Here is a 288,358-nt window from a genome sequence, read left to right as displayed (position 1 = left end):
ATACTACATAGCTGGGCAATATAGTACGTGACTGGGCAATATACTACGTGGCTGGGCAATATACTACGTGACTGGGCAATATAGTACGTGACTGGGCAATATACTACATGGCTGGGCAATATACTACGTGGTTGGGCAATATACTACGTGGATGGGCAATATACTACGTGGATGGGCAATATACTACGTGGGCTGTGCAATATACTACGTGGGCATGCATATTCTAGAATACCCGATGCGTTAGAATCGGGCCACCATCTAGTACTATATAAACATCTGTACATTATATATATATATATATATATATATATATATACTGTATATGCTCAACTCTAGATTATACAGTATATTAAGACGGCGTTATACTATATTATGCTGTATACATCATATAGGTGACTGCTGTATATACATTATATAGGTGATACTGTGACTGGGGTGTATAGTCGCAGTATCACCTATGTAACATAAATACAGCAGTATCACCCATATATTGTATTTATAAGTCACAGTATACCTTATATAATGTATATAGACTGCTGTACTGTATATACATTATATACAGTACAGACCAAAAGTTTGGACACACCTCATTTAACCCCTTTACCCCAAGGGTGGTTTGCACGTTAATGACCAGCCCAATTTTTACAATTCTGACCACTGTCCCTTTATGAGGTTATAACTCTGGAACGCTTCAACGGATCCCAGTGATTCTGACAATGCTTTCTCGTGACATATTGTACTTTATGACAGTGGTAAAATTTCTTTGATATTACCTGCGTTTAATTGTGAAAAAAACAGAAAATTTTGAAAATTTTGCAATTTTCCAAATTTGAATTTTTATGCAATTAAATCACAGAGATATGTCACACAAAATACTTAATAAGTAACATTTGCCACATGTCTACTTTACATCAGCACAATTTTGGAACCAAAATTTTTTTTGCTAGGGAGTTATTAGGGTTAAAAGTTGACCAGCAATTTCTCATTTTTACAACACCATTTTTTTTAGGGACCACATCTCATTTGAAGTGATTTTTAGGGGTCTATATGATATAAAATACCCAAGTGTGACACCATTCTAAAAACTGCACCCCTCAAGGTGCTCAAAACCACATTCAAGAAGTTTATTAACCCTTCAAGTGTTTCACAGGAATTTTTGGAATCTTTAAATAAAAATGAACATTTAACTTTTTTTCACAAAAAATTTACTTCAGCTCCACTTTGTTTTATTTTACCAAGAGTAACAGGAGAAAATGGACCCCAAAAGTTGTTCTACAATTTGTCTTGAGTATGCCGATACCCCATACATGGGGGAAAACCACTGTTTGGGCACATGGGAGAGCTCAGAAGGGAAGGAGCGCCATTTGACTTTTCAATGCAAAATTGACTGGAAGTGAGATGGGACGCCATGTTGTGTTTGGAGAGCCACTGATGTGCCTAAACATTGAAACCCCCCACAAGTGACACCATTTTGGAAAGTAGACCCCCTAAGGAACTTATCTAGAAGTGTGGTGAGCACTTTGACCCACCAAGGGCTTCACAGAAGTTTATAATGCAGAGCCGTAAAAATAAAACAAACATTTTTTCCCACAAAAATTATTTTTTAGCCCCCAGTTTTGTATTTTCCCGAGGGTAACAGGAGAAATTGGATCCCAAAAGTTGCTGTCCAATTTGTTTTGAGTACGCTGATACCCCATATGTTGGGGGGGAAACCACCGTTTAGGCACATGGGAGGGCTCGGAAGGGAAAGAGCGCCATTTGGAATGCAGACTTAGATGGAATGGTCTGCAGGCATCACATTGCATTTGCAGAGCCCCTAATGTACCTAAACAGTAGAAACCCCCCACAAGTGAAACCATTTTGGAAAGTAGACCCCCTAAGGAACTCATCTAGATGTGTTGTGAGAGCTTTGAACTCCCAATTGTTTCACTACAGTTTATAACGCAGAGCCGTGCAAATAAAAAATATTTTTTTTCCACAAAAATTATTTTTTAGCCCCCAGTTTTGTATTTTTCCAAGGGTAACAGGAGAAATTGGACCCTAAATATTGTTATTCAATTTGTCCTGAGTACGCTGATACCCAATATGTAGGGGGGAACCACCGTTTGAGCACATGGCAGAGCTCGGAAGGGAAGGAGCATAATTTGGAATGCAGACTTAGATGGATTGGTCTGCAGGCATCACATTGCGTTTGCAGAGCTCCTAATGTACCTAAACAGTAGAAACCCCCCACAAGTGACCCCATATTGAAAACTAGACCCCCCAAGGAACTTATCTAGGTGTGTTGTGAGAACTTTGAGCCCCCAAGTGTTTCACTACAGTTTATAATGCAGAGCCGTAAAAATAAAAAATCTTTTTTTCGCACAAAAATTATTTTTTAGCCCCCAGTTTTGTATTTTCCCAAGGGCAACAGGAGAAATTGGACCCCAAAAGTTGTTGTCCAATTTGTAATGAGTACGCTGATACCCCATATGTTGGGGTAAACCCCTGTTTGGGCACACGGAAGAGCTCGGAAGGGAAGGAGCACTGTTTTACTTTTTCAACTCAGAAAGGGCTGGAAGTGAGATGGGACGCCATGTCGCGTTTGGAGAGCCCCTGATGTGCCTAAACAGTGGAAACCCCCCAATTATAACTGAAACCCTAATCCAAAGACACCCCTAACCCTAATCCCAACAGTAACCCTAACCACACCTCTAACCCAGACACACCACTAACCCTAATCCCAACCCTATTCCCAACCGTAAATGTAATCCAAACCCTAACCCTAACTTTAGCCCCAACCCTAACCGTAGCCTTAACCCTAGCCTCAACCCTAACCCTAGCCCTAGCCCTAGCCCTAACTCTAACCCTAACCCTAGCCCTAACCCTAATGGGAAAATGGAAATAAATACATTTTTTACTTTTTCCCTAACTAAGGGGGTGATGAAGGGGGGTTTGATTTACTTTTATAGTGGGTTTTTAGCGGATTTATATGATTGGCAGCCGTCACACACTGAAAGACGCTTTTTATTGCAAAAAATATTTTTTGTGTTACCACATTTTGAGAGCTATAATTTTTCCATATTTTAGTCCACAGAGTCATGTGAGGTCTTGTTTTTGCGGGACGAGTTGCCGTTTTTATTGGTAACATTTTCGGGCACGTCACATTTTTTGATTGCTTTTTATTCCGATTTTTGTGAGGCAGAATAACCAAAAACTAGCTATTCATGAATTTCTTTTGGGGGGAGGCGTTTATACCGTTCCGCGTTTGGTAAAATTGATAAAGCAGTTTTATTCTTCGGGTCAGTACGATTACAGCGATACCTCATTTATATCATTTTTTAATGTTTTGGCGCTTTTATATGATAAAAACTATTTTTTTTTGCATCGCTTTATTCTGAGGACTATAACTTTTTTATTTTTTTACTGATGATGCTCTATGGTGGCTCGATTTTTGCGGGACAAGATGACGTTTTCAGCGGTACCATGGTTATGTATATCAGTCTTTTTGATCGCGTGTTATTCCACTTTTTGTTTGGCAGTATGAGAATAAAGCGTTGTTTCTTGCCTCTTTTTTTTTTACGGTGTTCACTGAAGGGGTTAACTAGTGATATAGTTTTATAGGAGGGGTCGTTACGGACGCGACTATACTAAATATCTGTACTTTTATTGTTTTTTTAATTTTGATAAAGAAATGTATTTATAGGAACAACATCGCGTTGCTGCGGGGGTCTCAGGGAAGCCCGCAGGGAGCCCCCTCCCTACGCGATGCTTCCCTATATCGCCGGCACACCGCGATCATGTTTGATCGCGATGTGCCGGGGGTTAATGTGTCGGGGGCGGTCCGAGACCGCTCCTGGCACATAGTGCCAGATGTCAGCTGCGATAGGCAGCTGACACCCGGCCGCGAACGGCCGCGCTCCGCCCGTGAGCGCGGCTGATCGCTATGACGTACTATTCCGTCCTTGGGAATTAGGGCCCACCCCACATGAATGGAATAGTACGTCCAATGTCAGAAAGGGGTTAAAGATTTTTCTGCATTTTCATGACTATGAAAATTGTATATTCACACTGAAGTAATCAAAACTATGAATTAACACATGTGGAATTATGTACTTAGCAAAAAAGTGTGAAACAACTGAAATTATTTATTATATTCTAGGTTCTTCAAAGTAGCCACCTTTTGCTTTGATGACTGCTTTACACACTCTTGGCGTTCTCTTGATGAGCTTCAAGAGGTAGTCACCGGAAATGGTTTTCACTTCACAGGTGTGCCTTGTCAGGTTTAATAAGTGGGATTTCTTGCCTTATAAATGGTGTTGGGACCATCAGTTGTGTTGTGCAGAAGTCTGGTGGATACACAGCTGATAGTCCTACTGTTAGAATTTGTATTACGGCAAGAAAAAAAGCAGTTAAGTAAAGAAAAACGAGTGGCCATCATTACTTTAAGAAATAAAGGTCAGTCAGTCTGAAAAATTGGGAAAACTTTGAAAGTGTCCCCAAGTGCTGTGGCAAAAACCATCAAGCGCTACAAAGAAACTAGCTCACATGAGGACCGCCCCAGGAAAGGAAGACCAAGAGTCACCTCTACTTCTGAGGATAAGTTTATCCGAGTCACCAGCCTCAGAAATCGCAGGTTAACAGTAGTTCAGATTAGAGACCAGGTCAATGCCACACAGAGTTCTAGCAGCAGACACATCTCTACAACAACTGTTAAGAGGAGACTTTGTACAGCAGGCCTTCATGGTAAAATAGCTGCTAGGAAACCACTGCTAAGGACAGGCAACAAGCCGAAGAGACTTGTTTGGGCTAAAGAACACAAGAAATGGACATTAGACCAGTGGAAATCTGTGCTTTGGTCTGATGAGTCCATATTTGAGATCTTTGGTTCCAACCACCGTTTCTTTGTGCGCTGCAGAAAAGGTGAACGGATGGACTCTACATGTCTGGTTCCCACCGTGAAGCATGGAGGAGGAGGTGTGATGGTGTGGGGGTGCTTTGCTGGTGACACTGTTGGGGATTTATTCAAAATTGAAGGCATACTGAACCAGCATGGCTACCACAGCATCTTGCAGCGGCATGCTATTCAATCCAGTTTGCTTTTAGTTGGACCATCATTTATTTTTCAACAGGACAATGGCCCCAAACACACCTCCAGGCTGTGTAAGGGCTATTTTACCAAGAAGGAGAGTGATGGGGTGCTACGCCAGATGACCTGGCATCCACAGTCACCACACTGGAACCCAATCGAGATGGTTTGGGGTGAGCTGGACCGCAGAGTGAAGGCAAAAGGGCCAACAAGTGCTAAGCATCTCTGGGAACTCCTTCAAGATTGTTGGAAGACCATTCCCGGTGACTACCTCTTGAAGCTCATCAAGAGAATGCCAAGAGTGTGCAAAGCCGTCATGAAAGCAAAAGGTGGCTACTGTGAAGAACCTAGAATATAAGGCATAATTTCAGTTGTTTCACACTTTTTTGTTAAGTATATAATTCCACATGTGTTAATTCATAGTTTTGATGCCTTCCTTGTGAATGTACAATTTTCATAGTCATGAAAATACAGAAAAATCTTTAAATGAGAAGGTGTATCCAAACTTTTGGTCTGTACTGTAGGTGATTCTGTGATTACACAGATTTAACAGCCAGTAGCCAGTGTCAACTATATAATGTATATACAGTCACAGTATCACCTATATAATGTATATAGACTGCTGTATATACATACATACATACATAACCTATGACGCTCTCGGGGTCCAGACGTGTGACTGTGCAAAATTTTGTGGCTGTTGCTGCGACGGTGCAGATGCCAATCCCGGACATACACACATACAATATCTATCCGCTATTTCATCCTTCTTCTCCGCTAGATTTCTAAAACTTAACATGGACAAAACAGAATTCATTGTCTTTCCCCCATCTCACGCGACCCCCCCCAACGAACCTATCCATTACAGTAAACAGCTGCGCACTCTCCCCAGTCCCACAAGCTCGCTGTCTCGGGGTAATCCTTGACACTGATCTCTCCTTCAAACCGCATATCCAAGACCTTTCCACTTCCTGCCGCCTTCAACTCAAAAATATTTCACGGATCCGTACATTCCTAAACCAATAATCTGCAAAAACCCAAGTCCATGCCCTCATCATCTCCCGCCTCGACTACTGTAACTTCCTGCTCTGTGGCCTCCCCTCTAACACTCTCGCACCCCTCCAAACTATTCTAAACTCTGCTGCCTGACTAATCCACCTGTCCCCCGGCTATTCCCCGGCCTCTCCCCTCTGTCAATCCCTTCACTGGCTCCCCATTACCCAGAGACTCCAGTACAAAAGCCTAACCATGACATACAAAGCCATCCACAACCTTTCACCTACCATCGAAACATTCAAAAAGAGCCTGAAGACCTACCTCTTCCAGCAAGCCTACAACCTGCAGTAACTACCGATCGACCAAACCACTGCACGACCAGCTCTATCCTTACCTACTGTATCCTCACCCATCCCTTGTAGATTGTGAGCCCTCGCGGGCAGGGTCCTCTCTCCTGTACCAGTTGTGACTTGTATTGTTCAAGATTATTGTACCTGTTTTTATTATGTATACTCCTCCTCACATGTAAAGCGCCATGGAATAAATGGCGCTATAATAATAAATAATAATAATAATAACACACACACACACACATTCAGCTTTATATACTACATATACAGCAGAGTTGCAGTGTCACCTATATAATGTATACACAGTACTCTATATACAGTATACAGGTGATAGTGCAAGTGCTGTACATACATAAAACAAAGTTTCCATATGTGGACTCTCGCCGATTGCTGAGATGGGGGAAGATGATCAGTTGAGGTGCGTCCATCGTCGGGCGTGCACAGGAGCGGGTCCTTGGCTCGGACGGTGAGTAGAGCAGGAAACAAAAAAGGGGGCTATACAGCACTGGGGGGGACAGGCATCGCTGAGGAGGCAAATAGATCACCGTGTGGGGCTCATATATCAATGGGAGGACACAGAGATCACTATGGGGTGGCACAAAGATCACAGGGAGGCACAAAGATCACAGGGGAGTGGCTCGAAGATTACTGGGGCAGAGATATCACAGGAGGGCACATAGCTGGAGGGAAGAGATCATGGAGGGGCACATAGCTGGGGGGCACATAGCTGGAGGGGACAGATCACAGGGCACATGGATTACATGGGGGCACAAATATCACAGGGGGTACATAGCAGGGGGCACAGGGATCACAGGGGGTCAGAAAGCTGGGAACCACAGAGATCACAGGGTACATATAGCTGGAAGGCACATAGATCACAAGGGGTGCATATAGCTGGGGGGCACAGAGATCACAAGGGGCATATAGCTGGAGGACACAGAAATCACAGGGGGGCATATAGCTGGGGGCACATAAATCACAGGGAACACATAGCTGGGGGCACAGGGATCACAGGGGACATAGCTATGGGTTACATAGATCACGAGGGGCATAAAGCTGGGGCCACAGAGATCACAGGAGGCACATATATCACATGGGGCACAGAGATCATAGGGGGAACATAGGTAGGGCAACAAAGATCACAGGGGGCACATAGATCACACAGAGGCACATAGCTGGGAGCCACAGAGATCACTGGGAGGCATATAGTTGGGGGCACAGAGATCACATGGAGGCATAGAGATTATATTGGGGCACATAGCTGGGGGGCACATAGATGAGAGGCACAGATCACCTGCAGAGCTGCTGGCTGGCACAGAGATCACAGTGGGCACATAGGTAGGACCACAGAGATCACAGGGGCGCAAAGAGCTAGAAGCTGCAGAGATCACATGGGGGCACAGAGATTATATTGGGGCACATGGCTGGGGGGCGCATAGGTGAGAGGCAAAGATTACCTGCAGACAGGCACTAAGCTGCCGGCACAGAGATCACTCTGGACTCTCTGGCACTGGCAGCAGCTGCAGCTCCTCTTTCGGCACAGGAGGCCAAGAGAGCAATGGGCGCTAACCCTGCCCACCCTGGCGCTAACCCCACCCCCCTTTATGATGTCATCATTCATGTGCACACAGCATTCTGTAATGAACGCCGCGTGCACTTAGGGGTGAAACGGCCGGCTGCTGGCAGGATAGGGCTGCCATCGGAACATTGCGGACTCCGAGGACCGGCCCGCCTGCTGCATGTGGCCTGCCGACTGGAGGTTCCCCACCCCTGATTTAAAGGGCCGGCGGCATCCAACTTTAGCCGTCAGCCCACCAGGCATCTGCCCAGCTGGGCAGATTAGCAATCCGGTCCTGGCACCAATGGACTCCAGAACTTCACAATGGGTGTGGTTAGCTGGCACTCGGGATACGTCTCACAATACCCTTGTACCTCCGCATACACTCCGGGGCAAAAGAATCGCTACAGTATGTGTTCTTGGGTTTTCTTTACCCCTAAGTGTCCTCCCAGCATGTGTGTTTGCCATCTCTAGCACGGCCGAATGGTATGACTGGAGCACCACCAACTGTTCTACCGCTTCACCTCGGATTTTATTAACCTTATACAATAAGTCTTGGTTGACCGTCATGCAAGGGAAAAAAATTTCTGCCCCTGGGTGCTGAGACACCCCATTTATTTCCACCACCCTTTCACGTGCCCAAGTCAGGGTGGGATCCTGGAGCTGCACTGTCCCAAATTTACCAGGGGACATTTCCAGCTCGGGGATCCATGGGATCTTCTCAACCTCTCCTGCCAATACCTCCCATGGAAGCATATCGGGGTTACACTATGTCCCTAGGTTGGTGACCCCTATGGCAGGTATCCCTGACTCAGGATGTTTGGGTTCCGTGTCCAAAATAACATTTACCTTGGGAGGGTTAACCCTGGTCTCCCACAGGGACCAGAATAGGGGGAAGTCTCGTCCCAACACAGTCCCATATGGAAAGGTCTTCACTACTCCTACCATATGTTTGATTTCTCCACATGGTGTGGAAAAAGTAACTTTCACGGTCGGGTACTCTCGGAGTTCCCCATGAATGCACACCACCCCCACTTTCCATCTGTTGAGGTTGTCCTCGGCAATAAGGGACCCATGGACCAGAGTCACTAAGCTCCCTGAGTCCAATAGAGCCCCTGTCTGGTACCTGTTGACGAGTACCTGGCACAGTTGGGGCTCACTGCCGGCGGTGCCTGTAGTTGCGGTTCAGATGGGCCTGGGCGTACATAGACATTTAGCTAGTGTACCTGCAGTCCATGAGTTCAGTTGTTATGGGGCAGTTGGCAGCCACATATCCGGGCCCTTCGCACCATCAACACTTAATAGTTGCGACACGAGTGGACCTAGGGACCGATTTAGGGGATATTGATCTGTTGTCACTCTCCCTTTGGGATACCCCCTCAGTACGGGCTTGGTCCGGATTGGCCCCAGTGGAGGGTTGTGGACTTTTCCCAGACTTCTGGGCTGGTGGTTCCTTACGTGACAGCCGATGTGGAGCAATGTCCCTTATAAAGTCCTGAGTGACTGTATACCACTCAACTAGTCCAATCACCTGGTCCAAAGCGTCCGGGTCCCCCTGTGCCACCCAATGCTGTATGGCTGCTGGTGGAGCCCTCACCAGCCAGTCGACCACCACCCTCTCTACCATCTGGAAAGGAGTTAAGGTCTCAGGCTAGAGCTATTATTTCAAACAGCTGCAGCAAGTCATATGTCTGAGACCTGGCAGGACATGCCTCCACAAAAGACCACTGGAATACCGGTTGTGCATGTACATGTGTTAACCCCCAGTCGGGCAAGGATCTCACCTCTCAGCTCTCATAGTCCAGTGCATCGTCCTGATTGAGGTCCTGGTAGGCCTTCTGGCATCTCCCACCACTTTAGCCCACTGGGTCACCGGCAAGCTCGCCTGCACTGCAGTGGCAGTAAGACAGTTAGGAAAGCCTCCATGTCATCCTCAGGACTCATCTTCCTCAGCACTGACCGGACTTTGTAGCGTGCCTCCGAACGGACCGTTGTCACTGAGGAGGATGTCTCCCGCAGAGCCGCAATCTGTTGCTGAATCAAATTGTTATTTTGCTCCTGCTGCTGCTGTAGCTCCTGCTGCAGAAACCCCTCCAACTTCTGCTGTTGTGCTTGAGAGAGGGCCAAATGTCTTAGTATTTCCTCCATCTTGTCAGCAGGCTTGGGCTGCAGGATTGCAGGCCTGATCACCTACATGCAGCTTGCTTTGGGGTATGCCTCAGTTCACACTGCCCGCATTCTCCACCATATGTAGTGTAGCGGGGTTAGTGCAGTGTGACAGACCAGGCAGTGACCCAGGAAAGTTCAAAACAAAGTGACCGAGACGCTCTACACACTTCAAAACCAAACTGACACACACCCAACCCTTTGCTGCAGGTTTTTTTTTTTTACAAGGAACCTGTTGCCGTATAGGCCACATGGAAAACCCAAGCAGGAAGGAAATGGACCTCCCCACTACCCTACTGTAGTTGGTTTAAAAAATAAAAGCCCATGGCAGGATTTCCTAAATCTGCCTTGGACAAATAGCTTGCCCAAGACCAACACTTACTTTAATTTTGCATTGCATTCACAGCTATACCTGTGACTGTAATGCACTCCTGCAGCCTCAGTACGCTTCTGTGAGCATCCTGTGGGACACATAGCGACCCTAGCATACAACACCAGTCACTGCCTCACAGTAGTCATATGATGACTGCTGGAACCAGCAAGCGGAGACGAATCCTGATAGTGAGCATATTACATGCTTAGGATCGGTTGGGCATGCTACAGTGCTTAATGTTATATTTAAAGGGGTTGTCCAGGTTTGTGATGAAAGTCTGAACTCACTCTGTGACTGCAGACTACTGAATGCTCACAGTGCGTATACTGTACACTTTCAGGATTCTCCTTGCAGTTGGTCATGTGAGTGCACATACAGTATGCGATTTGCATAGTTACAGCCACATTCTGAGTAGATGTGTTTGGCCATGCTCATGTCTAGTCGGCACATGACCGCATGTGTGCAAATTGCATTCTTGCAGTTTCATGACTTTCCAATCTCACCACTTATACCAGAGAATCCTGACAACATGCAGTGTGCATGCTGAAAGAACTCAGACGTCTGCTGTCAGAGTGACTGCAGACTTTCATCACAAACTTGGACAACCCCTTTAATGATATTAACATAAATAGAAATGTAATAACCATTAACTTGTCATGTAACCCTCTATTAATATAGCCATTTATCATGTATTCTTACAAGTTATGGATTGCCCCATGTGTCCAGGATCAGAACCAATAACAGCACAAGAAAACATCACCAGAACACCAACAGCACAGAAATTCATCAGTAGAACCTCCATCAGAATAGAAACACATCTCCAGAACCATCATCAGTACAGAAACAAAGCATCACAACCCATTCAGTACAGAAAAATATCAGCACAACCAAAAATACAGAAATACATCACCAAAACAACCAGTAGCACAGAGATACATCGCTAAAACCCTCATCAAATACAGAAATACATCACCAGAACCATGTACAATAATACATCACCATAACCATCATAAGTACATGAATACAACACCATAACCACCATTAGTACAGAAATACATGAGGACGGGAATACTCTGGACCTGGTTTTCTCCCGTCCCGGAGCGCTGCACGACTTTACTAACTCTCCTCTCCCGCTCTCGGACCACAACCTTCTTTCCTTCTCTCTCAAGAATTGTCTCCTCACCCGGGATACCCCCACTTACCACACTTATCGGAATACACGTACCATTAATACCCAGCAGCTTATGGACAACCTCCACACATCTTTAGCCCCCATCTCCTCACTCTCCTGTCCAGACTTAGCATTGTCACACTTCAATATTACACTGAAGAATGCCCTGGATGAAGCAGCACCTTCTACACGCAGAAAGACCCGACACAGACAACGGCAGCCCTTGCACACTATGCAAACACGCTTTCTTCAGCGCTGCTCAAGGTGTGCAGAGCGGCAGTGGAGAAAATCTCTCTTAGCAGAAGACTTCATCCACTATAAGTTCATGCTCAAAACCTATAACTCTGCCCTTTCTCTGGCCAAACAATCCTACTTCACCACCCTCATCACCTCACTATCCAACAACCCAAAACAACTTTTTGAAACCTTAAACTCCCTCCTGAAACCTAAAGTACAGGCCCCCATCTCCAATCTCAGTGGTGAGGATCTGGCCACTTATTTCCTAGAAAAAATCAACCACATCCATCAGGATATCTCAGCCCAATCTCCTCAGTGCCTGGATCCCCTTCCCTGCCGCACCTCAAGCTCACTAGACATCTTTGAGCCTGTTTCAGAAGAAGAAGTTTCCAAGCTCCTCGCTTCTGCTCGGCCTACAACCTGCAATAGTGACCCACCTCTGTTGCAGTCTCTCTCACCAGTGGTTACCACTCACCTGACTAAAATATTTAACCTCTCTCTTTCCTCAGGCATCTTTCCCTCCTCATTTAAACATGCCATCATTACCCCTTTACTTAAAAAGCCATCCCTGGCCCAGAACTGCACGGCTAACTACAGACCTGTCTCTAACCTTTCCTTCATCTCAACTCCTGGAACGCTTGGTCCACTCCCGTCTAATCCGCTGTCTCTCAGATAACTCTCTTCTTGACCCCTTACAATCTGGTTTCCGCTCTTTACACTCCACTGAAACTGCCCTCACTAAAGTCTCTAATGATCTAATAACAGCTAAATCCAAAGGTCATTGCTCCCTGCTGATTCTCCTGGATCTCTCTGCCGCATTTGACACTGTGGATCATCAGCTCCTTCTCACCATGCTCTGCTACATAGGCCTCAAGGACACAGCCCTCTCCTGGTTCTCCTCCTACCTCTCTGACCGCTCCTTCACTGTATCTTTTGCCAGCTCCTCTTCCTCTCCTCGTCCCCTTACTATCGGGGTTCCGCAGGGCTCAGTCCTGGGCCCCCTCCTCTTCTCTCTATACACTGCCCCTATTGGACAAACAATCAGCAGATTTGGGTTCCAGTACCATCTCTATGCTGACGACACCCAATTATATACTTCTTCCCCCGACATCACCCCTACCCTAATTCAAAATACCAAGGATTGTCTGTCTGCTGTCTCTAACATCATGTCCTCCCTCTATCTGAAACTAAATCTCTCCAAAACTGAACTATTTGTGTTTCTCCCTTCTACTAACCTCATTCTACCCAACATCGAAATTACCCTGGAGGGTTCAACCATAACTCCCAAGCAGCATGCCCGCTGTCTTGGGGTGATATTCGACACCGAACTTTCCTTTACTCCCTATATCCGATCACTCACTCGCTCCTGTCACCTGCATCTTAAAAACATCTCCAGAATCCAACCTTTTCTCACTTTTGAAACTGCTAAGACTCTTACTGTCGCTCTCATTCATTCCCATCTGGACTACTGCAACTCTCTTCTGATCGATCTCCCTCTTTCCAAACTTTCTCCTCTCCAATCCATCTTAAATGCGGCAGCCAGGGTCATATTTCTGTCCAGTCACTTCACTGATGCCTCCATCTTGTGCCAGTCATTACACTGGCTACCCATTCGCTACAGGGTCCAGTATAAACTCATCTCTCTCACTCACAAAGCTCTCCACAGTTCTGCACCGCCTTATATCAACTCTCTCATCTCCGTCTATCGCCCTACACGTGCCCTCCGTTCTACAAATGATCTAAGACTAACATCCCCTGTAATCCGAACCTCGCACCTCCGTCTTCAAGACTTCTCTCGTGCTGAGCCAGCTCTCTGGAATGCACTTCCCCAGATGATCAGACTGATACCTAGCCCCGACCTATTCAAGCGCGCTTTAAAAAACCATCTCTTCAAACAAGCCTACCAAATCAACTACTCAGTAAACTAACTTTGTCCTATTCCCGCCTTCCAAATATTACCTGCATGTGAATCTGCACCCTACTATTCATCTGTCTCCACACCCTCCATGCACATAACTGCACTTGATACTTGACTATTGCACTTAAACACACGGGCTGATTACCTGATCATGCAGCTTTATATGAAAATCCCTATTTATTATAATTGCCAGACCTGAAATAACAAGCACTTTTCACCTATTGTGTCCCCCCATTTCCTTGTAGATTGTAAGCTTGCGAGCAGGGACCTCACCCCTAATGTCACTGTTTAAATTGTCTTAACTTGTACTGAATTTATTGTCTGTACATGTCCCCGCTTAATTGTAAAGTGCTGCGGAATTTGTTAGTGCTATATAAATAAAAAATTATTATAAAAAATTATTATTATAAATACATCACCAGAACCACCATCAGTACAAAAATGCATTATAAGAATCTATAGAATTTATATGAATAAATCAAAACATCCACCATCATTAATTGAACATACATCACTACATCATACATCACTAGAACAACCATCAGTAGATGACTAATAATGTACGAGGACACCACTCAAATATACAGTTGTGCTCAAAAGTTTACATACCCCAGCAGAATTTTTACTTTTTTGAACTTTTTTCAGAGAAAATGAATAATAACACCAAAACTTTTTCTCCACTCTTGGTTAGTGGTTGGGTGACACTACATAATGGCTATTAAAGGTAACATCCTCACTTGTGACCTGTTTGCTTGTAATCAGTATGTGTGCATAAAAGCTGAGTGAGTTTCAGAGATCCAGACAGACTCTTGCATCTTTCATCCAGCCACTGATGTTTCTTAATTGTGAGTCATGGGGAAAGCAAAAGAATTGTCAATGGATCTACGGGAAAAGGTAGTTGAACTGTATAAAACAGAAAAGGGATGCAAAAAGATACCCAAGGAATTGATGATGCCAGTCAGCAGCATTCAAACTGTGATTAACAAATGGAAAATCAGGGGCTGTGAAAAAACAAAACCACAGTCAGGTAGACCAACAAAATTGTCATCCACAACTGCCAGGAAAATTGTTTGGGATGCAAGGAAAAACCCACAAATAACATCAGCTGAAATACAGGACTCTCTGAAAACTAGCGGTGTGACTGTTTCAAGATACACAAAAAGGAGGCACTTGAAGAAAAATAGGCTGCATGGTCGAGTCATCAGAAAAAAAGCCATCACTGTGAAAGTGCCACAAAGTATCTCACCTACAATACGCAAAACAGCACAGAGACAAGCCTCAAAACTTCTGGATCAAGGTCATTTGGAGTGATGAGACCAAAATTGAACTCAACCATAAATGTTACATTTGGAGAGAGGTCAACAAGGCCTATGATGAAAGGAACACCATTCCTACTGTAAAGCACGGAGGTGGATCACTGATGTTTTGGCGATGTGTGAGCTACAAAGGCACAGGAAACTTGATCAAAGTTGAAGGAAAGATAAATGCAGCATGTTTTCAGCAAATACTGGAGGCAAATTTGCAATTATAAGCCCAGAAGCTGCGCATGGGACATACTTGGAAGTCAACATGACAACGATCCAAAACACGAAGCCAAGTCGACTTGTCATTGGCTACAGAAGAACAAACTGAAGGTTCTGGATTGGCCATCGCACTCTCCTGACCTCAATATCATTGAGCCACTCTGGGGAGATCTCAAGTGCGCAGCTCATGCTAGAGTGCCCAGGAATTTACAGGAACTGGAGGATTTTTGCCAAGAAGAGCAGGCAGCTTTACCATCTGAAAAAAAATAAAGAACCTCATCCACAACTACCACAAAATACTTCAAGCTGTCATTGATATTAGAGGGGACAATACACAGTATTAAGAAATGGGGTATGTGAACTTTTGATTAGGGTCATTCAGATGTTTTGGGTTGTCATTATCATTTAAAAAGAGAAAGCACAATAAATGGCGTCTCACAACCACTAACCCTGAGTGGAGAAAAAGTTTTGATGTTATCATTCATATTCTCTGAAACAAAGCCTGCTGGAGTATGTAAACTTTTGAGCACAACTGCATATATGAATGTATATATACAGTATATATATATATATATATATATATATATATATCTCGTATATATATATATATATATATATAAGTCCAAATAAAGAAAAATTACGGGTGGCACAGCTTGTCCACAGCATAGAGTCTCCACCGATATAGACAGCGTGCTGATCAGACACAAAGAACCACAGCTATCGACCTCCTGACTCGGGTGCTCCTTTTACAAGAAAACCATACAGTCCATAGATGAGAAGAAATAAGCGGTCCAGACGCTCCCCTGCTCACACAAGCTGTACCGCTGTAGGTTCCGGCCATGATTTTTATGTGAAGATTTTGTCAATAAAGTATCGAATCCTGTGAAGATTGGTGAGTGCCCTTATTTCTTCTCATCTATGGAATATATATATATATATATATATATATATATATATATATATACATACAGTGAGGGAAATAAGTATTTGATCCCGTACTGTCTGATTTTGTAAGTTTGTCCACTGACAAACACATGAACAGTCTATAATTTTTAAGGGTAGGTTAATTTTAAAAATGAGAGATAGAATATCAAAAGTCAAATCCAGAAAATAAAATTGTATAAATTATATAAATTTATTTGCATTTTGCAGTGAGAAATAAGTATTTGATCCCTCGGGCAAACAAGACTTAATACTTGGTGGCAAAACCCTTGTTGGCAAGCGCAGCAGTCAGATGTTTTTTGTAGTTGCTGAAGAGGTTTGTGCATATGTTAGGAGGAGTCCACTCCTTTTTGCAGATCATCTCTAGATCATTAAGATTTTGAGGCTGTCGCCTGGCAACTCGGATCTTCAACTCCCTCCAGAAGTTTTCTATGGGATTAAGGTCTGGAGACTGGCTAGGCCACTCCATGACCCTAATGTGCTTCTTTATGAGCCACTCCTTTGTTGCCTTGGCTGTATATTTTGGGCCTTTGTCTTGCTGGAAGACCCAGCCACGACCCATTTTTAATGTCCTGGCGGAAGGAAGGAGGTTGTCACTCAAGATTTTATGGTACATGGCTCCATCCATTCTCCCATTGATGTGGTCCTGTGCCCTTAGTAGAGAAACACCCCCAAAACATAATGTTTCCATCTCCATGCTTGACAGTGGGGACGGTGTAATTTGGGTCATAGGCAACATTTCTCTTCCTCCAAATACGGCGAGTTGAGTTAATGCCAAATACCTCATTTTTTGTCTCATTTGACTACAGCACCTTTTACCTGTCACTCACAGAATCATCCAGGTGTTCACTGGCAAACTTCAGGCGGGCCTGCACATGTGCCTACTTGAGCAGGGGGACCTTGTGGGCACTGCAGGATTTTAAACCTTTAGGCCTAACCTGTTACCAATGGTTTTCTTGGTGACTGTGGTCCCAGCTGTGTTGATATCATTAACAAGTTCCCCCTGTGTAGTTTTAGGCTGATCTCTCACCTTCCTCATGATCAAGGATGCCCCACGAGGTGAGATTTTGCATGGCGCCCCAGATCGATGTTGATTGTCAGCCATTTTGTATTTCTTCCATTTTCTTACTATTGCACCAACAGTTGTCTCCTTCTCACCCAGCGTCTTACTTATGATTTTCTAGCCCATTCCAGCTTTGTGCAGGTCTATGATCTTGTCCTTTTCATCCTTATAAAGCTCTATGGTCTTGCCCATGTTGTAGAGGTTAGAGTCTAACTGATTAATTGAGTCAGTGGACAGGAGTCTTTTATAAAGGTGGCTATGCTGGTAACGAGTTGATTAGGAGCGTCTAACTGGTCTGTAGGAGCCAGAACTCTTAAAGGGAACCTGTCACCTCAAATTGGTGTGATATTAAAATGATCCGATGACCAGTAACAAATCATTTTAATATCCCGCCAATTTGAGGTAACAGGTTCCCTTTAATGGTTGGTTAATTTCTCGCTGCAAAATGCAAATAAATTTATATAACGTATACAATTTGATTTTCTGGATTTTTATTTTGATATTCTATCTCTCAATGTTAAAATTAGCCTACCCTTAAAATTATAGACTGTTCATGTCTTTGTCAGTGGGCAAACTTACAAAAGCAGCAAAGGATCAAATGCTTATTTCTCTCTCTCTCTCTTTATATATATGCAGGTGCTTCTCACAAACTTAGAATATCATAAAAAGGTAATTTATTTCAGTTCTTCAATACAAAAAAATGAAACTCATATCTCATATAGAGTCATTACAGAGTGATCTTTTTCAAGTGCTTATTTCTGTTAATGTTGATGATTATGGCTGAATGAAATGAAAAGCCAATGAAAACCCAAAAGTCATTATCTCAGTAAATTAGAATACTTTATAACACCAGCTTGAAAAATCATTTTAAAATTCGAAATGTTGGCCTACTGAAATGTATGTTCAGTAAATGCACTCAGTACTTGGTTGGGGCTCCTTTTGCATCAATTACTGCATCAATGCGGTGTGGCATGGGAGCAATCAGCCTGTGGCACTGCTGAGGTGTTATGGAAGCCCAGGTTTCTTTGATAGCAGCCTTCAGCTTGTCTGCATTGTAGGGTCTAGTGTCTCATCTTCCTCTTGACAATACCCCATAGATAATCTATGGGTTAAGGTCAGGCAAGTTTGCTGGCCAATCAAGCACAGTGACACTGTTGTTATTAAACAAGGTAGTGGTACTTTTGGCAGTGTGGATAGGTGCCAAGTCCTGCTGGAGAATGAAATTTCCATCTCCAAAAAGCTTGTAGGCAGAGGGAAGCATGAAGTGCTCTAAAATTTCCTGGTAGACGACTGCGCTGACTTTGGCCTTGATAATACACAGTGGACCTACACCAGCAGATGACATGGCTCCCCAAACCATCACTGATTGTGGAAACTTCACACTAGACCTCCAGCAGCTTGGATTGTGTGTCTCTCCACTCTTCCGCCAGACTTTGGGACCTTGATTGATTGATGTGGACTGTGCTATATACTACATGGACTGTTATATACTACGTGGCTGCTATATGCTACATGGCTGTGCTATACACTACGTGGGCTGTGCCTGTGCTATATACTACATGGCTGTGCTATATACTACGTGGCTGTGCTATATACTATGTGGACTGTACTATATACTACGTGGATTGTGCTATATACTACGTGCACTGTGCTATATACTACTTGGCTGTGCTATATACTACGTCGACTGTACTATATACTATGTGGGCTGTACTATATACTAAGTACACTGTGCTATATACTGCATAGACTGTACTTTATACTTGTGGGCTGTGTTATATGCTAGGTGGGCTGATAGATACTACAAGGCTGTGCTATATACTACGTGGTTGTGCTATAAGCAATGTGGGCTGTGTTCTATGCTACATTGCTGTGCTATACTATATACTACGTGGGCTGTTATATGCTACGTGGCTGTGCTATATGCTATGTGGCTGTGCTATATGCTACGTGGCTGTGCTATATACTACGTGGGCTGTTATATGCTAAGTGGGCTGTGTTATATACTACATGGCTGTGTTATATGCTATGTGGCTGTGCTATATACTACGTGGCTGTGCTATATACTATGTGGCTGTGCTATATACTACGTGGGTTGTTATATGCTACGTGGCTGTGCTATATGCTATATGGTTGTGTTATATGCTACATGTCTGTGCTATATACTATGTGGCTGTGTTATATACTACGTGGCTGTACTATATGGTGTGTGGGCTATATTATATGCTATGTGGCTGTGCTATATACTATGTGGCTGTGTTATATACTACGTGGGCTGTTACATGCTACGTGGTTGTGCTTTATGCTATGTGGCTGTGTTATATACTATGTGGCTGTGCTATATGCTACGTGGGCTGTGTTATATGCTACATGGCTGTGCTATATGCTACGTGGCTGTGCTATATGCTACATGGGCTGTGCTATATGCTACATGGGCTGTTATATGCTACGTTTACTGAACAAGTTCTGTCATACATATTCTTGAATACCCGATGCGTTAGAATCGGGCCACCATCTAGTTAGGTATAATTGACATGTTATTTTTATTCTATGGATTGATACAATCTCGATAATACCACATCTACACTTTTTTATGTTTTGCTCCTTTTGAGCAAAAAAGAATATTTTTTCAAAATATTTTTTTTCATCATATTTTAAAACCCATAACTTTTTTATTTTTTCATTGACGAAGTTGTGTAATAAACAAAACACCCCATATGTTGGGGGGGACCACCCTTTGGGCGCATGGCAGGGCTCGGAAGGGAAGGTCGCCGTTTGGAATGCAGACTTAGATGGATTGGTCTGCATGCGTCACGTTGTATTTGCAGAGCCCCTGATGTGCCTAAACTGTAAAAAGCCCCCACAAGTAACCCCATATTGGAAACTAGACCCCTAATGAACTTATCTAGATGTGTTGTGAGAACTTAGAACCGCCAAGTGTTTCACTACAGTTTATAACGCAGAGCCGTGAAAATAAAAAATATTTTTTTTCCCACAAAAATGATTTTTTAGCCCGCAATTTTTTATTTTCCCAAGGGTACCAAGAGAAATTGGACCCCAGCAGTTGTTGTCCAATTTGTCCTGAGTATGCTGATACCCCATATGCTGGGGTAAACCCTTGTTTGGGCGCACGGGAGAGCTTGGAAGGGAAGGAGCACTGTTTTACATTTTCAACTCAGAATTGGCTGGAATTGAGATTGGATGCCATGTCGCGATTGGAGAGCCTCTGATGTACCTAAACAGTGGAAACCCCTCAATTCTAACTCCAACCCTAACCCGAACACACCCCTAACCCTAATCCCAACCCTAACCATAACTCTAACGACACCCCTAACCCGAACACACCCCTAACCCTAATGCCAACCCTAACCACACCCCTAACTCTAATCCCAACCCTAACCACACCCCTAACTCCAACACTCCCCTAACCCTAATCCCAACCCTAACCCTAACCATACCTCTAACCCTGACACACCCCTAACCCTAATCCCAAACCTAATCCCAACCGTAAATGTAATCCTAACCCTAATTTTAGCTTCAACCCTAACCCTAACTTTAGCCCCAACTCTAACTTTAGCCCCAACCCTAACTGTAGCCCTAACCCTAACTTTAGCTCCATTCCTAACCCTAACTTTAGCCCCAACTCTAACCCTAACTTTAGATCCAACCCTAACCCTAACTTTAGCCCCAACCCTAACTTTAGCCTCAACCCTAACTGTAGCCCTAACCCTAACTTTAGCCCCAACCCTAACCCTAACTTTAGCTCCAACCCTAACCCTAATGGGAAAATGGAAATAAATTTAAAAAAATGTATTTTATCATTTTTCCTTTACTAAGGGGGTGATGAAGGGGGGTTTGATTTACTATTTATAGCATTTTTGGGGGATTTTTATGATTGGCAGCTGTCACACACTAAAAGACCCTTTTTATTGCAAAAAATAGTTTTTGCGTCTCCACATTTTGAGAGCTATAATTTTTCCATATTTTGGTCCACTGAGTCATGTGAGGTCTTGTTTTTTGCGTGACGAGTTGACGTTTGTATTGGTACCATTTCCGGGCACGTGACATTTTTTGATTGCTTTTTATTCCAATTTTTGTGAGGCAGAATGACCAAAAACTAGCAATTAATGAATTTCTTTGGGGGGAGGGTGGGCATATATACTGTTCCGCGTTTGCTAAAATTGATAAGGCAGTTTTATTCTTCGGGTCAGAACGATTACATTGATACCTCATTTATATAATTTTTTATGTTTTGCCGCTTTTATACGATAAAATCTATTTTATATAAAAAATCATTATTTTTGCATCGCTTTTTTCTGAGGACTATAACTTTTTTATTTTTTCGCTGTACGGTGGCTCGTTTTTGTGGGACAAGATGACGTTACCATGTTTGTTTATACCCGTCGTGTGTCATTCCACTTTTTGTTCGGCGGTATGATATTAAAGCATTGTTTTTTGCCTTTTTTTAACGGTGTTCACTGAAGGGGTTAATTAGTGGGACAGTTTTATAGGTCGGTTCGTTACGGATGCGGCGATGCTAAATATGTATACTTTTATTTATTTATTTTTTCCATTATTTAGATAAAGAAATGTATTTATTGGAACAATATTTTTTTATCTTTATTTAGGTTTTTTTTTTTTTTACACATGTAAATATTTTTTTTTTCACTTTTTTACTTTGTCCCAGGGTGGGACATGGTTGTACAGTGTCAGATCACTGATCTGACACTTTGCAAAGCACTGTGTCAGATCATCGATCTGACAGGCAGGGCAGGAGGCTTGCTGGCGCCTGCTCTCAGCAGGTTCTTGCAAGCCACCTCCCTGCAGGACCCGGAAGGAGCCCCGCGGCCATTTTGGATCCGGGGCCTGCAGGGAGGAGGGTTCCGAGGGTCTCAGGGAAGGACGCAGGGAGCCCCTATGCCGCCGGAACGCAGCGATCATGTTTGATCGCAGTGTTCCAGGGGTTAATGTGCCGTGAACACTCCTGGCACATAGTGCCGGATGTCAGCTGTAATAATCAGCTGACACCCGGTGGAGATTGGCCACGCTCCCCCCATGAGCGCAGCCGATCGCCTATGACGTACCATCCCGTCCCTGGGAATTAAGTCCCAGGTCACCTCGACGGGATAGTACGTCATATGGGATTAAGGGGTTAAAAGAACTGACCTCACCATTCTTAGGGATTTTTCATCTCCGAAGATGCTCTGTACTGCACAAGTCAATGGGAAGGCTCTAAAGATGCCTAGAAGACGCGCAAATGTCTTTTTGACTGTTATGCTTGCTGCTTCTTCATTGTTTTATGGAGTTAAAAAAAAGTCTGAAAAATACCCGTAAAAAAGTGCCCCAAAACGCTGGAAAATGCTCAAAAAATTACAGACAACCAAGAACGTTAAACAAGGAAAAGACAAAAAAATGCTAAAAAAGAGGCTTCAGAGGAAAAAAATGCAGACGTTTCCTGAAGCGTGTTCCTCTTGAAAGGCTTGCCGGCCTCACCGCCGTGCAGGGCTGCCACTAGGAATTTCAAGGCCCCGTACTGGCAAAATTTTCAGGCCCTCTTGAGACTCCACCCATGCTCCATCCCTGCTCCGCTTCCACCCCTCAAACCTTCCACAGTCCCACCTCCCACTCTTGTAAAAACTCAACTTTTGCACCCGTCCTCACCAATCAGATATTAACAGTTCTCATCAAACACCATATCACATACATAGACAGCAGCTTTTATTCTGGCTAAAAGATTTTTTAAGCCTCCACGACAAGGTAACCTGTTTTGGCAGCGCCTTACTCTACTGTAACCTACTAAAAAGTTTCTAAAAATATCCAATACTCTTTTTAGTTATAGTTTTATGTATTTTTCTTTAAGGGAATGAGACGGATACATTTTTTTAAATGACCATTAATATCACATACAAGGGGAAAATACTGTCACACCATGACCAGACCACATATTACTATCACATAGTGACCAAATAATCCCACATACAAGGAACAAATACCTCCACACCTTGACTAGACCACATATTACCATCACGTAGTAACCGAATAATACCACATGCAAGGAACAAATACCTCCACACCATGACCAGACCACATATTACCACCACATAGTGACTGAATACTGCAATAATGATCATTAATAAAAAACAAACAAACACAAAACTAAGTGCCATTATACACAGAAACTCTGTATATACTGCCAGTGTACAGGTAATACAGTGATCACCGTTGACATTGTACACAGAAACTCTGTATATAGTGTCAGCATACAGGTAATTGTTGTGAATTCCGTTCTGGAGCTCCCTCCTGTGGTTGCTAATGGTATGTTTGTGGGTTCTGCCCTTGGGCTCCCTCTGCTGGTTTCGAGTGGAACTGCTGCTCCTTTAGGTAGCTGTAGCAGCTGCCTTCACTAATCGCCTTGCCTGGGTTTGTGTTGTGAATTCTGTTGTCAAGCTCCCTTCTGTGGTCATGAATGGTACTTCGGCTGGTTCTGTCCATGGGCTTCCTCTGGTAGTTGTGAGTGGGGCTGCGGCTTCTGAGGTTCCTTCCACAGGTGATGAGGTTAATTCGTTAGCTGGCTGCTCTATTTAACTCCACTTAGATCTTTGCTCCATGCCACCTGTCAATGTTCCAGTATTGGTCTAGTTCACTCCTGGATCGTTCTTGTGACCTGTCTTCCCAGCAGAAGCTAAGTTACTGCTTGTTTTTCTCTGGTTTGCTATTTTTCTGTCCAGCTTGCTATTTTGATTATTGTCTTGCTTGCTGGAAGCTCTGGGATGCAGAGGGAGCACCTCCGCACCGTGAGTCGGTGCGGAGGGTCTTTTTGCGCCCTCTGCGTGGTCTTTTTGTAGTTTTTTGTGCTGACCGCAAAGCTGCCTTTCCTATCCTCTGTCTGTTCAGTAAGTCGGGCCTCACTTTGTTAAATCTATTTCATCTCTGTGTTTGTAATTTTCATCTTTACTCACAGTCATTATATGTGGAGGGCTGCCTGTTCCTTTGGGGAATTTCTCTGAGGCAAGGTAGGCTTTATTTTTCTATCTTTAGGGCTAGCTAGTTCCTTAGGCTGTGACGAGGCGCCTAGGGAGCGTCAGGAGCGCTCCACGACTATTTCTAGTGTGTGTGATAGGATTAGGGATTGCGGTCAGCAGAGTTCCCACGTCTCAGAGCTCGTCCTATATTATTAGTAACTATCAGGTCATTCTGTGCGCTCTTAACCACCAGGTCCATTATTGTCCTGACCACCAGGTCATAACAGGTTTGTTATTTAAACCTGCTCTGGGCTTTGGTCCATGCCTGCTGTCAATGTTCTTGGTTGGATTTGGTTCTTTCCTTGGAATTCTCATATGGCCAGTCCTTGTCTGCAAAAGATAAGTTTTTGCTAGTTTTTGTTTCTCCATTTGTTTGGACTCTATTGCTTTGCAAATATGTCTCTTTTTGTCCAGCTTGTCACTATGTGTTATTCAGGCTAGCTGGAAGCTCTGGGAAAGCAGATTTGCCCCTCCACACCGTGAGTCGGTGTGGAGTTCATTTTTGTAAACTCTACGTGGATTTTGTAGTTTTTATACTGACCGCACAGTATCATTTTCTCTCTGTCTATCTAGTTTAGTATTGGCCTCCTTTGCTGAATTATGATTTCATTTCTTTGTACGTCATTTCCCTCTCCATTCACAGTCAATATTTGTGGGGGGCTATCTTTCCTTTTGGGGGTTTTCTCTGAGGCAAGATAGCTTTCTATTTCCTTCTTTAGGGGTAGTTATTTCTTAGGCTGTGAAGAGGTGTCTAGGGAGAGTCAGGAACATCCCATGGCTATTTCTAGTGTTGTTGTTAGGATTAGGGACTGCGGTCAGAAGAGATACCACCTTCTCAGAGCTCGTTCCATGCTGCGTTTTAGCCACCAGGTCATATCAGTGTGGCCTCTTAACCACCAGGTCATAACAGGTAATATATTAAACACCAGTAACATTATACACAGGAGCTCTGTATATAGTGTCAGTGTACAGGTAATACAGTGATCACCAGTGGCATTATACACAAGAGCATTGTATATAGTGTCAATGCACAGGTAATACAGTGATCACCAGTGACATTATACACAGGAGCTCTGTATATAGTGTCAGTGTACAGGTAATACAGGGATCACCAGTGCAGTGGCGTAGGAAGGGGGGTGCGGGGGGGGGCGGTCCGCCCCGGGCGGCACAATGCTGGGGGCGGCCGGCGCTGCAGGAGAAGAAGATTAAAAAAAAAAAAGACGCCCCTTTAAATCTTCGGGCGGCGCCGTCCGCCGCCACGACCAGGGCCAGCTCCCCCCACCCCCGGGTCCCGCCCCCGCCCCCGCCCCCGCCCCCCGCTCTAATACTCACCTCTCCTGGTTCCTGCGGCTTCAGCGTCCTCTGACTCTGCGACGTCTCAGAGCAGAGGGCGCGATGACGTCACTACTGTGCGCGCCGCTCTGCCTCTCTGTCCTGAGCGTCGCAGAGCCGGAGAGACGCTGACTGCACCGGACCTGCGCTGGGAACGGGAGAGGTGAGGATTTTACTTTTTTTTTTTTTTTCTTTATGTCTGACTGTCTGGGGCTGGGGCAATGCTGGAGACCATGGGGCAGATTGCTGGACACACTGGGGCAGTACTGGAGACCATGGGGCAGAATGCTGGACACACTGGGGCAATACAGGAGACCATGGGGCAGATTGCTGGACACACTGGGGCAATACAGGAGACTATGGGGCAGATTGCTGGACACACTGGGGCAATACAGGAGACCATGGGGCAGATTGCTGGACACACTGGGGCAATACAGGAGACCATGGGGCAGATTGCTGGACACACTGGGGCAATACAGGAGACTATGGGGCAGATTGCTGGACACACTGGGGCAATACTGGAGACCATGGGGCAGAATGCTGGACACTGGGGCAATACTGGAGACCATGGGGCAGAATGCTGGACACACTGGGGCAATACTGGAGACCATGGGGCAGAATGCTGGACACACTGGGGCAATACTGGAGACCATGGGGCAGAATGCTGGACATACTGGGGCAATACTGGAGACCATGGGGCAGATTGCTGGACACACCGGGGCAATACAGGAGACCATGGGGCAGATTGCTGGACACACTGGGGCAATACTGGAGACCATGGGGCAGAATGCTGGACACACTGGGGCAGTACAGGAGACTATGGGGCAGAATGCTGGACACACTGAATACTGGAGACCATGGGGCAGATTTCAGGACACATTGAGGCAATGCTGGAGACCCTGGGGCAGACTTCTGGACATACTGGGGCAATACTGGAGACCATGGGGCAGATTGCTGGACACACCGGGGCAATACTGGAGACCATGGGGCAGAATGCTGGACACACTGGGGCAATACAGGAGACCATGGGGCAGATTGCTGGACACACTGGGGCAATACTGGAGACCCTGGGGCAGATTGCTGGACACACTGGGGCAATACTGGAGACCCTGGGGCAGATTTCTGGACACATTGAGGCAATGCTGGAGACCCTGGGGCAGACTTCTGGACACACTGGGGCAATGCTGGACACTGGGGCAGATTGCTGGACACACTGGGGGTAATATATTGGACACACTGGGGCAATGCTGGACACTGGGGGTAATATGCTGGACACACTGGGGCAGACTGCTGGACACACTGGGGAAAGGCTGGACACTGGGGCAGATTGCTGGACACACTGAGGGCAGATTGCTGGACACACTGGGGGTAATATGCTGGACATACTGGGGCAGATTGCTGGACACACTGGGGGTAATATGCTGGACACACTAGGGCAGATTGCTGGACAACATGGGGGTAATATGCTGGACACACTGGGGCAGATTGCTGGACAACATGGGGGTAATATGCTGGACACACTGGGGGCAGGACTTGAGGCATGAGCAGAATGTAGATACGGGGCATGATTGGAGACACGGGGCAGGATTGGATCATGGGGCAGGACGGATACGATGGAGGCTGGTGGGGCAGGATGGGGAGATCATATGGGGTAGAATGGATACTCATGAGGGCAGGATACGACAACATATGGCTGGAGCCAGGAATGAGATAAACGGGGCCAGGGTGGGGAATATTATTACCATAGGGGATAATTAAGGGATATTGTTACTGCAGTGATGTATTTATTTTATTTTTTGAGTATACTGTTTTAAATGGGGGGGCGGTCCTGTTACTGTGCAGAGTGACACTATATCACCTTTTTTTCTTCATGTGGTGTAATGTAGAAGTTGTGAAAAATTAAGTAATGTGTTCTGCAAGCGGAGCTCGAGATAACTGTGTTATTTCCTGCAGAAACGAGTCCTGGCTGGAAGGAATGATGGCGGTCTGTGCTGGATGAAAGATGAAGGACTTCACCTAGAGACGTCACTGGTGAGTCAGTGTTACCTATACACTGACACTATACACTGTATACTATATAGAGGTCCTGTGTATAATGTCACCAGTGATCTCTGTATTACCTCTACACAGACACTGCATACTAAGTACAGATCTCCTGTGAATACTGGCACTTATGGTGATAGTATTGTGGTTTTTTTTTTATTACTGATCAGTATTGTAGTATTCAGTCACTATGTGGTGGTAATATGTGGTCTGGAAATGGTGCGGTGGTATTTGTCCCTTGTATGTAGTATTATTCGGTCACTATGTGGCCTGGTCATGGTGTGGTGGTATTAAGTCACAGGTGTGGCATGTGGGGGTGACACCATTAGGCCCAGTTTAAGTTCTACAAAACAGGAAAACCATTTTTGGTAACCTTTGTGTGTATTGAGCTGGGGGGGGGGGGATGGGGGGGGCGCCAAACTCGGGATCAGCCCCGGGCGGCAAAAGCTCTAGCTACGCCTCTGCACCAGTGACATTATACACAGAAGCTCTGTACATAATATACAGTGTATAGTGTATATGCACAGGTAATACACTGACTCATAAGTGCTGTCTCTAGGTAAAGTCCTTCATATTTGCTTTTTTTTGTCATGCAGTGGAGACCATCATTACTTCTTCCAGCCAGGACTCATCTCTGCATAAAATATCACATAGTTACCTATAGAACTGCTTACAGAGCACATGCCCCACCTTTTCCCTTTCTTCTACACTACACATTTGATTACAGATATGCACACACCATTAACACATAATTAGTTTTTATGCAACCCACTGTTCCATATATAAATTATAATCCACCACTCTGCCCCTACCAACTATAAATAGCCAATTTATCCACCTAATAAATATATAAATTACGGTAATTAGCCCCTGTAGTCTTTCCCCCAATTCATTACCAGTCATTGGATTCTCAACGGCCCCCACTTTGTACCTCCCACTTCCGATTCATTATATTTACATGCCCCTTCTGTGTCAATTCATTGTCATGTCTTTCTCTCCCACCCTCTATTCAGTATCAACTGCTCTCCCCCACATTCAATACATCATTCACTCCTCCACCCTCAAAAATCATTATTTGCTCTCCCCCAGGTCATCATTTGCTCTCTCCACCCTCCACATTCAATTCAATTGCTATCCCCTGTACCTCATCCACAATTTATCATTTGCAGTCCCCCGTTCTCCCCTCTCTTCATCATTTGCAGTCCCCCTCCCACTCACTTCATCATTTACATTCCCCCTCAGTTCACATTTGCAGTCCCCCATCCCCCTCACTTCATCATTTTCAGTCCCCCAGACCCCCTCATTTCATCATTTGCAGTCCCCAATCCCCACTTCATCATTTGCAGTCCCCCTCCCTCCACTTCATCATTTGCAGTCCCCCATATCCCCTCACTTCATCATTTCCAGTCCCCCCATTTCATCAATTGTAGTCCCAGATTCCCACTTCATCAATTGCAGTCCCTGCCCTCCACTTCATCATTTCCTTCCCCCTCAACCCCCACCTCATCATTTGAAGTTCCCCGTCCCCCTGACTTCATTTGTAGTCCCCCATCCACATCCATCCTCCACCTCATCATTTGCAGTTCCCCTTCCCCCTCACGTCATCATTTCCAGTCCTCCTCAACCTCCCACTTCATCATTTGGAGTTCACCATCCCCTCTCACTTCATCATTTGCAGTCTCCCTCAAACACACTTCTTCATTTGCAGTCCCCCCTCAGACACACTTCATCATGTGCAGTCTCCCATTCCCGCCTCACTTCATTTCTTGCAGTCCTCCCTTCCCCCACTTCATCATATGCAGTCCTCCTCCCCCACTTCATCATTTGTAGTCCCCCCAGACACACTTCATCATGTGCAGTCCCCCTCCCCCACTTTGTCATTTGCATCCCCCCTACCCCCCACTTCATCATTTGCACTCCCCCTCCTCCCACTCACTTCATCATTTGCAGTCCCACCTCCTCCTTCCCTCACCGATTTAATAAATTTTATAAAGAAAAACAAAAATGTTTTTCATACTTACCTCACTGACGATCCTCTGCAGGTGCAGCTCTGCTTCTAGCATTCACTTACATGTTGGCGAGTACGTGCTGTCACCTGACCGGAAGTTCAGAGAAGGCGGAGGGATAGGGAGCTGCACAGCCGTCAAGGTTAAAGGGAAATTCCCCACCCCAAATCGGCATGCTGTGCGCATTCCATTCTGTGAATAGCGTTGTTCGCGTACAGGTCCCGTGCGTGCGCCTTCAAATTGCCTTCTGCGCATGTGCAGTATGCTTTGCCCAACTGCGGGCAAAGCCGAAAAGCATTAGTACGCATGCACCGCTAAACTACGTCCCAGAACACAGCGGAAAACTTCAGGGACATAGTACTTCCGGAGCATGCGCACTAATGCTTTTCGGCTTTGCCCGCAATTGGGCAAAGCATGCTGCGCACGTGCAGAAGGCAATTTGAAGGCACACGCGTGGGACCTGTACGCGAGCAATGCTATTTACAAAACAAAATGCGTACAGCATGCCGATTTGGGGTGGGGAGAGGGGCCAGAACCAATGCCCATCGGACCGGACCAAGGATATTTACATACAGCGCGGGAGCAATATAAAAGGTTCTTATGGGGGATTCATGGGGAGTCGGGGGGTTTCACAAGTCGTTGGGGAATGTATAGCTCAAACTTTATTAGATGATATTTTTAGTTGATAGGCAAAAAAACTGGTGACAGGTTCCCTTTAAATGGCTGTGGAGCTCCGAGAAAGCTCCCAGGCCTTAGCACCGACATATGTGCCACAGCACACAGCACTTTAGTGCACGATGGGGCCCGGTGAGCAGAAGCATAAGGGTAGGTGCACAAGTTGCAGATTTGCCTGTGGAATTTTCTGTGCAGATTCTGCATCTCTTGACAGAAAACGCAGGTAAAAAGCCGCGCATTTTTGATGCGGATTTTCATGCGTTTTTATCATGTGGATTTATATGCATTTTTGAAAGATAAATAAAGATCTATTATTGAAAAAAAAGAAAAGAATTGTGATGTAATTTCTTGTCTAACCTCTTCATTTACATACTCAATTGAAGAATAATGTTTACACACACAGAAAGCTAGATAGATAGATCTATAGATAGATAACACTGGGGAACAATTTGAAAAAAAATTTCTGTTGAGTTAGGTTTTTGAGCTGATTTATACTAACATTGGCATGTTGATTCCAAAAATGTAGTCAGTTTTTTTCTAGCACGTCAAGTTTTTCCTCCACAACTTACCTGCCAGAGAAGCACAGTTGCACTGATATCTGTGATAAGACTTGTTATCTGATTACAATTCGACTCATATGGAGCTACGTGGCAACTTGTAAAGGTACCTTCACACTAAACGATATCGCTAGCGATCCGTGACATTGCAGCGTCCTGGCTAGCGATATCGTTCAGTGTGACACGCAGCAGCGATCAGAATCCTGCTGTGATGTCGTTGGTCGGGGCTAGAAGGCCAGAACTTTATTTGGTCGCTGGCTCTCCCGCTGACATTGCTGAATCGGGGTGTGTGACACCGATTCAGCGATGTCTTCGCTGGTAACCAGGATAAACATCGGGTTACTAAGCGCAGGGCCGCGCTTAGTAACCCGATGTTTACCCTGGTTACCATCCTAAAAGTAAAAAAAACAAACGCTTCATACTTACCTTCGGCTGTCTGTCCCCGGCGCTGTGCTTCTCTGCTCTGGCTGTGAGCACAGCGGCCGGAAAGCACAGCGGTGACGTCACCGCTCTGCTTTCCGGCCGCTGTGCTCACAGTGAGTGCAGGAAAGCAGAGCGCCGGGGACAGACAGCAGAAGGTAAGTATGAAGCGTTTGTTTTTTTACTTTTAGGATGGTAACCAGGGTAAACATCGGGTTACTAAGCGCGGCCCTGCGCTTAGTAACCCAATGTTTACCCTGGTTACCGGCATCGTTGGTCGCTGGAGAGCTGTCTGTGTGACATCTCTCCAGCGACCAAACAGCAACGCTTCAGCGATCCGGATCGTTGTCGGTATCACTGCAGCGTCGTTTAGTGTGAAGGTACCTTAAGAGTAGTCACAACTGAGACAGTGTGATGAGAGGTGTGTGCAGCTCCCAATACGTCATAATTATCAATATCTTTACACAAAAAATGTATCATAGTAGGAATAAATAGGATTTGTGATAGCTTTTCTCTTTACATTGGGCGCTTAGTTGTAATTTATATATCTTTTATGATTTTTTTCTTTGTTAGTTTTCAAAGCTTGTAACTTTCCATCTCAGTGTTTTATTTACATATGTACATATTTCCTTTGTTTCAGATCATGTCTGCTCCTTCTTCCTCTCGACGTAAATGCCTATTTGTACTATTTAAAAAAACAAACACTTTTTAGGTACAGTAGTTTACATATTTTTGAGAAGACAAAAATGCTATAGTTCAAAAACTTGACGTGATAGAGAAAAACTGAGGTCATTTCTGGATTCAGCATCCAAAAATTAGTTAACACCTCTGTGACCTTAGACGTACTATCCCGTCGAGGTGCCCTGGGCTTATCTGACCCTGGACGGGATAGTACGTCATAGCCGATCGGCCGCGCTCACGGGGGGAGCGCGGCCGATCGCGGCCGGGTGTCAGCTGCTTATCGCAGCTGACATCCGGCACTATGTGCCAGGAGCGGTCACGGACCGCCCCCGGCACATTAACCCCTGGCACACCGCGATCAAAGATGATCGCGATGTGCCGGCGGTGCAGGGAAGCACCGCGCAGGGAGGGGGCTCCCTGCGGGCTTCCCTGAGACCCCCGGAGCAACGCGATGTGATCGCGTTGCTGCGAGGGTCTCATCTCCCTCCCTGCTCCCTCCAGCCCCGGATCCAAGATGGCCGCGGATCCGGGTCCTGCAGGGAGGGAGGTGGCTTCACAGAGCCTGCTCAGAGAAGGCACTGTGAAGCCTGCAGCGCTGCATGTCAGATCAGTGATCTGACAGAGTGCTGTGCAAACTGTCAGATCACTGATCTGTGATGTCACCCCCTGGGACAAAGTAAAAAAGTAAAAAAAAAATTTTCCAAATGTGTAAAAAAAATAAAAAAAAATATTCCAAAATAATGAAAAAAAAAAAAATATTATTCCCATAAATACATTTCTTCATCTAAATAAAAAAAAAAAAACAATAAAAGTACACATATTTAGTATCGCCGCGTCCGTAACGACCCGACCTATAAAACTGTCCCACTAGTTAACCCCTTCAGTAAACACCGTAAGAAAAAAAAAAAAAACGAGGCAAAAAACAACGCTTTATTATCATACCGCCGAACAAAAAGTGGAATAACACGCGATCAAAAGGACAGATATAAATAACCATGGTACCGCTGAAAGCATCATATTGTCCCGCAAAAAAAGAGCTGCCATACAGCATCATCAGCAAAAAAATAAAAAAGTTATAGTCCTGAGAATAAAGCGATGCAAAAATAATTATTTTTTCTGTAAAATAGTTTTTATCGTATAAAAGCGCCAAACCATAAAAAAATGATATAAATGAGGTATCGCTGTAATCGTACTGACCCGAAGAATAAAACTGATTTATCAATTTTACCAAACGCGGAACGGTATAAACGCCTCCCCCAATAGAAATTCATGAATAGCTGGCTTTTGGTCATTCTTCCTCACAAAAATCGGAATAAAAAGCGATCAAAAAATGTCACGTGCCCAAAAATGTTTTCAATAAAAACGTCAACTCGTCCCGCAAAAAACAAGACCTCACATGACTCTGTGGACCAAAATATGGAAAAATTATAGCTCTCAAAATGTGGTATTGCAAAAAATATTTTTTGCAATAAAAAGGGTCTTTCAGTGTGTGACGGCTGCCAATCATAAAAATCCGCTAAAAAACTCGCTATAAAAGTAAATCAAACCCCCCTTCATCACCCCCTTAGTTAGGGAAAAATAAAAAAAAATGTATTTATTTCCATTTTCCCATTAGGGCTAGGGTTAGGGCTAGGGTTAGGGCTAGGGTTAGGGCTAGGGTTAGGGCTAGGGCTAGGGTTAGGGTTAGGGCTAGGGCTAGGGTTAGGGTTAGGGCTAGGGTTAGGGCTAGGGTTAGGGCTAGGGCTAGGGTTAGGGCTAGGGTTAGGGCTAGGGTTAGGGTTAGGGCTAGGGTTAGGGCTAGGGTTAGGGCTAGGGTTAGGGCTAGGGTTAGGGTTAGGGCTAGGGTTAGGGCTAGGGTTAGGGCTAGGGTTAAGGTTAGGGTTGGGGCTACAGTTAGGGTTGGGGCTAAAGTTAGGGTTAGGGTTTAGATTACATTTACAGTTGGGAATAGGGTTGGGATTAGGGTTAGGGGTGTGTCAGGGTTAGAGGTGTGGTTAGGGTTACCGTTGGAATTAGGGTTAGGGGTGTGTTTAGATTAGGGTTTCAGTTATAATTGGGGGGTTTCCACTGTTTCGGCACATCAGGGGCTCTCCAAACACGACATGGCGTCCGATCTCAATTCCAGCCAATTCTGCGTTGAAAAAGTAAAACAGTGCTCCTTCCCTTCCGAGCTCTCCTGTGTGCCCAAACAGGGGTTTACCCCAACATATGGGGTATCAGCGTACTCAGGACAAATTGGACAACAACTTTTGTGGACCAATTTCTCCTGTTACCCTTGGGAAAATACAAAACTGGGGGCTAAAAAATAATTTTTGTGGGAAAACAAAAAGATTTTTTATTTTCACGGCTCTACGTTATAAACTGTAGTGAAACACTTGGGGGTTCAAAGTTCTCACAACACATCTAGATAAGTTCATTGAGGGGTCTAGTTTCCAATATGGGGTCACTTGTGGGGGGTTTCTACTGTTTAGGTACATTAGGGGCTCTGCAAACGCAATGTGACGCCTGCAGACCAATCCATCTAAGTCTGCATTCCAAATGATGCTCCTTCCCTTCCGAGCCCTCCCATGCGCCCAAACGGTGGTTCCCCCCCACATATCGGGTATCAGCGTACTCAGGACAAATTGGACAACAACATTTAGGGTCCAATTTCTCCTGCTAACCTTGGAAAAATACAAAACTGGGGGCTAAAATATAATTTTTGTGGAAAAAAAAATATTTTTTATTTGCATGGCTCTGCGTTATAAACTGTAGTGAAATACTTGGGGGTTCAAAGCTCTCAACACATCAAGATGAGTTCCTTAGGGGGTCTACTTTCCAAAATGGTGTCACTTGTGGGGGGTTTCTACTGTTTAGGTACATTAGGGGCTCTGCAAACGCAATGTGACGCCTGCAGACCATTCCATCTAAGTCTGCATTCCAAATGGCCCTCCTTCCCTTCCGAACCCTCCCATGCGCCCAAACGGTGGTTCCCCCCCACATATGGGGTATCAGCGTACTCAGGACAAATTGGACAACAACTTTTGGGGTCCAATTTCTCCTGTTACCCTAGGGAAAATACAAAACTGGGGGCTAAAAAATAATTTTTGTGGGAAAAAAATTTTGTTTTATTTTTATGGCTCTGCATTATAAACTTCTGTGAAGCCCTTGGTGGGTCAAAGTGCTCACCACACATCCAGATAAGTTCCTTAGGGGGTCTACTTTCCAAAATGGTGTCACTTGTGGGGGGTTTCAATGTTTAGGCACATCAGTGGCTCTCCAAACGCAACATGGCGTCCCATCTCAATTCCTGTCAATTTTGCATTGAAAAGTCAAACGGCGCTCCTTCCCTTCCGAGCTCTCCCATGCGCCCAAACAGTGGTTTACTGCCACATATGGGGTATCAGCGTACTCGGGACAAATTGGACAACAACTTTTGAGGGCCAATTTCTTCTCTTACCCTTGGAAAAATAAAAAATTGGGGGCAAAAATATAATTTTTGTGAAAAAATATGATTTTTTATTTTTACGGTTCTGCATTATAAACTTCTGTGAAGCACTTGGTGGGTCAAAGTGCTCACCACACATCCAGATAAGTTCCTTAGGGGGTCTACTTTCCAAAATGGTGTCACTTGTGGGGGGTTTCAATGTTTAGGCACATCAGTGGTTCTCCAAACGCAACATGGCGTCCCATCTCAATTCCTGTCAATTTTGCATTGAAAAGTCAAATAGCGCTCCTTCCCTTCCGAGCTCTCCCATGCGCCCAAACAGTGGTTTACTGCCACATATGGGGTATCAGCGTACTCAGGACAAATTGGACAACAACTTTTTGGGTCCAATTTCTCCTGTTACCCTTGGTAAAATAAAACAAATTGGAGCTGAAGTAAATTTTTTGTGTAAAAAAGTTAAATGTTCATTTTTATTTAAACATTCCAAAAATTCCTATTAAACACCTGAAGGGTTAATAAACTTCTTGAATGTGGTTTTGAGCACCTTGAGGGGTGCAGTTTTTAGAATGGTGTCACACTTGGGCATTTTCTATCATATAGACCCCTCAAAATGACTTCAAATGAGACGTGGTCCCTAAAAAAAAATGGTGTTGTAAAAATGAGAAATTGCTGGTCAACTTTTAACCCTTATAACTCCCTAACAAAAAAAAAAATTGGTTCCAAAATTATGCTGATGTAAAGGAGACATGTGGGAAATGTTACTTATTAAGTATTTTGTGTGACATATCTCTGTGATTTAATTGCATAAAAATTCAAAGTTTGAAAATTGCGAAATTTTCAAAATTTTCACCAAATTTCCGTTTTTTTCACAAATAAACGCAGGTACTATCAAAGAAATTTTACCACTATCATGAAGTACAATATGTCACGAGAAAACAATGTCAGAATCACCAGGATCCGTTGAAGCGTTTCGGAGTTATAACCTCATAAAGGGACAGTGGTCAGAATTGTAAAAATTGGCCTGGTCATTGACGTGCAAACCACCCTTGGGGGTAAAGGGGTTAAGAACAGTTGTCTGACCTAACTCCTAAAAAATTGTGTTCCCCAGTGTAATGGATAGATCTATGCATAGATAGATATACAGTACAGACCAAAAGTTTGGACACACCTTCTCATTTAAAGATTTTTCTGTATTTTCATGACTATGAAAACTGTAAATTCACACTGAAGGCATCAAAACTATGAAATAAAACATGTGGAATTATATACTTAACAAAAAAGTGTGAAACAACTGAAAATATGTCTTATATTCTAGGTTCTTCAAAGTAGCCACCTTTTGCTTTGATGACTGCTTTGCACACTCTTGGCATTCTCTTGATGAGCTTCAAGAGGTAGTCATCAGAAATGGTTTTCCAACAATCTTGAAGGAATTCCCAGAGATGCTTAGCACTTGTTGGCCCTATTGCCTTCACTCTGCGGTCCAGCTCACCCCAAACTATCTCGATTGGGTTCAGGTCTGGTGACTGTGGAGGCCAGGTCATCTGGCGTAGCACCCCATCACTCTCCTTCTTGGTAAAATAGCCCTTACACAGCCTGGAGGTGTGTTTGGGATCATTGTCCTGTTGAAAAATAAATGATGGTCCAACTAAACGCAAACTGGATGGAATAGCATGCCGCTGCAAGATGCTGTGGTAGCCATGCTGGTTCAGTATGCCTTCAATTTTGAATAAATCCTCAGTGTCACCAGCAAAGCACCCCCACACCATCACACCTCCTCCTCCATGCTTCACGGTGGGAACCAGGCATGTAGAGTCCATCCGCTCACCTTTTCTGCGTCGCACAAAGACACGGTGGTTGGAACCAAAGATTTCAAATTTGGACTCATCAGACCAAAGCACAGATTTCCACTGGTCTAATGTCCATTCCTTGTGTTCTTTAGCCCAAACAAGTCTCTTCTGCTTGTTGTCTGTCCTTAGCAGTGGCTTCCTAGCAGCTATTTTACCATGAAGGCCTGCTGCACAAAGTCTCCTCTTAACAGTTGTTATAGAGATGTGTCTGCTGCTAGAACTCTGTGTGGCATTGACCTGGTCTCTAATCTGAGCTGCTGTTAACCTGCGATTTCTGAGGCTGGTGACTCGGATAAACTTATCCTCAGAAGCAGGTGACTCTTGGTCTTCCTTTCCTGGGGCGGTCCTCATGTGAGCCAGTTTCTTTGTAGTGCTTGATGGTTTTTGCAACTGCACTTGGGGACACTTTCAAAGTTTTCCCAATTTTTCGGACTGACTGACCTTCATTTCTTAAAGTAATGATGGACACTCGTTTTTCTTTACTTATCTGCTATTTTCTTGCCATAATATAAATTTTAACAGTCTATTCAGTAGGACTATCAACTGTGTATCCACCAGATGTCTGCACAACACAACTGATGGTCCCAACCCCATTTATAAGGCAAGAAATGCCACTTATTAAACCTGACAAGCCACACCTGTGAAGTGAAAACCATTTCCGGTGACTACCTTTTGAAGCTCATCAAGAGAATGCCAAGAGTGTGCAAAGCAGTCATCAAAGCAAAATGTGGCTACTTTGAAGATCCTAGAATATAAGACATATTTTCAGTTGTTTCACACTTTTTTGTTAAGTATATAATTCCACATGTGTTAATCATAGTTTTGATGCCTTCAGTGTGAATTTACAGTTTTCATAGTCATGAAAATACAGAAAAATCTTTAAATGAGAAGGTGTGTCCAACCTTTTGGTCTGTACTGTATCTATAGATAGGTCTATAGATAGCTAGATCTACAGATATTTCTATCAATCTATAGATCTATCTCCAGATCTATCTATTATCTATCTATAGATATATGTATCCATCTTTCTATATATATCTCTATCGATATATCTTTCTATAGATAAATAGATTTATCTACAGCTAGATATAGCTATAGATAGATAGATAATACCAAGTCCGATGTTTAGTAATAAACATAATAAAATGGTACATAAAGAGTTAAAGACACACACACACAAAATCTGCATTAAGCCGGGGTCACACTTGCGAGAAACTCGCACGAGTCTCGCACCTCAATACCCGGCACTGCCGCCAGCACTCGGGACCTGAGCATTCAGCTGCATAGAAATACATGGGGCCGCACGCTCTGGTCCCGAGTGCCGGCGGCAGTGCCAGGTATTGATGCGAGAGACTCGTGCGAGTTTCTCACAAGTGTGACCCCCGCCCTTAAACGCAATATGTTTAATTTATAAAAAATTTAAAATAAAATGGCGTGGGCTCCCCAGAGGGAAAGCCATCGCCTAGGGGCCAATGTTAATAGCCTGGGAAGGGGTTAAAACCCATGGATCTTCCCAGTCTATGAATATCAGCCTGCAGCTGTATATTTGGCCTTTACTGGCTATTAAAATAGGGGGACACCCCAAAAAAAATGATGTGGGATCCCCCTATAATTAATAGCCCGAAAGGCTGCGCAGACAGCTGCGCGCTGATATTCATAGCCTAGGAGGGACCATGGATATTGCCCCCCCCCAGCTACAAAGACCAGCTCACAGCCGCCCCAGAAATGGCACATCTGTAAGATGTGCCAATTCCGGCACATAGCCTCTCTTCCCAATTCCCTGTAGCGGTGGCATATGGGGTAATAGGGGGTTAATGTCACCTTTGAATTGTAAGATGACATTAAGCCAGCTTAGTAATGGAGAGGTGTCAATAATGCACCTATCTATTACTAATCCTATAGTTGTTAATGGGTTAAATAAACACACACACATGCAGAATAAAGTATTTTAATGAAATAAAACACCACACAGTTTTGCCATCTTTATTGTCCTGCCAATCCATGCGACGTCTTTAATCTCCTGGAAAAAGAAAAAATAATAAACCAGCACAAATACTCCCTGGTCCAACGCAGTCCATATAATAATGAGTGTCCCACGACGATCTCCCCTATAGAACAGTCACATCAGGAGATGTGACAGCTCTATAGGCCTCCAGTGACACAATGACTGTAGTCAATGGCTCCTGCAGATGGTTCAATGGGCTCTCACTTTACGGCACTGCTGTGTGAGAATTTTCCCACGCAGCGGTGCCGCAAGTGACAGTATGAATTCTGCACTCACAGCAGCGGAGGGATAGAGTGTGGAATGATACCTTTCGTCATTGTATCCCCGGAGCCCCTGGAGAGCGGTCGCACCTGCCGATGTGACAGCTCTCCATGGAAGAGCGTCGTGAGACACTAATTTTTAAATGGATTACATCGGACCAGGGAGTATACTGTTGGTTTATTATTTGTATTTTTTTACATATGATCGAGTGCTTCGGAGATTAGCTGTATGGTGAGTATGTACTGTATATTGTATGTACTGTATGTCTATATGTATGTACTATATTGTATATGTGTATGTGTTTTTTTTACACTTGAACACAGTAGCTGGATGATGGGACCACTAATGTCCCATCATCCGGCTAGCTGTCACAGTAGCAGGCATAGCCGGATGGGTCTAGTAATCCCATCGGACGATGCCTGCCTACACAGACACACACACAGCACCGCACACCCACACATACAGCCCTGCAGACCCAAGCACATACACAGACACACACAGCCCCGCACACCTCCGCAGACCTCCGCAGACACACACAGACACACACAAACACTCGCACACAGAAACGCACATCTTCTCCGCACACACAGTCTCAGACCACACACATAGTCTCCGCCCACACACTCTTCCCTCTCCCAATCTGCAGTGGTTCTCGTAGGCACATCCACAGCAAAACCGCAGATCTTTTTTAAACCTGCGGTTTTGGTGCGAAATGGTCTGACACAATGGAAGTCAATGGGTGCAGAAACGCTGCAGATCCGCAAAAAGAATTTACATGCTGCGGAAAATAAAACGCTGCAAATCCACGGTTTTTTTTCCGCAGCATGTGCACAAAAATTCTCAATTTCCTTTGACTAGCATTGCTTGTGCACTACACTGCAGATTTGATGCAATTCCAAAAATTCTGCAGATCCACATCTAAATCCGCAACATGTGCACATAGCCTAAGAATCGGGGCCTGGGCTCCCCTCTGTACTGCTGCTCACCGAGCCCCATACAGCAGTAAGGGCAGTAATGCCCTGATGGCGGCCCTGACCACATGTAAAGATGTCATTTGCACTTACCCCTAATTTAGGTATCGCCATAATCATACTGACCTGGAGACTCACATTGCCGGTCGTTTTTGCCACACAATGAATGCAATAAAAAAAAATCCAAAAAACAATGGTGGAATTTCACCTCACTCGGAATTGTTTTCCCTTTTTTCCAGTGCCGGGTATGGTAAAATGAATGGTTTCACAGCTATGTGGGCAGAAGACTGAAAAAAGTTATGGTTCTCTGAAGAAGGGGAAGAAACACATAAGTGCAAAAATAGAAAACCAGTCCTCAAGGGGTTAAGGACTTAGTCTGCCCACCTTGAATCATATATAAAAAATGGCTGCTTAAGCAATGTCTGTTGCTGTCAGTGCACATAGCAGCCCAATCCATAGAGGCAGCCCCATCCTAGTGGCAGACCCATCCATAGAGGCAGCCCCATCCCCAGTGGCAGCCCCATCCTTAATTGGCAGCCCCATCCCCAGTGGCAGCTCCATCCCCAGTGGCAGTCCCATGCCCATTGGCAGCCCCATCCCCAGTCGCAGTCCCATCTCCAGTGGCAGCCCCATCCCCAGTGGCAGCCCCATCCCCAGTGGCAGCCCCATCCCTAGTGGCAGCCCCATCCCAGTGGCAGCCCCATCCCCAGTGGCAGCCCCATCCCCAGTGGCAGCTCCATCCCTAGTGGCAGCCCCATCCCCAGTGGCAGCCCCTTCCCCAGTCGCAGTCCCATCTCCAGTGGCAGCCCCATCCCCAGTGGCAGCCCCATCCCCAGTGGCAGCTCCATCCCAGTGGCAGCCCCATCCCCAGTGGCAGCCCCATCCCCAGTGGCAGCTCCATCCCTAGTGGCAGCCCCATCCCCAGTGGCAGCCCCATCCTTAGTGACAGCCCCATCCCCAATGGCAGCCCCATCCCCAGTGGCAGCCCCATCCCCAGTGGCAGCCCCATCCACAGTGACAGTCCCATCCCGTGGCAGTCCCATCCCTTGAATCATATATAAAAAATGGCTGCTTAAGCAATGTCTGTTGCTGTCAGTGCACATAGCAGCCCAATCCATAGAGGCAGCCCCATCCTAGTGGCAACCCCATCCATAGAGGCAGCCCAATCCCTAGTGGGAGTCCCAACCATAGAGGCAGCCCAATCCCTAGCGGCAGCCCCATCCATAGTGGCAGCCCCATCCATAGAGGCAGCCCCATCCTCCATTGGCAGCCCCATCCCTAGTGGCAGCTCCATCCCCAGTGGCAGTCCCATCCCCATTGGCAGCCCCATCCCCAGTCGCAGTCCCATCCCCAGTGGCAGTCCCATCTCCAGTGGCAGCCCCATCCCAGTGACAGCCCCATCCCCAGTGGCAGCTCCATCCCTAGTGGCAGCCCCATCCCCAGTGGCAGCCCCATCCTTAGTGACAGCCCCATCCCCAATGGCAGCCCCATCCCCAGTGGCAGCCCCATCCCTAGTGACAGTCCCATCCCGTGGCAGCTCCATCCCCAATGGCAGCTCCATCCCCAGTGGCAGCCCCATCCCCAGTGGCAGCCCCATCCGCAGTGGCAGCCCCATTCCCAATGGCAGTCCCATCCCCAGTGGCAGCCCCATGCCCAGTGGCAGCTCCATCACCATTGGCAGCCCCATCCCCAGTGGCAGCCCCATCCACAGTGACAGTCCCATCCCCAGTGGCAGCCCCATCCCCAGTGGCAGCTCCATCCCTGGTGGCAGCCCCATCCCAAGGGGCAGCCCCATCTTTAGTGACAGCTCCATCCCCAGTGGCAGCTCCATCCCCAGTGACAGCCCCATCCCCAGTGGCAGCCCCATTCCCAGTGGCAGCTCCATCCCTAGTGGCAGCCCCGTCCCCAGTGGCAGCCCCATCCTTAGTGACAGCCTCATCCCCAATGGCAGCCCCATCCCCAGTGACAGCCCCATCTTTAGTGACAGCGCCATCCCCAGTGGCAGCTCCATCCCTAGTGGCAGCCCCAACCCCAGTGGCAGCCCCATCCCCAGTAACAGCTCCATCCCCAGTGGCAGCCTCATCCCTAGTGGCAGTCCCATCCCCAGTGGCAGCCCTATCCCCAGTGGCAGCTCCATCCTTAGTGGCAGCCCCATCCCCAGTGGCAGTCCCATCCCCAGTGACAGCCCCATCCCTAGTGACAGCCCCATCTGTTGTGAATTCTGCTCTTGGGTTCCCTCCAGTGGTTGTAGGTGGGAATGCAGTTGTCTCTGAGTCACAGTCCTGGCCAGGTGTATCTGCTAATTGCTGTTCTGACTGGGATATTTAAGTGTGCAGGATTCATTAGCCCTTGCCAGTTGTCAATGTTCCTTGTGAAGTGTTGGATCACTTTCTGGCTTCTCCTGCTAGCTCCCAAATTCAGCAAAGATAAGTGTTTGGTTTTTTGTGCCTGTGGCACACTGCTGTGTGCTTGTTTTTGTTTGTATTCCTGCTCTGATTGTAGGATTCGCTGGAGTTGCAGATATACGCTCCTACATCTTTAGTTAGATGTGGGAAGTTTTTGTATATTCTGCTGTGGATATTTTTGAAGGGTTTTAATACTGACCGCACAGAACTCTGTCCTATCCTGTCCTATTTAGCTAGAGTGGCCTCCTGTGCTAAATCCTGTTTTTCTGCCTGTGTATGTTTTTTCCTCTCCGACTCACCGCCAATATTTGTGGGGGGCTGTCTATCCTTTGGGGATCTGCTCTGAGGCAAGATAGTATTCCTATTTCCATCTTTAGGGATATTTAGTCCTCCGGCTGTGACGAGGTGTCTAGGATTGTTAGGTACACTCCACGGCTACTTCTAGTTGCGGTGTTAAGTTCAGGATTGCGGTCAGTATAGTGACCACCTTCTCCAGTGAAAGTTCTTCTGCTCCGGTGTTGCGCCAACCGGATGTTTCTCTTCCGTTTCAAGTTGAGGTTGACGCTTCTGAGATTGGGGCAGGGTCCATTTTGTCTCCGAGGGATCCTGTTGGTTCCTTAATGAAACCGTGTGCCTTCTTTTCCCGTAAGTTTTCGCCTGCTGAACGCAATTATGATGTCGGCAATTGGGAGTTGTTGGCTATGAAGTGGACGTTTGAGGAGTGGCGACATTGGCTTGAGGGAGCTAAGCACCGTATTGTGGTCTTGACCGATCATAAGAATTTGATTTACCTCGAGTCTGCTAAACGGCTGAATCCTAGACAGGCTCGATGGTCCTTGTTTTTTTCCCGTTTTGATTTTGTGGTCTCGTGCCTTCCGGGTTCTAAGAATATTAAGGCTGATGCCCTCTCTAGGAGTTTTTTGCCTGATTCTCCTGAGGTCTTAGAGCCGGTCGGTATTCTGAAAGAGGGGGTGATCCTTTCTGCCATTTTCCCTGATTTATGACGGGTTCTTCAGGAATTTCAGGCTGACAAACCTGACCGCTGTCCTGTGGGGAAACTGTTTGTTACTGACAGATGGACTAGTAGAGTGATTTCTGAGGTTCACTGTTCCATGTTGGCTGGTCATCCTGGCATTATTGGTACCAGAGATTTGGTTGGTAGGTCCTTTTGGTGGCCTTCATTGTCGCGTGATGTGCGTTCTTTTGTGCAGTCCAGTGGCACTTGTGCGCGGGCCAAGCCTTGTTGTTCCCGTGCTAGTGGGTTGCTTTTGCCATTGCCAGTCCCTGAGAGGCCCTGGACGCATTTTTTGATGGATTTTATTTCTGATCTTCCGGTCTCCCAGAAGATGTCTGTTATCTGGGTTGTTTGTGACCGGTTCTCTAAGATTGTTTATTTGGTGCCTTTGCCTAAATTGCCTTCCTTTTCAGATTTGGTTCCGTTGTTTTTTCAGCATGTGGTTCGTTTGCATGGTATTCCGGAGAATATTGTGTCCAACAGAGGTTCCCCGTTTGTTTCTAGGTTTTGGCGGGCCTTTTGTGCTAGGCTGGGCATTGATTTGTCTTTTTCTTCTGCATTTCATCCTCAGACAAATGGCCAGACCGAGCGAACTAATCAGACTTTGGAGACTTATTTGAGATGCTTTGTGTCTGCTGATCAGGATGATTGGGTGGCTTTATTGCCATTGGCCGAGTTTGCCCTTAATAATCGGGTAGTTCGGCTACCATGGTTTCGCCTTTTGTAATTTTGGTTTTCATCCTCGTTTTTCTTCTGGGCAGGTTGAGCCTTCTGACTGTCCTGGTGTGGATTCTGTGGTGGACAGGTTGCAGCAGATTTGGGCTCATGTGGTGGACAATTTGGTGTTGTCTCAAGAGGAGGCTCAACGTTTTGCTAATCGTCGTCGGTGTGTTGGTTCCCGGCATTGGGTTGGGGATCTGGTCTGGTTGTCTTCCCGTCATGTTCCTATGAAGGTTTCTTCTCCTAAGATAAAGCCTCGGTTTATTGGTCCTTATATGATTTCTGAGATTATTAATCCGGTGTCTTTTCGACTGGCGCTTCCGGCCTCTTTTGCTATCCATAATGTCTTCCATAGATATTTGTTATGTAAATATGTGGAGCCCGTTGTTCCCTGTGTTGATCCTCCGGCCCCTGTGTTGGTTGATGGGGAGTTGGAATATGTTGTTGAGAAGATTTTGGATTCCCGTTTTTCGAGGCGGAAGCTTCAGTACCTTGTCAAATGGAAGGGTTATGGCCAGGAGGATAATTCTTGGGTTTTTGCCTCTGATGTCCATGCTGCTGATTTGGTCCGTGCCTTTCATCTGGCTCATCCTGATCGTCCTGGAGGTCCTGGTATGGGTTCGGTGACCCCTCCTCAAGGGGGGGGGGTACTGTTGTGAATTCTGCTCTTGGGTTCCCTCCAGTGGTTGTAGGTGGGAATGCAGTTGTCTCTGAGTCACAGTCCTGGCCAGGTGTATCTGCTAATTGCTGTTCTGACTGGGATATTTAAGTGTGCAGGATTCATTAGCCCTTTCCAGTTGTCAATGTTCCTTGTGAAGTGTTGGATCACTTTCTGGCTTCACCTGCTAGCTCCCAAATTCAGCAAAGATAAGTGTTTGGTTTTTTGTGTCTGTGGCACACTGCTGTGTGCTTGTTTTTGTTTGTATTCCTGCTCTGATTGTAGGATTCGCTGGAGTTGCAGATATACGCTCCTACATCTTTAGTTAGATGTGGGAAGTTTTTGTATATTCTGCTGTGGATATTTTTGAAGGGTTTTAATACTGACCGCACAGAACTCTGTCCTATCCTGTCCTATTTAGCTAGAGTGGCCTCCTGTGCTAAATCCTGTTTTTCTGCCTGTGTATGTTTTTTCCTCTCCGACTCACCGCCAATATTTATGGGGGGCTGTCTATCCTTTGGGGATCTGCTCTGAGGCAAGATAGTATTCCTATTTCCATCTTTAGGGGTATTTAGTTCTCCGGCTGTGACGAGGTGTCTAGGTGTGTTAGGTACACTCCACGGCTACTTCTAGTTGCGGTGTTAAGTTCAGGATTGCGGTCAGTATAGTGACCACCTTCTCCAGTGAAAGTCCTCATGCTGCTACAAGGTCACCGGATTATAACATCCATCCCCAGTGACAGTCCCATCCCCAGTGGCAGCCCCATCCCCAGTGGCAGCCCCATCCCCAGTGGCAGCCCCATCCCCAGTGACAGCCCCATCCCCAGTCCCATTCCCAGTGGCAGCCCATCCCCAGTGGCAGTCCCATCCCCAGTGACAGCCCCATCCCCAGTGGCAGTCCCATCCCCAGTGACAGCCCCATCCCCAGTCACAGTCCCATCCCCAGTGGAAGCTCCATCCCCAGTGGCAGTCCCATCCCCAGTGACAGCCCCATCCCCAGTGGCAGTCCCATCCCCAGTGGCAGTCCCATCCCCAGTGACAGCCCCATCCCCAGTCACAGTCCCATTCCCAGTGGCAGCCCATCCCCAGTGGCAGCCCCATCCCCAGTGGCAGTCCCATCCCCAGTGGCAGCCCCATCCCCAGTGGCAGCTCCATCCCCAGTGGCAGTCCCATCCCCAGTGGCAGCCCCATTCCCAGTGGCAGCCCCATCCCCAGTGACAGCCCCATCCCCAGTGACAGTCCCATCCCCAGTGGCAGCCCCATCCCCAGTGGCCGTCCCATTCCCAGTGGCTGTCCCATCCCCAGTGGCAGCCCCATTCCCAGTGGCAGCCCCATCCCCAGTGACAGCCCCATCCCCAGTGGCAGTCCCATCCCCAGTGGCAGTCCCATCCCCAGTGGCAGCCCCATCCCAGTGGCAGTCCCATTCCCAGTGGCAGCCCATCCCCAGTGGCAGCCCCATCCCCAGTGACAGCCCCATCCCCAGTCACAGTCCCATTCCCAGTGGCAGCCCATCCCCAGTGGCAGCCCCATCCCCAGTGGCAGCCCCATCCCCAGTGGCAGCTCCATCCCCAGTGGCAGCTCCATTCCCAGTGGCATCCCCATCCCCAGTGACAGCCCCATCCCCAGTGACAGTCCCATCCCCAGTGGCAGCCCCATCCCCAGTGGCAGCCCCATCCCCAGTGGCAGCCCATCCCCAGTGGCAGCCCCATCCCCAGTGGCAGTCCCATCCCCAGTGGCAGCCCCATCCCCAGTGACAGTCCCATCCCCAGTGGCAGCCTCATCCTCAGTGGCAGCTCCATCCCCAGTGACAGTCCCATCCCCAGTGGCAGCCCCATCCCCAGTGGCAGTCCCATCCCCAGTGGCAGTCCCATCCCCAGTGACAGTCCCATCCCCAGTGGCAGCCCCGTCCCCAGTGGCAGTCCCATCCCCAGTGGCAGCCCCATCCCCAGTGGCAGCTCCATTCCCAGTGGCAGTCCCATCCCCAGTGGCAGTCCCATCCCCAGTGGCAGCCCCATCCCAGTGGCAGTCCCATTCCCAGTGGCAGCCCATCCCCAGTGGCAGCCCCATCCCCAGTGACAGCCCCATCCCCAGTCACAGTCCCATTCCCAGTGGCAGCCCATCCCCAGTGGCAGCCCCATCCCCAGTGGCAGTCCCATCCCCAGTGGCAGCCCCATCCCCAGTGGCAGCTCCATCCCCAGTGGCAGCTCCATTCCCAGTGGCAGCCCCATCCCCAGTGACAGCCCCATCCCCAGTGACAGTCCCATCCCCAGTGGCAGCCCCATCCCCAGTGGCAGCCCCATCCCCAGTGGCAGTCCCATCCCCAGTGGCAGCCCCATCCCCAGTGGCAGCCCCATCCCCAGTGACATCCCCATCCCCAGTGGCAGCCCCATCCCCAGTGACAGCCCCATCCCCAGTGACAGTCCCATCCCCAGTGGCAGCCCCATCCCCAGTGGCAGTCCCATCCCCAGTGGCAGCCCCATCCCCAGTGGCAGTCCCATCCCCAGTGGCAGCCCCATCCCAGTGGCAGTCCCATTCCCAGTGGCAGCCCATCCCCAGTGGCAGCCCCATCCCAGTGGCAGTCCCATTCCCAGTGGCAGCCCATCCCCAGTGGCAGCCCCATCCCCAGTGACAGCCCCATCCCCAGTCACAGTCCCATTCCCAGTGGCAGCCCATCCCCAGTGGCAGCCCCATCCCCAGTCACAGTTCCATTCCCAGTGGCAGCCCATCCCCAGTGGCAGCCCCATCCCCAGCGACAGTCCCATCCCCAGTGGCAGCCTCATCCTCAGTGGCAGCTCCATCCCCAGTGGCAGTCCCATCCCCAGTGGCAGCCCCATCCCCAGTGGCAGCCCCATCCCCAGTGACAGCCCCATCCCCAGTCACAGTTCCATTCCCAGTGGCAGCCCATCCCCAGTGGCAGCCCCATCCCCAGCGACAGTCCCATCCCCAGTGGCAGCCTCATCCTCAGTGGCAGCTCCATCCCCAGTGGCAGTCCCATCCCCAGTGGCAGCCCCATCCCCAGTGGCAGTCCCATCCCCAGTGGCAGTCCCATCCCCAGTGGCAGCCCCATCCCCAGTGGCAGTCCCATCCCCAGTGGCAGTCCCATCCCCAGTGGCAGCCCCATCCCCAGTGGCAGTCCCATCCCCAGTGGCAGTCCCATCCCCAGTGACAGTCCCATCCCCAGTGACAGTCCCATCCCCAGTGACAGCTCTATCCCCAGTCACAGCCCCATCCACAGTGGCAGTCCCATCCCCAGTGGCAGTCCCATCCCCAGTGGCAGCCTCATCCTCAGTGGCAGCTCCATCCCCAGTGGCAGTCCCATCCCCAGTGGCAGCCCCATCCCCAGTGGCAGTCCCATCCCCAGTGGCAGTCCCATCACCAGTGGCAGCCCCATCCCCAGTGGCAGTCCCATCCCCAGTGGCAGTCCCATCCCCAGTGGCAGCCCCATCCCCAGTGGCAGCCCCATCCCCAGTGACAGTCCCATCCCCAGTGGCAGTCCCATCCCCAGTGACAGTCCCATCCCCAGTGACAGCTCTATCCCCAGTCACAGCCCCATCCACAGTGGCAGTCCCATCCCCAGTGGCAGTCCCATCCCCAGTGACAGTCCCATCCCCAGTGACAGTCCCATCCCCAGTGACAGTCCCATCCTCAGTGACAGCTCTATCCCCAGTCACAGCCCCATCCACAGTGGCAGTCCCATCCCCAGTGGCAGTCCCATCCCCAGTGGCAGCCTCATCCTCAGTGGCAGCTCCATCCCCAGTGGCAGTCCCATCCCCAGTGGCAGCCCCATCCCCAGTGGCAGTCCCATCCCCAGTGGCAGGCCCATCCCCAGTGGCTGCCCCATCCCCAGTGGCAGTCCCATCCCCAGTGGCAGTCCCATCCCCAGTGGCAGCCCCATCCCCAGTGGCAGTCCCATCCCCAGTGGCAGTCCCATCCCCAGTGACAGTCCCATCCCCAGTGGCAGTCCCATCCCCAGTGGCAGTCCCATCCCCAGTGACAGTCCCATCCCCAGTGACAGTCCCATCCCCAGTGACAGCTCTATCCCCAGTGACAGTCCCATCCCCAGTGACAGTCCCATCCCCAGTGACAGCTCTATCCCCAGTCACAGCCCCATCCACAGTGGCAGTCCCATCCCCAGTGGCAGTCCCATCCCCAGTGACAGTCCCATCCCCAGTGACAGTCCCATCCTCAGTGACAGCTCTATCCCCAGTCACAGCCCCATCCACAGTGGCAGTCCCATCCCCAGTGGCAGTCCCATCCCCAGTGGCAGCCTCATCCTCAGTGGCAGCTCCATCCCCAGTGGCAGTCCCATCCCCAGTGGCAGCCCCATCCCCAGTGGCAGTCCCATCCCCAGTGGCAGCCCCATCCCCAGTGGCAGTCCCATCCCCAGTGGCAGTCCCATCCCCAGTGGCAGCCCCATCCCCAGTGGCAGTCCCATCCCCAGTGGCAGTCCCATCCCCAGTGACAGTCCCATCCCCAGTGGCAGTCCCATCCCCAGTGGCAGTCCCATCCCCAGTGACAGTCCCATCCCCAGTGACAGTCCCATCCCCAGTGACAGTCCCATCCCCAGTGACAGCTCTATCCCCAGTCACAGCCCCATCCACAGTGGCAGTCCCATCCCCAGTGACAGCTCTATCCCCAGTGACAGTCCCATCCACAGTGGCAGTCCCATCCCCAGTGGCAGTCCCATCCCCAGTCACAGCCCCATCCACAGTGGCAGTCCCATCCCCAGTGGCAGCTCTGCAGACCACCACATTGCTCTGTGCCATGCCCTGCCCTACTGTCACCCATGCTGGAGCATCCTGGCAAGTCCGAGGACTGTGCGGGGAGTGTGGTGGTCTCCAGAGGAGGAGTAATGTGATGCATAGGATGAGGAAGACCCTCCCTAGCAGTGGGCTGAACTGCCTGCGGTTGGTTCCGTGCCCATCACACTCAGAGCCTGGGAAAAGCAGGAGGAAGATAACCACTCGCGGGGATCCGCAGCTTTTGTCACCCGTGGGCAGCAGCAGCAGGACCGGTGGTCCCGGGCAGGAGGCAGAGGCAGCCCGGACTCTGCAGCCCCCTCTCCCGGTCACACACAGAAGAGGAGGAGGAGGGCGCTGCTGTCAGTCGCGGCTCCACTGCACGACAAGCCGGGTGTGACCGCAGCTCGCCCGCTACACCCGCCAGGAGGGCGCCCCGTGGGGATGAGAGCCGGCCGGTGCAGGTACAGGACGCCGGGCCCGTTATTGTCCCATTGTTCCCCCGTGGCTCCTTTGTGTAGGGTAGGAGGGCGCACAGACATGGCCGGGACCGGGGAGGTGGCAGGACGCCGGGCCCAGCAGCTGGCACAGCACGGTGTGCCTGAGAATGGAGGCATGTGCCATTGCTGAGGCCGGCTCTGCTCCTCCGTGGCCTGTGTGCTGCGCATGGCTGCCCCCGAGCAGGTGGCATGTGGGCATTCTCGGGCCAGCACCACGCTGCAGCATTGTACGGCATGCGGAGGCATCTGCGTGACATGGTGGCACTGCCATAGGGCACAGGCCGAGGGTCCATGCATGACTAGGGGGCATAGCTGCCAGTTACAGCTGGGTGGCAGACAGAACCCTCTTTCATGAAAGCCACCCTTGCCCGGTGGGAATGACACAAGGATGTGTTGTTTGGGCTCATTCCCTGTCATTGCCATCTGCAGTCTGGGTGCTGAGGGGGCTTCATCTCCCCCCTGGTGGGTGCGGGAGAATGTGCTGTCTCCACACCATCCACAGTAAGGAGCAGGCTGACAACCACGCCAGCCGGGCACAAGGGTTGTCAGCCGGTGGAGTATCCAACATTGGCATATCACTGCAGAACTGGACGTGGCATTCTGGAGCCGTGGAAAGCTGGGTGATTGTTTTCTGAATTTTTTGAATGCTTTTTAAACTTTAATTTCTGATCAGTGCATCTCTATAAAATCAAGACGTTGGCTTTACTCATGTGGCATGATGTGTGATCGATAGTGGCGTTATGTGTGATCGATAGTGGCGTTATGTGTGATCAATAGTGGCGTTATGTGTGATACATAGCAGTGTTATGTGTGATCAATAGTGGCGTTATGTGTGATCGATAGTGGCATTATGTGTGATCAATAGTGGCGTTATGTGTGATCAATAGTGGCATGATGTGTGATCAATAGTGGCGTTATGTGTGATCGATAGTGGCGTTATGTGTGATCGATAGTGGCATTATGTGTGATCAATAGTGGCGTTATGTGTGATCGATAGTGGCGTTATGTGTGATCGATAGTGGCGTTATGTGTGATCGATAGTGGCGTTATGTGTGATCGATAGTGGCATTATGTGTGATCAATAGTGGCGTTATGTGTGATCGATAGTGGCGTTATGTGTGATCGATAGTGGCATTATGTGTGATCAATAGTGGCGTTATGTGTGATCGATAGTGGCATTATGTGTGATCAATAGTGGCGTTATGTGTGATCGATAGTGGCGTTATGTGTGATCGATAATGGCGTTATGTGTGATCGATAGTGGCATTATGTGTGATCAATAGTGGCATTATGTGTGATCAATAGTGGCGTTATGTGTGATCGATAGTGGCGTTATGTGTGATCGATAGTGGCATTATGTGTGATCAATAGTGGCGTTATGTGTGATCGATAGTGGCGTTATGTGTGATCGATAGTGGCATTATGTGTGATCGATAGTGGCGTTATGTGTGATCAATAGTGGTGTTATGTGTGATCAATAGTGGCGTTATGTGTGATCGATAGTGGCGTTATGTGTGATCGATAGTGGCATTATGTGTGATCAATAGTGGCATTATGTGTGATCGATAGTGGCGTTATGTGTGATCAATAGTCGCATTATGTGTGATCAATAGTGGCATTATGTGTGATCAATAGTGGCATGATGTGTGATCAATAGTGGCGTTATGTGTGATCGATAGTGGCGTTATGTGTGATAAATAGCAGCGTTATGTGTGATCAATAGTGGCGTTATGTGTGATCGATAGTGGCGTTATGTGTGATAAATAGTGGCATTATGTGTGATACATAGCGGCATTGTGTGTGATCAATAGTGGCGTTATGTGTGATCGATAGTGGCGTTATGTGTGATCGATAGTGGCGTTATGTGTGATCAATAGTGGCGTTATGTGTGATACATAGCAGTGTTATGTGTGATCAATAGTGGCGTTATGTGTGATCGATAGTGGCATTATGTGTGATCAATAGTGGCGTTATGTGTGATCGATACTGGCATGATGTGTGATCAATAGTGGCGTTATGTGTGATCGATAGTGGCGTTATGTGTGATCGATAGTGGCATTATGTGTGATCAATAGTGGCGTTATGTGTGATCGATAGTGGCGTTATGTGTGATCGATAGTGGCATTATGTGTGATCAATAGTGGCGTTATGTGTGATCGATAGTGGCATTATGTGTGATCAATAGTGGCGTTATGTGTGATCGATAGTGGCGTTATGTGTGATCGATAGTGGCGTTATGTGTGATCGATAGTGGCATTATGTGTGATCAATAGTGGCATTATGTGTGATCAATAGTGGCGTTATGTGTGATCGATAGTGGCGTTATGTGTGATCGATAGTGGCATTATGTGTGATCAATAGTGGCATTATGTGTGATCAATAGTGGCGTTATGTGTGATCGATAGTGGCGTTATGTGTGATCGATAGTGGCATTATGTGTGATCAATAGTGGCGTTATGTGTGATCGATAGTGGCGTTATGTGTGATCGATAGTGGCATTATGTGTGATCGATAGTGGCGTTATGTGTGATCAATAGTGGCGTTATGTGTGATCGATAGTGGCGTTATGTGTGATCGATAGTGGCATTATGTGTGATCAATAGTGGCGTTATGTGTGATCGATAGTGGCGTTATGTGTGATCAATAGTAGCATTATGTGTGATCCATAGTGGCTTGATGTGTGATCAATAGTCGCATTATGTGTGATCAATAGTGGCATTATGTGTGATCAATAGTGGCATGATGTGTGATCAATAGTGGCGTTATGTGTGATAGATAGTGGCGTTATGTGTGATAAAGAGCAGCGTTATGTGTGATCAATAGTGGCGTTATGTGTGATCGATAGTGGCGTTATGTGTGATAAATAGTGGCATTATGTGTGATACATAGCGGCATTGTGTGTGATCAATAGTGGCGTTATGTGTGATCGATAGTGGCGTTATGTGTGATAAATAGTGGCATTATGTGTGATACATAGCGACGTTATGTGTGATCAATAGTGGCGTTATGTGTGATCAATAGCAGTGCTATGTGTGATCCATAGTGGCATTATGTGTGATCAATAGTGGCATTATGTGTGATACATAGCGGTGTTATGTGTGATCAATAGTGGCGTTATGTGTGATCAATAGTGGCGTTATGTGTGATCTGTAGTGGCATTATGTGTGATCTGTAGTGGCATGATGTGTGATCAGTAGTGGCATTATGTGTGATCAATAGTGGCATTACGTGTGATACATAGCGGCGTTATGTGTGATCAATAGTGGCATGATGTGTGATCAATAGTGGCGTTATGTGTGATCAATAGTGGCGTTATGTGTGATCGATAGTGGTGTTATGTGTGATCAATAGTGGTATTATGTGTGATAGATAGTGGTGTTATGTGTGATCAATAGTGGCATGATGTGTGATCCATAGTGGCGTTATGTGTGATCAATAGTGGCATTATGTGTGATACATAGCGGCGTTATGTGTGATCAATAGTGGCGTTATGTGTGATCAATAGCAGTGCTATGTGTGATCCATAGTGGCATTATGTGTGATCAATAGTGGCATTATGTGTGATACATAGCGGTGTTATGTGTGATCAATAGTGGCGTTATGTGTGATCAATAGTGGCGTTATGTGTGATCTGTAGTGGCATTATGTGTGATCTGTAGTGGCATGATGTGTGATCAGTAGTGGCATTATGTGTGATCAATAGTGGCGTTATGTGTGATCGATAGTGACGTTATGTGTGATCAATAGTGGCATTATGTGTGATACATAGCGGCGTTATGTGTGATCAATAGTGGCATGATGTGTGATCAATAGTGGCGTTATGTGTGATCAATAGTGGCGTTATGTGTGATCAATAGTGGCATGATGTGTGATCAATAGTGGCATGATGTGTGATCAATAGTGGCGTTATGTGTGATCGATAGTGGTGTTATGTGTGATCAATAGTGGTATTATGTGTGATAGATAGTGGTGTTATGTGTGATCAATAGTGGCATGATGTGTGATCCATAGTGGCGTTATGTGTGATCAATAGTGGCATTATGTTTGATCCATAGTGGCATTATGTGTGATTGATAGTGGCGTTATGTGTGATCAATAGTGGCGTTATGTGTGATCAATAGTGGCGTTATGTGTGATCCATAGTGGTATTATGTGTGATCGATAGTGGCATTATGTGTGATCAATAGTGGCGTTATGTGTGATCCATAGTGGTATGATGTGTGATCGATAGTGGCATTATGTGTGATCAATAGTGGCGTTATGTGTGATCCATAGTGGCATTATGTGTGATCCATAGTGGCATTATGTGTGATCCATAGTGGCATTATGTGTGATCAATAGTGGCATGATGTGTGATCAATAGTGGCATGATGTGTGATCAATAGTGGCGTTATGTGTGATCGATAGTGGTGTTATGTGTGATCAATAGTGGTATTATGTGTGATAGATAGTGGTAGTGGTGTTATGTGTGATCAATAGTGGCATGATGTGTGATCCATAGTGGCGTTATGTGTGATCAATAGTGGCATGATGTGTGATCAATAGTGGCATGATGTGTGATCAATAGTGGCGTTATGTGTGATCGATAGTGGTGTTATGTGTGATCAATAGTGGTATTATGTGTGATAGATAGTGGTGTTATGTGTGATCAATAGTGGCGTTATGTGTGATCAATAGTGGCGTTATGTGTGATCAATAGTGGCGTTATGTGTGATCCATAGTGGTATTATGTGTGATCGATAGTGGCATTATGTGTGATCAATAGTGGCGTTATGTGTGATCCATAGTGGTATGATGTGTGATCGATAGTGGCATTATGTGTGATCAATAGTGGCGTTATGTGTGATCCATAGTGGCATTATGTGTGATCCATAGTGCATTATGTGCGATCCATAGTGGCATTATGTGTGATCCATAGTGGCATTATGTGTGATCCATAGTGGCACTATGTGTCATACTTAGTGGCATTATATGTGATCTATAGCAACATTATGTGTGATTGATAGTGGCATTTTGTGTGATCATTAGTGACATTATGTGTGATCCATAGTGGCATTATGTGTGTTCAGTGGTGGCATTATGTGTGACCTTTGGTGGCATTATGTGTGATAGTGGCACTATGTATGGTAGTGGCATTATGTGTGATTGGTATTGACAGTGGCATTCTGTTGAATAACTGTGGCATTGTGTCTGGATAACGGCAGTGTTGTTATGTCTGGTTGATACTGGCAGGGGCATTATGTGTATTGATGGTGTCACGATCATGTGTGATGGATATTGGCAGTGGCATTATGTGTTTTGATTTTGTCACTATCATGTCACCCTCATATCACTTTCATCCCTAACCTTGCTGCGGTCTTCATCTCAACCTCTCACTCACAACAGGTGTCTTCCCCTCATCCTTCAAGCATGCCAAGATCACACCCATCCTCAAAAAGCCCTCCCTCGACCCATCCTCTGTGTCTAGCTATCGCCCGATGTCTCTTCTCCCTTATGCCTCCAAATTGCTGGAGCAACACGTCCATCTTGAACTGTCCTCCCACCTCTCCTCCTGCTCCCTCTTTGATCGGTTACAATCAGGCTTCCGTTCCCATCACTCAACTGAAACTGCCCTAACTAAAGTCTCCAATGACCTACTAACTGCCAAGAGCAAGCGACACTACTCTGTCCTCCTTCTCCTGGACCTGTCTTCTGCCTTTGACACAGTGGACCATTCCCTATTATTACATATCCTCTCATCTCTTGGCATCACAGACTTGGCCCTTTCCTGGATCTCGTCATATCTGACAGACCGAACATTCAGTGTCTCCCTCCCCCACACCACCTCCTCACTTCGCCCCTTGTCAGTCGGTGTTCCTCAAGGCTCTGTTCTAGGACCCCTACTCTTCTCCATCTACACTTTCGGCCTGGGACAGCTCATAGAATCCCACGGTATGCAGTACCATCTCTACGCTGATGACACGCAGATCAACCTATCTGGACCAGACCTCTCCTCCTTACTTACCAAAATCCCGCACTGTCTATCTGCTATTTCAGCCTTCTTTTCTGCTCGCTTTCTACAACTGAACATGGACAAAACAGAATTCATCATCTTTCCTCCATCTCACTGTACCCCTCCACCAGACCTATCCATCAATGTCAATGGCTGCTCAATTTCCCCAGTCCCACACGCCCGGTGCCTCGGGGTGATCCTCGACTCTGCCCTCTCTTTCAAGCCACATATCCAAATCCTTGCTTCCTCCTGCCGTCTCAAACTCAAAAATATCTTCCTGATCTGCGCATTCCTTGACCGCGTCACCACAAAAACGCTAGTGCATGCCCTTATCATCTCCCGCCTCGACTACTGCAACCTCCTACTCTCTGGACTCCCCTCTAGCACTCTGGCACCACTCCAATCCATCCTACACTCTGCTGCCCGACTAATCTACATGTCTCCCCGCTATTCCCCAGCCTCTCCCCTATGCCAAGCCCTTCACTGGCTTCCTATCACCCAGAGACTCCAGTTCAAAACCCTCACACTGACATACAAAGCCATCCACAACCTGTCTCCTCCATACATCTGTGACCTCGTCTCCCGGTACTTACCTACACGCAACCTCCGATCCTCTCAAGACCTCCTTCTCTACTCCCCTCTCATCTCTTCTTCCCACAACCGCATCCAAGACTTCTCCCGTGCTTCCCCCATACTCTGGAACTCTCTACCCCAACACATCAGACTCTCGCCTACCATAGAAACCTTCAAAAAGAACATGAAGACTCACCTCTTCTGACAAGCCTACAGCCTGCAGTGATCCTGAAGTTACTGAACCGCCGTGCAACCTGCCCTACCCTCTCCTAGTGTATCCTCACCCACCCCCTGCAGACTGTGAGCCCTCGCGGCCAGGGTCCTCCCTCCTTATGTACCCGTGTGCCTGTTATCTGCTCATGTTTAATGTATTTGTCTATATTTGCCCCCTTTTCACATGTAAAGTGCCATGGAATAAATGGCGCTATAAAAATGTATAATAATAATAATAATAATGTGTGATGGATATTGGCAGTGGCATTATATGTATTGATGGTGTCACTATAATGTGTGATGGATATTGGCAGGGGCATTATGTGTATTGATGGTGGCACAATCATGTGTGATGGATATTGGCAGCGGCATTATATGTATTGATGGTGTCACTATAATGTGTGATAGATATTGGCAGGGGCATTATGTGTATTGATGGTGGCACTATCATGTGATGGATATTAGCAGTGGCAGTATGTGTATTGATGGTAGCACTATCATGTGTGATGAATATTGGCAGTGGCAGTATGTATTGATGGTGGCACTATCATTTGTGATTGATATTGGCATTATGTGTATTGACTGTGGCACTATCATGTGTGATGGATATTGACAGTGGCAGTATGTACTGTATATTGATGGTGGCGCTATCATGTGTGATGGACATTAGCAGTGGCATTATGTGTATTGACGGTGGCACTATCATGTGTGATGGATATTGACAGTGGCAGTATTTACTGTATATTGATGGTGGCGCTATCATGTGTGATGGAAATTGGCAATGGCATTATGTGTATTGATGGTGGCATGATCATGTGTGATGGATATTGGCAGTAGCAGTATGTGTATTGATGATGACTATCATTTGTGATGGATATTGGCAGTGGCAGTATGTGTATTAATGGTGGTACTATCATGTGTGATGGATATTGGCAGTGGCATGTGTATTGATGGTGGCACTATCATGTGTGATGGATATTGACAGTGGCAGTATGTATATTGATGGTGGCACTGTCATGTGTGATGGATATTGGCAGTGGCAGTATGTATTTGATGTGGCACTATCATGTGTGATGGATATTGGCAGTGGCATTATGTGTATTGATGGTGGCTATCGTGTGATGGATATTGGCAGTGGCGTTATGTGTATTGATGGTGGAACTATCATGTGTGATGGATATTGGCAGTGGCATGTGTATTGATGGTGGCACTATCATGTGTGATGGATATTGACAGTGGCAGTATGTATATTGATGGTGGCACTGTCATGTGTGATGGATATTGGCAGTGGCAGTATGTATTTGATGTGGCACTATCATGTGTGATGGATATTGGCAGTGGCATTATATGTATTGATGGTGGCTATCGTGTGATGGATATTGGCAGTGGCATTATGTGTATTGATGGTGGAACTATCATGTGTGATGGATATTGGCAGTGGCATTATGTGTATTGATGGTGGCACTCTCATGTGTGATGGATATTGGCAGGGGCATTATGTGTATTGATGGTGGCACTATCGTGTGTGATGGATATTGGCAGTGGCATTATGTGTATTGATGGTGACACTCTCATGTGTGATGGATATTGGCAGTGGCATTATGTGTATTGATGGTGGCACTCGCATGTGTGATGGGTATTGGCAGGGACATTATGTGTATTGATGGTGGCACTATCATGTGTGATGGATATTGGCAGTGGCATTATGTGTATTGATGGTGGCACTATCATGTGTGATGGATATTGGCAATGGCATTATGTGTATTGATGGTGGCACTATCATGTGTGATGGGTATTCACATTGGCAGTATGTGTATTGATGGTGACTATCATGCGTGATGGATATTGGCAGTGGCATTATGTGTATTGATGGTGGCTATCGTGTGATGGATATTGGCAGTGGCATTATGTGTATTGATGGTGACTATCATGTGTGATGGATATTGGCAGTGGCATTATGTGTATTGATGGTGACTATCATGTGTGATGGGTATTGGCAGTGGCATTATGTGTATTGATGGTGGCACTATCATGTGTGATGGATATTGGCAGTGGCATTATGTGTATTGATGGTGACTATCATGCGTGATGGATATTGGCAGTGGCATTATGTGTATTGATGGTGGCTATCGTGTGATGGATATTGGCAGTGGCATTATGTGTATTGATGGTGACTATCATGTGTGATGGATATTGGCAGTGGCATTATGTGTATTGATGGTGACTATCATGTGTAATGGGTATTGGCAGTGGCATTATGTGTATTGATGGTGGCACTATCATGTGTGATGGATATTGGCAGTGGCATTATGTGTATTGATGGTGGCACTATCATGTGTGATGGATATTAGCCGTGGCATATGTGTATTGATGGTGGCACTATCATGTGTGATGGATATTGGCAGTGGCATTATGTGTATTGATGGTGACACTCTCATGTGTGATGGATATTGGCAGTGGCATTATGTGTATTGATGGTGGCACTCGCATGTGTGATGGGTATTGGCAGGGACATTATGTGTATTGATGGTGGCACTATCATGTGTGATGGATATTGGCAGTGGCATTATGTGTATTGATGGTGGCACTATCATGTGTGATGGATATTGGCAATGGCATTATGTGTATTGATGGTGGCACTATCATGTGTGATGGGTATTCACATTGGCAGTATGTGTATTGATGGTGACTATCATGCGTGATGGATATTGGCAGTGGCATTATGTGTATTGATGGTGGCTATCGTGTGATGGATATTGGCAGTGGCATTATGTGTATTGATGGTGACTATCATGTGTGATGGATATTGGCAGTGGCATTATGTGTATTGATGGTGACTATCATGTGTGATGGGTATTGGCAGTGGCATTATGTGTATTGATGGTGGCACTATCATGTGTGATGGATATTGGCAGTGGCATTATGTGTATTGATGGTGACTATCATGCGTGATGGATATTGGCAGTGGCATTATGTGTATTGATGGTGGCTATCGTGTGATGGATATTGGCAGTGGCATTATGTGTATTGATGGTGACTATCATGTGTGATGGATATTGGCAGTGGCATTATGTGTATTGATGGTGACTATCATGTGTAATGGGTATTGGCAGTGGCATTATGTGTATTGATGGTGGCACTATCATGTGTGATGGATATTGGCAGTGGCATTATGTGTATTGATGGTGGCACTATCATGTGTGATGGATATTAGCCGTGGCATATGTGTATTGATGGTGGCACTATCATGTGTGATGGATATTGGCAGTGGCATATGTGTATTGATGGTGGCACTTTCATGTGTGATGGATATTGGCAGTGGCGTTATGTGTATTGATGGTGGCACTACCATGTGTGATGGATATTGGCAGTGGCGTTATGTGTATTGATGGCGGCACTATCATGTGTGATGGATATTGGCAGGGGCATTATGTGTATTGATGGTGGCACTATCATGTGTGATGGATATTGGCAGTGGCATATGTGTATTGATGGTGGCACTATCATGTGTGATGGATATTGGCAGTATGTGTATTGATGGTGGCACTACCATGTGTGATGGATATTGGCAGTGGCGTTATGTGTACTGATGGTGGCACTACCATGTGTGATGGATATTGGCAGTGGCATATGTGTATTGATGGTGGCACTATCATGTGTGATGGATATTGGCAGTGGCGTTATGTGTATTGATGGTGGCACTATCATGTGTGATGGATATTGGCAGTATGTGTATTGATGGTGGCACTACCATGTGTGATGGATATTGGCAGTATGTGTATTGATGGTGGCACTACCATGTGTGATGGATATTGGCAGTGGCGTTATGTGTATTGATGGTGGCACTACCATGTGTGATGGATATTGGCAGTGGCGTTATGTGTATTGATGGTGGCACTATCATGTGTGATGGATATTGGCAGTGGCGTTATGTGTATTGATGGTGGCACTATCATGTGTGATGGATATTGGCAGTATGTGTATTGATGGTGGCACTACCATGTGTGATGGATATTGGCAGTATGTGTATTGATGGTGGCACTACCATGTGTGATGGATATTGGCAGTGGCGTTATGTGTATTGATGGTGGCACTACCATGTGTGATGGATATTGGCAGTGGCGTTATGTGTATTGATGGTGGCACTATCATGTGTGATGGATATTGGCAGTGGCGTTATGTGTATTGATGGTGGCACTACCATGTGTGATGGATATTGGCAGTATGTGTATTGATGGTGGCACTACCATGTGTGATGGATATTGGCAGTGGCGTTATGTGTATTGATGGTGGCACTATCATGTGTGATGGATATTGGCAGTATGTGTATTGATGGTGGCACTACCATGTGTGATGGATATTGGCAGTATGTGTATTGATGGTGGCACTACCATGTGTGATGGATATTGGCAGTGGCAGTATGTGTGGCTGAGATTAGTGCCACCTCCTGAGCTATCTGTACCGTCTGTGTAACAATGTAATTGGGGACAACCCCCACGAGCTAAGCACCGGTATACCACCAGCATAATGATTCCTTATGTTTTCCTGCTTCAGCTCATCAGCTCCACATCCTTCCTCCCCCAGATAGCAATGTTTCCAGCCATTCTTTTTCCTCTCCTTACTCCTTTGGTTCTTTCCACCTCCACATCAAATTTTCTAACTTAACACATTGATTTAGAATCAATCATATTGTAAGAGCGGCATATGGGCCCTATGTGTCTGTGACAGACGCTGTGGCGGCCCCCTTACCTATATATAGTGGGGGTAATGAGCTTACGCACGGACTTTTTCTAAACAGAAGTAGAGGTCCGGCCCATGAGCAGAATACAGGCGCTGCACTCTGGGATTGCACTGATTACTATGGCGCAGGAGGGACATTTGCTCAGGAAGCCGTTGCCTAATGTCTTATTTGAAGTGGCTTCTTAGCTGATGGTGAAGATGAAGAACATCCGCTCCGGTAGTGCTCGCTGTCTGGATAAGTTATGCAGATGAGATTCACGTACTGCTTCGGTGTCCACAATACTTCTTGTTTCTGCTCATTTTCTTCTCAGTTGTGGGTGAAGTGTAGAATCTTTTTTCCACGTTTCATAGGAGGCTATATGTAAGAATGGGAATCTATGGCTTCATGGTTTGTTTTTAAAGAGAACCTGTCACCTCTCCGGACACTTCTGGTTTAGTAAATACTTGAATTCCTTATAAAATAAGAAGTCTGGATCATCGTGTCTCACATCTCTGCGTTCCAATGCTTTCTTTTATCAATGAGAAATTTGTGAATAAATGGACAAATGGGTAGTAGCATTCACCTTGTCAAAGGGGCGTGTCCCATACACAGTCTGACACTGAGAGCACTGATTGGACAGGATCAGACTGTGTATGGACATGCCCCCAAGCTGGTCACTCCCAGATGTCACTTTATTTATTAATTTCTGGGAGGAATAACAAAAGAACGACACAATGCAAAGATCTAAAAAAAAAGATGGTCCAGAACATTATGGGCAAGACAAGTGTGTACTAAAGAGGACATGTTATGAGAAGTGACAACTGCTCGGAATTATCAGTATTGTTGGGGACCAGTTTTGAAGTGTGTTTGTAGATTGTGTCATAGCTCATTATCAGGTGAGGCCGGGTCACACGAACGTATTTTCTCTTATCCGAGAAAATTGGTCCAATTATTCTAACCACATTCTGATCAGAGAGCAATCAGAGTGTGATCAGAGAGCGATCAGAGTGTGATCAGAGAGCGATCAGAGTGTGATCAGAAGCGATCAGAGTGTGATCAGAGAGCGATCAGAGTGTGATCAGAGAGCGATCAGAGTGTGATCAGAAGCGATCAGAGTGTGATCAGAGAGCAATCAGAGTGTGATCAGAGAGCGGTCAGTGTGATCAGAGAGCGATCAGAGTGTGATAAGAGTGCGGTCAGAGTGTGGCCAGTGTGATCAGAGTGCGATCAAAGTGCGGTCAATGTGATCAGAGAGTGATCAGAGAGCGATCAGAGTGCGGTCAATGTGATCAGAGTGCGGTCAGTGTGATCAGAGTGCGGTCAGTGGGATGAGAGTGATCAGAGTGCGGTCAGTGTGATCAGAGTGTGATCAGAGTGTGATCAGAGAGCAATCAGAGTGTGATCAGAGTGTGATCAGGGTGCGGTCAGTGTGATCAGAGTGTGGTCAGTGTGATCAGAGTGCGATCAAAGTTCGGTCAGTATGATCAGAGAGCGATCAGAGAGTGATCAGAGTGCGGTCAGAGAGCGATCAGAGTGCGGTCAGTGTGATCAGAGAGCGATCAGAGTGCGGTCAGTGTGATCAGAGTGTGATCAGAGTGTGATCAGAATGTGATCATAGTGCGATCAGAGTGCGATCAGAGTGCGATCAGAGTGTGATCAGAATGAGATCAGAGTGATCTGTCAGTCCATGGAATTTGGACTGCTGTCAGATGTTATCCCAGTGCAGTCCAATTTTTCCAACAGACTCATTGACTTCCATGGCCAAGTGTAATCTGAATATCAGATGCAAATTATGCTATGATTTTTGTCCTCGGACACACTGTGACCACGGAACAACTGACATGTGCACAGCCCCATAGACTAACATTGGTCTGAGTGTGAACAGATGTTTTGTCGAATCGCACCTCGGCCATAAAATATGATCATGTGACCCTAGCCTAAATGTCTCTAAAGCCTCTTTCACATTTCCGTCGGCCCGACGTACCGACGGACGTTGTGCAAAATAGTGCACAATGTGGGCAGCGGATGCAGTTTTCAGACGCATCCGCTGCCCATTATGAGTTCCGGGGAGGAGGGGGCGGAGTTTCGGCCGCGCATGCGCGGTCGAAAATGGTGAACCCGTCGCACAAAAAAAGTTACCAATTACCGACGCATCCAGTGCACGATGTATGGAACGTGTGTCCATGCGTCGCGATGCGTTGGTAATACAAGTCTACGTGCAAAAAACGCATCCTGTGGGCAACTTTGCAGGATGTGTTTTTTTCACAGAATGACGCATTGTGACGTTCACATTCCGACGGAAGTGTGAAAGAGGCTTAAGGCCGGGGTCACACTACTGTAGAATACGGACGAGTGCTATGCGAGGAAACATTGCATAGCACTCGGTCCAGTGTTAGTCTAGGGGGCAGCTCACAACACCGTATTGTTTCTCAGGTGTATTCAGCGTGCGTGTAACATCGCATTGCATACGCATTACACACGGATGACCATACGGAGAACACTTGTGCGACTCTCGGCAGGGAGACTCGGACCGATTTTCCATATGTAAAGTGTGACCCTCGCCTTATACTAAAGACTTTTCTAAAGGTCTAACATCTAGCCTAGACTGGTGTGCGTGGCACAGCTGGTAACAAGCCATATAACCACACCACCATCTCAACCTTAGGCCGGTTTCACACGTCCAGATAATTCCAGTACCGGAAAAAATCGGTACCGGAATTATCCGTGTCCGTATGCCCCTACGTTTCTGTGGCACATCAGTGTGGCACACGTGCGGCACACGTGTGCCGCCCGTGTGCCCACTGGGTACCACACGCACCGTGCTGGGTACCACACGTACCAGCATCTGGTGCTGAAGCTGCGATTCATATCTTCCCTGCAGCAGCGTGGGGCCGCCGATTACAGTCATGAATATGCGGCTCCACCCCTATGGGAGGTGGAGCCGCATATTCATTACTGTAAATGAGCGGCCCCACGTGACCACATACAGGAGAAGATGCGGCCAGGAGAGGAAGCAGCGCCGGCGAGGGAGCGAGCCGGGTGAGTATTTTCAGAACAGCGGGGAGGGGGGGGAGGAGGGGGCGCACAGGGGATGGGAGGGCGGGAGAAAGATAGATCTTTATTTTAAACACACTTATTCATATCTTCTCTACAGCAAACGCTGCTGCAGGGAAGATATGAATCGCGGCTTCAGCACCAGTGGGGGGGACAGCGCTTAATGTAGCGCTGTCTCCTGCACGGCACACGGACTGCACACGGACAACGTCCGTGTGCGGTACGTGTTTTACACGGACCCATTGACTTTAATGGGTCCGTGTAATCCGTGCGCTCCCACGAACACTGACATGTCTCCGTGTTTGGCACATGGAGACACGGTCCACAAAAAATCAATGACATCTGCACAGATGCATTGATTTTAATGTGTCTACGTGTGTCAGTGGCTCCGGTACGTGAGGAAACTGTCACCTCACGTACCAGAGCCACTGACGTGTGAAACCGGCCTTATTGACAGACACAGGCCCCATTTTGCACGCCAGTCATGATGAACAGCCCACTACAGTATAATGCATCACATTTATTAAAGGGGTTATCCATGTATGTTTCCTTATGCGCCTAAAGACTTCCTACCAGCCTTTTCTGCCCCGCGCTGATTGCTGCCAGCTCAGAGCGGTCATGGACAGAGTTTTAGATGACCCCTTGTCTCATCTTTTAGGGACCGGAGTACATTTCTGGCTTAATTTACACCCCCTTTCCCTGGGCAGCTGTATCCATTTTTCAAAAAAGTTGATAAAGGTGACTTAAAATCAGTAAAATTTTCAACATTTTTCCTAAAATGTCAGCATTTCAGTTTGACTCTAGAATTGTGGTGAAAACTGTTTGATGACTTGGTGCCATAGTTGTAATGTCTCAGCTGTTCCACAATATGGTGCCGACCAGCGGCCCCTGCGTCTGTCCCTGGTACATGTACAGTGGGGCAAAAAAGTATTTAGTCAGTCAGCAATAGTGCAAGTTCCACCACTTAAAAAGATGAGAGGCGTCTGTAATTTACATCATAGGTAGACCTCAACTATGGGAGACAAACTGAGAAAAAAAAATCCAGAAAATCACATTGTCTGTTTTTTTAACATTTTATTTGCATATTATGGTGGAAAATAAGTATTTGGTCAGAAACAAAATTTCATCTCAATACTTTGTAATATATCCTTTGTTGGCAATGACAGAGGTCAAACGTTTTCTGCAAGTCTTCACAAGGTTGCCACACACTGTTGTTGGTATGTTGGCCCATTCCTCCATGCAGATCTCCTCTAGAGCAGTGATGTTTTTGGCTTTTCGCTTGGCAACACGGACTTTCAACTCCCTCCAAAGGTTTTCTATAGGGTTGAGATCTGGAGACTGGCTAGGCCACTCCAGGACCTTGAAATGCTTCTTACGAAGCCACTCCTTCGTTGCCCTGGCAGTGTGCTTTGGATCATTGTCATGTTGAAAGACCCAGCCACATTTCATGTTCAATGCCCTTGCTGATGGAAGGAGGTTTGCACTCAAAATCTCACGATACATGGCCCCATTCATTCTTTCATGTACCCGGATCAGTCGTCCTGGCCCCTTTGCAGAGAAACAGCCCCAAAGCATGATGTTTCCACCACCATGCTTTACAGTAGGTATGGTGTTTGATGGATGCAACTCAGTATTCTTTTTCCTCCAAACACGACAAGTTGTGTTTCTACCAAACAGGTCCAGTTTGGTTTCATCAGACCATAGGACATTCTCCCAAAACTCCTCTGGATCATCCAAATGCTCTCTAGCAAACTTCAGACGGGCCCGGACATGTACTGGCTTAAGCAGTGGGACACGTCTGGCACTGCAGGATCTGAGTCCATGGTGGCGTAGTGTGTTACTTATGGTAGGCCTGGTTACATTGGTCCCAGCTCTCTGTAGTTCATTCACTAGGTCCCCCCGCGTGGTTCTGGGATTTTTGCTCACCGTTCTTGTGATCATTCTGACCCCACGGGGTGGGATTTTGCGTGAAGCCCCAGATCGAGGGAGATTATCAGTGGTCTTGTATGTCTTCGATTTTCTAATTATTGCTCCCACTGTTGATTTCTTCACTCCAAGCTGGTTGGCTATTGCAGATTCAGTCTTCCCAGCCTGTTGCAGGGCTACAATTTTGTTTCTGGTGTCCTTTGACAGCTCTTTGGTCTTCACCATAGCGGAGTTTGGAGTCAGACTGTTTGAGGGTGTGCACAGGTGTCTTTTTATACTGATAACAAGTTTAAACAGGTGCCATTACTACAGGTAATGAGTGGAGGAAAGAGGAGACTCTTAAAGAAGAAGTTACAGGTCTGTGAGAGCCAGAAATCTTGATTGTTTGTTTCTGACCAAATACTTATTTTCCACCATAATATGCAAATAAAATGTTAAAAAAACAGACAATGTGATTTTCTGGATTTTTTTTTCTCAGTTTGTCTCCCATAGTTGAGGTCTACCTATGATGTAAATTACAGACGCCTCTCATCTTTTTAAGTGGTGGAACTTGCACTATTGCTGACTGACTAAATACTTTTTTGCCCCACTGTAGACATCATAGCCGGGGGTCCATTAGTTGCCACAGGCTACAAACTAGGAAAAAAGAGTGGCTTATGGTCGTGTGGACTCGGCCTGAAGTGTATGGACTGGCGGTACTACCCGACCTCAGTGCTGAGGAGCAGGTTACCATGCCAAGGCGGAAGTCGGCGGAAAATGTCTGTCCGTCACAAAAGCCAAAACTTGGCTTCTTCTGAAAAGTGTGTCTTGTCTACAGAGATGTATGTATTTTTGGCTTTCTGGACAAGCAAATAAGAAGAAGCTGGAGCTTCTGTGTTATATATGGGGAAGTGCGACTGTGGCGGCATTGAATGGGTTGTCGTTCTCGTACCTGTATGGCAGGGAGATGACACAGCGAGTCTGATATTAGCAGAGAAGGCTATTTAGAATGCACCAGAGTTAGGCTGCCAAATCTGAGAGCAGCGTGATGTAGGGATGGAGACCCTGATTCCAGTGATGTGTCACTTCCTACACCGCTTACTGTTTTTTTTTTTTTTTTTTTGTAAAATCACAGTTTTAGCATCAGGAGATTAAAACTAGAGGCGTAGTAAACCTCCTGCCGTATAGTTCTCCGTTTTGATGAGCTCTGTATAACCCCGCCCCACCACTGATTAGCAGCTCTGCCTATGCACAGTGTACACAAAAAGCTGCCATCAGTGGTATGTGCGGGGTGATACAGAGCTACTGTAAGTATTTAGAGAACTGGTAGATCTGCAGCAGATAAAACTGTGTATACCACTGCAGCCACTGTATGGCATTATCCTAGAGTCCTGTAGGGGTAGGCTGTATACCACTGCAGCCATTGTGTTGTATTACCCTAGATTCCTGTAGGGGTAGGCTGTATACCACTGCAGCCCCTGTATGACATTACCCTAGATTCCTGTAGGGGCAGGCTGTATACCACTGCAGCCACTGTGTGGTATTACCCTAGATTCCTGTAGGGGTAGGCTGTATACCACTGCAGCCCCTGTATGGCATTACCCTAGATTCCTGTAGGGGTAGGCTGTATACCACTGCAGCCATTGTGTTGTATTACCCTAGATTCCTGTAGGGGTAGGCTGTGTATCACTGCAGCCCCTGTATGACATTACCCTAGATTCCTGTAGGGGCAGGCTGTATACCACTGCAGCCACTGTGTGGTATTACCCTAGATTCCTGTAGGGGTAGGCTGTATACCACTGCAGCCCCTGTATGGCATTACCCTAGATTCCTGTAGGGGTAGGCTGTATACCACTGCAACCACTGTATGGCATTACCCTAGATTCCTGTAGGGGTAGGCTGTATACCACTGCAGCCCCTGTATGGCATTACCCTAGATTCCTGTAGGGGTAGGCTGTATACCACTGCAACCATTGTGTTGTATTACCCTAGAATCCTGTAGGGGTAGGCTGTATACCACTGCAGCCCCTGTATGACATTACCCTAGATTCCTGTAGGGGCAGGCTGTATACCACTGCAGCCACTGTGTGGTATTACCCTAGATTCCTGTAGGGGTAGGCTGTATACCACTGCAGCCCCTGTATGGCATTACCCTAGAGTCCTGTAGGGGTAGGCTGTATACCACTGCAGCCATTGTATGGCATTACCCTAGTGGGTGGCGCAGTGGTTAGCACTGCAGCCTTGCAGCGCTGGGGTCCTGGGTTCTAATCCCACCCAGGACAACATCTGCAAAGAGTTTGTATGTTCTCTCCGTGTTTGTGTGGGTTTCCTCCGGGCACTCCGGTTTCCTCCCACATTCCAAAGACATACTGATAGGGATTCTAGATTGTGAGCCCCATCGGGGACAGTGATGATAATGTGTGCAAAACTGTAAAGCGCTGCGGAATATGTTAGCGCTATATAAAGATTATTATTAGAGGTGATAATAATTGTGATAATAATGATCGCTTTGTTTCTGTAGTGCCAACATATTCCGCAGCTTTTTACAATTCAGAGGGGAAATCAAACCTGTAAAATTTGTGTTTCCTTTTAACAATATAGAAGGTACAGGCCATAAATTTGACAAACTGTGTTCTTGGTGCCTGCATACGACAGTGTCATACTGTGCCAGTGCCTGCTCGATGTTACATGCGTGTAAGTGAGATCTGCTGTTAGAGGGGATGTCCAAAAACATTAGGCGTTGTACTGAATATTAAACTAACACATTCTGAAAAGACTTAAGGGTCCAGTGTGCTGTCCTTTGTTTGACAGATTGACTTTGACATAGAATCTGATGGGCATCATTACCCTACCAGTTCTGTTGTATGGTCTACTATCTATACTGGGACTATGTCATCAGAAAATGAACTATTGTTTAAAAATGTTATTTTCCGTATCTCTTTCTATGTTAAATAAAATTAAATTTTGCAATTTGTCACTGACCACGAGGTCTGTTATTACACCCATTCTTCGTGTACTGCAGAGGAGACTTTTCAGCAGTCCCGTTATCATCGCAGACTGATTACTCCGACAGGTAACACAATTATACATAACTGATAACACAGGATCCACCAGTCACAATAGGCGATGTGACAGCTGACCCTTCTCCCCTTGCCTTCACTATGACCTTTGCCCAGATCAGAGCATGCCTAGAAAGCTCTCCTGTAGAAGTCAGTGACTTAGAGCCTGTCTTGTCCTTTTGGCTGCTAAAAAAGCATATCTCTCTACTGTTAACAAGCTCAGACAACATGACAGCCTCATAATCAGGTAAACAAATTAAAAACCTACAATCAAATATAAATAAAGATTAGAAAATAAGAACGGGTATTTAAAGGGAACGGGTGTATTTGATGGACGTGGATGGCTTCTCCTATGTCATTAACCCAGGGGGAGCCTACCCCCCTAAGTAAGTCTGCCCCCCGAGGAAGCCTGCACCCCTTAGTGAGCCTGCCCCCCTGAGGGAGCCTACCCCCCTAAGTAAGTCTGCCCCCAGAGGGAGCCTACCCCCTAAGTGAGTCTGCCCCCCTGAGGGAGCCTACCCCACTGAGGGTGTCTGCCCCCCTGAGGGAGCCTACCCCCCTGAGTGAGTCTACCCCCTGAGGGAGCCTACCCCTCTGAGTAAGTCTGCCCCTGAGGGAGCCTGCCCACCTGAGGGAGCCTACCCCCATGAGTGAGCTTGCCCCCCTGAAGGAGCCTGCCCCCCTGAGGGAGCCTACCCCCCTGAGGGAGCCTGTACTTCTGAGGGAGCCTACCCCCCTGAGGGAGCCTGCCCCCCTGAGGGAGCCTACCCCCCTGAGGGAGCCTGCCCTCCTGAAGGAGCTTACCCCCCTGAGGTAGCCTGCCGCCCTGAGGGAGCCTACACCCTGAGTAAGTCTGCCCTCCTGAGGGAGCCTGCCCCCTTGAGTGAACCTACCCCCTGGGGGAGCCTGCCCCCCTGAGAGAGCCTACACCCCTGAGGGAGCTTACCCCCCTGAGGGAGCCTTCCCCCCTGGGTGAGCCTACCCCCCGAGGGAGCCTGCCCCCCTGAGTGAGTCTGCCCCCCTGAGGGAGCCTACCCCCCTAAGTAAGTCTGCCCCCAGAGGGACCCTACCCCCTGAGTGAGTCTGCCCCCCTGAGGGAGCCTACCCCCCTAAGTAAGTCTGCCCCCAGAGGGAGCCTACCCCCTAAGTGAGTCTGCCCCCTGAGGGAGCCTACCCCACTGAGGGTGTCTGCCCCCTGAGGGAGCCTACCCCCCTGAGTGAGTCTACCCCCTGAGGGCGCCTACCCCTCTGAGTAAGTCTGCCCCTGAGGGAGCCTGCCCACCTGAGGGAGCCTACCCCCATGAGTGAGCTTGCCCCCCTGAAGGAGCCTGCCCCCCCTGAGGGAGCCTACCCCCCTGAGGGAGCCTGTACTCCTGAGGGAGCCTGCCCCCCTGAGGGAGCCTACCCTCCTGAAGGAGCTTACCCCCCTGAGGTAGCCTGCCGCCCTGAGGGAGCCTACACCCTGAGTGAGTCTGCCCTCCTGAGGGAGCCTGCCCCCTTGAGTGAACCTACCCCCTGGGGGAGCCTGCCCCCCTGAGAGAGCCTACACCCCTGAGGGAGCTTACCCCCCTGAGGGAGCCTTCCCCCCTGGGTGAGCCTACCCCCCTGAGGGAGCCTATGTCTCAGAAATGAAGGTGGCACATGAACATTGCCAGACTGTGCTCTGCCCTCAGGTCTGTTCTTCGACCACTTAAGATGTACTGCGCTGGGTGGATGATGTAGAAGACGTCATCCATGACCATCAAGACAGACGTGCCGGTGGCGATTGCAGAGAGAGGAGGTTCCGAGCACAGACACCCACCAGACAGAAACGTGCCGATTAGTATATGGCACGGAAGAGTTATAAAAGATCATTTCATGGATCTGCGGGTGGCTTATACACAGATTGCTGGAGCGATGTCTAAGGGGGCTTAAAGGTGGTACTTTAAGTCTATATGGGTAGAATGTGGTGACAGGGTCCCTTTAAATACTGTAGGTGATACATTCTTACAACACTTGGTAAATGGTATTTTTCTACTGAGATGTCTATTTTATAGTGTTGATCTGGGAGTCTTGATGTTATATGTTATTGCCTGTTTGTACTGAATTACTTGCTTCGGTGCACGACTACTGGCAAAATAACCGTTAGCTGTTCTCCTGTGCCACTACTGACATACATGAGCCATTTCCTTAATGCATAGTAACGAGAAGCCATTTATGATGTCATCAGCGCATATGTCAGTGCCGATATATGTGGTCCCCAGGTCATACCCGTATAACAAGCGATAAATGAGTGTTACACTTATGTACATGTTTTATACATAATGTTATGAATCATTAGCGCACAATTATTGTAATATTCTCTTTAGTACTGGGGGAATCATCAAATCTACCACTGTACAGATCTCACAGTTGTGGGGACGGTAATGTAGCATTAAAATGACAATGTGCATCTCGGAGACAGGAACAGTCGTATAGTAAGTGATTAGAGTGTTAGTAATCCGGCAGCGGAGACCTGTCAGCCATCGCTTCATGTGCTCTGATTGTTCCTCTCCTGGTTTTGGATCACACACGCTGAGGTAAAATACTGACCAAATACTGAAGGTGTGAATGTGGCCTAAGCCTTTGGCTTGTTTAAGGGTATTTGTAAGCCAATGATTGTATTCCCCTTGATGCACCAATTCCGGAGCATTCTATTGTGTATTATTCCTCCAAGAAATATCTATGTGTTGCTCTTTGGGGGTGTGTCCCCGTGCACTTTGATATTGTCCAATCAGAGTGTAGAGTGTTAGGATTTGTAGAGAAAAAGAGGAATAGCAGCACCAAGTCAGCAATTTGTACCATCATTTCTTGGAAGAATAACATCGAAACGAGACATCACGGATTTATAAGAATAGATGCTCTAGAGTTGTTGTTTTATGGGGAATTGAAATATTTAGTAAAGCAGACATGTCAGGAGAGCCCTTTAAGGGGATGGCCATGGTGATTCTGCTGGATTGTCGGGATAAAACATGCGACGTCTCTTAATTCTTCTTGAATAGATTAGTTTCCATTCTACCTGCACAGGAGACTATTGATCGTAGGTGTCTGAGCTCAGCTCCAGTCTGTGCAGTGAATGTTTTTTCTTCTTCCTTCTGCAGTGAATGTATTATGTAGCATTTGTGATGGTTTCTAGAGCAGTGTGCCATGATGCAGCGCCTGGCCCCACCATACTGCATGCGACCTTTCTCAGAACATGTCTCTCCGTCACCACTGGCAGTAATGGCATCAGACACTACGAGACACCAGATCCAGTGATACTGCAGCAGGTAGTCTGCGGAATGCCTGCCACACGGCTCTTGGCAAGCTGTCAGCAAATGTCTCCAGAAAGACAGGTGGCTTATTTTGCTTCAGGTTTAGTTACCAGGTCTGCGGTGTTTATTTAAGAAGCAGAAATACCAGAGGAAGTAGTCTTGACAGCAGCACCACATGCCGAGACTGAATTGTTCCAAAAAGTAACCTGTGTTTAAATACACACTGCAGAAATGCTTTTTAGTAATTTACCATCTATAAGGACATTCTCCGAAAAGTTTAACCAAAAAAACAGGGACATGTGAACAGCCCCATAGACAATAATGGTAAGTGTGCTGTCCATGAACACCACGCAGTGATCACATACGTCTAAATGAAGCCTAAGATTGTGAGTCTGGAGCGCCCCCAGACGCAGGGCCGTGGGTACTCAGTACCGGTCCTCTCTGGCTCAGTTCTGGGGTTGTCACGGTGGCTGGACCCGGTCCGTGACCCTGCTAAGGGGCGTCCAATGAAAGGTGATGGTGCGTAGTGCAAGGTGCGAGGAATAACGAGGACACAGGGTTGCAGTCTCTTTACGTTTTACTGAAGGTTTCAGGATCCTCAATCCAGGGCACTGTCAACAGGGCTGTCTGAGACCGTCGGTCCGAAGGCACATTCAGAGTTCCCTTTGCAGGTGGAAATCAGTGCCTACCAACTAGCGCCTGTGCGTTGCAGTTCTTCCCTGCTGGGCATTCGGGATACTCCTCACAACTTCTGTTCTCGTTCTTTCTAGATCTTTCTCTCTCCGTCCCCCAGGTTTGTTATGGCTAGGACACACCTTTATGACAGGTAGGCCTGGAGTTATTCTGGGACCCTAGAGACGCCCCTCTCCCACGATTGCCTCCTATGTCCTTCTTAGGTGATGTATGGTAGACAGCCAACCTGTAATTAACTGTCCTGCCGCTGTTTGAAGTAATGCGTGGAGACTGTTACTTCTTCGGTGCTCTGGCCACCGGCTACGCGCCTCAGTAGGAAGTTGCCGTTCTCGGGGCACGACTCCTACTGGCTCTCCTTTGTACTTGATCTCTTTTCTCGCTGTCCACAATATCCTTCGCTTCGTGTCCTTTCTTTAGATACCGCCGCAAGGTAGTGCAGGTGCTGTTCCGTAACAATCTGTCCTTTCGGCTAGGTACCTGCCAGATTCCCAGTTCTGACAGGTCCTCCCTGGAGCTCTCCCAGGCTGAGTTCTCTCTAACTTCCTATCCAGCCCCCTAGTTTTACCAGGGTCAGGAGTGACCTAATAAATAGTGCCTTTTGCTCCCCCTAGTGGCCGGAGTGTGAAGTGTAATGTGTGCTGTGATACCTGGTCAGATGAACTCCTTTAGTGCAATCAGACATAACATCACCCTCATTAGCGGCAGAGCGACATTACTGCAACGACCAGGTCTCTGGGGCCCATCGAGGCCTAAGATTGTGAATCCCCCTCTGCCAAAACAGCTCTGACCCATCGAGGCCTAAGATTGTGAATCCCCATCTGCAAAAACAGCTCTGACCCATCGAGGCCTAAGATTGTGAGTCCCCCTCTGCCAAAACAGCTCTGACCCATCGAGGCCTAAGATTGTGAGTCCCTTTCTGCCAAAACAGCTGAAACCCATATAGGCCTAAGATTGTGAATCCCCCTCTGCCAAAACAGCTCTGACCCATCGAGGCATGGACTCATCGAGTCCTCTGAAGCAGATCCTTTAATTTGATTGTCCAGGTTACTTCAGAATCGTAACAGCGTTCAGTGGTCATGATTCCCCAGTATTCCCGGTGCAAGTGGGTGGTCACAAGACGTCATTTGTGCTATTGGCATTCTTATGGTCACGTGTCAACTAAATTCATTCGTCATTCTCTAGAAGTGAATTGAGGGAAGTCGGATCAGTCTAGTCAGCACATGACTACAAGTAACATACATGTGGTCTTGGATTACCCTCTCGCATCAGGGATACCAGGGAATTTTGACACCACATTTGGTCACAATTTAGCAATCTACAGTCACATAGACCAGACAACCCTTATAAAGGATCTACTCCTATCATCTTGATGCCGGATACCACTGGCTCAATGCTCAACCAGATTTAGAACAGATTTTGCAGTTTGGCAGGGGGGATTATTCTGCTGGTATCTGTCGTTAGGGAATACTGTCACCGTGGAGTGGTGTACTTGATCTACAACAATGTTTAGGTAGGTGATATCAAACATAAATGTCAGAACCTAAGGTTTCCAGCCGAATTTCGCCTCTGCCCCATCATCTGCATACGATACCTCCAGGCTCTAGTTGTGAAGCTCACATGCCCATTGTAGGTGGTTCCGCTGTCGGATGGTGGTTTCCTGCTTCTGACACATCTACTTCAGGAACTGACTGATTGCTGCCTGACATCCCTCACTTTGCAGAACAATGAATTATAGTTGCAGAAGGCTGAATGATAGTTTTTATTTCAGAGATCCTGAGTCTACACTTTCTTTTGTAGAGACTACTAGAAAATATTGGAGGACTTATAGTCCAGGCTTTGATCCCTGGGAAAAAGGGGGGTGTCCTATTTTCCAAGCTTCCAAGAAGTTTCCAAGCTCCTCGCTTCTGCTCGGCCTACAACCTGCAACAGTGACCCCATTCCTTCACATATCCTGCAGTCTCTCTCACCAGTGGTCACCACTCACCTGACTAAAAAATTTTACCTCTATCTTTCTTCAGGTATCTTTCCCTCCTCATTTAAACATGCCATCATAACCCCTTTACTTAAAAAGCCATCCCTGGACCAGAACTGCACGGCTAACTACAGACCTGTCTCTAACCTTTCCTTCATCTCTAAACTCCTGGAACGCTTGGTCCACTCCCGTCTAATCCGCTATCTCTCGGGTAACTCTCTTCTTGACCCCTTACAATCTGGTTTCCGCTCTGTACACTCCACTGAAACTGCCCTCACTAAAGTCTCTAATGATCTAATAACAGCTAAATCCAAAGGTTATTGCTCTCTCCTGGATCTCTTTGCCGCATTTAACACCGTGGATCACCAGCTCCTCCTCACTATGCTCCGCTCTATAGGCCTCAAGGACACCACCCTCTCCTGGTTCTCCTCCTACCTCTCTGACCGCTCCTTCACTGTATCTTTTGCCGGCTTCTCCTCCTCTCACCTTCCCCTTACTATCGGGGTTCCGCAAGGCTCAGTCCTATTGGACAATCAGCAGATTTGGGTTCCAGTATCATCTCTATGCTGATGACAACCAATTATACACGTCTTCCCATGACATCACCCCTACCCTAATTCAAAATACCAAGGATTGTCTGTCTGCTGTCTCTAACATCATGTCCTCCCTCTACCTGAAACTAAATGTCTCCAAAACGGAACTTCTTGTGATTCTCCCTTCTACTAACCTCACTCTACCCAACATCGAAATTACCCTGGAGGGTTCAACCATAACTCCCAAGCAGCATGCCCGCTGTCTTGGGGTCATATTCGACACCGAACTTTCCTTTACTCCCTATATCCGATCACTCACTTGCTCTTGTCACCCGCATCTTAAAAACATCTCCAGAATCCGACCTTTTCTCACCGTTGAAACCGCTAAGACTCTTACTGTCGCTCTTATTCATTCTCGTCTGGACTACTGCAACTCTCTTCTGATCAGTCTCCCTCTTACCAAACTTTCTCCAGGGTCATATTTCTGTCCAACCGCTTCACCAATTTCTCCATCTTGTGCCAGTCATTATACTGGCTACCCATTCGCTACAGGGTCCAGTATAAACTCATCTCTCTCACCCACAAAGCTCTCCACAGTTCTGCACTGCCTTATATCTCCTCTCTCATCTCTGTCTATCGCCCTACACGTGCCCTTCGTTCTACAAATGATCTAAAACTAGCACCCCCCGAACCTTGCACCTTTGTCTCCAAGACTTTCTCGTGCTGCACCAGCTCTGGAATGCACTTTCCCAGACGATCAGACTGATACCTAGCCCCGACCTATTCAAGCGCGCTTTAAAAACCCATCTCTTCAAACAAGCCTACCACATCAACTACTCAGTAAACTAACTTTGCCCTGTTCCCTCCTTCCAAATATTACTCTGAATCTGCACCCTACTATTCATCTGTCTCCACACCCTCCATGCACACGATAACTGCACTTGATACTTGACTATTGCACTTAAACACACGGGCTGATGACCGGATCATGCAGCTTTATATGAAAATCCCTATTTATTATAATTGCCAGACCTGAAATAACAAGCACTTTTCACCTATTGTGTCCCCCCCCCCCATTTCCTTGTAGATTGTAAGCTTGCGAGCAGAGACCTCACTCCTAATGTCACTGTTTAAATTGTCTTAACTCGTACTGAATTTATTGTTTGCACATGTCCCCGCTTAATTGTAAAGTGCTGCGGAATATGTTGGCGCTATATAAATAAAAATTATTATTATTATCATTATTTTCTATTGCTGAGACAGCCACCTGACACATGGTGGCTAATACATTTACAGTATTTAAGGGAAAAATCACTTTAAAGGGGTTATCTTGGACTTTAGTTTTCTTGAACTATGGGATTAAGAATTTACCTGCTTCTGGTGATGTTACATTGACAGAGCAGTTCTGTCTCATCTGCTTTGCTCTGTTGACTGGGGTAATCTCTGCCGATGTCATGCTGATTGTCAGCCGGCTCCCTGCAACCTAACTGTGGAGAGCCAGGGGTCAATTAGCATGACATCTGCAGTGAAGCCCTGTCAACAGTGCAGAAGACAAAGGGCTGCTCTGTTCATGTGAGATCAAATGAAGACAGAGAATTGCTGCCTGAGTCCCTGGGCAGAACAGGCAGGTATTTAAAGGGAATCTGTCACCAAATACAGTATATAAACTGCTGAAAAAAGGTCATCCATATCAGGCAGGTGGGGGTACGACAACCGGTACCCCCATGATCAGATGTTACAAGTTCTGACGGCAGCCGAATGCAGCTCCATTCAGTGTGTAGTTGTCACTTCTGGGAGCTGCAGAACAGCTGCTGCACATTGGACAGAGCTGCAAAAAGGGTTTATACCTGCAGCCACCAGAACAAATACCGGCTGATCGGCAGGGACGGCTCATCAGTATATGTGGTTACCAGACAACCCCTTTAATTTCCAATCAAAGCAGAGATATAAGTGTACATTTCCCTTGCTCATAGGAAATATTTCTACTTTCATTGTCAGCCTATACTAAAAATATTAGGAGATGAAAACTTACAAGAACTGATTCCTGTTGCGATCCAAAAGTCCCAGCAGTGGGAGGTAAACCAGGGTCTCCATTCCTTTATATGTTTATGTCATGTGAAATTAGCTGTTGGAAGTGGCGGGTTACATTGTGTTTATTATGGGTGCCTGAAATATCTGGAAGCTTGGAAGATTTCTCTGGTGTTTAGCAGCTTTAAAGATTACATAGTAGAACTGTATTATCAGCACTTCCCTTATACTGCATTTTAGCACCGTCAGATTCCTTCCTTTACGAGAGGGATGAAAATCTGTAAAGCTTCAGAGAGAACCCAGGCTGTATGCTGCTGATAGCTCCTGCACAGGACTAATGTCGGAAATGCCAACTTCCCTGCAGACACTCATTCCGGCTGCTTGTAAAGTGAGCAGTAAGGCTAGGTTCACATGTTGCCTTTTGCTGCTTTTTTTCTGCAGTCAAAACGTGATCTTTTGGCAGTAAAAAAGCTGCAGACAGAAGGCAGATTTTGTTGGCTTTTTTGCTGCTTTTCTTGCTGTATTTTTGCTACGTTTTTTGCTGTGATTTTCAAGATCCCAAAGTTCAGCTTTGTTTTCACCATACCAGCATGAATAATGTAAGTTGTTAGGCCACCAATGCAAGATGTATGTGACATCATAAAAGATTTTTGGAAAAAAGGGCAAATTGATCAAATGATTTAGTGGAAAAAGATTTTTATGTTTGAAAAAATAGTGAGTATGCTGAAAAAAAAATGTTCATGAAAAAATACACAATTGCAAATGTAAAAACAGCAGGGGGGCGTTGAGTTGGGTATTGTTTACTTTTACACATTGGTCAGGGCCATTGAGTTGGTCGGGTATTGTTTACTTTTACACATTGGTCAGGGCCATTGACTTGGTCGGGTATTGTTTACTTTTACACATTGGTCAGGGCCAATGAGTTGGTCGGGTATTGTTTACTTTTACACATTGGTCAGGGCCGTTGAGTTGGTCGGGTATTGTTTACTTTTACACATTGGTCAGGGCTGTTGAGTTGGTCGGGTATTGTTTACTTTTACACATAGGTCAGGGCCATTGAGTTGGTCGGGTATTGTTTACTTTTACACATTGGTCAGGGCCATTGAGTTGGTCGGGTATTGTTTACTTTTACACATAGGTCAGGGCCATTGAGTTGGTCGGGTATTGTTTACTTTTACACATTGGTCAGGGCAGTTGAGTTGGTCGGGTATTGTTTACTTTTACACATTGGTCAGGGCCGGTGAGTTGGTCGGGTATTGTTTACTTTTACACATTGGTCAGGGCCGGTGAGCTGGTCGGGTATTGTTTACTTTTACACATTGGTCAGGGCAGTTGAGTTGGTCGGGTATTGTTTACTTTTACACATTGGTCAGGGCCGGTGAGTTGGTCGGGTATTGTTTACTTTTACACATAGGTCAGGGCCATTGAGTTGGTCGGGTATTGTTTACTTTTACACATTGGTCAGGGCCGTTGAGCTGGTCGGGTATTGTTTACTTTTACACATTGGTCAGGGCCGTTGAGCTGGTCGGGTATTGTTTACTTTTACACGTTGGTCAGGCAATTGTTCACTTTCACACATATCACTAATTTTATGAAAGGTACTAATATAACATCCATGCTCATGTGAGGTCACCAAGATAGTTTGGTTTAAACTTAATAAAATCACAAAAATAAATGGGTTTCAGATCCTGCTGTACCTGCTTTTTTCACTAAAAATGCAGTAAAAGCTAATGGCAAAGTCATTTGCTACTTTTTTGCGCTTATTAATTTCTTTCTATGGGTGAAAAAGTGGTGCAAAAACACTGAAAGAAGTGACATGCAGCAGTTTTCGAGTTCATTCAGGAAAAAAACAAATCGCGTGAGATTTCTGAACTCTCATAGCTTTCGCTGATACCTTAAAAAGCAGCTTTTAATTTGCATTAAAAAAAATGCAGCAAAAAAGCAACGTGTGAACATAGTCTAATAGCACTGTGCTATGGAATTGCTATTTATGCACAGCTCAAAAATCTCTCTTGTTTTAAGAATATTTTTTGGCAATTCTCCTCCCAGAAACCTCCCTCCTCCCCCCCCCAAAAAAAATCACTTTTTTTTCCTGAATGTGAAGAAAAAACATTTCTGAACAAACCAATACTCAATAGTTCTGTCTGCCAACAGAATCAGCAGCTTTTGTCTTGTGACTCCTCTCCTAAAATGTATCATCTTTAAGTCATAAAGGCGCTCTTGTGAAATCTTTCCTCGCAGATAAGAACATTTCTAATGATATTAATGTACTTCAAAGCCTGACTGGTTTGATTTCTCAGATCATATCTAACAGAAGAACATATGTTATTATGAAATTAGACAAATGCATAGCCAATTTCTTCCATAAAAAAAAGAGTTCTTGAGTTGGCTATTTCCATGTGATTGTACCCCGGAGTTATAGGGCTCACCCCTGTATTACAGACCCATGTATTATACATACCACACTTAGTATGGCACTAACCATCAATGATCCAATATCTCTCTCTGAGGTCCGGTCCTTCTTTCATGTAGCATCTGCTATAATGGGAGAGTAGGCACATCGCTATACACATGAATAGACGCAGTCACATCCATAGGAGCAGGCTTGGCTGGCACTTCTCTACTGTATAGGGGTCCCAGGAAATAATGGCTCACCACTTCCCCCAGAGATCAGGGAGTTACGGGAGACAGTCATGCATCCCTTATTGGTGTGTATAGGGTTACTTCTGCCATATATCGAAATCTCTAGATCTCTGATGAAAGATGGTATATGATGGGATCCACACTGATTGTAAGAATGTGAAGCGGTAGTGCGCATGCGCGACCTGCGCTCTCTTCATTCCCCATGGGACAGCCGAGCACTTCACTTGGCTTTTTCCACAGCCCCATAGGAAATAAATTGAGCAGCCATCGGGCGGCCGATCTGTTGCGCCATCTTGTAACAGGGATAAAAGTGCATTAAAAAAACCACAGTGAGCATGATATTTCTATAAGTTCCATCCGCTTTGCTGGAACCGTAAGATACTGCATTAACCCATTGTGTCAACTTAAAGGGAACCTGTCACCAGGTTTTACCGATATAACCTACTTTCACCACCTTTCCATGTGACAGCATTCTATAATGCTGTATATATGACTCCAATTCGCCCTATAAGGCAACCCCCCCCCCCCCCCCACCTCCACCTTTTATTATACTCACCTATGGGGCGGTCCAGTCCTATGGGGTCTGGTGACTTCTCTCTTGTTACGATACCATCCTCCTTCTGTGCTTCTTGTGGATGACGTGTCTTACATCATCGACACAATATACCCCACTTCTCTCTGCCCTGCGGAGGACAGGGCAAAGTTCTGCAGTCAGCATGCAGCGGCGCTGTTTTGACCTTCCCAGTGTCACCCATCGAACCGGACCCCGTAGGTGTGTATAATACAAGGTCTTTTTTTTTGCATTGTGGGGCGAATTTGAGTCATATGTGCAGCATTATAGAATACTGTCTTATGGGGCTGAAAGGTGGAGGTTGTAGGTTATATCGAGAAAAACTGGTGACAGGTTCCCTTTAACCTAAAGCTGTCACAGGAGCACAGGAAGTCTTGTGTGTGCTGGCTGGCAATGGCAGTACGGTTTTGCAGTAAAAAATTAGAGTTTTTGCAAAATATGCGCTTTGTAAATGTGTATTTCCTTAAAGAGCCCTTAGATATCTCAGCTATGCAACATCATGACTAAAGTGTCATTAAGCCACATTTACTCCAGAACAAGCTGCCTAACATTCCCAAATAATAAGATGAAAGTCTTACCATTCATGTCATTCTTTGTGTTACTTAACTATCTTTTATACAGCTAGGAACTTACTCATATTTCCAATATTGGCATTGACCTTGTATCAAAGGTTAATGGTTTTCTTGAAATTGAAATGAAAATAAAAACCTAATTTCTTTAGTACATGGACATGACTAGTGCTGTCTTGTGTCAATTATAAGAGTTTGTTGTTAAAGCCCCACTCAGACATCCGTGACACACGGCACAGTCTTGTACAGAATGGCCCGCGGGTCTTCCAACTCAATCTTAACAGCGTCATATATGGCTTTCAGGTTGGGGTCAGGAGAGCCGAGGTCAGTCCATGCTCGGACTGTTTCGTGGACGGCTTTAGATGTATTTACACTGCACAATTATCGTGAACGAGAGTTCTATCTATTACAGATCATCCGATGCACATCTGAAGCGCTCTGAGTGTGTGAACAGGCTACTAAACAACACCCCCATTAACAGCAGTGAAGCAGCTGATTGGGGGTCATTCAGTGATGCTGGTGTCAGATATATTGCTAAAAAATGGATTGCAAATCAAATGTAGCTTTTAAGAGGTGGTGAGATGGGGGATGGGGTGATATGGGGGTTTTATATTGTGCTGTTTTCACAGGAAGTCGGTTAACCAATACTGTATGTTTGACTGTAGGAGGAAAGTGATACAGATTATGCCATTATTAACCCCTTCATGACCAGGGGATTTTTCGTTTTTCGGTGTTCGTTTTTCGCTCCCCTCCTTCCCAGAGCCATAACTTTTTTATTTTTCCGTCAATTTGGCCATGTGAGGGCTTATTTTTTGCGGGACGAGTTGTACTTTTGAACGACATCATTGGTTTTAGCATGTCGTGTACTAGAAAACGGGAAAAAAATTCCAAGTGCGGTGAAATTGCAAAAAAAGTGCAATCCCACATTGGTTTTTTGTTTGGCTTTTTTGCTAGGTTCACTAAATGCTAAAAATGACCTGCCATTATGATTCTCCAGGTCATTACGAGTTCATAGACACCAAACATGACTAGGTTATTTTTTATCTAAGTGGTGAAAAAAAATTCCAAACTTTGCTAAAAAAAAAAAAAAAAAAAATTGCGCCATTTTCCGATACTCGTAGCGTCTCCATTTTTCGTGATCTGGGGTCGGTTGAGGGCTTATTTTTTGCGTGCCGAGATGACGTTTTTAATGATAGCATTACGGTGCAGATACGTTCTTTTGATCGCCCGTTATTGCATTTTAATGCAATGTCGCGGCGACCAAAAAAACGTAATTCTGGCGTTTCGAGTTTTTTTCCCGCTACGCTGTTTAGCGATCAGGTTAATACTTTTTTTTATTTGATAGATCGGGCAATTCTGAGCGCGGCGATACCAAATATGCGTAGATTTGATATTTTTTTTATTGATTTATTTTGATTGGGGCGAAAGGGGGGTGATTTAAACTTTTATGTTTTTTTTATTTTTTTCACATTTTTTTAAACTTTTTTTTTTAACTTTTGCCATGCTTCAATAGCCTCCATGGGAGGCTAGAAGCAGGGACAGCACGATCGGCTCTGCTACATAGCAGCGATCTGCTGATCGCTGCTATGTAGCAGAATTGCACGTGTGCTGTGAGCGCCGACCACAGGGTGGCGCTCACAGCGACGGGCAATCAGTAACCATAGAGGTCTCAAGGACCTCTATGGCTACAATGGAGACGCATCGCCGACCCCCGGACGTGTGACGGGGGTCGGCGATGACGTCATTTCCGGCCGCCCGGCCGGAAGCGGTAGTTAAATGCCGCTGTCTGCGTTTGACAGCGGCATTTAACTAGTTAATAGGTGCGGGCAGATCGCGATTCTGCCCGCGCCTATTACGGGCACATGTCAGCTGTTCAAAACAGCTGACATGTCCCGGCTTTGGTGCGGGCTCACCGCGGAGCCCTGCATCAAAGCAGGGGAGCCGGCATCGGACGGTATAGTACGTCCGATGCCGGTAAGGGGTTAATGATAACTTCATGCGTACATAAAATGGCTTAGATGGGCATGTTGGCCATGATGGTCTTAGATGGGTTTGTTGGCCATGATGAGCTTAGATGGGCATGTTTGCCATGATGGTCTTAGATGGGCATGTTGGCCATGATGGTCTTAGAATGGCATGTTAGCCATGATGGGCTTAGATGGGCATGTTGGCTATGATGGTCTTAGATGAGTTTGTTGGCCATGATGAGCTTAGATGGGCATGTTTGCCATGATGGTCTTAGATGGGCATGTTGGCCATGATGGTCTTAGAATGGCATGTTGGCCATGATGGGCTTAGATGGGCATGTTGGCCATGATGGGCTTAGATGGGCATGTTGGCTATGGTGGTCTTAGATGGGCTTGTTGGCCATGATGGGCTTAGGTGGGCATGTTGGCCATGATGGGTTTAGATGGGCATGTTGGCCATAATGGGCTTAGATGGGCATGTTGGCCATAATGGGCTTAGATGGGCATGTTGGCCATAATGGGCTTAGATGGGCATGTTGGCCATGATGGGCTTAGATGGGCATGTTGGCCATGATGGGCTTAGATTCTCTAGGGGCGTGTCTTAAACCTTCTCTGCATAATGAGTTTATTAAGAGTCAGGCCCCTTGAAAAATTTCATAAAAATTATCCCTAAATAGGCCAATATCTCTGGACCCGTACAGTGGATTTATAAAAAGCAAAAAGCAGAATAATCAGGGGAGCAGCGGGAAAAAAAAATCAACAACTAGTCTCTTTAGACCTCTTTAAAGTAAAAGAAAGCCATGAAAATCAAAATTGCTTTGCTTATACTACCTGACAACAGAATTATTATCTGTATCTAGTTAGTAGAGTGCCTAGGGCTGTCACAATGGCCATCATTTCAATTTTGATTTTCACACAACTTTTTTTTTTATAGAGAAGTACAGTAATTCAACTTCTTAGGAAACATTAGCAAATTTTTGTGTAAGTTAATATTTTGTGCTTAAAGGGAACCTATCAGCAGGATTGTGCACAGTAACCTACAGACACTGCCAGATCGGTGCCGATATACTGATTAAAATGATACCTTGGTTGATGAAATCCGTCTTGTGGTTCTTGTTTAATCGTTATTCTCAGTTTTCAGTTAATGATATACTCGTGCTCTGGGGCGGCCTGTGGGGGGTCTTCATGTGGTGCTCTGCTTAGGTATTCATCTGTATGGCTTCTGAAAGGACCTGACCCCTATTTGACACACTAAATATAATATGTTTTGGGGAAAAAAAATCACATTCAGCAGGCAGGCACCGGCGCTGTGGCATGATCACATCTATAATGTCCATTTAATTAATTTATTTGATGGTATAAATTTATTCAGAAAAAAATGTCTCTCAAAATGGCGCCTGTCACGCCTGCACAGTAGCATCCATGGGCAATCCAATAGATGCTATTGCACAGGCGCCACCGGAGCCATTTTGAAAGAGGAAAAAAAATTTGTCGCCATCAAGATGGCGCTGGCAGTTCCTGTGCAGTAGCATCTATCTGCGATCTAATAGATACTACTGCGCAGGCGCCATTTTGCCAGAGAGAAAAAAATTGTCTCCTCTAAGTTGGCAGCACCTGAGCAGTACCATATATCGATAGATGCTACTGCGCAGACGCGGCCAGCCCCATTTTGAGAGAGAATTTTTTTTTTCTCTGAATAAATTTATCACATGTAAGCAGAGCACCACATGAAGACTCCCCACAGGCCGCCCTTGGGCACGAGCATATCATTAACCCAAAACTGAAAATAAAGATTACACAACAACCACAAGACAGATTTCATCAACCCAGATATCATTGTAATCAGTATAACGGCGCCAAAATTGACACTGTTTGTAGGTTACTGTGCACAATCCTGCTGACAGGTTCCCATTAATTGCTTATCCTGCTAGCCCCTACTTTATTCTATAGTGGATGACACTTTGGCATCATTTGGATCAGATGCTTTTCTTCACAAGAAAGGTGAGCATCCTAGTCTAATGGACAATTTCATGGCTTATTGGCTTTCTAGCCGAATTCTAGGTGTTCTTCAGTCTGTTAGTACCACCCTCCTTTCCCATTATAATGCTTACAGAGTCCCCTCTGCATTGTTGGGGTAAATGAGATATAGTATTACATGGAGTTCAGTCCGTGAACCATATAACTTAGGTCACACCGACTGGAAGACATAGCCTACTCTTGTCCAGTGAAGGTTGGGTTAAATGGGGCCATCTGTGACTTTTCCAAAGGCTGATTCACCTGAAGCCCTTGATGTATATAATATAGGTATTCATAAATGAATTAGGGAAATATTCTTATCCTAAGGCTGATCTATTGCCACATATTTACTGTAACTGTGTCTCCTACCTGTCTTCAGATCTGCTTCTGCTTCTGTCTATTGTAGGCAGACATCTCACCAAATAAAGTCAACAACAAAAAATAGTAATGCTCCTGCCATTCATAGTAATGTTTCGTCTTGAGCGGCTGCCCAAACTCTGGCTCCCCTGTTGGGTGAATTTCCTCCCTTCACAGCTAAAAGGCTTGAACACACAGATCCTCTTTCTTTGTAACAATAAACCATCCTGAGCGTTCCTTCTGGCAAGCCTGGGTGTTTTTACATTTGTGGTCTAGCGTTCGACTGACTAAATAATACCAGGGCCGACTGAGCACATGTTCCTTTCATCTGCATGTGACTGAAACGCGTGCAGATTTCTCCTACTTCAGGATAGCTCATTATATTCAACATTCTCTAATATTTCTGAAAAAATAATAATATTACGGTAAGTTAATTAATATTAATTCAAACAAAAGACAAAATTGTGCTGTTTCACTGCGACTTTTGGGTTTCTTTTTCAAGGGGTTGGCTGATTTTTTTTTCATAGATACGAGCTCATATGGTATTGCAGTTCTGTTCCAATGTAGAATAAAGGGTGGACTTGCATTACTACTCATAACCTGTGGCTAGCTGTGGCGCTGTTTCTAGAAGAAAGCTTGTAGCAAATAGATGCACTTTGTTGTGTATAAATGAAGAGGGTCCTAAGCGCGCCTCCTTACACTCCAATACTAAAGGGGGTATTGCACGTTTGGAATTTATGCCATATCCATAGGGTAGGGGATAACTTTCTGATCGCTGGGGGTCCGACCGTTGGGATCTCCAACGATCTCGAGAACCAGTGTGTGAATGGGGTGTACATCCGGAGTGAGATGGGAATCCCCTGCACCACTCTTCCTCCTGTGTAAAGTAAAGAATTAAATAAAAACAGACTTGGGCTCCCGCGTAATTTTTATAATCGGCAGAGGGAAAGCCCTTGACTGGGGGCTGATGTTAATAATCTGGGAAAAGGGACAATATCCTAAAATGTTCCCAGGCCATTTATAACAGCTCAAAGCTGTTTGCTTGGCCTTTACTGGTGAGTTTACGGGGGACCCCAGAAAAAAAATGACATAGGGTCCCTCTATAAAGTCAAACCAGCAAAGGCTAAACAGACAGCTCTGGGTTGATATTAATAGCCTGGGAAGGGGCCAAGGATATTGCCCCCCCCTCCTCCCAGGCTACCAACATCAGCCTTCAGCTGCCCCAGAAAAGACGCCAAATCTGGCTCTTAGCTTCGCTTGTCACCGTTGCTTTGTGACGGTGGCATGCAGAGTAATAGGGTTTGGGGGTTGATGTCAGCTTTGTATTGGCAGCTGGCATCAAGTCCAGGGGTTAGTAATGTAGAGGTATGTATAAGAAGGAAGACCTGCCAATAGGCCCGCCCCAAAGCACAAACAGGAGCAAATTGTTTACTGATTGACGCAAATCAAAAAGTCACTAAATAAATTGAATCTGTCAGCAGGTTTTTTCTATATAATTCGAAGACAGCAGGAGCTAGAGGCTGAAACACACAATTCAGGGACGTGTCACTTGTAAAAGTGCGTACTGTTGTACACTGTGAAGGATTTATCACTAAGAGATTAACATTGCTGGACTACACTAGTCCTGAAACTCCCGCTTCTGTGATTAGCAGCTCACTGTCTATGGACTTTGTGCCTACAGAGCCTGGTGTGGGCGGGGCTAGCTTTCTCAGCTCTGCTTCATTCTAAATCTAAAAGCTCTGATTGTGTCTGAACAGCTAAACGCAGTAATCTGAGTGATACATCCTTGGATTCAGCTTCTCTTTGTCTATATCAGGCTGCTCTCAGATGAGGTAGCCAAAACAGTCTGAGGGATTCCTGTTAAGAGACATTCACTCCAAAAAAACTGGTGGAAATGCGATGAAGAATCAGGGCCAATATGTGCATGATAAAAGTGAATTTCTGAGTTCAGATTGCTGTCATCTGACATCATCAATATGTTGGACTACGCCTTGCTGTTCCAAAATGGCTGTGTTACTTGACAAACGATCTACTTGGCTGTCTCCCGCTTCCTAGATGCATTTTTCTGCTCAGGATTGTAGCAACCACATGTACCATTTTTTCCATTAAGTGTTGATGTGAGCTTGCATTGATTTGCTGACAGGGCCTCAATACAAATGAATGAATGTGTGTACATTACTGCCTAAAATCCCGATGCAACGGGCCTAGTCAAGTAGATTGCAGGAGAAACCACTAGGACTTCTATATGCTGAAAGTATTTGGTAGCTTATATCTTGGATGGATTTTCTTTTCTTTTAGTGACTCATCAATTTCTTCTGTGGTCATTAAATATGAATAGTTTCCAGAAACCTGTCAAAACTATATGCAGTGCAATCCATGAAGGAAGCATTACGTACACACACATAGACATTCTGTTCTGCAAGCTGTTAATGAACACATTAGGAATGCTCGGTGTCATTTTTTTATACTCTGCCAAAAAGGAGATCCTTGAGTGTTCTGATGATTTCTCAAACTTGGATTTGCTTTGGCGTAGCCTTTATTCAGATTTTTGGGGGTCCATGTATCTATTTCCTGCACAGTGTATGAGCCTCATGTTAGCGTTTTCCAGAAACGAAGAATTTAGCCGTGGCATTACGCTGTGTCAAAGGCTTTAAAAAAGCTCAGCCCCAAGCTAAAATGTCACTTTGGTTTTGCACATGCTGTAGCCCGCTAAATATAATGCTTGAGTTGCGTGTTGGCGTACTTTTGCCTTTATTTTTTGCCCCCCCTGTACAGATTGTGCACATTTCCAGACAGTTGTGTCAGCATATTGCTGTTTCGTTGAACATTAGAACAAATCCGTGTCTTCTCCCCATTGACTTTAATGGAGACCACGAATGCAGCAGCTAAAATGGCCTGGGGTGAGAGTAGGAGATATATATTTTTTATGTTTAACAGTGTAATCTGAAGACTGCAGGAGATAGATAGAGGTTGAAACAGAGATTTCAGGGATGTGTCACTTGTCAAAGTTCGTACTGTTGTTTATTAACTGTGAAGGATTTATCACTAAGAGATTGACATTGCTGGACTATACTAGTCTGGCACCGCCCCCTTCTATGATGAGCAGCTCACTGTCTATGGACTTTGTACATACAGAGCCTGGTGTGGGCGGGGGTAGCTTCCTCAGCTCTGCTGCATTCTAAATCTAAAAGCTCTGATTGTGTCACAACGGCTGCACCCAGAAATCTAAGTGATGCATTGTTGGATTTAGCCTCTCTTTGTCGATGTTACGCTGCTCTCAGATGAGGTAGCAATGAGTATATCATTGGAAAAGGATAAAGGAGCTTCTACTTTTTCATACTGAGATTTTCAATGAAATCTGTCAATAGGATCCACCTTCCTAAGTCATCTATATGGGCATGTATGTTGTAGGAAGCTGAATAAAATGATACCTTGATATCTGTTATCCGATATCTTATTCCACAGAAATCCACATTTTTCTAAATATGTGAATGAGGTGGTAAGATCTATGAGCCAGACACTGATCTTCCACAGAACCTGTCTCTAGAGCTTATTTTAAATGAAAAGAGGCGTTACCAGTGTGAGACATGTAATGACTGACAGTCTGCTCTTCTGATCTACATGTCTCACACTGGTAACACTGATAATTTAGAGTAGGCTGGGAAATAAAATTTAATCCAATTTATCCAAAGTAAAATATAGGGAAAATTCTAAATGTTGAAACTTGCTTTCCCTTGCAACGATTGAAACCGCATTTGTATTGCATTGCATTTGTAGCGGATTAACATTAGTATTTGGAAATTGCCTTTTAAATAGCAAAAGATAAAGCTATTTTTTATTGAGCAGTTTCCCCATCAAAGCTATTTTTATGAGGCCCCACTGGACTGAAATTCTAGAGAACACATGGGCTGACATTTCAAACATGCATCGTAGTATTTCAGTTCACTTTATATTAGTGCCGTCTGGATTCCAATACCTGACGTCCCTTAGGAGAACTGTTTGGGTATATGCATGTGACGTCTTTTTCAGGCGAGTCCTCTCCGAAACCTGCCTGAAAAAATGCCCAGAAAATGCATTTCTATGGGAAAATGACTTACTGTCCTAGGATGCCAAGAGGTTTAAAGCAGTGATCTGATCATTCGGCAGTCATTTTCCTCTCTGAAGATGCTGTGTATTTTACAATACAAGTCAATGGAATGGCTGAAAAAACGTAGATGACCAAAAGCGATAGTTGACAAAAAACGCAAATAGACGATTTAGAAAGAAAAACTCTCTGGTGTTTGATTGAGGATTTTCCTCTTGGAAAACCTATGAGTGCTTAGCCTTAGAGGCACAGACGGCCCGGGGCAGATTTATGAAATTTGTCCATAGCATCCAATCGCAGCTCATCTTGTAGTGTATTCCCAGAGTTAGTAAGCTTAGCGTTGCATTTACCTGTAATTTACATCCATTGTAAAAGAACAAAAAGTGCATATATAAAAATGCATACACATGCTTATTGGGATCCAAATGTATTAAAAAATATAGACAGCTCAACTTTTGGAAGGAAAAAGGTGCACTGACGTATACCAGTAAAACATATCCCAAATTGACTCTTTTCAGCATATGTCAGGCCAGCAGAATATTATATGACAACTATAATGTCATGTAATTTGACTTGAGCCATGCTTTGTAAGGCCGAATTCAGACACCTGTGAAACACCACCATGTACAGACCCTGATGTACTGACTGACTTCAACAGCCTTTTCTAAGCCTACAAGGCTGTCAAGTTCAGATTAGGAGAATTGCTTCCAGTCCATGCTTTGAGGCCCTACTTGGACTATGTTTCATGGACGTCTGCATGAGGCCTAAGGGTATGTGTCCACGGTCCGGAATCCCAGCGTTTTGGAAGTCCTAGATGACAGGTATGTGTCACCGAGGTGGCTGGCTTCGGTGATGTAAGTTCCAGAATTGAAGTCTTCAGCAACGGTAGGTTGCTAAGAAGGTTTTTATTGGGACTGGACTTTGGATCCAGGATTTAGGAGTGACCAAAAGATTCTGGGTGGGAAAGATCGCTCCCATAACTCCAGTCCCATCTTTGCAGGTCCTAAAAAAGGAAGTTGAAGTGGCTGAGGTGTTTCAGAATTTTTTTTAGAAATCCACACACAATGCTTGTGAACGGGCTTTGTGTAGCTTTGTTATTATTCAAAGCGAAAAATTGAGCAAAATGTTTGTGCTTGTTATGTGAAAAAAAAAATCTGCATGGAAAAGCCTTGCATGACATTTCTTTACGTGTGCTCGACATTATACCTGTCCTCGACTCTTGAGAAAGACTTAAGGCTTAGCTGTATAATATTCATTGGCGACATTACATTAGGCAATCTATTGGCTCCTGCTTGGTTGATTGCTCGCTCTGTTGCCTTCCTAGACAATTACAAGCACCTTTACAACATGTTATGTGTTTCTAACCGGATCATTACCAGCTGCTGTATCCTTTGTGCAATACGTAGAGCTGAACGATTGCTCAGTAGTTGATGCCTCGGTCTGGTTGACAGGCCACCATTTGTATTCTTTGTGTTCACCTAGGTCTCCTAGGTGAGGAATATATTGGTCAGCCAAATTCCCGTGTCATATTATCAATATTATTCTTAGGATTTATCTGTGGGCTTTATCAGACTATTTTTACTAGTTACATAGAACCAATTTTTCTTAAGTTATTTTTTATGCCAGAATCAGAGCTGTCCTATTCTTGTATTCTTGCCATTCAAAATCCACAAGAACCCCCTAAATCCTAATATGAGCATTTAAAAAAAAAAAAAAGTGCGCAGGCTCGTCAGAATAACATCTTAGATACATGTTATGCGCACTTATGTAAACGTCATCTTTTGGAATAGGTCATCTTCTTGGAACTTGTTTTGAGCCTTGATAAAATCATAATAAAGGGGTATTTCCTTTAATAATGACTTATGGTAAAAGCTGTTTGTTTTCCATTGAACAATCTTGAATTTCTGCAGAAAGGAAAGCTCCGAAGTCCTTCCCAAATAATTATAGGAAAGTGCTGTGTAGTGTCTTCTATGTCAGAGGGGACTGTACTAAGTACTGGAAAAAGGAATCGATCATCTGTAAGATCATCACGGGTTCTCCTTGGTCCGGCACTTACAGGGAGCTAAGAAGCAGAGAAATAATAAGGCCATGTTCACGCAGTACACAAAATCGAAAAATTGCCACATTTACTATCACAAATCTTGTGGCAAAAACCACAGCGCAGTCACACTGTGGAAACATGGCCTAATCCTTTTTTTTGTGTGCTATTTTTGCTTTTTGTGGGTTTTTTAATATTTATATTACTATTATATTATTATACGAATTTTAGTAATTTTTTAAAACAACTAAGAGCTAAATAGCTAACTGTCACTACATGAATGGTTGTAACCAAGGATATCTAAGCTGCTTCAGTGTAGGTGACATAGCTAATCAGAAGAACTGTACTACATTTGTAATTGGAGGTATTTGCCGCTATAATTATTTTTAAACCTACTACATATTGGGATAGGATCGTCGACATGGGAATACCCCTTTAGTGGGAATCTGTCACCAGGTTTTCGCTACCCCCATCTGTGCGCATTATTTCTTTATGTTGCGGTATAAAAGACACCGCTTAACTAATACTCCATGTGAAGTGAATGTCTGGTGACCTGACGGGAGAAGTCATTTTACTAATGCTCACTTCTGCGCTTATTAGATTAGTTGTGCCTAAGCAGTTGTGTTGCCGGGATAGTATTTAGCGTGTGATTGCTCACTGCTGAGTACGGTTGCGTGCATGTTAATCTAGACGCTGATCCTGCTGTTGATTGCAGCGTCTGCTCTTTATAGGAAGTATTTGTCCGTGTCGCCAGTAGAGCCTGGAGCCCTGCGCTTAGTAACCCGATGTTTACCCTGGTTACCAGTGAAGACATCGCTGAATCGGCGTCACACACGCCGATTCAGCGATGTCAGCGGGTGATCAGCGACAAAATAAAGTCCTGATCATTCCCCAGCGACCAACGATCAGGCCCCTGCTGGGAGCTGTCACGCATAACGATTTAGTTAACGATATCGTTGCTACGTCACAAAAAGCAACGATATCGTTAACGATATCGTTATGTGTGATGGTACCTTAAGACCACCGATCAGTAAATATATACCCTTCAACAGTCTTGAAGCACCACATTACTGTGGGGTCTAAATGCACCCTTAATGGGGTTGTCCACTACAAGGACAACCCCCTCTCATATCCCACGTTTGTCCCCAATAAAATAAAAAAGCCTATACTTACTTCCCATGCCGGCGCTGTTCCGGTGGTATCAGCACTCGCGGTCTTGGGGCTCTCTTGTCGCTGTATGACACTTGGTGACTGGCACCCAATCAGCACTGGCGTCACTTTCCCCACCTTCTGCTGATTAAACATGAAGAGGAAGCCATTGATCAGCTGCAGTCCGGACTTCCTCTTCATGTTCAATTTGTCCGAAGGTGAGGACAAGCAACCACACAAGAGCCCCAGGACTCCAAGTGCCGACATTGCAGGAACGATGGCAGCATGGGTGGTGAGTATAGGCTTTTTTATTGTATAGGTGCCAAGCGTGGGGATGAGAAGGGGTTGTTCTATTAGTGGACAACCCCTTTAAATATACAAAACAATCGACCTTGCTTGGAATGTTTTATCAAGTATCAGAAATGCAGAGGTAGTGAGAAAGTTTGAATGGACCTATAGAGCCCTTTCCTTATGAAAATAAGTTACAAGCAGTTACGGGATTTACAAGCTCAACTCCATAGATTTTTTTTAGAGATAGTAAAATGCCTATAAAATGGGACCCTATTATTACAGAAAGTGACATAATTAATTAAAGATAATTCCTTTGAGCCGTATCAAGAGAACATAGTATAATATAAGACTGACTTCAATGTGAACCTGTGATAGAAGCGCCTAAAATAAATGTATTATCCTTTGCAAAATGTATTTGTAGGTGACCTCACTAGCACAAATTTCACTGGAGGCTATAGTACAGCTATTTATATGGATGGTTTAAAAATTGGCCAAGACCGGGTACTGCACATTTGATCCTGATTGCTTTGATTAGCGGGTGGATGTTCGGACCCGGCGGCGGAGACCATACAGATGACAGAGCTCTGGTGTGCAGCACCTCAACGGAACACCTCCAGGCAGTGTCAATAATAGGGGGAGCTGATAGGTGGCAGTGCCAGGTGTAGGACCACCACCGATCAGATATTGGTAACCTATCCTAAGGCCATTCATATAAAAGTCCAGGATGCCCCCTCTAATACACTTACAGTACACATAATTACATAGATAATTAGGAAATATAAGTTCTTCTTCAAGGAACATTTGCAGGTGGTTTGATGTGCTGCTTTCATACAGATTTGGAGTTTTCCTTATATGCGTGTTTACATGTGTTTTTGTGTGAACAATGTTATAAAATAATTTGATCAGTCTGCCCGATCAACTATGCCAATGTCAATTTGCGCTTTGGAAACCATCTGCATTGGCAAATAGTATGTAGATAAGCGATCATTACTACCCAGTAGCAGGGCTGTGGAGTCGGTAAGCCACAGTTGCGACTCCGACTCCTGGATTTTATCAGGTTCCGAGTCCGGCTCCGACTCTGACTCCTTCATAAATGGCCAATTCGTAACAATAAATTTACTGTTGTCAAATATTAACATCGTGCTTGTCCAGTTTCTCACCATCATATAAGTAATCAGACCACTTAGAGCAAAAACTAAATTTATTAGAATACAATTAGAATATAGCAAATAACTTACGGTATAAACTTTTCTAAACTCTTGTAAGTAAATATGCAATAAACACTGTTATGCAGTTAATAAGAAGAAATCTATAAATTTGTCCTCAGAGAAAGTATTGCCTCTGTCAGATCCTCCTTCATGGATGCCCTCAAATCTGATCTAATTATTTTGAGAGCAGAGAACAACCTCTCTACACTAACTTGGGTTGGTGGCAAAGCAGTAACCACTCGGGCAACATCTCTGACAATGTCAGGATACAGAGGAATCGCTTGTTGCACTGTTATTTTTGATGAACGGTCAAATTTCTCAATTTCTTTTACTGCACATGAAGAATTCTGCTGAAATGTACTGGCTGTGTTCTTTGATGGGGATGACTCTTCTATGCGGGAACGCTTTGCACGGTCCTTGTGATCCAAATATTTTTCGAAATTAAATTCTTCATCAGTTGATGAGGGTGAAAATGTGGCAGGACGACCAAATTCTTCTTGTTCCTCCTGACTGTTCTGCAACCCTTTCATCCTTACTGCTATTTCAAACAGAGCTTCTTTTCCTTTAGTTAGCGGTTGATCATCTAGAAGAATCCGATGCATTGGGTCTACATAAACAGCTGCCAAAAGAATGTTATTTTGTAATAGTAGCTCCTCTCTCTGTTTAATTGATGTAGCAATGCCACTTGCAAACTGTGAGAAGCAGCTGTGAGATGCTTGGAAGACGCACACCAAACATCTAGTCTAGAGGAGGAGCTTTACTACTGAGAACTTGCAACACATTTTCACTTTCAGTTTCATACATTGTAAGTAGGGGGGTTGGGGCAGCATGAGGTTAACCAAGTATAAGATTAGATAAGGGCAGTGGAGAACAGTGACACACAAGAAGTAAAAATGTCTCTATCTCCAGCAGAACTGCTTATCACTGTTGTTCATAGTTTGATAGAACATATATATTTGAGTAACATTTATAAAATTCATATGAAAGTTCAATTATGAAATATTAATAAAAAATTTTTTAACCCCTTTACCCCCAAGGGTGGTTTGCACGTTAATGACCAGGCCAATTTTTACAATTCTGACCACTGTCCCTTTATGAGGTTATAACTCCGAAACGCTTCAACGGATCCTGGTGATTCTGACATTGTTTTCTCGTGACATATTGTACTTCATGATAGTGGTAAAATTTCTTTGATAGTACCTGCGTTTATTTGTGAAAAAAACGGAAATTTGGCGAAAATTTTGAAAATTTCGCAATTTTCAAACTTTGAATTTTTATGCAATTAAATCACAGAGATATGTCACACAAAATACTTAATAAGTAACATTTCCCACATGTCTCCTTTACATCAGCATAATTTTGGAACCAATTTTTTTTTTTGTTAGGGAGTTATAAGGGTTAAAAGTTGACCAGCAATTTCTCATTTTTACAACACCATTTTTTTTTAGGGACCACGTCTCATTTGAAGTCATTTTGAGGGGTCTATATGATAGAAAATGCCCAAGTGTGACACCATTCTAAAAACTGCACCCCTCAAGGTGCTCAAAACCACATTCAAGAAGTTTATTAACCCTTCAGGTGTTTAATAGGAATTTTTGGAATGTTTAAATAAAAATGAACATTTAACTTTTTTACACAAAAAATTTACTTCAGCTCCAATTTGTTTTATTTTACCAAGGGTAACAGGAGAAATTGGACCCAAAAAGTTGTTGTCCAATTTGTCCTGAGTACGCTGATACCCCATATGTGGCAGTAAACCACTGTTTGGGCGCATGGGAGAGCTCGGAAGGGAAGGAGCGCTATTTGACTTTTCAATGCAAAATTGACAGGAATTGAGATGGGACGCCATGTTGCGTTTGGAGAGCCACTGATGTGCCTAAACATTGAAACCCCCCACAAGTGACACCATTTTGGAAAGTAGACCCCCTAAGGAACTTATCTAGAGGTGTGGTGAGCACTTTGACCCACCAAGTGCTTCACAAAAGTTTATAATGCAGAACCGTAAAAATAAAAAATCATATTTTTTCACAAAAATTATATTTTTGCCCCCAATTTTTTATTTTTCCAAGGGTAAGAGAAGAAATTGGACCTCAAAAGTTGTTGTCCAATTTGTCCCGAGTACGCTGATACCCCATATGTGGCAGTAAACCACTGTTTGGGCGCATGGGAGAGCTCGGAAGGGAAGGAGCGCCGTTTGACTTTTCAATGCAAAATTGACAGAAATTGAGATGGGACGCCATGTTGCGTTTGGAGAGCCACTGATGTGCCTAAACATTGAAACCCCCCACAAGTGACACCATTTTGGAAAGTAGACCCCCTAAGGAACTTATCTAGAGGTGTGGTGAGCACTTTGACCCACCAAGTGCTTCACAGAAGTTTATAATGCAGAACCGTAAAAATAAAAAATCATATTTTTTCACAAAAATTATATTTTTGCCCCCAATTTTTTATTTTTCCAAGGGTAAGAGACGAAATTGGACCTCAAAAGTTGTTGTCCAATTTGTCCCGAGTACGCTGATACCCCATATGTGGCAGTAAACCACTGTTTGGGCGCATGGGAGAGCTCGGAAGGGAAGGAGCGCCGTTTGACTTTTCAATGCAAAATTGACAGAAATTGAGATGGGACGCCATAATGCAGAGCCATAAAAATAAAACAAAATTTTTTTCCCACAAAAATTATTTTTTAGCCCCCAGTTTTGTATTTTCCCTAGGGTAACAGGAGAAATTGGACCCCAAAAGTTGTTGTCCAATTTGTCCTGAGTACGCTGATACCCCATATGTGGGGGGGAACCACCGTTTGGGCGCATGGGAGGGTTCGGAAGGGAAGGAGCGCCATTTGGAATGCAGACTTAGATGGAATGGTCTGCAGGCGTCACATTGCGTTTGCAGAGCCCCTAATGTACCTAAACAGTAGAAACCCCCCACAAGTGACACCATTTTGGAAAGTAGACCCCCTAAGGAACTCATCTTGATGTGTTGTGAGAGCTTTGAACCCCCAAGTATTTCACTACAGTTTATAACGCAGAGCCATGCAAATAAAAAATATTTTTTTTTCCACAAAAATTATATTTTAGCCCCCAGTTTTGTATTTTTCCAAGGTTAGCAGGAGAAATTGGACCCTAAATGTTGTTGTCCAATTTGTCCTGAGTACGCTGATACCCCATATGTGGGGGGGAACCACCGTTTGGGCGCATGGGAGGGTTCGGAAGGGAAGGAGCGCCATTTGGAATGCAGACTTAGATGGAATGGTCTGCAGGCGTCACATTGCGTTTGCAGAGCCCCTAATGTACCTAAACAGTAGAAACCCCCCACAAGTGACACCATTTTGGAAAGTAGACCCCCTAAGGAACTCATCTTGATGTGTTGTGAGAGCTTTGAACCCCCAAGTATTTCACTACAGTTTATAACGCAGAGCCATGCAAATAAAAAATATTTTTTTTTCCACAAAAATTATATTTTAGCCCCCAGTTTTGTATTTTTCCAAGGTTAGCAGGAGAAATTGGACCCTAAATGTTGTTGTCCAATTTGTCCTGAGTACGCTGATACCCGATATGTGGGGGGGAACCACCGTTTGGGCGCATGGGAGGGCTCGGAAGGGAAGGAGCATCATTTGGAATGCAGACTTAGATGGATTGGTCTGCAGGCGTCACATTGCGTTTGCAGAGCCCCTAATGTACCTAAACAGTAGAAACCCCCCACAAGTGACCCCATATTGGAAACTAGACCCCTCAATGAACTTATCTAGATGTGTTGTGAGAACTTTGAACCCCCAAGTGTTTCACTACAGTTTATAACGCAGAGCCGTGAAAATAAAAAATCTTTTTGTTTTCCCACAAAAATTATTTTTTAGCCCCCAGTTTTGTATTTTCCCAAGGGTAACAGGAGAAATTGGTCCACAAAAGTTGTTGTCCAATTTGTCCTGAGTACGCTGATACCCCATATGTTGGGGTAAACCCCTGTTTGGGCACACAGGAGAGCTCAGAAGGGAAGGAGCACTGTTTTACTTTTTCAATGCAGAATTGGCTGGAATTGAGATCGGACGCCATGTCGTGTTTGGAGAGCCCCTGATGTGCCGAAACAGTGGAAACCCCCCAATTATAACTGAAACCCTAATCTAAACACACCCCTAACCCTAATTCCAACGGTAACCCTAACCACACCTCTAACCCTGACACACCCCTAACCCTAATCCCAACCCTATTCCCAACTGTAAATGTAATCTAAACCCTAACCCTAACTTTAGCCCCAACCCTAACTGTAGCCCCAACCCTAACCCTAACCCTAGCCCTAACCCTAGCCCTAGCCCTAACCCTAGCCCTAACCCTAGCCCTAACCCTAGCCCTAACCCTAGCCCTAGCCCTAACCCTAACCCTAGCCCTAGCCCTAACCCTAGCCCTAACCCTAGCCCTAACCCTAGCCCTAGCCCTAACCCTAGCCCTAACCCTAGCCCTAATGGGAAAATGGAAATAAATACATTTTTTTTTATTTTTCCCTAACTAAGGGGGTGATGAAGGGGGGTTTGATTTACTTTTATAGCGAGTTTTTTAGCGGATTTTTATGATTGGCAGCCGTCACACACTGAAAGACCCTTTTTATTGCAAAAAATATTTTTTGCAATACCACATTTTGAGAGCTATAATTTTTCCCTATTTTGGTCCACAGAGTCATGTGAGGTCTTGTTTTTTGCGGGACGAGTTGACGTTTTTATTGAAAACATTTTTGGGCACGTGACATTTTTTGATCGCTTTTTATTCCGATTTTTGTGAGGAAGAATGACCAAAAGCCAGCTATTCATGAATTTCTATTGGGGGAGGCGTTTATACCGTTCCGCGTTTGGTAAAATTGATAAATCAGTTTTATTCTTCGGGTCAGTAGGATTACAGCGATACCTCATTTATATCATTTTTTTATGGTTTGGTGCTTTTATACGATAAAAACTATTTTACAGAAAAAATAATTATTTTTGCATCGCTTTATTCTCAGGACTATAACTTTTTTATTTTTTTGCTGATGATGCTGTATGGCGGCTCTTTTTTTGCGGGACAATATGACGCTTTCAGCGGTACCATGGTTATTTATATCTGTCCTTTTGATCGCGTGTTATTCCACTTTTTGTTCGGCGGTATGATAATAAAGCGTTGTTTTTTGCCTCGTTTTTTTTTTTTTTTTCTTACGGTGTTTACTGAAGGGGTTAACTAGTGGGACAGTTTTATAGGTCGGGTCGTTACGGACGCGGCGATACTAAATATGTGTACTTTTATTGGTTTTTTTTTTTTATTTAGATGAAGAAATGTATTTATGGGAATAATATTTTTTTTTTTTTTCATTATTTTGGAATATTTTTTTTTATTTTTTTTACACATTTGGAAAAATTTTTTTTTACTTTTTTACTTTGTCCCAGGGGGGGGACATCACAGATCAGTGATCTGACAGTTTGCACAGCACTCTGTCAGATCACTGATCTGACATGCAGCGCTGCAGGCTTCACAGTGCCTGCTCTGAGCAGGCTCTGTGAAGCCACCTCCCTCCCTGCAGGACCCGGATCCGCGGCCATCTTGGATCCGGGGCTGGAGGGAGCAGGGAGGGAGGTGAGACCCTCGCAGCAACGCGATCACATCGCGTTGCTCCGGGGGTCTCAGGGAAGCCCGCAGGGAGCCCCCTCCCTGCGCGGTGCTTCCCTGCACCGCCGGCACATCGCGATCATCTTTGATCGCGGTGTGCCAGGGGTTAATGTGCCGGGGGCGGTCCGTGACCGCTCCTGGCACATAGTGCCGGATGTCAGCTGCGATAAGCAGCTGACACCCGGCCGCGATCGGCCGCGCTCCCCCCGTGAGCGCGGCCGATCGGCTATGACGTACTATCCCGTCCAGGGTCAGATAAGCCCAGGGCACCTCGACGGGATAGTACGTCTAAGGTCACAGAGGGGTTAAAGCTGGAGTCGGAGTCGGTACATTTCTACCGACTCCGACTCCAACCAAAACTAACTCCGACTCCACGACTCCGACTCCACAGCCCTGTCCAGTAGCAAATCCCATCTACACAATTCGCTTACTCAGCATTTGTCAGCACATCTATACATGGCGGTTATCGTGAATGATCGTTTATTTGGGCAATCATCGACCCGTGTAAAATGGCCTTTACGACTTACTTTTTATGTAACTTTATAGAGTAATATCGCTAAATGTCATTCTGAAGTTAAGTACGCTTTTGACCATGACGCTTCTTTTTGACAGTAACGCTCTGAGAATATTGGATGCCACCATTTATTATACGTAGAGCGTCTTCAATAACATGGCGCCACTGTTAAATGGTAACACGTGTAATAAATATAATTAAATCTGACAGACAGTAGGCTGTGACATTTACTCACTATAGCAGAATGTCTTCAGTGGAAAATATGTGCCGTTTTCACTGAAGAGCTTCTCAAGAACTTGAGTAATAGGTAGGATTCGGAGATTTGGCTGTAGACCTGCTATATAGTGCAAGAAAAAAACATTTTAAAAATCAAATGCATTGTTGTGCACTTCTTTTACAAGTGAAACTCATTCAAAAAAGGGTTTCAATATTAATCATAGTCACAATGATGATTTAATGTTTACGTGGGTGGTTGGAAGGAATATAGTTCAACCGACATCTATCTTATGTGAGTGTAGCTTTTACCATTTTTATCTTTTACAACCCCAATTCTTAATAAAACAGTTGGACTCTGTAAAATGTATTGGAAATAAGAATGCAATGATTTGGAAATCTCTTATAGCCACATTTTATTCACAGCAGAACATAGAATACAGATGAGAATTGGACATTTTTACATTTCATGAAAAAAATGTACTCATTTAGAAATTGATATCAGTAACACATCTCCAAAAAGTTGGGACAGGGCCACGTCTACTATTGTGGAGCATCCCCTCTTCTCTATACAACAGTCTGTAAGCGTCTGGGGAGTGAGGAGACCAATTGCTGGAGTTTTAGAAGAGAAATGTCCCATTCTTGTCTGATGTAGGATTCTTGCTGCTCAACCATCCTTGGCCGTCTTTGCCAGATTTTTCATTTCATAATGCATCAAATGTTTTCTATTGGTGAAAGGTTTGGACTGCAGGCAGCCGGTTCATCACCTGAACTCTTCTTCTGTGGGGCCATGCTGATGTGATGGATGCAGTACGTGGTTTAGCATTGTCTTGCTGAAACATGCAAGACCTTCCCTGGAGTAGATGTTGTCTTAATGGAAGCATATCTATTTCTTAAATCTCTATATGATTCTCAGCATTGATTGTGCCTTTTAGGATGGGTAAGCTGCCCATAACAACCCCATGCCATCAGAGATGCAGGCTTTTGAATTGGGCCCTGATAACAAGCTGGATGGTCCCTCTTCCCTTGAATCCTCAGGACAGGGCATCCACGGTTTCCATAAAGAGCTTAAAATTTTGATTAATCTGAGCACAGAACCGTTTTGTATTTTACCTCAGTCCATTAGAAATGAGCTTTGGCCCAGACAAGACCTCAGTGTTTCTAGATTCTGATTGTATATGGCTGCTTCTTTACATGATATACACTTTTAGCTTTGGGGCAGATTGCACAGCAAACTGTGTTCACTGTGCACAACGATGATTTTCACAACCGAATCATGCTAGTTTTTAATGCAGTGCTGCTTAAGGGACCATAGATCTCAAGCATCCAATATTGACACGTTGGTCAATATGAATTTCTCCAGAATCTCTGAATCTTTTGATGATAATATTTGATTTGCTATAGATGGTGAAGTACTCAAAGTCTTTACAATTTTTTGCTGAGGTATATTTTTCTGAAATAGTTTCACATCGTTCTCATATTGTTGGAACATATTAATACATTGTTTTTTTTTTTGCTGATTTCTTTTGTAACTGTGGCTGCTATATTGTGCCCAGTTATAGGGGAAATTCAGCCTTCTGCCTGCATAGCAGAGCTGATTGCTCCCTCCCTACACCCAGCGATCACATGTTCACTGGGTCCACAGGAGGATGCACAGTAAGTGATACTGCTTCCTACTCTGTATACACAAGAGCTGGTTCAGCACCCTGTATACAGAGATGGAGAAGGTAAACATGGTAATAATCCATGTTTATCTTTTCTCTGGGAATGCTCTTTGACACCCCCTACCCTTTCCCACCCCTACAGAAGCACAATCTATTGTAAGCTGCTTACACTACATTGACATTTTAGAATGTCAGTGCAGAGATAAGTGTGGGCTGCCCAGACATACCGTATAAAGTATATGGGCAGTCCACACTTATCTCTGCACTGACATATAGAAGAAGTTAAGCTAGATCATGGCTATCATATCAGTGGTGGTCCAACACTTGGCACCCCCACCAGTGAGCTGTTACCAGCTGTTAAACAGCTTATGGAGCCAAAATAACATGGGTCCATACATTGTGTGTCGTTCCTTGGCACTGCAGTTCAGCTTCTAGGGTCACATTGCGTTAGTGCAATCCGTTTAGCGCTAGCGGATTGCGCTAACGCAATGTTTTTTATGGGGCCGCGTTCGGGGTCGCGGTAACGTCCCCGCTCTCGCAGATCCCCGATCTGCGAGAGCGGGGAACGGACCGCGGGCGCGCCTCGGATGCTGCAAGCAGCGTCCGCGGCGCGCCAGGAATCTCCGGCGCGTCGCTAGCGCGTGCCGAACATGGCACGCGCTAGTGTAGCGCGTTCCCATTAGCGTGAATGGGCGCGTTAACGGACGCGTTGCACGGCGTTAATTTCGCCGTGCAACGCTGTCCGTTTAACGCGGTCCCATAACGCAATGGGAACCCAACAGGACAGCCCAGCACTGGAAGTCCCATAGACACTGGATTGAGTGGAGGTTGAGCACGTATACCTCTCTAAATTGAAGACAGCTAGTTCCTCAGGTTCCAGAGCCCCATTGTCAGCACCGCTGGGATTTTTGATAGGGCAATAGATGTTGTTTCTGAGAATATCCCTTTAAATATCTGTTGGAACTATTGTTATGGCTTTCCAGTCATATCTGAGCATTATGATGAGCTATTGGACTGCAAAAGGACCATATACTGTTTTTGTCTGTGGCCGTCCTTGGATAACACATCCCATTTTTCATGTGAGTATGTTTACAATTTATTTTCATCTGACATCAAATGGCGTTCAAATGTCAAATTTCATTTAAAATGCCAACAGTGCAGAGAGAGCGTCAGGCCTGGGGCAAATTATATGTGGCGCTCCATGCAACGACACTAATGCTGGCTATATATAATATACAATTCCGTGGAAAAGTTCCCGAGCAATTTATATATAATTATTATATATTGTCTCGCTGAATGGTTTCAGAAAACAAAATGTGATATAAAGCACCAGGAATACAGGATTGCAGACAGATGCATAGCAAGGTCCTATTTCCGCCCCGTGTACGAGACATTTGCTTGTAACATGAAGCGGCACCGTGATGGCAGATATTCCTATTGTGTGTGATGCATCGGGCCAGACAATGCATTATTACATGCCTGCTCGTTACTGATCTAGCTGCCTTTCTCGCAGCACAGATACATGTCTGCCTGTGGCCAGTTACACTGTCATGTGTAGGTTGTTCTCTTTACAAGAAATGCATGTTGCGCACAACAAAGCCCACATTTTCCATTGTCCTTGCGCAGATTACAATGTGCTTAATACAGCATGGGAAGAATGGAGGAAATGCGTACGTCAGTGCAGGGAGGAGGGTGGTTTCCAGCAGGAAATAGGTCTGCAATGTGTGTGATGTGGAAAGCACTGGCTGAATATATACTAGTAAGAAACCCACACAATCGTACTGTAGGTACACATGGCAAGTCATCGGCACGCCATTGTAATGCAGTCTTGCGACAAGTATCACATTATACTATTAGGATGTATTATAGATACGGTCGGCAAGTAAGGGTGAACTCACCGAGGGTGTCTACTTCCCCGAATATCCTGGGATTTAGCCCATAGGTTGTACAGGACGTAGACCAGAGGGACTAATGATTCAGGATGTAACAGATTATTAGGTGATTTCCATAAAGATTCATTTTCATATCTAATCCCTAGATGAGCTGTACATCAGTAAATAGCAACTGCATACCCAGAAGCCACTGTTTCATCATATTGGTCAGTGTACCCCCCACTTTCTGTTGTTAAAGGGGGCCTGTGAGATCTTCTGACATGTCTGTGTTAGGAAATCATTTTATTCTCCATGAAATTACAATTCGGATACAGCTTTTCTGAAAACTCTGCGTTGTGCCATTTTATTCCTCCTAGAAATTATTTAAACTTGCAAATGGGTGTGCAAGGGTGTGTTCCTACCCAGTCTGACACCGGCAGCACTGATTGGACAATGTAAGTGTGCATGGACACACCCCCAGCTGGTAACACCCAGTTGTCAGTTTATATATACATTTCTAGGAGGAATAGCAGAGGAACAGCCCAAATCAGAATAACTAAAAAAATGATCCAGAATTGTTAGATTGTGGGGAAACAAGTATTAAAAATATTAAAACAGACTTCACAGGGCAGTTGACAGCTCATCGGTAAATCTTAAAAACTTGTACTCGAATGGGTTGTCTTATAAGTGTAATACCTCTTTAAATTAAACACCCATGGTGGTTATCTAACCACAGGTGGGGGTAAGGGAAGTAACTGGAGCCTGACTGCTAAAATCCCTAAAATTGCCAGTGGGGAAAAGAACCTACTCAAATGAAGGGGATGCATGTGCAATGCATGGTGTCTCCGAGGTCACAGCTCTTCCAAAGGAGGGCTCTGAAAAGGCGAATAAAAAAGTATGTCCAGCTAGTGTGGCCTTCTTAAAGTCAACCTGACATACATGCGTACACTATCTGTATGATTTCAGCCAGGTATGTTTGACTGTGAAAGGCTGCGGCGTTTCAGGGGAAAACATACTTTCAAAGTTGGCTATGACTGAGCGGCACTGGAACCAGTCAGTAAGGTGGGTCGCCGGCGGTATTTCGCCGCCCACTGTCACTGGCTGGCAGGTCTTTCTCTATGCACCTGCACAGGGAGCGAACTGTCGCTCCAGGGTAGCGAGAAGAGGAGGACCTTCCTGTCTGACTAATCTCCCGCGTGGCTCAATTCCCAAGTATGTTTTTCTTTGGAACGCCACAGTGTTTTAAAGTCAAACACATCTGTCTGATATCATACAGCCAATGTCTCTGATACATGCTGCTTGGGAATCCCTTTAACCCTCTGATCAGATCTTGTGATATTGTGTAAGAGGAGAATACACTGTCCATTGGGCACCATTTGATTTATGAGACAACAGTCTTGTTCCTTCAATGTTAGCAACTGTAGGCATCTGCTAATCTCACGCCTGAAAAATGAGGAGGTTTTGTGCGGTTTTTGTGCGGATTCCACCTGCGGTTTTACACCTGCGGATTCCTATCGAGGAGCAGGTGTAAACTGCTGCGGAATCCGCACAAAGAGTTGACATGCTGTGCAATAAACAACGCTACGTTTCCGCGCGGCTTTTTCCGCAGCATGTGCACTGCGGATTTTGTTTTCCATAGGTTTACATGGTACTGTGAACTCATGGAAAACTGCTGCGAATCCGCAGCATCAAATCCGCTGCGGATCTGCAGCAAAATCCCCAACGTGTGCACATAGCCTTATATTGTTCTGTTAGCCCCTCTGTACTCTGGCAAGAGAGACTATGGGCCAGGACTTGTGAATGTAAGACAGGCCGGGCACACCAGAATGCTGCGTGTCCGCACTCTTGACGTTTTCTTATCTCAGCAGGCCAGGAAAAGGCTGGAATGCAGAGCTAATGATTTTTGCCCATGTGATAGCATGTGATTTCTGTTTTTTTCTTAATGATTTTACACTTTTTTTTTTAGAAAAGCAAGTAATTCTGCAGAAATCAAATGAAGTGTAGAAAAGGAGCGACTGAAAAAGAGAAAATGTACTGTCTCAGCTCCTATAGGCCCGAACATGGATCACAGTTTAGCTCAATGATCTAAAGACCACCAAACCCTGTAAACTGCTTTTTGTGCCTGAAATTGTGACTTTTAGAGCAGGGGTTTATGGTAAAAATTTAATCTGAAGCCAATGAGATATTACGGAATGCTAAACAAGCAGGGATCTGTCTGTTCTAGAATAAGGAAGCGATCCATGGCCACTTACAGTATCACATCATTTCAGAGGGGTAAGGGTGATAGCACACGCTATGTCGTGCTGCATATGTCCTAAATTACGCCCACAGTGGTGCCCAGTGGGCGCAAGGTTGTGAAACAGTATTGTGCCTTCATTTGGTATCACCGTGAGCAAAGTTTTGGATACATGCAGTCAGACGCAGCATGTGGTATCACCCTTAGACCGGCGTCACACTTGCGAGTGCAATGTGAGAAACTCAAGCGAGTCCCTTGCCTCAATACCCGGCACTGCCGCCGGCGGTTCGGACCAGAGCGTTCAGCTGCATAGAAATACAGGCAACCACACACTCCGGTCCCGAGTGCCGGCGGCAGTGCCGGTATTGAGGCGAGAGACTCACGCAAGTTACTCACATTGCACTCACAAGTGTGACCCCGGCCTTAGAGTTAATCTTCCAATTATTAAACTGAACCAAATTAAATTTGAAAATGTAGTAAAATTATCTGGTCAAGTCTCAGATGGGTGTATTAGGTTTGCCCGTAAGCCAGTCACTGCTGACTTGCTGATTGACGCAATGAAGAATACAAGTAGGATAGCCGAAAAAGTCACACTCCTGAAATTGTAGGAAATGTAAATTAAGGTGCATTTAGACGGGCCGATCTCAGTCCGTTTTGACTATATACAAGTGTATTAGCACTCGTTTAGTGATCTGTTTACACGGGGTGTGGATATCAGATAGTTAAAAAGGTTGTCCAGTTTTCCACGAGAGCCTGCGGTCACTCTGTGACTACAAACTTGTGAATTCTACAGCTACATTACAACTAGACATGTGGAGCCTTACAAAAATACAAGCAAGTTGAGCGAGGCTGCGTACGTCAAGTCGGAATGTGGCCGGGAGTGTGGATTCACAAGTCTGCAGTCACATAGAGTGACTGCAGACCTTTGTGATGAACTTGGACAACCCCATGAATACAATCAGTCTGTCCCCATATAGCATCATGTTATAGGTAGCACATGCTCTGTTTACAGTGATGTGCTGCAGATAACAATGATTTACAGTCAGTATGAACAATCTGACCATCCCATGAACAAGCATTTTGATTGTTGGGTGATCGGAGGAATGTTTACACTAGCCGATTAGTGTCCGCCTGTGTAAATGCACATAAGAGAAGATCTCTTCCCATCTGCCTTTTAAAAGGCTTGTCCCGTAAAAACAAGCTATCACCCATCCATGGAATAGGTGATAACTTACTGATCGGTGGGAGTCTGAGCGCTGAGACCTGTACTGATTGGCAAAGCAGGGAAATATTATCTTTGTTACCTTTTCAAAATGGAGTGGAAGGTCAGATGCCTGAACGCCGTTCCAGTTATTCTTTATCTGTCTGCTGGAAAAAGCCGAGTGCAGTGCTCGGCAGTCCTATAGGGAATGAAAGAAATGGCGGACTGCTGCTCCACTCTGATGGGGATAAAAGACCTCCACCTATCGTAAGTTATCATCTGTCTCTCCAATGGATTGATGATAACTTGTTTTCACCAGACAACCTTTTTCAGAGAAGATCCCTTCCTATCTGCCCTTAAAGAGGACAGCAAAAACCCCATGGGGCAGATGCTGATAGCCCCTAATTAGGGTAAAAACTCATTTCTGACTCCAGATGTGGCAATCAGACTAGGTCCCTGTATCAACATCTCGATCACAGAATCTAGAAGTAGAGTCTCTAATTTTATATCTAACATGAAAGGCATCCAGTCCTTTCTTGTACATTTGTAGTGAGTGAACCATTATAACATCATGTGACAGAGTTTCACTGCTCTTACAGTAAAGAATCTGCCTCTGTGATTATGTTAAAACCTTTATTCCTAGAGACCCAGATGTAAGAAGTTCATTAGAAAGATCTCTGTATTGTCCCTTCATAAATTTGTACGCTGTAATAATTTCACCCCTGAGCAGTCGTTTTTCCCAATTGATTAACCCCAAGTGTGATAACTTATCTTGGTGTTTTAGATCACCTATTCTCTTAATAACGTTGGTCTCCTTTTTGTACACCGGAGCTCAAAATTGTACCCAGTGTTCTAAGTGTGGCCGGATTAGTGACTTGTATGGCGGCAAAACTACGGTATGTTCTCATCTTGAGCATCCATGCCTCTTCTAATGCATCCCATTATTTTATTAACTTTGGCACTTGCCTCTGGTCATTAAGGTGAGTTTCACATCCACTAGTGATGAGTGAATGTGCTGGGATAAGGTGTTATCGGAGCATGCTCGTGTGCTTCCAGTCCCCGTGGCTGTTCAGCAGCCACAAAACATGCAGCGGTGGCCTGTTTGTTAGGCAATCCCTGCATGTGTCGAACAGCCGCGAGACATGCAGCCGCGGGAACTCGACCATAGTATTCTAGCACGGCGAAGTCACTCGGTTAGTACACGAGCATGATCGGATAACACCTTATCCCAGCACATTCGCTCATCACTAACGTCCACCCAAACACCGAGATCTTTCAGTGACAGTTTTCCAAAGTTTTACAGTTTAGTCCACAACTATTTCCTCTGCCCAAGTGCGTGACCTTACATCTATTTACATTAATCTTCAGTTGCCATTTCTCAGCCCAAGTCTTCAGTTTATATAAATCCTTCTGTAATATTAAATTATTTTCTTTTTTGATGATTACCCTCCAGAGTTCACCATCATCTGCAATTATCTGTATTTTCTTCATGCACTCCAAGAAAGCCATCCATGTTGCATATTATGGAGTTGTAGAACTTCCAGGTGTCGTCATATGATGCCTCACACGATGGAACATGCCTACGTACGTTTCTTACCCACCATAAACAATCGGGGGCTTCTGAGAGTATAACGTGGATACATAGTAGTCTTACCAGACCCTTGTTTTCAATCTGTACGACATGGATCTGGACGTAGAAATAAATACATAAATTTGAACGTTTCATTGCACATTTTAATAAAAGCGTAATTGTGGATTTGGATAAATGTGTGTAGAAATCTCCGGCACGTTGGGGGTGGTCTGGGTTGTAATAATCTCCGTGTTGCTGTGTGCAGGATTTGCGAAAATCTCCTGTTTTGTCGATTCGAGTGGCTGCAGCGAAATCTTTGTAACAAACGGCGCACTGTCCTCTGAGGAAATGTGAGGCTGCATCTAAGGCAAATCTGCAGATTAGGCACATTCAGCCACCGGGACACGCTGCCAAGTGATTTTCCTGACACATGGCACCCCTCGTATGCCGCAGCACAGTCGAAAACCAGGGACGATTTCCCTTAAAAATGGAGGGAATTCTATTGTAGGAAATAGCGAGTGTGGGATGAAAGGAACAGGAAGTGAAGACATGTCCTGCATCTTTTACCAGCTGTATAAAGAGACTGGCCGCTCTGTCCTGGCTTCAATGGAGGGATTACAGAACACAAATACCTCCTGGCAAAAAGAGGGAACAAAAAACACCTTACATTGCACTGTGTAAAAAGAAGAAAATCCTGGAGACATCGGTGTAATGAGGACGGATCTATGGATTGATTGTGACGCAGAATATTAATGAAATGGATGGCAATTTAATACGTTTTGATTTTTTCGCTCGCGGACCACCAGGTAGAAGGTTGGGCAGATGCCAGCGTGATGTATGAAGTTAGAATGAGGACACAAATGTCATTTGTTTGCGTGTGAATAAAGTTATTTGTCTGCATGTGCCTGGCCGGGAGCTGCCGACAGCCGTGATAATGGTCTGGGCTTTTAATTGCGCCTTGCGCACTAATGACATTTGGAGCGGCTTTGCATAGGTCAGCGCCGGTGCTAATGAATTATGTTCCCTCGCATGCTACCATCTAAGTGTTATTTTATTGACCCTTTCTCTAAGTTGTGCTGAAAAGGTTATTTTCACTGCTTAAAATGTCTGCCAAGATTTAACACTTTAATTGGCTCCCCCATCATTTATGTAACATGCTGGTGCCTTCTCTTTTATTTATACCCTGTACGTTGTGTACACGTAAGGGGGCTCTTTTCTTTGGATAACCCATATTTTACTGATCCCATGTAATCCCGGTGTCGGGGCACCTAGCAATCCAGTGTAACCTGTAGGAAGATCTGAGTGTTATGTTTCCCTGCAGCGCCTCCGCAGGAAAAAGTAATAATTACACAGTGCCTATTTACATCAGTGGGTCTTCTCCATAACATAGGAAAGGACAGGTCCTCCAGAGGGAGAGACGTGCTATGTAACTGCTTTCCACTCTGGCGAAGTGATGAGCAGCCTGAACTAAAATGGAAGGAGAAAGACCGGCACACAGTCCTTTTCAAAGAATTGTGCCCTCGAGTAAAGGTACCTTCACACATAACGATTTCGTTAACGATATTGTTGCTTTTTGTGACGTAGCAATGATATCGTTAACAATATCGTTATGCGTGACAGCGAACAACGATCAAGCCCCTGCTGGGAGATCGTTGGTCGCTGGGAATGATCAGGAACTTTTTTTTGGTCGCTGATCACCCGCTGTCATCGCTGGATCGGCGTGTGTGACGCCGATCCAGCGATGTGTTCACTGGTAACCAGGGTAAATATCGGGTTACTAAGCGCAGGGCCGCGCTTAGTAACCCGATGTTTACCCTGGTTACCATTGTAAAAGTTAAAAAAACAAACAGTACATACTCACATTCCGGTGTCTGTCACGTCCCCCAGCGTCAGCTTCCCGCACTGACTGTGTCAGCGCCGGCCGGCCGTAAAGCAGAGCACAGCGGTGACGCCATCGCTGTGCTCTGCTTTACGGCCGGCCAGCGCTGACACAATGCTGGGAAGCTGATGCCGGGGGACGTGACAGACACCGGAATGTAAGTATGTACTGTTTTTTTTTTTTTACTTTTACAATGGTAACCAAGGTAAACATCAGGTTACTAAGCGCGGCGGCCCTGCGCTTAGTAACCCGATGTTTACCCTGGTTACCCGGGGACTTCGGCATCGTTGGTTCCTGGAGAGCTGTCTGTGTGACAGCTCTCCAGCGACCACACAACGACCTAAACAGGGACGCTGCAGCGTCGCTAAATGTGACGGTACCTTAAGAGACTGGTTCACACAAATAGAGGAAAGGACCTCAGCACCAAAAAAGAAAAGGAGACTAGGTCTTGCTGCAGTGTAAATTTATTTTAATCTGGCAAGGAGTCAGAAAGCCATGGGGCTTACACCCTGCTTGTTGAATTTCCTGATTCCCGCCTCCTGCTCCACACAGGTCCTCCTTGACATGAAAAAGATCTCACGATTGACGTTATTGCTCTACTAGATTTTTCCTACCTGCATCCGCTACAGATGTCCTTGACAAAGACCGTACCCAGTCGAAACGTTGGACCACATCTATTTTTGACTCCTTGTCGGATCAAAAAAGATTTACACTGCAGCAATACCTGCAGCCTGAACTAAAGATACCCCCTTCTATTAACTCAAAAATCCTTCAAATGGCATAGGTTTTATAAACTGGAAACCCCTTTACATTACTATATACAATTTTTGGGTAAACAAATTAACAGGATCTTGTGTAAAATACCTTGTGTTATATGACCTAATTCACATCACAAGCTGCAAGTTATCTAGATTACGATTGTTAACATGATTCACATCCTCTTTTTTAACCACAAATATTACTTTATTCCACACTATTTTGACTTTTGTTCTTCATTCCCAAAGGTTTGTAAGAGGCGGAACTATCATGTCAACAGTGTGGGAGGCTGATTTCTGAATTTACCACAAAGATCAACAGAAGATACTTTACTTCCTGAGAAGACTTCATCACAGCTTTCAAAGTAATTTCTTACATTTTAATTTTTCCAATTTTATGCAAGAAATATGCAATCAATTTTTTACCAGGTTTAAATACCTGTGAATTACTGAATGTTGCTTTGTTGGTACCTTTGTTCCTGAGCTTCTGCATTTCTGACATATGGTACCATTACCTTGTATGTACCGTATTTTTCGGATTATAAGATGCACCCCAAATTTTGCGGAGAAAAATAGGAATTTTTTAAAAAATAAAATGGTGGTGCTTCTTATAATCCATGCGTCTTATTGCTTACCGGGGGTGGTGGCTACGGAAATGCGGGGTCTCAGGGTCACTGCTGGAGGAGGCAGGAGTGGGGTGATGCTGCAGGCTGGGATGAGGGGGTGTTCCGATGTGCGGCGCGCCGCTGCGGTTGTCCGGTGCTGCTGCGGGGGTGTACCATCTCATCTCCAAAGATCTTGGTGCTGAGATCTCCATCTGCTCATGCGCCACCCCGGCGGTCATTTTACCAGAGTCCACTGCATAGGAAACTATGGTACTGCGGGGGCTCTCGCCTTTCACAAAATGTTGGCAGAGCCTCCGGCAGCACCACCGGTCACTTGCAGCACCGCCGGACACCCCCTCATCCCAGCCTGCGGCCTGCAGCAACGGTATCGGTAAGATTTATCCGCATTATAAGACCATTTTCCCCCTAAATTTTTTGGGGAAAAAGTGTGTCTTATACGGTAAATGTAGTCTTGTGAGCCAAGGGAGCTTTATCCTGAAGATTACTACTAAAAAAAAGAGTTGAGGATCACGTACTATTGGCTAAGAAAACTTATATTTACATTCAAAGAAGAGGTTCCATATCTCAGAAATGAAAGGCACAAGGACAAAGAATAAAAAACAAACCACCAAATTCAGGAGATTTCACTGGTTTCTGCTCGCTCGTTCTCTTCTTACAATGTGCAATGACAGTGCACTCTGTTGGTGGCTTGTCACCACTGATTAGAGCTGCAGCGAGAGCGCACTGTCACTGTGCACTGAGAAGAACAGTGCACAGTGAAAAGATCTTACTGAGCATCTGTCGGAATTGACAACCGACACATGCTCAGCAGAGCAGGGACTAGCCCACCTCCTGAAATACTGGAAGAAATGACCACAGCCTCTGCCCCCTGATGACAATTTGTGTGAATATCCTAGCATGCACTACAATTTCCAAATGAAGCGTCATCACAAAGGAAGTAGTGAAAAAAAAAGAGTAGTGAGGAATAGACTGGGAATTTATAATTGAAGTATACTAGAAAATAATTACAGTATGACATTAAATAGAGATTTAGAAATAACATTTAGTTTTGGCCAACCCTTTAAAGAGAATCTGTCAGCAGGTTTTTGCTACCCTATCGGAGAGCAGTATAAAAAGAAGCTGAATCCAACAATGTACCACTTAGATTACTCGGTGCAGCGGTTCTAACACAATCAGAGCTTTCAGATTTAGCAAAACAGCAGAGCTGAGAAAGCTAACCCCACCCACACCAGGTTCTCTATAAACAATGTCCATAGACAGTGAGCTGCTCATCACAGGAAGGGGTGTTGCCAGGCCAGGAGGCAGGAGTTGCTGTGTCAAGCACTGATAAGCTTATGGTGCTAAAACAGTCATTGCAGGCAAACAAAACCACAGAGCTTGACAAGGGAGGCAACTCTGAAAGCTGTATTTTAACCCCTACAGCATCCTGTCTTCGGTTTACATTGCGAAAACCTGCTGACAGATTCCTTTTATGAGTTATTCGCATGTCTACTTTTGTGGTCTTTGTTTACTCCAAACAGAACACAGCCTATAAATATGTGCGTGCATGGCTTTGTTCATGTTAGGGTCTTGGCTTTTTTCATGGACAGAGCCATCATGTGTTTTCAAACAGATGGCACTGTCAGGATTCAGTTCTTTTCCTTACAGTAGTGCTACGCAGACCGAAAACTAACAGAACAGAGAACAAAACTAGTGATAATAAGGCAAACGTTAGGAAGGTACCCGGGTTCTAGTTGATTGAAAAGAGTTATCCCAAGTCCTATATAACAGTACCAACCATAGTGGTCCAATAACAGTGACAGGCACTGCGTGCCCCATAAGTGTCAGTCACATGGGAGCTCCTAGTCCTTTGTCTACACTGTAGTTCTGTCCTACCCTACCCTAGAAGCTACAGGCTCAGTAACTCCTATCTCTTTTAACAGTGTGGAAGACAGAAATGCCACCCTATGTACATGTTATCTCTGTGTGCAAGGCTTGGCATGTGTAAGAACATGCCTATACAATTATTGACCTACCAAAGTGGGTACAAGTGCAATAAAAAGGATGGAGTGCCATAGCCACTGCTCGGTGATCTACATATATTCCTCTGGCTTGAAGTGGATGAACATTTGGGTACCGGTCTAGGGCCTTCATCCTTTCTACTGCACCTGCTTCTACTGTATGGAGACTGAGGATCCTTGATGCATCCTGGATGGTGAACCAGAAAAGACCATTACTACTCCTAGAAACATTTCAGACCCACGAGGTTCCATCTAGTTCGGGTACAGCCTGTTTCTTTCTTTGTAATGAGAATGTCAGGTGTAAGTGCCACATGTAATTTTCACTGTTAGACTTGACGATCTGTGTGAATATTTGTGCAAAGGGAATAAAACATGGCATTTTGAAATGCTTGGAGAATTCTTTAGACCTTCCGGTTATAGAAGCATTTAATTACAGAGGTCGTTTACTTTGCACACTAAGGAATTAGATAGCAAACATTACTTTTTTCTAGACTACTGTTAATGAACTTCTGTTGCCAACCCAGCACTTTTGTGCTCGTGGATATACCTAGCTGAGCTTTTCAACAGGAGCATACGTTCACAGTTTGTCAAGTGAGTTCTATTTAAATAGCACAACAGGAGTGCAGAAGAACGTGAGGGACAAAAGAAGTAAGCATCGGTCTTCTACATGTAAAAGCAAGAGTGTATACTGTTTGAAAATATTAAATTCAAGCTCAGAAATATGTACTTTTTTTTAGAATTTCATAATCCAAATTATCTTCTGTGAACAAACATGTTTTTGGGTCATGAAAATGTTTTATTAAATGCCTTTTCAGACCGAAAACAGGCCCTTGGTGCACCCTTGGCGCACCCTTGGCGTGGCCACACAGTTCATGTCTCTTTTCCACCTACTTGTTTTCCGTCTACTTGTTTTTCATCTACTTGTTTTTCATCTATCTCCGCCTTTTTATCACTCTGGTAAAGCCAGAACTGTCAATCAAGGAAGGTGGGCAGAGATAGATGGATAACAAGTAGATGAGAAGGTACACTGAACAGTTTGGCCACACCAAGGGTGCACCAAATGCCTGTGTGGGTTTGAACTGTCATTTTGTGCCGACAAACTGGGTAAACTTTGCGTTTTCCATGGTCTTTAAAATATATCTGTAAGATGGATTATGTTATCGATCTCAAACCCCTACTGTATTGACACATAATAGCAATTTTTGACCATAGTCTCTTATTGTAAGAAAAGCAAAAACATGTTCCTGCATGGAATGGCACAGCAGACTGCATTTTTGCATACCGTAGAAAAAAAAGGTATATCAGCTGATAATGGACAAAAGGACTCTCTTTTACCCTCTTTTGCATCAATTTGGACTTACCATATATACTCGAGTATATGCCGACCCGAGTATAAGCCGACCCCCCTAATTTTGCCACAAAAAACTGGGAAACTTAATGACTCGAGTATAAGCCTAGGGTGGGAAATGCAGCAGCTACCGGTAAATGTCAAAAGTAAAAATAGATACCAATAAAAGTAAAATTAATTGAGACATCAGTAGGTTAAGTGTTTTTGAATATCCATATTGAATCAGGAGCCCCATATAATGCTATATACAGTTTATGATGGGCTCCATAAGATGCTCCATATTAAAATATGCCCCATATAATTCTGCATAAAGGTTAATAAAGGCCCCATAAGATGCTCCATAGACACATTTGCCCAATATAATGCTGCACAAATGCTGATTATGGCCCTATAAGATGCTCCATACAGACACTTGCCCCATATACAGTAATGCTCCACAAACGTAAATTATGGCCCCATACAGACACTTGCCCCATATATCTTTAAGTTTTGTATCACGTCACTCCTCCTAAATTAGGTGCTCAGAGAAGGGATGCCAACCCCTATTTCAATATAATAAGAAAAAATCCGGCACTCAAAGAATCCGATCGGACATTACACACGCCGCTCCTCGCGGTCAGCCACACGGGGATTTTTCATTCTTTGATCCGAACTCCTATTGCGGTCCTTTATGCTATACCAGTGATTTCAATAGTGTCTGCATCCACTGTCTGATGAAGGCCATAAAGGCCGAAACGTTATATATGACTTATAGTTGGATTATTGAATAAATATATCATTTTTTCATGATTCTTTGAGTGCCGGATTTTTTCTTATTATACTTGCCCCATATAGTACTGCACAAATGTTATAACCCCATATAGTGCTGCACAAATGTTATGGTCCCATATAGTGCTGCGCAAATGTAATACCCCCATATAGTGCTGCACAAATGTTATGGCCCCATATAGTGCTGCACAAACGTTATGGCCCCATAAATGCTCCATACAGACACTTGCCCCATTTGCTGTTGCTGCGATAAAAAAAAAAAATCACATACTCACCTCTCTGTCGCTCAGGCCCCCGGCACTTTCAATAGTTACCTGCTCCTTGTTCCGATGCAGCTCCATCTTCCGCACTGAAGTTCAGCATAGGGCGCGCACTAACTACGTCACCGCGCCCTCTGACCTGAGCGTCACTGCTGAAGACAGAGCGACGCCCGGAACGAGGAAAGGTGACTATCGCGCAGCGCTCCCCCTCCCCGTATACTCACCTGGTCCTGACGCTGTGCTGTCCCTGCTTCCCCGACGCCGCAGCTTCATCCTGTACTGAGCGGTCACCGCTCATTACAGTAATGAATATGCGGCTGCACCCCTATGGGAGGTGGAGCCACATATTCATTACTGTAATGAGCGGTACCATGTGACCGCTCAGTACAGGAAGAATCTGCTGCTGCCGGCGCCAGGGAAGCCAGGGACCTGCAGGGACCGCGCCAGGAGTAGGTAAGTATAATTTCACAGCCCCCGCTCCCCCTCCCCTGCCGACCCCTGCATATGACTCGAATATAAGCCGAGAGGGGGACTTTCAGCCCAAATAAGTGGGCTGAAAATATCGACTTATACTCGAGTATATACGGTATATATTTCTGACTCATGTGTTTGAAACTTTACCTTGTTCATACAAAAAAATAAAACTGTAAAGCACAGTATGAATACACCTTATCCGCTGTTAAAACATTGGCAAATTATCAAAATTTTGTTGTACCAATTTGTCGTATTCTGGGTACAACATAGGAGGTGCGCCCAGGGTACTATTTTATTGACGGTTTTGCTACGACATCCATGAGCTATCATAGAATGCTACTACACCATTTTCTGCTGTGAATTTTTATATTCTTTTAGTCTAATGTCCACATACTACTTCATTTACAGTTTGGTTCCGTCCTTTGGGGCAAGCCGAAGTGGGAAGGGAAATAGAAAAAGGGAACATAAGAATCAATATTTTAGAAAGTCATAACAAAGCTCATTTGAAACTAGATGAAAAGCAACTAGTGAAATAAATTGAGATGTAATTAGTTTGTCTCGAGATATTTAATGAAAGAAACATTCTAAACAACTTTACGTCAAATGATCTTTAATTAATTTTTCATAAAAGCCTTTTCATTTCTTTTCTGATTAACGTCAGAAAGCACAAATAAACCTTTTATTCACTGTTGTTGACAATGAAGGATCCTATCAGCTCAAGGAAGATTTGTCACTACCTTATTGCTTTCTTCCTTAGGGTCTGCTATAGGTACAGGGTAAATACCGGTCCCGAAACGTCAGGAAAACACTAATAGAATAGAGAATAGATGTGACTCATACACTACCTTCACACATACCTGTGACATGTCCGAGTGCTTTCTCATTTTTTACCGGACGTCAGTTAAAATCACGGATCCAAGAGTTAGATCTGTGTGACTGAGAGCATGTCCTATTCGGATCCAATTTGTGGACCAGACTTGGACATTAATGTCTATGAGATATGGATGAAACTCCTTTATTTCATGATTAAAATAGATGTGGCAACACTACAATATGCCTAGGCATAGACATGATTGGAGATAAGAGGTGCAAGGAGGTGAAATCGGATGTGTTTCGAACAGCTGCTGTGTTGTATCGGACAAGAGTTTAAGAACGCAACCGTCGTTCAAAATGTGTCCAGTTTCACCTCCTTGCACCGCTTACCTCCAATCATGCCAATACCTAGGCATATCGTAGTGTTGCCATATCTATTTTAATCATGAAATAAAGGATTTGATTTTATGGATTGAAGCTGGACTCACTTCCTTCACAATTAGTGAGCACTCCCCTGATTTGGGACCCCCTACTGGACACTTCAGAGCCAACTTATATGTGCCATGAATATTTATTTTCTGTGCAATTCAGGCTTTCATCAGCAGCCATAAAAATTCATTTCCACATGTATTTAATAGTCATGAGCGAGTATACTCGTTACTTGGGTTTCTCCGAGCATGCTCGGATGGTCTCCGAGTATTTCGGTGCGCTAGACAGCTTGAATACATGTTGGGATTCCGTAAAAAACAGGCAACCCCCACATGTATTCAGCCTGTCTAGCAGCTGCAAATCATGCGGAACCTGTCAGCAGAATTTTGCACAGTAACCTACAGACAGTGTCAGGTCGGCGCCGTTATACTGATTACAATGATACCTGGGTTGATGAAATCTGTCTTGTGGTTGTTGTGTAATCTTTATTTTCAGTTTTGTGTTAATGATATGCTCGTGCTCTGGGGCGGCCTGTAGGGGGTCTTCATGTGGTGCTCTGATTAGGTATTCATGTTTATGGCTTATGACAGGTCACTGATCTCACTGACCTGCCCCCTAGTTTACATAATGAATATCTGTATATACTGCAAAAAAAAAAAAAACTCAGCTGGTCGTGACACCTGTCCTGCAGCATAACAGCATGGTGGCTGTGTAGTTAATAAATGTGCTTGAGGTTTTCAATTACAGTTTTGTTCCGCCGAGTTTTGGAGTTTTATCTGAAATTATGTCCAATTTGCCTCTATTTTTTTTGTGTTGCCCCACTACACACAATGGAAATAAACATGTGCCCAACAAAAGGTATGTAATTGTAGTCATTTTCTGGGAGAAATACTTCATTTTCTGGAACAATTTCAAGGGTGCCAACACTTTCGGCCATGACTGTATGTGCGTAAATAAATACCGTACATAAATAAATGCATATATAAATATTTGTATATACACGTGTGTGCGTGTGTATGTATGTATATATATGCATATATATATATGTATGTGTGTGTGTAGATGACTAAATATATAATTAATTTATATTTATGTTATTATTTTGCTTTCTTCTTCTATATCCACTGCATTTCCGTATATAGAAAGGTTTTGGAGTATGTGGCTGCTCATTAGAGTCTATACTCTTCTCCAGCAATCAGACAGGCATGCAGTTAGACTGTCTGCTAATACTTTTCTTCCTGTAAAAGGAAGTGACTGTTTCTTTCTCACAGCTAAATGTATGTAGACATAAGTGCATGTTTTGCACTAATACAAATAGCACACTAGCCCCATGATCGGAGGCTGATATTCCCAGAAAGCCTTACAGTATAAAATACATATAATGGATTGTAATATAACTGGAAAAAGGTCAAAGGTTTCTTTTTCCATTGATACAAATGGAATACTATTTAGAAGTAAACACACCATCCAATAATGACGTTTCAGTTTTTTTACTTACTGTATTATGGGTGAGTGCCGTCTGAGGGTCACGTGGTGGCCCTATGGCTACCACAATGCTGGTACAGGTGGGTCTGAGTAGAACTAGATCAGCTCATTTTTTTACATGTTTGTTTTGTTTTGTTTGTTCTTTTATTTTAAATCTGACATACAGAGCTAGATATATCATTCTTTTTATTTTCGGTCAATTTACATGGTCTTTTTCCAAATGGGTCTGGCTCATAGGGGATTTCTGCAGAGCAGCGTAGCGAATTCTGAGCCATGCCCCCTCCGAAAAAAAACTATAAAATGTATCACTAAGTAAGAAAACTCACATATCGTATGGCACATTTACAAAGAAAAAAATAAACAAAATGTAATGCTCAGGGGAGTGTTGGAAATAAAATATGATCAGAGACTGGTCACTTTTGACCTAGTGAGAGGTCCTCTTTGAAAAGCCTTTCCTGAAAATTGAAGGAGCACATTTCAATGTACTAATTTCATCTCAGAGCATGCTACATAGCGCAGTGCTGTATAAGTGCATGCTGCATAGTGCTACATAGTGCCATGCTGTGTCAGAGCATGCTACATAGCGCAGTGCTGTATAAGTGCATGCCACATAGTGCTACATAGTGCCATGCTGTATCAGTGCATGCTACATAGCACAGTGATGTTTCAGTGCATGCTACATAGCACAGTGCTGTATAAGTACATGCTACATAGTGCTACATAGTGCTACATAGTGGCATGCTGTATCAGTGCATGCTGCATAGTGCTACATAGTGCATGCTACATAGTGCCATGCTGTATCAGTGCATGCTACATAGTGCCATGCTGTATCAGTGCATGCTACAAAGCACAGTGATGTTTTAGTGCATGCTACATAGCACAGTGCTGTATAAGTACATGCTACATAGTGCTACATAGTGGCATGCTGTATCAGTGCATGCTGCATAGTGCTACATAGTGCATGCTACATAGTGCCATGCTGTATCAGTGCATGCTACATAGTGCCATGCTGTATCAGTGCATGCTGCATAGTGCTACATAGTGCATGCTACATAGTGCCGTGCTGTATCAGTGCATGCTACATAGTGCATGCTATATAGTGCATGCTATATAGTGCTACATAGTGCATGCTATAAAGTGCTATATAGTGCATGCTATATAGTGCTACATAGTGCATGCTATATAGTGCTACATAGTGCATGCTATATAGTGCTACATAGTGCATGCTATAAAGTGCTACATAGTGCATGCTATATAGTGCATTCTATATAGTGCTAGATAGTGCATGCTATATAGTGTGTGAGGCAGTGACACATGTGAGGGTCACTGTGTGTTCCCCATAGGATGCGCACGGAGGCGTATTGAGTCCATGAGAGTGCATTGCAGTCACAGGCGTAGCTGTGGTTGCAATGCAGACTTAAGAGAGCATAGGTCGTGGACATGCTGGTTGTACAAGGCAAATTTAGGGAAAACCTGTTCTGGCCTTTTGTGTTTTGAAACAGACTGTAGTATGGTAGTGGTGCAGTCTGTTTTATTCCTGGTCGGGTTTTCCATGTGGCAGAAGACCTCAGATTCAAGTTAAAAACCCTGCAGTATAGGGTTTGGGTGTGTCAGGTTCAGAGTCAGTGTCAGTTTGGTGTTTGGAAGAGTACAAAGCAGAAGTCTCTGCAGCGCTCCACCTGTGTGAGGCAACATAGGCCAGCAGAGCCAAACAGCCAAGGCAGCTGAAAAGCTTGGCACCCCACAGTGTACAGAGTGGTGCAGTTGTAACAAGGTGGCACAGGGTGGTAGTCATGGGCGAGATCACTAGTTGACAGTCAGTGAGTACCCCAGCCCCTTGCACATGATTAGACAGTTCTAGTCCTGAGTCACAGTGGGTTACCTCAGAGTTATGGCTGCTCTGCATTCTGGAACGGATGCCCCACGCGTCACACTCTTTAGGGCCCAACAATGGCAACTGGTTTAATAAAGGTGAGGTAGAGAAGAAAGGTAATAATCCCTGAACTGTCCCTATTCACAGCAACGGCTGCAGCAGCGAAGGCAATGGCTCCCAGGTGCGAAAAAGTCTCTTGTGGGGCACACACACAGCCCTTGTGCCTGTTGCCCGACAGTCCACTGGCAGCTCTGTTCCTTCCAGGGGGTACGGTATGCTCCCAGCAGGGGAGCACGTCCTGCCTTGCCCGGGCACTGCAATGCAGACAGAGATTTCCTGTTCCTCTGAGGCTGCTGACCCAGCCCCTTAATTAACATCTTACTGTCCCTAAGCTGCAGACATTCCATTACACAATTGTAGAACATTAAGACAATACGAGCACAGCACACAAATAACAGTAATGCATCAATGTGTAACCCACAGTCAAAAGTTCCACATGGGTGACCACATACAGGGAAGGAGAGAGGGTCCCGCCACCTCCTTACACAGTCGTCCACGGTAACTGGTCTTAGGAGGTGGACTGGAGTGTTTAGTGACTGTAAACTGGAGGATATGGTTCCCGGCTGCGATCCGGAAGATATCGTGTACTGTGTATTGCTGTGAGTAAAGCGACTTTAACACGGCGGTGCAGTCACCCACGGCAACTGGCCAGAGGTGGGCTGGCGTGTTTAGTAACTGTAATCCAGAACATATGTTTCACGGCTGTGATCCGGAGGATATCGTGTGCTGTGTTTATATGAGTTGAACATTAGAGTCGTTTTGCTTTGAACTTCGCTGGGTCACTGCCTCATCACTGCACAGGGTGCTACCGCAGCATTATAAGTGCTACATAATGCATACTATATAGTGCTACATAGTGCATGCTATATAGTGCTACATAGTGCATGCTATTATAGGGTCGTTTGTTACATATTACCCCTTTCTAATTGCCCTGTTAGGGAATGCTCAGTTAATAATCTCATTCACATGGGCTTTCTTGTCTGAAGAACTACGAGCATCTATTAAACTCATTGGACAATCATTCATTTAGACTATGTTTCCACGTTGAGCTTTTGGTGAGTTTTTGATGTTGCAGATTTCCTGCATCATTTCTGCACGCATTAAAATATGTTACTTGCATTTTTTCAAAAATATGCAGCGTGAAAAACTCATAGTGGGAACGTAGCTTTAAATTGGAACGCTGCGATATGAGGTTTTCCAGCTGGAAAAAGAGGGCAACATAGTTTCTTAGACCAGCAGAGGTAGGATGCCCATAGTCCTAAAACCAGTACTCTTAACTTTATGCTCTTTAATACAATTTGCATGGAAAGTGCTAGAAGGTCTAGCTCCCAAAGTTCCTGGGATTTGCATACTTCATTTGAATCATGAATGATGCATTATGTTTACTGCTATAGAGGCCTTTTACCATTTCCACCTTTTCTGTTTTAGTAAATATGTCTAAAATAAGCAATGGGGGGTGGGGGTGCTCCTATAAAGTCTGGCACTGTCAGCACTAAATTATGTACCGTATATACTCGAGTATAAGCCGAGATTTTCAGCCCATTTTTTTGGGCTGAAAGTCCCCCTCTCGGCTTATACTCGAGTCATACCCAGGGGTCGGCAGGGGAGCGGGGGCTGTCTAATTATACTCACCTGCTCCTGGCGCTCCCTGCAGGTCCCTGGCTTCTCTGGCGCCGGCAGCAGCAGCTTCTTCCTGTACTGAGCGGTCACATGATACCGCTCATTAAGTAATGAATATGCGGCTCCACCTCCCATAGAGGTGGAGCCGCATATTCATTACTGTAATGAGCGGTAATGGTGACCGCTCAGTACAGGATGAAGCTGCGGCCTCGGGGAAGCAAGGACCTGCACAGCGCCAGGACCAGGTGAGTATATCGGGGGGGGGGGGGGGGGGGGGGGGGGAGCAATGCGCGATATTCACCTGCTCCTCATTCCGGCGCCACTCCGTCTTCAGCTGTGACGCTCAGGTCAGAGGGCGCGGTGACGTAGATAGTGCGCACCCTCTGCTGAACGTCAGTGCTGAACATGGAGTGGCGCCGGAACGAGGAGCAGGTGACTATTGAAAGTGCCGGGGACCTGACCGACGGAGAGGTGAGTATGTGATTTATTTTTTTTTATCGCAGCAACAGCAAATGGGGCAAGTGTCTGTATGGAGCATTTATGGGGCCATAACGTTTGTGCAGCACTATATGGGGCCATAAAGTTTGTGCAGCACTATATGGGGTCATAACGTTTGTGCAGCACTATATGGGGCCATAACGTTTGTGCAGCACTATATGGGGCCATAACGTTTGTGCAGCACTATATGGGGCCATAACGTTTCTGCAGCACTATATGGGGCCATAACGTTTCTGCAGCACTATATGGGGCCATAACGTTTCTGCAGCTCTATATGGGGCAAGTGTTTTGTATGGAGCATCTATGGGGCCATAACGTTTGTGCAGCATTATATGGGGCCATAACGTTTGTGCAGCACTATGTGGGGCAAGTGTTTGTATGGAGCATCTATGGGGCCATAACGTTTGTGCAGCACTATATGGGACCATAACGTTTGTGCAGCACTATGTGGGGCAAGTGTTTGTATGGAGCATCTATGGGGCCATAACGTTTGTGCAGCACTATATGGGGCCATAACATATGTGCAGCACTATATGGGGCAAGTGTCTGTATGGGGCCATAATTAACGTTTGTGGAGCATTACGGTATATGGGGCAAGTGTCTGTATGGAGCATCTTATGGGGCCATAATCAAGGTTTGTGCAGCACTATATGGGGCAAATATCTTTATAGATCATCTTATGGGGCCATAATCAGCATTTGTGCAGCATTATATGGGGCAAATGTGTCTATGGAGCATCTTATGGGGCCATTATTAACCTTTATGCAGCATTATATGTGGCATATTTTAATATGGAGCATCTTATGGGGCCATCATAAACTTTATGGAGCATTATATGGGGCTCCTGGTTCAATATGGATATTCAAAAACACTTAACCTACTGATGTCTCAATTAATTTTACTTTTATTGGTATCTATTTTGACTTTTGAGATTTACCGGTAGCTGCTGCATTTCCCACCCTAGGCATATACTCGAGTCATTAAGTTTTCCCAGTTTTTTGTGGCAAAATTAGGGGGGGTCGGCTTATACTAGTGTCGGCTTATACTCGAGTATATGCGGTAATTTGCTAGTGATGTGTTTGACAGAATTTTTTAAAGGGAATCTATTACCAAGTTTTTACTGCCCCATCTGAGAGCAGCATGATGTAGGGGTAGAGGCCCTGATTCCAGTGATGTGTCACTTACTTTACTGGTTTCTGCAGCTTTGATTAAGAACTGTTTTATCTACTGCAAATCTAGCAGTTTTGTGAATGCAGATCCCTGTGTGACCCCTCACACATCAACGATTGGCAGCATTCTTTGGACAATATGCTTAATCAGAAAACTGACAATCAGAAGTGGGGGCAGGGTTGGGCGACCAGGCAGCAGGCCAAGTGGTCCTCAAGTGATAATCTCCTCCCGATAAAACAATGATTTTATAAAATCTACTGCAAGCAGCCCAGTAAGTGACACATAGTAGAATCAGGGTTTCCGCTGCCATGCTGCTTTCAGATGTGGTTGCAGAAACTGGGTGATTACTCCCACTGCTTCTGAAAAAAATGTGTGTTCTGTATTTAACAAAACCAGTAGGCCCAAAAAAAAGGATAAGAGTTACCGCCTCAGTATTGGAGGTAAATTCTGGGTTTTTTTGTGTTATGGTTCCTATTGATTTATGAATCTAAGTCAATGGAACCCAACAGCATCAATCATAGATCCTGCAGAAAGGGAACCTAAGATATCTGTACAAGCAAAATCTTAAGGCCCCATACACATTAGACTAATGCTGTCTGATTCCGCCGGCTGACACTCCAGTGTATATGGGAGCACCAGCCAACTGGTTGTTGGGGTAGACGTTGATCAGGTATGGTCGAATTTGGGCTGCAGTCTATGTATGGGAGACATGGCTGCCGGTCAAACAATCGGCTATATAACTGTATGTCAGCTCTGGGATTTGCAGGTTTTCTTACAAAAAATGTATCATAATACAAGTAATGGTCGGGATAAATGAAGGGATTCTATTACTGTATTACTCCTGCAAACGTGCGCCAGTTGTAGACAACTATCTCTGTGTAAATAGGTTACGCACAAAGCGTCGTCCCAATAATTAGGACGTCTGTCTCATTAGGGACAAGATGGTTACATGCGAAGCATAAGACAAAAACAATTATCAGTCCTTTAGTAAATCTTCGCGTCAGCTGTTCCACGTATAATCTGGAATAAGCAAGCATCCTTGAACACTCTTTTGTGTGTGGCGTCAGTGCTGCCGAGCCATCTGTCACACACAGAGACCCACATCTGGGGGGGGGAAATATCAATTGTTGCCTAATAGGATGTCTTAGCTTTAGACTTTCCGCTATGGTTAAACTACCTCTCCAGCGTTAGTTTTATTTCCCCATTCTTTATTAGGAATGTATGTAGAGTATATGCAATATAATACTAGTTGCTTTCTCCTGCCGTTTCCAGCGCTGCTCCGGTCCCCTCCTGGATTACCTCACTGCAGTTTATGACCAGCCGGTTTACAGCTGTTTGAAGCAGAAGTAACTTTCTCAATGTAAGTCTATGAGACTTAAAGGGAACCTGTCACCCCGTTTTTTCAGATTGAGCTATAAATACTGTTAAATAGGGCCTGCGCTGTGTGTTACAATAGCGTATGTAGTGTACCCTGATTCCCCACCTATGCTGCGAAATACATTACCAAAGTCGCCGTTTTCGCCTGTCAATCAGGCTGGTCAGGTCAGGTGGGCGTGGTGACATCGCTGTTTCTTCCCCAGCTTTACGTTGGTGGCGTAGTGGTGTGCGCATGTCCAAGTGCCGAATCCACTGCACACACGTGAAGAAAAAGCGCGCGATCTGCGCTATTACCCTTGTCATCGGTGGGGGCGGCCATCTTCCTGAGGCCGCGCGTGCGCAGATGGAGTGCTCTGCTGCATGGGGCTTCAGGAAAATGGCCGCGGGATGCCGCGCGTGCGCAGATGGAGATCGCGGCGGCCATTTTCCTGAAGCCGAGATGCAAACTCATCTGTGAAGCCGAGATGCATACAGAGGACATACATACTCATAGCTGATGGGGAAATACAAAAAATGCTGGAGTGGTACTCTAAATAAATCATAAATCAACCCATTGAAATTATTTATGTAGATTGGTCGGCCGTGGCACAGAAAGCTACCAATCATTGGTGGGGCCGTGGCTATACAGAGCTCATGAATATACTTGACTATCTGGCAGCAAGTATACAGATTTACTAGTCCTCTAATGATAATTTCCTGGTAATAAAATTGTGATTTTTATCAAAACTAAAGAAGGCAGCCCAATAAGTGACACATCGCAAGAATCAGGGTCTCTTTCTCTACATTATGCCGCTCTCAGATTAGGTGGCAAAAACCTGATGACAGATTCCCTTTAAAAGGAACCTGTCACTTGAATTTGGCGGGACCGGTTTTCGGTCATATGGGCGGAGTTTTTGGGTGTTTGATTCACCCTTTCTTTACCCGCTGGCTGCATGCTGGCCACAATATTGGCTTGAAGTTCATTCTCTGTCCTCCGTACTACACGCCTGCGCAAGGCAGTCTTGCCTTGCGCACGCGCAGTATGCTTTGCCCAACTGTAGGCAAAGCCGAAAAGCATTGGTGTGCATGCGCCGGTGCACTATGTCCCGGAAGTATTTCGCTGTGTTCCGGGACATAGTGCGCCGGCGCATGCGCACTAATGGTTTTTGGCTTTGCCCGCAGTTGGGCAAAGCATACTGCGCGTGCGCAAGGCAAGATTGCCTTGCGCAGGCGTGTACCACGGAGGACAGAGAATGAACTTCAATCCAATATTGCGGCCAGCATGCAGCCAGCGGGTAAGGAAAGGGTGAATCAAACACCCGAAAACTCCGCCCATATGACTGAAAACCGGTCCCGCCGAATTCAGGTGACAGGTTCCCTTTAAGGGAAAATGTCTGTGACTATGATGAAGTTCTGAGTACTACAGAGTCCTGGTAAACCCAAAAAATTATCCATGTAGCTGAAAAGTGAAATCCACAGGACTTTTTTTCCCTAAACATCTGCATTGCATATTACATTTAACTAATATAGCAACTCAAATATTTTACACAATGGAATTTTGTTTGTGAAAAAGTGACAAAATTAAAATTCCAATTTTTCCTCATCGGAGGTAGTATAGTAGTAGTGAATGCCAAAAGATAAGCACAAGACATTTTCTTAGTCAAGGAGATTTTTGTAAGCTTTGTTTAGTGTGGCACAAATGAGCCCTTTATCCGTCAGAAACAAACAGCTCATAGAAAGTAAAGAAGCATGTGAACACTGCAGAGCAGCCTGCACAAGCCGTCCTTTACTTCACGCTAAGAGACTTAACCAAGGAATAAGTCTCGTGTCTTGTTATGTGTCTCCCTGAGCTCACACGGGGTCCTCCGGAGGACAAATCGATGTAAATAAAGGAGGCACAAGAATCAGTTCATAAAGCAACATTGAGATAACGGCAGCACGGTGGCGCAGTGGTTAGTGTTATAGCCCTGCAGAGCTGGGGTCCTGGGTACAAATCCCACCAAGGACAACATCTGCAAAGAGTTTGTATGTTCTCCCCGTGTTTGCGTGGGTTTCCTCCGGGTACTCCGGTTTCCTCCCACATTCCAGAGACATACTGATAGGGAATTTAGATTGTGAGCCCCATCGGGGAGAGCGATGATAATGTGTGTGAAGTGCTGCAAAATACGATAGTACTATATAAATATTATAAATACGTTGTAGGCTTATCTCATATTTATATATCTAACGTATAAATATGTAACCCATCCATACATACGGCAGGTTGTGTCACTGGCAGGCACCAAATTACTCCATTCTTTATACCATAAAGGGCAGGTTTGGGATCTAAGAAGAGATGGTAGAAAATAATAAAGTTACCATTATTCACTAGTCCCCCGCCACTCCAGCACTGCCACTCTGGTGGTCCCTACTGATTTTGCAGCATTGACTTCCATTAGTCAGTGGCATCCACCAGTCTTGCTGCAATCACTTATATTTTTCAATTGACCGCTGCAGTCAATCATTAATCTCAGCAGTGCCACTTGCATGTACGGCACGTGACCACAGAGGGCAATGATTGTCTGCAGTGGTGTGGGAGAGGCATTGATGTCATTTCTGCAGGAAAGGCGGGGTCATTGCTGGAAGGGTTAATACTCGTTTTATTTTATGTTTTTTAAAGGGGTCATCTGCGGTTTTAATAAAGTCACCTGTCAATTCCCCTGACATGCCTACGTTAAGAATGACATTTTTCGGAGGCTTCTGGCTGCGGTGTTCCTCTCTTATTTCTCCTGGAAATGTATGACTAAAGTGACGATTTGGCATTACACGGTGTGCCCTTACACAGGGAGGACACTGTTGGGTCAGTGTATGTCCGGATACCCCATATCTGCAAGGGGATAACATTGGAAATGGTTGACATACCGCAAGTGTACATAAAAAATGGTCTATAATAATTCTCCAAGTAAAGTGCAACACCGCAGATTTCCACCAAACTATCGTTTCAATGAAAGAATGGGTCCAGATCATGGCTGAAAATGGGTCAAATTGGAAATTGTCCATTTTAGATATTATTCTACTCAATTATATGGCCAGTATAGGTTTGATTTTTTTTTTTTTTTTTTTGGGGGGGGGGGCAAGATTTTGAGTGCATGAGACAAATAAGAAGCTGGTGACAATGTGTCATTTGTCAGGAGCTAGGGTTATAACGTCCATTGTGGTAGACCTGACAGCAATGCTGCTTGTCAGGAGTCTCTGCATTCCCCATAGCTGCTGGATCAGCACATCAGTCATCATCTGCACGCCTTCCGCCATCTGCATTTCTGTATTCTCCATGTTTCCTGGTTGAAGTGAATCAGCTGGTACATTGTAGTAGGCTATTGTCCATGTGACCACAGAGAAGCCATGCGAGAGGAGTCGTATTCAGAGGCAGTGTAAGGGGAGAATCTGTGTCAGCGGGAGACAGAGCAGTGCCAACGCTGCCCACCCCGTCCCCTGGGCTTTATAGAACAGTATCAGTGCATCATTGATACTGGATGCTCATTATCACATCTGCTCCAGATTCTCCAGCTTTTCATGAATCTGCCGCTGGTCAGACCATTCGGGCTAGCCAATAGGACAGTTTAGGTAGAAAGGTTTGGATGTCCGTCCTGGTGGATGGTGGTGCTCAGGACAAATATCCAGACAATAAGCTACAAAGGATCACAGCTTTCCCTCATGTAATGAATAAAACGTTATTGATCTGGCAGCATTTTATGTTCAAGGGTGCCGCCAAAGTTTCAGTCCTCCTGGACTTTGATCATTTAAAGGGGTATTCCCATCTCAAAGATCCTATCCTAATATGTAATAGGTGTAATAATAATATTACCACATACCTCCAGTTAGAAATGTAGTATAGTTTTTCTGATTCGCTATGTCTTTCCTCATGTGCAAGCATTGCAGGACCTTAGGTATCCATGGTTACGACCACTGATATAGTGACAATAAGGCCGGGGTCACACTTGCGAGTGCAATGTGAGAAACTCGTACGAGTTTTTCACATCAATACCTACTCGGACCGGGGCGTTCAGCTACATAGAAATACATGCAGCCTCACACTCCGGTCCGAGCGCCGGCGGCAGTGCCGGGTATTGATGCGCGAGTTTCTCGCATTGCACTCGCAAGTGTGACCCCGGCCTTAGTTACCTAGTCGGTAGTGGTCGTAACCATGGATATCTAAGGTCCTGCAATGCCTGCACATGAGGAAAGAGGCAGAGCGAATCAGAAAAAACTATACTACATTTCTAATTTTAGGTATTTGCTCATATTATTGTGGCACCTACTACACGTTGGAATTGTATCTTGGAGATGGGAATACCCCTTTAAGTGGACTAATATCATTATTTATATTTTGAGCAAATATTGCATTAATTAAAAGGGTTGTCCATTTAAAAAACAATTGGCTATTAGATGTGTTTAAAACATAAATATACAGAACTTTCTAATATACTTGTACTGTATTAGTGCCCATATCTGAAGATATCAGGGATCGTTCCAGCTGCCACTTCCAGCTTCTGTTCAACAAAGGAGAGAGTTTCTTGAGTCAGAAGGGACAGGGGGTGTGAATGAAGGGGGCTGGCTGACAGGCTTATTTCAATAAATAAGCCAGCCTGCCCCTAGCTTCAAAAGTATGGAGATGCAGAAGAAGATTGGATTAAAGGGGTTGTCTGGCCTTGGGCGAAAGTCTTCAGCAACTCTAGGAGTCCTCACATAGCACACACTGCGGTCACATGCCAACTAGATGTGCACTAGAATTGAGCAAGGTCTAGTTGGAATGTGCAAATCACATACTTGGAGCCACATGATCACCTGCTTCAGAAACTGCAGACTCCCAAGGCCAGACTTTATTGAGTCAATCAGCGAGTTGTTGGGAGCGGCAATGATATCTTCAGATTTATACAAATATATTAGCAGGTTACATATATTTATATTGTAGACACATGTAATCTAACCATGATTGTTTTTTCAAGTTGATGATCTTTTAAAGAAATACACTAGGAGAGCAAAGGTTCCTTCTTCCAGAGCCCACTCTTAATTTAAAATACGATACTTTATAAGAAATACTATGCGTTGTACATGCCATTCCTAATGGAGGGCTGTGACAAACTCACCTAATGAATCAGGCGCATCTTACAAGTGGTGTGCAGGAACGTGGGTAAGATACCTGGCATAAGCCAGGCGTTTCCCTGCCCCCAACTTACCCCAGATCCACCAGTTTTGGCAGAGTTGATCGGGACCGGCATTAAAAAGCCAGAAGTCACAACACTTTTGTACTGGTTGCGATAATTTGGGGGGAAATGTGTATTGAGTCTGCTCATACTTTATATGAACGGCAATGAAATATTTGATTCCGATATTAAAGCATCTTATGTAGAAGAGGGGCAGACACGTGTGAGATCTGGGTTTCCTGCTCTGTCTAATTTCCCTGCAGACCTTCATTGAATGGTACACATTAGTTTCCATTAACTGGGCTACAATACATGGAGTTCCCAGTAGGAATGATCGTACCATTAATAGTTCATCAAACTTTATGCTGTATGTCGCGTCTTACTGTGTTGTACAGCGGTCAGAGTTATTGCTGGTGTACACCGGGAATACGAGTGTACTCGTACTCATCCTTCCCATCCCAGGATTGGTCGGGCTGGAGATCTGTCAGTCTTCTGTACTTGTGTCCTTATTGCAAATAATAAAATGAAAGAGACGCTGGTTTCTCCCGAGGTCTTTAGTGTCATAAAGCATAGACGCGGCTTCATAGCCCCTTTGGGGTCATGAACAGAATAGTATACTGGTGGGTCACAACTTGAGATGTCTGTCGTAAAATACTCTACTCTGTCTGTCAAGATTTATAACAGAAGCGCATTGTAGTCTTTATTACTGTGATGATTGTGCTCAATCCTTCATGGCTGAATGTTCCTTTTAGGAACCCTGTACAACATCTGTGGCATCGCTGCAAAGTCTGATCAGTTTAAGCCATGGCCACAGGATGCTGCCCTGCCGGGGTCACAAGAAGCCTCGGACAGCAAACAATCTCATCTTCACTCACATCATTTCCTGAGACGACATCGCTGTGGTCGTCTGAGAGTTTACATGATATCAAAATAGAATCAGCCATGAATCACTTGTGAGATATACATTTGGCACATCTACCCCATCTCAGAGCTGCATTATGAAGGGGTAGAGGCCCTGATTCCAGAGAGATGTCACTTACTGGGCAGTGTGCTGCAGTTTTGATAAATATATATTTTATCTGCTGCAGATCTAGCAGATCTCTGAATACTGAGCTCTGTATAACCCCGCCCACACCAGTGATTGGCAGCTTTAACCATTTGATGGGGCGGGGTTACAAAGAAGAGAAGAACTGCATGGCACAAGACAACTAGTCTTCTAGTGATGATCTCCTGCTGATCTCCCCAAAATTAGAATATCATCAAAAAGTTAAATTTATTTCAGCTCCTCAATACAAAAAGTGAAACTCATATATTAGATAGTCATTACAAACAGAGTGATTTACCGTATTTTCCGGTGTATAAGACGACTTTTTAACCCCTGAAAATCTTCTAAAAAAAACAGGGGTCGTCTTATACGCCGGGTACGGAGCTCTGAAGTCGCCGCATATGGTGCACGGAGCGGTCCTGAATGGTTCCCAGGGTCTGGAGGAGAGAAGACTCTCCTTCAGGCCCTGGGATCCATATTCGTGTAAAAAAAAGAATAAAAATAAAAAATATGGATATACCTACCTTCCGACAGCCCCCGGAGTTCTCCCGGCTCTCCGCGGTGCATGCGGCGGCTTCCGTTCCCAAGGATGCATTGCGCGCCGCAAAGGACCTTTGTGACGTCGAGGTCATGTAAGGTAAGTATATCCATATTTTTTATTTTTATTCTTTATTTTTTACACGACTGTGGATCCCAGGGCCTGAAGGGGAGTCTCCTCTCCTCCAGACCCTGGGAACCATCCGGGACCGCTCCCTGCACACGCCGTATAAGACGACAGCCGGTGTATAGGATGACCCCCGAAAAGTTGGGGGTCGTCATATACGCCCAGTCGTCTTATACGCCCAAAAATACAGTATTTCAAGTGTTTATTTCTGTTAATGTTGATGATTATGGCTTACAGCCAGGGGCGTAACTACAACAGGTGCAGGGGTTGCAATCGCACCCGGGCCCTGGAGCCTTGGGGGCCCTAAAAGTCCCTTTGGCCTATAGAAAAAGACTATTGCTATTAAAGATTTAAAATATTTGGGGGCGCCGTTGGAGCTTTCACATCGAGGCCCATGAGGTTCACGTTACGCCACTGCTTACAGCCAATGAAAACCCAAAAGTCATTATCTCAGTAAATTAGAATAATTAACAAAAAAATACCTGCAAAGGCTTCCTCATATCATTTATGTTATATGCATGGGTCACATAGAAGTCACATTTCCCAATATCTGGCGTCCAGCTCCATGAAGCAGATAGCTCCAGCCTCTGGATTGGTTATAATAATTTACATGAAATGATTGCTACAATGAAGGTTGGAAATTCTGCCCCAGTTTTTAGGTTTCCTCCTATTTCAGATGTGAAGTATGCTTCATATGTAAATCCATTTTTCTGCCGCCCTGCGGGTCTGACTCATTGGATGTTAGGTTGTGGAAATCAAGCATCTCCATAGTTTACCCAAGTGTAAAGCACGCTCCTCCTCAACCAGATGTGACTGAGGAAATCTCACTGCTTTCAATCCCATCTCAGAGGTCCACAGGGGCCTGATGCAGCAGAGGTCTCCTTCACCCACAGCAGGGCGGCATCTTCACATCTACCAACGCCATTAACCCTTTCTCCTGACAAACAGAATTTCCTCTTGTATGCATGTAACAAAAAAATAAGCTAAACATAGTGTCCATATGTTCCTGTCTTTCAACCATGTCTGGAGACGTACAAATATTTTTGTGTCTGCTTACACATTTTATTGTTACAGATTGTGTTTCAGTATTTATTTTACCTTGTATTTACGCTGCTTAGATCTTAGGCTGTTCTCACACTACCATCCGTGGCTGTGATTATAGCCTGCACCCTGAGGCTTGGCAGCAACTGTAGCATTATATATGCAGAGTTAGCCTCCCAAATGCCGGAAACTACAAAGGGACCTGAGGGACCCCATTCCAAGTTAGTGAGGTCTCTTCTCTAGAGGTGTTATACGTCCTGTGATGGAATGACAGAGTATTGCAGCTTCTGCTGTAAAGTGACGCCGCAAATCATGTGTGAAAATAGCCTCAGGATAAGTTTATACTAGCGTCTGGATATTTTGTCATTTCAGTTTTCAAAAACAGAGAAAACATACTTTCCCAGAGCACCATGCATGGCTTATAAGTCTCCTCACTCTGACATGGCAGACTTGGCTTGTCACTCTCCACAAGGAGAAACGATAACCCTTAGTCCCCAGTCCAGAGCCTCTCACCTAGCCAAATCAGATCTCAGACTTTGCACTGATGAGGGGCAATACCCCGAAACATTGTGTCTGCAAATTGAGATTCTGTTTTTCCTTTCATAGAGAACAGAAGAAAAAAATGCAACATACATAATTATGCCATTACATAACTGATGTAATCGGAGGCAGATGGATAATCGATAATTATATTACAGTTGTGCTCAAAAGTTTACATACCCCGGCAGAATTTTTGATTTCTTGGCCTTTTCTTCAGATAATATGAATGATAACACCAAAACTTTCTCTCCACTCATGGTTAGTGGTTGGGTGAAGCCATTTATTGTCAAACTACTGTGTTTTCTCTTTTTAAATCATAATGACATCCCAAAACATCCAAATTAGCCTGATCAAAAATTCATATACCCCATTTCTTAATATCGTGTATTGCCCCCTCTAACATCAATGACAGCTTGAAGTCTTCTGTGGTAGTTGTGAATGAGGTTGTTTATTTTCTCAGATGGTAAAGCTGCCCACTCTTCTTGGCAAAAAGCCTCCAGTTCCTGTAAATTCCTGTTCTGTCTAGCATGAACTGCGTGCTTGAGATCTCCCCAGAGTGGCTCAATGATATTGAGGTCAGGAGACTGAGATGGCCACTCAAGAACCTTCACTTTGTTCTGCTGTTGCCAATGACATATCAACTTGGCCTTGTGTTTTGGATCGTTGTCATGTTGGAACATCCAAGTACGTCCCATGCGCAGCTTCCAGTACTGATGAGTGCAAATTTGCCTCCAGTATTTGCTGATAACATGCTGCATTCATCTTTCCTTCAACTTTGACAAAGTTTCCACTGCCTTTGTAGCTCACACATCCCCAAAACATCAGGGATCCACGTCCGTGCTTTACAGTAGGAATGGTGTTCTGTTGTGAATTCTGCTTTTGGGCTCCCTCCGGTGGTTGTAGGTGGTAATGCAGTTGTCTCTGGGCTGCAGTCCTGGACAGGTGTTTCTGCTGATTGCAATTCTGACTGGGGTATTTAGGTTTGCAGGACTCATTAGTCCTTGCCAGTTGTCAATGTTTCTTGGGAAGTGTTGGATCCCTGTCTGGCTTCTCCTGCTTAGCTGCCAATTCAGCAAAGATAAGTGTCTGTTTCTTTTTCTATGGCACACAAGCTGTGTGCTTGTTTTTTTATTGTATTCCTGCTCTGAGTTTAGTAGTCTCTTGAGTTGCAGATATACGTTCCACGTCTTTAGTTAGATGGAGGAATTTTTTGTATATTCTGCTGTGGATATTTGTGGAAGGGTTTTAATACTGACCGCACAGAACTCTGTCCTATACTTTCCTATTTTAGCTAGAGTGGCCTCTTGTGCTATATCCTGTTTTCTGACTGTGTGTGTCTTTCCTCTCCTACTCACAGCCAATATTTGTGGGGGGCTGCCTATCCTTTGGGGTTCTGCTCTGAGGCAAGGTAGTATTCCTATTTCCATCTTTAGGGGTATTTAGTCCTCCGGCTGTGACGAGGTGTCTAGGGCTTGTTAGGTACACCCCACGGCTACTTCTAGTTGCGGTGTTAAGATCAGGATTTGCGGTCAGTATAGTTACCACCTACTCCAGTGAAAGTTTTCATGCTGCTCCAAGGTAACCGGATCATAGTAACATAGTAACATAGTAACATAGTTAGTAAGGCCGAAAAAAGACATTTGTCCATCCAGTTCAGCCTATATTCCATCATAATAAATACCCAGATCTACGTCCTTCTACAGAACCTAATAATTGTATGATACAATATTGTTCTGCTCCAGGAAGACATCCAGGCCTCTCTTGAACCCCTCGACTGAGTTCGCCATCACCACCTCCTCAGGCAAGCAATTCCAGATTCTCACTGCCCTAACAGTAAAAAATCCTCTTCTATGTTGGTGGAAAAACCTTCTCTCCTCCAGACGCAAAGAATGCCCCCTTGTGCCCGTCACCTTCCTTGGTATAAACAGATCCTCAGCGAGATATTTGTATTGTCCCCTTATATACTTATACATGGTTATTAGATCGCCCCTCAGTCGTCTTTTTTCTAGACTAAATAATCCTAATTTCGCTAATCTATCTGGGTATTGTAGTTCTCCCATCCCCTTTATTAATTTTGTTGCCCTCCTTTGTACTCTCTCTAGTTCCATTATATCCTTCCTGAGCACCGGTGCCCAAAACTGGACACAGTACTCCATGTGCGGTCTAACTAGGGATTTGTACAGAGGCAGTATAATGCTCTCATCATGTGTATCCAGACCTCTTTTAATGCACCCCATGATCCTGTTTGCCTTGGCAGCTGCTGCCTGGCACTGGCTGCTCCAGGTAAGTTTATCATTAACTAGGATCCCCAAGTCCTTCTCCCTGTCAGATTTACCCAGTGGTTTCCCGTTCAGTGTGTAATGGTGATATTGATTCCCTCTTCCCATGTGTATAACCTTACATTTATCATTGTTAAACCTCATCTGCCACCTTTCAGCCCAAGTTTCCAACTTATCCAGATCCATCTGTAGCAGAATACTATCTTCTCTTGTATTAACTGCTTTACATAGTTTTGTATCATCTGCAAATATCGATATTTTACTGTGTAAACCTTCTACCAGATCATTAATGAATATGTTGAAGAGAACAGGTCCCAATACTGACCCCTGCGGTACCCCACTGGTCACAGCGACCCAGTTAGAGACTATACCATTTATAACCACCCTCTGCTTTCTATCACTAAGCCAGTTACTAACCCATTTACACACATTTTCCCCCAGACCAAGCATTCTCATTTTGTGTACCAACCTCTTGTGCGGCACGGTATCAAACGCTTTGGAAAAATCGAGATATACCACGTCCAATGACTCACCGTGGTCCAGTCTATAGCTTACCTCTTCATAAAAACTGATTAGATTGGTTTGACAGGAGCGATTTCTCATAAACCCATGCTGATATGGAGTTAAACAGTTATTCTCATTGAGATAATCCAGAATAACATCCCTCAGAAACCCTTCAAATATTTTACCAACAATAGAGGTTAGACTTACTGGCCTATAATTTCCAGGTTCACTTTTAGAGCCCTTTTTGAATATTGGCACCACATTTGCTATGCGCCAGTCCTGCGGAACAGACCCTGTCGCTATAGAGTCACTAAAAATAAGAAATAATGGTTTATCTATTACATTACTTAGTTCTCTTAGTACTCGTGGGTGTATGCCATCCGGACCCGGAGATTTATCTATTTTAATCTTATTTAGCCGGTTTCGCACCTCTTCTTGGGTTAGATTGGTGACCCTTAATATAGGGTTTTCATTGTTTCTTGGGATTTCACCTAGCATTTCATTTTCCACCGTGAATACCGTGGAGAAGAAGGTGTTTAATCATAACAGTGTTCCTTTCATCATAGGCCTTGTTGACCTCCCTCCAAATGTAACGTTTATGGTGGTGGCCAAAAAGTTCAATTTTGGTCTCTTCACTCCAAATTACCTTGTTCCGGAAGTTTTGAGGCTTGTCTCTGTGCTGTCTTGCGTATTATAGGTGAGATACTCTGTGGTATTTGCACACTAATGACTTTCTTCTGGGACTCAACCATGCAGCCCATTTTTCCTCAAGTGCCTCCTTATTGTGCATCTTGAAACAGCCACACCACTAGTTTTCAGAGAGTCCTGTATTTCAGCTGATGTTATTTGTGGTTTTTTTTTTTGCATCCCGAACAATTTTTCTGGCAGTTGTGGACGACATATTTGTTGGTCTACCTAACCTTAGTTTTGTTTTTAGAGCCCCTAATTTTCGATTTGTTAATCACAGTTTGAATGCTGCTGACTGGCATTATCAATTCCTTGGATATCTTTTTGTATCCCTTTCCTGTTTTATACAGTTCAACTACCTTTTCCCATAGATCTGTTGACAATTCTTTTGCTTTCCCCATAACTCACAATCCAGAAATGTCATTGGCTGGATGAAAGATGCAAGAGTCTGTCTGGATCCCGGAAAGTCATTCAGCTTTTATGCACACCCACTGACAACAAGCAAACAGGTCACAGGTGAGGATGTTACCTTTAGTAGCCATTCAAACCCATTTGTATCAACGTCTGTGCATGTTATCAGGCCAAAATCACCAGGGTATGTGAACTTTTGATCAGGGTCATTTGGATGTTTTGGGTTGTCATTATGATTTAAAAAGAGAAAATACAGTAGTTTGGCAATAAATGGCTTCACCCAACTACTAACCATGCGTGGAGAAAATGTGGTGTTATCATTCATATTCTCAGGAAAAAGACCAAGAAAGCAAAAAATTCTGCCAGGGTATGTAAACTTTTCAGCACAACTGTAACATATGGGTTTTGTTATGTGTCAGTTTTTAGAGCAGTAGAAGAGCACACAAAAGTGAACCTTTACATAACTGATGCAATTGGAAGCAGAGAGACCTCATGGATTGTTATAGTTTGTATAGGTTCCATTATGCACCAGCTTTCAGAATAGAAGAAAATGTGAAGCGTGCAGAACATTTAAAATTTTTCTTTCTGTAAACATAACAGAACCCAAACGGAACCCATAATATTCATCTACTGGGGAAAAAAAGGAGGACGGCGCCTGGTATAACACATACAGCTCTGGCAAAAATTAAGAGACCACTGCAAAATTTTCAGTTTGTCTGATTTTTCTCTTCATAGGTATATTTTGGAGTAAGATGTAAATTGCTCATTTATTCTATAAGCTTCTGACAACATGTATCCGAATTTCTAAGCAATACATTTTGTATTTATCTTCTGAAAATGAGAAATGGTCAAAATTAAAAAAAAACAGTGCTTTCAGACCTCAAATAATGCAAAGAAAACAAGTTCATAATGATTTAGAAACAACAATGTTTTAACTCAGGAAGAGTTCAGAAATCAATATGTTGTGGAATAACCATGATTTTTAATCACAGCTTTCATGCGTCTTGGCATGCTTTCCACCAGTCTCCCACACTGCTTCTGGCGCAAAAATGTAAGCAGTTCTTCTTTGATGGCTTGTGACTATCCATCATCCTCTCGATTACATTCCAGAGGTTTTCAATGGGGTTCAGGTCTGGAGATTGGTCTGCCCATGACAGGGTTTTGATGTGGTGGTCCCAAAGAGAAGAGTCATTCTCTGTACGTTTGTCACTGTAGGGCAGTGTTCCCCAAGTCCGGTCCTCAAGAGCCACCAACAGGTCATGTATTCTGGATTTCCTTATTATTGCCCAGGTGATGGAATTATTGCCTGTGCAGGTGATGCAATTATCACCTGTGCAATACTAAGGATATACTGAAAACATGACTTGTTTGTGGCTCTTGAGGACCGGACTTGGGGAACACTGCTGTAGGGCATCCTGCTGTGGAATCTTCCTCAGGTTAATCGAAAGAGTGATCACCAGTAGAAATGGATAAGTATAAAGTGAAATTAGCCCCAATTTCAAGTAAAAACCATCAAATTGGATGCCTATATAGAATTATGTATTTAGTTAATGAAATCATTCATTGTTTGGGTGTTTTGGGATGTGTAACCCCATACTAGTTTAGAATGCATAATAGTCAATGAAGTTCCTTTTTGTTACATATGCATCAGTAAAGCAATAGCTCAATTTTTCTTGATTCCGTAAAGTACCCCCCTCCTATTACTCTGAAGACAGCTTTACACCCCTTTGGCATTATTTGAATCTACAATGTGCACATTCCAATAAGCAAAAGGAAAATCACATGAACAGGGGTGCCCAAACTTTTGACTGGTACTGTAAACTGTACAATGCATCTAAAATATTAACACAGGAGGTTTATCTTGGTGGCAGATTCCCTAAATGTCAGCAGGTTTTTGCTACCCCCATCGAGGGCTGCATGATGTATTACTTACTGGGCTACTTGCTGCAGTTTTGAAATAAATCCCAGTTTTATCTGCTGCAGATCTACCAGTTTTCTGAGTGCCGAGCTGTATATAACACCACCCACACCACCGATTGGCAGCTTTCTTTGTATACTGTACATAGGCATAAAGCTGCCAATTAGAGTTGGGGGCGGGGTTATACAGATCTCGTGACTATGCAGGACTACATATGATGGAGGACTAGTCCTCTAGTGATAATCTGCTGATAAAACAGTGATTTTATCAAAATAACAGCAAGCAGCTCAGTAAGTGACACATTGCTGGGATCTGAGTCTCTGTCTCTACATTATGCTGCTTGCAGATTAGGCGACAAAAACAGGGTGACAGATTCCCTTTAAGGATGGCTTGATTTTATGCTGTCGCTCATCTCCAAGGTTGCACATTTAACATTGAAGATGCTTTGACTTCAAATCCGAGTGACTCATTGTGGATTGTTGTTAACACAGAATTGAATGACTCAACCTAAGGCAGAGCAACATAAGAGGAACGCAGCATTTAATCTATTATTCCAGTGTCAAAATAGATCACTACGGCTCATAGTCACATTTTTGTCACCCACTTATTTTGTATTTGACATGTTGCATTTTAGTGATTTAACTGCTGTAGCTAGGAAAGTAGGCGCATCACAGTGGCCAACCTTACGTTTTACAGTATAAAGACCATTCCCTCTACCTTAGTACTGTATCTGTAGTGTGCAGAGAAGATTAGGCTCTTTTTTTGGAATAACCTAAGTGTGGAGGAATATAGTTTTGAATTTTCATGAGCTCATGATAACGGAGAAAAGGTGAATTAAAAATTTTTTTTTTTTTAATCAGTGGGGACCCTTATACAATGTGCATGGCTATGTGTGGGCCCTTATACAGTATGCAGCGCTATGTGTGAGCCCGTATACAGTATGCAGTGCTATGTGTGGGCCCTTATACAGTATGCAGCGCTATGTGTTAGCCCGTATACAGTATGCAGCGCTATGTGTGGGCCCTTATACAGTATGCAGCGCTATGTGTGAGCCCGTATACAGTATGCAGCGCTATGTGTGGGCCCTTATACAGTATGCAGCGCTATGTGTGAGCCCGTATACAGTATGCAGCGCTATGTGTGGGCCCTTATACAGTATGCAGCGCTATGTGTGAGCCCGTATACAGTATGCAGCGCTATGTGTGAGCCCGTATACAGTATGCAACGCTATGTGTGAGCCCGTATACAGTATGCAGAGCTATGTGTGAGCCCGTATACAGTATGCAGCGCTATGTGTGAGCCCGTATACAGTATGCAGAGCTATGTGTGAGCCCGTATACAGTATGCAGCGCTATGTGTGAGCCCGTATACAGTATGCAGCGCTATGTGTGAGCCCGTATACAGTATGCAGAGCTATGTGTGAGCCCGTATACAGTATGCAGCGCTATGTGTGAGCCCGTATACAGTATGCAGCGCTATGTGTGAGCCCATATATAATGTGCTGAGCTATGTGTGAGCCCGTATACAGTATGCAGCGCTATGTGTGAGCCCATATATAATGTGCTGAGCTATGTGTGGGCCCGTATACAGTATGCAGCGCTATGTGTGAGCCCATATATAATGTGCTGAGCTATGTGTGAGCCCGTATACAGTATGCAGCGCTATGTGTGAGCCCGTATACAGTATGCAGCGCTATGTGTGAGCCCATATATAATGTGCTGAGCTATGTGTGAGCCCATATATAATGTGCTGAGCTATGTGTGAGCCCGTATACAGTATGCAGCGCTATGTGTGAGCCCATATATAATGTGCTGAGCTATGTGTGAGCCCATATACAGTATGCAGCGCTATGTGTGAGCCCGTATACAGTATGCAGCGCTATGTGTGAGCCCGTATACAGTATGCAGCGCTATGTGTGAGCCCGTATACAGTATGCAGAGCTATGTGTGAGCCCGTATACAGTATGCAGAGCTATGTGTGAGCCCGTATACAGTATGCAGCGCTATGTGTGAGCCCATATATAATGTGCTGAGCTATGTGTGAGCCCGTATACAGTATGCAGCGCTATGTGTGAGCCCGTATACAGTATGCAGCGCTATGTGTGAGCCCGTATACAGTATGCAGAGCTATGTGTGAGCCCGTATACAGTATGCAGCGCTATGTGTGAGCCCGTATACAGTATGCAGCGCTATGTGTGAGCCCATATATAATGTGCTGAGCTATGTGTGAGCCCGTATACAGTATGCAGCGCTATGTGTGAGCCCATATATAATGTGCTGAGCTATGTGTGAGCCCGTATACAGTATGCAGCGCTATGTGTGAGCCCGTATACAGTATGCAGCGCTATGTGTGAGCCCGTATACAGTATGCAGCGCTATGTGTGAGCCCGTATACAGTATGCAGAGCTATGTGTGAGCCCGTATACAGTATGCAGAGCTATGTGTGAGCCCGTATACAGTATGCAGCGCTATGTGTGAGCCCATATATAATGTGCTGAGCTATGTGTGAGCCCGTATACAGTATGCAGCGCTATGTGTGAGCCCGTATACAGTATGCAGCGCTATGTGTGAGCCCGTATACAGTATGCAGAGCTATGTGTGAGCCCGTATACAGTATGCAGCGCTATGTGTGAGCCCGTATACAGTATGCAGCGCTATGTGTGAGCCCATATATAATGTGCTGAGCTATGTGTGAGCCCGTATACAGTATGCAGCGCTATGTGTGAGCCCATATATAATGTGCTGAGCTATGTGTGGGCCCGTATACAGTATGCAGCGCTATGTGTGAGCCCATATATAATGTGCTGAGCTATGTGTGAGCCCGTATACAGTATGCAGCGCTATGTGTGAGCCCGTATACAGTATGCAGCGCTATGTGTGAGCCCATATATAATGTGCTGAGCTATGTGTGAGCCCGTATACAGTATGCAGCGCTATGTGTGAGCCCGTATACAGTATGCAGCGCTATGTGTGAGCCCGTATACAGTATGCAGAGCTATGTGTGAGCCCGTATACAGTATGCAGAGCTATGTGTGAGCCCGTATACAGTATGCAGCGCTATGTGTGAGCCCATATATAATGTGCTGAGCTATGTGTGAGCCCGTATACAGTATGCAGCGCTATGTGTGAGCCCGTATACAGTATGCAGCGCTATGTGTGAGCCCGTATACAGTATGCAGAGCTATGTGTGAGCCCGTATACAGTATGCAGCGCTATGTGTGAGCCCGTATACAGTATGCAGCGCTATGTGTGAGCCCATATATAATGTGCTGAGCTATGTGTGAGCCCGTATACAGTATGCAGCGCTATGTGTGAGCCCTTATATAATGTGCTGAGCTATGTGTGGGCCCGTATACAGTATGCAGCGCTATGTGTGAGCCCATATATAATGTGCTGAGCTATGGGTGAGCCCGTATACAGTATGCAGCGCTATGTGTGAGCCCGTATACAGTATGCAGCGCTATGTGTGAGCCCATATATAATGTGCTGAGCTATGTGTGAGCCCGTATACAGTATGCAGCGCTATGTGTGAGCCCATATATAATGTGCTGAGCTATGTGTGGGCCCGTATACAGTATGCAGAGCTATGTGTGAGCCCATATATAATGTGCTGAGCTATGTGTGGGCCCGTATACAGTATGCAGAGCTATGTGTGAGCCCATATATAATGTGCTGAGCTATGTGTGGGCCCGTATACAGTATGCAGAGCTATGTGTGAGCCCATATATAATGTGCTGAGCTATGTGTGGGCCCGTATACAGTATGCAGAGCTATGTGTGAGCCCTTATACTGTATGCAGAGCTATGTGTGAGCCCATATATAATGTGCTGAACTATGTGTGAGCCCATATGCAATGTATGGGGCTATGTGTGGGCCCTTATACAGTATGCACAGCTACGTGTCAGCCCATATACAGTGTGATGAGCTATGTGTGAGCCCTTATACTGTATGCAGAGCTTTGTGTGGGCCCGTATACAGTATGCAGCGCTATGTGTGAGCCCGTATACAGTATGCAGCGCTATGTGTGAGCCCATATATAATGTGCTGAGCTATGGGTGAGGCCATATACAATGTATGGGGCTATGTGTATGCCCTTATACAATGTATGGGGCTATGTGTGGGCCCTTATACAGTATGCAGAGCTATGTGTGAGCCCATATACAATGTGCATGGCTATGTGTGAGCCCTTATACAATGTACGGGGCTATGTGTGAGCCCATATGCAATGTATGGGGCTATGTGTGGGCCCATATACAATGTGCATGGCTATGTGTGAGCCCTTCTACAGTATGCAGCGCTATGTGTGAGCCCATATACAATGTGCTGAGCTATGTGTGACCCCGTATACAATGTGCTGACTATGTGTGAGACCATATACAATGTACTGAGCTATGTGTGAGCCCATATGCAATGTATGGGGCTATGTGTGAGCCCATATACAATGTATGGGGCTATGTGTGGGCCCTTATACAGTATGCAGAGCTATGTGTGAGCCCATATATAATGTGCTGAGCTATGTGTGAACCCTTATACTGTATGCAGAGCTATGTGTGAGCCCATATACAATGTGCTGAGCTATGGGTGAGCCCATATGCAATGTATGGGGCTGTGTGTGGGCCCTTATACAGTATGCAGAGCTACATGTGAGCCCATATATAATGTGCTGAGCTATGTGTGAGCCCATATACAATGTACGGGGCTATGTGTGGGCCCTTATACAGTATGCAGAGCTATGTGTGGGCCCTTATGCAGTATGCAGAGCTATATGTGAGCCCATATACTGTACAATGTACATACAGTATGCAGAGCTATGTGTGAGCCCATATACAATGTACTGAGCTATGTGTGAGCCCATATGCAATGTATGGGGCTATGTGTGAGCCCATATACAATGTATGGGGCTATGTGTGGGCCCTTATACAGTATGCAGAGCTATGTGTGAGCCCATATATAATGTGCTGAGCTATGTGTGAGCCCGTATACAGTATGCAGCGCTATGTGTGAGCCCATATACAATGTGCTGAGCTATGTGTGAGCCCGTATACAATGTACTGAGCTATGTGTGAGCCCATATGCAATGTATGGGGCTATGTGTGAGCCCATATACAATGTATGGGGCTATGTGTGGGCCCTTATACAGTATGCAGAGCTATGTGTGAGCCCATATACAATGTGCTGAGCTATGTGTGAGCCCGTATACAATGTGCTGACTATGTGTGAGACCTATACAATGTACTGAGCTATGTGTGAGCCCATATGCAATGTATGGGGCTATGTGTGAGCCCATATACAATGTATGGGGCTATGTGTGGGCCCTTATACAGTATGCAGAGCTATGTGTGAGCCCATATACAATGTATGGGGCTATGTGTGGGCCCTTATACAGTATGCAGAGCTATGTGTGAGCCCATATACAATGTGCTGAGCTATGTGTGAGCCCGTATACAATGTGCTGACTATGTGTGAGACCTATACAATGTACTGAGCTATGTGTGAGCCCATATGCAATGTATGGGGCTATGTGTGAGCCCATATACAATGTATGGGGCTATGTGTGGGCCCTTATACAGTATGCAGAGCTATGTGTGAGCCCATATATAATGTGCTGAGCTATGTGTGAACCCTTATACTGTATGCAGAGCTATGTGTGAGCCCATATACAATGTGCTGAGCTATGGGTGAGCCCATATGCAATGTATGGGGCTGTGTGTGGGCCCTTATACAGTATGCAGAGCTACATGTGAGCCCATATATAATGTGCTGAGCTATGTGTGAGCCCATATACAATGTACGGGGCTATGTGTGGGCCCTTATGCAGTATGCAGAGCTATATGTGAGCCCATATACTGTACAATGTACATACAGTATGCAGAGCTATGTGTGAGCCCATATACAATGTACTGAGCTATGTGTGTGCCCATGTACAATGTACTGAGCCATGTGTGAGCCCATGTACAATCTACGGGGCTATGTGTGGGCCCTTATACAGTATGCAGAGCTAAAATATCGAAACATCCAGGCAAAATATCGAAGTCAACAAGTTGACTCATCCCAAGGTCTATCAGTTCTGGCGTGACAAACACGACAGTGAAGGTGGCTTGTATGCCTCCTCATAATAGTGAGATCACAGACATTGATCCTCGTACACTTGAGTACTATAGGCAGAGGCGTAGCTAAGGGTTCAGCTCAGGGGGGGGGGGGGGGCGAAACATGTGAGTGGGCCCCTAACAGGCGGACATATCATTAGTGCAAACTATGCGGCAGCACATGGGCCCAAGAGTTAAGGGGGCCCATTTCTACCTCTAAATAAGATGAAATTTTGTATTTTTAGAAGTTCTTGGCTGCAAAGGGCCCATATATTGTTCTTGCACATGGGCCCTTTTCTGTCTGTGTCCACCTGTGGCCCTTAACCAAGTAACCATGATTGTAACTACGGTGGGAATAGGGGAACCTCAGGAGATGACTGCACTGTTATTGAAAATAAATCTCTATACAATAACCAGCACTGATATTACTGCCATATGGTAATACCATATAGTGGTACATACCAGTCCTGCATGACACAGAGAGATCACAGTACAGTTATAGATGGTGACTTTCAGAGGACGTTCTTTCCGGTGGAGCCATTCACTTTTCCCATCTTTTCCACCTGGCCCAGACTGACAAACTGTATACTATTACTTCCACATTTTTCAGTCACCGCTCTGTGTATAGAGAGTGGCGGCTGTAACGGACGCCCCGGGACTGACTGACAGCCGGTACAGCACTATCTGCCACCCAGTAGTTAGGCTTCAATGCTTCGTAAGTGCCTAATTAATATTTAGGAGTCCCCCTATGTACAGTAATAATGGCTCCAGCATCGCTGATGAGAGCAGGAGGTCATGTGATGATTTTCTTCTATTGAGAGAAGTCAAACTTGTCTAGTCAAAACATGCAAACAGCAAATGTGGTCACATGACCGCCTGATCACACCAGTGGTCTTGGGGTCTCATGACGGCAGGTGCAGGTCTGTAGAGTGACTGCAGACAATTATCCCAAGCCTTTAATAACTTAAAGGGAACCTGTCACCCCCCAAGGCCTATTAAGGTAAAAGAGCCACCTTCTTCAGCACTAAGGCTGCATTCTGTGAAGGTGGCTCTTATGTTTTTTATCCCTTATAATAACGCTGAAATATTCACTTTTATAAATTGTGCACCATACCTGTATTGAGTCCGGGGGGTATGTTTTCTCCCCCTGACTCAGCCGCCTCGCAGCCGTTCATCATCCCACCGAGCACCGCCTCCTCTCTGTCTTGTGCCGTCACCGGCGCTCTGCAATTATTTCTCAGTCATGTGCAGTGTGCGCTGCCCTGGAACTTATATGAAGTGATGTAAGTAGATTGCACCTGCGCACAGCGCCAGATTCCCAGCCCTGCAGTGTGAATAAATCATAACACACTGCGGGGCGGGATCTCGGTCCTCCGCTACACGCAGGCGCGATATCAGTACATCAGCTGACGTGAGTTCCAGGGCAGTGCACACGGCGCATGCCCGAAAAAAGAGAGGACAGGCATCGGTGCCCGGTGGGATGATGGATGGCTGGGAGGCGGTTGTGTCCAGGGACAAAAGACATACCCCCCAGATTGAATACAGGTATGGCACGCAATTTATAAAAGTGAATATTTTAGCGTTATTAGGGATCAAAAACTTAAGAGCCACCTTCACAGAATGCGGCCTTAGTGCTGATGAAGCTGGCTGGCTCTATTACCTTAATAGGCCCTGGGGAGGGGGGGGGGGGTGACAGGTTCCCTTTAATAATTTAATTATAAGCAATTTATTCTTATAACATAGAATGCAGCCTGTGGTTACTGTATTGTTATACTTGTTAGGGGGCAGACAGACGGACGTATTTCGCATGTAAGGATCGCATCGCAATCCTCGGACTGACCGTCGGCTCTCCTGACCTGAGGCTGACAGTTGCATAGTAATTTATCACGCTGGCAAGCTTATGTCAGGAGAGGTATCAGGGCCAGTCCGAGGATTGCAATGTGATCGTCGCATGAGTTATACAGTGTCTGTCTGCACCCTTATGTTAATACTTATCCTTGTTATAGTAATATTAACCTTCCTTGTTATGCTTGTTTTACTAATACTTATAAAAGACCCAGCTCGCAATAATAAAAGCCCCCGACCTCCCCATCTCCAGCCCCCAAGACAGCAACTATTAGGGTATGTTTCCAAGGGGCGTATTGCTTGGGTTTTTGCTGGGGATTGGATGCTGTGTACATCCGCAGCATCTAAATCGCAGCTTCCAGATGTTACAGCATAGTGGAGGGGATTTTATGAAATCCCATCTCCACTATGCGTACATAGACGCAGGTGGCAGACCTGCGTAACCGGACATGTGGCGCGTCTTTCTAGACAGCAGCATGTCTATTTATCTTGTGGAGATGCTCTATCTCCACAAGATAAATAAAACCGTCTATGAATAGGATGTGGTGATTCCACCTGTGTTCAATGAATATATGCGGAATCACCGCGCGTACAACAGGTGGCAGCGCTTTGGGCGGAGCAGGGTATCTGCTGCGTCCAAAGCGCTGCCAATACACCTCGAGGCCACATACCCTCACATATGATGAAGTAAATATCTCATAACATTAAACAGTATAATAATAATCAACCCCCCAGTGCCCCCTCACCCACGTCAGCCCTCACAATACCCTCAAACTCTCCCATTCACCCCCACAGTGCCCTGTCCTCCTCCCACAATACCACCATCCTCTCTTATTCACCCCCACAGTGCCCTGTCCCCCTGCACACCCACAATAACCCCCATCGTTTCACATTTACCCCACAGTGCCCTGTGATCCTCTCCCACTTCAGCCCCTACAATACCACAATCCTCTCACATTCACCCCCACAGTGACCATGATATGCCTAAATCGAATTACTCTAATAAATTCCATCCCCACTTACTGATGAAGTTTTCAGGCAGTGAGGAGAACCAGGAAGTGTCAGAGATGCAGGGACGGCACTAGGACCCAGCGTGCCTCAGCCAAACCAAGCGTGCACACTGCACAGCCAGGAAGTAACTGCAGCTGCTGCTGCCAGGCAGAAAGAGACTCCTCGGGTGAGACCACATAGCACTCTGCATGGAGGGGGGCTCTGCAGCCGGCATTGTGCTGCTCTCTCCCTGACACCTCAGACTCGGCAGTGGATCTCCCGGTGGGCCCCTTCAGGTGACTAGGCCCGGGGCAAAGGCCCCCTCTGCCCCCCCCAGTAGCTACGCTACTGACTATAGGTATGGAAAGTACAACGTAGTGTTCCAACAGGACAACAACACAAAGCATATGTCGAGATAAGGGAAGAAATGGTTCAATGACAATGAAGTAGAGGGGCTGGAATGGCCCCCACAGTCCCCAAACCTCAACCCAATCAAACACTTTTGGGTAGAATTGAAGAAAAAACTGTATACATACCCAAGTGAGTTGACCAGTATGCACCAACTTTGGGAACGTGTAGAAGAGATCTGAGCAAGGTCAAACTGGCCCTCTGGAGACCAGAGGAGGTAATGCACCCTTCCCCCTTAAGCGTAGAGAGAATTGAATATTCATTTCACTTTAATAGTGGGCAGTGTTAGCCGCAAGCAGCGGCTAACACTGAGCGCTATCAGGGCCGGCAGACCAGGGCCCCTGCTCTCCCATCGCACGTGGCCGCGCGCCGTCCCCCAGAGCGTGCCGCATTGAACTGTATCGGCATCATAGATGCAGATACAATTGAAAGCAACAATGGATGAGAGAGCGTCAGCTGACGTTCCCTCCCGATCAGTCCCCTCTGCCTCTGACACTGCATTTGCGCGATGACTTTACTTCATCACGTACCCGTTGTGTGCCGGACAGACTGCAGAATGCAGCTGCTAATACCGGAACAGAGCTGGAATCAGCGTGGGTGCGAGGAGGAGAGGTGAGTATTGTGGTTTTTTTTTATATTATATCACTGAGTCCTGGTTGCATTATATTCTGGGGGAGGAGGCTGCATTATATTCTGTGGGGGGGGGAGGCTGCATTATACCCTATGAGGGGAGGCTGCATTATATTCTGTGGGGGGGAGGCTGCATTATACCCTATAAGGGGAGGCTGCATTACACCCTATGAGGGGAGGCTGCATTATACCCTATGAGGGTGGCTGCATTATATTTTGTGTGTGTGTGGGGAGGGCTGCATTATACTCTATAAGAGGGGCTGCAATATACCCTATGAGGGGAGGCTACATTATATTCTGTGTGTGTGTGGGAGGCTTCATTATACCCTATAAAGGGGCTGCATCATACTCTATGAGGAGGCTGCATTATACCCTATGAGGGGGGCTGCATTATGCCCTATGAGGGGGCTGCATTTTACCCTATGAGGTGGGCTGCATTTTACCCTATGAGGGGGCTACATAATATTCTTTGGGGGGCTGCATTATACTATATGATAAGGATTACATTGTATCCTATGAAGGGGCTACATTACATTGTAGCCCCTTCATAGGAGGGGCTACAATATAATGGGGGCTAACAGCCAGCGAAACGCGCTGGGGTGCGTCCAGCAGTGTACCTCAGTACTTGGGTAAGGCTATTTTTGCCCCATACTTGGTAGGCCTATGAGATGGCCTTATTTGTGTAGCTGGGACTTTAGTGGATTGAGATTTAGCGTGGATCATGCCCACATGAGTGATAGTAATACCACACGGGATTGAAGTTTACTTTGCTGATGATGTGTGGGGACATGCTCTCGCTTAAATTAAACTCTGTTGTAGTCAATTACGGTTTATTCATTTGTATTTAAGTGATGTGATATGGACATATTGTATTGAGTTTTACACCAACCTTTGGTGCTCCTTTTTTTGCACATTTTATTGCACATTTTTTAAAATGTCTATTCATGTTGTTTGATTGTGTAATAAAGATTTTGTTGATAATTTTATAAAAACTCCTTTGGTTGTCCTTGTTTTGATGAGAGCTTATGGAGTGGTAATGAAGTAGATAGGGGATATTGATCCTACTTATTTAATAATATGAGTCTGGGTATTTATGCATTATGGGGGGCTACATTATATTCGATGAGGGGGACTGCATTATATTCTATGAGGGGGGATGTTAGGTGTCGAGTTCCCGCCTCTGCACAGGGGGAATTTCGAACCATCTCTGCTGCGGTCTCCCATTCTTCTCCAGCCGCAGTGGAGTCTGCTCAGCGGAGACGTCTGTCCCAGCGTCTTGCTCAGTCTCACTCTGTGCATAGGGTTACTGCTGCTTTTCCAGCTTCTGCCATTGCTGGGCAGCGGCGAGCAGACGCTTTTGGGACTAAGTCCTGCTTTTCCCCTTCTGAGCATGGGCAAGGGCAAGATCTCCCGTTGGAGATCGAAGGTCACATGCTCAGATACCGCAGCAGATCCCATTGGTCTTCCAGGAAGGTCCTGAAGGTGCTCAACTTCTGTGGCAGCCTCCCATTGGTCCTTCTGGGAAGGTCATGTACATGCTGCAGCTACATAAGGTTCGCATGACCGCACGGCCATGCGCTAGTGTACATTTGTAAACGTGTGTGTGTTGTGAGTGAAAGTCGTTCTTTAAGATCCCCTCCCTATTGGATGACTGCTCGTGGAAGGTGGATGATTGCTATCTAGAGCCCGACTTAGCCATCAGCACTTAGCACACCATACAGCGTCTAATTGCTGTGACCGCCAGTGCGGCGCCGTGCGCTTTCACAAGCCTGGGTGGTTAGTGGCGTCCGCCAGTACGGCACCGCACGCACTCTCGTGCATTGTTAATTATTATTTTGGTTATGCTGACACCCCATTAGCGGTGTCTCTAGCGCAAATAGTCTAGACGGACTTGGATCCCAAGTCTTGGGACTGAGCTCGGTGACTCCTTGCTTGCGCTCTTGTGTGCGGTACCGCAGCCCTGTGACTTAACAGGGTTCGCTTCCTTCACGCAGGGTGAAGTTAACCCGAGTGTGTATTCACATTGTACCGCCATATAGTCCGTCATTACTTGGCAGCAGGTTCCATCTCTGCACGGTGGACCCTGGGCTGCGAACGCACCTTAATCTTTCTTACTATTTGGTGCGTTCCGCTAGCCCTAACAGGGGACTACATTATATTCCATGAGGGGGCTGCAATATACTATATGAGGGCAGCATTATTTTCTATGAAGGGGCTACATTATATTCTATCAGGGGCTGCATTATACTATATGAGGGGGGGGGGGTAGATTATACCTTATGAGGGGGCTTCGTTATTTTGTATCGAAGGCTGCATTATACACTGAGGGGGCTACATTATATTCTATGGGGGCTGCATTATACTATATGAGGGCTGCATTATATTCTATGAGGGGGCTGCATTATATTCTATGAGGGGGCTACTTTATATTCTATGAGGGCGCTACTTTATATTCTATGAGGGGGGCTACCCCAACCCCTGCTACATAATTAAGATGTATACTACCTTATATTATACCCTGATATGAGCATCAAGAGCATGCCCAGAAGGATACAGGCAGTGTTAAAAGCCAAAGGTGGATTTACAAAATACTAACAAAATAATAAAAAAGAAAATTTAGATCTTTAGGAGCATAACAGTAACTATGCAGTGACATGACAAGAATCTGACTAACTAATCACATGCAAAATAGTTGCATGTCAAATTTAAGTATGAGATATCCAAGATGATTGTCTATAAAATGATGGCAGTCTCAAGCTCAAAGCAGAAGTGGACAATGAGATATGGAGCATTAAAGTCAAAGTTGAAAACTTTGTTATCCTTTTGCTCTTCACTGTAATTGTATTGAACAAATGCTTGCGAATAACATGACAAATAGCAAATGTGATATATACATCCAGGCTCACCCACCAGTGACCACCAATGACCCGACACGCGTTTCACAGATGCTTCCCTGACTAACACCTTTTATGTCTTTCAATGAATGTTTTATGGAATTCTGGCCAGTATTTGTGACTCATTAGGAAACATATGGTATTTGCATTGAATTAGAGTTGAATGTATACTTCTTATTTATTGTGATAAGAGCGGTCTTTGTAGGCCGCCATCAAAATTCCCTAGCACTATGTCTTTGGAGTGTGGGAGAAAACTGGAATAGCTTGAAGAAACCCTTGCAAACATGAGGAAAACAAACAAACTCCTTGCAGTTATTGTTTGGTTTTGAACCCAGGAACCCAACACTGCAAGGCAATCGTGCTAACCACTTAGCCATCATGTTGCTCAAAACTATTGTAATGCGATATACATCATTAGCTTCGACATTGAGAATGTAATCTGTCAGAGGTGACTGCACTCTGTTTCTGATTAAAAGCGTGAACACTTGTTTCGAAAAATGCCCTACATCTGTAGCATATGACAATGACTCAAATTTCATCATTGAGAAATCTCCACATGTAAGCACATGGTGTTTGAATATTTCAAGACTGGAAAATAAAATTCTGAGATAAATGAGTTACTGAACCATGCTCATTATTGAAGCATCGGGGAGATGAGCCAGCGGTATATGGGGGCCTACCTACTCTTCACCAACAGATGATATTATAGGAAAGAAGGGTCCGGCAAATTGGATTTCCGACAGCCAATCATTTTGTTTTCCTGGAGATATGCTGCTGCCAGAGGAGCCAATTGTCCCTGTGTATGGGAGGCTCAGGAGCAATAACGATTGTTCACTGAGAGCTATCTATTGTGTAGGGGGGTATTCCCATCTCCAAGATCCTATCTCAATATTTAGTAGGTGTAATAATAATATTAGCAAATACCTCCAATTAGAAATGTACCGTATTTTTTTCTGATTCGCTAGGTCTCTTTCCTCATGTGCTAGCATTGCCAGACCTTAGGTATCCATGGTTACGACCACTAGCAACTAGCTAATTGTCACTATATGAGTGGTCGTAACCATGGATACCTAAGGTCCTGCAATGGCTACACATGAGGAAAGAGACATAGCGAATCAGAAAAACTATACTACATTTCTAATTGGAGGAATTTTCCAATAATATTATTACACCCACAACATATTGGTGTAAGATCTTGGTGATGGGAATACTGCTTTAAGTCTTTTAGTAGGATCAGCCATTTTGAATATGTTTGATAAGTTGTTTACTAATAGAATATTTTGCTCTTATTCATAAGCCTTTTATCGAAAATAATTTTGCCGTTGATGTGTGCCATGCTGCCTACTCAGCATGTATAAATAACACCATATGCATGTTGGAGTAGGAAGGAAGAAAATGAGTCAAGCTTTTGGCCCAAATTTCTCATTGGGTAGGCGCATGGTTTTTAGCAGATATATGATGCGCAATCAATGTATTTGGCTTAAAAAAACACTCATACAACTTTTTATTGCCTTAACCTATGTGTATGTAATGTAGTGTAAGTGTGGTAATATACTCTCCGATCTCTGAGCTCTGTCTTGCTGGCTGACCCTGGGCTCCATTGGTGAGACAGGCTTTTACAATGTAAGTCTATGGAGCATTAGAGCGTAACTCTTAGGCCGGCTTCACACTCAGCGTATGAAAATACGGTACGTATATTACGGCCGTAATACGCTGAAATGTCCCGAAAATAGTGGTCCGTAGCTCCTCCGTAGGCAGGGTGTGTCAGCGTTTTTTGCGCATGGCATCCTCCGTATGTAATCCGTATGGCATCCGTACTGCGTGGTTTTCTCGCAGGCTTGCAAAACCAACATACCGCTATAGAAATGATCCATGTGTCCCAAAAAGAAAAAAATATACTGTCTATATATATATAGCGCTGTTAGAGAGAAAAGCCGGCAATTCAGTGCGGTGTACAGTAAAATCACACTGACAGCTTACAGTAGAATAGGTAGAATAAATGTGTACACATAGAATAGGTATATATATATATATATATATATATATATATATGTCAGTGAGACACATATATGTATATATATTAATATTTATTCCAGCACTATACAGCTTGAAAGCCGGTAATTCAATTACCGGCTTTTTCTTTCTCCTTCCTAAAACCCGACATGATTTGAGACATGGTTTACATACAGTAAACCATGTCTTCTCTCCATTTTTTTTGCAGATTCCACACTACTAATGTCAGTAGTGTGTATCTGCAAAATTTGGCCGTTCTAGCTCTTAAAATAAAGGGTTAAATGGCGGAAAAAATTGGCGTGGGCTCCCGCGCAATTTTCTCCGCCAGAGTAGTAAAGCCAGTGACTGAGGGCAGATATTAATAGCCTGGAGAGGGTCCATGGTTATTGGCCCCCCCCTGGCTAAAAATATCTGCCCCCAGCCACCCCAGAAAAGGCACATCTGGAAGATGCGCCTATTCTGGCACTTGGCCACTCTCTTCCCATTCCCGTGTAGCGGTGGGATATGGGGTAATGAAGGGTTAATGCCACCTTGCTATTGTAAGGTGACATTAAGCCTAATTAATAATGGAGAGGCGTCAATTATGACACCTATCCATTATTAATCCAATTGTAGTAAAGGGTTAAATAAAACACAAACACATTATTTAAAATTATTTTAATGAAATAAAAACAATGGTTGTTTGAGTATTTTATTCTACGCCCAATCCAGTCACTGAAGACCCTCGTTCTGTGAAAGAAAAAACATAATAAACCAACAATATACTTACCCTCCGCAGATCTGTAACGTCCAACGATGTAAATCCTTCTGAAGGGGTTAAAACATTTTGCAGCAAGGAGCTTTGCTAATGCAATGCTACTCCTCGCTGCAAAACCCCGGGCAATGAGTCTAAATATAGATCAATGAGCTATATTTAGCTTCATTTGCGGTGAGGCGCCCTCTGCTGGATGTTCATAGATCGTGGGAACTTTCCTAGAAAGCCTGGGAGCATGCAAAATGTTTTAACCCCTTCAGAAGGATTTACATCGTTGGACGTTACAGATCTGCGGAGGGTAAGTATATTGTTGGTTTATTATGTTTTTTCTTTCACAGAACGAGGGTCTTCAGTGACTGGATTGGGCGTAGAATAAAATACTCAAACAACCATTGTTTTTATTTCATTAAAATAATTTTAAATAATGTGTTTGTGTTTTATTTAACCCTTTACTACAATTGGATTAATAATGGATAGGTGTCATAATTGACGCCTCTCCATTATTAATTAGGCTTAATGTCACCTTACAATAGCAAGGTGGCATTAACCCTTCATTACCCCATATCCCACCGCTACACGGGAATGGGAAGAGAGTGGCCAAGTGCCAGAATAGGCGCATCTTCCAGATGTGCCTTTTCTGGGGTGGCTGGGGGCAGATATTTTTAGCCAGGGGGGGGCCAATAACCATGGACCCTCTCCAGGCTATTAATATCTGCCCTCAGTCACTGGCTTTACTACTCTGGCGGAGAAAATTGCGCGGGAGCCCACGCCAATTTTTTCCGCCATTTAACCCTTTATTTTAAGAGCTAGAACGGCCAAATTTTGCAAATACACACTACTGACATTAGTAGTGTGGAATCTGGAAAAAAAATGGAGAGAAGACATGGTTTACTGTATGTAAACCATGTCTCAAATCATGTCGGGTTTTAGGAAGGAGAAAGAAAAAGCCGGTAATTGAATTACCGGCTTTCAAGCTGTATAGCGCTGGAAAAAATATTAATATATATACATATATGTGTCTACTGACATATATATATATATATATATATATATATATATATATATATATATATATATATATACCTATTCTATGTGTACACATTTATTCTACCTATTCTACTGTAAGCTGTCAGTGTGATTTTACTGTACACCGCACTGAATTGCCGGCTTTTCTCTCTAACAGCGCTGCGTATTTCTCGCAAGTCACACTGCTTGTCCGTGTGTAATCCGTATTTTTCACGCTTCCATAGACTTTCATTGGCGTATTTCTTGCGCAGTACGGTGACAAACGCAGCATGCTGCGATTTTGTACGGCCGTAGAAAGCCGTATAATACTGATCAGTAAAATACGGCAGATAGGAGCAGAGGCATAGAGAATAATTGTGCCGTATTTTTTGCGAGTTTTACGGACGTAGTTTCTGCGCTCTTACGTCCGTAAAACTCGCAAGTGTGAAGCCGGCCTTACATTGTAAAAGCAGCTTCCTTCTCACACATAGAGCCTAGTGTGATCCGGCAAGCCAGAACAGCAGCCACACGAGCGAGAAGAGGACCGGAGTGGTGGTGGGAGCCGAGGAAGATGCCAATCGGTGAGTATATTCAATAACAAGTTTTTTGGGGAAAGGTTTTTTAAATAGGACACATGATTTGTCTAATTAATCCTACCACAAAAACATGTTGTTTTTTTTTACAGTTTTTTGTATCTGCAGTAATGCTTAAATACCGGTAGTTACATATACAACTGTTATAATGTGCTAAGGTATTGTGACATGCAAGGGGTTAAAGTAAGCCATCATTCAAAACCGGAAATATCTGGTGAGAAATATTATGGTGATCCTAAGCACTTTTAGCGGAATAAGCCGACATATGTTAAGCCATCCTTATTTCTTGCCGTATGGAAAATAATAGGATATACGGTAACATCAAATAAGGTCACTTTACTCACGGCGGCTTTATGGATCAGGTTTTTTCAAAGACTAGTGGTGTGTTCCTAGCGTGAATGAAATAGAATTCGATTGCTCTGAACCACGCTGTGTGTGTGCTCTGATTTATGAATGAATTATGAATGAGCTTCTTTTGCTTCAATTTATTCTTACGTTAAAGATTGCTTACTCATGTGTAAGCCAATAATGGTTTGTGTGAGCAACATAAAAAATAAACGTGTCTATTTTTTTCCAGGGTCTTTACTACAGTCACACTTGAAGAGATGTGGTGAAATCAAGTTATAGTAGTTTAGGAAATATTGGTAAGTAACAGCTTTCTTAAAATGATTGTTATTTATTATTATGTGTGATTTTTTCAGCATATGTATAGTTTGATAGCTTTAGAAAAAAGCTTCACTCAAAGGAGCTGTTCTCTTTCAGAAAATACTGGTCTACCAGTCCCCGGGCACAATACCGGTCTCCAGGCACAATTCTGGTCCCTGGGCACAATACCGGTCTCTAGGGACAATACCAGTCTCCGGGCACAATACCGGTGTCCAGGGACAATACCAATCCCCGGGCACAATACCGGTCTCAAGGGACAATACCAATCCCCGGGCACAATACCAGTCTCCAGGGACAATACCAATCCCCGGGCACAATACCTGTCTCCAGGGACAATACTAATCCAAGGGCACAATACCGGTCTCCAGAGACAATACCAATCCCCGGGCACAATACCGGTCTCCAGGGACTATACCAATCCCCGGGCACAATACCAGTCTCCAGGGACAATACCAATCCCCGGGCACAATACCTGTCTCCAGGGACAATACCAATCCAAGGGCACAATACCGGTCTCCAGAGACAATACCAATCCCCAGGCACAATACCGGTCTCCAGGGACTATACCAATCCCCGGGCACAATACCAGTCTCCAGGGACAATACCGGTCTCCAGGGACAATACCAATCCCCGGGCACAATACCGGTCTCCAGGGACAATACCAATCCCCGGGCACAATACCGGTCTCCAGAGACAATACCAATCCCCGGGCACAATACCGGTCTCCAGGGACAATACCAATCCCCAAGCACAATACCGGTCTCCAGAGACAATACCAATCCCCGGGCACAATACCGGTCTCCAGAGACAATACCAATCCCCGGGCACAATACCGGTCTCAATGGACAATACCAATCCCCGGGCACAATACCAGTCTCCAGGGACAATACCAATCCCCGGGCACAATACCTGTCTCCAGGGACAATACCAATCCAAGGGCACAATACCGGTCTCCAGAGACAATACCAATCCCCAGGCACAATACCGGTCTCCAGGGACTATACCAATCCCCGGGCACAATACCAGTCTCCAGGGACAATACCGGTCTCCAGGGACAATACCAATCCCCGGGCACAATACCGGTCTCCAGGGACAATACCAATCCCCGGGCACAATACCGGTCTCCAGGGACTATACCAATCCCCGGGCACAATACCGGTCTCCAGGGACAATACCGGTCTCCAGTGACAATACCAATCCCGGGGCACAATACCGGTCTCCAGGGACAATACCAAGCCCCGGGCACAATACCGGTCTCCAGGGACAATACCAAGCCCCGGGCACAATACCGGTCTCCAGGGACAATACCAATCCCCAAGCACAATACCGGTCTCAAGGGACAATACCAGTCTCTGGGTACAATACCGGTCTCCAGGGACAATACCAATCCCCGGGCACAATACCGGTCTCCAGAGACAATACCAATGCCCGGGCACAATACCGGTCTCCAGGGACAATACCAATCCCCGGGCACAATACCGGTCTCCAGGGACAATACCAACCAAGGGCACAATACCGGTTTCCAGAGTCAACACCAATCCCCGGGCACAATACCGGTCTCCAGGGACAATACCAATCCCCGGGCACAATATCGGTCTCCAGGGACAATACCAATCCCCGGGCACAATACCGGTCTCCAGGGACAATGCCAATCCCCGGGCACAATACCGGTCTCCAGGGACAATACCAATCCCCGGGCACAATACCGGTCTCCAGGGACAATACCAGTCTCCGGGCACAATACCGGTGTCCAGGGACAATACCAATCCCCGGGCACAATACCGGTCTCAAGGGACAATACCAATCCCTGGGCACTATACCAGTCTCCAGGGACAATACCAATCCCCGGGTACAATACCTGTCTCCAGGGACAATACTAATCCAAGGGCACAATACCGGTCTCCAGAGACAATACCAATCCCCGGGCACAATACCGGTCTCAAGGGACAATACCAATCCCCGGGCACAATACCAGTCTCCAGGGACAATACCAATCCCCGGGCACAATACCTGTCTCCAGGGACAATACCAATCCAAGGGCACAATACCGGTCTCCAGAGACAATACCAATCCCCGGGCACAATACCGGTCTCCAGGGACTATACCAATCCCCGGGCACAATACCAGTCTCCAGGGACTATACCAATCCCCGGGCACAATACCAGTCTCCAGGGACAATACCGGTCTCCAGGGACAATACCAATCCCCGGGCACAATACCGGTCTCCAGGGACAATACCAATCCCCGGGCACAATACCGGTCTCCAGGGACTATACCAATCCCCGGGCACAATACCGGTCTCCAGGGACAATACCGGTCTCCAGTGACAATACCAATCCCCGGGCACAATACCGGTCTCCAGGGACAATACCAAGCCCCGGGCACAATACCGGTCTCCAGGGACAATACCAAGCCCCGGGCACAATACCGGTCTCCAGGGACAATACCAATCCCCAAGCACAATACCGGTCTCAAGGGACAATACCAATCCCCGGGCACAATACCGGTCTCCAGGGACAATACCAATCCCCGGGCACAATACTGGTCTCCAGGGACAATACCAATGCCCGGGCACAATACCGGTCTCCAGGGACAATACCAATCCCCGGGCACAATACCGGTCTCCAGGGACAATACCAACCAAGGGCACAATACCGGTTTCCAGAGACAATACCAATCCCCGGGCACAATACCGGTCTCCAGGGACAATACCAATCCCCGGGCACAATATCGGTCTCCAGGGACAATACCAATCCCCGGGCACAATACCGGTCTCCAGGGACAATGCCAATCCCCGGGCACAATACCGGTCTCCAGGGACAATACCAATCCCCGGGCACAATACCGGTCTCCACTGACAATACCAATCCCCTGGCACAATACCGATCTCCAGGGACAATACCAGTCTCCGGACACAATTTGTTATAAATAAAATAAATTGCGGATTACTCACTGTTCCCAGGTCCAGTGTTGGGTTTTTGCCTTTTCTCCCTATTTCTGATATTGGTTGCAGCACTGATGTCACATCAACAATGTGGCAGCCAATCACTGAGTTCAGCAGCTCGGAATGGGCCATAACATCTACATGGGCAGAGCCGCTAAGTTCTGTGCTTTCTTGTTAATGTGATGTCAGCACTGAAGCCAATATCCAATATCAGATCCTGGAAACAGTAGTTTAGTCTCAGCGCTGGACCCGGGGACAGGGAGTTAAGCAAGGTTTATTTTTTAGAACACAGACTGGTCATTTCTGAAAGGGGATTACCCCTTTAACTATGCTGATTCTAGAAAAGAATGGATAGGAGGATAAGGTAAGAGTTAATTTATTGTTCACTAATAGAATTGATTATACAAAAAGAAGGTATCGTCAGCATTTGTGAGAGTTCATTGATTTAACGTGTATCTCTGTAGACTTTTTTCTTGATACTCAGAGAGGGAGAGCATATTTCACAGGGAACCTCCACTGTGCCCTGAACTTGCAGCTTCACAAGCATGTATGTAAAAAAAATCTCAAATAGCACAAATTTGTATTTTACTATATAGTTAAGGTTCCCATGAGGCACATGAATCAGTATATGAAAACGGAAAAAAGACAGAGAGGTGCCAGAACCAAGGCTCAACACTGTTATTAACAACAATTCTTTTATTGCATACATTTTTAAAAAATCATTCAGTATAATCAAAACAGATGCCGAAAATGCAGGTACAGACACCAAAGACAATTGGTGGGTGAGCTAGTTGAATATATATATGTATATATATATATATATATTTACATACCATATATATGGTGCTAGCTGAAGAGCCCAGCATTGCCCGGGCATAGTAACTAACTGTGGTTAGTTGTAACAAATTATAATGATTATATTGCACAGAAAACTTGAACCAATACTGACCAAATACTGAACATGTGAACAAACCTACTTCAACACCCTCATCACCTCTCTGTCCAATAACCCTAAACGTCTCTTTGACACGTTCCAGTCCCTACTCAACCCAAGAGAGCAGGCCCCAACCACGGATCTCCGTGCTGACGATCTGGCCAATTACTTCAAAGAAAAAATTGACCACATTCGACAGGAAATCATCTCCCAATCTCTTCATACCATGCACTGTCCTCCCTCCCCCACTGCATCTAGTTCACTCTCTGACTTTGAAGCAGTTACAGAAGAAGAAGTAAGCAGGCTCCTTGCATCTTCGCGCCCGACCACTTGCACCAGTGACCCCATTCCGTCACATCTCCTCCAGTCCCTTTCCCCGGCTATCACCTCTCACCTAACAAAAATATTCAACCTTTCCCTCACTTCCGGTATTTTTCCCTCCTCATTTAAGCATGCCATCATACATCCATTACTTAAAAAACCATCCCTCGATCAAAACTGTGCCGCTAATTATAGACCTGTCTCTAATCTTCCCTTCATCTCTAAACTCCTCGAACGCCTGGTCCACTCCCGTCTTACCCGCTATCTCTCAGATAACTCTCTTCTCGACCCTCTTCAATCTGGCTTCCGCTCTTTACACTCTACTGAAACTGCCCTCATTAAAGTCTCTAATGACCTACTAACAGCTAAATCTAATGGTCACTACTCCATGCTAATTCTCTTGGATCTCTCTGCAGCATTTGACACTGTGGATCATCAGCTCCTCCTCACTATGCTCCGCTCCATCGGCCTCAAGGACACCGTTCTCTCCTGGTTCTCCTCCTATCTCTCTGACCGATCCTTCACTGTATGTTTTGCTGGTTCTTCCTCCTCTCACCTTCCCCTTACTGTTGGGGTTCCTCAAGGATCAGTCCTAGGCCCCCTACTCTTCTCGTTGTATACTGCCCCTATTGGACAAACAATCAGTAGATTTGGTTTCCAGTACCATCTCTATGCTGACGACACCCAATTATACACTTCTGCTCCCGATATCACACCGACCTTTTTAGAAAACACCAGTGATTGTCTTACCGCTGTCTCTAACATCATGTCCTCCCTCTATCTGAAATTAAACCTGTCAAAAACTGAACTCCTCGTGTTCTCTCCCTCTACTAACCTACCTTTGCCTGACATTGCCATCTCCGTGTGCGGTTCCACCATTACTCCAAAGCAACATGCCCGCTGCCTTGGGGTCATCCTTGATTCTGACCTTTCATTCACCCCCTACATCCGATCACTGGCTCGCTCTTCTTACCTGCATCTCAAAAACATTTCTAGAATTCGCCCTTTTCTTAATTTCGACTCTGCAAAAACTCTGACTGTTTCACTTATTCATTCTCGTCTGGACTATTGTAACTCTCTACTAATCGGTCTCCCTCTTGCAAAACTCTCCCCGCTCCAATCTGTCCTGAATGCTGCAGCCAGGATCATATTCCTCACCAACCGTTACACCGATGCCTCTACCCTGTGCCAGTCATTACACTGGCTACCCATCCACTCCAGAATCCAGTACAAAACTACTACCCTCATCCACAAAGCACTCCATGGCTCAGCACCACCCTACATCTCCTCCCTGGTATCAGTCTACCACCCTACCCGTGCCCTCCGCTCTGCTAATGACCTCAGGTTAGCATCCTCAATAATCAGAACCTCCCACTCCCGTCTCCAAGACTTTACACGTGCTGCGCCGATTCTTTGGAATGCACTACCTAGGTTAATACGATTAATCCCCAATCCCCACAGTTTTAAGCGTGCCCTAAAAACTCATTTGTTCAGACTGGCCTACCGCCTCAATGCATTAACCTAACGATCCCTGTGTGGCCTATTTATAATAAAAAAAAAAAGGTTCCTCGCATCATGTTCTCATACACTTTATGCAGTATTAGCCCTCTGTGTCTGTACTGCTACATACTTAGGCAGGTAACTGGTTCATGCAGCTTTACATGAACACCTGAGCCTTACACTATAGCTGGTCCGAATAACTAAAGCAATTGTTACCATCCACCTCTCGTGTCTCCCCTTTTCCCCATAGTTTGTAAGCTTGCGAGCAGGGCCCTCACTCCTCCTGGTATCTGTTTTGAACTGTATTTCTGTTATGCTGTAATGTTTATTGTCTGTACAAGTCCCCTCTATAATTTGTAAAGCGCTGCGGAATATGTTGGCGCTATATAAATAAAATTATTATTATTATTATTATTATTATGTGGCCTTATACACAGCTTCCACCTGCAGCGCCTCACTCTTCTCTATACACAGCCTCATACTAAAGCAGCACCTCACTTCTCTCATTTTCCCCTCACGCCTCACATTTTCCCCCTCACATCTCTCATTTTCCCCCCTCACATCTCTCATTTTCCCCTCACTCCTCTCATTTTCCCCTCACTCCTCTTATTTTCCCCTCACTCCTCTCATTTTCCCCCTCACACCTCTCATTTTCCCCCTCACTCCTCTCATTTCCCCCTCACACCTGTCATTTTGACCTCATACCTGTCATTTTCCGATCACTCACACCTCTTCATTTTCACCTCACATCTCTCATTTTCACCTTACACCTCTCATTTTCACCTCACACCTCTCATTTTCCCCTCACTCCACTATTTCCCCCTCACACTACTATTTTCCCCTCACTCCACTATTTTCCCCTCCTGTAATTTCCCCTCACTCCACTATTTTCCCCTCACTCCTTTCATTTTCCCCTCACTCCTTTCATTTTCCCCTCCTTTCATTTTCACCTCACACGTGCACAGCAACCTCCTGTTATGAGCACAGCGGTGTATTCCATGAGGCTCCACCCCTTCCCTTGATGTCATGCCTCATAGGAGCAACTCCTTTCTAGACACGATGGAGCTAGATGTGGCCTGTGCTTGCCACACATGGATACTCTGGAGGCTCTGATTGTAGCTCACAGCGGCTGGGACGTCGCAGCCGGTGAGTTTTGCAGGGTGGCTTTCGAGGTGAATGTGTCATCGCCCATGTGCTCTAACAAAGTGGGCCGTGTGGACGGGGCTTTGCGTGTGGAGTGAGTGTGGCTATGTGGAGTGGGCGTGGCTTGATACGTTCATTAAAGCCCTTAGCAATAAATATAGAGCACTTGAGTGTAAAGGATTTATGATGATATAATAATGCAATGCAGGTACCCCAGAATAAGTAAGGCTTAAAAATCTATTCAATAAAAATATTGTTCTTAATAACAGTGTTGCATCTTGGTCCTGGCATCTCTCTCTCTCTTTTTTTTCCTTTTTCATATACTCAAGCATGTATGTCAGCGAAAAAAAGATTTTTATATATATAATTTCATAGCAGTGTTGTCCACCCATGTTAGTATAGCAAGTGACTTATTAAATAAATTGAGCGGACATGTCACTGCCTTCCGCAGCAACAGCATGCTGTCTTACTTCTTACTGACTGCAAATGATGGTCTCAAACCAATCAGGGTGTTGAAATCCAGTCCTGTAAAAGACGAGTCTTATGCACTCAGTCAGTATAACTAACATACATATGCTATTAGTTTCACAATTTATTGTATACTGTACAAAATGGAAACTTTTCAAACAATAAGATTGGACTCCACTGCTGCACCCGACCCAACAGACTACAATTAGATCCATTGGGCAGCGTTAACATACAATGGGGCCACATCATGTATTTATATTCTGTTAAGGCCTCTATACACATTAGATCGAAGTCAGATAATCCCAATAATATTGCCTGGATGGGCTGGCAATCTAATGTTTGGGGGCCTCCCTCCTGTCACGGTTTCATCACTGACTGTGGCGTAGGGATGCTGTGAGTGACAGCTCAACCGCTCTATGGGATCTGGAGTGTTCTGGATTGTTGGTTTTGTGAGTGACAGTCCAGTCATCCAATCTGATGACAGCCCTGCTGCTCAATCTGGTCTAACCTGCACGCTTTCCCCCCCCCCCCCCCCCCGGTGTCTCCTGTCCTCAATTATTTGAAAGCTTTTTAGATGGCTTTCCGTGAGCAGCACATTGTTAGTTGTAGCTTAGCTAAGTTAGGTGTGTTCGCTTGCTCTGTGTCTGACTTTTTGGTCTTGTTGTTGAACCTCGGATTATTCCTTCTGAATTTGACACTCTCTGACTTCAGGTATCTGACCCTGGACTTGGCCTCTGACTATCCATTTGTTGTTCTCCCTTGTCTTGACGTACCCTCCTAGCATTTGACCCTGGGATGTTATTTGACCACACCTTTGTCTTAGCCCTATGTACTACGAGCCCAACTGGTATCTGACCTCGGACCTCCTTGGACTCAGCATCACTCCTTTCCGCCAGCATATTTTGAACGGCACTTTAAACACTAAACCCTTTTGTTTTCCAGGAGATAAGCCGCCATCAGAGCTGTTAGGCAACTGCTCACTCCACTCCCCTCCCCCTATTGAAAACTAGGCTGAGTCAAGTGTTCATGTTCTGGGAAAGTTTATGGGAAAGTCGGGAGAGATAACTGTCAGCCAATAGCTATGTGCCAACTTTAAAGTACAGGTAGTTCACCTTCAGTAATACAGTCGTTAAGGATCCTGAGCTCACATCTTCCTAGTATTTCATACAGCTTTTGTGTCGGTATATTGTAAATTCTCATAATTTTCTCTTCACCATAAAGTTTTTTCACTTTGTGGTGAGTATGTGTTAATGTAATTTCACAAGTTTGGTCAAATTATCACAAAACAACGGTGAGAAGCTGCTGATGTGCAGAGAGCTTGCAAAAGCCACACCATGTTCTTGTTAATTTCATAGTAAAGGCAGCAACACGCCACAGCATTGCTACACTGTGTGAATAAACCACTAAGCTATTATAAGATACTGTGTACTGATTCCAGATAATCAAAATTGTAAGCATTTTAATAGAGTTTCTATTTTGATGCAAACTAATTTTGTATACAAATCTTAGCCTAAGTTTAAAGGGAATCTGTTAGCTGTTTTATGCTGCTTGAACCATGGAAAGCTTACAAGTCAGACATGTTCCCTCATTACAGATTGTTTCATTGAAAGCATAGCTAAAATAAAGGGCTGGGCAGAGGGAGAAGAGTTCACTAAGTATCTTGCTCTGGATTCTCCCAGTTAGTGATTAGGGAAAATGTTGTCAAACAAGCCATGCGTGCGTGCGTGCGTGCATGCGTGCGTGCGGGGAGAAGCCAGAGGAAGTTGCCCAGCAGACTCTTCTCCCTATACCTGGTCTCCTTTCTTGGTGCCTGCCTTGTTTGTCAAAATAAGGGAGTTTTTTCAAACACATTTTGACTTTCAGATTAAAACTATGTAAAGCTGTATTCACAGTGTTCGTAGTTTGTACTCGGACTGTGATGACTGGACTAGCCGCAAGTCTCCTGACCTGAACTTGACATGTTCTTATATGCCTAAGAGGCTGTTAAATTCAGGTGAGGAGACCGTGCCAGTCTTTTTATCGGGATCTGAGTATAAAACACCAATGTAGTGTCCAAATGACACATCCTGTTCGGATGTTAGGCTGACGGCGATGCGGTCTCACTGTATATTAAGAAAGAGGCCAATAATGATTAAGTCCAGGACAGGGAAAAAATGTATCAAAATAATACATAACTTTGTATGTCAAAAAATGATTAAAAGGCAAAAAAATTCATAATGGTAGTTGTCGCAACACAGTGGACACAGTTAACACGTGCTGGTGTTCAAACCAAATGGAAAAAACTTTAGAAGTAATAATCCAAAACATAAATCAATTCATAATGACATAAGCACAATGGAAAAAAGAATGGTATGCCAGGTGAAAATTGTATTGAAGTAAAAAGTCAATCAGTGTAAGGATGGAATAGTATACATCCTGGCAGGCAAGATGAAATAGGCTCACCCACCAAACACACCCGACTCACATTGCACAAATGCTTTGTCAGGGGTGATTGGTGGTGGTAACAGAGTAACACCGGCAGCCCTGCATGGTTCCTTCATTACTTAGCGTGTCCTTAGCCCACTAATCCGTTGTTATGTCCCTGTGTTCCTGTACTCGTCGTGCAACCCTGTACCAGAATCTGTCGTGTGTTCCCGAACCCGTCCTGCGACCGTATACCTGAGTCCACCCTGTGCTCCTGAACTTGTCCTGCTAACGAGAACCCAAACACATACTGTCTGTACCCAAACCTGATCTCAAACCCATCCTGTCAGAACCTGCATCTGTACCAGAACCCAGTTCGTCTGAACAACACCAGTCTCCATACTACAAGTAATCCAGTCCTACCTGACACTCACTCTGAGTCCGTACCTGCGTCCTTGACCCTTGGGGTCAGCTGCTGCAGTACTGGGGGCTGCCCTGGAGTGGTACCAGGCGACTACCTGCAGCTCAAGCCTAACCTCCCCATCAGAGGCTCTAGTGAAGACCAGGTAGCCACTTGGTTACACCCCTCCAGGGTAAGTTCAGTCTTCGGCTCAGTGGGTCCGCACCCACCAGCATGACAACAAGCTTGTATATAAGACACAGGTAACCAATCAGAAAGTGGACATAATGAGACATACATCGATACCACCTGTACAAACTGAGATATAATATATATGTTATTTATTATTTTGATTACATTTTCCCTGTCCTGAACGTCATCATTATTGGCCTCTGCCAGTTTATGCTTATTATGACAGAGCTATGGAAGCTGACAATGATTTGATACTACATTATATTTCTGGCTGAACAAGTACATGTTAGAGCTGGCTGAATATGTATTCTTATAGTCAAATGTAAGTAAAAAAACCCAATACAGACATATCCAAAATATACTCCAGGCTGCCCATTAATCAAGATAGCTCAAATTTCAGAATATATCAAGAAATGTGTGATGGGATCTTGTTTGATTTAGTCATCAATGTAATGAGAATAAGAAGCACTACACTGAGCATGGAAGCTGGAAGTGCTACCTATAGTGATGAGCGAGTGTACTCGTTACTCGAGATTTCCCGAGCACGCTCAGGTGACCTCCGAGTATTTATGACAGCTCGGAGATTTAGTTTTCATGGCACATCTGAATGATTTACAGCTACTAGCCAGCTTGATTACATGTGGGGATTCCCTAGCAACCAGGCAACCCCCACATGTACTCAGCCTGGCTACTAGCTGTAAATCATTCAGCTGAAAACTAAATCTCCGAGCAGTCATAAATACCCAGAGGTCACCCGAGCGTGCTTGGGAAAACCCAAGCAACAGTACACTCGCTCATCACTAGCTACCTACAGTAGTAAAGATCTGAGGTTACTCTGTGACGGTGTCTAGTGGAATTCTGCAACTCTGTAAGGTAGTGGAGGTGTATGTTTGGTATAGCCTTCATGGGGTATTGATTGTACACTGTCATTAGATGTTTCCTGGCATCGCTATCTTGGGTACTTATTTATAGATCTGTCATCATTTGAAGCTTTGATGTGTGGCTTCAAGCCAAGATCAGTGTGTAGAACACCTAGAAAATGTGGTGTCATTTACTTTTTAAGAAAATGCACTGGTCTAATCTAGTTACAAATCGTGATCCTACCTTTACTGTAGAAATTGAAATGGATACAGCTATACAAATAGCATCTAAACTGTGTGCAGAAGATACAGAGTTTATAGCTAAGGGCATATTGTATCTTTCCAACAAGGTATAAGATGAGGCAAGACTTATTCAACATTACGAAAGGAAATGCTTTCTAAAGTCTGTATGTTATCACTTATCAATATTATGCTGGCCTATTACATCACCGATCATACACTATTAAAGCGCAGTCAGCTGTATACAGATTATTACACTGTCATATAAAAGGTAAATGACAAGAGCTGTTATTGCTTCTTTTGTCTTTAAATTCAGCACAATAAGCAACAATTGAACATCAGAGGCAGGCTTGCACCCACACACATTTGTCACTCACTTTCCACTGATAAAGAGTTACATTTGTATCCAGACTTAAAGGGCATGCAGTGCAGAAATGTGGAAAGGTGACTAGGGTTTTAGAAGTTTGTGCAAATCTCCCTGGTTGTCAGAGGTTACCCTATTCATTGCCCCACATGGGGAGCAAGAAGACCCAACCTGGCTTCTCCTACCTACTTCTTCTGGTCCCAAAGAAAAGTGCTACATGGCTGAAGATTTAAAGCTGCAGCTGAGGTAGCTGAGACTGACGTATGCTCCACTGAGTATTGGGTTTCTTTTAATCTGTCCTCAGATTTCTGTCATATGGGCCTTTTTAATTTAATGCTGAATTTTATGGTCTTTAACAAAGGGGCGTGGCTCACAGGATTCCTTGGGGACGTGTCCTTAGGCTGCTCTGAGAATTACCCTGTGCCGCCCATTTGGTAAAGACCATGAAAAATGTCATCAAATAAAAGCGTCAATAAAATATTAGTAAAAACTGGACACTTTTGTCCTGGGGACAGGTCCTCTTTAAAGTTAAAGAGGCAAACAAAACCCCACAAGTGACATCTGCAGTCGCCCGCTGATCCAGCACAGATGCTTCTGTGATCCCCTGCCTGTCTTCCTTTCCAAGCTGCCAGTGAAAACACACCGTGGCTGTAAGGGGTCGGTGCAGCCAGTCAGTGGTGTCAGGGGTCACTTAGTGTACTACTGGCATTACTGGTTTGGGGTTTTTTTGTTCAAAAGAATTGCTCCATAGACTTCTATAGTAAAAGGGACTTCTAGCGCACGCATACAGCATAGTATGAGCCAGCTAATCTGAAGAGCAATGAATTCACTGAGAAGAGGAGCATAACTGGGCTAAATACCGGAAAAGATTGGGGTAGGGAAATCCGGTATATTAATACATACACACATTGCATATACCGTATTTTTTTGGGACTATAAGACGCATCGGACCAAAAGACGCACCCCAAATTTTGGGGAACAAAATTGTAAAAAAAAATAGATTTTTGCAAGATGGGGTTCCGTCTTATAGTCTGAATTTACGGTATCTTACCTGGAGGGCAGCGGCTGTGGAGAGGGGTCAGAGGAGGCATGGTCCCTTCCTCAGAAGGTCGGTATGGGCTTCAGGTAAATGGCTGCTGGAGGAGGCGTTTGAGCTGTTTTAGATCTTGGCCAGGACGAGATCCCAGTTTGCGCATGCACCACCTCCTGCGCCCAACAGCTTCAGGAAAGTGGCCGCTGGGAAAGCAGTGCATCTTTCATCACTGCTGACACCAGGTCCACAGCATAGTACCGCTTCTAAAAGGAACCCTGCCTCCTGTGATCCCGCTCCACCACCGCCGTAACCTCCCGCTTAGCTACATTCGGACTATAAGACACAACAGATTATCTTCCTGCTCTAAGTCAGAGAAACCAAGCAAAGACCTGCCCACAGGCCGCCCCAAAGCACAAACATGTTCCTCATCATAGAGACAGACTGTTTGAGCTTCTGGTGCAGCCTGTCAGCAGGTCTTTCCATGGTTACTCTGGCTTGAGCAGGAAGATAAGACTCTGCCTACAGTCCTGCCCTGGAGCACCAGAATCTTATTAACTGAAAAATTCTAACACTGATTGCACAAGAACCACAAGACGGATTTCTTCACCCCAGGTGTCATTTTAATCAGTGTAACAGCGCCAACATATCAGTATTTTTAGGTTACTTCGCAAAATCCTGCTAACAGGTTGACTTTAAGTTTAGGTCGGGTACAATAACCCAAACTTCCACGGATCATCTCATCCCTAGTCAGTTATAATCACACACAGCTCTGCAGTGAGATCAGGAGAGCAATAATGCCCCTTCATGTATAATAATCTCTGGAGGCAGATTCTCACGCAGATCAGTGTCCGGCCCATAGTCTTGAACAGCCCATTTACATCTAAGAAAAACGTGAATTTCTGTGGAATGAGGCCCCTTTCATACATCAGTTTTTTTGCTATCAGTCGCAATCAGTCCAATTTTGAAAACAAAAAACGAATCCAGTGACTGATGCCGCCGGATCCGTTTCTTTCTCATAGACTTGTATTAGCGACGGATTGCGATGGATGGCCTCATGTTTCGGATCCGTCGAAAATTGTTTGTCCAGCGGAGACGACGGACAAAGTAACGTTTTTTGTGCACGTCGAAAAATCGGACAAATGACGGAATCTGGCGACGGATTCCGTTTAACTGAGCATTCTCCGATTTATTTAGGATCCAATTAGCCAGATCCGCTAGTCGGATCCGTCGAAAAAACAAATCCGTTGCATCAGGTTTTCACAATCTGCGTCGAGCCAACAGATTGTGACTGATGGCAAAAAGCTGACGTGTGAAAGGGGCCTCAGACATCGGATCACAAATATCAAGGTGTCATTTTATTCAGCTTCCTATGACCTACATGCCCATATAGATGGCTTAGCATGGTTGAAATAAGTAAGTGCAAATGCTTTATAAGATAAATATTTTTTTCTGTTTTACAACGTGGTAAATTTATTTTTGTAGTTTCTGTAGTGTTCTTTTCCATTGAAGAGTGTGCTAAATTTATACAACACGAGTGGAACATCTATGTAGTCAATTGGCAATCAATGGTAAATCATTATGGAGATGAATCGGTGCTGCATTGGTAATTTATTGAGTGCCGTTCCCCTGTACCTACTCCCTAACTTGTTTCATAGTTGGTGAGGAAGGCAATCAAATATACGATAAATGGTACTGACCTAGATCAGTTACAGGAAATGCTTGTGTCAGCACAAAAAGGAAGAAAGGAGACCTGCATTGGTTTTTTCAGTTTGTTTTACACTATTCACTATTCAGAAATTAGTTAGATTTAGTTTTTAAAGTAATCCAATGTTTAATTAACATATTCATCTCATGTTATGCCATTGGTTATTGAGTGTAAAGATGAAATGAGTATGACCATTTCCTGTATTGGTTTTCCCAGATGGATGTAATAAATTCTGTCATTTAGCAGCTCGAGGTCTCCGACAGCCATTTCTGATGCTGTCAGGGAACTATTCTTTTAAATCTAAAGCTTATGATGTATAATACCAAATTATATTGTGGTGGTGTTAGAAAATCAAAATTAATGTACGGTAAATACTTTTATTCCAAAAAAAAAGCTAAAGTACTCTAGTGGTGATATTTTTATTGGTTAACCAGAAAAATTATATTTTTAAGCTTTTGGAGCAGAGGCTCCTACATCAGGCTGGTTTACAAATGAATGCATGAGAAAGAGAAACTTTCTTTAATTTTGTCGCTTCGTAGTCTCAAAGTTCTAACTCACCACATCCTTGTGTGTAGACTATTGAGTCAAACCATTTGCAACTTACCTCACCTCGGATGCCTCTTCCTGAGACAAGACACAACATTTAAGAGATGTTCCAAGAGATTTGTGGATGGGGTGATGCCTCCTAAAGATAAGTCAAAGTAATAAAACTTGAAGTTTTTGTTACAGATGGGGAGGTGGTGGGAGTTTAGTGATCTTAGGTCATTCTGGTGGAGGTGTGAAGTGTGTCCATGTGGTGAGTCATAAATCCACATTAGGGTGGAACATGGAAAAAGACACTTTGTTCAATGGATGACATGATCTTTTCACTTGCGTTAAAGATCTTTATTCTCTGCAACATATTATCCTGGGTACATCCTGAGAACAATGATGGCCTATGTGCACTGACCGATCTACTAACCAGTGGGCATCTTGAGTGTAGTTGGCCTATTAAGACGTCAAACAAGTAACCAATTGACGGTCATTTAACACTGCCAATCACCCAATGTAAACAGGCCCTTAGATTGGAACATTTCTTCAAAGAACTGAAGGTTTTTATTAGCTTGAATTCCCTTTTTTATTTTAGTGGTTCTTAAAATGACCTTTCAGCATTGGGACTTTTAAATCTGCCATACTGTGTCCTGGTCCAGAGAAGTGTTTTCCCACAGGTCCTGGTTTGTAGTTATTGCTTAGTTTATTCTTCACACTGGAGGTCATTTTATATCCTTGTGTTTTGTGAATGGGGCAGTGTTTGGTGGTAAGATTTGGGTACAAGTCCTACTTTTAAAAGTCTTAAAGGGGTTGTCCGGCCTTAGGCTACAAGTCTGCAGTCGCTATGGGACTGCAGACTAGTAAATCCTCGCATTACTCGCTGTGAGGATTCTCCAGTTCGGGTGCGTGACCGCAAGCATTCGATTAGCATACATTCTATCACGTGCCAACTGGATGAGGGCGGCCATTCTCAATGCAAGTGCATTGAGCAAGGCCGGACACGTCTAGTCGGAATGTGGCAGGAAGTATGCAAATTGCTTAATTGCAATCACATGACTGTCCGTTCCCAGTGCCAGCACTGGAGAATCCTCACTATGCGCTATGCCCACACTGTGATGATTCACAAGTCTGCAGTCACATAGAGCGAAAAAAACACTGAAGAATTTTCATCTTTATCGAGTAATATTAAAATCATACCAGTGATTCATGAAAGTGATATAGGCTTATAATGTCACATTTGATTATCAATGAGCAAGCTAATATCTGAAGAAACAGTAATTAATTTTCAATTTAGTAGAATGACTATTGTTTAAAGGGAGGAGGGCCCTAAATAATTTTACAGGGTTTTTTATTTACAGACTATGTCCCCCTGTGGTTTTAAATCCATTTGTGTTTGTGTAGTTTTGACTGCAAATTTGTAGCCTGACAACCCTTTAATACTAAAATGTAATTTTAAGAAAGACAGAAAAAGAGAAATGTGGAAATTCAAGCTGATAAGAACTTTGAAGACTTTGACAAAAGGACTGATTGTAACACCTGGATTTATGACCCATTATATGGACACACTTCACGCCTTCATCAGACTCTCTCCAGGTCCCTAAACTTATAAGTCATCACCTCTATCACCTCTCTGTCTGTAACACATAGCATCAGTTTTATTACTTTGGCTTATCTTTAGGCTGCATCATCCCATCCACCCTATGTACAAATGTCCTGCTGTAACATCTCTGAGGCTAAAGGTACCTTCACACATAACGATATTGTTAACGATATCGTTGCTATTTGTGACGTAGCAACGATATCGTTAATGAAATCGTTATGTGTGACAGCGACCAACGATCAGGCCCCTGCTGGGAGATCGTTGGTCGCTGAAGAAAGTCCAGAACTTTGTTTCGTCGCTGGATCTCCTGCTGACATCGCTGGATCGGCGTGTGTGACACCGATCCAGCGATGTCTTCACTGGTAACCAGGGTAAACATCGGGTAACTAAGCGCAGGGCCGTGCTTAGTAACCCGATGTTTACCCTGGTTACCATGCTAAAAGTAAAAAAAAAACAAACACTAGATACTTACCTACCACTGTCTGTCCTCCAGCGCTGTGCTCTGCACTCCTCCTGTACTGTCTGTGAGCCGGAAAGCAGAGCGGTGACGTCACCGCTCTGCTTTCTGGCTCACAGACAGTACAGGAGGAGAGCAGAGAAGCAGAGCGCAGCGCTGGAGGACAGACAGCGGTAGGTAAGTATGTACTGTTTGTTTTTTTTTACTTTTAGCATGGTAACCAGGGTAAACATCGGGTTACTAAGCGCGGCCCTGCGCTTAGTTACCCGATGTTTACCCTGGTTACCGGCATCGTTGGTCGCTGGAGAGCGGTCTGTGTGACAGCTCTCCAGCGACCAAACAGCGACGCTGCAGCGATCCGAATCGTTGTCGGTATCGCTGCAGCGTCGCTTAATGTGAAGGGGCCTTAAGGGTACCGTCACACTTAGCGACGCTGCAGCGATACCGACAACGATCCGGATCGCTGCAGCGTCGCTGTTTGGTCGCTGGAGAGCTGTCACACAGACCGCTCTCCAGCGACAAACGATGCTGGTAACCAGGGTAAACATCGGGTAACTAAGCGCAGGGCCGCGCTTAGTAACCTGATGTTTACCCTGGTTACCATCCTAAAAGTAAAAAAAACAAACACTACATACTTACCTACAGCCGTCTGTCCTCCAGCGCTGTGCTCTGCACTCCTCCTGTACTGTCTGTGTGAGCACAGCGGCCGGAAAGCAGAGCGGTGACGTCACCGCTCTGCTTTCCGGCTGACTGACGCTCACAGCCAGTACAGGAGGAGTGCAGAGCACAGCGCTGGAGGACAGACGGCTGTAGGTAAGTATGTAGTGTTTGTTTTTTTTTACTTTTAGGATGGTAACCAGGGTAAACATCAGGTTACTAAGCGTGACCCTGCGCTTAGTAACCCGATGTTTACCCTGGTTACCAGTGAAGACATCGCTGAATCGGTGTCACACGCCGATTCAGCGATGTCTGCGGGGAGTCCAGCGACCAAATAAAGTTCTGGACTTTCTTCCCCGACCAGCGACAGCACAGCAGGGGCCTGATCGCTGCTGCCTGTCACACTGGACGATATCGCTAGCGAGGACGCTGCAACGTCACGGATCGCTAGCGATATCGTCTAGTGTGACGGTACCTTAAGTTCACATGTCCATTAATCATCTGTTGGAACAGATCCAGCAGCAATCCAGTGACAAAAAAGTTGTGCAGACACAACTTTTTTATCCGCCTGCAAATAAATGATTTTAAGTAGATCTGTTTTTTTTAACATTGAAGTCTATGGAAAACGGATCTGTTGAATAGCCATTTTATCCTAGTTGTAAAGGATCTGTTTCAAATAGATGATTACTGGAAAGTTTGCATGTCCAGTAATATGTACAAAATATTTTTTTTACCACCTCCAAGCAAAAAACAGATCCTTTACAAATGGGAGAAAAACTGATGGCTATTTAATAGATCTATTTTCCACAGACGTTAATGTAAAAGAAAAAACAGATCCAGTTGAAATCAGTTTTTTTCTGGCGGACAAAAAGTTTGCAAACTTTGTCAACAGGTTGCTGCTGTCTGCACTCTAACGAATGATTACTGGACATGTGAACTTAGCCTTAAAGGGAACCTGTCACCCCCAAAATGGAAGGTGAGCTAAGCCCACTGGCATCAGCCCCCGATGTCTCCTGAAAGATGAGAAAAAGAGGTTAGATTATACTCACCCAGGAGCAGTCTCGGTCCGGTTCTGGTCCGATGGACGTCGCGCTCCGGGGCCTCCCATCTTCTTACAATGATGTCCTCTTCTTGTATTCACACTGTGGCTCCGGCGCAGACATACTTTGTCTGCCCTGTTGAGGGCAGAGCAAAGTACTGCAGTTCGTAGGTGCCGGGAAAGGTCAGAGAGGCCCGGCACCTGCGCACTGCAGTACTTTGCTCTGCCCTCAGCTTGGCAGACAAAGTACGCCTGCGCTGGAGCCGCAGCGTGAAGACAAGAAGAGGACGTCATCTGATGAAGATAGGAGGCGCCGGACCGCGACACCCATCAGACCGTACCGGGACTGCCCCCGGGTGAGTATAATCTAACCTTTTTCTCATCTTTTAGGATACATCAGGGGCTTATCTACAGCATTACAGAATGCTGTAGATAAGCCCTTGATGCTGATGGGCTTAGCTCACCTTCGATTTTGGGGGTGACAAGTTCCCTTTAAGTATAGTGTAGCCACAAGTAGTTTCAGTCTTTGTTTGGTGATATATAGATATACAGATTTCCCCAGTGTCGTGCTGCACCTCCTCCCCTCTCACAGCATTTAATCTTGGAAAGATATATATATATTGGTACCGTGTTAGCCAGTTGATAGAAAAATATTTCAAATTGAGAGTCCTCAGTGGTTGATACCTTTTAATGGCTAACTGAAAAGATGGTAACAAATTGCAAGCTTTCGAGACAACGCAGGTCCCTTCACCAGGCATAGACTAATGCAAATTCTAAAAAAGCACATATTTATGCACAATATAGCCCAGAAAAAATGCCATAGATAAGACAGGTGACGTGAAGCAGAACCACCATTATGTGAGAGTGTTAAAATGTTTATGTCCATAAATATTGGAACAGTTCATAGATAAGGAGTCTGAATGTTTTATTGTCCTCTGATTGGGGTCTGGTTCTATGTTGTGATGACCCCAAGGGTCTGAGGAGCAAATTCCTTAATTGATGTAAAAAGAAATAAATCCAGGAGACACATTCATTCCTGCACTGAGGGGGTCAAAGGTCATCATCAGCTTATATTTCCAGACTCTTCTGTCTCTCAAAGACTTGAAGTTACCTTTTAATACAAGTAATTTCATGTCCATAATGCTGTGATGCAGGAGACAAAAATGTTTTGCCACAGGTAGATCCATTCTTTTTTCTCTTTTTGTATGGTGATGAGAGTTCATCCTTGTTCTCAGTTTCTGCCCTGTCTCCTGTACATACAGACTCCTGTTATGGCTGGCAATCAGGCAACACAGCGTGCAGTAATCAGCGCACATACAGAGATCTGGCAATAACCAAAAACAATAGGACGAGCTCTGAGACGTGGAATCTCTGTAGACTGCAGTACCTAATCTATCCTCACACAACTATAAGCAGCAGTGGATTGCGCCTATCACTACCTATGCAACTCGGCACTGCCTGAGGAGCTGACTAGCCTGAAGATAGAAATACAAGCCTGACTTACCTCAGAGAAATACCCCAAAGGAATAGGCAGCCCCCCACATATAATGACTGTTAGCAAGATGAAAAGACAAACGTAGGAATGAAATAGATTCAGCAAAGTGAGGCCCGATATTCTAGACAGAGCGAGGATAGCAAAGAGAACTATGCAGTCTACAAAAAACCCTAAAACGAAAACCACGCAAAGGGGCAAAAAAAACCACCGTGCCGAACTAACAGCACGGCGGTGCACCCCTTTGCTTCTCAGAGCTTCCAGCAAAAGTTAATAGCAAGCTGGACAGAAAAAACAGAAAACAAACTAGAAGCACTTATCTAGCAGAGCAGCAGGCCCAAGGAAAGATGCAGTAGCTCAGATCCAACACTGGAACATTGACAAGGAGCAAGGAAGACAGACTCAGGTGGAGCTAAATAGCAAGGCAGCCAACGAGCTCACCAAAACACCTGAGGGAGGAAGCCCAGAGACTGCAATACCACTTGTGACCACAGAAGTGAATTCAGCCACAGAATTCACAACAGTACCCCCCCCTTGAGGAGGGGTCACCGAACCCTCACCAGAACCCCCAGGCCGACCAGGATGAGCCACATGAAAGGCACGAACAAGATCTGGGGCATGGACATCAGAGGCAAAAACTGAATTATCTTCCTGAGCATAACCCTTCCATTTGACCAGATACTGGAGTTTCCGTCTAGAGACACGAGAATCCAAAATCTTCTCCACAATATACTCCAATTCCCCCTCCACCAAAACAGGGGCAGGAGGCTCCACAGATGGAACCATAGGTGCCACGTATCTCCTCAACAACGACCTATGGAATACATTATGTATGGAAAAGGAGTCTGGGAGGATCAGACGAAAAGACACCGGATTGAGAATCTCAGAAATCCTATACGGACCAATAAAACGAGGTTTAAATTTAGGAGAGGAAACCTTCATAGGAATATGACGAGAAGATAACCAAACCAGATCCCCAACACGAAGTCGGGGTCCCACACGGCGTCTGCGATTAGCGAAAAGCTGAGCCTTCTCCTGGGACAAGGTCAAATTGTCCACTACATGAGTCCAGATCTGCTGCAACCTGTCCACCACAGAATCCACACCAGGACAGTCCGAAGACTCAACCTGTCCTGAAGAGAAACGAGGATGGAACCCAGAATTGCAGAAAAATGGAGAGACCAAGATAGCCGAGCTGGCCCGATTATTAAGGGCGAACTCAGCCAACGGCAAAAATGACACCCAATCATCCTGGTCAGCGGAAACAAAACATCTCAGATATGTTTCCAAGGTCTGATTGGTTCGTTCGGTCTGGCCATTAGTCTGAGGATGGAAGGCCGAGGAGAAAGATAGGTCAATGCCCATCCTACCACAAAAGGCTCGCCAGAACCTCGAGACAAACTGGGAACCTCTGTCAGAAACAATATTCTCAGGAATGCCATGTAAACGAACCACATGCTGGAAGAACAAAGGCACCAAATCAGAGGAGGAAGGCAATTTAACCAAAGGCACCAGATGGACCATTTTAGAAAAGCGATCACAGACCACCCAAATGACCGACATTTTTTGAGAAACGGGAAGGTCAGAAATGAAATCCATCGAAATATGTGTCCAAGGCCTCTTCGGGACCGGCAAGGGCAAAAGCAACCCACTGGCACGTGAACAGCAGGGCTTAGCCCTAGCACAAATTCCACAGGACTGCACAAAAGCACGCACATCCCGCGACAGAGATGGCCACCAGAAGGATCTAGCAACCAACTCCCTGGTACCAAAGATTCCTGGATGACCGGCCAGCACCGAACAATGAAGTTCAGAGATAACTTTACTAGTCCACCTATCAGGGACGAACAGTTTCTCGGCCGGACAACGATCAGGTTTATTAGCCTGAAATTTCTGCAACACTCTCCGCAAATCAGGGGAGATGGCAGACACAATGACTCCTTCCTTGAGGATACTCGCCGGCTCAGATAACCCCGGAGAGTCGGGCACAAAACTCCTAGACAGAGCATCCGCCTTCACATTTTTAGAGCCCGGAAGGTATGAAATCACAAAATCAAAACGAGCAAAAAATAACGACCAACGGGCCTGTCTAGGATTCAAGCGCTTGGCAGACTCAAGATAAGTAAGGTTCTTATGATCAGTCAAAACCACCACGCGATGCTTAGCACCCTCAAGCCAATGACGCCACTCCTCGAATGCCCACTTCATGGCCAGCAACTCTCGGTTGCCCACATCATAATTACGCTCAGCAGCAGAAAATTTCCTGGAAAAGAAAGCACATGGTTTGAACACTGAGCAACCAGAACCTCTCTGTGACAAAACCGCCCCTGCACCAATCTCAGAAGCATCAACCTCGACCTGGAACGGAAGAGAAACATCAGGTTGACACAACACAGGGGCACAGCAAAAACGACGCTTCAACTCCTGAAAAGCTTCCACGGCAGCAGAAGACCAATTAACCAAATCAGCACCCTTCTTGGTCAAATCGGTCAATGGTCTGGCAATGCTAGAAAAATTACAGATGAAGCGACGATAAAAATTAGCAAAGCCCAGGAATTTCTGCAGACTTTTTAGAGATGTCGGCTGAGTCCAATCCTGGATGGCCTGAACCTTAACCGGATCCATCTCGATAGTAGAAGGGGAAAAGATGAACCCCAAAAATGAAACTTTCTGCACACCGAAGAGACACTTTGATCCCTTCACGAACAAGGAATTAGCACGCAGTACCTGGAAAACCATTCTGACTTGCTTCACATGAGACTCCCAATCATCTGAGAAGATCAAAATGTCATCCAAGTAAACAATCAAGAATTTATCCAGATACTCACGGAAAATGTCATGCATAAAAGACTGAAAAACAGATGGAGCATTGGCAAGTCCGAACGGCATCACCAGATACTCAAAATGACCCTCGGGCGTATTAAATGCCGTTTTCCATTCATCTCCCTGCCTGATTCTCACCAGATTATACGCACCACGAAGATCAATCTTAGTAAACCAACTAGCCCCCTTAATCCGAGCAAACAAGTCAGAAATCAATGGCAAGGGATACTGAAACTTAACAGTGATCTTATTAAGAAGGCGGTAATCAATACACGGTCTTAGCGAACCATCCTTCTTGGCTACAAAAAAGAACCCTGCTCCCAATGGTGACGACGATGGGCGAATATGTCCCTTCTCCAGGGACTCCTTCACATAACTGCGCATAGCGGTGTGTTCAGGTACGGACAAATTAAATAAACGACCCTTAGGGAATTTACTACCAGGAATCAAATCGATAGCACAATCACAATTCCTATGCGGAGGTAGGGCATCAGACTTGGACTCTTCAAATACATCCTGAAAGTCCGACAAGAACTCTGGGATGTCAGAAGGAATGGATGACGAAATAGACAAAAATGGAACATCACCATGTACTCCCTGACAACCCCAGCTGGTTACCGACATAGAGTTCCAATCCAATACTGGATTATGGGTTTGTAGCCATAGCAACCCCAACACGACCACATCATGCAAATTATGCAGTACCAGAAAGCGAATAACTTCCTGATGTGCAGGAGCAATGCACATGGTCAGCTGGGCCCAGTACTGAGGCTTATTCTTGGCCAAAGGTGTAGCATCAATTCCTCTCAACGGAATAGGACACCGCAAAGGCTCCAAGAAAAATCCACAACGTTTAGCATAATCCAAATCCATCAGATTCAGGGCAGCGCCTGAATCCACAAACGCCATGACAGAATACGATGACAAAGAGCACATTAAGGTAATGGACAAAAGGAATTTGGACTGTACAGTACCAATAACGGCAGAGCTATCGAACCGCCTAGTGCGTTTAGGACAATTAGAAATAGCATGAGTAGAATCACCACAATAGAAACACAGTCTGTTCAGACGTCTGTGTTCTTGCCGTTCTACTTTAGTCATAGTCCTGTCGCACTGCATAGGCTCAGGTTTACTCTCAGACAATACCGCCAGATGGTGCACAGATTTACGCTCGCGCAAGCGACGACCGATCTGAATGGCCAAGGACATAGACTCATTCAAACCAGCAGGCATAGGAAATCCCACCATTACATCCTTAAGAGCTTCAGAGAGACCCTTTCTGAACAAAGCCGCTAGTGCAGATTCATTCCACAGAGTGAGTACTGACCACTTCCTAAATTTCTGACAATATACTTCTACATCATCCTGACCCTGGCATAAAGCCAGCAGATTTTTCTCAGCCTGATCCACTGAATTAGGCTCATCGTAAAGCAATCCCAGCGCCTGGAAAAATGCATCAACATTACTCAATGCAGAATCTCCTGGTGCAAGAGAAAACGCCCAGTCCTGTGGGTCGCCGCGCAAAAAAGAAATAATAATCAAAACCTGTTGAATAGGATTACCAGAAGAATGAGGTTTCAAGGCCAAAAATAGCTTACAATTATTTCTGAAGCTCAGGAATTTAGTTCTGTCACCAAAAAACAAATCAGGAATCGGAATTCTTGGTTCTAGCATCGATTTCTGATCAATAGTATCTTGAATCTTTTGTACATTTACAACGAGATTATCCATTGAGGAGCACAGAGCCTGAATATCCATGTCCACAGCTGTGTCCTGAAGCACTCTAATGTCTAGGGGAAAAAAAAGACTGAAGACAGAGCTAAGAAAAAAAAATGCTGTCAGGATTTCTTTTTTCCCTCTATTGGGAATCATTGGTGTGGCTCCTTGTACTGTTATGGCTGGCAATCAGGCAACACAGCGTGCAGTAATCAGCGCACATACAGAGATCTGGCAATAACCAAAAACAATAGGACGAGCTCTGAGACGTGGAATCTCTGTAGACTGCAGTACCTAATCTATCCTCACACAACTATAAGCAGCAGTGGATTGCGCCTATCACTACCTATGCAACTCGGCACTGCCTGAGGAGCTGACTAGCCTGAAGATAGAAATACAAGCCTGACTTACCTCAGAGAAATACCCCAAAGGAATAGGCAGCCCCCCACATATAATGACTGTTAGCAAGATGAAAAGACAAACGTAGGAATGAAATAGATTCAGCAAAGTGAGGCCCGATATTCTAGACAGAGCGAGGATAGCAAAGAGAACTATGCAGTCTACAAAAAACCCTAAAACGAAAACCACGCAAAGGGGCAAAAAAAACCACCGTGCCGAACTAACAGCACGGCGGTGCACCCCTTTGCTTCTCAGAGCTTCCAGCAAAAGTTAATAGCAAGCTGGACAGAAAAAACAGAAAACAAACTAGAAGCACTTATCTAGCAGAGCAGCAGGCCCAAGGAAAGATGCAGTAGCTCAGATCCAACACTGGAACATTGACAAGGAGCAAGGAAGACAGACTCAGGTGGAGCTAAATAGCAAGGCAGCCAACGAGCTCACCAAAACACCTGAGGGAGGAAGCCCAGAGACTGCAATACCACTTGTGACCACAGAAGTGAATTCAGCCACAGAATTCACAACAGACTCCCAGTTGGACATTTAGTACAAATAATTACCATATTTTTTGGACTATAAGACACACCGGACCATAAGACGCACCCACAAATTTGGTGAAGAAAAAGAGAATTTTTTTATGTTAAATGGGGCCTGTCTTATAATACCAGTGTCCATCTTACAAATCATATGTCCCTCATCCTGGTATCTTTATAACCCCCATCCTTGTGCTGGCACATGCCCCCCTGTGCTGCTGTCAGGCACATGCCCCCCTGTGCTGCTGGCAGACACATGCCCCCCCCTGTGCTGCTGGCAGACACATGCCCCCCTGTGCTGCTGGAAGACACATGCCCCCTGTGCTGCTGGCAGACACATGCCCCCCTGTGCTGCTGGAAGACACATGCCCCCCCTGTGCTGCTGGAAGACACATGCCCCCCGTGCTGCTGGCAGACACATGCCCCCCTGTGCTGCTGGCAGACACATACCCCCCTGTGCTGCTGGAAGACACATGCCCCCCTGTACTGCTGGCAGACACATGCCCCCCTGTGCTGCTGGCAGACACATGCTTCCCCCTGTGCTGCTGGAAGACAAATCCCCCTGTGCTGCTCCATGCTCACAACTCCTCGGTTGCGCTTCCTGTTTCCCAGGCATCGGATCATGTGACCTGGGCACACAGTGATGTCATCACTGTGCTGGGCCGATCACATGATCAGATGTCAGCACAGACACAGGAAGCACAACAAAGGAGCTGTGAGCATGGAGCCATCATCAGAAAGAAGGTGAGTTAAGTGTTTGTTATTTTATCATGTGCCTGCCAGCAGCACAGGGGGGGAGCATGTGTCTGCCAGCAGCACAGAGGGGGATATAAGAGTGACGGGGCCATATCCATGATGGGAGGGGGGGAGATGCAGGCACATGTAATATTCGCTGCTCCCCTGTGAATCAACTCGGCACAGGTACAGCACTGAGGTGATGGACAGCAGGTGCAGTGAAGATTACATGAGGCTAATGAGCGGGAGCACAGGACCTCCTGCTGTCTCTGCAGCCGGCAGCCAGCCCACTCCAGCCCCCTGACACCACTCCAGAGCTGCTCCCCCTCCTCTACAGCACAGGACTGCACACAGATTCGGATTATAAGACGCACCCCCCACTTTCCCCCAAAATTTGGGGGAACAAAAATGCGTCTTATAGTCAGAAAAATAAGTAAGTAAGTAAGTACACAACATTAGAAGTGATGCAGCTGAAAGTACCTGGTATCTTGTAGTCCTGATGTGAGTTGGGGATCTTTATCTTGTCCGCGGTCATTATAAATGGACAGGTTTTACATTTTTTCTGGTTGCAAGGAAAGGTTCCTGTAGCTGTTGGAGAGGACAGCGAGCTTCTGACAATGATGCTTCTTTGCTTTGGGGGCTGCCTAAAACACAGTAGTGGGGGTCCGGAAAAATGGTACACCATTAATCTTTCCTAAATTAAATGCTGTGAGAGAGGAGGAGGTGCAGCACGACGGAGGGGAATTCTGACTGTCCCGAAACACAGCACTTTTTGTATATATCACCAAACAAAGACTGAAACTACTTGTGGCTACACTATACTTAAAGTGGTTATTATATGAAAATCATTACCTAGTGCAGACTACTAATGCTAATGATCACGGCTGCTACCATTCTATACCCAGTATCACAAACAATTGTGTAGAATATTAAAAGAATAATAGATAAAAAATCTATTCACAGGACATTGGTTTAGGGAGCAAATTAGACTCCTGTGGCTACCGGATAGGAGTCCTGCAAACTGCCTCCTACTGGCCAGCATATCCGGCGCCTCTTCTGATTAATAAACAGGAGGCTCTGTGCCTCTTCAGATTAGTAGGCCCAGCCAGTGCGATGTCATGCAGGTGTCACTTTGTCATGATGACATCGCACCAAGCCTACAAATCAGATGAGGCACCATGTATAGGATGTCAATAGGCAGGAGGCAGTTCAGTGCTCCTATCTGGCAGCCACTGAATATTTATGTGGCCAGTGGACCAGAGTCCTGCAAATTAATTCACTCATCTCTAGTATTAACCACTAAGGTAATGGTATAATTTATCAGTCACTGAACAACCCACTAAAGTGATCTCTTCAGCACTTTTAAGCTATGTGCACACGTCAGGATTTCTTGCAGAAATTTCCTGAACAAAACTGGACATTTTCTGCAAGAAATCCGCGTGCGGATTTTTCGCGTTTTTAGCGCCTTTTTTGCGGATATTTCGCGTTTTTTTTTCGGAGGTTCTGGGATGCAATAATATAGTGGGAAATCTGCCAAAAATCCGCAAAATTAATGTTGCGGAAAAAAACGCAACATATGCACAAAAATTGCAGAATGCATTATAAATGATGGAATGCATATGTATGCGTATTTTAAGTGTTTTAATAGGGAAAAAACGCAAAAAGAACGTGAAAAATCCAGAACCTGTGCACACAGCTGAACCCCTGCTGACAGATTCCCTTTAATATATATTGAATTTTGCTGTACACACAAAAACTAGAGTCGCAAGACTATCATAAAGATTTATTAGTTTATTAGAACCTTAAAACTACAGGTTTGCTACAATACAGAAAGGTACATAAAGTGAAATTGAAACCAATAACAGATAGAACACCCACAGTCCAAAACTGTAAAGTTATAGTTAAAGGTGAAAACCGTTCTAACTCTTAGTATATCAATCTAAATGGCATTTAATCTAGTATACAGAATGCTATGCTTTGAAGTTCATTTTCTTTCTTTTTTTTAATGTTATCGTTTATTAGGAAATTGTATACCTTTTATGTAATGAAAATACATATTGTCCCTTGTAGTGATATCCACATATGTTAATTCTCTAAGGGAAAAATAAATCCAATCCTACAGGGTCCTGTGTGAAAAAATGATTGCCCATAAAAACATAATTCAAAATTCAAATTCCCTAGCCACACCCAGGCCTGATTACTACCTCACCTGTTCTCAATCAAGACATTATTTAAATAGGACCTGCCTGACAAAGTGAAGTAGATCAAACTTTACTCAAAAGCTAAATATCATGCCGCGATCCAAAGAAATTCTGGAACAAATGAGAAACTAAGTAATTGAGATCTATCAGTCTGGAAAAGGTTACAACGCCATTTCTAAAGCTTTGGGACTCCAGAAAACCATAGTGAGAGCCATTATTCACAAATGGGAAAAACATGGAAGAGTGGTGCACTTTCCCAGGAGTGGCCGGCCAACCAAAATTACTCCTAGAGCGCAACGACAACTCATGCAAGAGTTCACAATGACCCCACCACAACATCCAGAGAACTGCAGGCCTCACTTGCCTCGGTTAAGGTCAGTGTTCATCACTCCACCTTAAGAAAGAGACTGGGAAAAAATGGTTGCATGGCAGAGTTTCAAGATGAAAATCACTGCTGAGCAATAAGAACAAAATGGCTCATCTCAATTTTTGCCAGAAAACATCTTGATGATCCCCTAGACATTTAGGAAAATATTCTGTGGACTGACGAGACAAAAGTTGAACTTTTGGAAGGTGTATGTCCCATTACATCTGGTATAGAAGTAACACAGCATTTCAGAAAAGGAACATCATACCAACAGTAAAATATGGTGGTGGTAGTGTTATGAGCTGAGGCTGTTTTGCTGCTTCAGGACCTGAAAGACTTGCTGTCATAAATGGAACCACGAATTCTACTGTCTACCAAAAAATCCTGAAGGAGAATGTCTGGCCATCTGTTTGTGACCTAAAGCTGAATAACATTTGGATTATGCAGCAGGACAATTATCTAAAACATACCAGCAAGTCCATTTCTGAATATATTAAGAAAAGCGAAATTAAGACTTTGGAGTGGCCTAATCAAAGTCCTTACCTAAATTGAGATGTTGTGGAATGATCTTAAAAATGCGGTTCATGCTCGGAAACCCTCCGATGTGACTGAATTACAACAATTCTGCAGAGATGAGTGGGCCAAAATTCCTCTAGAGTGTTGTAAAAGATTCATTGCATGTTGTCACAAACGCTTGATTGCAGTTGTTGTGGATATGCAGGGCTAGCTCCAAGTTTTCGTGTGCCCCGAGTAAAAGTCTCAGTGGGCCCCTTTAACACATACCACGATTCATGATGCACAGAAACGGCAGAGACATATAGGTATAGTACAATGAAAAAAAGATTTCACTGACGACTTACATTCCAAGAGTGATATCTATTGTAAATTCTACAATAGCTGAAACTAGACAGTATAGTCCTCATACAGTATTATGGGCACTACATAGTGCTCCATACAGAATGAGCCCCATATAGTGCTCCATACAGTATAATTAACCCCATATATTGCTCCATACATAATGGGCCCCATATAATGCTCCATACAGTGTATGACTAGCCCTATATAATCTGTACAGTGTAAAGAGTCCCATATATTGCTCCATACAGTATATAATAAGCCTCGTTTAATGCTCCATACAGTATTCGAATTGTCCCATATAATGCTCAATACAGTATATGATGGGCCACATATGTTATTCCAGTACATGATGAACCCCATATAATGCTCCATACAGTATATTATGGGCACCACTTACTGCTGTGCTCAAAAGTTAACATACCCCAGCAGAATTTTTGCTTTCTTGGCCTTTTTTTCAGAGAATATGAATAATAACACCAAAACTTTTTCTCCAGTCATGGTCAGTGGTTGGGTGAAGCCATTTATTGTCAAACTACTGTGTTTTCTCTTTTTGAATCATAATGACAACCCAAAACATCCAAATGACCCTGATCAAAAGTTCACATACCCTGGTGATTTTTGCCTGATAACATGCACAGAAGTTGACACAAATGGGTTTGAATGGCTACTAAAGGTAACATCCTCACCTGTGACCTGTCTGCTTGTAATCAGTGTGTGCATAAATATGAGTGAGTTTCTGGGATCCAGAAAAACTCTTGCATCTTTCATCCAGCCACTGCCGTTACTGAATTGCAAGTCATGGGGAAAGCAAAAGAATTGTCAACGGATCTACGGGAAAAGGTAGTTGAACTGTATAAAACAGGAAAGGGATACAAAAAGATATCCAAGGAATTAATAATGCCAGTCAGCAGCATTCAAACTGTGATTAACAAATCGAAAATCAGGGGCTCTTTAAAAACAAAACCATGGTCAGGTAGACCAACAAAAATGTTGTCCACAACTGCCAGGAAAATTGTTCGGGATTCAAAGAAAAAAACAAATAACATCAGCTGAAATACAAGACTCTCTGAAAACTAGTGGTGTGGCTGTTTCAAGATGCACAATAAGGAGGCACTTGAAGAAAAATAGGCTGCATGGTCGAATCCCAAAAGAAAGCCATTACTGCGAAAATGCCACAAAGTATCTTGAGTACGCGAAACATCACAGAGACAGGCCTCAAAACTTCTGGAGCAAGGTAATTTGAAGTGATGAGACCAAAATTGATCTTTTTTAGCCACAACTATAAACGTTACATTTGGAGAGAGGTCAACAAGGCCTATGATGAAAGGAACATCATTCCTGTATGTGTGAGCTACAAAGGCAGAGGAAACTTGGTCAAAGTTGAAGGAAAGATGAATGCAGCACGTTATCAGCAAATACTGGAGGCAAATTTGCACTCATCGCCATCTTCCGGCTCTCTGCACTGTGGCCGTTTAGGGAGAGGGTGCACTGTAGTGACATCATCACGCCCTCTGACCTGAAACGTCACAGTCATGAGACGCGAAAGACGCCGCTGCGGAAGAACAGGGAGAGGCAAGTATTGCAAGTATCGGGGCCCTAAGGAAGCAGGGGGGCCCACTCGCGGGTGCTGGCACTGGGCCCCTATAGTGCGCCGATGCCCCTGACGACGGCGAGTGGGCCCACCTGCCTGCTCAGAGCTCCGGCACTTGCCCAGATGCTGATGCCGGCCCTGCTGCTTAGGGTGGCCCGAACAGTAATTAGGTTTAGGGGCAATCACTTTGTTTACACAACTTTATATGTGTGCGTATATGTGTGGATATGTGTTTGTATTGATATGTGTGTGTATTTGTGTGCACATATGTACGTACTGTATGTGTCTTGATTTTTTTAGAAACTAGGGATACATTGATAGAAGAATTCAGGAACTTAGTAGGACAACATATAACACTACACAGAGGTAAGCTTCTGAATGACTACTACCAACCTAATAAACAAAGGCTGGAACGGTAGACATGACTTGCAACAGCAAGTTATTGCAGAATGAAGCTTTTGACTTTCTACCTGTGGTTTTCTCTGTACAGAGTATTTTCCATTCTGCTACATGATTAATGGGATACCATCTGGGAGACAGCTGCATCTTCTATGATGTCTTTCTTGTATACGCTTTAAGGATCAAGAATCAGAGTTCTGTTTGTATGCGGCTCCTTCCTGTCACAACAGATCTGTAATATTGAACAACTGCCCACGGCCCAGTGATTTAAAGCTCTTCATTCTTTCATAGAACAATTCTTAGCTGAAATAATACAGTGCCACATTGATAGACCTGTGCCCACACAGACTGGAGCAAGGTGAAAGGATTATAGGAATGCAAATGCAAGGATTTATAGTACTTTTATAAGAGAAATGTCCCGTTCCCTTCTGTATTGTCCTCTGCAGCAGTGACGGCCCGGCACAGGCACATGGCTCTATCGGGTCACCTCTGTGGCAAGTATAGTGATTGGCTATAGTGATTACTTGTCTCTTTGTTAGGCTAGTTTCACATTTGCGTTAGAATCTGCAACGTTTAGGCGATAAAAACGCTATAAAACCGCAAAAAAAGCATACAATATGCATCCCATCATTTAGAATGAATTCCGCATGTTTTGTGCACATGATACATTTTTTTCCACAAAAAAATGCATCGCGGTAAAAAACGCAGCATGTTCATTAATTTAGCGTTTTTTTTGGCGGATTTCCCACTATAAAATGCATTGGGAAATGTCCAGAAAAAAACGCATCAAAAACGCACTAAAAATGCGCAAAAAACGCATGCAGATTTCTTGCAGAAAATTTCAGGTTTTTCTCAGGAATTTTCTGCAATAAATCCTGAACATGTGCACATAGCCTTAATCCGCAACCTCAAACGCACGAAAAACCGCATGCAAATACCTACAGACGCAACCTTTTTTAGACGCATAAGGTAACACATGCGGTTAAAAAAACGCCGCGTTTTCACGCTTTTTTATGCGTTTTGCATGCGTTTGCGTTTTCTGTGGCATGGCGGAAAATTTAACAGGAGAAAAATCTAGATCAGGGGTCCCCCAACCTGTAGCTCGGGAGCCACATGTGGCTCGCATACCAATGAATTGTGGCTCACGGCTGTCTGTCAGCTTGGTGCATTAGCTCCAGTTCTAGCAAATAGGTATCAAGAGCACATCTGAATTTTGTGAGCAGCCCTGCACAGAAGAGCAGATCTGCATGCACATCTACTGGTCTTAGGGTTTTGAGATGATTTAAGTATGGTACGCTGAAGACAAGATGACACCACCTGTCAGAGGAGGTGTTTAAAGCTGGATATGACACTGTCTTGGGAGTGCTTTATAGGAGAATACTGAATGGGGGTATTGTAGGAACCCTTGGATCTTTGTATACTGCTTTGTGGTGATTGATTTTTGTGGAAAAGCTTTGGTTACCATTATGCCTGTAATGGGGGCTTTGGTTGCCACTATTTTGAGGGGGGCCTGAGCTCAATGTGGCTCACGACCCTCTCTCAAGGCTGGATGTGGCTCGCGACCCTTTCTCAGAGCTGAGTGTGGCTCTCAAGGCCAGAAACGTTGGGGACCTCTGATCTAGATAAATAGACACCGCCAATGGGACTACAGAGGGCGTGTATTATGGGATATCTGTATACTGTATAGACCCTAGGACTGCTGAAATCTTAACAGTTTGCTACTGTATCCTGTGTCATGATGGATCTTCACATGGAGAGCTTTTATTTCAACCTGGATTTAAGCATCAAGCTGTTTCTTGCCTGTGCGTTTGCTTGGGAGCAACAAAGAAATAGAGAACGACAGAGAAGGACACGGCGTAGGCGTTTTTGGAGACACCCCACTATTGAACTCCGGGAGAGCCGTGGAGCCTATCACACGCTATATGGCGAGCTTAATGCCAACCCGGACAAATTCCCGGAATAAACCAGGATGTCTCAAGACTCTTTTCGGGATTTGCTTGGTCGTGTCCAAGGAGCCATCCGGACACAGGACACCCAGCTCCGTAGAGCGATTCCAGCAGAGGAACGTCTCCTGGTTACATTAAGGTACGTAATAATTCTAAACAAATGGCTGGCATAATTATTGTTGGTCTGCCATGTATTATTTGTATTTTTCTTTATGTCGTTAGCTAAACACCACCATAAATGGAATTGATTGTAATTTTAGTTTTTTATTTCAGATTTCAGGCACCCGGAGAGAGCTTATCATCCCTCCACTTTCAGTACCGGCTTGGAATTTACACCCTGTCTGGAATAGTTGCGGACACCTGCCGGGCTTTGTGGAACGTTCTCCGGGATGAATTTATACCCCTACCCATGGAGGACATGTGGATGGAAATTGTAGAAAAATTCTGGAGTGTGTGTGATTTCCCCAACTGTTTGGGAGCGGTGGATGGAAAGCACATACGCATTATCAAACCTGCCAGACCTGTATCGGAGTACTTCAACTACAAAAAATATTTTTCTGTTGTGCTCATGGCAATAGCAGATGCGGACTGTCTTTTCATCGCCATGGGCATTGGAGCTTTTGGCCGTGGTAATGACACAGACTTTCAAGAACTCTGATATGGGCCGACGTGTGTATGGCAAAAAATTTAATTTTCCACTGCCACGACCTCTCCCCACCACTCAAGGCCCACCGATGCCATTTGTTATGGTTGGGGATGAGGCCTTTCAGATGTTTGAAAACCTACTGAAGCCATATTCCAGTTGGGACTTGAACCACACTAAAAGGATTTACAATTACAGACTGACCAGGGCCGAAGAACAGTAGAGTGTACCTTTGAGAGTCTAGTCTCAAAATGGCGCATTCTTGGGACAGCCATTAGTCGATGAGATGGTCAAAGCCTGTGTGGTTCTCCACAATTATATAATGGCTAAGGAGCAACTCAACATTGAACTGGATGAACCAGTTGCAAACCCATTGCTAGATTACCAGCATCACCCACTGCGGTCTACTGTTGAAGTTTGCCACATGCGGGACCGATTTTGATTCTGATATTGGACATGTGGCATGGCAAGACAATATTGTGTAAAATTTCCTGTTGGGTTTGGGTCTGTACCAGTTAGGTTTTAAATGTTACTAATATTTTTTGTTAATAAACTACTTGTTTTGATATCTTGACCGAGTCTCTTATGTATTTCCTCTAAAAACCACTTAGGTTGCTAGTGATAAGGTAGTTGACGTCATTACGTCCTCATTCTGTTCTGCAGTATCTATTGGACGCTGACTGAAGAGACGATGGAGGTATAATACAAAGCAGATCTACACTCATTAAGTCAGGTGTCATAAATAATGAATTCATGATGCACAAATAACAGCCTCAAGAATTCACTATTTCTGACACATGTCCAGGTGAGTATAGATATGCCTTATATGACCTCCATCATCTCTTCAGTTTGTGTGAAATCGATTCCGTACAGTGGAGAAAAAATGGAGGTTATACAAGGCAGTTCTCTACTCACCAGGTCAGGTGTCATAAATAATTAGTTAAAGACGCAGTTTTGTGCATCATGAACTCACTATTTATGACACATGACCTGTGGGAGTATAGTTCTGCTTTGTATTACCGCCATTTTCTCTTCAGTCTGCGACACAGATTAATGAGACTGAAGAGATTATGGAGAAAATACAACTTACATTTTTGTTTTGCCACCTCGTAGCTCTATACCAAACACACAAAGCTGCAGTGTTGTACTTAATAACTACTGGAGCTATGAGTTGGCAAAAAATATAGTGTGCGGAGCAGTGTTTTATTAGGCACATGGTGTGTGTTGCCGGCGGCCAAATACACAAATGACCAAACATTATTGGGGGCAAAAAACATTATTATTTATTTTTTAACAAAAAAAATATTTACCTGCTCCTGCTTGGAGTAGATTGAGGTAGATTGACGGAACTGGAGTGTGTGTAGCTGTGAGGCCTGGCTAAGTGTGGACGACGCAGGGGTGGCAGTAGAAGGGGCAATTAAAGTAGTGGGGTCTGGGAGTTCGGGGATGGGGCTTGACACATGAGAGGCCTGAGACACATTGGAAGGGTGAGACAAATCTGACATTACAGACACATTGGGAGGTGATGGGGGAGGAATACAGATAATACGCTGCTTTTTCCCTTTTTGGGATCTACGTGGCCTGAGGAGCCTCGGTGGGCTCATTTGTTGCGGTCTGGTCGTGTTGGGCGACCTGTCAGGGTCTGGCTGCTGCATTGTGCTCGTAGAGCGGACAGCCATGCCAGAGTCCATTGTGCTCGTAGAGTGGAAGGCCATGCCAGGGTCCTGCTGCATCGAGGTGGTGGTGGTGGAGCGGAAGGCCATGCCAGGGTCCTGCTACTGCATGGTGGTGGGGAAGGCCATGCCTGGGTCCTGCTGCATCGTGGTGGTGGAGCGGAAGGCCATGCCAGGGTCCTGCTGCTGAATGGTGGTTGGGAAGGCCATGCCTGGGTCCTGCTGCTGAATGGTGGTGGTGGAGCGGAAGGCCATGCCAGGGTCCTGCTGCTGAATGGTGGTGGCAGTGGAGGAGGTCCAAAACAGGAGCAGCAGTTGTCATGGTGGTGGCGGTGGGCTGTCCAACAGCACTCGGCATGGTGGTGGTGCTGTAGTGGTGTCCGGCAGTGCTTGGAATGGAGGTGGCCGTGCAGTAGTATGCAGCAGAGCTCGGCATTGAGGTCAAGCGTGACAGTGTTGGCACAGGTGGATATGCCGCCACTGTCTGCTGAAAATACCGACTGCATGACACTAAGCTGGAGATCAGGAGTAAGGTGTTCCGACATGCCCTTCTCTATTTGATTGAAAAAATGATGTGCTGGCCTCTGGAGGTCAGCTTTCACTTGGTCAAGGCTTTTGGTGACCTCCTGGATAAGTGTATTCATATGGCTTATGGCACTATCGAGACGGTCACCCATCGCTTTGAGTCCATCATGAAAGACCGAGCTCAAGTGCAAAAACTCGGGCATGAGTGACCTGTCCCAGGCCCTCTGCCGCTGCCGGGAAGAGCCCCCCAAAAAAGAGGCAGAGGACTGGGACAGGGGAACACCTGATGGACAAGCTTCCTGGACTCCAGTCTGTGTGGCAGGGCCACTTGCTGCAGCGCTGCTGGAAGGCTGGGACGGGTCCGTGGCTGTTTGATGAAGGAACGCTCCAGAACCGGGATCAAGAGTGCTGCTCCATGTGCTGTGAAAAGAGAAGAAAAAAATACATTAATATAAAAACATTTACAATTTTAAAGCGCCAACTCCTGTGGAATAGTAAAATACAGATTAGGCAATCCAACACAACCCAATCCATTACACCACAAAAAATACTTACGTTCTCTGGGCAAGGACCGGTCTCAAAAATGCAAGGATGCGGTGATATTTGTATTTGTGGATCCTTGCTCCAGAACCACTAGGAACCCGGCTCTCTTGACGAAGGTCCTTGTTGAAGCGATCCCTCATCGAATGCCAACGTGCTTTGACTTTGAGCACTGTTGAAAAATATAAATAATGATTAGACAATGCACTTTTGACTGTGATCACACAACTGTGTGTGATGAGAGAAACTCTTGAGAGTTTCTCTCATCACACACAGTTGTGTGATCCCGGCCAAGGTCACTGCTGCAGCACAAGGCATTGCAATACTTACAAAATGCATTTCGGACCCGAGTCGGGGTGTTGTTCCAGCCATCCCACATTCCTTAGCTGCCGGATCGTCACCTTGTCCGAGTGCTGTGGAACCCGGGTGTCCCACAACTTGACTCGCTCATGGACCAGGGAGATTAGGAGGTCATTTTCAATGAGGTCCTCATCCCATTCTGGAACCTAAAAAATAAATAAAGACATTAATGTTGGAGACATTAACATAAGGAAAAGAAAGAAAACAGAGACAGAAAACTGGCTTGAATATTGAAAGTCAAGAAAAAAAAGGAGTCAAGAAGAAAAAGGTAAAGAAAGAGGAAATTAAAGAAATGAACATTCAAGAATTGTAAGGTCAGGATACAATAAACAGTCAGCCAGGTATACGTACACACGTACACACTGCCGCCTTGCCACCTGACCGTGTCCCCACTGCTCCTGCTCAGCCTATGCCGCAGTGGAAGAACTGCTCTAAAAAAGGGAAAAAAAAATTGTCACATGTGTAGATGTGACAGTGAATACTTTCCAATCTGAGGAGGTGAGTACTCACTTCACTGACATTTTCCCCTTGTGCAGGTCCAGGCCGTTACTCCTCAGAAGAAGAAGATGACATTCTGATGCATGCAGAAAGAAAAAAATGGCAAAAATTAGGACATATAGAGACAGAAAATAGAAAATAAGACATTGGCTTTGATATACTCACATTGTTCAGAGTCTTGTTTCATCCAAGGTGCTTTCCTGCGTCTGGTCTGCTTATCAGTCTGCTGTGTAGTGACCTGCCAATGCCCATTCCTTCCTTTTATCAGTTTGTATGTGGGGGGTGGCTAGTCAGTGTCTAGTCATGTTTTCCTGTGGTGTTACGCATGCGTTCACAAACGCAAGCAAACGCATGTGCTTGCGAACGTTTTCGTTCACATAGACCGTAATGCGTTGTTTTTTTTTGCCGCATTCCTTCCGCTAACAACTGCATACGTTTCTAGGCGGCAAATTGACGCCTCTAAAATTACTACATGTAGCATTTACCGCGCCAAACCGCAGACGACGAAACGACGCATGCGTCGTCAAATGCGGCAAAACACGACCAATCGCAGACACCTGCGTCCCTAATGTTAAAGGTAGGAATACACGATGCATGCGGAAAATTGCGGCACAAGCGCTGCGGACACAACCGCAAATGTGAAACCAGCCTTAGGATGTTGTCACCAATTAACGGGGGGAGGGGGGGATTGGGCAGCATTGACATGGGAACGGTGAGATTTTGTTGCAGTGAGTGTTGCGCCTTTATTTTTTTCAAATGCATTCTGAGCTTCTTTTTTTTTTCATTAACTCGCTAGACAACTAAAATTTTCATTAGAAACAAAGAAGTCATAAAGGAACACTAAATAGAGAATGAACAAAAGAATCTCTGCCGTTCCTCCATCTATATTAGTACCAGGGTCAGCCATATTCTCCCCAAATCTGTTTTTGTCTGAAACAAAGGCTGCAGCAGTAGCTTCTCCCCTTTGTCCTGCATGGAACAGAATGAAATCGGCATGGCATTACAGGGTTACTCACCATCCCTGGGTCCACAGCTCAGCCTCCACTGCTGCTCCCGGTATCTGATATTGGTTGCATTGCTGTCGACAGTGCAAAAGCCAATTACTGAGCGCAACTACTTTGCTCTAAGAGACGGAATGTTGCGTTCAGAGCTGCTGATCTCAGTCATTGGCTGCCACGCCATTATAAAAAAGACAAATCATTCCTTCTACGTCATCCCCAAGTCCACCACTAAGCATCCATTTCTGTTTCCAGTATCTGATATTGGCTGCAGTGATGACATCACATAGACAATATGGAAGCCTATCACTGAGCTCAGCAGCTTTGAAATAATCTGCACAGGGCCACTGCGGTCAGTCATTGGATGTTGCGCTGTCAATTTGGCATCACCACTGCAGCCAGGTGCCAGCAGATAGTCAGCTGTGTACCTGGGAACTGTTGAGTAAAGGCCAGGGACCACTATTTTCTTAAAAGAGACAACTGTTTTAACGAGGTTCTCCAAGCATATTATATTAATGACTTATGCTCGGGATAGGTCATGAATATCAGATTGTGGAGGGCTGAGTACCCGGCACCCTCACCATTTAGGTGTTATCAGCTTACCCAGCGGCCAGAAGTAAACATTGAACGTGAATGGTGCTGCACTGCTCAGTTCGCTGTGTAGTCGCTGCTGCCGGGTGCTGCAGATAACATGCACACAAAAAAAACCTTTATCGTGATAGGAACGAACACATCCTTGGGTTGCACAGCTTTATTGCACTTACGGTACTTCACACAGACATATTTTTGGTCCAAGTGCTGATGCTATAAAAAAGGACAAGTGAATGGATTTATTCACATGAACGATTTTATACATGGACTAACAATGTGTGAAAAAAAATCACACCATGCACTAGTCTGATCCATTTTTCAGATGAGAGTCACTTACATATTTCAATAGGTACCAAAATATCATTCATTCACCTGGCATCCATTTTAAATTTAACCAAGGTTGTTTGGACTTTGGAGTCATGATGCAGTTGTGTGGATGCGCCCATATTATTAGCCAAGTAAAACGGGTAATCTCATAAGATAATGAGGACAAGTGATAATTTTTGGGGACTGCCACTGATCACTAGTCGATATCACGCATATGCCCTAACCAAGTAAAACGGGTAATCTCATAAGATAATGAGGACAAGTGATAATGTTTGGGGACTGCCACTGATCACTAGTCAATATCACGTATATGCCCTAACCAAGTAAAATGGGTAATCTCTTAAGACAACGAGGACAAGTGATAATGTTTGGGGACTGCCACTGATCACTAGTCGATATCACGTATCTGCCCTAACCAAGTAAAATGGGTAATCTCATAAGACAACAAGGACAAGTGATAATGTTTGGGGACTGCCACTGATCACTAGTCGATATCACGTATCTAGCCTGCTGCTCAACTTAATATTTTCAGCACTGATGGAAAAAAGTCAAGTGCTGCAGTCAGCTATTTTGTCAGTCTCTACGGCCACGTTTACACGTTCAGTATTAGGTCAGTGTTTTACCTCAGTATCTGTAAGCTAAACTCAGGAGTGGAACAATCAGAGGAAAGTATAAGGGTATGTTTCCACGTGCAGGAAACGCTGCGTGTCTGACGCTGCATAGAGCCGCAGCGTCAGACACGCAGCGTCCAGATGTTACAGCATAGTGGAGGGGATTGAATGAAATCCCGTCTCCACTATGCGTGGTAACACGCACGCGGCGGCCCTGCGACTCCGGACATGCTGCGCGTCTTTTCAGATCGCAGCATGTCCGTATATCTTGCGGCGACGCTGCGTTGCCGCAAGATATAGCACAGGGCGCTATGGTGGGGAGCGATGATCCCGGATGTGTGCTGTGAACAGATCCGGCATCATCGCGTCCCAGAAAGGGGGCGGGGCTTAGCACAGAGCGGCTAAGCCGCTCCGGCGATACCGCCGGCCATCCTGAAAGTGGACACATACCCTAATAGAAACATGTCACCACCTCTGTATTTATCACCCACTGCTGGGTTTGGCTTACAGATACTGAGGTAAAATACTGACCAAATACTGAACGTGGCCTTAGACCTTGAATGGAGCAGCAAGTTGTATGTCTGACAATCGCTCCATTCAAAGTCCTCTCGAATTGATGCTTTGACACCATGTGGCGCCGCCACTGAGAGCCCTACTGCCAGGAGGAAGTGACCTTTATCCCCAACCCCGGAAGTGTTTGGCTTCCTGTCATAGGGGTGGTGCCGGCAAGGTTTCAGTCCCATCTGTGTATAGAGAGCGGTGGCTGTAGCTGCGTCCCCAGCACTGACTGACAGCCGGAGCTAATACTGAGCAGGCTGTCAGTCAGAGCCGGGGGCGCAGTTACAGCCACTGCTCTCTATTCATAAAGTGGTGATTGAAACCGTGCCGGCCCCACCCCTATGACTGGAAGCTGAATGCTTCCGGGGTGGATAAGCTTAATTTCCTCCCAGCAGTGGGGTTCTCAATGCAGGCATTGCACAGTGTTAGAACGCTATTAACCTGCAAATTAATCCCATGTCTGCAAGTTAATAATGTTATTTCACATGACGAGTTACCTTTAAAGGGAGTCTATGAGCACAAAATGACTGTGCAAACCAAGCTCAGGTACTCTTGGTGTGTCCAATCAGTTTTCCATCTGTTCCCTTTTCCACCTTCCATATGGCCCAAGCTCTCAATCAGGAACAAAGAGGGTGGAGATAGATGCAAAACAAGTAGGTTGGAAGGTGACTTATCTGTCACACCAAGGGAGCACTGAGCACCTGTGCTTGGTCTGAACAGTCATTTGGTTCTGACAGACCCCTGTAAGAAGGCTAGAGTGATGATTGTAGTAACAATTCTGGACCTCTTTAGAACTATAACATTCAGTAGAGGGTTAAGGATAAAGCCGTGTCCTCTGTGTAACCCACTGAAGTGAAGATGGCTGCCAAAGCTGAGCATGTTTGAAGTTTATGACAGGAGTTTTCCCTCCTGTGAATTCGGAGGACTCGTGCTGGGTTTAGGGGGGCTGTATTCTCCATCAGGGTCTTACAGAACAGCTAATCGAGCGCATATTTGTGTGGAGAGCAGCGAACATTATGCTCGGGCCTAGCTAATTTCTGGACAGCAGCAGCTATACCACCGAGCCAGAGAAGACCTTCATTGTCCTGACAGAGATGAGGCCATAATATTCTCAGAATCCTCTGACAAGGGAACTCCTTGAAAGTAATTCTGAAAAAAGAAAAGAGGGCAAAGTGGCTCTTTGTTGTATTTCCGGAGGATAAATCTACTCGTCTTTCATTTCTTCCATTAAAAGGAGCAGGGCTCGATTCTGTCTGCTCAAACAGCAGCTTTGTGCTAATGTGTTTCCGCACGGATTTGCCAGCCGACCCCCTGACCTCCCGGCAGCAGGCCAGTCCTGCCACAACAACTGTTCCTGAAATAATCTCCGCAAGTGAAGTCAGTTTCAGGAGCTTTTCTTTCTGCAATATCTGTCTTTTTACATTTTCATAATCTTTTTGTGGGAATTTTAGGGGTTGCCTCACTAAAAGGGTACCTCCTGCTTCAGAATGAGTATATACATACGTGTTTGTATTGGATGCTGTGTTGGTATTATCTCCCATGGACAATTGGTACGGGCGTGATAGGACTGGATGGAAGGGTTTTAGCATCCACAGCAATCAATACGTGTGCATCTTGGTGACGCTTAATTAATGGCCCATGACACAGCCTGGAGCAATATTATCCCCTTAAGGCGGTCAGGAAAATGGTGCACAGCTGAAAGATGCCATTAAGGAGGTGCTGGGTAATAAGGAGCCGTATACGCATGCATCCGTTATGGATATTGGATAGCCCCCTACTGCAGATTTAGATGGAAATGCAGCATTAATAAGGAGGCCTCGATGATTGCAATAACAATAGAACAGATGCGGCATTGTGATGAGAAGGGTAAACAATGATGGGCACCATAATACGGGCAGATGACTTGTTATCAACTCCTCGCTAAATTTAGTAATCTGGGAGCAGGCGCTTTACTGATGAAGAGCTGTGACATGTGTATGAATTATGCTAATCCGCCTTCATATATGTATTGCACATTGATTTATGTGGCTAGTGTCAGCTCATACTGATCAAATCAGGCGTAATGGAGAAATGCTACCCAATCTGTCCTCGCCTGTAATGTCTGTAGCAAGTCGTTTGTGATTAAAAGGAATCTGTCAGCAGGTTTTTGCTATGTAACCTGAAAGAGATAGAGACTGAAACCAGAATTCAGGGATGTGTCACTTGTCAAAGTGTGCTGTTGTTTGGTAACGGTGAAGGATTTATCACTAAAAGATTAATATTGCTGGACTACACTAGTCTGGCAACGCCCCCTCCCCTGTGATAAGCAGCTTTGTACATACAGAGCCTGGTGTGGGCGGGGCTAGCTTTCTCAGCTCTGCTGCATTCTAAATCTAAAATCTATGATTGTGTCAGAACGACTGTCCCAGTAATCTAAGTGATGCATCGTTGGATTTGGCTTCTCTTTGCCTACATTACGCTGCTCTCAGATAAAGTAGGAAAAACCTGCTGGCAGATTCTCTTTAAACTGGCTAAAGGGGTTGTCCACTGTAAAACTTCTCCCCTTCAATGCCCCACTATAACTTAATAACTTACTTACATTACAGGAAGTAAGTAGTTTTCTGGCGTGGGGTCTTGTGACTTGGGCTTTCTTGTTGTGGTCTGACTTTGATGACAGTCACTTAATGGTCAGAACATTGCTGTACTTCCAGTCGTGCCCTCTTAATGATACGTCATCTATGACATGCCATTTCGACATGCCCCGATAGCACTATAGGAGAAGCGCTTGTGCAGAATAATCTGACAGCGGCTTGTTCTGCCCATGTGCTGCACTGACACCGCGGTCTGCTGAGGCCTAGAGAGGTGCTGCAAAGAAAAGGGAGGCAGAGCATGCAGAAAGCAGGGCAAAGCAGTAACATGGCACCAGCAATGCGCATCATGGGCAGCGGCATGCTAAGACAACTAAACCGCCCTGTCGCTGCTGCTTTGAGATGCATTAGGCAGTACGGCAGGTTGATCAGGAGAATAGGCTAGGATACATTGATTATGTAGGCAATAAGGTAGGTGTTTCATACTAGAATAAATTAACAGAATAATAATCTCTAGGAATGTTGGAAATTGGCCACAGTGGTAGCATTTTTTCACACATGATCCCCTAGATTACATGTGGTATGTTTTTTTCACGAATACAACACTTAGTCTACTTTCACACTAGCGTCGTTCGACGCACGTCACAATGCGTCATTTTGAAGAAAAAACGCATCCTGCAAAGTTGCCTGCAGGATGCGTTTTTTCTCCATAGACTTTCATTATCGACGCATTGCGACGGATTGCCACACGTCGCATCTGTTGTGCGACGGATGCGACATGTTTTTGCAATCCGTCGGGACAAAAAAACGTTGATTGCAAAGTTTTTTTGTTCGTCGGGTCCACTTTTTCCGACCGCGCATGCGCGGCCGGAACTCCGCCCCCTCCTCCCCGGACCTTACAATGGGGCAGCGGATGCGTTGTAAAACTGCATCCGCTGCCCCCGTTGTGCTTTTACTTCACAGCATGCGTCGGTACGTCGGCCTGACACACTGCGACGAGCCCGTACTGACGCTAGTGTGAAAGTAGCCTTAGCCATTATAACCTATGAACACGTTTTTACACGGACTGTGTGTCTGGAATACACATGGAGACATGTCCGTTTTTTTCCCGGCAGCACACATGACATGGGCCAATACAAGTCTATGGGTCCGGCAAAAACATGTACTACACAGAGATGACATCCGTGTGCCATAATTGTTTAACGTTGCAAAGTATAGGAGAAGCTTGGTAATTCATTTCTTTATCCATACCGGAAAACCACTGATGGTAACATTGGACTCACGGACCAAACACTGATGACACCGGTACCAGTTTTTCCCATATACACCATGATGAAACACGTTATTCTTCTTATTTGCTTTCATGCACGTAGGTGCACATTTCATGGCCTCCTGCCCCCCGATCATATACTCACCCTCCGGTGTCTTCGCCGTTTTTTGGCACCACTCTGAGCCCGCAACGCCATCTTGTGACAGGGCGGAAGTCAGAAGATACGTCACAAGCTCACGATTTAAGGAAGCAGCTGGGGGACATATTTCTACAACCACTTCCATAGAAAGACTAGATTTACATGTTATTTATCTTTAAGACTTTCTCATAAAAATATATTTCTTGCATGTTTTTAGGCGTTTCATTTACCGTATTTGTTTTTGGTGTTTTTTTTTTTTTCATTTGTCCCATTTATACAAGCATTTTTATGCTGTTTTCTAAGACCTCTGAAGGAGCCTTCAAAGAAAAAAAGCATAAACCCCATAGCTTGAACATATTACGTTTTGATACAAAACATCGTTGACTGATAAAATGCCAAAAATGCTTCCAAAAAACACATAGAGAAATAAAGTATGCATCGGTTATACAGTATTTGTACATATCGGCTATAATTTTTTTTAACCTAGATATTCTGTGCATTGGAAGGTCTGACAGCTGGGATTCAGCAATAGTTCCCCTCCAGGGCTTTACATTGTCACATTATTGCTAGGTATTGCTGCACTCCATTGGACGTGAAGTGAGCACAGCCGCTGTGCACATTGTGGGTTTTATCCTGTCCAGCTTATTTACGCCGTAGTCACGGGAAGGTCATTGTCTGTGTGTGTAACTAATAAGGAGCATCTGTTCATAGGGCCGAGATCCAGTTTTCATGAAATATGTGTTGGCTGAAATTTGGTTTCAAGCATGAAAAAACAATTCTAGAGTAACCCAATAATTGATTAATTTTTAGTCTTTGTTTTTAGACCCTAAACAATACACTTTATTCCAGGGCTGTCATACTAAGACTGAAAAAAATAATAGTTTTCATTACTAAAGGGAAGCTGTCACCAGGTTTTTGCTGCCCCATCTGAGAGCCACACAATGTAGGGACAGATACCCTGATTCCTGCTATGTAGTTATTCCTGGTCTGTTTGCTGTAGTTTTGATAAAATCACTGTTTCATCTGATGCATTTCTACCAATTTTCTGAATATTGCGCTCTGTATAACCCACCCTCACCATTGATTGGCAGCTATGTACGCTGTCCATAAGCAGAAAGTTGCCAATCAGTGATGAGGGTATTACAGAGCTCATGAATATGGAGGACTACATGGCAGCATGTTTACTAGTCCTCTAGTGATAATCTCCTGCTGATATTTTATCAAAACTACAGCAAGCAGCTCAGTAAGTGATACCTCACTGGAATCAGGGTCTCTGTCTCTACATTGTGCTACTCTCAGATTAGGAGGCACAAACCTGGTGACAGATTCCCTTAAACAAAGCTGTATTCTAGCCTGAAGGAGACAGACGATAGCGCCAAACAGAATACTCAGTAACCAGTACTGGTTGTCTATTCCTTTCCATCCCCTTGTATAAACAGGACCGGAAATAAGAGTTTGACTGTAAATAACATAGTAACATAGTAACATAGTTAGTAAGGCCGAAAAAAGACATTTGTCCATCCAGTTCAGCCTATATTCCATCATAATAAATACCCAGATCTACGTCCTTCTACAGAACCTAATAATTGTATGATACAATATTGTTCTGCTCCAGGAAGACATCCAGGCCTCTCTTGAACCCCTCGACTGAGTTCGCCATCACCACCTCCTCAGGCAAGCAATTCCAGATTCTCACTGCCCTAACAGTAAAGAATCCTCTTCTATGTTGGTGGAAAAACCTTCTCTCCTCCAGACGCAAAGAATGCCCCCTTGTGCCCGTCACCTTCCTTGGTATAAACAGATCCTCAGCGAGATATTTGTATTGTCCCCTTATATACTTATACATGGTTATTAGATCGCCTCTCAGTCGTCTTTTTTCTAGACTAAATAATCCTAATTTCGCTAATCTGTCTGGGTATTGTAGTTCTCCCATCCCCTTTATTAATTTTGTTGCCCTCCTTTGTACTCTCTCTAGTTCCATTATATCCTTCCTGAGCACCGGTGCCCAAAACTGGACACAGTACTCCATGTGCGGTCTAACTAGGGATTTGTACAGAGGCAGTATAATGCTCTCATCATGTGTATCCAGACCTCTTTTAATGCACCCCATGATCCTGTTTGCCTTGGCAGCTGCTGCCTGGCACTGGCTGCTCCAGGTAAGTTTATCATTAACTAGGATCCCCAAGTCCTTCTCCCTGTCAGATTTACCCAGTGGTTTCCCGTTCAGTGTGTAATGGTGATATTGATTCCCTCTTCCCATGTGTATAACCTTACATTTATCATTGTTAAACCTCATCTGCCACCTTTCAGCCCAAGTTTCCAACTTATCCAGATCCATCTGTAGCAGAATACTATCTTCTCTTGTATTAACTGCTTTACATAGTTTTGTATCATCTGCAAATATCGATATTTTACTGTGTAAACCTTCTACCAGATCATTAATGAATATGTTGAAGAGAACAGGTCCCAATACTGACCCCTGCGGTACCCCACTGGTCACAGCGACCCAGTTAGAGACTATACCATTTATAACCACCCTCTGCTTTCTATCACTAAGCCAGTTACTAACCCATTTACACACATTTTCCCCCAGACCAAGCATTCTCATTTTGTGTACCAACCTCTTGTGCGGCACGGTATCAAACGCTTTGGAAAAATCGAGATATACCACGTCCAATGACTCACCTTGGTCCAGTCTATAGCTTACCTCTTCATAAAAACTGATTAGATTGGTTTGACAGGAGCGATTTCTCATAAACCCATGCTGATATGGAGTTAAACAGTTATTCTCATTGAGATAATCCAGAATAACATCCCTCAGAAACCCTTCAAATATTTTACCAACAATAGAGGTTAGACTTACTGGCCTATAATTTCCAGGTTCACTTTTAGAGCCCTTTTTGAATATTGGCACCACATTTGCTATGCGCCAGTCCTGCGGAACAGACCCTGTCGCTATAGAGTCCCTAAAAATAAGAAATAATGGTTTATCTATTACATTACTTAGTTCTCTTAGTACTCGTGGGTGTATGCCATCCGGACCCGGAGATTTATCTATTTTAATCTTATTTAGCCGGTTTCGCACCTCTTCTTGGGTTAGATTGGTGACCCTTAATATAGGGTTTTCATTGTTTCTTGGGATTTCACCTAGCATTTCATTTTCCACCGTGAATACCGTGGAGAAGAAGGTGTTTAATATGTTAGCTTTTTCCTCGTCATCTACAACCATTCTTTCCTCACTATTTTTTAAGGGGCCTACATTTTCAGTTTTTATTCTTTTACTATTGATATAGTTGAAGAACAGTTTGGGATTAGTTTTACTCTCCTTAGCAATGTGCTTCTCTGTTTCCTTTTTGGCAGCTTTAATTAGTTTTTTAGATAAAGTATTTTTCTCCCTATAGTTTTTTAGAGCTTCAATGGTGCCATCCTGCTTTAGTAGTGCAAATGCTTTCTTTTTACTGTTAATTGCCTGTCTTACTTCTTTGTTTAGCCACATTGGGTTTTTCCTATTTCTAGTCCTTTTATTCCCACAAGGTATAAACCGCTTACACTGCCTATTTAGGATGTTCTTAAACATTTTCCATTTATTATCTGTATTCTTATTTCTGAGGATATTGTCCCAGTCTACCAGATTAAGGGCATCTTTAAGCTGGTCAAACTTTGCCTTCCTAAAGTTCAGTGTTTTTGTGACTCCCTGACAAGTCCCCCTAGTGAAAGACAGGTGAAACTGCACAATATTGTGGTCGCTATTTCCTAAATGCCCAACCACCTGCAGATTTGTTATTCTGTCAGGTCTATTAGATAGTATTAGGTCTAAAAGTGCTGCTCCTCTGGTTGGATTCTGCACCAATTGTGAAAGATAATTTTTCTTGGTTATTAGCAGAAACCTGTTGCCTTTATGGGTTTCACAGGTTTCTGTTTCCCAGTTAATATCCGGGTAGTTAAAGTCCCCCATAACCAGGACCTCATTATGGGTTGCAGCTTCATCTATCTGCTTTAGAATTAGCCTTTCCATGGTTTCTGTTATATTTGGGGGTTTGTAACAGACCCCAATGAGAATTTTGTTACCATTTTTCCCTCCATGAATTTCAACCCATATGGACTCGACATCCTCATTCCCTTCGCTAATATCCTCCCTTAAAGTGGATTTTAGACAAGACTTTACATAGAGACAAACCCCTCCTCCTCTCCGATTTTTACGATCCTTTCTAAACAGACTGTAACCCTGTAAGTTAACTGCCCAGTCATAGCTTTCATCTAACCATGTCTCGGTTATTCCCACTATGTCAAAGTTACCTGTAGATATTTCTGCTTCTAGTTCTTCCATCTTGTTTGTCAGGCTTCTGGCGTTTGCGAGCATGCAGTTTAGAGGATTTTGTTTTGTTCCAATCTCCTCACTGTGGATTGTTTTAGAAATGTTCTTACCTCCCTTCTGAGTATGTTTTCCTGGGTCGTCTTTGTTCGAGTCTAATGTTTTTCTTCCCGTCCCCTCTTCTTCTAGTTTAACGCCCTCCTGATGAGTGTAGCGAGTCTTCTGGCGAATGTGTGTTTCCCAGGTTTGTTGAGGTGTAGTCCGTCTCTGGCGAGGAGTCCATCATACCAGTAATTCACACCGTGGTCCAGGAATCCAAATCCTTGTTGTCTGCACCATCGTCTTAGCCAGTTGTTTGCATCAAGGATCCTGTTCCATCTCCTGGTGCCATGCCCGTCTACTGGAAGGATAGAAGAAAAAACTGCCTGTGCATCCAGTTCCTTTACTTTCTTCCCCAACTCTTCAAAGTCTTTGCAGATTGTCGGTAGGTCCTTCCTTGCCGTGTCATTGGTGCCAACATGTATCAGAAGAAATGGGTGGACGTCCTTGGAGCTGAAGAGCTTTGGTATCCTATCGGTCACATCCTTGATCATCGCACCTGGAAGGCAGCATACTTCTCTTGCAGTTATGTCCGGTCTGCAGATGGCTGCTTCGGTGCCTCTCAGTAGTGAGTCTCCCACCACCACCACTCTTCGTTGCTTCTTGGCTGTACTTTTTGCTGTCACTTGTTGCTGTGTGCCCTTTTCTTTTTTGCTTGCTGGTATTGCTTCATTCTTAGGTGTGCCATCTTCATCCTCTACAAAGATTTGATATCGGTTCTTCAGTTGTGTGGTTGGTGATTTCTCCATGGTCTTCTTGCTTCTTTTGGTCACATGCTTCCACTCATCTGCTTTTGGAGGTTCTCTGACACTTTTTGCACCTTCTGTGACCAGTAGAGATGCTTCTGTTCTGTCTAGAAAGTCTTCATTCTCTTTGATGAGTTTCAAAGTTGCTATTCTTTCTTCCAGACCCCGCACCTTTTCTTCTAAAAGGGCCACTAGTCTACACTTCTGACAGGTGAAATTTAATTCTTCTTCTGGTCGATCTGTGAACATGTAGCACATGCTGCAGCTCACCATGTAGGTTGTCACATCTGCCATGTTGCTCCTAGATCCTGCTGACTTGCTGTGTGTTTTCCTTCTTGTGTAATCTACTCAGCCAAGCTCTCTTGCAATAATGTCCTACAGGCAAAAATTCTTCTCCCAGAAGGCACCTGGAATATGCAAATTAGCCTCCTGAAGCTTGAATCCCTGGTTTGGTGATGCTTTCGAAGCAGCTGGTCCCGGCTGTACCCAACGATCTTCTAGCTTAGGGAGACTTCGCTTCTCCCAGAAGGCACCTGGAATATGCAAATTAGCCTCCTGAAGCTTGAATCCCTGGTTTGGTGATGCTTTCGAAGCAGCTGGTCCCGGCTGTACTCAACGATCTTCTAGCTTAGGGAGACTTCGCTTCTCCCAGAAGGCACCTGGAATATGCAAATTAGCCTCCTGAAGCTTGAATCCCTGGTTTGGTGATGCTTTCGAAGCAGCTGGTCCCGGCTGTACCCAACGATCTTCTAGCTTAGGGAGACTTCGCTTCTCCCAGAAGGCACCTGGAATATGCAAATTAGCCTCCTGAAGCTTGAATCCCTGGTTTGGTGATGCTTTCGAAGCAGCTGGTCCCGGCTGTACCCAACGATCTTCTAGCTTAGGGAGACTTCGCTTCTCCCAGAAGGCACCTGGAATATGCAAATTAATTTGAAATTTGCATTTAATTATCTTCCATTTACTTGTATTGTCCTTTTAAATGAAGTGGTATGAATGTCAGCGAACCTACAGGTAGCAGAGATTGAGTGTTTATGCGGTGTCTACAGCATATATTGTTGTTATTACCCTTTAGACAAGTACTAGGTTTTGTTATCGGCATCACAAGCACAGGTCGCATGCTGCTCCCTAACATCTCATTATGGAGGATCCTTTAAGAATAATTGTTACAGACACAGCGTGGAAGTTGTAGCATCTTTAATCCTTTTACTTGTTTAGTGTTGTTGTTTTATCTTCTCATGTAGCTGAAGGATATTTCAGTATGTTAAACTATCAATGTGTACCTGAATTTCTGTCACATTTATGCTTATATATTTATATATATTTCTCTTTTACGCTAATCTTTTTACTCTAAACTTGGGGGTATCATACTTATATCTCAAAGCATGGCCATATACATAATATATGTATCACATTCATCCTCCTCAATTCACTCATAATAGCATGACAACCTGCTCATCACTTGTGCCCTCAATTCGGAGATGTCAGGAGACAGTCAGATGGTTGTTATATTCATTTTGGATCCTGCTAAACCATGTCGTAGAAAGTAATTTTAAATTGCTCATATGTATAAAAAAAAAAGTTGGATTTTATTCAGAAAAATCTATCAATTTATATATTATGTATTTTCATCAGTTTTTATACATTAACAGAGAACAACATTTAAAAGACCGAATACAGTTTCCCAAGTTAAAGGGGATATCTGGGACTTAAAAAATAAACATGTAGTTGCTAACAGAGGAAACGACCTGTCTGTTGTACCTGGCGCCGGTCATCGACCGCTCCTGCCAGAGATTCAGCTACTCCCTGTCTACAGAGCAGCACTTTCTCTACCTGTTGACAGGGTGGGACTACTGGTGTCATGCTGATTGGCAGCTGACTTCCCCCAATTAGGCAGTAGGGAGCCAGCTGTCAATCAGCATGACACCAGTAGTCCCACCCTGTCAACAGGTAGAGAAACTGCTGCTCTGTAGACAGGGAGTAGCTGAATCTCTGGCAGGAGCGGTCGATGACCGGCGACGGGTAGTTGACTCTGTTAGCAATTACACGCCTTTTTTTAAGTCCCGGTTATCCCCTTTAATAATGGCAAAGTATCTGTTAAAATCAGATACCATACAGATGATCCATAGGGGATGCAATTTATTTTTTCTCACCCATAGACTTGAATAGGCGGGCTCCATCCAAAATGCGGAAGAGAAGAGTGCTGCGATTTATCATCTGAGCAACATTGGCCCTATTGCAATATGTTTGATGGTGTTTTCATGGACGGCACTGAAAAGATGGTCATGTTAACTGCAGGGCATGACTGAAAGAAGGTGTCCATGATTAACTGATACAACAGTAGGTTAAATATTAATTGCTGGCAGGATGCAAAGACACCACACTTTAAAGGGGTTTTCCCATGAAAAAAGTTAATTTGAAAGTTGATTTTAATCAATAGATTTTGGAATAATAGTAATTTCCACAATTGGCTGTGGTTAAATGAAACGCTCCTGTGCTGAGATAATCTTATAAATTGTGTAATGGCTGTGTCTGACCGTACAGGATCTGATCATACCACATGAGAAAACCACCTTTGTTCACGGGACAACCCCTTTTAATGTAGTGATCTATGTAAGGACTGTATTTGACAGCCACAGAACCATACATCTACCAGCAAAAATATGGCATCTTCTTAATAAAGACTTATAGCTCATGTCCCAGTTTCAGAGATTTGGATCGATTCTTCACCTTCTTGTGAGCAGTGCTCGCCAGTTCTGCACATGCTCAGATGGAAGTCTTTCAGCTGCACTGTGCTTATTACTGCACATGCTGGTTTGTATCCTTAGGCTTCTTTAGGCTCCATGGGCGAGAATAAATTACACTGAAATAAATGGCGCACCGAACATGCACAGTAAAGCGTATTTCTTCAGCACAGGAAATAAGGATGGAGGTGGAGTAGAAAGTACAATGTACACAGGGGTTGTCTGGTATATAGATGCAGATTATCTGGGCTGATCATGCGAATGCCACACTAGAACCAGGAGGTATAGAGCACCGCCAGGTGAGAGAAGAGAGTGAAAATCAACCACAAATGAATCATAGCGGCATACGGTGGACATACGTTCATCGATTCAACAAAGAGGTGAAAAAGGACAAAGGGAAGGGCCACAAGCACCACCACATTGCATGACCCAGTCCACTCAAAAAGAGCTAGTCTTTCCTTCCTGGTCCCAGTTGATATACTGGAACAAACATTCAGAAAAAACTTGACGTTCACACGAGCATTTATGTGATTTTCTCCTAAAAAAATATCTAAACACTCATCATCGCTTCCGCTGTGACTAGTTCTTGAGGTAGACCATTCCACAGATTCAAAGTTCATATGGTAAAGAAGCCTTGTCTCCTCTGGAGATTGAATCTTTGTTTTGGAGTGCACACTCTTGTCTTTAGAGGAGGCTTTACATGAACAGCTTTTGTCAATGCTTGTTTTATGGGCCATTTATGTACTTGTACAACTTAATTATGTCCCCTTCAGATATCTTTTCATACAGTGGCAGGTAAAAGTTTGGGCACCCCTGGTCAAAATAACTGGTATTGTGAGCAGTTAACCTTCGTCAGGCTGCCTAATTTTACAACGTTAACAGGCCGCAGAGGTACAATTGTACCTTCATATATATTTTATTGAAATTTGGCCAATATATTCTGGACCAAAACTGCAGAGATGTCACGAAATTTGAGCTCTCTACGGCTTTTTGAAAAAAAAAGTTATTGCAATTTTAAAACGGAATAGTTACAATTGTACCTACTCAGCCGGACGAAGGTTAAGCAAGTTGAAGATGAAATGATCTCTAAAATCTCTGTTAAAGATGACACGTTTCTTCTGTATTTTGGACAACAACAAAAAAAATATTTTTGTATCTTGTACATTTTATGCAGCATTATAGAATACTGTGTATAAGCCCTGAAAGGTGTTGGCCGTAACTTATATCGGCCAAAATTGCTGGCAGGTTCCCTTTAACCCCATCACGACATGCGGCGTACTAGTACGGAGCATGTCGTGTTTCCCCCTTTGATGCGGGCTCCGGCGCTAAGCCCATATCAAAGTCACGACATGTCAGCTGTTTTGTACAGCTGACATGTGCGCGCAATAGCGGCAGGTGGAATCGTGATCCACCTGCCGCTATTAACTTGTTAAATACCGCTGACAGCGGCATTTAATTACCGCTTCCTGCCATAGGGCCGGAAATGCGCGCATCACCGACCCCGTCGGGGGTCAGCGATGCGTCGGCATGACAACCTGAGGTCTCCTTGAGACCTCTATGGTTACTGATGCCGGCTTGCTGTGAGCGCCACCCTGTGGTCGGCGCTCATAGCAAGCATGTAATTCAGCTACATATTAGCGATCTGATGATCGCTGCTATGTAGCCGAGCCGATCAGGATATGCCAGCTTCTAGCCTCCCATGGAGGCTACTGAAGCATGGCAAAAGTAAAAAAAAATGTTTTAAAAAATATGAAAAAATAAAAACAAAAAAAAATCAAATATACACATATTTGGTATCGCCGTGTTCGGAATTGCCAATCTATCAATTAAAAGAAAGGATTAACCTGATCGCTAAATGGCGTAGCGAGAAAAAAATTCAAAACGCCAGAATTACGTTTTTCTGGTCGCTGCAACATTGCATTAAAATGCAATAATGGGCGATCAAAAGAACGTATCTGCACAAAAAACTGGTATCATTAAAAACGTCAGCTCGGCACGCAAAAAATAAGCCCTCACCTGACCCGAGATCCTGAAAAATTGAAACGCTATGGATATCGGAAAATGGCGCAATTTTTTTTTTCTTTAGCAAAGTTTGGAATTTGTTTTTTTTCGCCACTTAAATAAAAAATAACCCAGTCAGGTTAGGTGTCTATGAACTCGTAGTGACCTGGAGAATCACAATGGCAGGTCAGTTTTAGCATTTAGTGAACCTAGCAAAAAAGCCAAACAAAAAACAAGTGTGAGATTGCACTTTTTTTTGCAATTTCACCACACTTGGAATTTTTTTCCTGTTTTCTAGTACAAGACATGGTAAAACAAATGGTATCGTTCAAAAGTACAACTCGTCCTGCAAAAAATAAGCCCTCACCTGGCCATATTGACGAAAAATAAAAAAGGAGGGAGCGAAAAACAAAAGCGCAAAAATGAAAAAGGGCTGCGTCTTGAAGGGGTTAAAGATGATACATTTCCATTGTATTTTAGAAATATATACTGTATATATTTGCATCTTTTACAGTTTAAAAATTACAAAAAAGGAAAATGGTCTGATGTAAAGGTTTGGGCACTCTACATAGTTAGTACCTAGTAGCACTCCCTTTTGCAAGTATCACAGCTTGTAAATGCTTTTTGCAGCCAGCCAAGAGTCTTTCAATTCTTGTTTAAGGGATTTTCATCCATTCTTCCTTATCAAATTCTTCCAGTTCTGTGAGGTTCCTGGGTCGTCTTGCATGCACTGCTATTTTGTGGTCTAGCCACAAATTTTCAATGATGTTTAGATCAGTGGACTGTGAGGGCTATTGTAAAATCTTCAGCTTTCGCCTTTTGAGGTAGTCTATCGTGGATTTTGACGTGTGTTTAGACTCATTATGCGTTTGTAGATGCCATCCTGTCTTCAACTTCTGCTTTCAGTGTTATGTTTACATGAAGATCTTGTTGAAATTTTATTGAATTCATTCTGCCCTCCACACGTGAAATGTTCCCTTTGCCATTGGCTGCAGCACAACCCCAAAGCTTGATTGATCCACCCCTATCTTTAGTGGTTGGCGAGATGTTCTTTTCCTTATATTCTGTGCCCTTCTTTGTCCACACATATTTTGATTATTATGATCAAATAGTTCTATTTTAACCCCATCAATCCTCAAAACTTGTTTCCAAAATGTATCCGGTTTGTTTAGGTGTTCTTTTGCATACTTGTGACACTGAATTTTATGGTGAGAATGCAGGAGAGGTTTTCTTTTGATGGCTCTTCCATGAAGGCCATATTTGTGCAGTTGTCTCTAAAAGTAGAACAATGTACCACAACTCCAGAGTCTGCTAAAGATGTGTTGCAGTCAAGCAGGGTTTCTGATTTGCCTCTCTAGCAATCCTACAAACAGTTCTCACTGAAATTTTGCTTCGTCTTCTAGACCTTATCTTGACCTCCACTGTTCCTGGTAATTGCCATTTCTTAATTACATTTCGAACTGAGGAAACATCAACTTGAAAACGCTTTGCTATCATCTTATAGCCTTCATCATATTCATTTTCAAAGTGCTAGGCAGCTGCTTAGAAGAACACATGGCTGCTGTTTTGTAGCCTAAGTTAAGAGGAGGCTGGATTTTTAAAAAGTTATCAAACAAAAGTCCAAAAGAGTTTGTGGTTATATCAAAAACATCAAATAAATCCAACAGTATGCCTGGCTCAATCAGCAGGCATACTGTTGGATTTATTGGATTTTTATAAAGATGGAAAATTTTCATCACCTGTCCTTTCCTAACAATGATGGTGAACAAGCCATGACCATAACAGGCTAATTAAGGTCTGAACCTTGGTCAAAGTTTTCTGAGCTCAAAAATCTCCAATGGTGCCCAAACTTTCACATCGGCCCATTTTCCATTTTCTAATTTTTAAAATGTAAAAAATGCTAATATATTTTGTTTACCTAAAATACAAAGGAAATGTGTCAGCATTAACTTTAGGTCTCGCAGAGATCATTTCATCTTCAACTTGCTTAACTTCTCAATAACAGCAATTTGAGAAGAGGTGCCCAAACTTTGACTTGCCAGTGTAGATACTTAGGAGGTAGTCATCATAGGAGAATGTTTTTGGTACATTTTGCTTGTGACTGCATTGACATTATTTGCACCAAATTTATGAAAGTACTGCACAATGTCTGATAAACTTGGCACATTTTAAGATATAAAAGTTCTAGATTTTGATTTTCCACTTTTTATGCTCCCTACACACAGACAAATCGGTGTTGATGAATCATGGCCAAAGTGTGATAAAATATGCAAAATTTTAACATAAAAAGACTTGTTGACTTTGGCTTCACAATTAACATATAAGGGATTTATTATGATACTAGAAAATATATTGCATTTTACTAAGATTAATCGATTACGTAATTACTGATTAGTTGTGATAAAGTTCAGATGTAGAAGAACACTAAAGCGTCCTGTAAAAAGAGGTATAAAATGGTTAGTAAAATGGAGCATTTAAAATGACAATAAATGTGGTGCAGCTAATTCCTCTCTCATCACACGAGATCATGTAAACAACTTGACCGGCCCCCCAAATTGTAAAATGCCCCTTCCTGTGTAGTTCTTGAAATAAAGTTTAAATTGGATTCTGACCGAATGTTTTAAGTAGAGGGGCCGACAGAGAGATGCCTCTCGGAGCTGTTTCCATCTTTATGATTTACCGTCATGGTTGTTCTTTGAGAGGCTGACCCAGTCATGGGGGTCACTCGTGTAACACTGATTCATCTGTGTCTGAGAATTTCTATGCTAATTGTAAATTCTTCTGAGCAGATAGTTATAAGGCTGCTGTGTACATCTAAACAATGACTCATTATGAGTGGATCATGAAAACTTCTCTTGCACTGAACTGGGCAGCCCCATATTCATGGTTATGGACATATTTTATGGGAGGTCCAAAGTAAAGATGTAAATGTATTTAAAATCAGAAAACCTAAAGATATAAGAAATTACATTAGTTATACAGACTCACATAGCCCCCAACATACTCAAAACATAATTATTTAATTAGTTATAACTATTCAATGAATTGTCGATCGTTGGTCCACAGCTTTTTCTTAAGGGAACCTGTCACCCCCAAAATCGAAGATGAGCTAAGCCCACCAGCATCAGGGGCTTATCTACAGCATTCTGTAATGCTGTAGATAAGCCCCCGATGTATCCTGAAAGATGAGAAAAAGAGGTTAGATTATACTCGCCCAGGGGCGGTCCCGCTGCGGTCCGGGTCCGATGGGTGCCGCGGTCCGGGGCTTCCCATCTTCTTATGATGATGTCCTATTCTTGCATTCATGCCGGGGTTCCTGCGCAGGCGTACTTTGTCTGGCCTGTTGAGGGCAGAGCAAAGTACTGCAGTGCGCAGGCGCCGGGCCTCTCTGACCTTTCCCGGGCAGACAAAGTACGCCGGAGCCGCAGCGTGAATACAAGAAGAGGACATCATCGTAAGAAGATGGGAGGCCCTGGACCAGACCGCGACACCCATCGGACCCATACCGCAGCGGGACCGCTTCTGTGTGAGTATAATCTAACCTCTTTTTCTCATCTTTCAGGATATATCGGGGGTTTATCTACAGCATTCCAGAATGCTGTAGATAAGCCCCTGATGCTGGTGGGCTTAGCTCATCTTCAATTTTGGGGGTGACAGGTTCTCTTTAAGACTCCTCCAGACACAGGAGAACTCAAGCCCTCCGGTTTGAGTGTGTTCGGATGACTTTTGTGTAATGTGTATGGGGGCCTAATGCTCAGAGCTAAATTAGAAGTATACTGTGTTTACACAATGCTTATTCAACCGACTGATACCTTTTCTGACTCCCAATACTTGTGAATGCGCTTTTGGGTTGAGTGCTCATGTGGAGAGAGAGTAGAAAGTAGCTGACAGAAAGTTCAGCTTGTTTCCAGGGAGAGCAGGGTCGGTGTTAGGGGCAGGCAGACAAGGCAGCTGCCTAGGGCCCCCGCTCCTCCAGGGGCCCCCACCAGCCAGTGGCGTGCCATCAATAGTGGCACACCACGTTGCCACTATGGGGCCCCTGAGTAAGAGGGGCCTGGCACCGCTCCCCTCCCCCCTGCCGCACTCAACTTATCCGCATTATAGGTGCTGATGCAGTTGAAAGCAGTGATGGAGGAGAGAGCGTCATGCATTATACTGTGTGTGTGTGACTGCATTATACTCTGAGGGGGCTGCAATATACTGTGTGTATGGGGCTGCATTATACTCTGAGGGGGCTGCATTATACTCTGAGGGGGGCTAAATTATACTCTGAGGGAGGCTGCATTATACTCTATCAAGGACCATGGGGAGTGCATTTTATTATATGTACTATATGGGACCTGCATCATACTGTATCAAGGACTGTCTGTCCCCATCATTCTTCCTCAGCCGGAGTAAGGGTAGGTGCACACGGTCAGTAAACTCTGCGGGTTGGACGCTGCGTACTTGTGCAGAGTACAGATGTTACAGCATAGTGGATGGGATTTCAAGAAATCCATGCCCACTATGTGTGCACAGACGCCTGTGGCTCACCCGTGGAGACGGACATCCGGCGCGTCTCTCCAGACCGCAGCATGTCTATTTATCTTACGGAGACGCGAGCGTCCACAAGACAAATTTCATCCGTACAATGTATTGGACGTAGTGATTCCACACCATTCAGTGAACACATGTGGATTCACCTGCATTCAATAGCCGGCAGCGCTTTGGACGCAGTGTAGATATGCTGCATCCAAAGCGCTGCCAATTACTGAACATGTTCACCTACCCTAAAGAGGCTAGGAAACAAGCGTCAAACGACTTCAATATTGTCGATAACGCTCGTTTAGTGGCCTGAACTCAGCACAAGTCAATGCACCATCACACAGAAACATTTTATGTTGTAATGTGTGAGCATTTGGGGTCCCAATGTAAACTTTTGTCCTGGGCCCCACTTTTTCTAAAACCGGCACTGAGGGACAGCATAAGTACCTGTAGGCCACCATACACACTAGTTGGTCATCTGTGTCCCTGGAATGGGCATGTTCTGTCATGTGTATGGGGGCTTTTATGGTGCTACATAAACAGTACAACTTTATACATTAGTACATACCGTATACTGTATGATACAATGACATCCTTTTTGATCATTCTGGACAGCTCTAAGATAGCAGTGTACCCTAATTTCTTGAGCAAATGATAACACAGTAATATCTTGATGAGTATTGGCAAATGACAAAATTAACCCCTTAACGACCGCCGATATGCCTTTTAACGGCAGCAGTTAATGGTACTTATTCTTCAGCTTTTTAATGACGCTGAGATAAAAAAAGGGTATAAGCACTCCCTAGCTTTGGAAAAATCTCCGGGGGTAGCTGAGATCCCAGAGAACATGATTCGGGTTGGTTTTTACCATTCCTAGTGTTGCGATCGCTGTTATTCATCAAATAACGTCAACTGAAAAAAAAGTCCGATTTCCCATTTATTTTTCTCTCCTCTGATATGATCTATCATACCAGAGGAGAGAGAAGTGGGGTCCTCCGGTTGGGCTAGGGTTAGGGTTGGGGCTAGGGTTAGGGTTGTGTTGAGGTTAGGTTAACTTTTTTACAGGAAGTACAGGGATTGGACTACAGAGTACTGAGGTAAAGTTATTTTCTCTGATGGAATGGAGGATTATCCTCCTTAAAGATCTGAAGACTATGTCAGCAATACCATGAAGAGGCTTTCACACCAGTACTACTCCTGAGATTATGGTGTGGGCTGGCCTAATGTATTGTAGCTGGGCCCCTCTTGTGTTTATTCCAGGTACACTACCAGCTTGGCGTGACGTTGATTTGGCAGTACAAGCATTGGTATGGCCATTTTTCAACACGGCAATCCAGGTTGGTTGTTGCCCATGCTGCTGCCTGTATGGCCTAATCGTGCTACCATGACATACTACGTCTATGGACTTGTCTCCTATCAAGCATATCTTGGACATCATAGTTTGGCAGTTGCAAAGGCCGCTGCCAGCAGTGTATCTTGATCCTCATGGGCATTACATTCTTCAGACAACCACTAATAACTTCATTCATAATATACCAAGTCATGAAAGGGCATGCATTTTTGTGAGTGGCGATACTGAGTAAATCGAGTTGTTTTGAACATGTTGTTTCCATTCTTCCATCGTTTGCATATTATTCACACATCTAGAAATCCTGTGATTTCCAGAATTCCACAACATTTCCTTCTTGGTGTTGGAATTTCATTGTTGAGGAGTGTACATATTAATTCTCCCAGGGGTGCCCTGTCTGTTATATGAACCCTTAGGATAGGGTAGTGTGTACGTCTGGCAGGTTAGCTTTAGTATCGCAGTGCAGCTAGCCTGGTTCTTAGAGGCAGAAAATGACTGTGTATATACATAGAGAACTTATGCATACCATTTGTATATGCTGCAACCATGCAGGCGCTGAAGCATCTGGCCATGGTTTCCCTCAATACATGATCGCCACCTTCCGTTGCCTACATTCAGGGCAGTAAATGATGGCATCCTGCTAGAGAATAACATGATCTCCGAGTACGGATTTGTACAGAACATTCCCCTGCCTCATCCCACGTTCATTAGTGTATAGCGTGGCATAGTGCCTGCTGCAGACACATTTCACTCCTCTGGCTGCTTTTCAGTTGGCACAAAGTGACATTTTCGGTCTTAAGCAGTGGGTGGATGCACGTAACAACCCAACAGCTTACATTTTCGGATTACTTTTCCCCATGTTGTGAGAGGGTTTTTCTCTCTGCGGCTGACACCAGCACAGTTAACTGTGAAATGGCAAGGAAAGAAATGTGTAATTCCCTAGGGGGATGTTTGCATATCTTCTGAATTGTAAAAGTGACCATGTTTGATTTGTAAACCACACTTCAATAAATGAGCAGATGATATTGGAGACTGCAAGGACACTGCTTTCGTTAATGTCTTAAACGGCCGGTGGCGACTTAAGCACTGAGCCGCAGGCAGCGTGTGACGTCACCCAGTCTTGACGTATGAAAGATGATAGAGTGCACACTTCCTTTCCGTATGCTTTTGACGTCATCGCTATGCTGGCACTATATTTCGCTTACTACGTGGGTATCATGTATACCCTTATAGAGTAATTGTTTTAAATTTTATTCAATAAATTATTAGTACACATGAAAATAAGAAACTGTCTAATATTTCAGTGGAAAAATCCACTTCTTTCTTCTCATGCATTGATCTTTGACTCTCAAGACAAATGTTCTCATTACTGAGACAGGAGATGGAAGTTGGTGCTTTTTAAACTCTATGGAGAGGGATGAAGGAAGATCTGTAGGCAGACACATACATTCTGCTGCAAGTTCTCAGTACATAACAGAATAATGTTGGCCAAACCCTCTCATTTTAGTCGGACTGGCTGACTATCTAATGTGTATTGGGGTGGCCTAAATTTCTTCCCACGGAAGTTAGGAGAAAGGATTAGGTTGTTGAGTTTAGCCAAGCCCAAACCTTTTGTTCTCAGAGAATGTAAGCAGCTATTAGAGGTGCTTCTTCTTTTCCCCTTTAGAAAAGCTTGGTACAGTAATGTGTATAGAGAAAAAGATGTACACCAACCTATGCTGTAACTTTAAAGTGAACCTGTCAGCAGGATTTTGCTAAGTAAACTGCAGACACTGTCAGGTTGGTGCTGTTGTACTGATTAAAATGATACCTTGGTTAATGAAATACGTCTTGTGGTTGTTGTTTAATCTGAATTTGCAGTTTTCAGTTAATGAGATTCTTGTGCGCCGGGGCAGCCTGTGGGGGGGTCTTCGTGTGGTGGTCTGATTAGATATGAATACTGCTGACAGGTCTCTGATCTGTCAGTGGCCTGCCTCCTATTTTACATAATGCATAGAAGATTGGTGGCTTCGAAAAAAAATTAACTTCAGCAAAATGGCGGTGGTGCTTGCGCAGTAGCATCTATTGGCAAGCGATAGATGCTATTGCACATGCGCCACCGCTGGCGCCATTTTAGTGAAGTTAAATACTTTTTTCTAAGCTGACAATATTATTTGCATTATGTAAAATCGGAGGCAGGTCAGTGAAGGATCAGTGACCCGTCATAAGCCATATAGATGAATATGTAAGCAGAACACAACATAAAGACCCCCACAGGCCGCCCCTAAGCACGAGAATATCATTAACTGAAAACTACGAATAAAGATTACACAACAACCACAAGACGGATTTCATCAACCCAGGTATCATTGTAATCAGTATAGCGGCGCCAACCTGACACTGTCTGTAGGTTACTGAGCACAATCCTGCTGACAGGTTTGCTTTACGGGTACCTTACATCTGCTGACCATAAAATATGTGAACGGCGATTTTCAGTCCATTGGTCATAGGAGAATTCGAGCAGTTTTAGCAGTATAACTTTGTAGATTTCAGCTGTTGGAAAAGTAATGGAGAATTAAAGAATGCCGTGTAAACAGAATTAGTAATCCATCATTAAGAAGAATGTAATTACTGTCACCATTGTAATGTCTTGGCATGCTGAAGGCCATTGTTTCCCAGTTACACATAATTGCTTAACAATATGTTTTATCTTTATGTTTTTTTCTTAATTTTTCAGGGATATAGATAATGGGCTGTGTGCAATGCAAGGATAAAGAAGCAACCAAACTGACAGATGAGAGAGATAACAGTCTAACGCAAAGCTTAGGGTACCGCTATGGGACAGATCCCACGCCACAGCACTATCCGAGCTTCACTGTGACCACCATTCCAAATTATAACAACTTCCATGGGTCTGCGGGGCAGGGACTTACAGTCTTTGGGGGTGTGAATTCCTCATCACACACAGGAACTTTGCGCACGAGAGGGGGAACAGGTAAGACCAAGTCATTTTGTCTTATTTTAATATGTCCTAAACTATCCTAAAAACCTTTGCACTAACTTAAATAACCCAATTAAATGATAAGTGATGAAAAGTCATGTTAAAATGGAGAGAGTATGTGTTACTCATCAAATTTTACATTAACTGCCAATTTGCTTGCATTTTGTCAAGTGTGAGAACGAAATGTGAATTAAATGTGAAGGTCAGGTCCACCTTACCTACATGATTAGCTCCATGATTATTCCTGACATTTTAAGTTCAGGATCTGACTAAAGTGTGCAACTCACAACACACTGGAACACACGGTGTTAATGTTGGAAATCTGAGTGAAGGTGGATTTGGGCTAAAAATAAAGTATAATGTGTGACTTAATATGAAATCTGAAGGTCTGTTGATTTTAATGCGGAATCAAAATCAGGCTGTCAAACCCCATAGGAACACCCACAAATGCAATTCACTTTATTACCCTTGTGTTAACCTTGTACTCCCCAACCTTTGTCAGACGTCTTATAACCGCTAGTTGTCTCTGCAGTGCTAAAGAGATAAAAATAGATTTTTGCCCCTCTAGAGATACCATTCTATTTGCCAGTGAAAGAACATGACTAATATTGATCAGTTTTTCTTACCAAAGACAGAGACCTTGATTCCAGCAATGTATCACTTAGTTTACTGGGTGCAGCAGTTATGATAGAATCGCAGTTTTCTTTGCTGCAGATCTAGCAGAGCAGGGGATGTTCAACTCTGTATAACCCCGCCCACATGACTGATTAGCAGCTTTCTGTGTTTACTGTACATAGACAGAAAGCTGCCAATCAGTGGTGCGGGCAAGGTTATACAGAACAGTTGACTAGGAGGCACAAAATACCCAATCTTCTAGTAATAATCTCCTGCTGATAAAACACTGATTTTATAGAAATAAAAACAACCAGCCTAGTAAGTGACACAACTCTGGAATCAAACTCTCTGCCCCTACATCGTGATGCTCTCAGATTACATACCAAAACATGCTAACGGATTCCCTTTAAAGCTTGCATTTACTGTTCAAAACCAGAGACTGCATCACTTCCAGGTTCTTATGACAAATGCTTATCTTCTGTCCAACAGACGGTGCTGGAGCTAGAGAGGCAGTAGGGGGGCACCCAGCTTCTTTTTGCTCACAAATTTTTTGCGGGAGCAACTCAACTCATTAAGAGATGGACAAAGAGGATGAGGGCTGGGGTAAAGATTCCAGGCAGCGGAGACTTGTAATGTCATCTCACCACAGAATTGGCATCAGTGGAGGAGCTCCACTGATTGCTCTTGTTTGTTTTGCTTGAGTAGACTTTTTGGAAGGGTCTGTAGTCCTCTGGAGCAGGAAACTCATCTACTGAGTGGAAGGAATATTTTGATGCAAAGTTATCTGCAAATGACCTCCCAACAGAGATAGAGTCTCTGTGTCCATTCCTGACAGGAGGTGGTGGTGGAGGAGGTCCAGCAGGAATTCGAGAGGGAGATGGGGGTGGCTTAGCCCGGTTCTGGGTTGTATCACTTGTGCCATGCATTCGATGAGGAGGTGCATCACGGCCACCATGACGTACTACAGGAGCTGATCCTAGAGGGCCCTTACAGGCGTTCGTGGTCTGTTACCACCCGGAGAGAGATTTGCTGAAGTTGGTGGAGGAGCCAGTCCTTGCACGTTTGAAGCTTGTCTGCAAGAGAGAGAGCTGCAGTGGTACATCTAGCGGCATCTCATTTATAGGGCTAGGTGGTCCGTTCACAGAAGGAGGGAGCTGTCTGTAAGGTTGCGGTGGAGGAGGCTGCCCCTGAAAATTAGGGGTTCGCATGTTGACAGGAGAGGGAGGGGGCTTTACTGGAGGAGCAGCAGGAGCATGATGCCCTGACGTTGGCAGTAAAGGTTTAATTTTACTGTAGGGTTTGGCATTCTGAGCAGGAGAAGGTGCTAGTATATCATTGCCCAGGAGGAGGTGGTGGAGGGGCAGAGGAACTGTGCCTCATTCTTGGAATAGTGGTACTAGGGGGATGTGTAAGATCTGGCAAGGATAGCCTATGGGCTCGTCCAACTTCTGGAGGGGAAGATCGGTTGCTGCTGCTGTCAGTGTCATCCTGGGATCTCCCTCTTGAAACTGGGGGACGGGGAGCAGCTGATCTTGTTGTTGATCCCTGAAGAGGAGACCGACCAGATGGGCTTTCTGAGTTACTATCATTGGTTCCTACTGACCTAAGTTGAGGAACACCCCTTGAAAAAGGTCTCCTTTTGGTTGCATTGCTCCTTCGCCAGTTGGCCTAAAACCAGGACCCCCACCCCCGCCGCCATTAGATTTTGATAGTACAGGAGCACTCCAGTGGTCCTCTTTAGATTCATTCCTTTGCAGATGTCGCTGAGCAGAGCCCCTTGACCTCTTTGTTATTCGTTGGAAAGCTTAGGGGGCTTAATGTTGGCTTGGGAGAAGGTAGGAGACGGCGGAAGACCCAGTGGGGATGGAGGAGGGATAGGTTTCTTCCTTAGTAATATTGCCGATTCACTGTTGACTCCTTCAGCCATCCCCTATAAGGGGGGAGACCACATGAATTCCGCTCTCCTCCGCTCCCTCTGGTTTCGGTCTCCGACAACCTGGAGATACAACCGGAGCTAGAGTGCACAAAAGCACAAACAGGGTCTTATCCAGTTTAAATTTAAAAGGTTTTGCTAACCTGGTAGCGTTGTGTTCACATAACAATGTAAAGGCATAGAAATACAGCTCCTGCAGGTCCACGGGTTATGTCCTAAGGAAGAAGTGTGAAAACTTCGGAACGCGTCGAGTAATAAAAGCCAGAATCATACTCTGGTGTATCTTGGATATACATTTCTACCTACCAGCAGTGTGGAATATTCACATGCATTCCTTTATTCACTGATGACTGAAATAACAATTTTCATGTCCTGATTTATGCAATCAAAACTTCAAATTTGCAGGATAGAGTTGTTGAGATCAGATGTCGGTTCCATTGTTCAAAGGGACCTGAAAATGAACATTGAAGCCATATTAATGGTTACTTAGCAATGGGTATTCTGTGTAAGTATGAGAAGGCTAGAGCATAGACGGAAAGTGTTTGCTGTCAGGCCTGTCCTGCAGCCTCAGGCTCTTCTGAGCACCGACAACTTGGCGCAGGAGATTCCACACTCCTTATGTACACTATATGTACACTCTTCATATAATACTCCTGGTATTTTCCGTGAAAAGTAGAAGATTTCAACACGTTATAGGTATAATATTGATATACTATTGATCAAGTAATGCTTAATTTAATAAAATGGAAATATCAAAAACGTTTTCTTTTTGGGTGTAGATACACATGCGTTGTTAAGTCGACAGCTATTTTACTGACTCCTTTATTAGCAATCATTTTCATGATGAGGGTGGAACTACCATGCCAACACCACCCCAACATCTGCAGTTATTTGATACTCAAGGGGCCCCGTTAACATTAGATCACTGACCACTCCCTACAAAAATGCAGAGTTTGGTTGATTATTATATAATATGGCCAGTTTTACAAATATTTGATTTACTACAAATTATATGGAGGTTGCAGCTAGAGCTTGCAGACTTGATAAATTGATGAGCTAGCCAGACACTATATATACTTATATAGTTATGTATACTGAATCAAGCACAAGTTTTAGGCAGTTGTAGAAAAAAGTGCTACAAAGTAAGAATGCTTTCAAAAATAGGAGTATTATTAGGTTTTTTTTATCATTTAACAATATGCAAACTGAATGAACAAAAGAGAAACCTAAATCTTACCCATAGTTGGTATGTGGCCACATTTTTCCTTTAAAACAGCATCAAACTATGAATTCTTCTAGAAACACTTTTATGCCGCTTTTGAAGGAACTCAGCAGGGAAGTTGATCCAAACATTTTGTAGAAATAACCACAGATCTTCTATAGATGTAGGCTTGTGCATATCCTTCTGTCTCTTCAAGTAATCCAGACAGACTTGTGGTGAGATCAGGACTTTGTGGGGGCCATATCATCACTTACCAGACTCCTTGCTCTTCATTACACTGAAGATAGTTTGGGGTCACCTTTATGATGAGTAATGTTTGGGGTTGTCCTGCTGCAGAATAAACTTGAAGCCGATTAGATGACTCCCTGATGATGTTGCATGATGGTTTAAGCCTGTATTTCTCATCTGCCTGTAGTTAGTTCTTTGGAACAGACTCCTTGATATGTTCCTTCAAGAACTGCGTGAAAAATTGATGCTTTGTTGCTGTATTAAAGGCAAAAGGTGGTTATGCTTCAATGAGGCATTTGATTGGCTCAAAATTTATTCTGTAACAGGACAATGACCCCAAACATTGGGCCAATGTCATTAAGAAGTATTTTCAGGGTAAAGAACAAGGAGTTCTAGGAGTGATGATATGGACCCCACAGAGCCCTGATCTCAACACCAAGTCTGTGTGGTATTACATGTACTGACAGAAGGTTTTGCACATCCATACATCTATAGAATCTACATCCACAGAAGATCTGTGGTTGGTTCTCCAAGATGTGTAGAGCAACCTCCTTGACGAGTTCCTTCAAAAACGGTTTACAAGTCTACTTAGAAAAAAATGATGCTGTTTTGAAGGCAAAGGGTAGTGGTCACACCAAATATTGATTGGATTTCTCTTTTGTTCACGCACTTTGCATTTTGTTAATTGACAAAAATAAACTATTTACATAAACTTTGCACAGTTCCAAGTATATACCGGTATATATATATATAGATATAGATATAGATATAAATGTAATTACACATTTTATCTCTCTGCGCTGAATGACTATTCAGCATGAGTATAAAGCATATGTCTGCAGACAGAGTCAGTGTCCACATGTACACAGATGTTTCAAAGTATTTACTGGAACAGACACTACATATTTTGAATGCTAGACAATCTATTAAAGGGAATCTGTCACCAGTTTTGAGATACGGCCACTGCTTTTCAGGGCTTATATTTCCTTATTCTATAATTCTGTATATCTGCTCCCATCCGACCTGTAACAGAAGAAAAATAACTTTTATTATACTCACCTGCGGGCGGTCCGGTCCGAGGGGTTTTGCTCTTCTTGGTCCGGCGCCTCCCACGCTTCCCTGCATCGTCCACACAGTCTCCCCGGCATCGCGCTCCTGCGCAGGCGTACTTATCTGTCCTGTTGAGGGCAAAGTATTGCAGTGCGCAGGCGCTGGGCCTCTCTGACCTTTCCCGGTGCCTGTGCATTGCAGCACTTTGCTCTGCCCTCAACAGGACAGATAAGTTCGCCTGCGCAGGAGTACGATTCCGAGGAGACGGTGTGGATGATGCAGGGAGGCATCATCCACATGAACCAAGCAGGAGGGCAGCATCACAAGAAGGGAGGCGCAGGACCGCCCCGCAGGTGAGTATAATAAAAGTTATCTTCTCTTACAAGTCAGATCGGGGGCTTATATACAGCATTATAGAATGCTATATAAGCCCTGTAAGGCGGTGGCTGTAACTCGTATCGGCCAAACCTGGTGACAGGTTCCCTTTAAGCAATGTAAAACGTTGCCCACCATAAGCTTGATAGCATTCTATAAAATCATTTTTTTTTTATGTAACAAAGTAAGCACTATAAATACCGATAATAGACCAGATTTCCAGCCATAAACAGCTTTTTACATAGCAATTTTCCATTGAGTGTTCAGGAAGTACCACTTATTCTATTCCATGGACAGTAATTGTTCAGAATGATGAGTGGGATAGATAGCCTTGTCCTGGGTTAGGATAAAAACAAATAGACTGGGAGCCTTTAATTCCTCCTACAAAAATGGCCCCAGCTTAAATAAAAGAGGAGAACTGTGCATTCATACAAATATTGCTGCCAAAACTTGACATTACCCAGGACAACCAAGCCCAGATATAATGAACGGGTTCCAATTTACTAAGCATATTTAATGCAGAACATTAAGTGAATTAAAATACACTAGTCTGAATTCCAGCTTTGTTATGCGTCATGGCTGCACATTCCACGCTCTTCATAATGAAAATGAGTCCATGTTGATTAAAGGGTAAATTATCTCCTGTACAAGCCCATTACAACCTGGCAGAGGCTATTCCCAACCATGGCATATGGAATGAATCCCATTGAGTTATAGTGTAAGGGCTATTTCATGTATGAGCTAATGTAACGCCACTTATTATGTGATCTGCTTTCATTCCTCAGGAGTTACACTCTTTGTGGCTCTTTATGACTATGAAGCAAGAACAGAAGATGACCTAAGTTTTCAAAAAGGAGAAAAGTTCCAGATCCTTAATAGCTCGTAAGTGCTAATAGCAAGCTTTTTTACTGGATGATAGATTTTCTTTTCTACAGTTTCATGTTGTGCCAGCCATTAACATAAAACTTGTGAAAAACAATACAAGGAGTGGGAGGACATGTACTTTCAGATTAAATTGTAAACTTGTTTAAAATTGTACGTGTATTCGTTAAATGCAAAACTAAGCACGTTTCAAAATAGTCTTGATGAAAAATTCTATCCTTTTGCTGCTCCAGAGCATCTGTAAGTCCTATATCTCGCTGAATACTTTTCTAAAAATCTGCCAAATCCATTCGAGCTCCTGCTCTTGCTTCTGCTATACCCCTCCATACTTGCAGTGTTAATGCTCTTTCAGATGACTAGGTTTCACATACGAGTTCTATCCGTGATTTTCACAGATAGATCTCGTGCAGAGTTTTTTTGCAGACCAAATGGTAAAAATTGGACACACTGACAAAATGTTTGATCCAAAATACTGGTTATAATGGGTCTGTTTTCTGCTTATGAGACCAATCACTAGCGTCTTAATGAGGCCTTACACGTAGCGCTGCCAGTTTTACACAGATCTTGAGTGGGCAGGGAAGAAAGAATCTCGGAATTGCACAGAAAACAGGCCATAGACAAGTAAGGGGGTGGAATGGTGCACAGACCACTTGGCCACACCAATAGTGCACCAAAGCCACACATATGCATACCTAATAAAACTGTTTGTTTTTTATTAAACAAATGTACTAAAATCTACAGTATGATTTTTTTTATAATGGCTTAGTCCCCTCTAAGAATGTCTAATAATTCAGTTTCCTTTTATTTTGGGGATAATAGAGACTCCCTTTAAGTGTTATCAAATTGTTCCATTTAGGTGACTGTCACTTTCGTTTTCATCCTCTTTTGAATTTACTTTTTGCATAACAAAAACATGAAGCATGCACAAAGAAGCAGTCATTTCATATGTAAACCGTCTACAACCGGTTCGGCTTGTTATTCATCTGCATTGTTCTCATTGTTAAAATGTGTCACTTAGCTCCTTCTCAAAATATCTTCATCCACCTAACCAAGCCCTGTTACCCCAGGAAATATTGTAAACAAACACCTTTTTGTAGTGTAGTTCACCCCTGTAAAAATGGATAGATGGATAGATAGATAGATAGATAGATAGATAGATAGATAGATAGATAATAGATTGAGATAGATAGATAGATAGATAGATAGATAGATAGATAGATAGATAGATAGATAGATAGATAGATAATACGAGGTAGATAAAGAAATCCAAATAGATAATAGATAGATTATAGACACATACGTAGATGATAGACAGAGCTATAGATAGATCAATAGGTAGATATGAGATAGATAGATAGATAGATAGATAGATAGATAGATAGATAGATAGATAGATAGATAGATAGATAGATATGGGATATATACAGTGGGGAAAAAAGTATTTAGTCAGCCACCAATTGTGCAAGTTCTCCCACTTAAAAAGATGAGAGAGGCCTGTAATTGATATCATAGGTAGACCACAACTATGAGAGTCAAAATGAGAAAACAATGCCAGAAAATCACCTTGTCTGATTTGGTACGATTTATGTTCAAATTATGGTGGAAAATAACTATTTGGTCATTAACAAAAGTTCATCTCAATATTTTGTTATATATCCTTTGTTGGCAATGACAAGTATTTGGTGACCTAAAAACATGCAAGATTTCTGGCTCTCACAGACCTGTAACTTCTTCTTTAAGATGCTCCTCTGTCCTCTACTCATTACCTGTAGTAATGGCACCTGTTGAAACTTGTTATCAGTATAAAAGACACCTGTCCACAACCTCAAACAGTTACACTCCAAATTCCACTATGGTGAAGACCAAAGAGGTGTCGAAGGAACAAAATTGTAGCCCTGTACCAGGCTGGGAAGACTGAATCTGCAATAGACAGATGAAATCAACTGTGGGAGTTATAATAAGAAAATGGAAGACATACAAGACCACTGATAATCTATCACTGATCTCACCCTGTGGGTTCAAAATGATCACAAGAGCGGTGAGCAAAAATCCCATAATCACACGGGGGGGACCTAGTGAATCACCTGCATAGAGCTGGGACCACCGTAACAAAGGCTACTATCAGTAACACACTACGCCGCCAGGGACTCAGATCCTGCAGTGCCAGACTCGTCCCCCTGCTTAAGTCGGTACATGTCCGGGCCCGTCTGAAGTTTGCTAGAGAGCGTTTGGATTATCCAGAAGAGTATTGGTAGAATGTCATATGGTCTGATGAAACCAAAGTAGAACTGTTTGGAAGAAGCAAAACTCAGCGTGTTTGGAGGAGACAGAATGCTGAGTTGCATCCAAAGAACACCATACCTACTGTGAAGCATAGGGGGGGCAACATCTTGCTTTGGGGGCTGTTTCCCTGCAAAGAAACCAGGACGACTGATCTGTGTACATGAAAGAATGAATGGGGCCATGTATCATGAGATTTTGAGTGCAAACCTCCTTCCATCAGCAAGGGCATTGAAGTTGGAACGTGGATGGGCCTTTCAGCATGATAACGATCCCAAGCACACCAACAGGGCAATGAAGGAGTGGCTTCGTAAGAAGCATATGAAGGTCCAGGAGTGGCCTAGCCAGTCTCCAGATCTCAACCCCATAGAAAACCTTTGGAGGGAGTTGAAATTCCTTGTTGCCCAGCGACAGGCCCAAAACATCACTGCTCTAGAGGAGATCTGCATGGAGGAATGAGCCAACATACCACCAACAGTGTGTGCCAACCTTGTGAAGACTTACAGAAAACGTTTGACCTTTGTCATTGCCAACAAAGGATATATAACAAAATATTGAGATGAACTTTTGTTAATGACCAAATACTTATTTTCCACCACAATTTGCAAAATAAATCTTGCCAAATCAGACAAGGTGATTTTCTGGATTTGTTTTCTCATTTTGACTCTCATAGTTGTGGTCTCCCTATGATGTCAACTACAGGCCTCTCATCTTTTTAAGTGGGAGAACTTGCACAATTGGGGGCTGACTAAATACTTTTTCCCCCCACTGTAGATAGATAGAAGGACGGACAGAATGTGACACCAGTGGGACATTGGCAGCAGCGCAGTATATACACTCTTGTGTTCACAATTGTCTTTTTTTTTCATTCCTCCCACACTAGAGATATGTGAGGAATGCATGACAAGACTGAAAAACATGATCTTTATGGAAGAAAACACATGGTGCATTTTCAGATGGGATTAGAGCAAGCATGGACACAACCCCAGCAGTTACTGTCAGTTGGCGTAATTGTCACTATATGCCTGTATACAATGTAACACTCTACACTATGGAGGCAATTATTGGGGTTTGTGCAGATGGTACTGACCAATCGAAAAAGATAAAGTGACGCATCAGTTGCACATGAAGATTTCTGAGTGAGGCTAATAGGACATTGCATTGATTTTGCCTGGCGTCCTGTTATGGTGACATGTCATCGGATGTTTCAGGTTACATATGCAGGGTGTGGGTGACAAATACAAATCTCCATACACCTGGGAAAATTTACCTTTGTCGTTCACAATACTAGTACATGCACCGAGCACTAGTAAGGAACTATTATTATTTTCTAAAATCATGGTGTGTTGAAGAACATGGTATTATGGAACCTGCCATCACTCAATACTGAACCTATTTTATTAATGTAGGTTTCATTCTCTCATGATGGTAAGAAGACCCCTCATTATGTTATACTTTTTATTTTATCATCTGAAAGATCTAATCCAGAGAATGTTGTCAAACTACAGAAATGCCCTGATTCATCAAAGCTTTTACCCCCCCAAAACAGCATAGAAAACATTGAAAAGTTACAAAAATGTTGTGATTTTTGCCGTTTTCTTGCCAGTTTTACCCTGCTGCGTGAAAATTTGTACGAGGGCGTGATGTTATAACTCGCCTAATTTATGACAACCTGTAACGTTCGTTGCCCCAGAAATCTTACTCCAGTCCCAGACTGGAGTGAGATTTGTGGTGAGGTGCACGCCACTTGTCAGATGCATCTGACTCCAGCACACTCCATCATCAAGACTGGCGAGATAATCACCAGTGGTAATGAATCAGGGCCTTTAAAATACTTTTGCTTCTGTATTTACTCTGCTACTAGTTTTTATTCCTCATCAGAGTATGCACTTACATCATTCTGCAGTTGCCATCAACCTCACTGTTGCCAGAGGGCTAATACTATGGTATCACCACATAAATAACAAACTTTAAGGATCATTATGTCTTTGAGATGATGGAACAACTAGAAAACCCAGTAAAACCTATTCCACTGAAGAGAACATAAGTACTTTACGCAATCCAGTTTTTGTCCTTCAGAAATATGATCCTGGTCCTACTGGTGGCAACCATTATGCTATACTTAAACTTTTTAGGTGGCCATATGCTTTAGATATTTGCCCCTCCCTGCCCCCCCCCCCCCCCATATACATGAATGCTGGCGGTAGCTTATCTCTCATGGGAGCATGTCTGCTTACAATTTAGCTACCTGATCTTTTTCTTTTCCAACATCATCTGTTGGAGAAGAGTAGGGAGACCTCCATACTAGTGATGAGCAGATGTACTCACTGCTCAGGTTTTCCCGAGCACGCTCGGGTGGTCTCCCAGTATTTATTACTGCTCGGAGATTTAGTTTTCCTTGTCACAGCTGGATGATTTGCAGCTACCACACAGCTTGATTACATGTGGGGATTCCCTAGCAACCAGGCAACCCCCACATGTAATCAGGCTGGCTAGTAGCCGCAAATCATCCAGCTGTGGCAAGGAAAACTAAATATCCGAGCAGTCATAAATACTCGGCGTCCTGTTGGAAAACCCGAGCAACGAGTGTACTCGCTCATCACTACTCCATACACATTATTAGATGGTCAGATACAGATAATCCTGAAGGCTTTTGTCTCTTCTGTATCGGGGTCTCTGGTTACCTCTACTGGCTTTTTTTAGTTCAGAGGGTTCAGATTATGATATTTTATAGGCAGGTACTATTAAATTGTTTGGATTACTTCAGATTTTACTTGTTGGTTACTTTCCCTGCTGAATATGTTGGTGCCATACTAAGATTATTGTTTAGGGTGCAGGTGATACCCGCTGAGAGCATCCTTCTGCAGGGGTCATACTTGTGCCACACTGTTGTCCCACCCACACTGAGCTGCTGAGCATTGGAAACAAGGTGGGCACACAGCAATGGCCCCAACAGTGTAAGATTATATTCTGTCAGTAACAGCACAGTTGTAAAATGTGAGCTGGGTAGAAAACACAGAGACTCGCTGCCACCACTGTCCCATGATTAAGGCTTTGCACTGTTTCAAGAGGAAAATACCGTACATAAAATGTAAAGCACCACTCCAGTATTTTTTTTATTTCAGAGCTGGAATGGTGTCACTAATCTAAGGTCCTTGGCCCCTAGCCTTAGGCTGCCGTCACACTAGCAGTATTTGGTCAGTATTTTACCTCAGTATTCCTCAGCCAAAACCAGGAGTGGGTGATAAATGCAGAAGTGGTGACTTGTTTCTATTATACTTTTCCTCTAATTGTTCCACTCCTGGTTTTGGCTTACAGATACTGATGTAAAATACTGACCAAATACTGCTAGTGTGACCATGGCCTTACTCTGTTCAGCTACAGAATGTAGAAGTGCAGGAGAGTTGTGTCTGACGGATTTCCACAGGTTATGAAATTATCCTGTATACAAGTTGGCGCACTTACCTTGGTCATGTATACAAGTTGTATTTGCCATTATCACAGTAACAAAAGAACTCTACCTTACGCTGGTAAATAATGTCATGTGGAGTGAAATAAATCAATAAATATTGCTTCTCTTTAAAAGACAAATCCTTTATTTTCTCTTTCAGTGTTCAAAGACATATTTGTGTCAAATGAGAAAACTAAAAATACGCACTTCCAGTTCTGTGCTGCCAGTTTGTAATTTCACTGCAGTAGTAAAATGTGACCATTCATTATTTGCGTGCAGCACCCACTGTTAAAGTTAGCACACTGCCAAAATCCTGACATGTCCTCTATGTCTCATACACTACAGGAGACATAATACCGTACACGCCGCCTTTAGTATTATACTGCCATCTAGTGTAGGCTTCCTAGATTTTTGCATAGTTTTTTCTTCCCTTTGTTACTGCAGCAGCACATGGTGCTTAACAGCCATTTTAAAAGACATTTTCTTACATCGATTCTGTAGAGCTGTAGGGAAAGGAAAAAAAATCATGACCATTAAAAAAAAAAAAAAAGAAAGGTCATTTGTCGGTAGGTTGTCTTTTTGAAGTACGGCAGTCATCGCATCAGCCCAAATGAGTAGCCGAATATGTAATATATGAGTGGCTGGATCCTCAAAATCAAGAGCCCTCTTTGAGAGCTGTTTTCCACTCTGCGCCCATTTATTTTGTCCATGTGCCATAATTGACAACCCTACTCTAAGGCAACTACTGTTCAAGGTGAAACTGTCACATCTGTCAGAGGCTACAGGCTTAAAAAGGCTACCTTGACAACTCCGACTTTCACATTCTAGAGAAACCCCAACTTTCACCCATTAACCCCTGTACAGAGATCTTTTCTTATATCGGGGCCCAGTGGGTTGCTTCCACAGAAGAGCTGCCAACCAGAGGAGCCAACCAGAGGCAGGAAGGGCCACCAACCAGGGTCAAAGCCAAGAAGTCACGTCAGGAACAGAAGTGTTAAACAAGAGGATCGTCAAAATTCAAGTTGAGGTCAGAAAATAGGAGGAATTAAAAAAAAAAAAACACAAGCAAAGCATAGAGCCCAAGTCAGGTAGCAAAACTAATTGACTGGCAGTGGAAGTCAGAGACCCAGGGGTTTAAATAGCAGGTAGCCCAACCCAGAGCTCTCAAAGAGGAGTACGTTCTCCTCACTCACTCACATTACCTTTAGCTTCTCCAGCCCAGGCTTCATAGCTTACTTCCCGGTGACTCTTAATTATATTTCCATGTATTCTTGATACGACTAGGAAACAGATTTCCAAGAAATGTAGTTCAGATCACTAATGGATGAATGATCCATCCTTTTAATAGATTATATGATGCTATATGCTACATAGTCACTGTCAAAATGACAGTCATCTACAGAAAATGTAATATCTGACATTCCCAGGAGGTACTACCTTCAGGTTATTAGCTTTCTAAAATTGCTTTTATCACTATCGAGGGGTTCAAGAGAGGCCTGGATGTCTTCCTGGAGCAGAACAATATTGTATCATACAATTATTAGGTTCTGTAGAAGGACGTAGATCTGGGTATTTATTATGATGGAATATAGGCTGAACTGGATGGACAAATGTCTTTTTTCGGCCTTACTAACTATGTTACTATGTTACTTGCGGAATCACCTTTGTAACCCACTGACAATGTCACCAGCTATTGATCTATAAACTCCGGTATGCAGTAAATGTCAGATTACCTGTCTAGTCACAAAACTGTATTATATATTTCTATTCAGAAAATATATTCCAATATATTATGCCAATATATTAATGCATACCTTCTCTTCTATCCTAGTGTTTCCTATTTTATATTTGTAATGCTTAAAAAGGACCTGTTGACAGGTGAAAAGAGTCCAGTTTTTGGTCCTACGTTCCCACTGCTGTCCTGATTATTCTGCTTTTTTGTTTTTTAAAATCTGTCATACAGTTTCCTAAGGTTACCCTTTTATTGGGTACTGAATAGTACAGGCTGTTGCACTTATGTGTACATGTAACGTATCCATATTTTCACATATGGATGTCATTGGCATATGGCGTAAAATATTCTACAGGCATTATTTTATTCCTGGATCGCAATTCCACCCACTGCTGTTGCAGGCACATGTCAGCTGTATAGATCAGCTGTCATGTGCCTGGAAAGGAGTGAGTCCAACATAGGTGTACTATTACACCCAATGTCGGAAACGGGTTAATGGCTGAGTGTTGAGTTATTTGGAAGGCACACCAAATTTACACTGTTATAAAAGCTGTAAACTAACTACTTTGCCATATCTTCAGTGTTGTACCATGAAAACATAAAATATTTACAAAGGTGTGAGGGGTGTACTCACTTTTGTGATATACTGTATTTTCAGCTTTTACATTTTACAAATTACGAAAAGGAAAATGGGCACTCTGCATGGTTAGTATCTAGTAGCACCCCTTTTTGAAAGTATCACAGCTTGTAAAAGCTTTTTGTAGGCAGACAATAGTCTTTTAGTTCTTGTTTGAGGGATTTTCATCCATTCTTTCTTAGCAAATACTTTCAGTTCTGTGAGAAGCCTGGGTTGTCTTGCATTCACAGCTTTTTTGAGGTCTAGACACAGATTTTCAATGATGTTCATATCAGGGGCCTGTGGTTGCGCCTTTTGAGGTGTGTTTAGGATCATTATCCATTTGTAGATGTTATCATTTCAACTTCAGCTTTTTACAGATGGTGATATGTTTGCATCAAGAACTTGCTGAAATTTCATTGAATTCATTCTTTCCTCTACCCTTGAAATTTTCCCTGTGCCATTGGCTGCAACACAACCCCAAAGCATGATCATTGTGGCCAAAGAGTTCTATTTTAACCTCGGTCCACAGGACTTGTTTCCAAGATGCATCAGGCTTGTGTAGATGTTCTTTTGCATAGTTCTGGCGCTGAATTTTATGGTGAGGACGTAGAAGTTTTCTTCAGGGATCTGTGGAAGCGCATTGTGCGCGAAACAGCTGTTGTCCTTTGGTTCACATGTTCTCCCTGTCTGTATCGCACATGTCCTAATAACGACAAGAAATTTCTATTGGGCTTGGTGAGTGCAAACCGTTTTTTTCTTCTTTTTAGAAGTTTTCTTCTGATGACTCTTCCATGAAGGCCATATTTGTGCAGGTGACTTTGAACAGTAGAACAATGTACCACAACACAAGAGTCTGCTAAACCTTTCTGAAGGTCTTTTGCCGTCAAACGGGGGTTCTGATTTGCCTCTCTAGCAATCCTACGAGCAGCTCTCACTGAAGTTCTGCTTGGTCTTCCAGACCTTATTTTGACCTCCACTGTGACTGTTTTCTGATAATTCTTAATTACATTTTGAACTGAGGAATAGGAAACTTGAAAATACATTACTATCTTTTTATAGCCTTCTCCTGCTTTGTGAGCCTCCACCATCTTCATTTTCAGAGTGCTATGCAGCTGCTTAAAAGAACTCATGGCTGATGGTTTTTGACACAGTCTCTAAGGGTGCCCAAACTTTTTCATGGGCCCACTTTTCTTTTTGTAATTTTAAAAATGAAAACATGACTATATATATTTTTTTGCCTAAAATACAAAGGAAATGTATAATCTTTAATGCTAGACCTTTTAGAGATCATTTCATCTTCAACTTGCTTAACTTTTCACAATAACAGTAATTTTGACCAGGGGGGGGGTGGGAGGCGCCAAACTTTTACATGCCATTATATGGGAGACTTAGCCCCTCTAAAAATTATACTGACGCTGAAGATTTTGAAAAATTAGTTTCATAGAAAATAAATGAGGGCTAGATGCACCAATCCATCCCTCAGTCACCATGCTCCACGCCTACCTTTGTGGTGATTGACAGTGCTTACTATGGAGCACTGTCTTATCTAAATCCCCAGCTCTGAACATACTAACTGTGCAAGTGTTAGGGTACCGTCACACAGTGGCATTTTGATCGCTACGACGGCACGATCCGTGACGTTCCAGCGATATATCCGTGACGTTCCAGCGATCTCGCTGTGTCTGACACGCTCCTGCGATCAGGGACCCTGCTGAGAATCGTACGTCGTAGCAGATCGTTTGAAACTTTCTTTCGTCGTCTAGTGTCCCGCTGTGGCGGCATGATCGCATGGTGTAACAAAGGTGTGCACGATATTGTATACGATGTGCGCATAGTAACCAACGGCTTCTACATCGCACATACATCATGAAATTATCGCTCCAGCGTTGTACATTGCAAAGTGTGACAGCAGTCTACGACGCTGGAGCGATATTGTTACGATGCTGGAGCGTCACGGATCGTGCCTTCGTAGCGATCAAAATGCCACTGTGTGACGGTACCCTTAGTGTTTGGAAGGGGTGAGTGCTCATCTCGCTCGCTTGTATGTAGAGGCCACTCACTGCACACATGATAATAAAGCAGGGGACTGATGTCGACAGAAGAGGGAAATGAGGACTGTGTGCATACTCCTGGCCCCGCCATATCAGTGTATCCCCTTCTTCTGTGTGTAATGGCCACGGGATCACAAAGCAGTGGGCAACCTCTACACCAAGAAGAGGGAGATTAGAACCCAACACACACTGACATTGTGCACATTCTCCTCTCCCTCTGCTGTGAGCATCGGCCAACTGCTACTTTGTGATCCTGTGTACAGCGAGCGGCCGCTATACACAGGAGAGTGATGAGAAGACACACGCACTGACACTGCACTCTTGAGTCCCTGCAGTGTCAGTATGTTTAGGTCTGGCGACTTTGATCAGGCAGTACTCCAAAACAAGTACTGTCAATCACCATTGGGGGAGGGGTGGAGGATGATAAGGATGCAACAAAGCCCCCTAATTTACATGTCTAATAAAACTGTTTTTCTTCAGAAGAAATATACTAAAATCTACAGCCAGTATGATTTTTATAGGGACTAAGTCCACTACATGAATATAAATAGTTACATTATTTCATTTAAAGGGAACCTGTCATGGGGTTAATCTGCAGGTTAATAGCATGTTAAAGCTGCCCAGTCGTGAAAGCCTGGTTACAGGGAGAAAATGAACTTCATTTCTCCCGACAGTTTCAGCTTTCAATCATTGAGGGGCAGCCGACGCGACTTCAGTCACTGTTCAGTACACAGAGAGTGGTGACTGTAACCACCCCTCGACACTGACTGACAGCAGATTCTGTACTGATGCACTGCTGAGCTCGCTGTCAGTCAATGCCAAGCTGTGGTTTCATCCGCCGCTCATTATGACTGACGCCACCCCAACTGTGCCTGTATGACTGAAAGTCGGAGGCTACCGGGAACCGTAAAGTTCCTTTCAGCCCAGCAGCCGGACTCTCAGTGCAGCAGGCAGGCAGCTTTGGAACGCTATTTACCTGCAGATTAACTCTATATCTGCAGGTTTCTGTGACGTGACAGGTTCTCTGTAAGTGGCACTTCTCCCTTTCATAAAAAGACACTCTCCATATAGTTACATTATTTCAGTACAGATGGCTTTGCTGCTTAAAACATGCCTTGAAAAATAGAATACCCATTAATTTCATGATCTTTGATCCATACAGCTGCTTTCATTATTTTATGATTTAGGAAGACAAGCTGTCATCATAGAATGCAATGCTTACTAATCTGACTTCCTTGAAAAATAAAGTCCAGATTGCCGCTTTGGACTAATGGTCACAAAGTCCTCAAATCTTTAATTTTCATCTTCTAGGTACTCTCAGAAAATGTTAAAAATCTTAAATATTTCTGTAACTACAGTTAGTGGTAGTGAACAAGAAGAGGGGTGCTTAAAAGTGAAAAAGGCATGACGGCAGGATGGGACTGCATAAAGGAAGAATTTATTCCCAGTGGGGGGATTTTTTAATTCAGTTTTACTTTTGGCTGCATTGATGTTATTTCATGTTTGATAAACTTGGCGGATCTTTAAATATAACATTTTTATCTAGAGATCTTTCCCCAATTTTGTGCCATCCTTCCCTACAGCAGTGAGAACTGTGCCTCTTAAAAAAAAAAATCACAAAAGCGACTGTTGTGACTCTGTGATACATAAAAACAACATGCTCCAAATATAGGTTTGGTTTGGGTCTGTACCATAAAGACACAAATTTACATAGCAGCTTTCTACCGAAAAGAGTGGAATATTTTATTTGAAACTATAATAAACATTGCTGCTTCAGTTCTTTTTATTTTGATATAAATCTGCAATCTGCAGGCACCATGTTATAGAGCAGGGGGAGCTGAGAAAATTGGTATATAGTTTAGTGAGAAAAGATTCTGGGTCCAGTGACTGACAGCTATCTCTGCATGCACTCTTATACAAAGAAAGCTGTCAGTCATTGATAAGACCGCCCACTGGACCCAAAATCCCAGAAAGAGCAGAGTATTAAATGATAAAAACACAGGTTATACTGATTCTGTTCTGATAAAGTATATACTGTATGACTCTACTCAGCTCCCCCTGCTCTATAACATGTAGATTCCATTGCATTTTCATGGTGACAGGTTCCCTTTAACAAGAGGATAGACTACTGGATACAGTCATATTCTAGAGATTATTTGAAAAATATTGTGTATTTTTCCACATGCCTGGTTACTAATGCATATACATAGTTTACATACATCTTCCTTCATGCTCCTTTTCCTATTAATCATTGTTGCAATGTCTCTTTGCAGTGAAGGGGATTGGTGGGAAGCTCGCTCACTTACAACTGGTGGGACTGGTTATATTCCAAGTAACTATGTGGCGCCTGTTGACTCCATTCAAGCTGAAGAGTATGTATTTATATTATTTTTTGTCTTAGATTGATCTTTTGTAACATTTAACCTCTTTCCACAAAACATGCCTGATCTGTGATTGTCTGACCACTGGTATCGCCACCAACCTAATGTCCAGGGCTCCAGTTTCATTGTTATGGGGGTTCCACCTATCAGGCCCCACTGATCACACATTTTTCAGCTGTGTAGAGGTGATAAATCTAGGTGGGAAGGTCCCTTTCATACATAGGACTTTAAACTACCACGTTTGCTAAAGGGATCATCCCAAAAAAATGTACCCAGCCACCAATACACATATAATAAGTTAAAAAATGTATATTCATTTAATTTTAGCTGCTTTAGTGCTAGGTCCTAGTCTTCTGTTTATCTGGCTGCAGCTGGGACATCCCAAATACCACAATTGATTGGCTGAGGCGGTCACATTGGGTATATAGGACGTTATCACTGCAGACAAGTAAAAAAAAAGATCTGGCCTAGAACATCAAGGTTCAAGTGGGTGAGTAGACATTTTTTTAACCCATGATATGTGTACTTTTGGCTTGGGGTTTATTTTTTTTTAATAATTTGGAAACCACATTTACATTGCTTCTGTCCTGGCTATTTTTTCTTTTTGTTAGGGTGTCTTTTTTAATTATCTCTACATTTTTGTTGACAAAAAAAATGCAGGAAAACATGACAGACCTTATTATCCGTCTACGGCATCCACTAAGTTTTGGGGGAAATTTGAGGTTTAATGGCTTCATTATAAACAGAAGCATTGAGTAGAGAGTGAATAAACCCATAGTCTTTCGTGATAGGTGTAAGATACGTAAGAATGTGTTGTCTGGTTAAAAATAATACTAAACGCCTTCACTTTTCTCACTATCTAGATGGTACTTTGGCAAACTGGGTAGAAAAGATGCCGAGAGACAATTGTTATCCTTTGGAAATCCAAGGGGTACCTACTTAATACGTGAAAGTGAAACCACCAAAGGTAAGTGTACATAAGAACTGAAAGAACAGCTAAAATCATGGGCAGTCTCATGGAGAATGAATGGAGCAGAGGGGAACATACTCCCCCCAGCAGTCGGACCCCCTAAGGATAACTTATTCATTTGGTACCATTTCTTTATATAAACCTCTTAAATCCACATGTCTTTCATTCTGAATATTCAACGTGTATGTGCAAGCTTTTATTTTCCAAATCATTCGGACTTGCACCAAACCATAATGTTTTCTAACTTTACAGAAATGATGTACTTTCTAAAGGGGTTTTCCCATCTCATATAATAATTTGTTAGTAACCTTTGCTCTAGGCTAGCAGAAGTTGTGCAGGATAGGACAGTATGAACCATTTCTATTTCGTCGCCATCTGGTACCCTTTGCGCTCCAAATCCTATCATTCATACGCAAATTAGGCTTTCGCAAGTGCACTGGAGGGCGTGTTTGTGCTCTTGCAGTTCTCGGCTCCTCTTAGCTATTCCCCGTCAGCGCCGTTCCTTCTCTGGAGAGAGAGACTCTGCAGCAAGACATCACTTTTGCTGTCCACTGTCAATCTAGAAGCAGAGCACCATCAGTAACAAGCTACGAGAAACCATGGTCTTCAGGTCAACTGATATGTCCACCAGTGCACTTGTGAACTTCATTTTTATATGAATAAAATATAAATTTCTGCAAAATGTGGCACCATGTAGTGGTGAAATAGGTTTCCATGTCAGAATCACTCCCATGAATGTTTTTTTTCTTTAAATGTATGGATATGTGTCTGTAAAGTAGTGTGTATGTATTATTATGCTCACCTACCACCACTTTCTCCGAGATTCTGCTCCTGTCCTCTCCTCTTCTCAGTGATCTCACCGCTTCTCAGTCTCTCTGGATCACTCTATGCTCTGTGTGAGCCGGAAGCCTCTTTTACAATGTAAGTCTATAAAGCCTGGTTCTGACGTTCCATAGACTTACACTGTAAAAGCCATTTACGGGTCGTGCAGAGCGCAGTGTGACCCGGAGAGTCGGCAAACCATTGCCTTCAGTGAGTAACCACAGCAGAGTGGCACTGGACACCGGAGTGAGTAGGAGAGTATGTTATTACACACACACTACACACCATACACATACGCACATTTCATGAAAAAAGAAATCTTCACGGGAGTGCTTTTTAAATAAAAAGAGCCACTGTAAGTGATCATGAGGGTCCAATACCTCCAGCAACCAGCTGATTTTGCAGGGAGATGTGCCAACTATGATTTTTTTTTTGCTGCTCAGATGAATGCATGTATATATAAATGTATAAATAGTTCAAGTCTTCCAGATCAAAAGTATTGATATTAGTCGGATAGGGGCAGTCGGATGAGTGGGACTTTTCAGCCCACCAACTTGCCAACACAAAATACTACTCCACAACCGTGTACCAAGATAAAGACTATAATACTGATTCACAAAGGTATCCATTACTCAGTCTATAACCAGTATAGGGGAGGTAAAGCTAAGGGCATGGAAACAAATAGCATCTGACATTGTTCACATTAGCATTATCTATAATGTGGTGCCCTTATTTTTGTTTATATTTTCCCTGTTTTTTACTATTTTTCTATGTATTGTTGCAATAAAGAAATCTAGATTGGATTTTATTGGATATGTTTGTGAATCGGTAATGTAGCCTGTGACTAGTAGGCACGAAAAACTGGATGTGCAAAGCTCCAGCTTACAACAGTACTGTTATTTGGAAACAGAAAGAGATTATTCTTTTTATGTGTTTTATAACTTTTTATTTCTTTACCATCAAATCTAAAAATTAGGAAAAGGTAGCCAGGGTCGATAATTTGTATATGAAAGTGTCTAACAGTATTTAAACTGTGAGAGCTCATATTTACTATGACCCATTGATTACGAAATAATAATCTCCCTGTGAACAATATTCCAGGTGCCTATTCGTTGTCTATTCGTGACTGGGATGACACGAAAGGAGATCATGTCAAACACTATAAGATCCGGAAACTTGACAATGGCGGCTATTACATAACAACAAGAGCCCAATTCGAAACCCTACAGCAGCTCGTTCATCATTATTCAGGTATGACTGCTCTCAAAACTGCAGTGCTACACGTAAAACTACGACTACTTATAGGTTGTAAGCCTTTTCAGGGTCTTCTTTAGACCAGTAGGACAGCTTTGTGCTCTAGTCCAATATTTATGGTGATTCCCATGAAACTGTTCTCAGCTTTCACCATGAAGCATATGACATTTCTGTCGGCTGGTGACTCATTCACTCAGCTAGTGATATAATTTGTTCCAGGGCAATGAAACATAATATATATTTTATAGTTTTACCAGCCTTTGTAGGAGACCCTAGGTCATATCAGGCTTCTTGAGTCCGCAATCCTCTAATGCGTTGAACCAGATGTTTCCAGGGGGCAGCTATTTCATAATGCTAATCTGTTTTGCTGTTCATTTTCAGAGCTTTAGAGTAGGAAATATGTTTTGCCATCTTTTGTATATTGCCAATTTTGTAAATTAAATGTCCCTCTGGTTTCACATTTATGTTACCGCTCATTATTTTTTCACTCTCCCACCCCTCTTTTTCTTCTTGGCTTCTGCTCATGGTTTATCAACATTTAGATTTATAGGACATACTCATAAAAAGCAAGGATCAGTATGCTAAATATGTAGCCTTTTTCTGCTGTTATTTGTGTGGAAAACACTGTAAAAACAAAACGCTAAAAATGCTTAAAAGAATGGACCTATTCATTTCTATGTATGAACGACTTGCTGTTCCAATGTTCAGGCTTTTGAGCTTCTTTTAAAATGCTTCAGGCTTTCAAAAGACGTCAAGCTGTTAAAAGAACTGACGTATCCTTTCTTCAAGCATTTTCCGCTACAAGTCAATGGCTAAAAATAATGTCTGGAAGACACCACATCAGGGTTTTTTTGGAAAAAAAAATTAACGTTTCTGCTAAAGTGTTGTCTTCAATGGTTAATGAAGTTCAAAAACTGTCCAGAAAATGCTGGGAAAAAACAGCAAAAAAAACCCTGAAACAAATGTTCATAAAACAGCCAAAAGCACTATCAAAGATGCTTGAAGCTTACAAAACTCCAGAGAAAAGAAGAGTTTCCAGAAAATAACTTTGAGACAGGATTGGAAAAGTAAGTAGTGCTCATAAAAAACAACTGAAGGTCAATTTTGTACTAAGTCACAGGATTGTGTATAAAAGGAGCACGATAGAGAGGCAGAGTCTCTCAGAAGCAAAGATGGTCAGAGGTTCACCAATCTGTGAACAAAAGTGCCTAAAAATTGTGTAACAGTTTTAAAAAAAAATTCCTTAATGTAAAATTGCAAAGACTTTGAATAGACCACTGTATACTGTACATAGTAACATCAAAAGATTTAGAGATTTTGGAGAAAACCTTGTCCACAAGGGACAATGCCAACAGTCAATATTGGATGCTCATGGCCTACGGGCCCTCAGGCAGAACTGCATTAAAAACAAACATGATTTGGTCTTGCAAATACTGCTAAATGAAGGGATCAGGTTCAGTGTGAGTGTGGAAAGTATCACTTTTAAACTATGTTCACACGTTCAGTATTTGGTCTGTATTTGTAAGCCCAAGCCAGGAGAGGAACGATCGTAGGAAAATACTTACACATACTGAGGTAAAATACTGACCAAATACTGAACTTGTGAACGTGGGCTTACATGGATCCTGAAATATACACCTTGTAAATTTGCCCTTTTCCTTTCGGCTGTCATCTTATGTTATATGTTTCTTTCTTGAGATATCATGTCTTGCTTCAGTTCTGTGTGTCATGTTGTTTCTTTCCTCTGCCTTCTTCTTGTTTCATGCCTCTCAGAGAGAGCTGCTGGTCTGTGTTGCCGCTTGGTAGTACCCTGCCATAAAGGAATGCCAAGGCTTACTGACCTGTCTGTCAAAACCAAAGATGTCTGGGAAATCCCAAGAGAATCCCTCCAGCTGATCAAGAGGCTGGGCAATGGGCAGTTTGGGGAAGTATGGATGGGTACGCTGTCAAAATCTTTACTTCAAGTCACTCGCTCCTGTGTGGAGCAACATCAGGAAAGATGGAAAGTGAAGCAAAATGGGAACTTTTTAAAGTCTAAATCTATTTCCTGTCAAGTTAAATTGGTATACAGCACCTTCCATCTTTCTTACCGCATGCACTAGTTTTAATTGTTTTCATTAATTTCCTTTTCTGTAGAAAAAGCTGATGGTTTGTGTTATAATTTAACAATGATTGCACCGAATTATGTCCCACAAACTGTCGGATTGGCTAAGGATGCATGGGAAGTGTCACGGAGCACAATACTTCTCCAGCAGAAGCTCGGTCAGGGCTGTTTCGCTGAAGTGTGGTATGGTAAGGTGCACCAATTGCTTTATTTAGGGGATATTACCTTTCAAGCAAAATAGAAAAGCTAAACAAAAATGGTACCTCTACAAGGTCCTCTTTTTAATTCTCATACACTTGCCTATATACTTGCACGTTTGGCTCAGTCTATCATACATGTTTATTTCGGGGGAGATCAGGAAATAAGCCAGACAGACCCCTCATTGTAGAATCCAGCATATCAGATCCTTCTTTGCTCTGACCCATCTTGGGAGAGCTGATTGGCCCCTATACAACTTAGATCGCTGGTAGATTTTGTCTAATGTGTATGGGCACCTTTATATTAATTACTGCGAATATCCAGATTTTTGCAAAATGAAGAGACGGTAATTAAACATTAATAGCTACCAATCAAATACTCATTTAAACGCAACAATATATTCAGGGAGATCAGCTAATTTACATATTAACAAAAATGTGGATTTCTATGGAATAAAACATTCAGTATTATTATTATTATTTATTTTAATAATTTTTTCCATGGTGCTGTACATGAGAAACTGTGCAACATTACAAGTATTGTGCTCTTGTGCTTGAATTGTCCATTATAACTCCACAGAGTGACTGTGAATAATCGTTTGAGCAAAAGGAACCTGTCAGCAGGATTGTGCACAGTAACCTACACACAGTTTCCGGTTGGCGCTGTTATACTGATTAAAATGATACCTTGGTTGATGAAATCCGTCTTGTGGTTGTTGTTTAATCTGTGAATTTCAACAAAGAAAGGTGGCACTCATCGAAAGCTTCAGAAATCATAATCCTTTATTCAGACAAGGACATCAGGAGGAGCGGTGGGCATTGGGTGTGAGGGAGAGTGAAGAGTTGGACGATGGCAACTTGCACTTCTACATGTCCAATGTTGCAGTGCGAAACGAACATCACCCAGCACCACATAAATAACCCCTCACAAGCCGCCCTGGGGCACGAGAATCTCATTAACTGAAAATAAAGATTAAACAACCACAAGACGGATTTCATCAACCAAGGTATCATTTCAATCAGTATAACGGCACCGACCTGACACTGTGTGTAGTTTACTTAGCAAAATCTTGCTTACGGGTTCGATTTAATCAACCCAAGTCTCTAGATAAATATTCCATGCTTTTAAGGTTGGATTCACACACAGCAGATTTTGTGCAGAAATGTATGAAAGTATTCCATTCATCTAAATAGAATTTGCAGAAATTCATGTGCTCGTCATCAAAACTAAATTATTCACATGATCAATTCACAGATATTTCTGCAACAGCATATGCTTCCTGTGAATTTACCCTAATAATAACAATAAATGCTGTGTGAATTTGCATGTATATAACTGCATGCATGTAGGCTGCTGTAGCAGCATGTGGTCATACTGTATTCGTACTGCAGAAAAGGTTTAAATATGCTGCTTTACCACTACCATCTGGACATAGACATAATAGTAACATGAAGATTCTGGAGCATTTTTCAGTTGTACTTAATTTGGCTGTAATGCTCCACTTCTTTGGTTTAGATCTCTTGATGCTTTGGTTTTCCCCATAGATATACTTGTAGAAATGTTGCCTGCGATTTCCTTTAGTGATCTATTGAAAACTGTTGTATATAGACAAGCTCTGTTTAGACAAGGTGAACATTTTGAAAAAAGTTGGAGATGCAACATTGCATTTATGCCAGTGCTCCCTTTAAAGAGATTGTCCACTACTTTATCATTGACGACCTATCCTTAGGTACGTCATCAATGTCTCATCGGTCAGGGTCCAACACTCAGAATCCCTACCAATCTGCTGTCCCTGATGGTGGCGGCCACTGGTCAAAAATGCTCAATTGCGGAGCTGCTCTGTCTTCTGATAGTGGCCACGGCCAGGACGTGTGCAGTATCCAGCCACGTCCACTATCAGAAGAAGGAGCAGTTCCGTAATTGAGGATTTCTGGCCGGTGGCAGACACTAAGGACAGTTGATCGGCAGGGGTGCCGGGTGTCTGACCCCAACCGATCTGACATTAATGACTTATCCTATGGGCAATGTTCCAGCTCAATTCAAAGTGATGCAAAATAGCAGAAAATAAATTTAAAAAACTGATAATAGGGTTAATATCATCATCCTTGGGGATCTAGAACAGTGAAGGAGTTAATGTCTATATTCCTTACTGCAAAACGAGGGTTAGTATCAGTATCCAGAGGAGAAAGGGTTGATGACACTTAGCCTCGGTTAATATTAAAACCCCCTGGTGATAATTGCCAGCATCTTTTGTTGTCTATTGCTGAGAATGGAAAAATGATTTCTTAATGGGGCTTATTTATACCAAGAAAACACTGCAAAAATGTCTCCTTTTTGGCTTTTTCTGGTGGTGGTCTTTGCTACTGATGCCAGAAAACCTTTTTTATGGTTAAATATATTTTTATTAAAGAGAAGAGAATTTTACAAGAAAAACAGTAGTTGAAAACTACGTCAATGATCAAAGTACTTTTTCTTATAATATACAATTCAAGAAGAGTAACACAAAAAACACTCGTTCACAAACCTTGCATAAATCTTACATAAAAGAGAGAAAGAATAAAAAAAAAATTAGAGGGAGTAAACCCTCTAGAATGACTACGGTATCTTTAACATATAAGCAATAACTCCTTGCCCCCGCAACAGGCGAGGACTTTCCTTACCGTGAATAAAATAAAGCATACCTAAAATCAGTTCGCCCATGTCCCCTAGAGCGAGACATGCACGCAAATAGTATCATTATAAAAGTAACTGATAAATCATGGTATAGACCTATCACACTGAGCTGGTGGAAGGTGAACAGCTCACCCAGGGGGGAGATTGAAAGAGGAGGAAATAGAGGGGGGAGCCCGAGTAGGTGGGGCTCAAGAAAAGAAATATAAAATGAGAACATGAAAAGAAAGGAAGAGTAGCATAGTAATCGACTGTAGAATAGACAGGTGTATTCAGGTAAACAGGTCAGGGAAACGAGCAGAATCTTTAAATAGAATCCATTCAGTCCAGATACCTAAAACAGAAAACCTTTTTTAACCTAATTGTTCTCATAGCAAGTCCAGTTTTCATTGCACCTCTGATTGTTACAGTGCAAGCTAATTAATGAGGAATATGTCACGTAGTTCTTGGTGAGAACATTACCTTCTATTGAAAGACAATGAGTCCAGATGCTAATGTTAGAGCTCTATGCATGTATATCTGGGTACATTAATAGGTCCATATATTTAGGCTTGCTCGCTGACAAATTTGATCCTACAGTCTTTTCTTGCATATTACTGCATGCAGGTACATGGAATGGAAATACCAAGGTGGCAATAAAGACTCTGAAGCCAGGTACCATGTCTCCGGAGTCTTTCCTAGAAGAGGCCCAAATCATGAAGAAGCTGAAACATGATAAGCTGGTGCAGCTCTATGCAGTGGTGTCAGAGGAACCTATCTACATTGTCACTGAGTACATGAGCAAAGGTCAGGACTTCTGAAGTGTCTCTATGTCCTCGTATATCTGTCAGTAGTAATGTACATATACACAAATGTAAGGAGAACTGCAGTGAATTCTTTATGGGTTTTTTCCGGGGCGTTTTCTGTGATTTGTTAAAACCAAAAAATAAATCAAAGCTCCAAACTGTCACATTGAACCTAGCATTCCGGTGAGGTTTATTAAGAAATAGTGTTGATCCTATGGCTAAAAGAATTTTAGCTTTCCCGATTCCAACCCTAGACATGATAGACTGAAAGCTGTCTTCTGAGAAAACTGTTCCAGCTGTCTTCAGCCCTTTTCCAAACTGAGATATGTAAAAGAGCCAACTACTGCCTTCATAGCAAGAAGATAAGACCTGGAATACTCATTATTTAGGGTGCCGGAGACTGTAGTTCAAAGAGCACTTAGTAAAGCTTTATTTCTCTGACATACATGTTGCCTGCCATAATGTGTAATAGGATATTCAAGTTTCCTAAAGATGCTCTATCTCACATACTTTACATCAAAATGTATTTTAGGCTTGTACAAAGACTTGTGAAGTATAATGCCCCTGCATCTTAATACATTTGGCTCATCTTTTACGTATCCATGCGCCAGAAAAGCTAATCTATACTTCCTATTTACACCATAGTGTTGTGCAATCTTCCCCCTTAAACACCTTTCATTTTCCTTGTTACTTGGCTGGGAATACGCAAAACTATAAAAGTCACACCTTTTTTTGCAAAATGTTTGACTTTTTATGAACACACGTATCTGATAGTAAATCATTGTGGTTTTCTTCAAATATGTAATATGGCATAATTCCAGATGCTTGTTCTATAACCAGCTATCCCCTGAAAATCTAAAATAAAATCTTTGATAAATCCTGGATTTAGTATACAGGTAGCATATATTTAAAGGGGTTATCCGTGACTTAGGTTTTTGTCCTATTGGGCTAAGCACTTACAGGCAGGTAGTTGCTAAATACCTGCTTATTCTGCCCTGCAGCCATCTGCTCCAGTTCCTGAACCTCTCCTGTAAGGGTACCGTCACACAGTGGCACTTTGATCGCTAGGACGGCACGATCCATGACGTTCCAGCGATATCGTTACGATCTCGCTGTGTCTGACACGCTACTGCGATCAGGGACCCCGCTGAGAATCGTACGTCGTAGCAGATCGTTTGAAACTTTCTTTCGTCGCTTGATCTCCCGCTGACATCGCTGAATCGGCGTGTGTGACGCCGATTCAGCGATGTCTTCACTGGTAACCAGAGTAAACATCGGGTTACTAAGCGCAGGGCCACGCTTAGTAACCCGATGTTTACCCTGGTTACCAGCATAAACGTTAAGAAAACAAACACTACATACTTACCTTCAGCTGTCTGTCCCCGGCGCTGTGCTTCTCTGCACTCCTCCTGCATCCTGTGTCAGCGCCGGCCAGCCGGAAAGCAGAGCGGTGATGTCACCGCTCTGCTTTCCGGCTGACCGGCGCTGACAGTGCAGAGGAAAGCAGAGCGCCGGAGGACAGACAGCTGAAGGTAAGTATGTAGTGTTTGTTTTTTTAACGTTTACGCTGGTAACCAGGGTAAACATCGGGTTACTAAGCGCGGCCCTGCGCTTAGTAACCCGATGTTTACCCTGGTTACCGGGGACCTCGGGATCGTTGGTCGCTGGAGAGCTGTCTGTGTGACAGCTCTCCAGCGACCAAACAGCGACGCTGCAGCGATCGACATCGTTGTCGGTATCGCTGCAGCGTCGCTTAGTGTGACGGTACCCTAAGCCATTCTTCTTTTTTCGATGACCTCCTATCAACATAGCAGCTTCTTCTCTTCCACTCTGCTCTGTGGACAAGGTATATCTGCTGATGTCATGCTGATCAACAGTCAGCTCTCCAATGCCTAGCTGTTGGGAGCCAGCTTTCAATCAACATGCCAACGGCAGTGACCCCCTGTGGACAGAGCAGAGCAGAGTTGTCTAGGAGTCAAAAGAAGGAGTGTCATGATCCAGGCTGGGGTTTGTTGCTTGCTATTCTCTCCCCGGTCTGGTCATGTGGGGGTTAACCTTTGCCTCATTTTGGGATCTGTTTTGCTATTTCAGTCCACGGCTGCCTGCAGGCAGTGTCAGCTATGGTTCTTGCCCCCGGTTTGAGGGACTGACCCTGTTACACCCTGATTTGTCCTCTGCCCGTTTACTCAGTTCCCCCGCCTTCCCATCCCTGCTTCCCCGCCCATTTTGCTGTGTGCTCCCCGTGCTGTGACCTTGGTATCTGACACCTTACAATGTGTAATGTACTTGTATCCCTCCTCCCTCCTGTTACTAGGCCTCTATAAATCCTATAATACCTTTCTCTTGCAGGAAGTCTGCTAGAGTTTCTCAAAGATGGAGAAGGACGAGCCCTGAAATTGCCAAACTTAGTTGATATGGCTGCCCAGGTAACACTTTCCTTCTTCATAAATGCTATGTGAATGCAACCAATAATAGTATTTATTGATCCAATTTTTTGATTTGACAGGTTGCGGCTGGGATGGCATATATTGAACGCATGAATTACATACACAGAGACTTACGGTCTGCTAATATTTTGGTTGGAAATGGTCTAATTTGCAAAATTGCAGATTTTGGGCTTGCTCGATTAATTGAAGACAATGAATACACAGCGAGGCAAGGTAAGAGGATTTTCTTTGATCTCACTTGTGAAGGGAATAGAAAGTGAAAAGAACAGATCAGCATGGAGCGCATGAGTAAAGTACATATTTGCACTACAGCTAGGCACACAGCGGCTAACTCTACTGATTCAGTAACAGGATTATTTCATACCTCGGCCCCATACCTGGGCTTGTGCCTGAGATGAGAAGCCAGATCATGTTTAATTTCATTTGTCATGGTACAATGAATGCGAAATATCTTCTTAGCACATTTCCTGTTGTGCCTGATAATTTCCTTGACTCGCAGGGAATCATTAGCTGATATGAGAAAATATTCAGGTAGATGGCCAGTATATCACCACATATACTGTAGATGTTGAAGCAACTGTGGACAGTAATGGTTAATCAAAATGTGATATTAAAGAGGTCCTAGACCCAGCCTGTAATGTTATCTAATTTTGCAGTATGGACATAAACTGTCTGCAGAGCCATTTTATTCTGAAGAGTCAAGTGGCTGACTATAGTGTTCTTCAATGGGATTACCTAGCAGAAGTCTTGAAACCATTTGATGCCACCATCCATCAGACAGTATTTACTTTATTACTGACTTTGACACATTTCCCACCTTTCTCCACAGTTTTGTAAAGTAGTCCAATATGGTGCTATTGATTGGTGTACATGTCTGCCATCTAGGATATGCGAAAAGGAAATGTGCCTAAAGCCTTATTCACACGTGTCTGTTTGTTTTGTGACAGATATTCCTCCATGAATTGACTTTTTTTTCCACTGTCTTTTGGCGTATAACATCACTGTTTTATCATCAGGAGCTTATCACTAGAGGACTAGTTGTCTTGTGCCATGTAGTCTTCCTGCGCTGTGTAGCCACGCCCCCACTACTGATTGGCCACTTTCTGAGCATGTCCAGCGTACACAGAAAGCTGCCAATCAGTGGTGTGGGCGGAGTTATACAGAGCTCAGCATTTAAAGAACTGATAATTCTGCAGATAAAACAGGGACTTTATCAAAACTGCACCAAGAAGACTAGTAAGTGACACATCAGTGGAATCAGGTCTGTGTTCCTACATTATGCTGCTTTCAGATGTGGTAGCAAAACCTGGTGACATTTTCCCATTAATTTGATGGTTGTGAGTTTGGTCCGCAAGTCAGACCAGACTAGAACAAGCCCCCTCCTTTTATGTGACCATTGGTGCACAAAACAGAATAGACCTGTGCAATGGACAGCACATGCACAACAAGTACTGACATGTGGAAAAATATATTCAGCCATGTGCACCTTTCAGAAGATTATAATATATGCAAATAAATCATAGAAGCTTTCTTTTTGCCTATTTGAATTTTTAATTCACCGAATATCGACCTTTTAAAATAATAATCCCATGCGTGCCACATTCACACACTCAGTATTTGGTCAGTATTTTACATCAGTATTTGTAAGCCAAAGTCAAAGAGAAAAAAGGGATTCCAGCATCTGCTTGATGTTGAGATTAAAATATGACTTTTAATGATAAAATTTAAAATTAAAAAATCATAATGATACAATAAAATGTGAAGAGTGGGATGGGGGAATTATCTGTCTGTGTTACTAGCTCAGTGACACTCTTTAAACTAATATAATATTAGTAATATCTATAATGCTGTAGATAAGAACCCGGACCGACCTTAAAGATAAGAAAAATAAGTTTTATAATACTCACCCCGGGGGTTAGTGGTCCGGTCCGATGGGTGTCGCAGGTCCGGGGCCTCCCATCTTCTTGCGATGCCGCCCTCCTGTTGCTTCATGGCTCCCCGGCATTGCACTCCGGCGCAGGCGTACTTATCTGTCCTGTTGAGGGCAGAGTAAAGTACTGCAGTGCGCCAGGAAAGGTCAGAGAGGCCCGGCGCCTGCGCACTGTAGGACTTTGCTCTGCTCTCAACAGGGCAGATAAGTACGCCTGCGCCGGAGTGCAATGCCGGGGAGCCATGATGCAACAGGAGGGCGGCATCGCAAGAAGATGGGAGGCCCCGGACCTGCGACATCCATCCGACCGGACCTGCGACACCCATCGGACCGGACCGTGTCCCCGGGTGAGTATAATAAAATTTATTTTTCTTATTTTTTAGGTCGCACCGGGGGCTTAGCTACAGCATTACCACATGCTGTAGATAAGCCCTGAAAGGCAGTGGCCGTATCTTATGTCAGCCAAACCTGGTGACAGGGTCACTTTAACTAATAATGCTCCCAAGGTCTCCCTCTTAACAATTGATAATGTTCCAAGTTCCCCCAAAAAGTATTAATTCCACTGAAATGCGCCTTAACAATTAATAATGCCCCATGTGCCTCCTTAATTATTAGTGCCCTTGGAGTAACAAAATATAGTCTTCATTTATTGTCCAAGCACAGGTTGATCGATGTGGTGACATTATCATGCTGTCTGCGGTGGGGCAGTGACATCATATTTATGCCCCTGCCATCCTGTAGGCTGCGGACCTGAGGCAACCTGTGGCCTACAAGACATAGCATGGTAGAGCTGGGAACCTACTGTTCTTTTCTCTGCCAGGTGTCTATCTGTCTAGTTGTCCGATGAACACCAACAATTGAGAATGGCTGGCATTCACGTCGCCAGCAAGCTACGAGCCAAGGCTTGGGTACTCCTATAATAAGTGATCCATTAAACTAACTGGACTTTTGTAGAAACATGGGAAGACTTGTAACTGATGGAAATGGCGCTGCAGTACTTCCAGTGTTGTAATATCATCCCCTGTATAATGACTTAATGCATAAAGGAATCAAGAGCTACCTGGATCATTACAGTAGGTCCTGATCTGTGAACAGACTGGCAAGTTAAGTGTTAACAATCTCCAAGGGGTTAAGTAACCAGTGACCCTTAAAGGTGGTAATCAAGATATCTAAAGAGCTTTGAAGTAGACAGAAGCTGGCAGGTCAGTCTAGTTAAAGAGATGAGGATGTGATGAAATGCATGGAGAAGTATGTCTAGAGCCTACAAGAGTCCTTCCGCAGCGCTCTGCCGCTAGTCAGACGTGATACCTTGATTGCACGTCAAGTAACACGGCTGTGAGCACTCTAACTTGAAGGCTCCTTGTCCCCTCTTTTTATGAGCTGTTAGAGAGCATCAATGAAACCAGACATCGATGTTCTATTACCTCCTACGTTAATATTATTTTTGCTTCTTTTACTGCAGCAGAGCACATCACTGTTGGCCGTACTTCATCATGATTATTGCCGTATGTGACCATTATCTCAGACACGTCCTGTCTGACACTCAGGTCCCCACCTTCTGCCACTGACAGATGGTGTTTGCTTCTCTTCTCAGCACTCCAGCGTTATTATCCTGCATTATCATTGACAGGGCGCCGTTTACGTTGGAACGTGATGATTATTTAAGAGTCATTAATATTTTATATGGCTGAGCCCAGACTAACAAGTAGGAGATATGATGGATTTAAGCTGTGGAATGGAGAATTATACGATGAACTGTGCATCCCACAGTTGTAGAGTTGTCATTATCTCGCCATATGGCCAAGTTTTCTCCATCTTAGCCAAACCATCTGTTGGTAGCATTCTGTAGTGTGTAGTGTATGTACCGTAGGCATCACAAGATGAGAGATATCTTACTGAAATCCATTATTTGTTACATGTGTATGTTAGTTGTACAATATAGTAAGCCATGGCTCCTGCTTTGCAAGCAAGTTTTCTTGTTTCATTTGACTGCTAGAAGTTGTATTACAGGAATGAAGCCGCCATTTCTATATTCCTATTTGTGTAGATTTATGCACAAAAAAAGTCTTTATGATTTTTCATGTTTTTTCCATAAATAATATTTTTACAGCTGTAATGCTGCTATTTGTGTCTTTCGCACAATATTGTGATTAAATATTTAACACATTTATAAGTTACTAGATGGCGGCCCGATTCGAACGCATCGGGTATTCTAGAATATGTATGTAGTTTATTTATGAAGATGTAAGAATAATGCAATGAATACACAGGATTTTCCAGGTAAAATATATACATTATCAGTGAAGCAGTGTTTAAATCCCGCGCCAATATCACTGATTCCTCTACATGCATTTGCATATTTGGGGGCAGTGTTCTGGATCACTGCGTTGAGAAACACGTGATGGTGTTTCCGCGGTGTTGGATGTTTTGGTCTCCACGAGGTCAATCATCCGTGCCTTTATAGACTTTCTACTAGGCACTGCTTCTGATAGCCAGTTTCCTACTCCACACTGATGAGGGGCAAAACCCCCGAAACAGCTGTCTGTGGATGGATACCATGCTTGGCATAGGTGGTTTCCCTTTATTGGATGTTTTCCTTTATTGGATGCTGCCCTTCCCTTGGTTGTTCCTTCCCGGTGAAAGGCCTGGCTATTCACTGCCTGCGTTGAGAAACACGTGATGGTGTCTCCGCAGTTCCTCTACAATATTGCTGATTGGCCATGGCCGGCCGGGTGTGACCAACAGCGAAGCATGGTTCATATCCCGCGGCAATTCGCGGCCGGACTGCGCCTGTCGCTGATTGGTTGTGGCCGGACTGCGCCTGTCGCTGATTGGTTGTGGCCGGCCCGGCGCGTCCAATCAGCTCAGCTGGGTTTAAACCCAAGCCAATATCGCTGATTGGTCAAGGCCGGCCTGGCGCAACCAATAAGCGCAGCAGGGTTTGTCAGGAATCCCACCGCTGCCACCAACCTGTCAGGAATCCCTGACCGCTGCCACCAATTTGTCACGATTCACACCGTGACCGTCACCCCTACGTCACGGATCTGGCTGACTTGAGGCCAACAGACGGCTATCACATGTGCAGGGGGGGCTTATCTTAGTTATCCCTGCACTCCACAATGTGATGAAAAAACACACACAAGGCTATTGACCCCTTAGTTTACAGCAGGGGCTTATTTTATGTATCCCACTGCTCTTCACTATACCACGAACTGCAGGGATTTATGTATATCCCGCTTACAGTTTCACTTAAAACTTGCAGCTCTCTGGCGCCCCCCTTATTCTCAGGTCAGATTGGGTATTGCACCTGGGGCAATTAGTCGCAAGAAAGGCTGCCTGCTATGTACTGGCTATTGGGCACGCTGCTGCGAAGCGATAAACTACTCCCACTCAGGCAGGAACAATAATTATCAATGCCGCAGTCGCTACAACATCCCCCAAAAGCCTGCACACGGTATCGCTGCCACCAGCTTCGATTAAACGGGTCCGAAGCTAACCCAAAAACAGTAGCGTAATTCCCTTCAGGAGACTTAGGGTACATTTAGAGAATGGAGAGAACTAGTATTAAATAATATACCCCACAAAATTTAGGCAGTGCTTTATCAAAATATTTTACAAAGATGTTACAAATGAGACAATTGCAAATATGTACAAGGTAATTATAAAAAAACAAGGATTACATGAGAATAACACATGTGTTCAAAGCATTGCAGGCAACCAGGCTAGTGGAGCTTCCATACGTTCCAGCTCATTGGACGTGCTCAGGGCTCTCCAGGAAAAAGGCAAGAAGTGCTTTGCGGTGAGCCTGCCAGAAACTTAAAAACCTGCAGCCTGTGACATCACAGAAAGGCTGGCTTATCCAGACCCTCCTCTCTCTACATTCTGAGTACTTCAACCTTATATTTGTCTACTTTCTATAACTTCGCTACAAAACATGTCATAGTCATAACAAACCCAGCATTCATCTCGGATTAACGTGGGCATTCTAATGAGATCAATTATGTCCTATCTGGGATACATATTTACAGAGAAATCCCTACTTCTTTACCAGATGGAGTTAGAAGCCCGTGTTTAGAGTGATGGGTAGATCCACCAAGGAAGATTAAGAATATATATTTTCGTGTTCTTAAACGGTTTGCGTAATATCTTACAAAAACAGAACAAAGAACTTCCATGGATTTCTGGAAACTTCTAGACACTTCTAAACAGTTCTCTGCTAGAGGAAGATTCTAGCCTGGTCGTAAAAATTCCTTTTGGCAATAAAACTCTCTTCCCCCATACCTTGGAAAGGAAAAGCTCTTGGCTGAGAGAAAGGGAAGGGGGTTTTTGAGCCCACAGCCTGCTAGCAAGATAGACTACTTATATGATATTTCATACCATATCGTGACAGGGTTTAAATCTCGAGCCAATATCGCTGATTGGTCGTGGCCGGGCGCAACCAACAGCGAAGCGTGGTTCAAATCCCATGCCAATTCACGGCCGAACTGCGCCCGTCACTGATTGTTCGCGGGCAGCTAGCGAGACCAATCAGCGACGCGAGATTTGCGTTACAGACAGACATAATTAGATGATTATATAGTAGATACCCGATGCGTTAGAATCGGGCCAACATCTAGTATTCATATAAACATTGGTGCTTACTTTTATGTTTTAACCAATTGGACACACTGTCATTGTTTTTCTCCTGTCTTTATTTTAAGAGTCAAAACTTTATTAGTCATCTATCGCTGTATGACATCTTGTTTTCTACAGGATGACTTACAGTTTTCAAAGACACCATTTATTTTACCATGTGATAAGCTTAAAAACAGGGAAAAATTGTATTCTCTCCCTTACACACTGTCCTCCATGCTGTTCTCTCCCTCACAGACTGTCCTCCATGTTATTCTCTCCCTCACACACTGTCCTGTTATGGACCTGGTGGTTAGGAGCACCCGGAACGACCTGATGGTTAAACTCACACAGGACAAGCTCTGGGAAGTGGGAGCTCTGCCGACCGCAACCCCTAATCCTATCACACAACTAGAAATAGCAATGGAGCGTACCTAACACGACCTAGACGCCTCTTCACAGCCTAAGAGCTAACTAGCCCTAAAGATAGAAAATAAAGCCTACCTTGCCTCAGAGAAATTCCCCAAAGGAAAAGGCAGCCCCCCACATATATTGACTGTGAGTTAAGATGAAAGTCACAAACACAGAAATGAAACAGGTTTCAGCAAAGGGAGGCCAGACTTACTAAACAGACTGAGGATAGGAAAGGAATCTTTGCGGTCAGCACAAAAAACTACAAAAGACCACGCAGAGTGTGCAAAAAGACCTCCGCACTGACTCACGGTGCGGAGGTGCCACTCTGCATCCCAGAGCTTCCAGCTAGCAAAGCAAAATCATGATAGCCAACTGGACAAGGAAACAATGAACAAATAATAACTAGCAGGGACTTAGCTTCTGCTGGAGTAGACAGGTCACCAGAAAGATCCAAGAGCGAACTGAACCAGTACAAGAACATTGACAGCTGGCATGGAGTAACGATCTGAGTGGAGTTAAATAGAACAGCCAGCCAAAGAATAAACTACGTCACCTGTGGAAGGAACCTCAGAAGCAGCAGCTCCACTCACAGCCACCAGAGGGAGTCCATGGACAGAACTCGCCGAAGTACCATTCATGACCACAGGAAGGAGTTCGAAAACAGAATTCACAACAGTACCCCCCACCCCCTTGAGGAGGGGTCACCGAACCTTCACCAGAGCCCCCAGGCCGATCATGATGAGCCAAATAAAAGGCACGAACCAGATCAGCAGCATGAACATCAGAGGCAAAAACCCAGGAATTATCTTCCTGACCATAACCCTTCCACTTGACCAGGTACTGGAGTTTCCGTCTCGAAATACGAGAATCCAAAATCTTCTCCACCACATACTCCAACTCCCCCTCGACCAACACCGGGGCAGGAGGATCAACGGAGGGAACCATAGGCGCCACGTATCTCCGCAATAACGACCTATGGAACACATTATGGATGGCAAAAGAAGCTGGAAGAGCTAAACGAAATGACACAGGATTGAGAACTTCAGAAATCTTATACGGACCAATGAAACGAGGCTTAAACTTAGGAGAGGAAACCTTCATAGGAACATGACGAGATGACAACCAAACCAAATCCCCAACACGAAGTCGGGGACCAACACAGCACCGGCGGTTAGCGAAACGTTGAGCCTTCTCCTGGGACAATGTCAAATTGTCCACCACATGAGTCCAAATCTGCTGCAACCTGTCCACCACCGCATCCACACTAGGACAGTCCGAAGGCTCAACCTGCCCTGAAGAGAAACGAGGATGGAAACCAGAATTACAGAAAAAAGGCGAAACCAAAGTAGCCGAGCTGGCCCGATTATTAAGGGCGAACTCAGCCAAAGGCAAGAAGGACACCCAATCATCCTGATCAGCAGAAACAAAGCATCTCAGATATGTTGCCAAAGTCTGATTAGTTCGTTCGGTTTGGCCATTTGTCTGAGGATGGAAAGCCGAAGAGAAAGACAAATCATTGCCCATCTTAGCACAAAAGGACCGCCAAAACCTCGAAACAAACTGGGAACCTCTGTCCGAGACGATGTTCTCCGGAATGCCATGCAAACGAACCACATGCTGGAAAAACAATGGCACCAAATCAGAGGAGGAAGGCAATTTAGACAAGAGTACCAAATGGACCATCTTAGAGAAGCGATCACAAACCACCCAAATGACCGACATCCTTTGAGAGACAGGGAGATCTGAATTAAAATCCATGGAAATATGCGTCCAGGGCCTCTTCGGGACCGGCAAGGGCAAAAGCAACCCACTGGCACGAGAACAGCAGGGCTTAGCCCGAGCACAAGTCCCACAGGACTGCACAAAAGAACGCACATCCCGTGACAAAGAAGGCCACCAAAAGGATCTAGCCACCAAATCTCTGGTACCAAAGATTCCAGGATGACCCGCCAACACCGAACAATGAACCTCAGAGATAACTTTACTAGTCCATCTATCAGGGACAAACAGTTTCTCCGCTGGACAACGGTCAGGTCTATCAGCCTGAAACTTCTGCAGCACGCGCCGTAAATCAGGGGAGATGGCAGACAAAATTACCCCCTCTTTGAGAATACCCGCCGGCTCAGGAACACCCGGAGAGTCAGGCACAAAACTCCTTGACAGGGCATCAGCCTTCACATTCTTAGAGCCAGGAAGGTACGAAACCACAAAATCAAAACGGGAGAAAAACAGCGACCATCGAGCCTGTCTAGGATTCAACCGTTTGGCAGACTCGAGATAAGTCAAATTCTTGTGATCCGTCAAGACCACCACGCGATGCTTGGCTCCTTCAAGCCAATGTCGCCACTCCTCGAATGCCCACTTCATGGCCAACAACTCTCGATTGCCAACATCATAATTGCGCTCAGCAGGCGAGAATTTTCTAGAAAAGAAGGCACATGGTTTCATCACCGAGCCATCAGAACTTCTTTGCGACAAAACAGCCCCTGCTCCAATCTCAGAAGCATCAACCTCGACCTGAAACGGGAGCGAAACATCTGGCTGGCACAACACACGGGCAGAAGAAAAACGACGCTTCAACTCCTGAAAAGCCTCTACAGCCGCAGAGGACCAATTGACCACATCAGCACCTTTCTTGGTCAAATCAGTCAACGGTTTAGCAACACTAGAAAAATTAGCGATGAAGCGACGGTAAAAATTAGCAAAGCCCAGGAACTTCTGCAGGCTCTTCACAGATGTCGGCTGAGTCCAATCATAAATGGCCTGAACTTTAACAGGGTCCATCTCGATAGTAGAAGGGGAAAAAATGAAACCCAAAAATGAAACCTTCTGAACCCCAAAGAGACATTTTGACCCCTTCACAAACAAGGAATTCGCACGAAGGACCTGGAACACCATTCTGACCTGCTTCACATGAGACTCCCAATCATACGAAAAGACCAAAATATCATCCAAATATACAATCATGAATCTATCCAGGTACTCTCGGAAGATGTCATGCATAAAGGACTGAAACACAGATGGAGCATTAGAAAGCCCGAATGGCATAACCAGGTACTCAAAATGGCCCTCGGGCGTATTAAATGCTGTTTTCCATTCATCGCCCTGTTTAATTCGCACAAGATTATACGCCCCTCGAAGATCTATCTTGGTGAACCAACTAGCCCCCTTAATCCGAGCAAACAAATCAGACAGCAGCGGCAAAGGGTACTGAAATTTGACTGTTATCTTATTAAGAAGGCGGTAATCAATACAAGGTCTCAAAGAGCCATCCTTCTTGGCCACAAAAAAGAACCCTGCTCCCAACGGTGATGACGACGGGCGAATATGACCTTTCTCCAAGGATTCCTTTATATAACTCCGCATAGCGGCGTGCTGTGTTACAGATAAATTAAACAGTCGGCCCTTAGGAAACTTACTACCAGGAATCAAATTAATAGCACAATCGCAATCCCTATGAGGAGGTAAGGCACCGGATTTGGGCTCTTCAAATACATCCCGGTAATCTGACAAAAACTCAGGGACTTCAGAAGGAGTAGAAGGCGAAATTGACAGCAATGGAACATCACCATGTACCCCCTGACAACCCCAGCCAGACACAGACATAGATTTCCAATCCAATACTGGATTATGGACCTGTAGCCATGGCAACCCCAAAACGACCACATCATGCAGATTATACAACACCAAAAAGCGAATATCCTCCTGATGTGCAGGAGCCATGCACATGGTCAATTGAGTCCAGTACTGAGGCTTATTCTTGGCCAAAGGCGTAGCATCAATTCCTCTCAATGGAATAGGATACTGCAAGGGCTCCAAGAAAAAACCACAGCGCCTGGCAAACTCCAAGTCCATCAAATTCAGGGCAGCGCCTGAATCCACAAATGCCATAACAGAATAGGACGACGGAGAGCAAATCAGAGTAACGGACAAATAAAATTTAGACTGTACCGTACCAATGGTGGCAGACCTAGCGAACCGCTTAGTGCGCTTAGGACAATCGGAGATAGCATGAGTGGAATCACCACAGTAAAAACACAGCCCATTCCGACGTCTGTGTTCTTGCCGTTCAGCTCTGGTCAAAGTCCTATCGCATTGCATAGGCTCAGGCCTATGCTCAGAGAATACCGCCAAATGGTGCACAGCTTTGCGCTCACGCAAGCGCCGATCGATCTGAATGGCCAAGGACATAGACTCATTCAGACCAGCAGGCGTGGGAAATCCCACCATGACATCCTTAAGGGCTTCAGAAAGACCCTTTCTGAAAATTGCCGCCAGGGCACACTCATTCCACTGAGTAAGCACAGACCACTTTCTAAACTTCTGACAGTACACTTCCGCTTCATCCTGACCCTGACACAAAGCCAGCAAGATTTTCTCTGCCTGATCCACTGAATTTGGTTCATCATAAAGCAATCCAAGCGCCAGAAAAAACGCATCTACATCACGCAATGCAGGATCTCCTGGCGCAAGGGAAAATGCCCAGTCTTGAGGGTCACCACGCAACAAAGAAAAAATGATTTTTACTTGTTGAACGGGGTCCCCAGAGGAGTGGGGTTTCAAAGCTAGAAACAGTTTACAATTATTTTTGAAATTCAGGAATTTAGATCTATCCCCAGAAAACAAATCAGGAATTGGAATTCTAGGCTCTAACATGGGATTCTGAACCACAAAATCTTGAATGTTTTGTACCCTTGCAGTGAGATGATCCACACAAGAGGACAGACCTTGAATGTCCATATCTACACCTGTGTCCTGAACCACCCAGATGTTAAGGGGAAAAGAAAGACAAAAAACACTGCAGAGAAAAAAAAATGGTCTCAGAACTTCTCTTATCCCTCTATTGAGATGCATTAATACTTTGGGCCAGCTGTACGGTTATGGACCTGGTGGTTAGGAGCACCCGGAACGACCTGATGGTTAAACTCACACAGGACAAGCTCTGGGAAGTGGGAGCTCTGCCGACCACAACCCCTAATCCTATCACACAACTAGAAATAGCCGTAGAGCGTACCTAACACAACCTAGACGCCTCTTCACAGACTAAGAGCTAACTAGCCCTAAAGATAGAAAATAAAGCCTACCTTGCCTCAGAGAAATTCCCCAAAGGAAAAGGCAGCCCCCCACATATATTGACTGTGAGTTAAGATGAAAGTCACAAACACAGAAATGAAACAGGTTTCAGCAAAGGGAGGCCAGACTTACTAAACAGACTGAGGATAGGAAAGGAATCTTTGCGGTCAGCACAAAAAACTACAAAAGACCACGCAGAGTGTGCAAAAAGACCTCCGCACCGACTCACGGTGCGGAGGTGCCACTCTGCATCCCAGAGCTTCCAGCTAGCAAAGCAAAATCATGATAGCCAACTGGACAAGGAAACAATGAACAAATAATAACTAGCAGGGACTTAGCTTCTGCTGGAGTAGACAGGTCACCAGAAAGATCCAAGAGCGAACTGAACCAGTACAGGAACATTGACAGCTGGCATAGAGTAACGATCTGAGTGGAGTTAAATAGAACAGCCAGCCAAAGAATAAACTACGTCACCTGTGGAAGGAACCTCAGAAGCAGCAGCTCCACTCACAGCCACCAGAGGGAGTCCATGGACAGAACTCGCCGAAGTACCATTCATGACCACAGGAGGGAGTTCGAAAACAGAATTCACAACACTGTCCTCCATGTTATTCTCTCCCTCACAGAATGTCCTGTCCTCCATATTATTCTCTCCCTCACAGACTGTCCTCCATGTTATTCTCTCCTTCACAGACTGTCCTCCATGTTATTCTCTCCCTCACAGACTGTCCTCCATGTTATTTTCTCCCTCACAGACTGTCCTCCATGTTATTCTCTCCCTCACAGACTGTCCTCCATGTTATTCTCTCCCTCACAGACTGTACTTCATGTTATTCTCACCCTCACAGACTGTCCTCCATGTTATTCTCTCCCTCACACACTGTCCTCCATGTTATTCTTGCCCTCACAGACTGACCTCCATGTTATTCTCGCCCTCACAGACTGACCTCCTTGTTATTCTCGCCCTCACAGACTGACCTCAATGTTATTCTCTCCCTCACAGACTGTCCTCCATGTTATTCTCTCCCTCACAGACTGTGCTCCATGTTATTTTCTCCCTCACAGACTGTCCTCCATGTTATTTTCTCCCTCATACACTGTCCTCCATGTTATTCTCTCCCTCACACACTGTCCTCTATGTTATTCTCTCCCTCACAGACTGTCCTTCATGTTATTCTCGCCCTCACAGACTGACCTCCATGTTATTCTCTCCCTCACACACTGTCCTCCATGTTATTCTCTCCCTCACACACTGTCCTCCATGTTATTCTCTCCCTCACAGACTGTCCTCCATGTTATTCTTTCCCTCACAGACTGTCCTCCATGTTATTCTCTCCCTCACAGCCTGTCCTTCATGTTATTCTCACCCTCACACACTGTCCTCCATGTTATTCTCGCCCTCACAGACTGACCTCCATGTTATTCTTGCCCTCACAGACTGACCTCCATGTTATTCTCGCCCTCACAGACTGACCTCCATGTTATTCTCGCCCTCACAGACTGACCTCAATGTTATTCTCTCCCACAGACTGTCCTCCATGTTATTCTCTCCCTCACAGACTGTTCTCCATGTTATTTTCTCCCTCACAGACTGTCCTCCATGTTATTTTCTCCCTCACAGACTGTCCTTCATGTTATTTTCTCCCTCACACACTGTCCTCCATATTAATTTCTCCCTCACAGACTGTCCTTCATGTTATTCTCGCCCTCACAGACTGACCTCCATGTTATTCTCTCCCTCTCAGACTGTCCTTCATGTTATTCTCGCCCTCACAGACTGTCCTCCATGTTATTGTCTCCCTCACACACTGTCCTCCATTTTATTCTATCCCTCACACACTGTCCTCCATGTTATTCTCTCCCTCACAGACTGTCCTTCATGTTATTCTCTCCCTCACAGACTGACCTCCATGTTATTCTCTCCCTCACAGACTGTCCTTCATGTTATTCTCGCCCTCACAGCCTGTCCTCCATGTTATTGTCTCCCTCACACACTGTCCTCCATTTTATTCTATCCCTCACACACTGTCCTCCATGTTATTCTCTCCCTCACATACTGTCCTTCATGTTATTCTCGCCCTCACAGACTGACCTCCATGTTATTCTCTCCCTCACAGACTGTCCTCCATGTTAATCTCTCCCTCACACACTGTCCTCCATGTTATTCTCTCCCTCACAGACTGACCTTCATGTTATTCTCTCCCTCACAGACTGTCCTCCATGTTATTCTCTCCCTCACAGACTGTCCTCAATGTTATTTTTTCCCTCACAGACTGTCCTCTATGTTATTATCTCCCTCACAGACTGTCCTCCATGTTATTCTGTCCCTCAAAGACTGTCCTCCATGTTATTCTCTCCCTCACAGACTGTCCTCCATGTTATTCTCTCCCTCACAGACTGTCCTCCATGTTATTCTCTCCCTCACAGACTGTCCTCCATGTTATTCTCGTTCTAGTATATGTATGTAGTTTATTTATGAACGCTGATTGGTCACGGAAATCCCACGTCGCTGATTGGTCGCGGCCACAGCGACGGGCACAGTCCGGCCGACAATTTGCCCTTTGCTACTCTCTGTCAGTGCCCCCTCCAGTCAGAGCTCACACAGGGTTAATGGCAGCGTTAACGGACCGCATTATGCCGTGGTGTAACGCACTCCGTTAATGCTGCTATTAATCCTGTGTGACCAACTTTTTACTATTGATCATCAGCATCAATAGTAAAAAGATCTAATGTTAAAAATAATTTAAAAAATAAAAAATCATTATATACTCACCTTCCGGCGCCTTTCGCTCTCCTCGCGACGCTCCGGGCAATGCATTGCGGTCTTGCGAGATGATGACGTAGCGGTCTCGCGAGACCGCAACGTCATCATCTCGTGAGACCGCAATGCATTCTTGGGACTGGAGCGTCGCGAGGAGCATCGCTAAACGCCTCGCCTGGATCCAGGGGGCCGACCGAAGGTGAGTATATAACTATTTTTTATTTTAAATCTTTTTTTTTAACAGGGATATGGTGCCAACATTGCTATATACTGCGTGGGCTGTGTTATATACTGCGTGGGCTGTGTTATATACTACATCGCTGTGCTATAGACTACATCGCTGTGCTATATACTACGTTGGCTGTGTTACATACTGCGTGAGCTGTGTTATGTACTGCGTCTGTGCGATATACTACGTGGGCTGTGCAATATATTACGTGGCTGGGCAATATACTACGTGGCTGTGTTATATACTGCGTGAGCTGTGCTATATACTACGTGAGCTGTGCTATATACTACATGAGCTGTGCAATATATTACGTGGCTGTGCTATATACTACGTGGCTGCTATATACTACGTGGCTGTGCTATATACTACGTGGCTGTGCTATATACTACGTGGCTCTGCTATATACTACGTGGCTGTGCTATATACTACGTAGCTGTGCAATATATTACGTGGCTGGGCAATATACTACGTGGCTGTGTTATATACTGCATGAGCTGTGCTATATACTACGTGGCTGTGTTATATAATATGTTGGCTGTGCTATATACTACGTGGGTTGTGCTATATACTACGTGGCTGTGCTATATGCTATGTGGCTGTGTTATATACTACGTGGCCATGCAATATGCTACGTGGGCTGTGCTATATGCTACGTGGGCTGTGTTATATACTATGTGGCCTGTGCTATATGCTATGTGGGCTGTGTTATAAGCTACGTGGGCTGTGTTATATGCTACTTGGCTGTGGTATATTTCTCTGCTGTATCTGTGCATCATGAATCGTGGTATGTGTTAAAGAGGGGGCCCCACTGAGACTCTTTCGCCCGGGGCCCTCAAAAACCTGGAGCCGGCCGGCCCTGGCTTCACTGATTGGTCATGCCCAGCCGGCCGTGAACAATCAGCGACAGGCGCAGTCTGACCGCGAATTGGCGTGGAATTTGAACCACGCTTCGCTAACTGGCCGCGCCCGGCCGGCAGAATCCTGTGTATAAATTGTATTATTCTGAAAACTTCATAAATAAACTACATACATATTCAAGAATACCCAATGAGTTAGAATCTGGCCATATCTAGTTATATATACAGTGGGGCAAAAAAGTATTTAGTCAGTCAGCAATAGTGCAAGTTCCACCACTTAAAAAGATGAGAGGCGTCTGTAATTTACATCATAGGTAGACCTCAACTATGGGAGACAATCTGAGAAAAAAAAAATCCAGAAAATCACATTGTCTGTTTTTTTATCATTTTATTTGCATATTATGGTGGAAAATAAGTATAAGCCACTGTAGATTGGTTTCAATAGAAGGTTAAGAGTATTGTTTATTTGATGGATTGTTTTATAATGGGCCATGAATAAGTCATATCAGTGCTTTACGATACATAAGTAATACATCAGCCTTAAGAAATCTATAACCAGGGTTGCATTATTATTGTGCATGAAGCTGGTTAGTGGATTTAAAGCCACTTTATTGTATTTCTGTAGTTGTCTGGTTTTGGTCCTTGTAGTCACATGGTTTGCTATATATAATATGGGAATGTGATTTCATTTTGCAGGTGCAAAGTTCCCCATAAAATGGACAGCCCCTGAAGCAGCGCTGTATGGAAGGTTCACAATCAAGTCAGATGTGTGGTCATTTGGTATTTTACTGACAGAACTTGTAACTAAAGGAAGAGTCCCCTATCCTGGTGAGTGCGCAAACCTGCCTTCTCTCTACAGAGCGGAGCAAATAATACAAAAAGTGTGTGCAATTTAAGGGTTTGTCTGACACTCACATCTCTGTTTCAAACACCCTAATTTTGTTGGCTGAAACACTCCTCATGTCGCACTGCCCCTTAGGTTTTCCTTTGTTTCCCCCGCTTCTTACTTCTCTCCCAGTGCTCATCATTATACACTAGTCTTTGTACCTCTGTATCTTCATCTGATGTTTTTCCTTCCATAACCTACATTTCCCATGCCATGCAGCACTGATTTCTCGGCCTGTGACTGATCCACTCTGTCATTCTGCCTCTTCCTTTCTTAGTCCTCCGCTTCCTCCTACCTGCTCTTTCTGCTGCCTGTTGTAAAGACATCCCATATACAGGGCAAATCATACGGCAAGACTGAATTCTGTGTAGGTGATATCAAGAAAATAGGTTAGATATCATATGGCAGCGATCACGTGCAGTAGGACTCATAGCAGACATACTAAAAAAAAACTGAAAAAAATATTCTAAGCAAAAATGCTACTCAAAGCAACACAATTACAAATCCACTTTTTTTTTTTTTAAAGCAAACCTGTCATGTGATTCAAGCTGCCCAAACCGTAGCCAGATATATTTTTCACAGGAGAGATCTGTCAATCACCTGGTGTATACATAGGAGAAGATGAACAGGCTAGTCTTGTCTTTGTCTATGGTGCCGGATCATCAAACGATAGCTAGGTGGCTTGGGCAACATGAACCAGCTGATAGGTTGCCATTAGCTAGTAAATGTCTCTAGGTGATTTATGAAAAGTAATGGACAAGCCCTTTAAATCTATTAAATAGAAAACTACCATTCTACCATTTTCAACTCGATCTCCTAGGTACATTTCATTTTCACCACGATACAGTTCAAGTTGAAAATACCAATACATTACGATGTTGGAAAAACTATAAAATATACACATACAAATATGTTGTGAAAACTATTTATTTCCTCGCTGTCATCTCCAGGTATGAATAACCGAGAGGTTTTGGAACAAGTGGAGCGTGGCTACAGGATGCCATGTCCACAGGACTGTCCCAATTCTCTGCACGAGCTCATGCTTAACTGCTGGAAAAAAGACCCAGAGGAGCGCCCAACTTTTGAATATCTACAAGGTTTTCTGGAAGACTACTTCACTGCCACTGAGCCCCAGTACCAACCTGGAGACAACCTGTAAAGTTCTGCTTGCTCCAAGCCATTGCCAGGGTCAAGTCCTAGAATTTGCTTCCAGTTTAATGACTGCCTTTGACAAGGAGCTCTTCCAGTGTGTGTTGCACGTAGGCGTGAAAGCTCAAAACTTCAAGAAAACGTTTTCTTTCCATGGCCACTTATAATAATCTGAATGTTCTCTTTCAAAAACAATAAAACAATGGGGGAAAGGAAGAAAAACATAAAACTTATCAAGCAAAGACTTTGATGATGCATTGTATTGATGTTATGTAAACTGCAAAACCTCTGTTCATTGTAAATATTAACTCTGTGCCAATTCCCTATGTTAGAGATTTTTTTTTTAAAGCAGAATCCATGCATTTTTAACCTGTTTCCATATGAGTCGACCTAAGTATTACTTTACAAAAGTGCCCACACACACTTTGATGATGTTTTTATTTAATATATAGATGCATTTGTTTTGCTTCCTGTACATGTACCTATAAATAATGCGAGCTGTACATATATACCACCATGCAGTACATCTTGTACATACGTACATCCATACGCACCAAGAGAAAAAGTGTGGGGGACGAGGTCCAGTCTGGATCTGCATCATAATAATGCCAATTAAGAGGAAACAATAAAGGCTGGAGCGTCTCCACAATGACAGTTTTTACATTCACTTATATTGCACCTTGTTTTTAAGGCTGACATTGATCCAGGTTAAAGTATGTGCTAAATAAGTTGATACTGTGTTGAAATGCTGTAAGGTTTAAGTGACACCCTCATATCTGACAGCGGCCAATTAATAGAGGCACAGCCATGCCACAGTGATGCCAGTTAAATTACTTACTTCTGTATTGTCTATATTTTACATTCATCTGATTGCTATGTTTGTGGCTTCTTGAAAATCCATCTTTGTCACAATAGCCGCCTACTAGTTTGTTTTTTTATTTTTGATAACCTTTTAACCACTCTCTGTTTTTCACTTGCAATACAGAGCTCTGTCAATCTTTGCCAATCTTTAGACCACCCTGGAGTTCGTAAGCCGTTGTTCATCCTTTTCTATGTATTATTTACCAATGTAAATGCGTCTTTTCAAAGCTGATATTGAAACTTATTTCTACTTGTCTTGAGACGTTCTCCATTGGAATTACTATGCACTATACATTTCATGGGGAATGCACAAAACCAGTGTTCTTTGTATCATTCTTAGATTAATTCTGTTTATTGAGTAATTGTCCTTTCCAATTGGTTTTTGCATCATTTTATCAATTTAAAGTCTTAACTAATTTCCTATTATCATTTCTTTACATCTTTTTTTCATGGAAAACTGTTTAACTTTATTAATTTAGTAATTAAATATGAACATTTTACATCCTTATTTTGGTATTATTCCTCTGCCCAGAAGGGGATTAATAAATATCTTGAAGATTGTCCCACCATAATAAGGTCAAATCAGAATCATAACGAGGTAGGGCAATAAAACACATCTTACTTTGTTGGCTTGTTTTTTATCTTCTTGGGATTATTCAAATAATGTTTGCTTTAGTTAGTTCATTGTGCCAAAGTTTGTGGCAAAGCTCAGTTTTATATAAGGGAATGGCAACGTTTTGTGGCAGGGACCAAGGGCGAGAAATAGAGATGTTTGAGAGCATAGCAAGAGGTAGTAAAAGGTACAAAAGGAAAAATATTTAGGTCAATGGCATTTCCTCACCATGAAAGAAAAAGGTGTTAAATAAATTAAAAACTTTCATTGCAGTAGATTCAAGAACATTCTGCACACTTTTCCCATATATAAATAAAACCCTTACATTGAAATAAAAATTATAATCTAACCCACACCCATATGTTGTTTTAAAGTAAGCACCTTGAACATTGTGAAAATCAAGACCGACGTCACCACTCAGCGCACCTGGGCAAGTGCCAGGGCCATGGACAAAAGGGGGGCCCACTTGCCATCGGCAGGGGCGTAGTGAGATCGTCCGGTCCTGGCAGGTGAGGGGCCCGTCAACGGCAGCAAATACTTCAGCTGGATGTGCGTCTTCATCCTGAAATGTATTGCAGCACACCAACCCACCTGACTTCAAGCACTGCCGTCGTTTGCATGCTGAAGTCAGCTTCCGGCTTTAGAAGAAGATGCCTTGTGGCAGGGGAGCAGACGGGAGGTGAGTTATTTTGTTGTTGTTTTTAAACCAGTGAGTACACGGTGGCCTTCCTACAGATGTATTTGAACTTTGCATTCTACTACACAGAAGACTATGGGCTATGCATTATACTACATGGATGACTATGGGCTGTGCATTATACTACTGTACATGGATGACTATGGACTGTGTATTATACTACATGGATGACTATGGGCTGTGCATTGTACTACATCGATGACTATGGGCTGTATATTATACTACATGGATGACTATAGTTATTCCTATAGTCCTTATTTAATTGCAGGCCACAATCACTTCAATAACACATAATAACCATGGTCCTTAATGGAATATACCAAAAAGGACAAAAAAGTGAGATAAACTATTTCAATAAAATTAATATTTATTAATGCAATTTAAAAGTAATTAATTAGATAATAAAACAGACAGTACAATGGGACCTCCAAAATATATAGACCCCCCGCATCAGGAACCGGCCTTTTCCACTCCGCGTGACCCCCAGTGACCGCTGCATGCATTGCGGTGTCGCGAGATGATGACGTGCAGTCTCGCAAGACTGCTACGTCATCTCGCGAGACCGCAATGCAATCTTCAGACCGGAGCGCGCAACGAGCATCGGGAACCGGCCACTTTGATCTGGAGGCTCCAGGAGGTGAGTATGTCACTATTCTTTATTTTAATTCTTTTTTTTAACAGGCATATGGTGCATACTACGTTACTGGGCAGTATACTATGTGACTGGCCAATATACTATGTCACTGGGCAGTAAACTATGTGGCTCTGTGCTGTATACTACGTGACTCTGTGCTGTATACTACGTGGCTCTGCTGTTGTGAATTCTGCTTTTGGGCTCCCTCCGGTGGTTGTAGGTGGTAATGCAGTTGTCCCTGGGCTGCAGTCTTGGACAGGTGTATCTACTGATTGCAATTCTGATGGGTATTTAGGTTTGCAGGACTCATTGGTCCTTGCCAGTTGTCAATGTTTCTTGGGAAGTGTTGGATCTTTGCCTGGCTTCTCCTGCTTAGCTGCCAATTCAGCAAAGATAAGTGTCTTTCTTTTTCTGTGGCACACAAGCTGTGTGCTTATATTCTGTGCTATTCATTTGTTTTCTCTTGTCCAGCTTAGACTGTGTCAGTGTTTTCTCAGTCTTGTTGGATTCTCTGGAGTTGCAGATATACGCTCCACATCTTTAGTTAAATGGAGTTTTTGTATTTTCTGCTGTGGATATTTTTGGAAGGATTTTAATACTGACCGCTTAGTATCCTGTCCTATCCTTTCCTATTTTAGCTAGAGTGGCCTCTTTTGCTAAATCCTGTTTCCTGCCTGTGTGTGTCTTTTCCTCTACTACTCACAGTCAATATTTGTGGGGGGCTGCCTATCCTTTGGGGTTCTGCTCTGAGGCAAGGTAGAATTCCTATTTCCATCTATAGGGGTATTTAGTCCTCCGGCTGTGTCGAGGTGTCTAGGATTTGTTAGGCACACCCCACGGCTACTTCTAGTTGCGGTGTTAAGATCAGGATTTGCGGTCAGTATAGTTACCACTTACTCCAGTGAAAGTTTTCATGCTGCTCCAAGGTCACCTGATCATAACAGTACAACTGGCCAATAATGAGTTAAATGCATCTCAAAAGAAGGGAAGAAAGGTCTTGAGCCATTTTTTTTCTTCAGTCTGCTTTGTCTTCTCCCTCTTTATCTCTGGGTGGCTGAGGAGCCTTGTGCTAGCATGAATGTTCAGGAATAAGCTTCTCGTGTGGACCAGCTTGCTGCTCGGGTACAGGGTATTTCTGATTATATTGTTCAGACTCCTGTTTTAGAACTGAAGATTCCTACTCCTGATTTGTTTTTTGGTGACAGGTCCAAATTTTTGAGTTTTAAAAACAACTGTAAACTGTTTTTTGCTCTGAGACCTCGATCCTCTGGTGATTCCATTCAGCAGGTTAAAATCATCATCTCCCTGCTGCGTGGCGATCCACAGGATTGGGCATTTTCCCTGGAATCTGGGAATCCGGTTTTGCTTAATGTAGACTCCTTTTTTCAGACTTTAGGATTATTATATGATGAACCTAATTCTGTGGATCAAGCTGAGAAGACCTTGTTGGCCCTGTCTCAGGGTCAAGAGGCGGCAGAATTGTATTGTCAGAAATTCAGAAAATGGTCTGTGTTGACTAAATGGAATAATGATGCTTTGGCGGCAATTTTCAGAAAGGGTCTTTCTGAATCCGTTAAAGATGTTATGGTGGGGTTTCCCACGCCTTCCGGTCTGAGTGATTCTATGTCTCTGGCCATTCAGATTGACCGGCACTTGCAGGAGCGCAGAACTGTGCGCGCTGTGGCGTTATCCTCAGAGCAAATTCCTGAGCCAATGCAGTGTGATAGGATTCTGTCTAGAACGGAACGACAAGGTTTCAGACGTCAGAATAGGTTGTGTTATTATTGTGGCGACGCTTCTCATGTCATTTCTGTCTGCCCTAAGCGGACAAAGAGGATCGCCAGTTCATTTACCATCAGTACTGTACAACCTAAATTTCTGTTATCTGTGTCCTTGATCTGCTCATTGTCATCATTTTCTGTCATGGCGTTTGTGGATTCAGGCGCCTACTTGAACTTAATGGACTTTGAGTTTGCCAGGCGTTGTGATTTTCCCTTGCAGCCTTTGCAGAACCCTATTCCTTTAGGGGCATTGATGCTACACCCTTGGCTAAAAATAAGCCCCAGCTTTGGACACAGGTGACCATGCGCATGGCGCCAGCCCATCAGGAAGATTGTCGATTTCTGGTGTTGCATAATTTGCATGATGCTATCGTGCTGGGTTTTCCGTGGTTGCAGGTACATAATCCTGTGTTGGATTGGAAGTCCATGTCTGTGACTAGTTGGGGTTGTCAGGGGGTTCATAATGATGTTCCTTTGATGTCAATCACCTCTTCTTCCTCTTCTGAAATTCCAGAGTTTTTGTCTGATTTTCAGGATGTATTCGATGAGCCCAAGTCCAGTTTCCTTCCACCGCACAGGGACTGAGATTGTGCTATTGATTTGATTCCAGGCTATAAGTTTCCTAAGGGTCGACTTTTCAACCTGTCTGTGCCTGAACATACCGCCATGCGGAGCTATATTAAGGAGTCTTTGGAGAAAGGGCATATTCGACCATCTTCTTCACCGTTGGGAGCGGGGTTCTTTTTTGTTGCTACAAAAGATGGTTCCTTGAGACCCTGTATTGATTATCGCCTCTTGAATAAGATCTCAGTCAAGTTTCAATACCCTTTACCTTTGCTTACCGATTTGTTTGCTAGGATTAAGGGAGCTTGTTGGTTTACGAAGATTGACCTTCGGGGGGCATATAATCTTGTTCGTATTAAGCAGGGTGATGAATGGAAAACTGTTTAACATGCCCGAAGGCCATTTTGAATACCTTGTGATGCCATTCGGGCTCTCTAATGCTCCATCTGTTTTTCAGTCCTTCATGCATGATATCTTCCGGACTTATCTTGATAAATTCTTGATTGTATATTTGGACGATATTTTGATTTTTTCCGATGATTGGGAGTCTCATGTGCAACAGGTCAGGATGGTATTTCAAATCCTTTGTGACAATGCTTTGTTTGTGAAAGGGTCTAAGTGTCTCTTTGGGGTGCAGAAGGTTTTTTTGGGGGCTTTATTTTTTCTCCCTCGTCTATAGAGATGGATCCGGTTAAGGTTCAGGCCATTCATGATGGGATTCAGCCCACATCCGTGAAGAGCCTTCAGAAATTTTTGGGTTTTGCTAATTTTTATTGCCGTTTCATTATTAATTTTTCCAGCGTGGTTAAACCCTTGACCGATTTGACGAAGAAAGGCGCTGATGTGGCGAAATGGTCCTCTGCGGCTGTCTCTGCCTTTCAGGAGCTTAAACGACGATTTACTTCTGCTCCGGTGTTGCGCCAACAGGTTTCAGGTTGAGATTGACGCTTCTGAGATTGGGGCAGGGGCCGTTTTGTCTCAGTGGGATCCTGTTGGTTCCTTAATGAAACCGTGTGCCTTCTTTTCCCGTAAGTTTTCACCTGCTGAACGCAATTATGATGTCGGCAATCGGGAGTTGTTGGCTATGAAGTGGGCGTTTGAGGAGTGGCGACACTAGCTTGAGGGAGCTAAGCACCGTATTGTGGTCTTGACCGATCATAAGAATTTGATTTACCTCGAGTCTGCCAAACGGCTGAATCCTAGACAGGCTTGATGGTCCTTGTTTTCTTCCCGTTTTGATTTTGTGGTCTCGTACCTTCCGGGTTCTAATAATATTAAGGCTGATGCCCTCTCGGAGTTTTTTGCCTGATTATCCTGAGGTCTTAGAACCGGTCGGTATTCTGAAAGAAGGGGTGGTCCTTTCTGCCATTTCCCCTGATTTACGACGGGTTCTTCAGGAATTTCAGGCTGACAAACCTGACCGCTGTCCTGTGGGGAAACTGTTTGTTCCTGACAGATGGACTAGTAGAGTGATTTCTGAGGTTCACTGTTCCGTGTTGGCTGGTCATCCTGGCATTTTTGGTACCAGAGACTTGGTTGGTAGGTCCTTTTGGTGGCCTTCTTTGTCGCGTGATATGCGTTCTTTTGTGCAGTCCTATGGGACTTGTGCGCGGGCCAAGCCTTGTTGCTCCCATGCTAGTGGGTTGCTTTTGCCATTGCCGGTCCCTGAGAGGCCCTGGACGCATATTTCTATGGATTTTATTTCTGATCTTCCTGTTTCCCAGAAGATGTCTGTTATCTGGGTTGTTTGTGACCGATTCTCTAAGATGGTTCATATGGTGCCTTTACCTAAATTGCATTCCTCTTTGGATTTGGTTCCGTTGTTTTTTCAGCATGTGGTCCGTTTGCATGGTATTCCGGAGAATATTGTGTCCGACAGGGGTTCCCAGTTTGTTTCTAGGTTTTGGCGGGCCTTTTGTGCTAGGCTGGGCATTGATTTGTCTTTTTCTTCTGCATTTCATCCTCAGACAAATGGTCAGACCGAGCGAACTAATCAGACTTTGGAGACTTATTTGAGATGCTTTGGGTCTGCTGATCAGGATGATTGGGTGGCTTTCTTGCCATTGGCCGAGTTTGCCCTTAATAATCGGGCTAGTTCGGCTACTTTGGTTTCGCCTTTCTTTTGTAATTTTGGTTTTCATCCTCGTTTTTCTTCTGGGCAGGTTGAGCCTTCTGACTGTCCTGGTGTGGATTCTGTGGTTGACAGGTTGCAGCAGATTTGGGCTCATGTGGTGGACAATTTGGTGTTGTCTCAGGAGGAGGCTCAACGTTTTGCTAACCGTCGTCGGTGTGTTGGTTCCCGGCTTGGGGTTGGGGATCTGGTCTGGTTGTCTTCCCGTCATGTTCCTATGAAGGTTTCTTCTCCTAAGTTTAAGCCTCGGTTTATTGGTCCTTATAGGATTTCTGAGATTATTAATCCGGTGTCTTTTCGACTGGCGCTTCCGGCCTCTTTTGCTTTCCATAATGTCTTCCATAGATCTTTATTGCGGAAATATGTGGAGCCCGTTGTTCCCTCTGTTGATCCTCCGGCCCCTGTGTTGGTTGATGGGGAGTTGAAATATGTCGTTGAGAAGATTTTGGATTCCCGTTTTTCGAGGCGGAAGCTTCAGTACCTTGTCAAATGGAAGGGTTATGGCCAGGAGGATAATTCTTGGGCTTTTGCCTCTGATGTCCATGCCGCTGATTTGGTTCGTACCTTTCATCTGGCTCATCCTGATCGGCCTGGGGGCTCTGGTGAGGGTTCGGTGACCCCTCCTCAAGGGGGGGTACTGTTGTGAATTCTGCTTTTGGGCTCCCTCCGGTGGTTGTAGGTGGTAATGCAGTTGTCCCTGGGCTGCAGTCTTGGACAGGTGTATCTACTGATTGCAATTCTGACTGGGGTATTAAGGTTTGCAGGACTCATTGGTCCTTGCCAGTTGTCAATGTTTCTTGGGAGGTGTTGGATCTTTGTCTGGCTTCTCCTGCTTAGCTGCCAATTCAGCAAAGATAAGTGTCTGTTTCTTTTTCTGTGGCACACAAGCTGTGTGCTTATATTCTGTGCTATTCATTTGTTTTCTCTTGTCCAGCTTAGACTGTGTCAGAGTTTTTTCAGTCTTGTTGGATTCTCTGGAGTTGCAGACATACGCTCCACATCTTTAGTTAGATGGTGAAGTTTTTGTATTTTCTGCTGTGGATATTTTTGGAAGGATTTTAATACTGACCGCTTAGTATCCTGTCCTATCCTTTCCTATTTTAGCTAGAGTGGCCTCTTTTGCTAAATCCTGTTTCCTGCCTGCGTGTGTCTTTTCCTCTACTACTCACAGTCAATATTTGTGGGGCGCTGCCTATCCTTTGGGGTTCTGCTCTGAGGCAAGGTAGAATTCCTATTTCCATCTATAGGGGTATTTAGTCCTCCAGCTGTGTCGAGGTGTCTAGGATTTGTTAGGCACACCCCACGGCTACTTCTAGTTGCGGTGTTAAGATCAGGATTTGCGGTCAGTATAGTTACCACCTACTCCAGTGAAAGTTTTCATGCTGCTCCAAGGTCACCTGATCATAACACTCTGTGCTGTATACTATGTGGCTCTGTGCTGTATACTACATGACTGAGCTGTATACTGCGTGGCTGGGCAATATACTATTTGGCTCTGTGCTGTATACTACGTAGCTTGGCAATATACTATGTGACTGGGCAATATACTATGTGAACTACGTGGCTGGGCAATATACTACGTAGCTGGGCAATATACTATGTGACTGGGCAATATACTATGTAGCTGGGCAATATACTACGTAGCTGGGCAATATACTATGTGACTGGGCAATATACTATGTGACTGGGCAATATACTATGTGAACTACGTGGCTGGGCAATATTCTACGTGGCTGGGCAATATACTACGTGGCTGGGCAATATACTACGTGGCTGTGCAATATACTACGTGGCTGGGCAATATACTACGTGGACATACATATTCTAGAATACGTTAGAATCGGGCCACCATCTAGGGATCTATATACTACGTGGCTGGGCAATATACTATGTGGCTGGGCAATATACTATGTCACTGGGCAATACACTAAGTGGCTGGACAATATACTACGTGGCTCGGCAATATACTACGTCGCTGGGCAATTTACTACGTGGCTGGGCAATATACTATGTGGCTGGGCAATATACTACGTGGCTGGGCAATATACTATGTGGCTGGGCAATATACTACGTGGTTGAGCAATATACTACGTGGCTGGGCAATATACTACGTGGCTGGGCAATATACTACGTGGACATACATATTCTAGAATACGTTAGAATCGGGCCACCATCTATTTATTAATATTTGCCAAATCCCAGAATTATGAGAGCGAGAATGTTTTAAGGCATTTTTATTACTGCAAAGTCAAAAGTTTACATACATTTAATTAGTATTTGGTACCATTGCACTTAAGCTGAATGACTTGGGTCACAGGTTTGGGATATTCCTCCACAAGCTTCTCACAATAGTTGGTCAGAATTTGGGCCCATAATTCCTGACAAAACTGGTGTAACTGATCCAGTTATGTAGGTTGCACCTGCCTTTTCAGCTTTGCCCATAAATTTTCAATAGTATTGAGATCAGGGCTTTGTGATGGCAACTCCAAAACAGTGACTTTGTTATCCTTATATGGCATGCAGCCAGCAGGTAAGGAAAGGGTGAATCAAACACCCGAAAACCCCACCCATATGACCGCAAACCTGTCCCGCCAAATTAAGGTGACAGGTTCCCTTTAAGCCACTTTGTTGCCATTTTGGCAGTATGCTTCGGGTCATTGTCCATTTGGAAGACCCATTTCGGCCCATGCTTTAACTTCCTGGCTGATGTCTTGAGATGTTGCTTCAGTATTGCCACAATCTTCTTTCCTCATGTTGGCATCTATTTTGTGAAGTGCACCAGTCCCTCCTGCAGCAAATCAACCCAACAACATGATGCTGCCATAACGATGGTCATTATTCCCAAAAAGTTAAATTTTAGTTTGATCAGACCACAGGATGTCTCCATAAATTAAGGTCTTTGTTCCTGTGTGCATCTGCAAACATTAATCTGGCTTTTTATATTTCTTTTGGAGTAAAGGCTCCTTTCTAACAGAGTGGCCTTTCAGCCCATGTTGATTCAGTACTCGTTTCACTGTAGATATTGACACAATCTTACCAGCTTCCGCCATCATCTTCACAAGGTTTTTTGCTTTTGTCATTGGGGTGATGTGCACATGTCTGACCAAAGCATGTTCATCTCTGGGACACAGAATCAGTCTCCTTACTTAATGGTATGATGGTTGGACATTCCTTGAGACTTTTTTGCCTGAGGCCCACTAGAAGCTGGAGCCAGACCTTGTTAAAATATTGCCCAGCACTTTACATTCACTTACCCCTTCAGGTAATTTTAAACAAAGGTGTAACATTTTGTTGATGAAAAATAAAAAGATAAAAATATGATTGTTATTGAACACATAAGTTAACTTAAAAGGGTTGTCCAAGTTTGGCATGAAAGTCTGCAGTCACTCTGTGTGACTACAGACTAATGATTCCTCAAAGCGCGAGCCTTCCAAGATTCTCCGGTACCGGCAGCGAGACCAAGCAGTCATGTGACCGCTAGTATGCGACATGCATACTTGCGGACACATTCCAACTAGACATGCTCGGCATTGCTCAATTCACTTGTACAGAGCGAAGCTGTGCATTTCAGATTTTGACCAGGATCAGGGCCGGATTGACCATCTGGCAATTCTGGCAAATGCCAGAAGGGCCTGTCTGGTCTTGGGCCGCCTTGTCTTTTACATTGTTATCAGGATCTGCATCCTCAAGATGCCCACATTGTTTGCAGTTGTGACACAGCACAAAGTCGCCTTCATAACCTACCCCAGCAGGCCACGGGCATCCCTTTGCGACCTGCCGAGGCCAGCAACAACAGGGTAACATGAAAAACTAAAGGTTGCACCATGAATTACCAAGAATGATTACTCTAGAACATTGATACTGCATTACTGCCATGAAAAAATGGGCTATATAGTGTATTGCTATGACAAATAAGAAGGTACTTAGCGCATAGATTGGCCAATGTATTGTGAGCCCAACTGCCATGTCAAGGCGTCCTTCAAAGTTGGGTCTATGTCCTCATTTGGCACATCTGGGCAAAAAAAGCCTACAATTTATGGGGGAGGAATGGACCAGTTAACTATTGTATTTTTTGGACTATAAGATGCACTTTGTTCCCCAAAAAGTTTGGGACAACTTGGGGGTGCGTCTTATAGGCGGAGTACACTTACAAGTAGTGTGGCGGCAGCAGGAGTCGGGCGATTCTGCGGCGGTCCTGGTCCGATGCAGGGTGATGATCATATTCCCTTGCCAGGCCCACCGCACATTCTCCGGCTATCACAAAATGCCGCCTGGGATGGGATTTCTCGGAGGACACCGCATCGCAGCAATGGATATGCGGGGACTCTGGGCTTTCACAAAATGCCACTGCAGCCCCAGCACCACCGCACCAGCCTGGGAAGGGATTTCCCCGAGACCACTGCATCACAGCAATGGATATGTGGGGACTCTGGGCTTTCACAAAATGCCGGCGCAGCCCCAGCACCACTGAGCACCGCCGAACCTGCTGTGCAGCCTGTGACCATGCTCCACCAACGCTGCCAATCCCCCCTCCAAGTTAAATTCAGACGAAGACGGACCCCCATTTGACACATTAATTTTTTTCCCTATTTTCCTGTAGAAAATTTTGGGTGCGTCTTATGGTCCGGTACATCTTATAGTCCGAAAAATAAGGTGCTTAAAATCACCTGTGGCTGATTGGAGTGGGAGTGCACATGTCCAAAAAGGGTTTGATACAAATAGAGAAAAAGACCAGCACATCCAAGCTAGTGTGAACAGGCGCTAACCAAAAAAGCGTACAACTTTAAAAACTATAAAGGTTGCACAATGAAATACCAAAAATTATTACTCTAGAACATTGAAACTGCATTATTGCCTTAGAAAATGCAAACTGCATTCATCTGCAAATTTGCTATGAAAAATATAGTAAAAAAGAATGTACTTAGCACATAGATTGGCCAATATATGGGAGCCCAACTGCCATGTCAAGACTTCCTTTAAAGTTGGGAGCCTGTCCTGATATGTCACGTCTCTTGGGCAAAAAAGCAAAATCTAATGGCCCCCAAATCTTGCAAGTATATAATAATATTAGTCATTTTATAAAGGCCAAATGGATTTTTGGGGCTCCAGGGCCCTGTTGCGATTGCAACAATTGCAAATACCGTAGTTTCGCCCCTGATCTTTTTACTCCAAGTATATGATCAGGTGCTGACTAGATGTGCACGGCTTCTCTCAAGTGAAATCAGCAAGGAGATGACAGCCTGCTCCCAATGCCACAGGAGAATCCACAAGTCTGAAGTTACATAGACTTAAACTTAAACCCCTTTAATGATCAGGATGGTGCTATTATAACTGTATCTGCTGAAAATATTTGGTTGTGGTTTGTTGGTTTTTGTCTGTAACATTGCAATATTATTATTTTGATATTATAATTATTTAATGTTATATAGCAATATTTTTTGGTATTATTAGAAATATTGGTCTTGTAATAAATCAATAAATCTTGATTTTCTCCAGGCAGGGTAATATTAGTATTATTTCCCCATCTATGGTTCGGGGGCGAGGACAGCATGGGCCTCAGTGATTTAAAATGCCAGGGCTTAAATTCAGTCCCAGTCCTTCCCTGGTGGCCTCTGTTCACACAGGATGCATTTTAGCACTGGGCAGCCCGCCATATGGCGTCATTAATAGGCTGCAGCCAGACGCTTTGTATTCCTTGTGTGAACACGCCACATACAGAGTATTTTATCTTAGTGCATTGGTGTACCACACGGCCAAACCCTTATTGAAGGCTGGCTGTTTCATTAGGTATCGCACCTGTGCATTTGCTATTTTGTTTGGGTCCGCTGCACCCTGCTTGTGCATTTGTATTGAGGCCTGTTTAGACAGGTAAGCATCTTTGCCTGTTTTTGGTGTTTTTTCTTGAATGTGTCCTTTTTTGGTGTTTTTCATGTTAGAGTAGGACTGGCAATACGTAAGGACCCTTGGCGTGGGTTGCCAGCTTCCATATTATGGCCCTAATATCAACTAAGACCTTACATATATTTATATGTTTTTTTGCACGTATATTTTTTGCAGGGTGCAGCTGGGCCCGAATTGTTCTGTATACTGTGGCCTCTGTTCACACAGGATGCATTTTAGCACTGGGCAGCCCGCCATATGGCGTCATTAATAGGCTGCAGCCAGACGCTTTGTATTCCTTGTGTGAACACGCCACATACAGAGTATTTTATCTTAGTGCATTGGTGTACCACACGGCCAAACCCTTATTGAAGGCTGGCTGTTTCATTAGGTATCGCACCTGTGCATTTGCTATTTTGTTTGGGTCCGCTGCACCCTGCTTGTGCATTTGTATTGAGGCCTGTTTAGACAGGTAAGCATCTTTGCCTGTTTTTGGTGTTTTTTCTTGAATGTGTCCTTTTTTGGTGTTTTTCATGTTAGAGTAGGACTGGCAATACGTAAGGACCCTTGGCGTGGGTTGCCAGCTTCCATATTATGGCCCTAATATCAACTAAGACCTTACATAGATTTATATGTTTTTTTGCACGTATATTTTTTGCAGGGTGCAGCTGGGCCCGAATTGTTCTGTATACTGTGGCCTCTGTTCACACAGGATGCATTTTAGCACTGGGCAGCCCGCCATATGGCGTCATTAATAGGCTGCAGCCAGACGCTTTGTATTCCTTGTGTGAACACGCCACATACAGAGTATTTTATCTTAGTGCATTGGTGTACCACACGGCCAAACCCTTATTGAAGGCTGGCTGTTTCATTAGGTATCGCACCTGTGCATTTGCTATTTTGTTTGGGTCCGCTGCACCCTGCTTGTGCATTTGTATTGAGGCCTGTTTAGACAGGTAAGCATCTTTGCCTGTTTTTGGTGTTTTTTCTTGAATGTGTCCTTTTTTGGTGTTTTTCATGTTAGAGTAGGACTGGCAATACGTAAGGACCCTTGGCGTGGGTTGCCAGCTTCCATATTATGGCCCTAATATCAACTAAGACCTTACATATATTTATATGTTTTTTTTGCACGTATATTTTTTGCAGGGTGCAGCTGGGCCCGAATTGTTCTGTATACTGTGGCCTCTGTTCACACAGGATGCATTTTAGCACTGGGCAGCCCGCCATATGGCGTCATTAATAGGCTGCAGCCAGACGCTTTGTATTCCTTGTGTGAACACGCCACATACAGAGTATTTTATCTTAGTGCATTGGTGTACCACACGGCCAAACCCTTATTGAAGGCTGGCTGTTTCATTAGGTATCGCACCTGTGCATTTGCTATTTTGTTTGGGTCCGCTGCACCCTGCTTGTGCATTTGTATTGAGGCCTGTTTAGACAGGTAAGCATCTTTGCCTGTTTTTGGTGTTTTTTCTTGAATGTGTCCTTTTTTGGTGTTTTTCTGGTGACAGATTCCACAGGGTAGGTAGAGAGTGATATAACCCACATAGGGCCAGGATAAGGGGTAGGCACCTGCCTAGAGTGTTACCTAAGGGGTAGGCACCTGCCTAGAGTGTTACCTCCTGCCTACCTGAGGGGTGGGGCGCAGGCACAGAGGTAAGCGATGGTTGCATTTGCGTCTATCAGACGTGAATACAATTGCTGTGTGTGCCGCTTGGTACAGGAGCAGATGAACTGTCACCTTCTCTGCTCCACTGGGATCTCAGCAAAACTCAGGCCACTTTCGGACTGTGCCTTGGAGAAGGTGCACGAAGGGGACGTTGGATGGTGTGCCATCCAGCATTCACTGCTGCACAGAGGAGATGGTAGACCAGGAGCCTGGATTAGGTGAGCTTTTTTTAAATTCTTATATTACTGTGCAGGAGGGCATAAAATTAGGGGAGGTGCTGTGCTGATGGGAGGCAATAAAATGAGGTGAGGGCTGTGTTGATGGGGTGACAGCAGCCAAATAGAAAAAAAAACTAATTCTGCTATCACTGTAATGACACCAACTCGAAGAATAAAGTTATCTAATTACTTTTAACCTCACGAGGAACAATGTAAAAAATAAACCAATTCTTCACCTGCTGTTAATTTGTTTATTTTGCCCCCCCAGAGATAGGATGAGTTTCCATGTATATCTCTGAAATACAGTGGGGCAAAAAAGTATTTAGTCAGTCAGCAATAGTGCAAGTTCCACCACTTAAAAAGATGAGAGGCGTCTGTAATTTACATCATAGGTAGACCTCAACTATGGGAGACAAACTGAGAAAAAAAAATCCAGAAAATCACATTGTCTGTTTTTTTTACATTTTTTTTGCATATTATGGTGGAAAATAAGTATTTGGTCAGAAACAAACAATCAAGATTTCTGGCTCTCACAGACCTGTAACTTCTTCTTTAAGAGTCTCCTCTTTCCTCCACTCATTACCTGTCGTAATGGCACCTGTTTAAACTTGTTATCAGTATAAAAAGACACCTGTGCACACCCTCAAACAGTCTGACTCCAAACTCCACTATGGTGAAGACCAAAGAGCTGTCAAAGGACACCAGAAACAAAATTGTAGCCCTGCACCAGGCTGGGAAGACTGAATCTGCAATAGCCAACCAGCTTGGAGTGAAGAAATCAACAGTGGGAGCAATAATTAGAAAATGGAAGACATACAAGACCACTGATAATCTCCCTCGATCTGGGGCTCCACGCAAACTCCCACCCCGTGGGGTCAGAATGATCACAAGAACGGTGAGCAAAAATCCCAGAACCACGCGGGGGGACCTAGTGAATGAACTGCAGAGAGCTGGGACCAATGTAACAAGGCCTACCATAAGTAACACACTACGCCACCATGGACTCAGATCCTGCAGTGCCAGACGTGTCCCACTGCTTAAGCCAGTACATGTCCGGGCCCGTCTGAAGTTTGCTAGAGAGCATTTGGATGATCCAGAGGAGTTTTGGTCCTATGGTCTGATGAAACCAAACTGGAACTGTTTGGTAGAAACACAACTTGTCGTGTTTGGAGGAAAAAGAATACTGAGTTGCATCCATCAAACACCATACCTACTGTAAAACATGGTGGTGGAAACATCATGCTTTGGGGCTGTTTCTCTGCAAAGGGGCCAGGACGACTGATCCAGGTACATGAAAGAATGAATGGGGCCATGTATCGAGAGATTTTGAGTGCAAACCTCCTTCCATCAGCAAGGGCATTGAAGATGAAACGTGGCTGGGTCTTTCAACATGACAATGACAAAGCACACCACCAGGG

At 44.3% G+C, this 288,358-nt stretch overlaps 1 protein-coding gene and 1 pseudogene across 4 annotated transcripts; one reads left to right on the top strand and one right to left on the bottom strand.

Annotated features, from left to right (window-relative positions):
* The first annotated feature begins 50,173 nt into the window (after positions 1 to 50,173).
* FYN (FYN proto-oncogene, Src family tyrosine kinase) lies at positions 50,174 to 273,253 on the top strand. Of its 4 annotated transcripts, XM_069726148.1 has the most exons (15): positions 50,332 to 50,612; positions 113,329 to 113,444; positions 159,247 to 159,336; positions 159,926 to 159,992; positions 223,650 to 223,907; positions 230,122 to 230,218; positions 242,625 to 242,723; positions 243,596 to 243,699; positions 245,626 to 245,775; positions 247,552 to 247,716; positions 251,357 to 251,536; positions 253,885 to 253,961; positions 254,042 to 254,195; positions 270,554 to 270,685; positions 271,694 to 273,253. In XM_069726148.1, exons 5-15 carry the CDS (start codon positions 223,661 to 223,663, stop codon positions 271,900 to 271,902), a joined length of 1,614 nt encoding a protein of 537 aa, XP_069582249.1. In that variant the 5' UTR covers positions 50,332 to 50,612; positions 113,329 to 113,444; positions 159,247 to 159,336; positions 159,926 to 159,992; positions 223,650 to 223,660; the 3' UTR covers positions 271,903 to 273,253. The 4 variants fall into 4 exon arrangements, with proteins under 4 accessions (XP_069582248.1, XP_069582251.1, XP_069582249.1 ...); XM_069726147.1 differs by lacking the exon at positions 159,247 to 159,336 and having other exon boundaries at positions 50,174 to 50,612; XM_069726150.1 differs by lacking the exons at positions 159,247 to 159,336; positions 247,552 to 247,716 and adding an exon at positions 247,915 to 248,070 and having other exon boundaries at positions 50,305 to 50,612.
* On the bottom strand, positions 225,169 to 226,455 carry LOC138680744 (WAS/WASL-interacting protein family member 2 pseudogene; annotated as a pseudogene).
* Positions 273,254 to 288,358: the final 15,105 nt, after the last annotated feature.

The sequence above is a fragment of the Ranitomeya imitator genome, chromosome 5 (assembly GCF_032444005.1).
Source record: "Ranitomeya imitator isolate aRanImi1 chromosome 5, aRanImi1.pri, whole genome shotgun sequence".
In the NCBI taxonomy this organism is placed as follows: Eukaryota; Metazoa; Chordata; class Amphibia; order Anura; family Dendrobatidae; genus Ranitomeya; species Ranitomeya imitator.
This window is presented reverse-complemented; position numbering and strand designations above follow the sequence as displayed.

Bases quoted from the DNA above. Each gene is read 5' to 3' on its own strand.
- FYN (XM_069726147.1), top strand. From the start codon at position 223,661: ATGGGCTGTGTGCAATGCAAGGATAAAGAAGCAACCAAACTGACAGAT. The intron at 243,700-245,625 runs GTAAGTGTACAT...ACAATATTCCAG, and splicing joins TGAAAGTGAAACCACCAAAG to GTGCCTATTCGTTGTCTATT. The intron at 247,717-251,356 runs GTACGCTGTCAA...TACTGCATGCAG, and splicing joins GTTTGGGGAAGTATGGATGG to GTACATGGAATGGAAATACC.